Source organism: Myotis nattereri (assembly GCF_964212035.1).
Source record: "Myotis nattereri genome assembly, chromosome: 3".
NCBI classification, from domain to species: domain Eukaryota; kingdom Metazoa; phylum Chordata; class Mammalia; order Chiroptera; family Vespertilionidae; genus Myotis; species Myotis nattereri.
In genome coordinates, this window is record NC_138077.1 from 179092735 (window position 1) to 179317384 (window position 224650).

The 224650-nt window shown below is 43.2% G+C and overlaps 7 protein-coding genes and 1 pseudogene across 15 annotated transcripts; 5 read left to right on the plus strand and 3 right to left on the minus strand.

Moving 5' to 3' along the window:
- Nucleotides 1–310: 310 nt before the first annotated feature.
- On the minus strand, nt 311–39277 carry TCEANC2 (transcription elongation factor A N-terminal and central domain containing 2). The gene is made up of 5 exons (XM_081088078.1): nt 39097–39277; nt 38349–38492; nt 27981–28122; nt 9228–9421; nt 311–1531 (listed from the first exon to the last, which is right to left on the minus strand). Exons 2-5 carry the CDS (start codon nt 38448–38450, stop codon nt 1343–1345), a joined length of 627 nt encoding a protein of 208 aa, XP_080944204.1. The 5' UTR covers nt 38451–38492; nt 39097–39277; the 3' UTR covers nt 311–1342.
- Nucleotides 39278–39500: 223 nt separating this feature from the next.
- On the plus strand, nt 39501–65999 carry TMEM59 (transmembrane protein 59). 2 transcript variants are annotated; one of them, XM_081087081.1, is made up of 8 exons: nt 39501–39789; nt 45006–45111; nt 47397–47491; nt 49252–49404; nt 51341–51422; nt 52256–52337; nt 58327–58435; nt 65707–65999. In XM_081087081.1, exons 1-8 carry the CDS (start codon nt 39601–39603, stop codon nt 65860–65862), a joined length of 972 nt encoding a protein of 323 aa, XP_080943207.1. In that variant the 5' UTR covers nt 39501–39600; the 3' UTR covers nt 65863–65999. The 2 variants fall into 2 exon arrangements, with proteins under 2 accessions (XP_080943207.1, XP_080943208.1); XM_081087082.1 differs by lacking the exon at nt 39501–39789 and adding an exon at nt 43697–43760.
- An 8111-nt stretch (nt 66000–74110) lies between these two features.
- LDLRAD1 (low density lipoprotein receptor class A domain containing 1) lies at nt 74111–82533 on the plus strand (the record flags this gene model as incomplete). The annotated part of the gene is made up of 6 exons (XM_081087083.1): nt 74111–74131; nt 74515–74566; nt 77781–77909; nt 79839–79976; nt 82003–82131; nt 82385–82533. 6 exons carry the CDS (start codon nt 74111–74113, stop codon nt 82531–82533), a joined length of 618 nt encoding a protein of 205 aa, XP_080943209.1.
- Nucleotides 82534–95141: 12608 nt separating this feature from the next.
- On the minus strand, nt 95142–124319 carry LRRC42 (leucine rich repeat containing 42). The gene is made up of 8 exons (XM_081087365.1): nt 124097–124319; nt 118085–118571; nt 105914–106045; nt 104612–104730; nt 103040–103128; nt 102756–102869; nt 99398–99482; nt 95142–98079 (listed from the first exon to the last, which is right to left on the minus strand). Exons 2-8 carry the CDS (start codon nt 118555–118557, stop codon nt 97805–97807), a joined length of 1287 nt encoding a protein of 428 aa, XP_080943491.1. The 5' UTR covers nt 118558–118571; nt 124097–124319; the 3' UTR covers nt 95142–97804.
- On the plus strand, nt 113909–114687 carry LOC308516927 (protein FRG1-like; annotated as a pseudogene). Its single transcript has one exon. The product of its transcript is annotated as a protein FRG1-like (transcript).
- A 296-nt stretch (nt 124320–124615) lies between the features above and the next one.
- Nucleotides 124616–148500, plus strand: IFT25 (intraflagellar transport 25). Of its 5 annotated transcripts, none has more exons than XM_081085535.1 (8): nt 124650–124680; nt 129121–129152; nt 131238–131308; nt 131999–132111; nt 137391–137497; nt 139092–139160; nt 144836–144879; nt 147543–148494. In XM_081085535.1, exons 4-8 carry the CDS (start codon nt 132014–132016, stop codon nt 147654–147656), a joined length of 432 nt encoding a protein of 143 aa, XP_080941661.1. In that variant the 5' UTR covers nt 124650–124680; nt 129121–129152; nt 131238–131308; nt 131999–132013; the 3' UTR covers nt 147657–148494. The 5 variants fall into 5 exon arrangements, with proteins under 5 accessions (XP_080941662.1, XP_080941661.1, XP_080941665.1 ...); XM_081085539.1 differs by lacking the exon at nt 124650–124680 and adding an exon at nt 124765–124923; XM_081085536.1 differs by lacking the exon at nt 129121–129152 and having other exon boundaries at nt 124616–124680; nt 147543–148500.
- A 6647-nt stretch (nt 148501–155147) lies between these two features.
- On the minus strand, nt 155148–177214 carry DIO1 (iodothyronine deiodinase 1). Its single transcript, XM_081085532.1, has 4 exons — nt 176062–177214; nt 162915–163058; nt 158247–158446; nt 155148–156234 (listed from the first exon to the last, which is right to left on the minus strand). The coding sequence occupies exons 1-4, from the start codon at nt 176588–176590 to the stop codon at nt 156166–156168; spliced, it is 942 nt and encodes a 313-aa protein (XP_080941658.1). The 5' UTR covers nt 176591–177214; the 3' UTR covers nt 155148–156165.
- On the plus strand, nt 174068–205177 carry YIPF1 (Yip1 domain family member 1). Of its 3 annotated transcripts, XM_081085533.1 has the most exons (11): nt 174068–174177; nt 177718–177877; nt 178559–178638; nt 183151–183311; nt 186722–186802; nt 187040–187127; nt 190220–190336; nt 193903–194069; nt 195548–195730; nt 201394–201490; nt 205044–205177. In XM_081085533.1, the coding sequence occupies exons 3-10, from the start codon at nt 178608–178610 to the stop codon at nt 201481–201483; spliced, it is 918 nt and encodes a 305-aa protein (XP_080941659.1). In that variant the 5' UTR covers nt 174068–174177; nt 177718–177877; nt 178559–178607; the 3' UTR covers nt 201484–201490; nt 205044–205177. The 3 variants fall into 3 exon arrangements, 2 of the variants coding, with proteins under 2 accessions (XP_080941659.1, XP_080941660.1); XR_013995643.1 differs by lacking the exon at nt 174068–174177 and having other exon boundaries at nt 190220–190340; nt 201394–201497; XM_081085534.1 differs by lacking the exon at nt 174068–174177 and having other exon boundaries at nt 201394–201497.
- Nucleotides 205178–224650: the final 19473 nt, after the last annotated feature.

The window sequence follows — 224650 nt, forward strand, 5'->3', positions numbered from 1 at the left end:
TAAAATGTCTATCACAGTGCTGAGCGCCTGGTGGGTGCTTAATTATGATTCCAGCTCCAGTACATCCTAGCAGTGGGAAACGGAACAAGATACCTTTGCTTAGTGAGCCTCAGGGTCTCATCTGCAGTTCCTGCTAGGTATCCACAGTACTCCGTGGAATGGGTGCTCAATAAATGATTGCTGAATAAATGAAGAAATATAAAAAAACTGAAACAATATCTACTAACACAACAGATGTGAGGATTAAACAGGCAATGTTAATCCCTTCCTTTCTGTCCTTTTTAACCCATCCCATATTTTTTGTATTTTTAATCTCTCCTTTTTTATTAGCTCCTTCTTTTCAGATTACATACATGCTCCAGTCTCCCTTAACCTCAAAAAACCTTTCTTGGGTCTTACCATCTCTCCAAATTCTTTGCAATAATTTTTCATCTTCACCAACTATACTTTTTTTCAACCCAAAATACTTTTCAATGAACAAGCCATATCTTTTGTTTTAGGCGGGGGGAAAGTCCCAGTTTATTATTACTTATAAAAAAGCAAATATCATTTACATAATTGTTCCAATAGGTCTACGTAAAGGTATTTTATTTTAAAAATATATGTATAGAATTTTTTCACTACAGTAATTCATTTCAAGAGGAATTTCATTATGTATCTTCTACAGAACTTTAAAATGAGAATGTCACATATTCAAATAAGCCCGAGTATGGGGATGCTGCAGGCCAGTTCTTCATTAGGAGCCTCAGCATGGGGGCTCCGGAGACCAACACAGAAGGTCTTCCAGGGGGAGCTGACGCATTCAGATAAGTGAGTTCTGGAAAGAAGGGGTAGTAGGCTGGCTCGGGCAGGCTCACCCCTGGGGTAGAGCAAAGAGAACAGACAGGGGAGTTCTGAGAGGCACCAGAGCCATCTAAACTCAGGGGGATGGAACTGTGTGAGCGGCAGCAGTAATTGAGTTTCAGTTACCTGCAGGGTGGCGAAATAAAGTAGTAACTTCATCTGCCTGACGTGGGGGAAGTTTAGAGGTGTCCTTGGCATACTCACAGCGAAATCCAAAATCCGTCACCCTTTGCTGTGTTGGGTGATGTCAACCATACAGTGCTTCCTAGGGACAGCCTGTGCACGTCCTGTTAGGCTGCACCAGCGCACTACAGCTAATGAAGCATTTCCTGCAGCCTGTCTCCCAGGGCTCCCTGCAGCCTCTGTCTGAAGGAATGGCACCATGGGAAAATTTAGCACAGCCAGCATCAGCCATCACCCAAACTCAAAAGAGTCTTTGAATGGCAGAAAGGGACACATTTTCTTTTCTGCCCAGCCCAGGGTTAGAACCGTCCTCAGGTCATTTTTTGTGGGTCTGTACAAACGTGCCGACTGGCAGCGAGCCGTTCTTCACCTGAGCCCGGATTTCAGCTTGGTGCTTTAATGTGAAGACCAGGGCTCTCACCGTCCGCCGGTAGGGCCCATTAATGAGGCGGGAGCAGAGATGAAACGTTTCCCGCTCAATATTTTCAACCAGTAGGTGATCCATCTAAAAAACAGCAAAATTATCAAATTAGGGCCTTGCAACGCATAAGAATTAAAAACAAGAGAGGCTGAAGCACTCTGCTCAGAGGCTTCCATTAATCAACTGAAATTCAAGGACATCTACTTCCTGTCACAAGAGAAACAGGAAGAGCAAATTAATTCCACCCTGGCAATTAAGGAACAAGGCCATGTGCTCTGTGACAGGGACCTCATTCACAACCCCTGCCGGGTGGTAATATTTGCCATTATAACAGGAAACTGGCCTGAACTAAGCGACGGGTACTGGGCCCTGTACTTTACCAACCAGGAAACAAAGACCAAGGATAATAAATCAGTGTAACTGTTTATACTTTTGGGGGGGTTTGTTTTAAGAGTGCCTTTTAACCCCTTACTGCATCTCAGAAACACTGGATCTGGATCTTAATATGTGTGTAGACCACTTTTCACATTGAATGCTCACAACTCCTATTATCTCATTTTGCAGATGAGGAAATGGGTTCAAAGGTAAAGAAAGGTTCAAGTTCTTCCAACTACTAAGAGGCAGAGCTGGGACTCTGACCTGGAGCCCCGACTCCAAGTTCATATTTCTGCCTTCACTGCACTGACTGTCCCCTCAGCATTCTGAGTGACCAGTAGAGTTTGAGGAGATGCTTGCAGGGTCAGCTAAGCATAGCAGACTTAGGGGATGGGACCTGTAGCAATTCCAGGGTGGTTTGGCTCAGGCCCAAGTCCTCCTAAGGTCGCAGACATAATCAAAGTAGGACAGGTCTGGGACTTGGTCCACGCGGTCTGGATCCAGGCCAGGTTGGGCTGCTGGTCAGGGGACCCCTCAGCCCCAATTTCCTTTCCAGGCCCCTCCCCTCCCTAGTCCTGAGCATCGCCCCGCATGAGCCTACTAAGCTGCTTTCACACACCTCTGTCTGCTACAGATACTTGTTCCCTCAGCAAGGTACACTTTCCCTAGGAAATACATTCTTATTTGTATGTCAAAACTTAGCTAAAAAGCAAAATACAAGAAAGCAAATCCTAGCTTAGAGAACTGAAAGTTCTTCTTTGGGCTGCCACATGTCCCAAGTTCCCCTTAGTCATTATCACAATATACTACAATTATCCATTTTTTGGATAGTGAGTTCCTTGAATACAGTGAGTCCCTTGAATACAGGACAAAGTGAGTTCCTTGAATACAGGACACAAATTTTTCTCTCTTACTTGCTTTTCCCCCTTCATTCAAATATTTATTCAGCACTTACTATGTGCTAGGCTCTGTGCTCGGGGAGAGGGAAAAGCAGTGAATAAGGGTGGCACTGTCTGTGACTTCATGGTGAGCACAGGCCAGTAATAAGCAGTAGTGAACATGGATTACAAGTGCACCGAGTGCTAAGAAAGAGGACAGGAATACATGCTGGGCGCAGAGCTACAGCAAAGGGACCCAACCCTGGAGGGCAGTGCCTGGCTTTGGAAGGAAATGCTGTTTAACTTGAGATTTGAAGAATGAGTATGGGCTGGCTAGGGTCTATCACAAAGTAGGCATGTGCTTTGTGATAAATTCACTGATCTGTACATATATCTCTTGTGTACTTATGCTATATTTTATTTATCTTTATTATTTTTTTGGTTAATCCTCACCCAAGGATATTTTTCCCATTGATTTCTAGACAGAATTAAAGGGAGGGAAGAGGAAGACAGTGATAGACACACACACACACACACACACACACAGAGAAAGAGAGAGAGATATTGATGAAAGAGCAACATTAGTCAGTTGCCTCTTATATGCACTCTGAGGAGCAAACTTGCAACCTGGGTATGTGCCCAGGAATCGAACCCACGACCTTTTGGTGTCTGGGACAACACTCCAACCAAGCTACACTGGCCAGGGCTATACACTATTTAAAAAGAAAAGTTTAAGAAAAAAGTGTACCAAAAATAGAAAAGAGTCACCTAACACTTGATTAAAAAAAACCCTAATATAAGGAATAGACAGACCAAAACAAACAGAAAAATGAAACTTGGAAGAAATAAGGACGGCAGGAGCAGAACAGGCCTGAGAGAGAAAAAGAGGGACAGAGAATGAATACACAGGCCAAGACATCTGCCGAGGTATAGCAGACAAGACCTTCCAGGAAGTTTGTGGTCCTGATGACTGATCTGGCTTGTGCTAGGGTGAGTGGATGTGGCTTGGCTCCGTGGCTCTCCAGAACCCAGACATCTCGAGCTCTTCATGGCCTCCTGAGTGGGCAGCGAACTAGCCCCTGGTCTGAGGCAGCCCTGGAAGCAGGTTACTTCAGGAGGTTGAAAGGGTGGCCGGTTGTCTGGCCAGCATTTGTCCAGCAACATTTGCCAGAGAGGCTCCTCAATCCAGTGTGAGGATGGTTAGTCACTGTTTAGAGATTCACTTAAACAGTTAAGAAAAAGGTGGGTGTTTTTTAGGGGAATGGTTGTTTGAAGGAAAAGGGTATATATACTTTTGCAAACAGGTCATGGACATTCCACTGAATTACTGTATATATTTAAAAAAAGAACTCGGACAGTGCCTTGAAATTTGCATAACTGGATACTCATACATACTTTGTTTAGCAAATAGTTACTGATTTGCTACTCCGAGTCTGGCCTGATCTTGGTATTAGGGAGACTGAGCATGCCGAAACTGGTTTGGCTCAGTGGATAGAGCGTCAGCCTGCGGACTGAAGGGTCCCAGGTTCGATTCCGGTCAAGGGCATGTACCTGGGTTGCGGGCACATCCCCAGTAGGAGATGTGCAGGAGGCAGCCGATCGATGTTTCTCTCTCATCGATGTTTCTAACTCTCCGTCTCTCTCCCTTCCTCTCTGTAAAAAATCAATAAAATATATTTAAAAAAAAAAATAGGGAGACTGAGCAGAAAAGACCTGCCCCCTACCATCCAGGAATCACAGTCTAGAAAGGCGACTGCACATACACAGAAACCGCTGGGTAGTGGAATAGGTGTTCTACCAGCAATGTGATGGGAATAGGGAGCAAGCATGTAACAATTCTCATTCATGCCTTCTTATTAAATGAAGGCCAATCAGAATGAAGAAGTGAAGAAAAACATCAGTGATATTAAAATGTAAATTATACAGGATAATAATTCATCATGTACCTTTTTGTATAAAAGTTAATTGCACAAAGTGAATGAACTTAAAACTGCCCTTGGATAATCCAAACCAACCCAAATCGTTGACTCCTTTCCAATGGGTCCTAACCTGGTGATTTAGGTAAGCCCTTTGGGACTTAGCTAAAGGACCAAGTCTCACTGATACCTTGAGAAGACGGAGTTTTGCTGTGAGATGCACCAGTGGAAATGGGAATAGGAACGCTGCAAGAAACCTAGGGATTCATTTGGGGACCATATTCCTTCTCTGTATCTTATGACCTTCCTGGTCTCCTCCCCTAGGTTTTTGCTCCTCTCCATTTGCCTTACTCACTGCTCCCCATATTCTACACATTTCTACCCCTGCTTCCTCATAACTCCTCCAACATCTGTTCCAACCCTCCCACTGTTGTTTTCTTAGCATTTCCTACTTCACATGTCTCAGAGACAGAGAATCTGATTTACCTTCCCTATCTATTTGTACCTGTGAGTTATTCAGTTGTCCAATCCTGGACAAATTGGTTATAGCTTGGAGAAGATATAAAACATGATCACCTAGAATAAAACATGACCACCTAGAGCTCTTTCATCAAGGATTCTGGCCTCAGTGGGAAATGGTGCCATAATCAATTAGTGATGTCTGCCACATCTGTAAGCCCTTTAAAAGCAAGGGAACAGGTCTTTTTTATGTGTGTACCTTAAATGCAGAACTTCCCATGTTGTACTGTAACTGTTTATTTGTCTATCTCTCACAGAAGCCTGTAAGCCCTTTTAGGGATGATACTGTGCTGGATCCATTTCTAAATTCCCCACGCCTAGCATAGGTACAAGCACATGGTAAGAGCTCAGTAAATATTTGTTAAATGAATGTCCTTCTCCCCTACCCCCCAACATATCCTCCCTCCTTTCCTGCTCTTTCAATAACATCCTACACATAGCAAATAAGATATGAAATATAATGTTTCTATTTTATATGTATTTTCAAGTTAGCAAAATTCTACTCCTCTTGCAAAGGCCAATTCAATTGCCATCTCTTTCATAAAACCTTCCCAGATTCCCCTATCAGATTTCATATACTGTCCTTTGTGTGTCTACACCTGTGGTCGGCAAACTGCGGCTCGAGAGCCACATGCGACTCTTTGGCCCCTTGAGTGTGGCTCTTCCACAAAATACCACGTGCGGGCGCGCACGTACAGTGCGATGGAAACTTCGTGGCCCATGCGCAGAAGTTGGTATTTTGTGGAAGAGCCACACTCAAGGGGCCAAAGAACCGCATGTGGCTCGTGAGCCGCAGTCTGCCGAGCCGCAGTTTGCCGACCACTGGTCTACACCATTTGCTTGTACCCATTTTAGATATATTTCATCTTGCCTTCTATTAGTTAGTCATTTACAGGCTCTCCACCAGGAGACAGTAAGCGTCCTTAAGACAGGGAATGCAACTCACTTATGTTAGCATTCTCCCTGGCACTAGCAGCAGTACTAAACATCTATTGAATTGAATATCCACTAGAAGCAAACTTTGTGTGAGTTTTAGCACACAGAGCATGACTGGGTTTGTACCTATCTAACCACACTCCTTTTTGACCATTTAAATACATTTATGAAAGAGCTGGTCAAAGCCAGAGGTGCAGTCTGAGGCCATTAAACAAAGAAAAAACTAACAGTCCCATATGGGGACGTACCCCTGACCTGGATCTCATTAGCACCATCTGACAACCAACTGGGCCAACCAGCCAGTGTTTCATAACTCTTAATGATACAGGCTCACTTTGAGAATCAGGTTCATTTTTTTTAATGACATAATAGGAAAATGATCACAGGCCATGAGGTAGGAAGGAGAGTGGATAATGAGGAAGGGGAAGTAAGAGAATGACACCACAGGGGATGTTCATATGAGGAAAGATCTAAAATGTAGGGAAGAACAAAGAAGATCCGGAAGGGAGAAAGTAAAGGGGAATGGAGCCAGGGTTTCAACAATGGAGTTTTTATTCATCTATTCCATTATTCCAAGAACAAGGAAACAATCTATGAATCTGGAAAGCAAGATCTATACAGTAATAAAGAGATACATTTGGCTGTGTGTGTATATTCCTCATCTGTGGCTTTCACTACAAAAGAATATAACAAAAACAAATAACATGAAAACATTTATTTTCTACAAAAAATGTAATGGGTAGATCTGTAAAAACACATGCTAGGATCAAATTGTAAAGGCTTTTTAGTCGCCGGGCCAGTAACTTACCCAATGGTTTACTACTGCCTGATAAAGTACATTTGTGGAGATTGGATGTCTGATTTGAATGCACTCAACATTGGTTACTGTCAAAGACCAGATACGGGATTAGATGGGTCACTGATTTACCTTAATAAAGAAATGTTTCAGATGGTAATAGGTGCTAAGAGTTAACTTTTATGCAAAAATGTTTGTAATTCTTCGACACATCAAACTGATCAAACTACTATCAAATACTATTTATGCAAGAAAAACAGATTTTTTTTTTTTTTTTTGGCCAAGGAAGAAAGAAAGATGCATACTTTTTAATTTTTAAAATTTACTCTTTGGGAACAAAACCACCCAACTATGCTTAATCTGATATTTTCTCCAATTATGTTGGAAAGCACTAACGAATGTATCACTTTTTTAACTTTGCTTTGTAACACTTGAGTGCTTACCACTTGATGTGCCATTTAAAGGATAATTAATGGATAAACTAAAAGGATAATTATTATGGAGTTTAATATAGTAGGCAAACTGCTCATTAATCCTCACAAGCATTGCTTCGTTATTATCATTTACTTAAAAATATACCACAGGGAACTGGAATTTAACACCACATTAACTACATATTACATACCCACACTCTATGTTTCTGTAATAATTTTGGTTTATTTAAAAAATAAACTTTATTTAAAATATCAAATAGCAAGTCTTGTTGGCTAATCAATATTCTGGAAAGTTATTTATTTAGACTTACAACCTTCATATTTTTTTCTCTCTTGCAAGGGCTTAATATTCACAGTAAAGCTTCCTTTAGGAAAAGAAAAGCAAACTTAACAGCATAGCATTTGCTGAGCCATCAAATAACACTGAGAATTATAAAAATGAAAAAATAACCGTATATAGAAGAGGATATACAAAATGACACTAACTGATATTGATCAAGATGAAAAAGACAACATAAATGTAAATTATTGTTAATTTTCTGCAATGTTGTTTAAATAATCAATAAAACTATCTTATGGAACATTTGGCATATAATTGGCTCTTAATAATCTGGGATAATCATATTATAGCATTCATTTAAAAAGTTATAATAATTACCAAACAGAAAATGCACCAAAATGCTAACAAGATTATATCCGGGTGGGAAGTTCAATGGTGATCTTATTTTTCCTTTCTATGTTTTTCACATTTTCTAAGTGTGTATTTAAAAATCCAAAACTATATTTTAAAAAGTAAATAATATACCATGAGTTCATTTGCCCTTCTTTTGTAGATACATAATTGAGACAGAAAGGTTAAAATTTTTTTCAGAGAATATAGTAACAGTTCTAGCATTTAAATCAGACTTCTGAATTGCTTCCTTTGTTAATAATATTAAATTATTCTTAAAGAAACTTTGATAGGGATACCCTAAAAAGAAGAAAATATATAAATATTATATGTCTGATTTTTCCAGAGTATGAACTGACATATAAGATTTGTTTGATAATGGTGATTAATATTATTGTTAATGAGCAAAAATCCTTTTAGCATGTGCACCTCAAGCCACTAATGTCATCTGAACTGTTGGCTATCAGGATGATAGGAATTATGTCTAGCCAATTGATTATATGCTTTAGAGTATGGACAAAAAAATGGGGGAGTAGAATCTTTTCAATAGACAGCTATTTCTTTTGCCACTGATATTCCATAACAGAGTCCATCCCAGAATTTTTGCTTCAGTGGCAAGAGAACAAATTTTAAATGGAAGGAGCCTACCCAGCCAATGTGGCTCAATGGTTGAGTGTCAACCTATGAACCAGGAGGTCAAGGTTCGATTCCTGGTCAGGGCATAAGCCTGGGTGTGGGCTCAATCCCCAGTGGAGGGTGTGCAGGAGGCAGCTGATCAATGATTCTCTCTCATTATAAATGTTTTTATCTTTCTCTCCCTCTCCCTTCCTCTCTGAAATCAATAAAAATATATTTAATAAAAATAAATAAATAAAATAAATGGAAGGAGCCAACATTCATTAAGTGACTTGTAATCACCAGGCACTATACTATTCTTTTGTATAAACAGTCCATTTACTCTTTCCAATAACCTTAGGTGGTAGGAACAGTAATCATTTTACAGTTAAAAAAAATCAAGCCTCATGTTAAAGGATTTGCCTAAGGTGCCACAGCTAGTACGTACTAGAGCCAGGGTTTTAATTCAGGTTTGCTAGTTTCTTTCTGCAACACTGTCTCCCAGAATGATTACAAATCCAGAACCCTTAAAGAAAAAAACAGAATAAAGCCACAGCACTAAGACTATGAAAGTTCATTTTGAAAATGTGAGGCTCATTTAACCAAGAGCTCCTAATAATCACATTCCAACCAGACATTACCTCTAATTCCAACGCTTCTGAGAGTAATTTCTGGGCGTTTTTCCTAAGTGCCTCGGTTTTGGAATCACTTCGGACTTCAATAGAAGGTCTATCTGCATGTTTCTCAATGAAAGTTATCCACTCAGTGTAAACTTCTTTGGCAAGACAAGCCACTTCTGAATCTGAGTGTTGACGCATCTTATTCACCGTGTGACCTGCAACAAGAGAAGAGAAACCAAAGGAAAGGTTGTTCTGTCTTCTGAAAGTACAGGACTAGATGGGCTGATGTGTGTATGGCACTTAGAAAGCCATTCACATCCCTAAGGATTTTAAGGCTCTTGTGCAAATGAAGACCATTTCTCAAAGACTGGGGTTACAAGATAATCACTAGGGGGAGAAGCACTGGACTAGCCAATGTATTAAGTCATAAAATAGAAACATGACCAAAAGATACAACAGAACAACTAAGGTGCCAACACCTTAATCCAAAAATTGCAATAAAAGAAATGAAGTAAGCATTTTTCTTATCTTTTTGGTACATACTATATTTCAGAACAACCAAACAGCTCTAGCTATTGAAGAAATGTTCTTTGTTGTTGTTGTTAGTCCTCACCCAAGGATATTTTCCACTGATTTTTTTTGGAGAGAGTGCAAGGAAGGGGGAGAGTCAGAGAGAAACATCGATGTGAGAGAGACACATTGATTAGTTGCCTCCCGCACATGCCCCGACCGGGGTGGGGATTGAGCCTGCAACCAAGGTACATGCTCTAGACCAGAATCAAATCCTCGGTCAGTCCATGGGCCAACATTTTATCCACTGAGCCAAACTGGCTAGGGCGAGGAAATGTTCTTTATTCAGCTAATAAATGTGAAAAGATTGACAGAATTTAAAAAAAAAATTGTAGCCCATGATGAAATAATTCACTCAGGTGCTAATCATCAGTAGATCAATTCATTCAATAGAAGGCTGATGGGGAAATTTATAATGGAGGAACGAGCTGTCATGACCTGAACCACTGATCAATCAGCATCCCTGAGAGTGGCACCATCAGACACAGGTAGCACTTCACAGCCCTACCTATGAAGTATTCTTGCCCCTCCTCCCAGAGAAAAGATGAACCAGAATCCAATGAATCATTCAATGCTAACTTCCAGTTTATAGAAAATATGAGAGGCAGAGGAATAGGTTATAGTATGAGGAAACAGACAAATTCAGAATGTGGCACATTCCACAGGACAACAGACCTGGTTTCTATAACAGTAAATGGTATTTCTTAAAAAGGGGAATAAGGTCACAGACTGCTTTAGATTAAAAGAGTCTTTTGAGTCCAAACTACCAAATGCAATACATTTGGAACCCCTTAATGCCATCTTCTACGGAAGCCAGAGAGGTCTTTATTTAACTTTATTATTTTCTCTTTTTAGGGATATTTTTTTCTAAAACATAAACCTGACCATTTCACTGCTCTACTTAAATCTTTCAATTCTATATCCAAATTCATATCTTGTCACACAAGTCCCTTCAATCATCTGCCACCCTCCCACCTGCTTTCTAGCTTCATTTCCAGCTACCATCCTACTGTCATCTATACTCCAGCTACTTGTAGCTCCTAAAATACTTCAATATTTTTAAAGTCTCTGCTTTTGAACATATTTTCCAATAAACATTCTGTCTGCCTGGAATACTCTTTCTTCCCACTTCATCTGGTTAACTTCCACTCTGTCTTTAAGACTCAGTACAGGAGTCCCTTCCCTAGGAAGTCTCCTTTAACACCCCTAGGCTTGGTTGTATGCCTCCTCTGTGCTTCCTTAGCACCTTGGGCTTCTGCTTATCACAATAATTATTATAATTAGTTGCCATTAGATCAGTTATCTCTCTTGTCCACTAAAGAGAGCTCCTTGAGGTTAAGAGCTGTGATTTGTTCATTTCTGTACCTCTAGCAAACAGCACCATGGCAGGAGCTAGGGATCAGAAGAGTGGTTCGGTACGTGTTGTGGAGACATAGGCCCACATGAAAAATAACATATTTTTACTAAAATATGTAAAACAAGGGGAAAACTACCATATTATATGATGAAAAGTTAGTAAAAGAATGCCAGTACTGAAGCTAATTTGTAAATGTAATGTAATCTCAATAGGCTGTTTGTATTAGAAGACAACCAATATTTATAGACTTATTATAGAAATATAAATGGGTAAAAGTCTAAAATATTTTAGAAAAGAGGAATTATCAGCATTTAGCCTTATAAGATATTAGAGCAGGGGTGGGCAAACTTTTTGACTCGAGGGCCACAATGGGTTCTTAAACTGGACCGGAGGGCCGGAACAAAAGCATGGATGGAGTGTTTGTGTGAACTAATATAAATTCAAAGTAAACATCATTACATAAAAGGGTACGGTCTTTTTTTTTTTAGTTTTATTCATTTCAAACGGGCCGGATCCGGCCCGCGGGCCGTAGTTTGCCCACGGCTGTATTAGAGGCTTGGTGCATGAAATTCATGCATAGGTAGGGTCCCTAGGCCTAGCCAGAGATCAGAGCCAATTGGGGCCTTCCAGCTGTTGGCCAGGGCCTTCCTTCCTTCATCCACGCTGCCCTCTGGTGGTCAGCGTACATCATAGTGAGCAATTGAACTCCTGGTCTCCCAGTCGAACACCCAAGGGGACACTCTGCATATTAGCCTTATATATAGAGAGAAGATTAGGCCATATTATAAACAACAATAGTTAAAATTATATGAACTAGCACCAGAAAATAAACCTAATGAATAAAAAAATGAAGCACGGAAACAGACCTCATTATATACAAGAATTCAATATATACTAAAAAGAGTCATCATTGAACAAAGGGAAGCAGAAAACAGATTTAAATTTGGGGAAATAGTCAAAACCATTTGAAAAGTTTATCAGCTTATGCCAAGTGTATAGCCCAGTGGTTGGCAAACTCATTAGTCAACAGAGCCAAATATCAACAGTACAACCATTGAAATTTCTTTTGAGAGCCAAATTTTTTAAACTTAAACTATATAGGTAGGTACATTGTTATTAACTTAATTAGGGTACTCCTAAGCTGGCCTTTGCTAAAAACGTCTTCAATCTGATTGAGGTACGTTTGCTGAGGTCGACCCCTTCCAACTCTCCCATCCACACTCGTCTTGTATACTTATTTCATCTATCTCCTTTCCGAAAACCAACTTCTGCGCATGGACCAGGAAGTTTCAATCACACTGTACATGTGCGCCCGCACGTGGTATTTTGTGGAAGAGGCACACTCAAGGGGCCAAAGAGCTGCATGTGGCTCTCGAGCCACAGTTTGCCGACCACTAGTATAGCCTAACACTTAATGATTCCCTTACCCTCCACATTTGCTGAAGGCCCATCTCTGTATGCTAGGCACTAGTCATGCAGGGCTGAACAAGAATATGCCCCTGCTTTTAAGATTCTGTGAAGGGCCCTGGCCGGTTTGGCTCAGTGGACAGAGCGTCGGCCTGCGGACTGAGGGGTCCCAGGTTCGATTCCGGCCGGGGGCATGTGCCTTGGTTGCGGGCGCATCCCCAGTGGGGAGTGTGCAGGAGGCAGCTGATCAATGTTTCTCTCTCATCGATGTTTCCAACTCTCTATCCCTCTCTCTTCCTCTCTGTAAAAAATCAATAAAATATATTAAAAAAAAAAAAAAGATTCTGTGAAGGGCATCCTGCAGGTGAAAAAGAAATATAACTCTGAAGGGAAGACAAGAGTCTTTAACTTCTCATTCTAACCAATTATCTACCTAGAAATTTCATCTAGCCATTCTACTTACTGCTCAGGGAAAGAAATACATCAACACTCCTCACAAGGAGAGGAAGAGAAATAGGCAGAACACTCGGTAAATGTCTCCAGGTGCTTCCTAGCTGGCAGTGCTTAGCGAGGTGTTCTAATACACACATCACTTAAAAGCTGGTCACTACTCAATACTTTCCTTTTCTGAGCAGAGTTCTCTATATTCTTGAGATTATTCATTTAGCAAGCAAAATTTTGTTGGTCACTGTTATAGATGCTAAAAATACAAAGATAGCCGAAACCGGTTTGGCTCAGTGGATGGAGCGTCGGCCTGCGGACTGAGGAGTCCCAGGTTCGATTCCGGTCGGGGGCATGTACCTGGGTTGTGGGCATATCCCCAGTGGGAGATGTGCAGGAGGCAGCTGATCGATGTTTCTCTCTCATCGATGTTTCTAACTCTCTATCTCTCTCCCTTCCTCTCTGTAAAAAATCAATAAAATATATTAAAAAAATAATAAAAATAAAAATACAAAGATAAACAAGACACTGGAGGACCTCAAGACCTAAATTCAGGGCATTTTAATACTTTTACTAAGTACCTACTTTATGCCTGGTGCTGAGGGTACAGAGATGGAAAAGACCCAGTCCCTGGAATTTAACCTACACTCACCTCGCGCCAAGGTGTGCAAAGAAGATATGTGTACAAAAATATTTATTCCAGTACTGTTTGTGATAGTAAAAAGCTAAAAGCTCATCATTAAAGGCTCACTTTGTTAAATAAATTATAGTCCACTCAAACAATAAATATTTTGCAATTATTAAATACTAGAATAGCTCAACATGTAGTAACATAGAAAGATGATTAATTTATTCAGTTAAGTGGAAAAAACAGGTTCTCAGAACATCCACAGTATGAGCCAATATTTTTTTCAATTGCTTTTGTGCACACATATAAACACATATGTGTTTATTTGCAGAGGGAAAAGTCTAAAAGAATTTACAATGAAATTATTAGTGAGTCTCCTCTGAGTTGTGGGACTGGGTGTGCCTATGCAGTCCAGCTCACAATCCTGTGGGTGGGCTCAACCTGTACACAGTCCTAACAGTGCGAGCTGTGCTGTAATAGAGGTGCATTCAGGCTGCTTTGGAACAGAGATCCTTCTGTCTATCTGTTCCCAACCTTACCCTCTTCTTTCTCCAAGAAAGGCACTATTGATCCAGCTTTATACATGAGAACTGAAGACACAGAAATCCCTCAGAGTCCTCTATTTGTCGAACCAATGGACCTTCTCCAACCTCATGTACCTCATCCTTCAATAGCATCTGACACTGCTGCTTTCTTCATTCTGAAATATTCTCTTCCACTCTTCTTTGAGATACCTGAGATACCACCTGTTACTGGTTCTCTGCTTCCTTCTCTATCTCTTCTGCTGGCTGCCTTGCTCAACCTTTATCTGTGAACCCCAGCTGGGGCGTTGTCCTTGGGCTCTTCTCTTGTTTCTCCACCTGCCTTCCCTGAGTAATCCCACCCACTCCTGTGGTCCAATTACTATACGCAAGCAGATGACTACCAAATATGTATCTCTAGCCCAAAGGCTCTCACTGAGCACAAGACCCAAATTCCAGTCCCCTTTGGACATCTCTACTTGCTTGTTTTGCAAGCACCTCTAACTCAACATTTCAAAAATGGAAATGGAAATCATTATTATCCCCATCAGTCCCTCACACAATGGCACCACCATTCACCCATCATATTAGGCTCCTTAACATCTATTATATCTTTCCCTTTTCCTCCTCAGCTCCCTCTTCATCCTCACTGCTGCCCTGATTCACGTCCTCATCACCTCTCCACAGGTCTATTGCAATGATTTATTAACCAACCTTTGTTCACACCCAGTCTGGCTTTCTCCAATTTAACCTCTATACTGATGTCAAAAATAACCTTTTAAAACACAATTTGATCATATCATTCCCTTACCAAAAACTCTTCAGTGGCTCTCTCCACTGCCCTCAAATTAATTTCTAAGTATAGCATTCGAGTTCCAAATGACCTGAACTCTTTGGCCTTACCTCTCACCAGGTCACCCTTTTCTCCCTCCCCTCAAACCCAGCCCTCCTACCCCTTTATCTCCATGCACTAAATTCACATCCTTGTTTTGGTTCAGGCTGTCTGGCCTTCTTACATTTCTGTGCCTTGGCTCACTGTTGCCTCTGACAAGAATGTTTAAATGCTCACTTTCCCTTCTAAACTGCAAACATCTTGGGGGCAGGAGCCATACCTTACTTCAAGTTATATTCCCAGCTCCCGGAATAGTGCCTCGCACAGAATAATAAATATATGTTTGCTGAGCTCAATCAAAGTTAAATTCAAATTTTTAAATTTAGCTTTCAAATTGTTGAATATAGATGCAATTGATTGGTAAAAATCACACAATTGCAAACAAAATAATGGAATGATGTTGTAAAGAACTGAACCCAAAGGCACTGGGGAAATCAAAAGCTCCTAATTCTTACCCATTGCTAAGAATTCTTTCTTACTACTCCAGATTTCATATGAATTATTTAATTTTTATAACTAAATGAATTAAATACTATTTGTATATCTCTCTTTACAAATACAAAACTGAAGGTCAGCAAAATAACATGCCCCAGGTCTCACAGCTAGTAAGTGTGGAAGCCAGGATTTGATACAAGCGGCCTGACTCCAGGGCCTGTATACTTAACCCCCTAACTCTCTGCATTTCCCTGTTATTAGGGACTGGAACACAGGGAGTGATCAACAAGGCTCTTTGAGATAATGTTCACCTTCTTGTTATTCCCAAATCAGAAGAGCACAGGACTTGAGAGGTTGCCATATGCTTAAGACTTCATCTCTCCGGCCAAGGCAGTGGAGTCCATGTTTCTTGCCTGCAGGGGGCAGTACACCCACAGATAACTCTCTCAGGAGACTGGCCCCACCCAGACTGGCCAGGAGGCTCTGCCAATACCAAGGAAACCATCCCAGGAAGGGCAAGGCTATAAGATTTGTTAGCAAGAGGAAGGAGTCTCCAAAAAAAAAAAAAAAAAAAAAAGTGACAGCAGGAAAGGCAGCCTGGACAGGAAAAGAGAAGTGGGGGCGGGGGGGGGGGGGGCGCGTGCGAGGGAACCCTCTTCTAGAAAAAACAAGGCAAAAATAATACATTTTAGATCACAAAAGGAATTTTGTGGTAACAATAACGATGACAGTTAACCATTGTGCTAAATGCTTTACATACCATAACTCATTTACTCCTCAGGATAACCCTATGGGTTAGGTGCCATTGTGATTCCCCATTTTATAGGTAAAGAACCTAAGGAACTAAGGGATTAAGTAACTTGTGAAGGACATGGCAGGACCAGATTTCAAATGTAGGCAATTCGGCTCCAGCACTCACGCTTTAACCCTATACTATACAGTTCTATCTCCTCTGATTCAGATGAAAAAAAAAATGAGTATCCATGACCTTTCCCCAAGGTCGCAAGTTGGTCAGTAGCTACATCAAGAAAGTTAATGATCTGCAAAAAGTCATTATTTGCTCCATGAACTTTTATGTTTTAAAGCAAACAGTGCCACTGGCTGGTCTTATGATCTAGGTTAAGTCCTCTGGGTTTAAGGGTAGAGGGTTTCTGCTTACCAGCACATTAAGCCAAATTCCCTGCAGGAGCAGTCTTTCACTCATTTAACAAACATTACCAAATGCTAGGTATGTATCAGGCCCTGTGCTGGACATTGGGATAGAATGTTGACCAGATGCAGCCCTGTACTCAAGGAGCTCCAGGTAGGTCTAAGCACAGGAGAAGACACCTAAAGAAACAAATGCATGGAAGTGTTACAGGTCCTAAGACAGCACTGAAGGGGGAACCCCAGGGAGGGCCAAAAGGACAGAGGAATCAATTAAGCTAGCAAAGGGGTCACCAAATACCAAGAAACAGGCAAAGTTTTATCCTGAGTCTTCCCAATGACTCAAGGAGACCATGACTCACAGAAGTAGTGAACAAAATCGTAGAACCTGAAATGGCATGATTTGAGGGCTTGTGGCAGACAAAATAATGGTCCCCAAAGACAGCCAGGTCCTAATCCTCAGAATCTCTGAATATGCTACTTTACATAAAAACAGACTTTTGCAGATGTGATTAAAATTAAAGACCCTGACATAGGATGGATTATTGGTGGGCCCAATTTAATCACACTCCTTAAAGGTGAAGAGACAAAAGGGTGGGTCAGAGAGATGAGATGTGAGAAGAATTCAACCCCCCAGCTCTGGAGATTGAGGAAGGGAACCACAAGCTAAGGAATATAGGTGGCTTTTAGAAACTGAAAAAGGCAGGGAAACAGATTCTCCAGAGTGGAATGTAGTCTTGATTTTAGCCCAACAGAGACCCATACTGAAATTCCTTTTTATTTTAAATTGATTTTTAAAAAGAGAGACACAGCTGATTCTCACAGCAACTTGGCCTGGAGGTCAAACCCTCCCTGGTATTAGCTACAACAATCAAGGCTTAACTACAAGACTGCGCACAAAGACCACTAGGGGGTGCACCAAGGAAGCATAACAAAATGCGGAGACAAAGAAACAGGACAAAATTGTCAATGGAAGATATAGAGTTCAGAACCACACTTTTAAGGTCTCTCAAGAACTGTTTAGAAGCCGCCGATAAACTTAATGAGACCCTCGATCGTATATTGGGGAACCAACTAGAAATTAAGCATACACGGACTGAAATAACGAATATTATACAGACTCCCGACAGCACACCAGAGGAGCGCAAGAATCAAGTCAATGATTTGAAATGCGAGGAAGCAAAAAACACCCAACCGGAAAAGCAAAATGAAAAAAGAATCCAAAAATGCGAGGATAGTGTAAGGAGCCTCTGGGACAGCTTCAAGCGTACCAACATCAGAATTATAGGGGTGCCAGAAGATGAGAGAGAGCAAGATATTGAAAACCTATTTGAAGAAATAATGACAGAAAACTTCCCCCACCTGGTGAAAGAAATGGACTTACAGGTCCAAGAAGCGCGGAGAACCCCAAACAAAAGGAATCCAAAGAGGACCACACCAAGACACATCATAATTAAAATGCCAAGAGCAAAAGATAAAGAGAGAATCTTAAAAACAGCAAGAGAAAGAAACTCAGTTACCTACAAGGGAATACCCATACGACTGTCAGCTGATTTCTCAACAGAAACTTTGCAGGCCAGAAGGGAGTGGCAAGAAATATTCAAAGTGATGAATACCAGGAATCTACAACCAAGATTACTTTATCCAGCAAAGCTATCATTCAGAATTGAAGGTCAGATAAAGAGCTTCACAGATAAGGAAAAGCTAAAGGAGTTCATCACCACCAAACCAGGATTATATGAAATGCTGAAAGGTATCCTTTAAGAAGAGGAAGAGGAAGAAAAAGGTAAAGATACAAATTATGAACAACAAATATGCATCTATCAACAAGTGAATCTAAGAATCAAGTGAATAAATAATCTGATGAACAGAATGAACTGGTGATTATAATAGAATCAGGGACATAGAAAGGGAATGGACTATTCTTGGGGGGGAAAGGGGTGTGGGAGATGTGGGAAGAGACTGGACAAAAATCGTGCACCTATGGATGAGGACAGTGGGTGGGGAGTGAGGGCGGAGGGTGAGGCGGGAACTGGGAGGAGGGGAGTTATGGGGGGGAAAAAAGAGGAACAAATGTAATAATCTGAACAATAAAGATTTAATTAAAAAAAATAAAATAAAATAAAAAGAGAGGAAAGGAGAAGGATAAAGAGATGGAAACATCAATGAGAGAGAAAGATCACTGATTGGCTGCCTCCTGCACAGCCCCCATTGGGGATCGAGCCTGCAACCTGGGCATGTGCCCTGACCAGGAATCGAAGAGAAAAACATTGATGTAAGAGAGACACATCAACTGGTTGCCTTCCACATGCACTCTGACGGGGGCTAGGAACCGAACCTGCAACCCTTGACTGCGCAGGCCGACACTTTAACCATTGAGCATCGTACTGAACTTCTGACCCACAAAACCATCTACACTAATAATCTACATTAATAATAGACAAATATGTAAACTGACATTACCTTCCCGACGCCCCAAGCCAATCAGGAGTGAGTATAAAATTAACCCGACAAAGATGGTGGGCCTGTGGGCAGTGCACACATGCACAGGGGACGAATGGCTGGGGGGCAGGGCGGGACGCTTGTGTCATCGCCATGGTGACGACGCAGGGGTTCTGCCCCGCCCCAGCCGTTCAGGGCCTCTAGGCAGCATGGGAAGGCAGAAAGGCGGCTCCGGCTGGAGCGAAGGCAGTGCTGGCAGCCAGGGGAAGGAAGGCCCATTCTTGCACGAATCTTCGTGCATCGGGCCTCTAGTAAGATAATAAATCTGTGTTGTTTTAAACTACTGATTTTGTGGTAATTTGTTATAGCATTATTCCCAGAAAATGAATACAGGAGTCCATAAGTAGTTCAAGATTGCTGACGAAATAGAAATCTATGGCACAACTTGAGATCAGAAGGCTATTTGAAAGGTCCTTGCCACTTATCCCATGTCTTTGGATAAGTCAAATCACATACCCATTCACTCACTCACTCACTAATTTGTTCATTCAACAAACGTGTTTAGCTTCAAATAGATTGTTTCGCCGAAACCGGTTTGGCTCAGTGGATAGAGCGTCGGCCTGCGGACTGAAAGGTCCCAGGTTCGATTCCGGTCAAGGGCATGTACCTGGGTTGCGGGCATATCCCCAGTAGGAGATGTGCAGGAGGCAGCTGATCGATGTTTCTCTCTCATCGATGTTTCTAACTCTCTATCTCTCTCCCTTCCTCTCTGTAAAAAATCAATAAAATATATTTAAAAAAAACAAAACAAAAAAAAGAACAAATAGATTGTTTCATCTGAATCTTGAAGGACAAGTAAAAGCTTGCCATGGACAAAGGTGCATTTTTAGGTTTCAGGAAGTGGCATGACATGGTATAAAAATATCTTATCTTAGCTTTGTCACTTATTTTTTGGTTTTCTGACCTGGGTAAATTACTTTAAACTCTCTAAGCCTCAGTTCTCCCATCTGGACAAAATAACAACCTTTACCTTCCAGAATTGGTATGTGGATCAAATGAGGTCATAGTTGGGAAAGCACTTAGTAAGTATAGGTTTTCTTGTTGTTAATCATAAATGAAAAATTATCTGAAATCAGATAAATATGGCTGACATAAAACTTTTCCCAGACTATTCATTCACACAGCATTGCAAAGTGGAGCATGCTTGCTCACTAGGTTGAGAGTACAAGGCCTAACTCCACTGCCTCATCAGCCATCTACTCAATACTTCTTACCCACTAGACTCCTTTAAAGTGAAAGTATGCAGTCACAGAGGCCCCATTAAGTGCCAAGTCCAAAGGCTTTTGCCCAGTGAGGACACTCATTTCCCTTGCCTCTTAACACACTCTCCTCCTTGGCCTTCATGTCATAATATAAAAGACCTGGCACTCTTCCTCTCTCTCTCTACTCCCTCAGCCTCTTCACTGGCTCCTCTTCCTCCTCCCACTTCCCCACCATGGATCTTCCAAGTTCTATCCTTCAGCCCTTTGATCCTTTTTTTACTCAGAGAACTCATCCACTTAGGTGATTTTAAGCAAATGCTTCTAGGCAAATGACTTCCAAATATGTATTTTTAGTCTAAATCTCTCATATGAACTTTAGTTCGTCTCCAACTGCCTGCTGGACATTTCTACCTGGAGAGTTAATGTCAGAGCAAAACACTAGGGACACTGACTAAAATGGGAATACTAGGAGAAAAACTTTGTATTTGAGGCACAAAAGAAATGGCACTAAATTCTGTTTAAAAGAGGCGAGTTTGAGCAGATGGCAGAACCCATAGAGATGGTCCAATAAAATAAAGGCACATATGGCTAGGGGTCCAGGGCACAACGGCAGCATGCCGCCAACCAAGAAATAACACTGCCCCAAGGGACCGGGCTCTCACTATGTCTCCGGTGCTAACTCACTATGTGGCCCTGGATAAGTCACTTTATCTCTCTGAGTCTGTTTCCTTCTTTATAAATTTAGGTAGCCCCCTAACCAGTTTAGCTCAGTGAATAGAGAGTCGGCCTGCGGACTGAAGGGTCCCGGGTTCAATTCCAGTCAAGGGCACATGCCCAGGTTTTGGGCTCAATCCCCAAAAGGGGGCATATAGACAGCCAATAATGATTCTTTTTCATCATTGATGTTTTTATCTCTCTCTCCCTCTCCCTTCCTCTCTGAAATCAATAAAAATATATATTTTTTAAAAATTTAGGCCCAGCTGGCATGGCTCAGTGTTTGAGCATTGACCTATGAACCAAGAGGTCACAGTTCCAATTCCCGGTCAGGGCACACGCCCAGGTTGCAGGCTTAATCACCAGTGTGGGGCATACAGGAGGCAGCCAATCAGTGATTCTCTCTCATCATTGATGTTTCTATCTCTCTCTCTCCCTTCCTCTCTGAAATCAATAAACACATTTAAAAAAATGTAGGTAGCTAAATGGATTTAAAAGTATTATGAAACTGACATTTACAAAGTTCAGAAATAGAAAAATATAAGATCTCAACAGTAAATGGACAAAGAACATAAGCAATTCACCAAAAAAGACGAAGTGCCAATAAATACAATTCATTCTCTACAGCACATGAAAACAAGATGCTATTTTAACCTATTTAATTAGTAAGATTTTTTTTTTAAATGGTAGGAATATAAACTGGAACATGTCTAAAAATCTAAGATTAAAAATGGACCAGGACGGGAGATACATATCCAAAAGCTGTCTGAATTGAGGCCTCAGTTATGCTCTAAAGCAGCAGCACGACTGAGGTCGGAGTTTTATGGAAAAGCAGCCCTGATAGGGAATCAGGGAACAAGGACTAACAGAGATGGCAAGAAACAGGAATATAAAAAGCTAGAAAAAGTCACAGAGAAAATCTTATTTGACCTTGTCATTTCCATTCATTTGATGAATATATCCTGCACTCTTGCTATATGCCACACTAATGCTTGAAATGCATCACTAAATAAAATGTGTTACACGGTCCTGCTGCCTTGGGTTCCTGTTTAGTAAATAAAAAAATAAAGTAAATAAGTAAGTAATTACAAACTCAGGCGGGATATGAAGTAAATAAACATTTAAAAAATAGATAAAGAATTGGCAACATGTTCAGTGTCATTTATGTTGACAGAAAAAAAGATCAATCAATGGTCTAAAATTCATGGTTCTGGGAAGATGAGAAATGAGACAAGACTACTGGACTTGGATAGAATGAAATCACTCGTGTCCTGAGAGAGAATAATAGTGGTTGTGAGAGAAGTCGGCATGGAAAGGGTTGAATGAAGAAGGAATGGGAGCTACAGAAATGGGAGTTGAGATTATTAATCATTTTTATAGGAATCTGGCTATAAAGGGAAGAAGAGAAACAAGGTGTCTGTAAGAGATGGCAAAGACAATTAAAGGAAAAGACCTGAGACTATGTGAAGTCAGGAAGAACCAACAGAAATGGTAAGAGAGACATCTTGGCCTCTTCATCACCACAGTCGATCCTTACTAAGTCCAGTCCATTCTCCCAGATAAGGTCTCTCTACAAATCTGTCAACCTCTCTCCTATTTAATAAATGACAACTTTCTTCAACCCCACATTCCCTTTCTGATATTGCCATCTCTCTTTTTCCCTTTCAATATGAAGCTTCTTGAAAGAGATGTTTATTTTCAATTTCATTTTCTTACCTCCTTCTCATTCAACTTTCTGCCCCAAACCCTGACAAAATCTAACTTCCCATTTCATGACAGCATTCTCAACTGCTTCCCTTGTCACACCTTCTCAGTCTCCTTCTATAGGTCTCTTAAATATTGGTGTGCTTCAGTATTTTTGGATTTAGCTCTATGCTCTTCTTAAATACACTCCCTGGGCAAGCTTATATATTCCCACTAGGGGCCCAGTGCACGAATTCGTGCACCTTGAAAGGAACTGTGGGCCATGAGGCTGCAGTGGGCACAGGGGTGGGTCTTGGCCCATGCTCCGCACCCCCACTTGGCCCCTCCCACCACAGACCCCGGTCCCCTGTCTGCTTGCAGCCCCACTCCTGGCACAGCCACTCCCACGCGCTGATGGTGACAGCCCTGCTCGCACCTGCTGACAGGGCAGAGCCATTAGGGCCGGCGCCATCAGCGGGGGTGAGCAGCAGCTCCAGTGCTGGCAGTGGGTGGGAGCGCTGGGCGGGACCATGGGTCATGGGAGCAAAGAATTTTCAGTAACCACCAGAGGCTCGCCCCAATGACAGCGACCAATGCCCTGCCTTGGTCTGGTGCCCCCGCTCACCTACTACACCACCCCACTGTGACTGACGCCTGCCATGTTCCGCACTCTGCCGCCTGCTGCTGATGCTCGCCATGTTCCGCGCACGCCCCCTGGTGGTCAGTGTATGTCATAGCAACTGGTTATTTGGTTGTTCGGTTGTTCCACCGCTTGGTCTATTTGCATATTAGTGTTTTATATATATAGATTGCCTCAATTTCTAACTATATGCTGCTGATAACTCCCTGTATATACTTAGTCTCTCTTTAGCTTCAGCCTTGCACATCCAACATTCTGTTGGACATTTCCTCTTGGATGTCACTAGTACGTCATACACAGTTAAGTCTAAAACCGAATTTATGAATCTCTCCACCTCCAAAACTGCTGTTCCCTATCTTAATGTGTGGTACTGACATCCACCTACTTGGCCATAACAGAAATCTAGGCTTCAGCCTTCACTCCTTTATCTTCATTTCTGACATCCAATCAATCTCTACATCCTTTGGGATTTTATTCCACTTGTGTCTCTTGATTCAAACCACACTTCTCCATCCCCTCGACTACTACCCTACCCAGGCCACCCTCATTTCCCAACCAGGTGTTTTAATTGCCTCTAGGTTTGCTTTTCTCCAGTACTTTTCCACATGGCAGCCAGATATTTTTTTTTCTAAAATGCAAATATGACTATGTCACTCTTCCATTCAAAATCCTCCAATAACAATCACTATCTTTAGGGTCTTGGGCATCATGATGGACAAAAACTATCCTTTCACTGCAGTAAAACTAGATTCTAGATAAAAACTACCTCATTCCCTCTTCCAAAAAAGTAAGCAGAGGTCAAAGGAGTATGTTCAGGAAGGGGGAGGGTTAAACAAAGGGCTGATGTAAATAGCAATGCTGCTGAAAAACTTACTTTTGGGCCAGTGGTGAAGTGGGATAGCTAATCCTGGGATGCTCAACTGAGCCGGGATCCTTGAGAAGTGTGCTAAAGTATTCCAGATCAGAAGTGACCCTTCACTATTGGCAGAAACAAAAAAAAAAGAAGGAAGCTAATTCCCTCTAGAGCAGCGGTTGCCAACCTTTCAGACCTCGCGTACCACCAGTGGTCCGCGGACCAACAGTTGGCGACCGCTGCTCCAAAGGTTTCCTTAAACCAGCTGTGGCCAACCTTTCAGACTTCACGGACCACCAGTGGTCTGCAGACCACCGGTTGGCAACAGCTGCTCTAGAGGGAAGCTTCTCCAATTTAGTCCCACTAAATTCCCATAGATTGAAAGAAAACAATGCACTTACAATTAAAAATTAACAAATACATGGGAAGGCAAGCACCATGAGAGTCAGCAGAAACAATAAACAACTGATTTAAACCTGCAAGACCACAAATATTAGAAGAGTCAGATTAAAAAGACAGAAGAACTATACATTAAGTGTTTAAAGAAATAAAAGGCACAATCATAAGAATGTACAAATATTATTTAAAAGAGACAGATTTAGGGGGAAAAGGAAACTTATAAAAATGAAAAATAGTTTTTGAAATAAAGAACTCAATGAATAAGTTAAATAGCAGATTAGAGTCAGCTAGAAAGAGAACTAGTGACTTGGAAGACATATATCTAAAGAAACTGCCCAGAATATTATGAGAGACAAGATTAAAAAAAATATGACAAACAAGCTAAGGGATATGGAAAACAAAAGGTCTAACATACTTGTAATTATAGAATCCCAGAACAAAGAAATAGAGCGAAAGAGAGGTACTTTTGAAGGGATAATGACTGTTAAATTTCTACAAATGAACACAAATCTGCATGTCTAAGAAGTATAATATATCTAGGTTAAATAAAAAGAATGCATGTTGCCCAGCCAGTGTGGCTCAGTGGTTGGTTGAGTGTTGACCTATGAATCAGGAGGTCCTGGTTTGATTACTGGTCAGGGCACATGCTAGGTTATGGGCTTGATTCCCCAGTAGGGGGCAGCTGATTAATGATTCTCTCTCATCACTGATGTTTCTATCTCTCCCTTCCTCTCTGAAATCAACAAAAATATATTTAAAAAGAGAAAAAAGAAATAGATGCTGTAGTAGCCAGTCTACAAAATAGCCTTCAATGATCTTCACCTCTTGGTATTTATAACCTATATGTAGTTGTCTCTCAAACTGTACCAGGGCTGGTCTGTGTGCCCGACAGAATATGACAGAAGTGATGGTACGTCACTTCTGAGATTAGGTTATAAAAGAGACTGTGTAGCTTCATCTTGGTGGTTCTCCCTTGGATCACTTGTTCTGGAGAAAGGCAGTTGCCATGTCATGAGCAGCCCTAAGGAGAGGCTCATGTGATGAACAACGGAGGCCTCCTACCAGTAATCCTGGGAGTGAGCCATTTTGAGTAGCTCTTTAAGCCCTGGTCAAACTTTCAGATGACTACAGCCACAGCCAATAGCTTGACTGAAACCTCTTAAGAGACTGTGAGCCAGAATCATCCAGACAAGCAGCTCCCAGATTCCTGACTCTCAGAAAAATGGTGCGAGATAACAATACTTAAGCTGCTAAATTTTGGGGTAACTTTTTATACAGGGATAGATAACTACTACACATGCTAAGACCAAATAGTTTTGAATGGTTTACTAAAGACCTTCTCCGTCTGGTCCAGACTGGCTCTCCAGCTTCACTTCAAACACACCAAACTTCTTTTAGTTTCTACAATGCATCCTGTTCTCTCCCACCTTCAGCCCCGGTGTGCAACTCGCATGTACAGCCCCTGCCTGACACATTCTGCAACATCTTCTCTTCTACTCTCAATATATATACTCCTTAAGCTAACTTCTCCCAATCATTAGAGCAAACATCACATTGTCTGACAGTCTTGTTAAATTGGCTGTCCTTCCATTAGACTGCAGGCTTCAAAGTGACATGGACAATATCGGTCTCCATTATTATGCCAACACAGTTCCTAGCACAAAGAAAGCACTCAGTAAATATTCATCTCTTACAGCCCACAGGATAAGGACAGGCAGGAGGCTAAAGATGGAAGAATGTAAACATGCTCAGGCAATGATCCAAATGAATCTTCAGCTTAGCAACTGTTGCAACTACAAAAAAATCAAGAAACCCCTATATTCTATTCAACCTCATTTTTAGGGAAGGCTTGGGTAGGGTCAAGACTCAAAACTTGGATGGTTTCCAGCTCCTCTCAAGTCAAGCCCCTTTTGTGGTGTCATTATGATCTTCAAATTGAAATCTCTGATCAGACACACCCATTATTTGAAAGCATACTCACAATTTACTCAAAGAAGTAATAGAAAGGATTTTTAAAAAATTATCATGTTCTATATTTGTAGGACAATTCCAGCCTATTATGTTGATATTTAAGCTCTGATCATAAACGGTAACTGTGGCATGTGCCTAAATATGAACATATATATACATATATGTAAATATATACAGGTCATAAAATATTAATCACTAGTACCCTCTACTGGTGGAAATACCTTATCTGCTCATATGAATGGTCTTATTGCCCTCTAGTGACCACAACCTATAAAGAGAAAATCCACCAGCAGATGGGAGCATTTCCTTGGCTATAATGATAAGGTTTTATGTTCTTTAAGGATCTAATTTTCTCAGATTCTGGTTTATATTACAGGGGTGCAACTCTCAAGACTCTTGGGGGGCTCTCTGGGGGATTTCACACAGCTCCTGCCAGCTGTTAGCGCCAGTGTGAAGCTACTCTCTCTCCTGCCTCTCATGAACAAGAGGTCAAGGGGAGGCAGAGAAGGCAATGGCTGCACTAGTGAGGGCAACAACAGCAGCTGTGAATGACTACCCTGGACTCCCTGGGGAGTTAGGAGCAGCTTGAGGAACACATGTTGGTCCTCCCTTGCAGATTATTCACAGTTGTGTACTATACTAAAATAGCAATTCAATGTGGTCCCTGATTTATCTTTTAAATATCTCTAATGCCATAACTAATGCTGTAGCAGCATAGGATGCTATCATTTTGTTTTTATAAACCATGCTTTGCAAGTTATTTCTACTCAAGACAGAAAAGCCAAGTCTCTTTCAAGATTGACCTGAAATGTCACTTCTTCTATGAAGCCCTTTCTAACTCCCCAGGTGCAAATGACTACTCTGTTCTTGATGCCAGCATATACTGTGTATAAATCAGAATGGTACCACAAGTATAATTTCTATTGTTTTTATTTATAACCTATAATTTCTTACTGTTCACATTTGTCTACATGCTTATTTCTCCACCAAACCGTAAGTTCCTTGAGATCATGAATCATGTCTTACTCATTTTTGCACACCCAGCATCAAACTCACTCAAAATGTCATCCATAGATCACTGCCAGTTACTAGTCCAGGCAATAAACTCAGAAACTGAAGCATTTAGAAAATTTTATAGCAATTTACAGAGTAATTCTACATCTGTTGAATCTAATAATAAAAAGGTAGAGCTTGTATTTTGTATATTTTAATTTTATTTTTCTGGTAATTTTTATCATATATTATGAAAGTACTGGTCTGCAATCAATGGAAACTTTTTAAAACAATGGTCCCTTACCATGGATAGTTTGAGAAGCACTGATATGATAGGTAATTTAATGTGTGAGGGAGGGAGGAAAGGAAGAAGGAAAGAGACAAAATAAGTACTCTGCATAACATTCAGGAGAAACATACCTATCCTTGTTGATTTTAACACTTCCTTGGAGGGTATTTTCTTCTTTAATTCTCGTAAGGCTTCAACTAGATTCTCTTTGGTTTGATTAGGAAGCTCCAACATAGTTTTCCATCTTTTTATGTCTTCTACAACCACAACTCTCTGGGAAAAAGAAACGTCATTTGGAAAATGGAACATTTTCATTATAAAGACATCTGCCTTCACCTGAGCTAATGGGGCTTCTATTGACATATGAATTATTGATTATGACCTGAACCAAAGCACAGTGTGTGTGAAGCCCCAAATGATGGGTAATTGCTTAAAAGCAGGTCCTGCTTACTGCAAATCAGGAAGAGAGTTACATCTATTAGGAAAAGTGCAAGTTTTAATCTTACCATGTCAGACACCACTGGGCACTTAGCAGTGAGAAGCAATAAGGATGAGAAGAAAAGAAAAACGATGCTGAGGTGAATCAACCCTATAGCTTACTTAAGTGCTTTAATTCATAGATGAGGACAGAGAACAGAAAAGTCATAAAGACATATTTATTTCAACAATAAAAGTGCACTTCAACAGCTCCGTGCTTCCTAGATAAAGAACTAAAACGGTCTCGTTTGTGCCCTAACGGTTTGGCTCAGTGGATAGAGCGTCGGCCTGCGGACTGAAGGGTCCCAGGTTCGATTCTGGTCAAGGGCATGTACCTTGGTTGTGGGCACATCCCCAGTAGGGGTTGTGCAGAAGGCAGCTGATTGATGTTTCTCTCTCATCGATGTTTCTAACTCTCTTCCTCTCTGTAAAAAATCAATAAAATATATTAAAAAAAATAAAAATAAAAGTCTCGTTTGAAGAATTTTTTAAAACTCTAAACACATAGAAAGGTAGAGTAATTCACTATTTATAATAAAAAAGTTAAGCCCTAGCCGGTCTGGCTCAGTGGATAGAGTGCCAGCCTGTGGACTGAAGGGTCCCAGGTTTGGTTTGGGTCAAGGACAAGTGCCTGGGTAGGCTCAATCCCCAGTAGAGGGCGTGCAGGAGGCAGCCAATCAATAATTCTCTCTCATCATTGATGTTTCTCTCTCCCCCTTTCCCTTCCTCTCTGAAATCAATAAAAAAATATATTTTTTTAAAGTTAACATTTTGCCATTTTTTTATAAATAAAACATCACCATTTTTCATTAAGTATAAAATTTTAACAATTAAGGAATCTGGGTGAAGGGATAGGAAAGTCCTTTGTTCTGTTGCAACTTTTCTGTAGTTTTGAAATTATTTCAACTAAAGAATTTTTTTTTAAAGTAAACAAAGATAAAATAATAAAGTTGTTTTGCCGAAACCGGTTTGGCTCAGTGGATAGAGCGTCGGCCTGCGGAGTGAAAGGTCCCAGGTTCAATTCCGGTCAAGGGCATGTGCCTGGGTGGTGGGCATATCCCCAGTGGGAGATGTGCAGGAGGCAGCTGATCGATGTTCCTCTCTCATCGATGTTTCTAGCTCTCTATCGCTCTCCCTTCCTCTCTGTAAAAAATCAATAAAATATATAAAAAAAACATAAAAAATAAAGTTGTTTTTATAATTAAAAAATCTTGCCCAGCTGGCGTGGCTCAGTGGTTGACCATTGACATATGAATCAGGAAGTCCAGTTCAATTCTAAGTCAGGGCACATGCCTGGGTTGCAGGCTTGATCCCCAGTAGGAGGCAGCCAGCCAGATGATGATTCTCTCTCATCATTGATGTTTCTCTCTCTCTCTCTATCCATCTCCTTTCCTCTTTGAAATCAATAAAAATTTTTAAAAATTTTGTCTTGACAGTTATTACCCTGGTGAGGGGGCCCAGTTAAGGAATGGAAGAGGGTATTGAGGGCTCTGGCATTCTGGTAATGTTCTGTTTCTTGATCTGGATACTGGTGACATAGGTGTGTTCACTTTGTGAAAATCTGTCAGGAGGTACACTCATGATTTGTCCACTTTTTATAGGCATGTCATCCTATACAATAAAAGGCTAATATGCAAATCAACCAAATGGCAGGACAATCGCTCACTATGATGCGCACTGACCATCAGGAGGCAGACACTCAACACAGGAGCTGCCCCCTGGTGGTCAGTGCGCTCCCATAGGAGGAGCGCCACTCAGCCAGAAGCCGGGCTCATGGCTGGCAAGTGCAGCTGCAGTGGCAGGAGCCTCTCCTGCCTCCACAGCAGCACTAAGGATGTCTGCCAGCTTGGGCTTGCTCCCGCGAGAAGCGGGCCTAAGCCATCAGTAGGACATCCTCCAAGAGCTCCCGGACTGCAAAAGGGCATAGGCAGGGCTGAGGGACACCCCCACCCCAGTGCACGAATTTCATGCATCGGGCCTCTAGTAGTTCAATAAAAAGCAACAACAGCCCAGCTGCTGTGGCTCAGTGGTTGAGGGTCCACCTATGATCCAGGAGGTCACGGCTGGATTCCAGTCAGGGCACATGCCTGGGTTGTGGACTCGATCTCCAGTAGGGGGCATGTGGGAGGAAGCCAATCAATGATTCTCATCATTGATGTTTCTCTCTTTCCCCCTCTCCCTGTCTGAAATCAACTTAAAGTATATGTGTATATATAAATATATAAAAGCAACAACAGCAAAAAAAGTCTCAACTTCCTCCCCTGGTTGGAGTCTGCTTCCAGCCTAGCCGGCAGTGGTGGGAGGAGGACATGTCTGACTCTTCTACTTTCCCATCTTTGTTCCTCCTATCCTATCTGCTTCTTTACTTTGGTCTCTAACCCTTCCAAGTTTGAAGCTAGGAAAAGGAGAGGCAAGGGAAGAAAAAGCCTTACTTTCTGTTGTGATGCCAATGAGGTTTTAGTGTTCGGAAATAGTCTCAATAGGAAGAAGGTATAAATATCATATCATTCCACACCTTGCTTTTTCACTCAATATGTTTTCTTTATTTATTCATACTGATCCTATCTAATAAAAGAGAAACATGGTAATTAGTGTACGTCTGCTACCCTTCCCATTGGCTAATCAGCGAGATATGCAAATTAACTGCCAGCTAAGATGGCGGCCGGCAGCCAGGCAGCTTGAAACTAACATGAGGCTTGCTTGCTTCAGTGACAGAGGAAACCAACATTCCCCGCTTCTCTTGCCGGCCTCTGAGCTTGCAGTTTGAGACATTGTTACAAATATAGAAGCTAAACAAAACCCCAGAAACCTGCTTTCAGCCCGCCGGGATCTCAGAGCTGGAGTTGATACAGAGTTTCAATTATAGAACCCAAACAAACCAGATACCTGCTTTCAGCAGCAGAGGCCTCAGAGCTGGAGCCAGAGCTAAAGCTGACCCAGAATAAAAATAAAAAAGGAAAAAAGGAGCAGTTGGGAGCTTCAGTCACCTGCCAGGCTGAAAACAGCCCTCAGCCCCTCACCCAGACTGGCCAGGCACCCCAGTGGGGACCCCCCACCCTGAAGGGTGTGTGACCAGCTGCAAACAGCCATCATCCTCTCACCCAGACTGGCCAGGCACCCCAATGGGGCCCCCCCACCCTGAAGGGTGTGTGACCAGCTGCAAACAGCCATCATCCCCTCATCCAGGCTGGCCAGGCACCCCAGTGGGGACCCCCACCCTGATCCAGGACACCCTTCAGAGCAAACCAGCCGGCCCCCACCCGTGCACCACGCCTCTATCCTATATAGTAAAAGGGTAATATGCCTCCCAGCACCGGGATCAGCGGAGCTGAGAGGCCTCCCGGCACCGGGATCAGTGTGACAGGGGGCAGCGCCCAAACCCCCTGATCGCCCTGCGGCTCTGTGTGTGACAGGGGGCGGGGCCACAACCTCCCTATCTGTCCTGCTCTGTGCCTGATAGGGGGGAGCTCCCCAACCCCCTGATCGCCCTGTGGCTCTGCATGTGACAGGATGCGGTGCCCCAACCCCCTGATCGGCCCTGCTCGGTGTGTGACAGGGGGGAGCTCCCCAACCCCGATGGGCCCTGCTATGTGCGTGACAGGGTACGGAGCCCCAACCCCCCTGATGGGCCCTGCTCTGTGAGTGAAAGGGTGCAGCACCCCACCCCCGATTGGCCCTGCTCTGTGCGTGACGGGGTGGTGCCGCAACCTCCCCATCGACCCTGCCTCGAGTGTGACAGGGGGCGGTGCCCCAACCCCCCAATCGGCCCTACCCTGAGCGTGACTGAGGGTGGCATCGCAACCTCCCAATCCGCCCTGCTCTGTGCATGACAGGGGGCGGCGCCCCAACTCCCCAATCGGCCCTGCTCTGAGCCCGACCAGGGGCTGCACCTAGGGATTGGGCCTGCCCTCTGCCACCTGGGAGCAGGCCTAAGCCAGCAGGTCGTTATCTCCCGAGGGGTCCCAGACTGCGAGAGGGCACAGGCCAGGCTGAGGGACTCTCCCTCCCACCCCCAGTGCACAAATTTTTGTGCACCGGGCCTCTAGTATATATATAAAGCCAGATAATATACTTTAATAGTATTGGAGAGTATTCCATTATTTTTATATACAAATGTCCTAAAAGTTGTAAAATCTATTCCCCTAATTAATATTCAGGATTGCAAATAGTGTGATTTAAGCTATATATATATATATATATATATATATATATATATCCTATATAATAAAAGCCCTAAGGGTGTAACAACTGTAACGATACCAGGGGCCAGCCACTCAACCCAGGAGGTGGGGGCGGGTGGCACAGTGAGTCCTGAAGGTACATGCTATGGCCCAGGGATCCCAGGAACTGCAAGCCCAGAGCTTGCTTTCCAATTAAAAAAAAAAAAAAAATTGAAAAAAACCCCCAAACAAACGGCTGATGCTGCCACCTTGGAAAGAACGGCTCCAGGAGGGGAAAGGCCTCCCCAGGCCCCCCAGGCCCCACCTGGCCTGGCTGACCCACCATGGGCTCACAGGGACTCAGGCAAGCGGCGGATGGCGACTACTGCTGCTGCGAGGGCCGGGCCGAGGTTCAGGCAGCTGCAGTGGCTGCGAGGGCCAAGGCTCAGGCAGCTGTGGCGGCTGGCAGTAGCAGTAGCAGCGGCGGCATGATAGGGGTGTCGCCTTCCCTGATCGGCTGGTCGCCTCCCGCAGAGGGAGGCCTGACTGCGGCTTAGGCCTGCTCCCCCACCTCCCCCACCCCCGCCCCTGGCCAATAGGACATTCCCTCAGGGCTTCTGGATTGTGAGTGGGGGAAGGCGGGGCTGAGGGCCCCCCCCCCCCCGCCCAGTGCATGAATTTTCGTGCACTGGGCCACTAGTACATATATATATACTAGTTGGGGGGAGTCCCTCAGCCCGGCCTGCACCATCTTACAATCCATGAGCCTGTGGGGGATGTCCAACTGATGGCTTAGGCCTGCTCCCTGCTAAGCCGGGAGTTGGACATCCTAAGCGCTGCCATGGAGGCAGGAGAGGCTCCGGCCACTGCTGCTGCGCTCACCAGCCATGAGTCCGACTTCTGGCTGAGTGGCGCTCCCCCTGTGGGAGCGCACTGACCACCAGGGGGCAGCTTCTGCATTGAGCGTCTGCCCCCTGGTGGTCAGTGCACGTCATAGCAAACGATCATTCTGCCGTTTGGTCCATTTGCATATTAGCCTTTTATTATATAGCCTATATGTGTTCATGTATAAATGTAAATATAGATGTATATCTCCATGCATAGTAATAAGTATGGAGTTCTACACTGTTATAGTTAACTCTTTTTTCACCCCAAACCCTGAGAAGACCACAATCTTCATGCTGTTTCCTTAGACTAATGAAATTTTTCTAGTTCATTTTTCTCAAACATGGTAGTCTTGTTTTGGCTCTCAGCTTCATATGGGGGTTATTAACCTGAGGATTTATGTGCAATCCCCGTACTGACCCTAAAACCCTAGTCCCTAAGCATTACATCTGGTTTCAATAGAACTATTCAACTTCAGCTCTGGGTTTGGATTTCCTCTTTCTTCCTGGCACCTGAGGATTTCTCCTTCTTGCTTTCAAATTCACCTCAGTATTAGAGACTTTTTAAAAAAATATGTTTTTATTGATTTCAGAGAGAGGAAGGGAGAGGGAGAGAAATATCAATGCTTAGAGAGAATCATTGATAAGCTGCCTCCTGCACGCCCCCTACTGGGGATGGAGCCCGCAACCTGGGCATGGGCCCTGACAAGGAATGGAACCATAACCTTTTTATTCATAAGTTGACACTCAACCACTGCACCACACTGGCAGGGCTGTACTGGAGATTTTCTACATGGTTAGGATGAAGTGCAGGGTTTCACTCAGCTCATTCCAGCATATGGAACTAGAAGCCCAAACTCTTTAGCATGGCATAAAAGGCCTTACATGACTTGGCCCCTGACACCCTAACAGCTTCATCATTTGCTCCAGATACATCAACCTAGTTAAAGCTACCTAAATGAGTCACGGTATTTCACACTCTTTGCCTGGGATGTTCTTTCTTTGCCTATTAATTTTTAAGACTCTCTTCAAGCATCACCTCCTCTATGAAGCCATCCTTGCCTCCCTCCAAACACATTTGACCATATTCCTTTTTGGGTCCCTTTGTAATCTGTACAGACTTCTATTACTATATCTCTGCTTTCTGCATATGTTTATCTAGAAGGCTGTCTTCCCCACTGGGCTATGAACAACTTGAGGGCTATCCCCAGTGCACAAAAACAAGTGTAACTGAACAACACCATTTCTACCCTCAAAGACTAAGTACAGCATCATTTTCAGATCTGAAATTTTAGGGCAGAAATAGAAAATACAGCAGTCAGTTCCAGAGCAGAAGAATTCCATAAATATCAAAGAATGCTTCCTTATTTCCATCCAAATGTGAACCCCAAAACACATATTTCAAATTTGTATCAGAATTATGGGGAGGAACAAGGGAAGTGAACAAGAAATACCAATGGGGTAGCTACAATTAGTAGTGGAAAGGTTATTGCCAGAAAGAAGAGGTGTTCTCCAAAATACCATCTGGTCTTACAGTTGTGAATGGCTGAATTATCAAGTTTGACAAAACCAATTAGGGACAATACTCTCTCATAAGCAACAACATGAGCACCATTCCACTGGTGGGGCAAGGGACACATATTGGATAGTCAATCCTACAAAGAGAGGAAAGGTTTATAGAGCATTCTTACATGCTAAACCTAAAAGGATTAGCATGTTCTAGAATCTTTTAGTAATAAAATCTCCTATTGCAACCAACACAAGAAATCACTTTCCTTTAAGGGAGTAAGAGATTATCCAAATTAACCTTTACCATTCAAATGTACACTACATGAGCTCTTGAGTATCACTTTCACTGAATGAGTTAAGGCTACGGCAAAATTACTTGTACCACACTGATAACAGCAGTACACTGGTCCTAATACTCTAAGGTTTTTATACTTCCTTTACATGGCATTCAGAAACCTCCACTTTTTTTTTAATAGTTCACCCTATAGGGGGCAGACTGTAGAATCAGATTGTCTCTGACCTTGAGCAAACTACTTAATCTCTCTGCCTTAGATTCTTCATCTGTCAAATATAAATGATAGCTCTGGCTGGGTGGACTTAGTTAGTTGGAGCATTGTCCCACACACCAAAAGATGGTGTTTAGATTCCTGGTCAGGACACATACCTAGGTTGCAGTTTTGATCCCCAGTTGGAGTGGGCACGGAAGGCAACCAATCAATGTTTCTCTCTCACATTGATGTTTCTCTCCTCTCTCTCTCTCTAAAAAACAATGAAACATATCATTGGGCGAGGATTAAATCATCCATTTCACAGAATTTAAAGAGTTACTATATGGAAAGCACTTAACACAATGCCTGGCCCATAGAAATGGGCTCAAAAATGTTAGTAGTACTCATTACTACTATTATCATCCCCATCATCATTCTCAGCTCTAGTTCTAGTTTTACACAAGCCTCTCCTTTTCTGTACATGAAAAGAGGAAATAGCTATTTTTATTACATTCCGGCACAATACTTAACCCTTTCAACATGCATTTATTTATTTAGCCCTTATAACAACACTGCAGGTTAGATATTATTTCTGATGTTACTGATGAGGAAATTGAGGCTTGAACATTCAGCAGATTCTTGGCATTAAAATGTGATGCTAGTGTGTAGTACTAAGTCATTTGGCGGAGAGTAGACCTAGCTAACACTCTAGAACTCACATTTAACTCAACTTGATTTTAATTTGTCATTGTGTACAAATGAAAGTAGGCATGTGTGTGTGTGCACAAAGAAAAGAGAACAGCAAGTACCACTTACTGAATGGGTATCTGTCACTACTTCCCTCTACCTAGCCAAATCTTTCCATCCCTTTGGGTGCTCTGACCAGTAAAAGAGACATTGAGCTCTCTCCTCTCTTAACTCTTAACCCTTTTTGTCCAAAAAACAATTTGTAATGGATCACATATGATTTTGTATCATTACTTAATAATTTCTTTTGCTATGATGCTCTAATAGGAAGTCCCATGATGATTCATACGTTGACCTTAAATTTCCCTTATGGTTCCCAGAGTACCTCAGCATAGTGCTGGGCATAAAGTTATCTCTATATATAAAACCCTAATATGCAAATAGACTGAACAGCAGAACAACCGAACAACCGGTCACTATGACGTGCGCTGACCACCAGGGGGCACATGTGGAAAATGGTGGGTGCCGGCAGCAGACGGCAGAGCACAGAACATGGCAGGCATCGGCCTCGGCGAGATGGTGAAGCAGGGCGCCAGACCAAGGCAGGGCGCTGGTTGCTGTCATCGGGGCAAGCCTCTGGTGGTTACTGAAAATTCTTTCCTCCCGCACCCCAGGCACTCGCACCCACTGCTGGCACCGGAGATCACTCAGCGCCATCAGCAAGTGCGAGCGGCAGCTGCTGGCCCCGATTGCCCCTGAGGGTTTCTCCACCTCCCCCTGCTCCTGAGGGGCAATCGGGGCTGGCAGCCTCTTGCACCTGCTGCCAGTGCCAGCCCTGCTTGCACTCGTGGCCAGCGCTGGAGCAGCTGCTTGCACCCGCTGACAGCGCCCGCCTGCCCCGCTCGCACCTGCTGCTGGCGCTGGCCCCAATCGAGCAGGCCGGCGCCATTAGCGCATGGGAGCGGCGGTGGTGGAAGCGGGGCCTTCAGCAGACAGGGGACCGGGGCTGTGGCAGGAGAGGCTGGGCGGGGGCGCAGAGGATGGGCCAAGACCTGCCCATGTGCCCACAGCAGCCTTGTAGCCCACAGTTATCACAGTGGGAGGTGCTATTGGCATTTAGTATCTGAGGGCCAGGGATGTTAAACTTCCTACAACTCACAGGGCAGTTTCAAATAATGAAGAATTATCTTACCCCAAATGACAATAGTGCTCCTTTAAAGAAACACTGATATTACTTAACCCTACATTTTTTAAAAAATATATTTTTATTGATTTCAGAGAAGAAGGGAGAGGGAGAGATAGAAACATCAATGATGAGAGAAAATCATTGATTGGCTGCCTCCCTGCAGGCACCCCCACTGGGGATTGAGCCCACAACCGGGGCATGTGCCCTTGACTGGAATTGAACCCGGGACCCTTCAGTCCGCAGGCCGACGCTGTGTCCACTGATCCAAACCAGGTAGGGCGCAACCCTACATTTTATGGGGAGGACAAACAGATCCCAGAGGAGAAAATGGCTCGCTAAAGATCACCCCGTTGCACAGTAAAGACTAGAACCCAGGGCTTCTGTTTATACCCACTTCACTGCTTTCTAATCTGAGTCAGGTAAGCTCTTGGGAGCACAAACATTAGGAGTCTAGTGGAGGAAGGGGAAGCAATAAAGGAAACAGAAAAGAAAAAGTCCAATATGTAGGAAGAGAGGTTCAAGAAGACAAAGCGAACTAATTACAAGTAGTTTTTTGTTTTTAGTGAAATAACTATTTTACCATTAATTGAGTATCTATGTTGGCTGACTCGCTGTTGGTTGTCTATCCTTGTATCTATTCCTTGACTCTTCCTTGCTAACACACTCAGGTTGCAAAGAGTCCATTAAAATAGTCTCTCCCCCAATCTCACATATAGCGATGGAGGTCTCGTGATACAGTTCGGGCCAAAAAGCTAGGAGAGAACAGTATCATCACCCAGCCTGACTGAGTTTATACAGGGTACATAAACTCATACTTGGTACTTGAACATTCCTAATAGACACAATTTTGCAAAAGAAGAATAACACTGGGGGTTTGTCCTACCAGCTACCAAAACATACCATTAAGCCAAAGCAATTAGGCAAGTGTAAGAGAAGTCCTGGAACTGATCAATCGAAATCAGTACAGGGTACGGGGGAAACAAATTAGGAGTGGCCAGGAACACTGGGAAGTAATGCAAAAATAGCACACAGGTCTTCCACAGAGCTCACACCACCTTGCCATCACAGCCCGTTGCACATTTTCTCTAGTCCCAGGTCCCCTTCTCACCTTCAGAGATTCGATTGTGGCCTGCTTGTAAATCTTGCCTCCAGGACCTTTCTTCTGAGGACTACTCTGGAGTCTAGGCGTTCGAATGACGAATTTATCCATTGCTAGGGGCCTCCGGCTACCTCCATGTGCTTGCGGTGTGTTCTGCTCAAGAAAAGAGGGCAGATTCTAAAACGTCCTAACTGTTGGGATGTGTGTTCCCTAAAATGACACAACTGTGCTCTATGCACTCTGGATTCTGGAAGCTTCCCTGGATTATGAGGACTACTGGATGGAATTTATGGGAAGATTTTCTCTTGAAAAAGAAACATCTTCCCAAGACCTGAAACTTGTACAATAACGGGTCTACTATCTGGGTCAGAAAGTGCCTAGTTTTCACAAGTGCACGCTGTGGAGGGGAGTCCAATACTGGGCCAGGCGTTGAACCTAGTGACAAACCTCTTCCAACTTAGGTAGGGTGGTGGCAGGATCAAGTTCCACTGGGTGCGATGAAGCTCTCTTAATAACTACCCCACCACTGCTGCAATCCCAAGGTTTTCCCTAGTAACCAGATCTCAGCAAAGTCCTCGCAACCAGTCCCTGTCTCCGGGAACTGCTTGTGGTCCCAGAGCCCTCCCGATCCACGACTATGGGCTTCTCGATCCCTGAGCGAAAATGCTATTAATAAACCCCATCTTCCTCTGCCCTCAGCACTCCTGAGCCCAGAAAGGGGGACCTAACAACGCAAGGGGTCTGACGTGAAACGCACCAGGAAAAGCAGCCTGGCAGCAGCGAGGCCCCTCCAGAGAACTACGGTTGCGAAGAGTCCATTAAACAGTTTCTTCCCCAGTCTCGGCCTGATGAAACTAAACGGCCGCTTCCGTCCAGGTTGGTAGTTTCTCGGGAGAGACGTCCGCCCGCCGAGAGCCTCAGCGACACTGCAAACCACACTCCCCAGAATGCACTGCGAAGGGGCGGGCGAGGTCGCCCCCAGGGTATTGTAGTTCTCCGAGACCAGCTTTCCCAACCGCCAGGGCGCCTCCCGCCGGTGAAGAACTACATGCCCCAGCGTGCACCGCAGAGGAAAAAAGGGGTCCCGGATGCCGGTTCGCTCCAGTGCTCGCGAGGGTTGGCTCCACCTCTTCTGAGCGGGACAGCGGAGGCGGAAGCGGCAGCCGGGGGCGGGGCGGGGAAGGGGCTGGCCCCGGAAGGAGGAGGAAATCCTGAAAAGAAAACAGCAACAAGCTGAGCTGCCTTGACAGAGGGAAACAAAATGGCGGTGCCGAGAGGGAGCCTCCGGGTCAGGGCCCAGCTGGGGCTTCCGCCGCTGCTGCTGCTGACCGTGGCCCTGGCCGGAGGCTCGGGGACCGCCTCGGCCGAAGCATTTGACTCGGTGTTGGGGGATACGGCGTCTTGCCACCGGGCCTGTCAGTTGACCTACCCCTTGCACACCTACCCCAAGGTAGGGCCCGTCTGAACCGGGCTACCACCCTTCCCTGGCCGTTCGTCTTTCCGCCCTCGCGCTCCTCTGTCGGCTCCGGGGAGCTGGCCGTTGAATCCGCCATTCAGCCGCTGTCTCCCACCTGTGTCGCTCCTGTTTTCCTCCCTAACCCCACTCGCACCGCTCCCGCTGTAATTGCCGGAAGTTTGTGCTGCACCGACCCTGTAGGGGGCCGGGGGATGCGGAGATGAGAAAGAGCTTGCGGGGCAGCAGTGCACTCCAAGCGGGAGGAGGATGCTGCCTGTTCAGACCGACCCCCACCTTCAGGGAGCCGAAGGCACGGCGGGGGCGGGGGCGGGGGCAGAAACGCCAGCCCACAAAGGGTTCCTTCATGAACCGTGTTTACGGAGCACCTCCCCGGGCCGGGAGCTAAGCGTCTGTTCCGGGAGTCAGACGAGCAGACGGTCCCACTATGCCATACATGGTGACTGTGGTATGAAACGTGCTCAGCAGCCCGAGGAGTTGTGAGACGCACGGACAGGGCTTTCCAAAGCCCGTGGTAGTTACTGTGAGCAAGGCTCTGCCGCCAGGGCCCGGGATGGCTTAGGGAAGAAGCAGGGCGATGCATCTGCAGTGAAAGGATTTACCATTCCGTGAAGTGAGCCAAGAAATGAGACCGCCTCTCACGGAGGAAGGGGTCACCCTACTTTCACTGCCCCCCCCCCCCACACACACACACAGGTGCTGTCTTTCCTTAATTCCCTTCTGCTTCTCAAGTTGTTTTTTTCAGCTTCTTGAGAACTCTGTTTACTCAACATTCTAGATTGTGGGGTGAACTCCCTCACCCTTTCCCATATATGATTTGGGTATATGCCCTCCCCACCCCAGTGCCTTTATTTGCAAGAGCTTTTGCTGCCAGTTGCTGGTCTTTCTCTTCTTGTTTTCCCTTCGTCTCTATGTTGTTTGCGTGGCGTGACCAGCCCATTTTGTTTGCGCCCTCGGTCTGCAGAGTGACCACGAGGACAGGCCCAGTGACATTAGGATGGTCCTTATTGGCGAGTGTCTTCAGGTCTTTGAAAATGGAAAGTCCTAAATGCTAGCACTTCCCATATGTCTGTTTACATTGCCTGCGGATTATCCGTTTTCAAGACAAAATGTGGGAGAGGGTATTATCCTAAAATTTTCAGTCAGAGACTAATATAGCAAGAGAGAGAAGTGAGACATTCTGATTTCCAGACTGAATGTATACTATCGCTAAATTACCTTCTTCTCTTACAAACCTCTCATCTGAGAGGATGGTATGGGGAAACTCATTAATATTGATCTGACCTGGTTTGGCATGGAGACTTATTTTGTATCATTCAACTATTTGGTTTTGGCTTTTATTTCTGAGATTTTCCTAGCAAATTTGCAGTATGAACCAGAATCCTGGGAGAATAACTAAGTAAATTGAAAGGATAAACATTTCTGGAACTTTTAAGTACTTTTATAATATTCACTACTTCCTAAAAAACTGTGTGATCTCTAAGCTGTTTTTACGTATTCTTTAAAGTTGTTGTCACCAGGAACTCTAAATCATCTGGCTCCCTGGAAATACTGGACTTAAAGTGTATTAACTGTTTACCTTCTGTTAGCTGGTTTGATGAGAGATTACCCATTATCCCTAATTCTCATGGCTAAGTAGGGTTTTACAATTGAGGAAATTGAGGCTCTGAAAGGTTAAGTGACTTGCCCAAGGTCACATAGCCAATAACTAGTGGAGTAGTGGGAACTCAGCCCTAAAACCGGCTATACTGTGCTGCCTTTTATCAAAACGTTCTATTAAAAATACTTTACTTATTTCACTGATTTCTGTTGGCCCTCCTCCCAATTATTGTACTTTGCAGTTCAGGGTAAAAAAGCAGTGTGGCCGAAACCGGTTTGGCTCAGCGGATAGAGCGTCGGCCTGCGGACTGAAAGGTCCCAGGTTCGATTCCGGTCAAGCGCATGTACCTGGGTTGCGGGCACATCCCCAGTAGGAGATGTGCAGGAGGCAGCTGATCGATGTTTCTCTCTCATCGATGTTTCTAACTCTCTATCTCTCTCCCTTCCTCGCTGTAAAAAATCAATAAAATATATTTAAAAAAAAAAAAAGCAGTGTGTTATATAAGAAATTAGATGAATTTACAAGCTCACATAGCCTCTCTTGGTCTGGCATTTGTAGCTGGCAGATAGAAATCTTATTTTAATGACCTACTTCCAGAAGTATTTTGTTGTAAGAAAGTAGAATACCTTAACTATTTGTAAGTAATTATTTTTAAATTACGATATTTTACCCTTTAACTTTCCTTAAAAGTGCAGTTGCATAATTTGCCAGGGTCTAAATACAAGAGACATAAGTTTGTATTAATAACAAAGCTGACTAGGTCCAGCCTGGTCATATTTTTTTACAAAGTGTGGGCTCTGGAACCATACAAACCCAGGTTACATCCACAGCTCCACTTTTACTGGCTGTGTGCCCTTGCTGATCACATAACTTCTCCTTACGTTGTTTTGTCAGCTATAGAAAAAACCTTCACACCCTGCAGAGCTAGTGTGAGAATTAAAGATAATATATGTGGCATTCTCAGCAACTGCCTAAGTGCTGAATAATAAGAGAATAATTAGTTAGCTTTACTTAGCTCAGGATGTGAAAATGCACATAAAATCTATAAATGTATTATTGAAATTCATTGTAATTATTTAGGTGGTTTTCCATTTGATGGGGAGCACCATTTCCTTATGCTCTAAATCAGAGGAAATATCTATAATAATAAAAGCATAATATGCTAATTAGACCAGACAGCCAAACAACCTTCTGGATGAAGCTGTGGCAGTGGGGCCGAGGCAGAGGCGGTAGGGGCGATCAGGCAGGCAGGCGAACAATTAGGGGCAATGAGGCAGGCAGGCAGAGGGGTTAGGGGTGAACAAGCAGGCAGGCGAGCAGTTAGGGGTGATGAGGCAGGCAGGCAGAAGTGTTAGGGGCAAACAAGCAGGCAGGCAGGTGAGCGGTTAGGAGCCAGCGGTCCCAGATTGTGAGAGGGATCAGGCCTAAACTGGCAGTCAGACATCCCCTGAGGGGTCCTGGATTTCGAGAGAGTGCAGGCTGGGCTGAGGGCCCCTCCCACCCATGCATGAATTCGTGCACCAGGCCTCTAATATTTGGTAAACGCTTGCCAGTCATTTGGGATACAGGGGGCATGAATCATTTACTCAGAGTAATAATATTACCTAGAACATGAAACACGTACTTAGAATAAGGATATGATTCTTCATAATGATTTTTGAGTGCCTACTCTGTGCCAAGTGTTGTATCAGATGTTAAGTGTTAGTTCAGTGCCTGGCACATTATGGGTGCTCATTAAATATATTATTAATGTTATGTCTATTTATTTGTATAGCACAATATTAATGATATTGTGAATATAAAATGTACAACCCTCATATTCAAGATTGACATAATCTTGAAGAAAGATTGTTCCTGTTTTACAAGTAAGGAAACTGAGGCTGAAAGATTAGGTTACTTGCCCAAGGTTGTACAAATGGTGGGGCTGAGCTTTAAATCTAGACTGTTTTCACCATGCTATACATGCTCTCTTCTGAAAATGGTACTGGAGCCTGGCCAGAATGGCTCAGTTGGTTGAGTGTCACACATACCTGTATTTAGGTTTCAATCCCCCAGTGGAGCACTTATGGAAGTTTCTCTCTCTCTCTCTTCCCCTCCCTCTCTCTTCCCCTTCCTTTCCCTAAGCATGTCCTCCGGTGAGGATTAAAAAAAAAAAAAAAAAAAAAAGGTACTGGAGGGCTTATTGGGTTGGTTTAACAGAAGAAAACATATCTGAAAAGGAAATGGCATTCAGTAAAGCTCTTAACAATGAGCTCATGCTTCCTCTGTGCAATTTAAGGAAATGTGTGGTACTCCAAAGACATGAAAGTTCTTTCATTGTTGTACAAAGTCTGCAAAAGCTACTCAGGTATGAAATTTATTTTATTTGCTAAAATTCTTTCAGTTTCATTTTAACAATAAGTGCAACTAGAACTGAGGTCCAGAAATGTGCTGCCTTCAAAGCTTGCTTAATATTAGACTGCAGCCATCTCTCCCTAATGGATTGCTGCCGCCACATAGATTATACTAATCCTCTGCTGGGAAGAAATGCTATTTGTATTCCATTGGTTGCAAAGTGGTATATGCACATGCTGTTTCCTTCCTTTTTTTGGTGCCTGGCAGTTTGTACACAGTGGATCACATAGTAAGTTGAGGGGGCTTCCCCACATGTACTGGTTTGTTTCAAATACTATGTGTAGGTCATTGACGGAAAGCCTGTTGAAAACATTGCCATTAGTCTTAACTAAGCAGGTAACATTTTCCAGTAATGAAAAATATATCCTACCTTGAGCTCACACACATATACAGTGATGTCTATAACTTGTTTTCTCTTTAAAAACTCTATTATTATGATTAACACTACCATTTATTGAGTACCTTGTATGTCCCAGGCACTGTGCTAGGAATAGCTATTTCCAGCAGTACTGAAGGGATTGGAGATAATTTATAGCTATTATCTCCTTTTATGATGAAAAAAACTGAGTTTTAGATAGGTAAAGTAACTTGTGCTGGGTCACTCACCTGAAAGGTTTCAATCCAGGTCTGGCTAATTCCATTGGCCTTTCCCATATAACGTACTATTGTTCTTGTTTGTATTTTTAGTAAATAAGCCAAGTTTTAAAAATCCTTTTATGTAAGTATTTGTATAGATGTACACCTCACTTTGTGGGGGCCTTTATAGCACTATTGGCCCTGTGAAGCTAATCATGATACTTTTCCTGATAAGCTTAATGATTTGTATAAATATTTATGGGCAGAAGTATGCTATTTGTCCTAAGGTACTTGGTTACTCATTTCTATCTTTGTTAAAGTTCTGATTATGTCGTTGTTATTTTTATTTTCAATCCCCCCACCCCCTACAAAAGAATAGGAAAAGAGTGATTTTACTCACTAGACTTCTTTCTTTGATATCACTTCATAAACAAGAAACTAAAACTTCTTTATATGGGAAAGGTCTTGGGCATTACCTGGCTCCTGTCGTTTTTCTTTCAGTTATAACATTTTTTTATTGGGCAGTTTATAATAAACCTACTAACTTTGCTTTCTTCTGACCTTTTTTCCCTGAGGGAAATAAATTTTTTTTTGTAATCCTCCCTGTTCTTGAACTCCCTAGGAAGAGGAGTTGTACGCATGTCAGAGAGGTTGCAGGCTGTTTTCAATTTGTCAGTTTGTGGATGATGGAATTGATTTAAATCGGACCAAATTGGAATGCGAATCTGGTAAGAGGCTATGCTAATAACATCAGCAGTCTATAGCATTGATGTTTTCTCTGAGCTGTGTTATACTTTTAATGTATTTTCCTCAGAAAATGAGAAGCATAATGTTTAAACTAGTCATCCAGCATATTTTAATTGTTATGAAGTTAGAGTTTTAGTAGCTGCTGCTAGAAATGTTATGGTCTTTAAATTTCATCTTTTGTTGAGATAGCGTTTATTTTGTACTGTGGATAGGACACCTTTGTTTAAACAAGTATTTGGTTTAGACAAATGCAGTAGTAATTAGCCTTCCCATAATTCATCACTACCTTTTCAAGAGATAGTATAATTTTCCTAAACCTTTCAACCATTGGCTAGTTAGCTTAGCTCCAAGTTTTGTTTTTACTGAATCAGGCCTTTGACTCGGTATTTAATAGTGTATTCTTTTGTGGGCCATGCCAATAAAAGAGGTAACTAGAGTCTTTGTCATCTCTTAAACCACTGTTCTTATTTTTGCTGAAAGAGGTGTTTAATTAAAAAAAACACACAAAAAACCTATAATAAAGATAAAATTGACATTTAACTTTTTAAAGAACTATAATGGAATTTTCTCTATTCATTACATTACACTGTTTATTCATTGTAGCAGGAGGTGTCTTACTCCTTACCACTATGCCATGACTAACATCCAGCCTCTGTGATATCATAACCTTATTTTTTATGGCTCAGACTCCTAAACTGGCCATCTTTATGTGGCATAATGCTGTTCAGTTTATTATCTAGCATCTTGGAGAAGTATATTACAAATACATGACCAGGTTGGAAAGAAAAATAAGATTGTTATAATGGTGAAGTGTTCTATCATAAGAAAGATTTGTCTCTGGTAAAAGAAGAGAGTTTATCTGGTAGAGACCCATTTAAATTTAGAATCCTGCTGTAGAACATTTTCTAAGTTCCATTTTCTTAGAATTTAGGGTGTTAAACTAATTCTTCTATTTTTTCCTTGCCAAGGTGGTTGTATTTCCATTTTAGACTTATGGAATTCAATAGTCAGAGAGGTTAAACAGTTAGCCCTAGTCACATAAACAACCAACAAATGATAGAGCCAAAACTTGAGGTTGCCTGTTCAATGAGGTTGTCTGTTCAATGTTTTTCCACTGTGTAAACCTTAGCAAGAAGCTCCCCTCTTATAAATGTCATCATATAGCAGCTTGAGTGTGTAATTAATAGATTTATACCTGAAATATTTGACTTGTGGGTGATAAAAGATAGAGGTTTTATTAAAATAACTAGAGGCCCAGTGCAGGAAATTCGTGCACTGGTAGGGTCCCTAGTGGCTGCTGGCTGCCGGCCGGGGCCTCCCTCCCTTCCCCTGGCCGGCCCTGCCCCCTGGTCAAACTCCTGGATGACCTCCCAGTTGAGGGGACAACTTGCATACTACGCTTTTATTATATAGGAAAGGATACATTTGCTACTATTACCAAATTTGGAAATGCATATTGATGAAATGTTATCCTATATAATAAAAGGCTAATATGCAAATCAACCAACTGGTGAAACCACCAGTCGCTATGATGTACACTGACCACCAGGAGGCAGATGCTCAATGCAGGAGCTGCACCCTGGTGGTCAGTGTGCTCCTATAGGGGGAGTGCCGCTCAGCCAGAAGCCAGGCTCACAGCTGGCGAATGCAGTGGCGGTAACAGGAGCCTCTCCTGCTTCCGTGGCAGCACTAAGGATGTCCTACTGATAGCTTAGGCCCTAAGCCATCAGTCAGATATCCCTTGAGGGCTCCCTGACTGAGAGAGGGTGCAGGCTGGGCTGAGGGACCCCCCCCTGAGTGCACGAGTTTCGTGCACCGAGCCCCTAGTCTATATAATAAAAGCCTAAGTGACTGTTATGACAGAATGACCAGAACAGCCGGTTGCTGTGATGTGCACTGACCACCAGGGGGCAGACGCTCAATGCAGGAGCTGCCCCCTGGTGGTCAGTGCGCTCCCATGGGGAACACCGCTCAGCCAGAAGCTGGGCGCATGGCTGGCGAGCGCAGGGTCAGTGGTGGGAGCCTCTCCCGCCTCCGTGGTAGCGCTAAGGAGCAGCGACCGGGTGGGTGGTAAGTATTGAGGGATCCCGAACTGTGAGAGGGTGCAGATGGGGCTGAGCCCCTTCACCCCCCCCCCCCCAGTGCACGAATTTCGTGCACCAGGCCTTTAGTTTTAGTGTAATAAATTTCTTCATAAAAATGCCAAATTCCTTTACTTTCTCTCTTTCTGTCTCTTTCTTGTAATTTTATTGTTTTTCTCTTACAGCATGTACAGAAGCATATTCCCAATCTGATGAGCAATATGCTTGCCATCTTGGTTGCCAGAATCAGCTGCCATTTGCTGAATTGAGACAAGAACAAGTATGAGACAAAACTGCCTTTCAAAATTGCCTGCTTGTATTGCACTTACTTGTATTGAAATATTTATCACCCACTTGATCCTATTTTAGTGTTATATTTTAAATTAGTTTTCAGCAAACAAGTTATATATTTGCACATAGACAAATCAATTACATTTTTCTATGATGCTTTACTGTTAAAAGATATGTTCACATACATAATCTCACTTTGTTTTTTCTCGTTGTCTAGTGAAGATTTTATCCCCCTTTTACATATGAAAAAACTGAGGCTCAGGGAAATTGATAGTTCAGTGTCTTTTTTTCATCCCAACTTCAATTACCTTAACTCAGACCATCATCATTTCTCATCTACATTACTAAATTAAATTAACTTCCAAACTATTTTCCCACTTTAACCCCCTCTAGTTTATCTTTTAGTCTGTGTCCAGATATTTACTTTCTAAATGGAAATTTCATCATGTCATACTCCTGTCTTATATATTTCAGTTGCTCCCCATTATATACAGGTTTAAGTCCAAACCACTTATCACAACATGGCTCCTGATTACCTCTCCTATGTCATCTGTTATAATCTCCCACTCCTCATACTCTATACTCCATGTATACTGGGGTAATTTTCTAAATTTTATTAACTTTTGCATAGAAAATACAGCCAAATGATACAAAACTCAAAAGGTAAAAAGAGTAAATAGTGAAAAGTCTCCTATTCCTATATTTTTCTCCATTAAAGTAGCCAGAGTTACCAGTACAGATATATTTTATGTATATACATGCATTCTTTTTTAAAAATTAAAGTGTACATAGTGAATGTCTACTCTTTTCACTACATATTCCTTTGTATGAACGTATCATTTATTTAATAAGCACTCCCTTATTTTTGGAAATGTAGGTTGTTTCTAATCTATCATATAACAATGATATTGCATGTTTTGCACATTTATGAATCAGAACTGGAGGGGAGATTGTGTCAATTAGTGTTAATTCCTATCAGTAGCTTACTATATATGTATTCAGCCCATAAATACTCTCTCACCCTGCCTTGTTATCAGATGTCTCACATTGTATGCATATATTCTTTTGACTTTTTTTCCTTCTTTTTCATTGATGTTCATTATGGCATGATTTATTTTATTTGAAAGCATTAAAGAATAACTTATCCCTTTCCCTTCTATTTCTTGAGCCTTGTTAGGCCTTATTTAATCAAATCTTAAGATTATCCATATTTGTTGTTGTTTTTTTAATCCTCACCCAAGGATATTTTTTTCCATTGATTTTCAGACAGAGTGGAAGGGAGGGAGGAGAGGGGAGAGAGAGAGAAAAACATTGATATGAGACAGACACATTGATTGGTTGCCTCCCACATGAGCCCCAACTGGGACCAGGGATCAAACCTGCATCCGAGGTATGTGCCCTTGACTGGGAATCGAACCCATGACCCTTCGGTCCAAGGGCTGGGGCTCAAACCACTAAGAAAACCAACCAGAGCAAGAGTCTTCATATTTTTTTATCTGATTCAAAAGCCTTGTATTCTGATACAGGTGACAGGTAGCTTACAAATGTGTTTAGTAGAAATTAAAGGGATTTTTCAGCTTTACCATAGTCAATTTGCATAGATAACTAAGAGTTTGCTTGAGTTCTAATTATAGTAGATTCACTTAATGCTTTATACCCTGTCCTAATAAGGATTTGATTGTTGCTCTCTTGAATATATATATATATATATATATAATGTATTTATTATGACTTTTTTTTTTTTTAAAGCTCATGTCTCTGATGCCAAAAATGCATCTACTCTTCCCTCTAACTCTGGTCCGGTCATTCTGGAGTGGCATGATGGACTCTGCACAGAGCTTCATAACCTCTTCATGGACTTTTTATCTTCAAGCTGATGATGGAAAATTAGTTATATTCCAGGTGACAACTGTTCTTCATATATTCATCTACTAGTAAATACCAGCAACAGTAAATGTATATGTCTCAAATTAATGTCTTGGCATAGAGCCATGCCACTTAAAAATATTTATCATCAAATAATAATTATTTGGCCTAATGAAAACATTGGGCATCAAGACACAATGTGACTTACCCTCCCCTCTGCCTATTGGAAGCCTATCTGAAGCCCTCAATCCTTATCTAACAAGAACTCTGAATCTCCTAAATTTTATAGTGGTTAAATTGATAAAATGAAACCTCTAGATATGGGAAATAGGAATAATTAAAATACTTAGAATATAAATAGTGGTATGTATTTATATCCTGTATTTATATTGGAGAAAAGCAATATGATGTAATTTTTAGTTGTTTTTAGTGCTTTTCCTCATAACTCTTACAAGAGAACTTATTGAAGAAGCATATTGCCTCCTAAAGAAGTAACTTTTCTCCTACTTCATTATTTACCATGTGATGTGATAATAATAGTAGTCTTTTTTTAAGTTCTTATGTACTAGGGACTTATGTATTTTATCTTCAGACAACTTCATGAGGTTGTATTATCCCTATTTTATTGATGAGGAAACTGAGTCTAACTTGTTTAAGGTCACCCTGTCAGTAACAAAAATAGGCTTTAGACTCAGGTCACTTTAACTCATAGGCTCATATACCACCCTACAACATTGTCTTCTTTTTAATTCTATAGTTAAATTCCTTAATTTTTTTATTTATTTAATCCTTACCTGAGGATATGTTTGTATTGATTTTTTTTTTTTATTATTAGAGAGAAAGAAACATCAATGTGAGAGAGAAACATTGATCAGTAGCCTCCGGTATGTGCCCCAACTGGGGATCAAACCCGCAACCTTTTGGTGTACAGGACGATGCTCTACCAACTGAGCCACCTGGCCAGGGCAAATTTCTTAAATTTACCAGCCCACAAATTATGTTGTAGTACTGTCTTTCTCTCAGGTATTAATTAAAGGGAACCTTTAATTATTATACTAAGTGAGTGGCTTACTGTAAAGCTAATATGTGATTTTCTCTCTTTAAATTCAATAAGTTTTGTGTCTTTTTTAAAAATATATTTTTTTAATTGATTTTTTACAGAGAGGAAGGGAGAGGGATAGAGAGTTAGAAACATCGATGAGAGAGAAACATCAACCAGCTGCCTCTTGCACAGCCCTCACTAGGGATGTGCCCACAACCAAGGTACATGCCCTTGACTGGAATCGAACCTGTGACACTTCAGTCTGCAGGCTGACGCTCTATCCACCGAGCCAAACCGGTTAGGGCAAGTTTTGTGTCTTAAAGCTACTTAAGGTAAAGCATAAATTGACTCCTAGAGTGAAGACCTCATTCATTCCTGATTAGATAGATGTGAGATTAGCTGTTTCTCTCTTTGTGTCAACTTGAGTGTAACTAGGATAAAGAAGCCCCCACTCCAGAGGGTCAGTGCTATATGTAGAGTATGGAGTATTTAGCTATAATTTATGAATTACACTTAGGGAAGAATGGAATGTTTCAGTTGAGAAAAAATAGAGATAATAAGTGTTTAGTCAAATATGTTGGCAGTCTGCTAAATTATTCTTGATCAACTAGAATTAGAAGTTGTTTTTGCAGAGTATGATATTTAATGCAGTATGCTATAATTTGTCCTTTTTTTATTTTTTTTTTATGCTGTCAGGAAGTTAAACAATATTTGATGATGCCAAAAGTCTGTGTCTGTTTGCAAGGCACTGGATCTGATGTTTAGGAAGTGTAATTAAAGTATATTGTGGTTAATATGCTTTATTTTTTATGCCATACTTTGTTACTTTTTCTCAATTTGAATGTTTATAGAGATGATGTGTTACAGAACTTGCTACTGAGAAAGGCTTAAAGAGTACAAATGACTTAATTGCTTTCATTATCATTTTAGTCTAAGCCAGAAATCCAGTATGCATCACAGTTGGAACAGGAGCCTACAAATTTGAAAGAATCATCGCTAAGCAAAATGTCCTGTAAGTTTTCTTTTACACAACTTGGGATAAAAAACAATCAAATCTGGTTGTGTAGAATTGGTTGCATGATTGTTTTTACACTAATAGAATATGAACAAATAATTTCTAAAACAGTGGTTCTCAAACTTTAATGTGCATTAGGATCTGGATAGCTTGTTAAAACAGATTTCTGAGTCCCACCTCCAAAGTTTCCAATTTTCTAGATCTGGGAAAGGACCTGAGAATTTGCATTTCTAACAAGTTGCCAGATTTTGTTGATGCTGCTGGTCTGGGGACCACACTTTGAGAACCAGTATTTTAAAACCATTTAGTTTGCTTTGAAGGATGTTGTGAGTATAAACCAATGAAATATTCTGATACATCCCAATAAACTAACCAAATAGTGAAACTACCCTAAAAGTATGAGCTCCTATTCTATTTTGATTTCCATACTAGAAGTGAATTTTAACTCATGGGGATATAAAACGATCAAGCTAAAGCTGAGTTTACCTTTTAAAATGTACTATCTTCTACCTTACTTTAGATACTGATTTAATTAACTTTCTAATGATTTTGCTGGGTGGATAATGACAGTACATAAGGCCATCTTTAACTTTACATTAGAATAAACCAGATTCCATTATTTAAGCCCACATGTAATTAAATTGAAAGCTTCAATGTCAATGAGAATTTGGAAATAAAATAGGAAATCCTTAATGTAGTAGAATATCTATTTAGTTTTTGATGTGCCATAGGAACTTTCATTCATTATTTAATGTATAGATCTAGAAGTAGTCATTTGGGACTATCTTTTGCGTATAAGAGATCAAACATGTGCCTTGTTATTTCACCAGATCTACAAATGAGAAGTTCACAAGCACACAGGAACTTTCTTGAAGATGGAGAAAGTGATGGCTTTTTAAGATGCCTCTCTCTGTATGTATTCCTCTTTATTAATGGGTATAGGAAATACAGTCTGGCTTATATCAGAAAGATATAGTCCTTTTTATTATTTTAAAATTTTATTAGTTGCTCAAAAGTAAAAAAAAAAAAAATTTACCTTCTCCCTACCAAATGTCTACTTTTGGATATTTTAATTTCTTAAAAAGTAATACGCAGAACAGCATCCAACAGACTGTCAAACTACAGCGGGAAGGCTGGGGAGGGTTGGGGGGCGTGGAGGCGGGGGATAAGCGATCAACCGAAGGACTTGTATGCATGCATATAAGCATAACCAATGGACACAAGACACTGGGGGTTAGGGGAGGCCGGGGGAAGGTCAAAGGGGGTAAAATTAAAAAAAGGAGACATATGTAATACTCTTTGTAATACTTTAAGCAATAAAACAAAAAAGAAAAAGAAAAAAGTAATATGCAGCCCCTTCCTTTCTCTAATATCAATAAACATATTCTAAGGATTTAACAATAAATGAAAGGTGATATCATACTAGTTTAAACCCAAGCAAGTAGTTTTTTTCACAGTATAAAAACTTTCTTGTTAGGATTCCCTGATTTATGTTAAGAAATGTGCTTCTTAAGTATATGTTAATGTTTTGGGGATCAGATTTTTGTTTTTAGCTGCAAGGCCACATATAAAGCTGGGGAGGGTAGATAAGGCTATAGACTAATGAAGGCTTCATGTTCTATGCTAAGGAGGAATATCAACTCTATGCCAAGGCAAGGAAAAGTGGGCAGTTGGGGGAATGGGTATGTTATGTTCTAGGAAGGAATATCAAGCCTTCTGAGGATAAAGAGAGTTTTATCAAATTATGTATGCTTGCACTCCTGCAAGGAGTTATAATATGAGCCCTCCCCCCAAATTTCTCCCACCAATAAAAGAAGAGGAGAAAGAAAGTGGGCCTTAACACTTATTGGTAACTATTTACTATGTGTCAAATCCCACGCCAGCCCGAGTAGAACAGTATAGAAGTGGTTGCCCTCACAGTCTCACGCTATGTTCTGTCTCAGGTGTGACACTGCAGTAGTCCAAACTGCACGCTTCCTGTAATTTCTTGTTATAGAAATAGTTTCTTGGTAGGTTTTATCAGATGAGAGTAGGGTCATATTGGAATCTAATTTTTTTTTTAATTAAATCTTTATTGTTCAGATTATTACAGTTGTTCCTCTTTTTTCCCCCCATAGCTCCCCTCCACCTGGTTCCCACCCCACCCTCTGCCCTTACCCCCGCCACCCACTATTCTCATCCATAGGTGTACAATTTTTGTCCAGTCTCTTCCCACACTCCCCACACCCCTCCCCCCCCCCCCCCCCCGAGAATAGTCAGTCCACTCCCTTTCTATGCCCCTGATTCTATTATATTCACTGGTTTATTCTGTTCATCAGATTAGTTATTCACTTGATTTTTAGATTCACTTGTTGATAGATGTGTATTTGTTGTTCATAATTTGTATCTTTACCTTTTTCTTCTTCCTCTTAAAGGATACCTTTCAGCATTTCATATAATACTGGTTTGGTGGTGATGAACTCCTTTAGCTTTTTGTTATCTGTGAAGCTCTTTATCTGACCTTCAATTCTGAATGATAGCTTTGCTGGATAAAGTAATCTTGGTTGTAGGTTCTTGCTATTCATCACTTTGAATATTTCTTGCCACTCCCTTCTGACCTGCATAGTTTCTGTTGAGAAATCAGCTGACAGTCGTATGGGTACTCCCTTGTAGGTAACTGAGTTTCTTTCTCTTGTTGCTTTTAAGATTCTCTCTTTGTCTTTTGCTCTTGGCATTTTAATTATGATGTGTCTTGGTGTGGTCCTCTTTGGATTCCTTTTGTTTGGGGTTCTCTGCGCTTCCTGGACTTGTAAGTCTATTTCTTTCACCAGGTGGGGGAAGTTTTCTGTCATTATTTCTTCAAATAGGTTTTCAGTATCTTGCTCTCTCTCTTCTTCTCGCACTCCCATAATTCGGATGTTGGTACGCATGAAGTTGTCCCAGAGGCTCCTTACATTATCTTCATATTTTTGGATTCTTTTTTCTTTTTGTTTTTCCGGTTGGGTGATTTTTGCTTCTTCGTATTTCAAATCTTTGACTTGTTCTTGCGATCCTCTAATCTGCTGTTGGAACTCTGCATAATATCCTTTATTTCAGTCAGTGTATGCTTAATTTCTAGTTGGTCCTTGTTCATAACCTCAAGGGTCTCACTAGATTTCTTGAGGGTCTCACTAAATTTTTCGGCGGTTTCTAGAAAATTCTTGAAAACCCTTAAAAGTGTGGTTTTGAACTCTATATCCAGTAATTTGCTTTCCTCCATTTCTGTCATTTGTGACTTGTTTCTTTGTCTCTGCATTTTTCATGCTTCCCTGTGTTGATAGAGTGGCTTTCTGTGTTAGGTGTCCTATAGGGCCCAGTGGCTCAGCCTCCCCAATTACCTGAGGTGGACACTCTTGGTGCACCCCTCTGTGGGCTTTGTGCACAGTCTTGTTGTAGTTAAGCCTTGATTGTTGTAGGATCACTGGGAGGAATTGACCTCCAGGCCATTTGGCTGTGAGAATCAGCTGTGTCTGTAGTAGGAGAACTGAGCTGGAGACACCCTTCTGGGGCAAGACTTCCATCAGTGGGGCTTTGGTGCTCACTGAGTCTGCCCCCTGAGTGTGTCCCTTATGGATCTGAGGAGTTGTAATCTGGATGGTCCCACTCTGACCACTGGATACACTGGCTCTTGGATCTCTAAGGAGGTGCTAATTTAGCCTCTGCTACCCAGCAGGAGCTATGGAGAGATTCCTCTTCTTTGTTTGGGGTTTGGAGGTGCCCAGATGAGGCCCAGCTGTGAAGCAGTGCAAGCTGCTGTGGGGCCTTGGACCTTCTTTTGGAAGTTCTGGGTCTCTCTGATTCAGCTGCAGTTTGTTAGGTAATTGTCAGATTGCATAGGGCCAGGCCTTTCATATGCAAAAGCCTCTGTGCACAGCTTGGGTGGGGTGGGGTCTCAGGGGATCAACAGGGTGGAGCAAGCAGCTATGACTGCTCCCCAGTCCTACCCTAAGAGGCCCCGCGTCTCAGTGTCCCGGTAATCGCTGCAAGCACCTCTGAGAGAAAGCCGCCCTCGAGTTCTGCCCGATGCCAGACAGTCCAGTTTCTCCTGTATGAGTCTGGGTCCCCAGAGACTCACCCGGAACTGGAGTTCAGAGCAGTCGGGAGCTTGAGACTCCCTCCCGATTGAAAAAGACAACCGTGTCCTCAGCTGCCAGCCCTCTCCACGTGCTCCGCATCCTCAGCTGCCAGCCCTCTCCAAGTGCGCCGTGTCCTCAGCTGCCAGCCCTTCCCCACGTGCACCACGTCCTCAGTTGCCATCCCTTTCGGCATGCGTCTCCGTACCTCTGCACTTTACTTCCGCACCTCCTCTGAGTCTCAGTGCTTTTCTCTTTCCTTCTAGTTGTAGAATTTCCACTTAGCCAGCCTTCCTGTGGTTCTGGATGATGTCCGTTTTGTCTTTTAGTTGTATTTTTGAAGTGGTTGTGCGAGGCAGCAATTTCAGGTGTTTACCTATGCCGCCATCTTGGTTTCTCCTGTTATATTGGAATCTAAAAATTAATACCTTTTACTGAACAAAAGTCTTTAAAGACTGGGTGAGAAAATAAGGGTTTAACTTTAAAATTTCCCTTCCTTTCATTTCTAAACCTGCTTTTGACCTTGCTTTAAAAAGGACAGTTTTTCTCTCTCGAGTATTTAGGATTTTTGTTGCAATTTGATAGTTTTATGAAAGCTAAATATGATAGTATTCTACATTTTAATAAAAAGAATTATTTTTTAAAAGCTTTTCCCCCCTCAGTGATCTCATTTGACTCTTAGAACAGTGTAGCCTGTGATAAGTAGGTAAATCAGAGAGGTGAGTCAGCTACCCCAAGGTTATATATCTATTATATTAAAATTCAAATCTAGGTTTTCAAATTCTATATCTTCTACTCATTCTATTCTATCATAGCTGTTTGCTCTTTAAAAGATCATGATTTTTCCATGATTGCATATAGGATCACCTAGCCAGTCAGTGGAATCTGGTCTTCTGACCCTTATTGCAGAGCTTCTTTTTTTTTTTTTTTTTTAATATATTTTATTGATTTTTTACAGAGAGGAAGGGACAGGGATAGAGAGTTAGAAACATCGATGAGAGAGAAACATCGATCAGCTGCCTCCTGCACGCCCCCCACTGGGGATGTGCCCGCAACCAAGGTACATGCCCTTGACCGGAACCGAACCTGGGACCCCTCAGTCCACAAGCCGACGCTCTATCCACTGAGCCAAACCGGTGCTGGCCAGAGCTTCTTTTTATTATATCACTTGGTTGATATGAAGTTGCCCTTAGCCTCCAGAATGGAAATTGGGTTCAATTCTGGTAAGGGCACATGCCCAGGTTGTGGGCTCGATCCCCAGTAGGAGGTGTGCAGGAGGCACTGAATAGATTGTTCTCTCTGATCATTGAGGTTTCTATTTCTCCCTTCCTCTCTGAAATCAATAAAAATATATTTTTTTAAAAAAGATATTTTAATCAGCCCTAGCTAGTTTGGCTCAGTAAATAGAGCATTGGTCTGTGGACTGAAGGGTCCTGGGTTTGATTCTGGTCAAGGGCACATGCCCAGGTTTCGGGCTTGATCCCCAGTAGGGGGTGTGCAGGAAGCAGCCGATTGATGATTCTCTCTCATCATTAATGTTTCTATCTCTCCCTCTCCCTTCCTCTCTAAAATCAGTAAAAAAATACTATTTTTTTTAAAAGATATTTTCATCAGCTCAGTCGGCATGGCTCAGTTGGTTGAACTTTGTCCCATGAACCAGGGTCATCCCATGAGCCAGGAGGTCATGGTTCGATTTCCAAACAGGACACTTGCCTGGGTTTCAGGCTTGATCCCCAGTAGTGGGCATGCAGGAGGCAGCCGATCAATGTTTCTATCTCTCTCTCATTCTCCCTTTCTCTCTCTGAAATCAATAAAAACATTTTTAAAAAATACTTTAATCATAAGAAAGATGTAATTTTATCTTTACTAAGATGTGCTGTGATGGGTGCAGAATACTTCATAATAGATATACTGTTATAAATTGAATTGTAAGTAAATTATGGCAGATCAAATATTTGAAATGCTCTAGAGAAGCTAACTTCTGGAAGCCTGTTGTGACTCCCTTTATGAAACATGATAATTTCATAATTTACCTATTCTATACCTTAATTCTGAGATAATTGGGTTTTCCTAAAGCTAGTATCATCATAATAACTTGCAAAATAATACATATAAAATTTTATAGCAGTGTCTAATTTATAGGACACTTTTATTTTTCTTATCTCATTTAGTAATTTAAAATTACCCTTGACAATAATTTTTTAATTTTATACATTTAACAAAAAGCCAGTATGTCTGATTTTTTTTTTTAAGTTGCAAAAGTGATGCAGCCATGTTACAGAAACTTGAGAAATGGAGGGAAGGGTTTCATACTACCCTAATATCTATTTTTTCTTAAATTTTTTTTAAAATTTAATTTTAATTTATTTTTTAATCCTCACCTGAGGATATTTTTCCATGGATTTTTAGAGAGTGTAGAAGAGTAAAGGAAAGACAGAGAGAAATATCAATGTGAGAGAAACGCATGGATTGGTTGCCTTCTGCATAAGCCCCAGCCAGGTCTGGGGAGGAGCCTGCAACCCAGGTAGGTGCCCGACCAGAATTGAACCAGAGACCCTTCGTTCCCCAGGCCGATGGTCTATCCACTGAGCCAAACCAGGCAGGGCCCCTAATATCTATTATAATAGTTCCTTCTATGAGTATGTTTTTTTAAAATAGTTTTAAAGGTAGTAACCGTAAAGCTTTAATTAGATTATTAAACTAAGTACTTAACCTTGATTGCCTTTAATTATTAAGAATCTCCTCTTTCTTATATTATGAAATTTTAACATGACTAATTGTTGATATTTCTTTCTTTCTTTTTTTTTCAGTAACTCTGGGTGGATTTTAACCACAACTCTTGTCCTCTCGGTGATGGTATTGCTCTGGATTTGTTGTGCAACTGTTGCTACAGCTGTGGAGCAGTATGTTCCCTCTGAGGTAGATTTAATTCTAATACACCATTTGAAGACTGCGCCATATGATTAATCATTTTAAATGCCTATTTTTTTTAAAACTAAAAAAACAAGGCCTCTCTACTAATAGAATGAGAGAAGATTTGGTGGTTTCAGTCACATACCTGGGGGTTGGCACACATGAAAATTACAGGTTTGCAGCACAAGAATCACTGTTCCAGTTTTCTGTAAAGCTAACTACCGTAGTTACATACATGTTGGCTAATTTAAAGTGTTTCTCTCCCTGGTTCTTTGAGACTTTTCAGAACCTGTTGACATCAGTTTCTAAGGTGATATTTAAGAAAGAAGTCTTGTATAACCACTTAGCATTTTAAACTAATTGCCACAAATTTTAAAGAGTAATTGCTGCTTTAGAAGCAGCAAGGCCAGAGCGTTTGATTTTGACTTTTAAGGTAAAGGAGTTATATTTTGGAAAAGTCTATAATTTGATTATTCAATTTAGCTTTGAAGGAAAGAATTATTTATATAATAAATATGGGCTAACTCAACTCCAAATGAAATAAACTTTAGTTCTCTTGTGCCTCGAAAGTGCAATAGAAAAAAAGTGAAAAGAAGAAAAGGAGGAAAGTTAAAATAGAATCTAATAAGTAGTTGGCATGTGCCTAGCATGCTGCTTGAACAGTTTTATCTTAACAGACTATAAAGATATGTTTTAATATATGGTTTATGCATGAATAATTAAGATTTATATTTTATATTTTTAAGATATGTGATACAAGCAGCTAGAAATTGGAACAGGATAATGTTGATAACTAACACATATCATTCTGTAAATTTTATAAAGTATTTTCATATATCTTACATATCCAGCAGTACTCTATAGTATGTTCTATTATCTACTTTATAGATGGCTTAGCAGGCTTACAAAGCCAGTTAACCTTCCTGGGATTGCACAGCAGTGAAAGTATTGAGGCTGGAATTAGCTCTTATCTTTTGATTCACAACTCCTGTGTTTTTCCTGTTACCATCTTTCCTATGGCTGATAAGGATTTTAAGTGGTACAAATAATAAATGTTTAAAGTGTTAAGGAAAGCAGACACCATGTGCTGGATTGTCAGATAAGGCTTTTAGATAATGTGGATCTTGATCTGAACTTTGAAGTATGGGTAGATATGAATTAGCAGAGAAGAGGGTCGACGATTTTCCCAGGTACAGACAAGAATAAGCTAATTATCAGGGAAGTACTGTAAGGAACTACCTTGATTAAAATAATTTAAATTAGGAGAATAAACCAAATGGATAAAATTAAACAGGATCAGGAATTAAAGTATTAGAGATTGTGTAAATTTCTGTAAAACTCATCTGCTTATGATCGGAGTATACTAATGACATCTTCTTGCTCCATTATTTGTGTTATTTTTAGTGCTGATGTCCATATTTTAGTCATTTCATTATTTCTGATAAAATGAAATTACCCATCTTACATAGGATTTTCGTTGCCTGTTACCCCATGCACTCTAAATCCTATGGCAAAAAAGCTACAAAACCATAGTAATAAATCTTTGTTGACCTACCCACCATGTGGCACTTTATTCCTTCCTTTTTACATCATTAGTTCCTTCTCCTTACCCCTAGGTTAAAAAAAAGAAAGAAAAAGATACACATAGAGATTGGTCTGATTATTGCCAAGAAAGACTGAATGGCTGGCATCAGGTGAAATTTACCTTGATAAATACACCACAACCTGTATTCTGGCCCCCAGGCCTACTGACTAAATTGAGCATTTTCTATCCAAATAGTTTTAAATGGACATTTCATTGTTTTCCTCTCTTACCTCTTTACCTATGGAAGCCATCTCCTATTCTGGTGTTGTTTAGACATATCAATGCCTCTCATTGTGGTTTTGGTTATATCTTATAGATTTGAGGAAATTTCCTTTCAGAGACTTGATCTTTCTTTTCCTTTTAGATGTTGTCTCTGCTGTAACAAATTTTATTTTGATTGTATAGCTTTAATTCTGTGAGAAATTCTCTCCCCTTATTTTCAAATTCTTTGGGGAACAACTCACTTTTCCCACGTATGCCCCTTAGATTCCTGTGATCATAGAGCAGGGGCCCTCAAACTTTTTAAACAGGGGTCCAGTTCACTGTCCCTCAGACCATTGGAGGGCCAGACTATAGTTTAAGAAAAACTACGAACAAATTCCTATGTACACTGCACATATCTTATTTTGAAGTAAAAAAACAAAACGGGAATAAATACAATATTTGTATTTGCATGTGGCCCAAGGGCCATAGTTTGAGGACCCCTGTCATAGAGTCTAAAGAATCAACACCCATATAGAGTTCTCTTGGCACCTGTTACATTTCCTACAAATATCTGCCTTGCAATGTTACTTTCTTGCTCCTCTCTAAAGCTCTTCTTCCTATACTTAACAATTAAAATTATGGCTATAACCTCAAGGAGCTAGACTTTTCTAAGAAGATACATTTTCTAGAAAAATGTGTGGAAAACAGCCATTTGGAATCATTCATTTTAGGCTTTACTTTGTATGTGAAACCACACTTTGGCTAGGTATTAATGTTGTGTTCAACCATATATCCTATCCTATATAATAAAAGTCTAATATGCAAATCGACTGAATGGCGGAACAGACAGCAATGGGGGGCAGGGCCAGCCACTCACTGGCTAGTGCCATTCTCTGATTGGCCTGCGGGTCACCTCCTGCAGAGGGAGGCCAGACGGCGACTTAGGCCTGTCAGTTGGACATCCAACAAGGGCTCCTAGTCTGCAAAAGGGCACAGACTGGGCATTCTTTCCCCTCCCCACCGAGTGTATGAATTTTCATGCACCAGGCCTCTAGTTTTATTATAAAAATACTGTATACTTAGGGTAGAAATTTGTGAAGTACATATAAAGAAGCAGAAATCACTCGTCCTATCATACAGAACTAGTGTTGTGTTGTCATTAGAATGGATTTATTTTTAGTATAAATAATTTTTAATACATATTAAGGTTTTGTTTCTTGTTTAAAAATATTGTAGTATAAGTATTCCTTCTCTGGTGTTTTCTTTGTTTACTGTAAAAATAACTGAGAACTTAGCATTAGAAAGTTATTTAGATTTTCTTGGCCAAAAGCTACCTATTTTAAACTTTACTTTCTTTATAAAGCCTTTTCATTGATTTTTTTATTAGAACATAAATTGTTTATGACCCCTCTCCATAGTAACATGAGACTCCATTTTAACTATCCTATGTAATAAAAGGCTAATATGCAAATTGACCAAACAGCAGAACGACCAGTCACTATGAGGCGCACTGACCACCAGGGGCAGATGCTCAACACAGGAGGAACGCCTCTCAGCCAGAAGCCGGGCTCACTGCTGGCGAGTGCAACAGCGGTGGTGGGAGCCTCTCCCGCTTCTGCAGCAGCACTAAGGATAGCAGGCAGTTGGACATCCCCAGAGGGCTCTCAGACTGTGAGAGAGCACAGGCTGGGCCGAGGGACCTTCGGAGTGCATGGCACCAGGCCTCTAGTACAAGTACAACTCATCTGTGAGCAGTATTATTTAGATTGTGTTATGTTATTCACATATATGATCCTGTGTGCTTATAGGAAATCATAAGCCTGGTGGGAGAATGTGTGTCTCTTAAGTACAGACCTAGTATCTTGGAGCTTAAACATCCTATATAATAAACGGCTAATATGCGAATCAACCAAACAGCGGAACGACCGGTCGCTATGACATGCACTGACCACCAGGGGGCAGATGCTCAATGCAGGAGCTGCCCCCTGGTGGTCAGTGTGCTCCCACAGGAGTGTTGCTCAACCAGAATCCAGGCTCACGGCTGGTAAGTGCGTGAGGGGTCCCAGACTGCAAGAGGGCACAGGCTGGGCTGAGGAACCATTCCCCACCCCTGCTTCTAGTGCACAAATTTCGTGCAACATGCCTCTAGTGAAATATAAAAAGCTTTCTTTTCAGTCACTACAAACAAAGCTTAAAATGGTTGTAATAGTTGCCAGCACTGGTTTGGCTCAGTGGATAGAGCGTCGGCCTGCGGACTGGGGGGGTCCCGGGTTCGATTCCAGTCAAGGGCATGTACCTTGGCTGCGGGCACATCCCCGGTGGTGGGTGTGCAGGAGGCAGCTGATCGATGTTTCTCTCTCATCGATGTTTCTAACTCTCTATTCTTCTCCCTTCCTCTCTGTAAAAAATCAATAAAATATATTTTTAAAAAAAATGGTTGTAATAGATATCTGGAATGTAGTCTTAGAAATTTATGAACAGCTTTATTTTTCTTATTTAGGAAAGCTCTGAGATAATTTATTTTTAACCTGCTTTGCACATAATTAGATATTCATCATATATCATTTGATCGTAATGGCCAAAAAGAGTTGGCAAAGAATTTCATTTCCTTTGTTAATCTTAAAGCAGTGTCATTTTGAGTGACTTGATGCATAAAGATTTTGATCTTCTTTTCTCCACATTTTTTCCTCTGTTTTTTCACATTTGTGATGTCATTTTTGAAACTTAATGGGATGACACTTTCTCTTGTTATCTATTTAAAATAATAAAGAGTTGTCATTCCATAGTGGTCCTTGTCAGGCAGATCACACAGCATATAAGGACAGGGGTTAGCAGTTTTGGATATCTCTTTTTAGAGATCAGGCAGCCTCAGAACGTTGTTATAGCAACAGATGTTGATACACATCAGGGGTGGAGAACATTTGCTTTCGCAAAGTCATTTGGTCTGGCCCTGCCAAGGCATTAGGGGTGAGTTAATTAAATGTTTGAGCAAATATAGCTGACGAATTTTTTAAGTTGATAATTTTGTGTGGCCCTGGAATGATGCTATAAATATCCCAATGGCCCTTGGCAGAAAAAAGGTTGCCCACCCCTGCTATACGTGCTGCCTCATTGTTATCTCTTTATATGTATGCTGCCTTTTTCTTTGTCAGAACCATGATCATCTGATTTCATGTATTCAGTTATTAGAAAACTCCTAATAACATTAATGTTACTGAATCACATATATTTATGGCTAACTTATTATGTGTCAGACCCTGTTCAAGGGATTAAAGGTACAATGAAGAATAAGATCAAGAAGGAACAAAGTTTAAGGCTTCTAAGGGTCAGGAAGTAGGGTGAAACATGTCTTAAACCATAATAAACATTATTTTCTTCCTCTTAAAAAATAAAAAAGACTAAGAACATTGCCATTTAGAAGCTTTAAGTCTCATAAAAGAATCAGACAATCAGAAAACAATATAAATGCCATAGCTTTTTAATCCAAATTCTGTTAAGAAACTGAGTTTTAGAAAAGATTTAAGTAAATAACTTATCAAAGATTTCATAACTGATTAGTGGCAGAGCCAGGCCTAAAGCTCAAATACATATTTACTAAATTAAAAATATTTTTTTAATTAAAAATTTTTAACTTTTAGAAGTAATACATTAACATAAATTAAATCTTCCTCTTCCTCACTTCTGAGATAAACTACATCCAATAGGTTTTTTTTAAAATATGTTTTTACTGATTCAGAGAGGAAGGGAGAGGGAGAGAGAAATATCAAAAGATGAGAGAGAATCATTGATCGGCTGCTTTCTGCACATCCCTTACTGGGGATCGAGCCTGCAACCTAAGCATGTGCCCTGACTGGGAATTGAACCTTGATCTCCTGGTTCATAGGTCGACACTCAATCACAGCCACACCAACTGGGCTATAGTCAATAGTTTAAAATTTTTTCCAAGTAGTTAACATTTTTTAAATTTTAACTTTTGGTTTTGTTTTATTTTGTTTTGTTTTGTTTTGCCAGCTTTAGACATTATCTAATGTCTTCTTACTGGGATGAGGAATTAAGTGGTTCCCTTTATACTATCTCCCACCTCACCTCCATCTCTTTACTTGCTTTTATGTTGATGTTTGAAATCATTCTCACAGTTCTTGGTTGCTCTTTCAAGGTCTTTAAATGTTATTAGGTAGAGTTTTTCTTTCACAGTGCCCCAGAGCAGATTATCACATGTTAATTCTGGGTTTTAAGGAGGCCACACAATATCAGATCCATGTCCAGTCTATCAACCACTGAATCTGTCTAGAGGGTATTCTCTTAATGGAAAAATATAAGGTACTGGGCCATCTCCTTGTTGCCTTGAACAGTAGTCAGCAAACCATATCGGAAACATGAAACAAGGAAGCAATCATTATGGCAATTATTTTTTGAATATTTTTATTACCCCAGAAAGAAAACTCATACTCATTCGTAGCCACTCCCCATTTTTTCCCAAGCACCACCACCACCACACCACCACCCCAGCCGTAGGCAACCAATACGTGGTCTCTGATGGTTGTCCTCTTTCACTTAGCATGATGTTTTCAAGGTTCATCCATGTTGTAGCACATATCAGCATTGATGGATACTTAAAATCTTAAAAGTGTTCTTTATTCAAATGCACCTTTCCAATACTAAGTATTTTCATGTGGTTCTTGCTCTAAAATCAGTCACTTATCCTCTCAGTAAAGTCAGCACTTTAGTGTTTCACTCATGACACAGAGATGTATTGCTGTACGAGTTAACAACAAATCTATCCTCTTTCTTAGTAAATACTTTTTATTTAGCTTTTCTGCATTTAGGAAATAACCTACATCTAAATAGACCTACTTTCAAAAGATGTTAGACATAATTGTTATACTCCAGTGAGTTTTATGACATTTTCAATGAATATTTTATGCTTTAATTCTTTTGTTGTTTTACTATTTTCTTGGATATGATAATTTAAGGAGCTTTGATATGTTTGTGAAGACCTTTCAGTGTTAAAATGTTTCATGTAAATTCATTGTTCTCACAGCCTTTTAAAATAGCACATATTTTCCAAATATATTAAGTTAAAACATTTAGTAGCCGAGAAACTTATTCCAAATCATTAGACAGGGTGGTCAGAGAACTAAGATCTTGAAGGAATGGATCACTTAAAAAATCAAATATCCCAAATAAGTGTTCTTGGTATGACCACACTAACTCCATTTAAACCTGAGCAGTTTTTCCTGATCTCTGTTGTTATGCTTCTAAATATTTTAACTTGGGACATGTGGAAAAGTTTTCTTTGCCATTACTGGCAGCTGAATCACCTATCTGTAACACTTTGAGTAAAAGCATTCTTCATTCTTGAGGACATTTATAGAATTTTATTTTATTTTTTTTTACAAAATACCCATAGATTAAATTGTTATTGAAGACTTACTTAGTGAAGTTTCTAATTATCCAAATTCTAATATGCATTGATTTTCTCTTGCAGAAGCTGAGTATCTATGGCGACTTGGAATTTGTGACTGAACAAAAACTAAACAGCTATCCAGCTTCTTCTCTTGTGGTTGTTAGATCTCAAGTGGAAGATCATGAAGAAGCAGGGCCTCTACCCACGAAAGTGAATCTTGCTCATTCAGAAATTTAAACTTTCTCTTTTTTTTTATTAAGAAAAGTGTAATAGCTATCTAAATATTCATTTCTCATAGAGCTTTTAAAATTGGTTTCATTGGATATAGGGCTTAAAAATCACTATAAAATGAAAATAAATTTACCCAAATCTGAGACTATATTTGCTGTAATTTTTTTCTAGTAATTTAAGAGATGGATATTTGGGATTGTATTATTATTTTAATATCTGTAGCTTCTTTATTATTTGCATTGTTTTTGTTTTCCTATTTAGCCACATTCTATGAGCTGATCATTGTTTTTCCCCACCTCTCACCATGATACCATCAATCACTTTAGTGATTAAATTGAATATTCAGTAGGATATGATGCTTCTGCTCAGAAATGGCCCACAACCTGTAATTTGAAATTTAGCAGGAAATGCCCTTACACTACATTTTCAATTGTATTGAACTGAAATCATTAAAATTTTATTTGAATAATTATGTGCCGAAATTTGAGTTAATATACTCCTGATTTTCCAGATCTTTCCTCTCACCCCTACCGAATCCAGACAAAAATTATGAAATGTACTATTAATACCTATTGCTATGGCAGTAATACATACTGCTATACAATATGATGATCAGGAAACAAACTGAAACAAAAACAATGTGGTCAGAAGTGCTTTTTTTAAAAAAATCCTCACCTGAAGATATTTTTCCATTGATTTTTAGAGAGAGTGGAAGGGAGGGAGCAAGAGAGAGAGAAACATCAACATGAGGGAGACGCATCGATTGGTTGCCTCCCGCCGCCCCAACCCAAACCAGGAATCAAGTCTGCAACCAAGGTACATGCCCTTGATCCAGAATTGAACCCAAGACCCTTTGGTCCGAGTGCTGACACTCTAACCATTGAGCAAAACTCTCTAGAGTTAGAAGTGCATTTTATATTATTGCACAGGCTATAGATTTTTGTTGAGTCTTTCCCAAGAACTATTTTTCTCTATTAGAAAGCATATCAAGTATAAGCTTAAAGATATTTTCAGAGAAAACTTTTCATTTTGACAGTAAGAATTAGACTAGATTTCATTTGGCAAAAGCTATTGCTATTATCATTCCTTTACCTATAATAATACAGATTTTAAAATAAGAGTTGATATCAGGTAACATAGATAACAGAATCTTAACATGATTCGGTGTTATTTTACCATGAAATATTAAATAACTTTGCAAACCAATATTCCTTACACATAGGAACATTGTTGGCAACTGAAGTAGTGCTTTTTGACTACAGAGTGGATTGCACACTTACCTTTCAGCTTAGTCATCAGCTTTCTCCGAGTCAAAAAAATACAATAACAACTAATCAAGTAAGACACTGGTCACAAAATACAGGTTTTAGTTTTTAAAATAGTTTGTCTAGATTTGGGAGATGGAGACTTAGAAGATATGTGCACACATCCAGGTGTGGAAGAGAGGAGTAATTATTAAAGAGTTGTCAAGCAGGCATCATCTCTCATTCTTTGTGAGAAAACAGTTATAGAACACAGGGATTGGGAGTGCATCTTTTAAAAAATCCTGGTTGTCTCATTTCCCAGCCATGGTTTGTGTTTAGTATCAGGTACAGGTTTAATTGAAATACATCCAGTGAAGAAAACTTCAGATCAGTGAGGGGGAAATATACAAAATGCCGCAGATTTGTAGGAGTCAGCCCACTGTTAAGAAAGCCCTCCCTTATGAAAACAGAACAATAAGAGTAATATCTAGATAAGAAGGACAACTGTATGATTGTCCTGTATTCTCTCACCTACCCTTGGTTTTGTTTTTCTTTGCTTCCTGAATATGGTTGTCCCTGAGATATCCTCAATTGTCTTGAAAGTATTGATCTATCCCTCTCCCTCTCTGTTAAAAAAAAAAAAAGTCAATAAAATGTATTTTGATCCAAGTGCAACAAACTTTCCCCTTTTCTTTATAATTCCTGTATGTGAAAACCCAATCAATCCTGCCCTCTTTTATATTTTAGCATGATTAAACCAGACTGACATTTTCAAAAATTAAAAAAAATTCTCCCCACCAAAAAAAAAAAAGACATTGTGAGAAATGCTCACCTGTTCAAATTAAAATAATGGACTCAGAGACAGAAGTATGGTGAAAACGAGACCATACTTAATAAGTTCTCAAGAGCGGGTGTCTATCCGGCTGTACAGGCACACATGGAGTGGTGATCACAGCCTATTTATCCCCCTGGGGTGCGAGAGTCCCCTCCGGTTCCTCATTGGCTAGTACTATGGGGTTAATATTTCCTCATGTGTCGCCTAGGTCGTGTTGTCTCCCATGGGGACATTTAAAAAATTGGGCTGAGGCCTTTTCTAGTTGTCTCCACCTCCCTCTGTCTATTGGAGGCGTGTGCCTTGGGGGTTTCCACCGTGGTGGTGGCTCCCATACACAGTTCTTTGTTCTTATGTCCTCTTCCCTCCGCCCTGCATTCTGTCTGCCCTGGGGAAATTGAGTAACCGTTTCCATTAAAAGTTGGCTATGCTGGAGATGGATCACAGAAGTCTATTTCCTACAATTGTAAAAAATGCTTGGCTTGAAAATTCTAACAAAAGCAATAAAGCTGAGCCTTTGGTCCTCTTCTCCTAAACAGCTAGTTTCAACCTCTGTGCTGCAAGAGTTTTTTAAAACATGCAATACCTGACTATTTAGTCGGGTACACTGACCTCTCTTTCCTTAGGGCAGTGGTCGGCAAACTGCGGCTCGCCAGCCACATGCGGCTCTTTGGCCCCTTGAGTGTGGCTCTTCCACAAAATACCACGTGCGGGTGCGCACGTACAGTGTGAAGTTGACTTAAAACTTTAAAGTTTATTAAGTTAATTTTAGGGAACGTTGTGGAGTGAAAGAAGATGTAGTGTCAAGGATTGAGAAAGGTATGTTGAGATGGTTTGGACATATAGAGAGGATGAACGAAAGGAGATAGACGAAACAAGTATACAAGACAAGTGTGGATGGGAGAGTTGGAGGGGTGGACCTCAGCGAGCGTACCTCAATCAGATTGAGGACGTTTTTAGCAAAGGCCAGCTTAGGAGTACCCTAATTAAGTTAATAACAATGTACCTACCTATATAAGTTTAAAAAATTTGGCTCTCAAAAGAAATTTCAACGGTTGTACTGTTGATATTTGGCTCTGTTGACTAATGAGTTTGCTGACCACTGCCTTAGGTTGTCATATTAAAAAGAGCACAACAGCCAACAACAATAGCTGTCCAGTGTGAATGAATCGAAATTATACCTGTTTTTTTGTCAGATTGGCAAAAAATCTTTTTTGGTGTGCAGAATTTTAGTAATTGCTAGTCGTTTATGGGCGCCATGAGGTGAAAAAACGTTGAAAATCGCTGTCCTAAAGTAACAGTTTAGCCTTTCTTGAATGGGCCCAACTTCACTTGTTTCCATGAGACAGGTATCATATAAAAAGCATCTTCTTGAAAAGTTTATCTTGGTCCTAGGCAAAATCTCAAGGCCCTTGAGTCTCTGGTCCAAACCTCCCAAACTCCTAAGGTCTTTGGTTCAGGCCCCTAGGGTGAGACATACTAATTCATGCAATTAAATAGACAGTAGTCACCATAATGAATGATACCCAGTCTTTTCACAAAATTTCATGGATACCTTTTATTTATATACTCAAGGCCCAGTGCACAGATTCATGCACCGGTGGGGTCCCTCAGCCTGGCCTGTGGGGATTGGGCCAAACCGGCTCTCCAACATCCCCCAAGGGGTTCCGGATTGTGAGAGCGGTTCTCGGGTGATGCACCCTGAATCAGGCTCCCTCCTCTCTGGTTCTGGGTACGTCACCCAAGAACCAATGCTGCCAAGTCACTGAGCTCAGCAGCTCCTGCATTGAGCATCTGCTGCCTGGTGGTCATTGTGTGTCATAGCTACCGGTCAGATGGTCGCTTAGGCTTTTATTTTTATTTATTTTTTTTATTAAATCTTTATTGTTCAGATTATTACATTTGTTCCTCTTTTTTCCCCCCCATAACTCCCCTCCTCCCAGTTCCCGCCCCACCCTCCGCCCTCACTCCCCACCCACTGTCCTCATCCATAGGTGCATGATTTTTGTCCAGTCTCTTCCCACATCTCCCACACCCCTTTCCCCCCAAGAATAGTCAGTCCATTCCCTTTCTATGTCCCTGATTCTATTATAATCAACAGTTCATTCTGTTCATCAGATTATTTATTCACTTGATTCTTAGATTCACTTGTTGATAGATGCATATTTGTTGTTCATAATTTGTATCTTTACCTTTTTCTTCCTCTTCCTCTTCTTAAAGGATACCTTTCAGCATTTCATATAATCCTGGTTTGGTGGTGATGAACTCCTTTAGCTTTTCCTTATCTGTGAAGCTCTTTATCTGACCTTCAATTCTGAATGATAGCTTTGCTGGGTAAAGTAATCTTGGTTGTAGGTTCTTGGTATTCATCACTTTGAATATTTCTTGCCACTCCCTTCTGGCCTGCAAAGTTTCTGTTGAGAAATCAGCTGACAGTCATATGGGTGTTCCCTTGTAGGTAACTGAGTTTCTTTCTCTTGCTGTTTTTAAGATTCTCTCTTTATCTTTTGCTCTTGGCATTTTAATTATGATGTGTCTTGGTGTGGTCCTCTTTGGATTCCTTTTGTTTGGGGTTCTCCGCGCTTCTTGGACCTGTAAGTCCATTTCTTTCACCAGGTGGGGGAAGTTTTCTGTCATTATTTCTTCAAATAGGTTTTCAATATCTTGCTCTCTCTCATCTTCTGGCACCCCTATAATTCTGATGTTGGTACGCTTGAAGCTGTCCCAGAGGCTCCTTACACTATCCTCGCATTTTTGGATTCTTTTTTCATTTTGCTTTTCCGGTTGGGTGTTTTTTGCTTCCTCGCATTTCAAATCATTGACTTGATTCTTGCGCTCCTCTGGTCTGCTGTCAGGAGTCTGTATAATATTCGTTATTTCAGTCCGTGTATGCTTAATTTCTAGTTGGTTCCCCAATATAACATCAAGGGTCTCATTAGTTTTCTTGTAGATCTCATTAGGTTTATCGGCGGCTTCTAAACAGTTCTTGAGAGACCTTAAAAGTGTGGTTCTGAACTCTATATCTTCCATTGACAATTTTGTCCTGTTTCTTTGTCTCCGCATTTTGTTATGCTTCCTTGGTGCACCCCCTAGTGGTCTTTGTGCGCAGTCTTATAGTTAAACCTTGATTGTTGTAGCTAATACCAGGGAGGGTTTGACCTTCAGGCCAAGTGGCTATGAGAATCAGCTGTGTCTGCAGTGAGAGAACTTCTGTCCTCTAGGGAGGTGCTAATCTAGCCTTTGCCTGAAGCTATCCGGCAAATGCCTCTGTGCAGGGCTTGGGTGGGGCGGGTCGCACAGGATCAACAGGGTGGGCCGGAGAGAGCAGTTATGGCGGCTCTCAGTCCTGTCCCCAGGGGCTCTGCCTCTCTGAGTCCCAGCACCCGCTGCAAAGCTCGGAGAGAAAGCTGCACTCGCTCTGACCGAAGCCAGACAGTCCCGCTTCTCCCGTTTGAGTCTGGGTCCCTAAAGACTCGCCTGTATCTGGAGCTCAGAGTCTGCGACTCCCTCCCGATTGAAAACGCCAATCGTGCCCTCCGCTGCCAGCCCGCTCCGCGCACTCCGCACCTCAGAATTTGACTTCAGCACTGCGCCTCCTCTGAGTGTCCGTATGCGTTTCTCTTTCCTCCTAGTTGTAGGACTTCCACTCAGCCAGCGTTCCTGTGGTTCTGGGTGATGTCCGTTCCCTTTTTTAGTTTCACTTTTGAAGTAGTTGTTCAAGGCAGCAAACTCCGGCGTTAACCTATGCCGCCATCTTGGTTCTCCTACTTGGTCATTTTTAAAAAATATATTGTTATTGATTTCACAGAGGAAGGGAGAGGGAGAGAGAGAGAAACATCAATGATGAGAGAGAATCATCAACTGGCTGCCTCCCACTGGGGATTGAGCCCACAACCTGGGCATATGCCCTGACCGGGAATTGAACCATGACTTCCTGGTTCATAGGTTGATGCTCAACCCTGAGCCATATCAGCGGGCTTGCTTTGTCATCTCTAAGAGTAGAATATTTGTTTGTTCAATTCTAAATTATTTGGGCTTCTTTTACTACTTCTCCTGTGCTTTTTATACTTTAATTAGAGGCCCGGTGCATGAAATTTGTGTGTGGGAGGGTCCCCTTAGCCCAGCCTGCACCCTCTCCAATCCAGAATCAGGCCTAAACCGGCAGTCAGACATCCCTCTCACAATCCTGGACTGCTAGTTCCTAACTGGTCACCTGCCTGCCAGCCTGATCACCCCTAACCACCTCTGCTTGCCAGCCTAACAAACTGCCCCCCCCCCCCCGCCAGCCTGGTTACCCTCAATTGCCCCCCTTGCCACCCACCACGCAGCCTGCTGTTCAGTTGTTGGTCATCCCTCACTAATCCCCCTGCCAGCCTTGTCGCCCCACACAGCCTGCTGTTTGGTCGTTATTGAGATGGCATCCTGGACAATTTGCATATCCCTCTATTATTAGTATAGACTGTTTTTACAACATTGGAACAGCAATAATTGAAAGCTTGGGTGAAAAGAAATTGTCAACGGATTAGAAATAAGAGATTTCAACAAAAGCTCTTGATAATGTTACCTCAAGATAGACCATCATGCGTTCATTGGAACCCTACCTCTGTTAATTTAATAATGCTTAAGTCTGTAAACATCAGTCAAATTTGGATCATCTGCATTAAACAATATTATAGTTCTTTCTTGTAAAAGTGTCTACTTGTATAAGGTATTTCACAAGGGAATTTGTCTATTGATTCCTGTGACTTTTGCAAAGCTCTTTCTAGCACTGCCGCTTTCACCTTAAATGGGTCCTTGCAACATCCCCCTAGAAGAGCAGGATGGGGTCTAACATCTCCATTTTGGAGTTAGGAAACAGTCTCTGAGAGGAGAGGTGGCCAGCCAGGGCTCAGAGACTTGAGGAATGCATAGGAGGAGTGATGAGCGCTGAGATGGGGACAGTGCCTCATCTCTACCCAGGTCTGGAAGCAGATCTCCAGGTCCCTAGGTCAATCTAATTGTGGTCCCCACTTAGCATTCTCCCAACTCAGAGTTGAGGCCTGGAGTTAGAGGCAGTCCCAGGCCTCAAGCAAATCTCTTTGTAATTGTAGACAGACTGAGGCATCCAGCAATAATATGGCACCTTCATAGGCTACAAAAACATTCACATATGTGCACTCACTTTATCCTCACAACTATGAGGTAAGTATTCTTATACCCATTCTTCAGATGAGGAAACTGAGACTTAGAGAGGCTGTGATTGGCCACCTTAAATTTGATAGGTATTAATTTAGCAGAGTCTGGATGAAAACCCAGGTCTGTCTGACTCAAGCTGGGGTTTACTGATCTCATGTCCAGAGGGTCACCTAGCCACAGCCAGACCATAAGAAATGCAGGGAAAGGTAAACCCAGGGGAGCAGGGAGAGTGAAAGAAGGCTTCATGAAGTGAGACTTTTACCTGGTCTGGGCAAGAAAGACAGAGGGAGCCAGCCGAAGTCACTCTAAGCAAGTGACAAGCTACAGACTGGGAGAAAGATGTATAAGCCATGTAACAAATGATTCAATTCAGCATAAAGAAATCCGTAAATCAATAAGAACAAGACAAACCACCCATAAAAAAGTGGGAAAGACATGGGAAACAGCAATTCACCAGGTAGGAAACCCATAGAAAAAGGGTAGTCTAACAGCATGGAGTAGGGACAGGGCTTTTCAAATTGTGATCAGGCTGACAGGCAGGTGAGCAGTTAGGAGCCAGCGGTCCAGGATTGTGAGAGGGATATCTGACTGCCAGTTTAGGTCCGATCCCCGGGTGCTGAGAGCCTCCAGTCTCATCACTGACATGGAGGAAAAAGCACTCCCTGAAAAGATCCTGATTTTAAACCCCCACCCCCTACCTGAGGGCTATTTCTCTCTCTACCTCAGGCTCTTTGTCAAATGGGGAGGAGGATTTCAGCAGCCTTGGAGCCTTGCCCTCAGATGCAGGGTGGGGAGAGGCTGGGCAAGAGCAGGGCCCTCCTGCCTTTTCCTGGCCTGGGAGGCAGCCTGGAAAGGAACTGCCCACTGCGCGGGTGTGGCCAGGCAGGGCCTTCTGTTCTCCCTCCTCCAGGCTGCCCTGGTGACAAGGCAGGGAACCTGAGCTGAATTCTACACATCAACTCCAGTGACCAGAGACTAGAGCTGGGAGCTAGGAGCTGTAGACATGAACAAGGTCTTCCCCCAGGTAAGATCTGCCGTGAGCTGGCTCCTGACCTGGGGAAGCCAACCTAGGGAAGGAGAGATGTTGAGTTAGCTCAGTTCCCCGCTGCTCTGGAGGGGGGTGTGGGGGAGGGATCCATCCACATGATGGGAGGGGGCGTCAGGGAAAGCCTCTCCCAGGAGGAGCCACCTGAGCTGGTTTGAAGGATGAGTGTTTACCAAGTGGACGGTGGGGGCAAAGTCCTTCCAGGCAGAGGGCACAGTCCAGGCAAAGGTGTGGAAATGTGAAGCAGGCATGATGAGTTTTTTTGCGAGGGGCCAGTGGTTCCACCTAAGGCTCCCAGTGTGGCTCCGTGAGGCTGGACTTCACTCACCTACGCCCACTCCTCACTCTGTTCTCTCGAGCAGGGGGACATCAATGGCAATGCTGCTGCTGGGACCAAAGTCCTCCCGGGAGAAGGTAATGGATGGAGGGCCTGGGTTCCCTGAGGTTGCGCCGTTGCTACAGAGGCACAAAGAGAGCACCCTAAGGCTCTCACTGTCCCTCAGACCTCTGCCCCCTACGCCGATGTCCTTCACTCCCAACTTCCTGGCCAGCCATGCTGACAGCCACCTGCTTAATGTGCTGGTTCATTCTCTCCATGCACAAGCATTTGTTGAGCACCTACTGTATACTGCCTACCTCACAGGGACTGCACCACATGCAGAGCCCGCCTGTAACCTATAAGGAAAGGGCTCTGCCATCAGATACTTGACCCTGTGGGTGACCTAGGCAATTCTCTTTACCACTGAGATAAAGGAGGTGGGATCACACATTTATTTAGCTCCTACTGTGTGCCACCGATTTGTGCAATGAGGGCAGTTGAAAGAAAGGAACTCACATTTATTGAGCAGCTACTATGTGCTGTGTCTTGACCACATTTGACCAAGGAGGAAGCAGACCCAGGGAGGTAAATACCAATCATAGCTATGAAGAATCAGGGGCCTAACCGGTTTGGCTCAGTGGATAGAGCATTGGCCTGCAGACTCAAGGGTCCCAGGTTCGATTCCGTTCAAGGGCATGTACCTTGGTTGCAGGCATCCCCAGTTGGGGGTGTGCAGGAGGCAGCTGATCGATGTTTCTAACTCTCTATCCCTCCCCCTTCCTCTCTGTAAAAAAAATCAATAAAATATATTAAAAAAAGAGAAAAAAAGAATCAGGGCCCTATGATGTTTCTGGCACGGCATGGCCTCTTTTAACCCTCAGGATAGCTCCGAGAGGGGCTCCTATTATGGGACAATAACAGCTGAGACAGTTGAGGCTAAGAGAGATTGGGTAGCTTGGCCAAACTGGGATCCCACACAGCTGGGAGGTGGGAGAGACAGGGTTCAAATTTGAATTGGGGTCCCACTGATTGCAAAGCCCCAGTCTTTGTTACTCCACACTGATGTTCAGATGGCCACCCATCTGTGTGTCTTTCCTGGGTGGTGCCACCCATCTGTGTTCATTTCCAGTCCTGGCTCACGGTGGGCATGACTGTGGAACAAAAGGTTCCTTTTCCCCATCTGTCCCGAGGGAGGGAGATGGGCCCTCAGGGCCTCCCAGCTTTGGAGGGCAGCATCTTCATCTGGGCAGGGGCCTCAGTTCTGCCAGAGGCTCCTGTGCCCCCTGCTGCCCACCGCCTGCGCTGCACAAATATCTGAGGCGTGTCTGCTCGGCTGACCAGGACACTCCTCTTGCCCAGCCTCACACCATCTTGTCGCCCTGGTTACCGGAGTTTACCCGTGTTTGCTAACAACAAGGAAACCACCACCTAGGGCTCATTAGATTTATGCTGTATATCCTACTATTGTCTTCTTTCCCAATACACACCCATTCCGGGTCCAGCACCCCAGGCCCCTTGCTGTCCCCCACACGCCACACACCCTACTCCTATGCTCTCTACCTGGAATCTCCTCTCTTTGCACCCCCCCCCCTCACCTGCTCTTGGAAACCCCACCCTCCTTTGAGCACCGAGGCAGAGGCACCGTACTCACACTTCCTTAACCACACTTGCTACCTGGCTCTGTGAGCGGCACAGGGACAGATGTGACTGGCAGGAGAGCAGAATAGGCAGCTCCACAAATATGAGTGGATTGAATGGAAATGCCCTGAACTGACCTCAGGTGGGGGCCCTTTCCTTGTGTCCTGGAGCTCAGGGTCAAAGTATTCACAAAGCACCTACTGTGTGCCTGCCTCTGGGCTGGACCCTGGGGACAGAGATGCATCAGACCTGTTCTGCTTCTTTCTCTGAAATAGTAACTGGGGCCCAGAGGACAGCTGTTGTACCCACTCTCCTCTTTTAACCTACATGCTTTGCCTTCTTTTTTTTTTTTTTTTTTTTTTTTTTAGAAACAGACACATAGATGCAGAGAACAAACTGATGGTTGCCAGAGGAGATTGTGTTGGGAGGGAGGAGGCCGCTGGGTGAAAAATGTGAAGGGATTATTACAGGGGTGGGCAAACTTTTTGACTCGAGGGCCACAATGGGTTCTTAACTGGACCGGAGGGCCGGAACAAAAGCATGGATGGAGTGTTTGTGTGAACTAATATAAATTCAAAGTAAACATCATCACATAAAAGGGTACGGTCTTTTTTTTTTTTTTTTTTTAGTTTTATTCATTTCAAACGGGCCAGATCCGGCCCGCGGGCCGTAGTTTGCCCATGGCTGGATTAAGAAGTACAACATGCTTTGCCTTCTAAGTGCAACTAGAAGAGAGCAGCAACCTGACCATAACTGCTTTTGTGTCTTCTACAGAGCAGGACACCTAGTAGGTTCCCGATAGAGCTTTCTTTCATTATATCACAAGCAAAGCAAAAATTAAAGGAGCCAAGTAAGTTAAAGGAGCAGGATGCCTCCTATTGCTGTTATTTCCATAGTGCTTAGGATACAGCTTGGCACATGGTAGGTGCTTAATAAATGCTAACAAAGCTAAAACTTTCATCGCACTTACTAAGCGCCAAGCACTGTTTTAACATATTAACTGGCTAATCCTCTCAGCAGCCCTGTGGTAGGTATTATGACCCCCATTTTCCACATGAAGGAGCAGGCACAGAGACGTGAAGTGACGTCTCTGTGGGTCCCAGCTGGGAAGTGGGGGAGCCGGGATTCCCACGAGCATCTTGGCAGCTGCAGAGGGACAATCGCTTGGCATCATGCAACGGGCTCTGGTTGTGATGGCTAATAAGTGTGAACTCACATCTCAGCTCCGCATAAGGTGACCTGAACCGTGTCTTCTCTGAGCCTCGGTTTCCTCGTCTACAAAATTTTGTGTTGGAAAATAAAAATAACGGCTCTGAAGGGCCTGCTATCGTTTCTGCCTGTGATAGGGGCTCAAAGAGCAGGTGTCCATCTTTCCCTGCCTCCTGAGGAGGCTTCCTCGTGGAAGGACAGGCGTGTGAGGGAGGCAGAGCAGAGACCTGGGACCTTCATCCCAAACGCCACCTGCTAGCGACAGGACTGGGGCCAGGGACTGGCGCTTGGTGGCGGTGGGCCCACAGGCAGAAATGAGAGCATCACGGCAGGCGTAGGAACCCCTTCCTCCAGGGAACTGAGGTGGAGACAGGCCAGTTACAGGAAGGGCCAGAGGAGCGGGGTCTGGGTCCCTGGGCCCCAGCGCTGGCTGCTCCATCGCTGGTTTCCTGCTCCACACAGCAGGCTGCACCGCCCCCTGCTGCTCCCGCCCAGGGGCCTGCCTCTCAGCCTTCGTGCTGCTCCTGCTGGCAGCTGTCGCGGCCCTCATCGCCCTGGTCGTCATCCTTGGATCCCCACCACGTATACCAGGTCAGGGTGGTCAAGGGCGGGTGGGTCAGACCTGCTGGGAGGGGGTGGGGGGGCAGAGAAATGGGGGCACCCTCACTCTGACTGGCTTCTCCATGAAGTCACTTTGGACAATTCCTTAGGGTGTGTGCACAGACTGACGTTAACACGTCTCTGAGTCTCCATTTACACATCTGTAATATGAGTATTGAGAGGACCCAGCTCTATGACCCACTTCCTCCAGGAAGCCTGCCCTGACTCCCAGGCTGGGTTAGAAGCCTTGTTTCGGCCCCCACAGCCCCCCGACTTCCTCTTCCCCTGGCCTGGCTGTCCTGGGTGGTGCCACTCAACTGTGTGTCTGCCTCCACACACATGTTAGGAATGTGGCCCCAGCTTCAGGGTGAGGCCCAACACGGCCCCTGCCCTCACGGAGCTAAGAATTTGGAGAGCGACATAAACATTAATCAAATAAGCACATTAAGGCAGGGTTCATGGGAGTCTGGAATAGGGCCTCTGACCAGACTAGGAGTCAGAGTGGCACCTTGACAAGGGAAAGGCAACTACATGAAGGGGTGGCAGGAAAAGCACCCTAGGTCCAGGGAGCACATTTGCGGAGCCCCTGGGGCAGGAGGAATCATGAGGAGAGAGAGACTGCAAGAAGGCCAGTGGACACAGGCGCTTAGGGCCTCAGAGGGCTGCACTGGGGAGGGAGAGAGCCATGGGAAGGGGATTGAGTTGGAGGTAGGGTGTTGCCACAGAAACCTTTCTGACAGATGGCTCTGTAGCCAGGCTGGGGGCTGCAAGGGGACAAGGTGGGGGAGTGGATAAATCCAGTTCTCTACATGCCTGTGCAGAAACATGAGCACTTAGGGCAGATATGCACACAAGAGGAGCTGCACTCATGTGCCTGTGTACACATGTGTGTCTCTGTGCCTGTGTTATGTGTCTATGTATGCATGCATGTGCCCATGTGCTTGTGTATATCTCTGTGCTTGTGTGCGCACATGTCTGAAGCGTGTATGTGTGTGTGACAATGTGAGAGTTTCTGAGAGTCAGTCCCCTTCATATGAGCTGAGGCAGTTCTGGGAGCTAAGACATGGTTCACATGTGCCCCAAACATGCAAGCACAAACCGCTCTCACCTCCCGCCCGCACACATGTGTATACACACGCATGGCCTGCGGAGCCAGGGTGGCCTCCCAGCTCATCTGACAGTCTCTCTCCTTTAATCCTTTGGAGCAGCTCTGGGTGGGATGGAAGGGAAGACCCCCAGAAGGACAGACATGTTCAGATGTTGGCCACCATTCCTGGACGCTGGAGAGGCCGCCCCAGCCTCGGGAAAGAGCTGAGTCAGCAGGCCTGGTTACTAGCTGTGTGACTGGTCCTGTCACACCTCTCTGAGCCTTCCCTTTCTCATCTGTAAAATGGGCTTAATGAGGATACTTCAAAGGGATTCGGGGAAGCAAGAGAATAAAAATGTGAAAGTGCTTTGCAGACCGTAAAGTTATGCCCAGGTGTAAGGAATGATAGCATAATTAATGGTGGCCAGGCCAGGCCCAGTATATTGTTTCTGAGACCCTAACCTGGTGCCAGGAGCCCCACCATTAAAACCACTTCATCGGCTGAGCCCGGCCTCAGGGGCTCCTGCGAGACTGTCGATAAGCTTCCCGTAGAGGAGGGAACCAGGACTTCCTCGGCACATTCTATGTTCTGGGTGTGTAAGTCCCCCCACAGTCCTTGGGTGTGATCCCCATTTTGCAGACAAGGAACAAGAGGCTCAGAGAGGTCGAGTCATTTGCCCAAGGTCACTCAGCTGGCAGGTGGGAGGGCGGGGACTTTGGCCTCATGCCCCAGCTCCTCAGTCCAGCTCAGGTGGGTCTCAGGGGTGGGAACCTGGTGCTGCCCTTGTGAGTACACCCTTGACCCTCGTGCCCCTCCCCACCCGCCCACTCAGGGGCCCAGGCCTGTGTGACGCTGACGAACAGGACCGGCTTCCTGTGCCATGACCGGAGGAGCTGCATCTCGGCCAGCGGGGTCTGTGACGGCGTCCGCACCTGTCCCCACGGCGAGGACGAGGAGGAGGCTTTGTGCCGTGAGTACCTGCTCAGTCCCGCCCCTGCCCTGGGTGGGCCTTCCAGGGCCCTTTGGGGGTTGCCCCCCCCCCCATTACATCTATCCCTGCAGCCCAAACGAGGCTCAATTGTCCCTGAAATTACCAGGCACCTTTGTGTCCTCAGGCCTTCGCTTCTATGGCCCTCAGCCAGGAACACCTGCCCCCACCCGCACCCATAAGTAGGTGCCCCCTTAGGGAACCCTTCCCTCTGTGCGTCTCCATGCCCAGAGAACCTGTATTCAAACTTCATGGCAGAGTTCAAGTGTTACCTCCACCAGGAAGCCTTCCCTGACTCTCAAACCTGGTTCAGGTCCCTGCTTTGGCTCCCACAGCCCCTGTGCTTCCCTGGTCCCAGCCCAGGTCACCTTGGTTGACACTTTCCATTGGCCTTTTTTCCGTGACCATCAGACTGTAAACTCCTCAAGGGCAGGCCTGGTCTGCTTGATTTGGGGGTCACAGTGCCTCATGCAGGCCAGGACACGGAGGGGTGTTCGGGATGATATGCTGAATGAGTGATAGAATGAATGAATGGGAAGGTCTTGTCCCAGACCTTCAAGACCTGATAATGAATTCTCAGGAGAGAGAGGCCAGGGCACTTTCCATGTAGGAGGGAGAGAACTTGGTAAGTTGATGAGGGTGGAGGAGGGGAGCTAACGAGGGGAGGGACATTACATCATAAACCTAGACGAGATCTTAAAAGCCATCTAGTTACGTCCCAGCTCATGTCCAAATCCCCTCTATAACAAACCCAGCAGAGGCCACCCAGCCTCTGCTTGCACACTCCTGGGACGGGGAGCCTGCACCTTGAGGCAACTGCTCCCATCATTGCATGTTTTCTCATGGGATTGTCTCCCACCGGCATCCTTTTTTTAAATATATTTTATTGATTTTTTACAGAGAGGAAGGGAGAGGGATAGAGAGTTAGAAACATCGATGAGAGAGAAACATCGATCAGCTGCCTCCTGCACATCTCCTACTGGAGATGTGCCCGCAACCAAGGTACATGCCCTTGACCGGAATCAAACCTGGGACCCTTCAGTCCACAGGCCGACGCTCTATCCACTGAGCCAAACTGGTTAGGACCCCACCGGCATCCTTGATTGGTTCCAACTCTGGCCTCTCATCAACCCCTGCCCCCCACGAACCACATCTTGATCCATCTCCATGATGGTGGCACTGCATGAATTCGCAGCGTGCATTCCCCACCCCCAGATCAGTGCCCCCTTCCCTGGGCCACACTCTTAACTCCCAGTCACCCCCCTTGCAAGTGGTCTTCCCCACTCTACCAGCACTCCCCAGAACATACACCAACTGCCCACCACCCTCTCCTTGGACAGCTCCACGACACGCATGATACTTCTGACTGGCTCTGGCTAGTCCAAGGAGCAAAGGCTTTCCCCTCCCAAGTCTGGGTTGTACCTCCAGTGATGTGGCCTGAGTCTGTGTTAACTTTTGGAAGCTGTGCCACACTGCTGCCTAACACAGAATCCACTTCAAGAAAGGTGCTCTGACTCCCTCTCACAAGGTACGTGAACTCACAGCCTCTGAGTGCTGGGACCCAAGTGCAAGACTTCACGTTTGCTTTTGTTATGTTCCAGTGGGAGAGGGCTTCCTGGGGGTAAAGGCAGTGGCATGGACTTGAAGTAGATGGTTTTGGGTGGGTGTCAAGGAGGACATTTCTAGAGAAGGGAAAGGGCAGGCAATGGTATAGGGTGCGGACGCATATGAGCTGAGTAGGGAATAAGGAAGGGAGAGGCAACTCTCTGGGCATCTTGTTGGATATACAGGGAATGGACATGTCTCTCCTTTTGACCTGACCTCCTTCCTCTCCAGGAAAGCCTTTTCCTCATGCCTTTCCTGGGACAGATGCATGGAAACCCTGAGTTTGGCAACTGCCCAGGTGGCTTGGACAGTCCACCTCCATATAGCCCCCATGAACCTCATCTTACTCTGAGACAGCTGTGGCCAGATGTGAACTTCCTCTTGACTCATCTGTCCTCTGTAGGAAATGTGCCCCAGAGTCTGCCCAGCTTCCTTGTGGCCCATTGTGGAAACCCAGCTTCCTGGATCTACTCAGACCAAAAGTGTGATGGAACCAACAACTGTGGGGACTGCTCGGATGAACTGAGACCAGGTGGGGGTCTGGGCACGGGCTGGGCTGGGGCAGGTGGCCAGGCAGTGACCAGAGAGCAGAGGTTGACCAGGGAATCTCTGAGGTTCCTTCTGTACCTCCTCCTTGCATTCTAGAAAGAGGGGAAATAAGGGATATAGCCAACCCACGTCGGATGGATGGGGCTCTGGGGAGCTATGGCAGGTATGAGAGCTAGGGGTGCCCGAGGCATTCCAGGGCACTACAGCTGCTCTTGTGTCGGCTCTTGTCCCTCCAGTGACTGCATGCCCACCTTGCGGCCCTGGGTGGTGGCGCTGCCCCTCCACTGTCTTCAAGTATTGCGACTGTATCCCGAGGAGCCTCTGCCGGGACCGTGTGCAGCACTGCTCCGACTGGTCTGACGAGTACTCCTGTCCTGGGCCCTGAGTGGCACCAGGCCCAAGCAGGACACTGGTTGAATGGCACTGGTAATCCTTCACATGAGCATCGAATCAAAGAACATGAGGGCAGGAAGGAGCCATCAAGATCACCTAGTGCAGTGGTTGGCAAACTGCAGCTCAGGGAAGCTGCGGCTCGCGAGCCACATGCGGCTCTTTGGCCCCTTGAGTGTGGCTCTTCCACAAAATACCAGCTCTTCCACAAAATACCGACTTCTGCGCATGGGCCACGAAATTTCAATTGCACTGTATGTGCACGCCCGCATGTGGTATTTCGTGGAAGAGCCACACGGAAGGGGCCAAAGAGCCGCATGTGGGAGCTACACACTATTGTCTCTGAATAAGACTTGCCTCTCCGGCTTTCAAGATGTTCACCCTCTCCTTGCATGCCTCCAGGGACAGGGAGCTCACTATCATGTTAGGCAGCTCCTAACAAAAATGAGGAGAATCTGCTTCCATGATTTTAGGCTGCCTGTGGGGCCACACAGAGGAGATCTGCTCTGTTCCAAGACAGACTTGCAGATCCTGACCTTACCGCCCCTTAGAGAAAAGACAGGTCTGGGGCTCACACACCAAGCTGAGGAATGTAGGCCTTATGTGGAGTGTATGCCATTTCCTGTGGTACCCGAGGCAGGTATTGCTGGGCTTGGCTACAGCCTTAGCATTTTCCTTATTGCGGTAATCCTCGCAGGCCCTGCTGGCTGATCACGTGAAATTCAACCAGGGGGCTCTGAGCTATAGAGTAGAAGGAATGGAGAAAGAGGAGCCCTTCTGTCCTTTCCATTCTTCACCCTACCACTCCCCTCCCTCCACCCCGTGACCAGTACCCAGACATACAGCCCCGGGTTCTTGTAGTAAGGAGCGTATTTTGACCCCAGAGCCTGAGTGAAGCAGCTCTTTCTCTGCAGAGCTTTCCGGCTCCCCACACCCAGACAGACAAGGATGGACGCTCCCATTAAGCAGATGAGGAAACTGGGGCCCAGTGGGAGAAATTACTTGCCTGGGATCATACAGTACAGTCGGTGGGACTCCCACATAGTCTATGGTGTCCCAACCCTGAAACCTTTCCTGCTGTCAATATAATTATCTCTTGGCTTGTGGGCCAAGGGGATGGGCATGTGCAGAGTCCCTGTGGGGTATTTTTAAAATGAGCTTGAGGGTCAGAAAGTGTCCCACCCTTATTCTGAAAGAGAGACTTGAAATCTGACCAGCAAGAGGGTTCCTGTTGAGGGAGACAGACATATCCCCATGGAAATTAATAAAATCAGTTTTATGTATCAGTCTAATGTGAGTTTTGAACTGAAAATGGGCATCTGAGAGACAGATGAGCTCTGCCTCATTCATCACTCACCGAAGAGTCCCTCTGCGCCTGCCCTGGGCCAAGCTGAGTGCCAGGCACCCAGAAGTGAGGACACCTGGATCCCAGCACATGAGGAGCTCAGGGTCTCATGGAGGAGGCACCTCACACCATGGAAGGATGGGGTGCAGGAAATGCTAGGCAGCCTCCGGCGGGCAAGACACCGCCATGTTCCTGACCCTGATGCACCGAGGACCCAGGCCTAGAGCAGGGCACCGCAGGGATCCTGCCTGAGGGATGGTTAGCCCTGGGCCCTGGCACCTTTGGCTGAGTTTCTCTGCAACTGCAGCACAAGTGAGGAGCAGTGGGTACACTCAGGCATCCTGGGTTCTGACCACCGACCCAGAGGAGCTTCTTCCCCAGAGGAGGGCCATTTGGGCTGGTGCTGGAGGGAAGGAGAACTTCCAGTGGTACCGGTGCAAGCGAAGGGCATTCCCAGATGAGGGACCATGTGAACGAAGGTGTGGGTGTGGGCCCGTGTGTGGCTCAGCCAGGGAATGCCAGCAGGTCAGGGCGGCCAAAACATCAGTGGGGTTGGTGGGACGGTAGGAGAGGAGGAGGTGAGCAGGGACATGATTCTGGAGGGCACAGCAGGTTGCACTCCTTCCTGAGGACCATGGCGATAAGGCATGCTAAACAACACCTACCAGCGTCACAATGACCTTTAATACAACAGTTCAAGAAAGAGCCGCCAGGACTGGGACCAAGTAGGCAGAGAAGAGGGCATGTCAAGGGCTACTTACTGGTGGAGCATGGAGCACATGCCCTTAGGGACCTACGGAGTCAGGGGGTGAAGAGGAGGAGGGGGGAGTCCCGAGGCCTGAGGAGGAGCACCTGGCCTCCCTCCCTGGGCCATGCCTTCTCCTGGCGAAGAGAGGGTTGAGCTGGTCCCCGAGGAACAAGAAGCTTGTTCGGCATTCAAATGCCGACACGTTGCTGACACCCTGAGCCTCGGTTGTTGAAAACAAGGTCACTGGGGACAGACCACGGGAACGCGAGCCTGCGCTGCTCATACCAGGCAGCCTTGCTGGTTCACGCGGCAGGAGAGCACCCAGGTCCTGGCGGGGGCTGGTGGTGCAGCAGTTGGGCCCCATGGAAAGAGACAGGTGGACCTTGGTGGTCATCTAGTCCTAATCCTAAACCTCTTCGGTGGCCTGTGGATCCTCCCAGAGGCGTCAGCGTCACGGTTGCACATCATTTTGCCCGCCCCTCCCAACCAAGCCCTCCATAGTCCCTGGGGGAGTTTCATTTCACAGGAGGGTGAAACCAAGGCTGAAACCAACTTGTCCAACTCCACTCAGCGTTCCAGTAGCAGAGTGAGGACTAAACGCCAGGTTTCTTTTCTTTTTTAAATTTAATTAAACCTATCAGGTGACATTGGTTAATAACATTATGTAAGCTTCAGGTGTACAGTTCTATCATACAACATCTAGATATTGCATCATGTGCTTAGCCCCCACAGCCTAGTTTATTTCATCATCATATATCTGACCCCTTTACCTTCTTCATCCTCCCCCCACCCCCTTCCCCTCTGGCAACCACCATACTGTTATCCGTGTCTACAAGTTTGGGTGTTTATTGTGTTTGTTGATTGCTTTCTGTTTTATATCCCACAAGTGAAATCATATGGTTCTTGTCCTTTGCTGTCTCATTTATTTTGCTTAGCATAATACTCTCAAGATCCAAGCTGTCACAAACGCAAAAACCAGGTTTCTAGGTGTGCACATTAGCGCTTGCCGAGCGCTTGCTGCGAGCCAGGCACTGTGCTAAGAGCTGTACCTCTCATCCTCCCTAAAGCACTCTGAGGGTGGTACTGGTTGTTTGTTTTTTTTTAATATACATATTTTTATTGATTTCAGAGAGGAAGAGAGAGATAGAAACATCCATGATGAGAGAGAATAATCAACTGGCTGCCTCCTGCATGCCCCCTACTGGGGATTGAGCCCTCAACCTGGACATGTGCCCTGACCGGGAATTGAACCATGACCTCCTGGTTCATAGGTTGACGCTCAACCACTGAGCCACACCGGACAGGAGGGAGGTATTGTTTTAATGCAAAGCTTAGACAGGCCAGGCAGCTGGTTGCAGGGCATATGACCTGCGGGGCTCAGAGCCAGGTATTTGAGCACTTAGCTGTGGTGGGTCACTGTTTTATGTTATGTCTCGAGGTCTGGCAGTTTCCAGTGGCGACGATGCCTGAGCAGGGCCGTGATGGAGCCAGGTGGGAAGCAGGGACAGGGCAGTCCCGGCTGAGGTGTGAAGCAGTTCCCTGTGCTGGAGCTTGAGGAAGAGCCTCTGAGTTGGGGCTGCAGGGAGTGAACTTGGCTCAAGGCTGCAGGGAGCTGGCAGAGGAGTTCAGCAGGAAGAACACACTGGATTCCTCCCTCTGAGGAGGGGCTGCAAAGAAGGTGCCCTCCTCTGTACATTTGGAATAAGGACATCATGGCCAGACTATCTGCAGGCTCATGGAGAGGAAAAGGTGAGAGCTGGCATGTGAACGCCACTTGGGAACAGTGGAGCGTCAGGCAAAAGAAAGGGGAGTGTCAACTGCTGTGTTAGGGGATTAATGAATATTAACAGCCAATGTTTAGCGAGCCGAGCACATGCCAAGCACCATGGCAAACCTTTGGTTGTCTTGTCTCTTGTATCTCATTTCCAGGAACCTAGTTTGGTTATGAGCACTTCACAGAGGCATGAAGTTGCTTGCTTAAGATCACATAGCTTTTATTTATTTATTCTTCGTTAATCCTCACCTGTGGGCATAGAGACACATCCATTAGCTGCCTCCGGCATGTGCAGATTGAACCTGCAACTCAGGTACGTGCCCCTGAATGGGGATCAAAACCATGACCCTTTGGTGCCTGGGCCAGTGCTCTAACCACTTAGCAACAGCAGCCAGGGCAAAATCACACAGCTTTTAAAGGACCGAACCAGGATCAAACCTTGATAGACCCAAATCCAGAGCCTACCGCATCCCTCCTGAAAGCCTCACCCTTTCTAGGCCAGGATTCCCTAGAAGAGAAAGCTGAAGCCCAGGCTAGGGGTGGCAGCCTGGAAACTGGAGGTGGCTGGCACTGAAGAACAGCATTTGTTCTTATTTATTGGTTCTTCCTTTCGGAAAGAAGCAGATGCCCCAGCAACCTTGCAAACAGCACTCCATAAGCCAGGTCCAGAAAGACACAGTGCCCAGCGCAGCCCGCCAGGGCCCGCCCCTGGTTCTCATCAGCAGAGCAGGGGATTTAATACCACAGCCTGCAGGGAGGACCCAGGCCGCCAGCATCAATATTTGCCATCTCCCAGCATCCCCGGCCCCAGCTCCAAGATCAGTACTTTAAGTACAACAGGCTCTTTGCTGTGCAAACACGCTGGGATAGATGGATGGAATTTAAAGTGGCTCAGCCTTCACCCCAGGGTTTGGATTGAAAATCTGGTCTGACTTAACCCTCTGCCATTGCTGTTTGCCTGGGACTTTCCGTTCATCCTTAGATTCATTGAACTACAGACATCAAAGCTGGAGAGGCACTGAGAGCTTCTCAAAGAGGGAAGGGACCAGCCCAAAGCCACGCTGCCTGGTGGCTGCTGCTGGGATTCTGAGGGCCACCCGAGTCAAGGGAGAAATGATTTCTCAGAGTCCTTTAAAAAATGATCTAATTGAGATATAATTTACACACAATGAAATGCACAGATCTTAAATATACAGTTCAATGAGTTTTTAAAATCAGCTTTATTGAAGTATAATTGACATACTGTAAGCTACATGTATTGAAAATGTACATTTTCCTACGTTTTAACACATGTATATGCCCATGAAACTATTACAATTAAGATAATGAATATACCCATCATTCTCAAATGTCCTTATACTCTTCGTAATCCTTTGTCTCAGCCCTCCCCATCCACACTACCATACCCAGGCAAGCACCAACTTATTTTCTGCCAGTGTAGATTAGTTTGCACTTTTATAGTATGTTATATAAATGGAATTATGCAGTATATAGTCTTTTTGTCTGTCTGGCTTCTTGCACTCAGGATAACTATTAAGAGATTTATCATGTAGTTGCATGCCCAGTAGTCATTTTTTTTTTTTTTTGAGTAACATTTTGTTGTATGGATAGTGTTTGTGTATTCCAGGATGAAGAAATGTATTTTTCACTTATCCATCCATTAATGGATTTGGGGTTATTCCCAGTTTTGGCCATTACAAATAAAGTTGCTCTAAACATTTATATACAAGTCTATATGTACACGGATGTATGCTTTTGTTTATCTCGGGGGAGTGGAATGACTGGATGTGGTCTAACTTTCTTTGAAACCGCCTATTTTCCAAAGTGATTGCATCATTTTACATTCCTGCCATTAGACGATGAGAGTTCCAGTTGCTCTATATGCTTGGCAACAATGCTTGGTCTAGTCAGCCTTTTTAATTTTAGCTATTGTAATAGGTGTGTGCTAGCATCTTATTGTGATTTTACTTTGCATTTTCCTAATGACTAATGATGATGAGCATCTTTTTGTGTGCTCTTTTACCATCCATTTATATTTTCTTGGTAAAAGGTTTGTTCAGATATTTTACCCGTTTAATAGATTGTTTTTTACTACTGGGTTTTGAGAGTTCTTTATATATTATAAATGCACATCCTTTATCAGATACCTGATTAGCAAATATTTCTCCCAGTCTGTGGCTTGTCTTTTCATTCTTTTAAATGTCTTTCAGGCCGAAACCGGTTTGGCTCAGTGGATAGAGCGTCGGCCTGCGGGCTGAAAGGTCCCAGGTTCGATTCCGGTCAAGGGCATGTACCTGGGTTGCGGGCACATCCCCAGTAGGAGATGTGCAGGAGGCAGCTGATCGATGTTTCTCTCTCATCGATGTTTCTGACTCTCTATCTCTCTCCCTTCCTCTCTGTAAAAAATCAATAAAATATATTTAAAAAAAAAAAAATGTCTTTCAGAAACTTTTTATTTTGATAAAGTCTAATTTATGAAATATTTTCTTTTATGTATCATTCTTTTGTATTTTTTGCATTTAAAAATTCATTGCCTAATCCAAGTTCACAAAGATTTTATCCTATGAAACTTGTAGTTTTAGGTTTTATAATTAAGTCTATGATTCATTTTGAGTTAATTTTTGTAGATTGATCCTTATCATACAAACTTGCTAAACTCACATATTAATTCTAGCAGATTTTTTTGGGTAGATCCCATCAGATTTTTCTATATAGCTAATCATAAAGCCTATGAATAAAAACAGTTTTATTTCTTTGTTTCCAATCTGGGTATCTTGTCTTATCAGCAGCTATTTACAATGTTGAATAGAAGTGGTGAGAGCAGACATGGGCCTTATTATGTCTGCTCTCAGATATTCTTGATCAGGAGGAGGAAACATTCAGTCTTTCACCACTGAGTATATTAGCTGTAGGTTTTGACAGATGAACTGTATCAGGTCGAGGAAATTTTCTTCTATTCCTAGTTTGCTAAAAGTTTATATTGAAAATGGATGTGAATTTTGTCAAATGTTTCTTCTGCATGTATTAAGATGATCTTTTTTGTTGTTTTTAAATGTGCTGAATTACATGAATTGCTTTCAAATGTTAAACTAAATCCTGCTTTCCTGAGATAAATCCCACTTGGTCATAATGTATTATCCTTTGTATATATAGTTGGATTTGATTTGCTAAAATTTTGCTGAGAATTTTTCCATCTGTGTTTTTTTTTTTTAATATATTTTATTGATTTTTTACAGAGAGGAAGGAAGAGGGACAGAGAGTTAGAAACATCAATGAGAGAGAAACATTGGTCAGCTGCCTCCTGCACACCCCCCACTGGGTATGTGCCCACAACCAAGATACATGCCTTGACTGGAATCGAACCTGGGACCCTTGAGTCCGCAGGCTGACGCTCTATCCACTGAGCCAAACCGGTTATGGCTGTGTTCTTTTCTTGACAAAGTTATGTCTTTGTCAAGTTTTGGTATCAGAGTAACATGGGTTTCAAAGATGGGTTGGGAAGTGTTTCCTCCGCTTCAGTTTTCTGTAATAGTTTGTATAGAACTAGTATTATTTATTCTTTAAATGTTTGATAGCATTCATTAATGGAGCCACGTGTTCATGGAATTTTCTTTGCATAAGTTTCAAACTAAAAATTCAACTTCTATAATAAATATAGAAGTTTTAAATTATCTATTTCTTTTTGAGTGAACTTTGGCAGTATCTTTTCAGGAATTTATCCATTTCTTCAAAGTTGTTGAATTTACTGACATAAAATTATTTGTAATATTCCCCTATTGTCCTTTTAATATCTGTAGAGTCTGTAGTAATGCCACATCTCTTATTCCTGATATTTGTAATTTGCATCTCCACTCTTTTTTTCCTGATCAGTTTAGCTAGAAGTTTATCATCTTCACTGATGCCTTCTCTCTCTCTCTCTCTCTCTCTCTCTCTTTTTTTTTTTTTTTTTTGGTCTTGCTAGAAATATACCATTCTGTGTGCACTTGAGAATAATGTGTATTTTGCTGCTGTGGATTCTATATATCAGGCCTAGGTGGTTGATAGTTTATTATATCCTGTCCATTTTCTGTTTACTTGTTCTATTAATTGTCAAGAAGAGAGTATTAAAATCTCCAGCTAGAATTGTCTATTTGTCTATTTTTCCTTGCAGGTTTATCAGTTTTCAACTCATACATTTTGAAGCTCTGTTATTAGGTGCACACGTGTTTAGCATTGTTACATCTTCTTGATGAACTGACCCATTTATCATTAGTAATTAATGTTCTTTATCTCGTAATAGTCTTTGCTCTGAAATCTATTTGTCTGATATAAATTTAGCCACACCAGTTTTCCCAGTCTTATGTGGCCATCAAGTACTGCTTCCTCTAAGCCTGGTGGGTGGTCTTTCCCTGGACTCAGTTTCCTCACTGGGTGTTGAATACTCAAGGGGCATTCTCTGCATATCTCTGGAGCTCTGTGTGTCTGCAGCTTTCTCCTCTCCACCACTCTTTCCTATGACAACTCGCTGCCTTGCTTTCCCTGACTTCTTCACTCCATCTCGTTAGTTCATGGATTGTTAGGCTTTATCTGCCTGGATTCCCCTCTCTGTGCTGCAGCCTGGAAACTCTCTGCAGGCAGTAAGCGGAGCAATGGAGGGGCTCACCTTGTTTCCTGCCTCTCAAGGTTCACTGTCCTTCATTGCCTGGCGTCCAGTGTTTTAAAACTGTTGCTCCCAATAATCTTTGTATACGTTTTGGTTGTTTCAGGCAGGAAGGTAAAGCTGATCCCATTATTCCTTCTTGGCTGCTTGCTGGATCTTTGAGCAAGGCAGAGGGAGATGCTTTCCCAGAAGTCTTCCTGGGGTGGGGGAGTGTTTATATTTGGAGATTTGTTCTACCTCATTCATTGAGAAAGCAGGGCCCAACCGTCATTATTTCATTTTAAAGGCTGGGAGTCTGAAGCAGTGACTTGAGTCTCCTATGTTCCCCCGATGGGAGTGGTGGAAGTAAATGAGGTTAAGGCCTGTAAAATTCCCCATTTAGCCTGCTCAATGCCACGGGGAAATATTGGACCTGAAAGTGAATCTGAAATTTACACCCTGACTTTCCCAGCAAGTCCCCCATACAGCCACGCATGGTTTCTCCTCTGCAAAGCACAGGGTTTCCAGAGTACTTCCCTTGGAAAATCCTTGTCATCCTCACTCCATCATCTTCATCCAGTTTCCCAAAGAGGAGTCCTAGGATCTGCCACATCAGATTCCTGGGGGTGGGGTTGGGATGTCATGCAGGGGTGTTGCTTGATGAAAATGCAGGTTCCTGGGGCCAACCAACTCTCCAGAATCAGAATGGAGGGATGAGGGTTATCTGCACTTTATTACAGGCTCCTCAAGAGGCCCTTGGGAACATCTGGGAATCGTTGATCCAAATCCTAAGCTGGTGATTTCCCTCCAAGAGCTATAACACTTGCTAGATGTGCTATCTTGTCAAGCTATACTATCATTTTCTTTCCAAACCTCATGACCATTATGTGGCATAATTATTATTTTTTAAATATTTTTATTGATTTCAGAGAAGGAAAAGGGAGAGAGAGATAGAAACATTAATAATGACAGATCACTGCCTCCTGCACACCTCACAATGGGGATCGAGCTCCAGGCAACCCAGGCATGTGCCCTGACCGGGAATCCCAGCGTGACTCTTGGTTCATAGGTCAACACTCACCCACTGAGCCACTGCAGCCAGGCATGTGGCATAATTATTTTATTTATTTATTTTTAAAATATATCTTTATTGATTTCAAAGAGGAAGGGAGAGGGAGGGAGAGAGAGATAGAAACATCAATGATGAGAGAGAATAATCAACTGGCTGCTTCCTGCATGCCCCCACTGGGGATCAAGCCCACAACCTGGGCATGTGCCCTGACCAGGAATCAAACCGTGAACTTCTGGTTCATAGGTCAACACTCAACCACTGAGCCACTGTGGCTGGGCTGGCATAATTATCCTATACTAGAGGCCCGCTGCAGGAAGATTCCTGCAAGAATAGGGCTTCCTGAGACCGGAGCAAAGCCCTCCGACGCGAGCTTCGTTCCCTTCTCTGCTGCCTCGCTCCCTCCCTTCTCCGCAACTTCGCTCCCTCCCATCTCTGCTGCCTCGCTCCCTCCCTTCTCCTCCACTTCGCTCCCTCCCATCTCTGCTGCCTCGCTCCCTCCTGTGTCCACTGCCTCAGCTCCTTTCCCTTCTCCGCTGCTTCGCTCCCTTCTGCAGCGCTTGGCTTCCTTCTATGCAGTCTTCAGTCTTCGCTCTGCGCCTGTGTATGCAAATTAACCGCCATCTTTGTTGGGTTAATTTGCATATCGCTCTGATTGGCTGGTGGTCATAGAGGAGGGACGGTCAATTTGCATGTTTCTTTTTTATTAGTGTAGATAATGAAAGGGCAATATGCAAATTGACCCTAACAGCAGAATGACTGAGAACTGTGATATGCACTGACCACTAGGGGGCAGACGCTCAACGCAGGAGCTGCCCCCTGGTGGTCAGTGCACTTCCACAGGGGGAGTGCCACTGGAGCAGAAGCCAGCTCATGGCTGGCCAGCGCAGTGGCAGTGGCAGGAGCCTCTCCCGCCTCCACGGCAGCGCTAAGGATGTCTGACTAATGGGCCTAAGCCATTAGTTGGACATCCCCTGAGGGCTCCTGGGCTGCCATTGGGATGTCTAACTGCCAGCTTAGGCCTGATCCCTTGGTGGCCAAAAGTTTGGCCACCTGTCTCTAAGCGGCAGGTGAATATCCCCTGAGGGGTCCCAGACTGCAAGAAGGTGCAGGCCGGGCTGAGAGACACCCCCCACCCCAGTGCACAAATTTTTGTGCACCGGGCCTGTAGTTTTTAATAAAATGCATTAAAACAGTCTTTTTGGCCATTTCACAAAACACTTTGAGATTACCAGGGAAGCCTGATATGTTAGAGATTCCCAAGTCTGAAAGGATTTATAAAGGACATCTAATCCCCCACCTGATGTTTGGATTGCCTATATAGCAACCTCATCAATCACCCAGCTTTTGTATGCACACTTCTGAAGAACAGGAACTTACTACCTCTCCTAGCAGCTGTGAGTTTAGAAATTTCCTTCTGCTCCTGAACCAAAACTGTCTTTAATTAGTTCTGAATCCAGAAAAACACATCTGTTCCCTCTCCCCAGGAAAGCCCTTCCTCTGAAAACAGTTAACTCTCTCCCCCTGAGGCCTCTCAAGCTGCACAAACCCCAGGTCACTGACTGTTCCTCCTGGGATCAAGTTGTTCAGCCTCCTGAACCAGCGCACCTGCAGAGCTGCCCAGAGCTGCCTTTGCTCCCCTGTACCTAGGCTTCCTCTTGCTCCTTGTGAGCCACTGTTGCCTGGCACAGCCACTGCTTTCCTGAAGGGTAAGGACTGATGCAGCCTGGAGACCTGGTGGCCAAACTACTCCCTTCTCTACACGTTTGTTCCTTGCAGCATATAAACATGTGTCACGTCACCAACTTTCTGATGTTAAAACAGACTTCTTCTATATCAGATTCTCCTCTGGCTATCTTTTCAACTCAAAAAAATTTTTTTTTAACTCAGTCTTTTCTCTTCCGCCTTTGTCCAACTGATTGGATGAGGCTCATCCACATAATGGAGAGCAACCTGTTTTACTCAAAACCTACTGGTTTAAATGTTAATCACATCTATAAAATACTTTCACAGCAACACCTAGGCTGGTGTTAGAACAAATAACTGGGCACCATGACCTAGCCAACTGGACACATAAAATTAACCATCACAATGAATAACTCCTCCCTGTGAGCTTCAGCTTCCTCATCTGTAAAACAAAGAGCTGTGATAACGTCCTAGGATTCTATAAAGAACTTGAACCTCTCAGAAACATTAACACTGCTCCCTTCCTGTCAAAACATTTTCACTTCTAGGTTATATTATACACTCTCCGGGTTTTATCTTCGACTTCAACATCCACTCCTCTTTTGTTTTATCTTAACTGTGGGAAGGCTCCAAGCCCAGTCTCAGGCCTTCTTCTCTTGTCTATCTACACTCTCCCTAGGTGATTTCATGCAGTCATGGGCACAAAATATCTTGAATCCCAACTTCATTTATATCTTCACTCCTGACCACTCTCCTGAGGTCCAGACTCATATACCAATTGCCTATCAGCATCTCAAACTTGTCTAAAACAGAACCTTTGATTTCCCCACACACCTCTGTTCTTTACCTGTATTTTCCCACCTTAGTAAATGACATCATTATCCACCCAGTTGCTCAGGCAAAACCCTAGGAAGCAGTTGTCTTTGATTTGACTCCTTCTGGTCCTTAACACCCTGGCACCAAATGTATCAACATGACCTTTCAGTTCAACCTCCAAAACAGTCCCTAATCCAACCTCTTCTCATTGTCACTACCATCACTTCAGTCCTACTGCCATCATCTCTCACCTGCACTTCAGCGGTCCTGATTGGTCTCCCTGCCCCCCTCTGGCCCCCACTATGATCCATGTTCCATCCATTGGGCCCGGCAAAGCAGCAAGAGTTCGCTCTTCAAAGTATAAATCAGATCACATGTGATTTATGCATAATCAGTGGCCTTCCAATCCATCGAAGTAAAATGCAAATTCCATGACTCAGAAGGTCTGGATCTGCCACTTGTCTCCTAAACACATCTTTTGCCACTTATTCAGTCTGAACCAGCCACCTGACCTTCAGTCCTTTTTTTTTTTTTTTTTTCTGTCCCTAGAATGTGCCCCCGTTTGCCATCTCCGGTTGTTTTCCTTCCCCAAGACACTCTTCACCCCAATGTTCGTATGATCAGCTCCTTATTACCATACCTCTCAACTCAAACATCATTTCCTCAGAGATGCCTTCTGTAACCCTCTAATTTAAAAATCTAAAGTAATTATCCCATCCACCAATATCCCATTCTACCTTTTTTAAAGTACTTCTCACTATGTGAACTTAGCTTGTTGATTTACTGCCCTATTTACTTCTTGTCTAACTCATCCCCCACCTCCCAATATAAGCTCTTTGAAGGCAAAGACCATCTTTTCACTGCTGAATCCCTAGCACCTGGCATATGTTAAATGTTCAATACTTTTTCAATGGACGCTTTCTCAAATTAATAGCTCAGTATTTTTTTTAATAAATGTATGAGAAAACTTGGCCCAGTGTCAGAATCTTCTGTAATTCTAACAAACTAAAAGATTCTGAATATAGGTGGGGGTCCAGGAATTTTCATTTTAACAAAGACCCAGGAGCCTGGGCAGAGGTCCATAGGCCACACTTCTGAGAAACACTGATTTATTCATTCTTACAAGCATTATGCAGGTAGGTGGCAGAGTTTCAAAGAGGTAAATTGAGGATTAAGAGAATTGAGTCACTTGCCCAAAGTCCATAAATCAGCAAGTGAATTCTAATAAGAAATTATAATTTAGAAATAGCTTAATCCTCACATGTAAGTTACACACACACACACACACACACACACACATTTTCCATCTATTTTATGCCAGTCATAAATTCTTGACCTTCATCTCATTCATTAAAACAAAGCCTAGACTTTTATAACTCCATCTGAATGACTACAATAAATTGTTCAGATCAAACAAGAAATATTTCAAGGAATCACCAGCAGAAAAAATTAGATCCTTGAAAGAAAAGAAGGATTAAAGAAAATGAAACCTTAGCTCTAAAAGTAATCTGTGTTTATAAAAGAAGTAATCAGAAATTGCTTTGAAGGAAGATTTGCCTTCCAAAATGATCTGAACAGGTGGAATGTTTGAGAAGTAATTCCAGATGCCACTTGCTGGTATAGCACTGCAACACCACAGTGTGGGTGGTGGGAGTGGGACGTGGTCAAATTAGACTCAAGTTTGCATAACAACTTATGCTAAGTTTGGCAAGGCTGTTTATTTGCACTAGGAAGTTGGCAAGGTATGCTGCTGTCCACCAAATGACACTGTAAACCCAACTTTACCTCTATAAAGAAAACAATCTACACTGCTTTTCATTTTATAACTTTCACAAATCAGAGTTTTTGATATGATCCTGGGCAACAGGCTAGCACCCTGCCTAACTCTGAATAGAAAATACATACCAGGTCCAAGATCTACCTTTATTAAAATCCCTGTTAAACTCTAGAGCATTTCCAAATGTCAAACCTGTCACAAAATTGGCTGGGCCAATTTTCTTAATTCCTTTAAGGTATTCTCATTCCCTTCCTTTTACTTGCCAGGCCTTACTCTAAGCTCGCTTTTAGGAATGGAATACGATCTACAGCAGCACTGTCCAGTGGAAATATAATGCAAATCACGAATGCAAGCCATGTTACGTTTTGTAGTAGCCACATTAGAAAACCAGGTGAACATTTTTAATCCCCAAATTACCATTTTAACATGGAATCAATACTTAAACATGCAGATATCTTTCATTCATTCTTTTGTACTTCAATGCCTGATATCCGGTGTGTATTTTACTGCACATCTCAATTTGGTCTAGCCACATTTCAAGTGTTCAATGGCCATGTGACTAGGGGCTACCGTATAGACAGAGAAGGTCTAGAGACTTGCTACTCAAAGTGCAGTCCACAAATTAGAAGCAGTGGCATCATCCGGAAACTTTTTCCAAATGCCAAACCTCACGTCCCACTCTGGACCTACTGAATCAGAATTTGCATTCTAACAAGACCCCTAGGTGACTGCATGCGCAATAAAGCTTGAGAAGCACTGGTCCAAGGCAGGTCATTGGTCTCGGGTCCCTCATCTGTCACACAGAGGTGATAATACTTTGGAGAACTGCTGTGAAGATTTCTGGTGCTTTACTTCACAGACATAATGGCTGGGATTTTAATAAATGGTAACTATTATTTAAGAGGCACTGCCACAGAGTGGGCTTTAGAGTTGGACAGAAAGGAGTATAGATTCTGGTTCTGTCTCTTATAAGCTCTGTAACCTTGAACAACTAGCTTAACTTGAGGATGAGTTTTCTTAACTCTGAATTGGAGCTAATACCTTTCTTCCATGGGGCATTCAATTTGGTGGCTATATATATATATTATTGGCTGGGCCACATTGGGGTGGCAACAAATCAAGCTAAGCTGCCTTGTTATTTTAGATGGCTTTTCATCCCAAACCAGTATTATTTCCTGTGGCTCCAGTCCATATTTCATAAGCAGAACTTAAGGAGAGCAAAAACGTTTATTTGAAAAAATTACTATGTATTGAAAATATACATTAGAAATTATTACATACTTCCATAGCATTCCCCTCCCCCACCACAAAAGTAGAAATATCTGCTTGCTATGCTAATGTCATAGGTAAATTCAAACAAAGAGGAAAACATCAGCCCCTTTCCTCATACATTAGAGATGGGGCGGGTGGGGAGGTCAACTTTTATCTGCCAATCAATAGGAGTTTAACAAGTCCCAGTCTTCCACAGCAAGACACACATATTTCTGCTTTGAAGACTGTGAAGAGTTACTCTGTTCCTTTTCTGGCTCCTCAAAACCTCTCTTCTTGCTCTTCTTTGACTCCTGGCTTGAGACAGCTTCGAGTTTCAATAATGGCCCATGGCAGTCTGGGGCTTTCTCTCTATAGAACTGGAGTTTCTCAGAAGAGTTCATGTGCGTGTCTGCTAGGGGACACTTCCCTGGGGTTTCTGTTTGAGCCCGCTTCCCATCTGTAAGAGTGACAAAAGGAAGGGTGATGAGTTTACTACGCTGGCATGCTAATGCCTGCCTAGGTCTAGAAAGATCATCCAAAGAAAACAACATAGGTCCAAACAAGGAGATGTTTGCATTACTTTTATTCCCTTTGAGTGCCCTGTAAAGTAACAGTGGTATAGGCACTAGCACAGGTTGAAGGCGTGCACACTGCCACTTCCTGGATAAGAGACCTTGGGCAAGTGACTTGAGGATCAGTTTTCTCATCTTTGTAGGGATATAAAACCTATTTCATAAGGGTGATATAAAGATAAATGAAGTAATGTACATAGAGTGCTCAGCACAAGGCTTGGCACAGAGTAAAAGCTAAAAAATATTAGCTATTATTATTAAAAATCAGGACTTGACTGTCTTCCAAGAGCCAAATTTATGGCACAACTCTAGCAAACGATATGACATTATGTATTTCTTTTTGGCATATCCTAGCTTCTTGTTTTGTTACCTTTATTTTCCCTTCACTTCGATATTATCACTTAGCCTCATTTTTAAAAGTTATGTTGCAATATACATAAATAAATTCACCATTTTAACCATTTTTAGGTTTACAGTGTGTGGCATTAAGTGCATTCACATTGCTGTGCTACCACGACCACCATCTAACACTAAACTGTTTCATTTTGCAAAACTGAAACTCCATACCTATTTAAACAGTAACTCCCTAATACCCATCTCCAGTCCCTGACAACCACTCTTCCACTGTCTCTATGAACTGGACTATTTTAAAAGCCTCATATAGAAAGAATCACACAGTATTTGTCTTTTTCTGATTGGCTTATTTCACTTACCATAATGTCTTCATGTTATAACATGTGTTAAAATTTCCTTCTCTTTTAAGGCTTATTATAATATTCCACTGTACGTAAATAATACATTTTGTTTATCCATTAATCTATTGATGAACACTTGAGTTGCTTCTACCTTTTGGCTACATTTAATTCCTTTTGAATCTCTGTAATCTCTCTATGCAAATCATTTTTGGAACAAGATGGAATATAAATACATACATTTAATAAGCTATTTTCCTTGTACTGGTGTTCAAAGTGTACTCTAAACCAGCGGTTGCCAACCTTTTGGACCTCACAGACCACCAGTGGTCCGCGGACCACCGTTGGCGACTGCTGCTCTAAACTATTTGAGAACACAAGTCTTGGTGATCTAATTAAGTTGGCACTATCACAATTAATTTTCCCATTGTGTGAAAACAAGTTAACTGCTTTAAGGGTGCAAAAAACCTAAGGGCGAAAAGGGAATTCCAAAGAAAAGGGAATCTCTCACAGAAGTGCTGAGCTGCCTTTCGAGGTTCCAAGGCATCTCGTGGCTTCACGGCTTCCGAAGTCACACGCTCCCACTGCAGAACAATCTAAAATGCATTTGGAAAGATTTGAATCTGAACAAAATCTCAAGCTTTTAATCTCAAACCTTCCTTGTTTCCCTTTGTTCCCTTTCCATAAACACAAACTCCTGCGGTAATCTTACTTCAGATGATTGGTGATAAGAATAAGAATCAAGTCAAGCCTGGATTTTCTGTTTTAATGCAAGAGCCAGTCAGAATACAAACCTGTTAGATATGTGTATTTGCATGACTCAGGAAAAATCCACAATGCTCACTCCCTCTTTTCATCTCTATTCCAAGCTAGAAATAAATTGCATATCCTTAAACTAAATACTAAAATTTGAAACCTTAGTCATTACTATTCACACATTTCTAGTCTCACCCTCATGCCTTAAAATACATCAGTATAACTCAAAACTCTTGTGTGTAAAATGCCCACATTTCCATATTCTCAAGACACTTCATGATCAGCTGCCATTTTTAAAACCATTACAAATGTATTTTTATTATAAGCTACTACAAATTCTTTTGGAAATCTGGCCAGGTATAAACTTTATATAAATAAATGATTATTTCACCTATACCATGAATAACAAGAACTAAATAAACTTAATACTTTTCTTGGTATGCAATGAAATGATCATAAAGAAAAACATTTTCAGGACACAGAGGCAGTATGACACAGTTTAAGAATACAATTCCAGAGTTAGCACTACTACTTACTAGCCAGGGGGCCCTTGGCAAGTGATTTAATTTCTGATCTCAATTTCTTCATCTGTTAAATGAGATAACGTACATGAAGGGTCTGGCGCACAAAAAGCACTCAATAAATATCAGTTGTCAACCCTTCTATGATATTTTCCCGATTATGGGAAATGTGGACAGATCTAAGAGAATGCCAAGATGGATGGGCTGAATCTGGTGACTCAGTGGGCAACTGGGAAAACAGCACTTTCACTAAGAAATAAGCATGTCAATAAGAAGAGTTTGGGGACAGGGAAGAAGAAAATGAGTCAGGTTCTGGACAAGCTGGATTTGAGGTGCCAGGTAGGGATTTATGGATGAAATGTAGGAATGGGTCAAGTGTGTGAGAGAAGGTGGAATCATCCCCACGGGACAGCTATGATCACCAGGAGAGTGAGTGGAGGTATCCGAGAAGAGAAGAGGTAACAGCAAGAGCTAGAGGCAGAAATGAAAAAGTTAGGGGAGAGCTAGGAGAAAGGTCATGAGAGAAAAAGCTAAGCAGAAAAGCTAAGGCAGGTGAAATGAGCTCACATGCTACCTTTAAGAGAACAGTAGAGGATGGAGGCCAGACCTAGATCACAAAGGATTAAGAACTGAGGAGACAGAAAGGAGGTGGGAGAGATAACAGAAAACAATCCACAGTTCTGCTGGGGAATGAGGAACATATTAGAGTAAGAGTAGCTCAAGTATGCTTATACACAGAAAGAAAACAGCCAACACAGGTTGAGACTGAAGATGCAGTGGTGGGGCAGTAGAGGGAAATAATTATTAGTAAAATATCACAGAGGAAGCTGGTGATTGTAAGGAACGGAACTGAAAGATAAAAAGGAAAAACTAAAGGCTTATCAGTGGAATAAAAGTGGCATCCTTATTCCCCTTAGATAGGAGGAAAGTAGAATATGGTTGAAGAAATGGAGAAAATTTAAGACAGAGATAGGGAAGGAAGGGGACTCCTGTCAGATAGCCTCATTTTTTCCGTGTCACCTGCTGAGAATGAAGCAGGAGCAGCCCAGAGTCAGCCTGAAACAGTTTTAATAAGGGATCAACAAGAGACAGACAAAGCTCTGCAGCCAAGCTGCAGGGGCCAGGCTGAGGTTGCATGGCATGAAGCCGCAGAGTCCAATTTGCTTACTTCCAGGCCAGGCTGCTAGGTATTTTACTTTATTTTACTTCACCCTTACCAAGCTCTGCAAGAGAGGTCCTGGTTTCTGCATTTTACAGATGAAGAAACAGAGACTCAAAGTTGCCTTGTCATATCGCTACTGGCTTGTCAAGCCAGGACCCTAAATCCAGGTATCTTTGACTCCATAGCCTATGCTCTTTCCACCATGACAACCTGCTACCAAACTATCTCAAGCCTTTACATGACCATCCCACACCTACCTGCCCCAAGTCCACTACTGGCCAAGTCTAGGATTAATCCAGTGCTACAATTGTGTTTGGCAATGCACTATGATAATTATTTCAGCATGCATTTTCTAGACCAACTTCAAAGTGCTTCTGAAATACAGACTCACCAGCATCCCCTTCCCTGTTGACCTATAGCAGCGATTCTCAACCTGTGGGTCGCGACCCCTTTGGCGGTCAAACGACCCTTTCACAGGGGTCGCCTAAGACCATCCTGCATATCAGATTCATTTACATTACGATTCATAACAGTAGCAACATTACAGTTATGAAGTAGCAATGAAATAATTTTATGGTTGAGTCACAACATGAGGAACTGTATTTAAAGGGCCAGAAGGTTGAGAACCACTGACCTATAGGGAGGTGATACTACAATCAGACAGTTGGGATAGGTCCACCATCATGTGTTATAGTTTGAGCCAAGGAGGAATCTAGAACAAAACAGTTTGGGGAGCCCCCTAGGCCTCCACACCAAGTAACATTGGCTTAAAGTGTTTGAAGGAGAAGGGCACCAACCACAGGCAGGCAGGCATCTACTGGTGCTGTATACTTGGTTACCTCTGACTTCCTACTTAAGCCTGTACTTGACCAAGTTGGGGGAGACCATCAAGAAGACAAGACTGAGTCAAAGTAAAGTTCAACCAAGAAGATAAAAACGGGAACGGTCAGTGAGAGGAGGACAAAAAGGACCGTTCCTCACTAAGGCTCTGAGATGTAAGAAAGGTCCCCGAAGATGAGGAGTCAGGTTTGAATCGTTCTTAGTGTGACTTACTCTCTTTCTAGACTGCTAAGAGAATCTGTCCTTCTGAAGCTGGGTCATACTGCTTTTTTCATTAGCAGGGCAGAATTCACTTATTTTCGGAATGTTTGTAAGATGACATTTTCTCCTAGGTCCAATAAGGATAAGGCACAATCTAGTGACTAGAGCATGAGATTTAAGGACTAGCATCTAATACCTTTCCTTAAGTAGCTGGGTCAGTTACAGGCCATCAGTATCTCTGATTTGACATAAAGATGACAATTCAGCCAAGAAGTACCAAAGGATTAATGTTTGTTCAAAGTGTTGAATAAGACACTTAGAATTAAAATAAAAAGCCATATTAATGGTGTGTGCGGGGAAGGCGGGGGGCAGGGGGGGATATACAGTACCTGGTCGGCCCAGCCCTCGGTCTTGCAGTTACTGTGATCAAATTCCTTCAGAGGCACTTTAGAGTGGACAAGGCCTATGTGGGTCTGGAGCTTGTGTTTGACAGCTTTGATGTCCTAGTAGGGAAAGACAGAACAGGAAGCCCACACATCTGGTCAATTAGTACTAGTTTTCAGTAGGAAAGAAGCACCATCATAAATACCAGCCTTTTCTAAACTCCAATTAACAGAAGCAAAATATCAAATTGTGAGTGTGAAAAAATAAGAGAAGGGAGTAAAAGTCCTACCTTGAGCCCTGTCCCAGAGATATCTAAGCAGTTTAGTTTTCTAAAAGAAAAGAGGTATCCAATTCCTGCATCTGTGATCTCAGGGTTACCTAGATGTCAAAAACAGGTAGTATTCAGTTACAGTTTACTGCCAAAATGCCAACAAAAAGTCAGAAAAAAGGCCACACAATGATAAAATATTGATTGAACAAACTTTTCAGAATAAATAAAATATAGGAATCTTATCTTTATTCTATCTGTAATATGAAGGAGTCACACACCAGATGATCCTTAAGATCCTTTATAGCTCTAACTTTTTAGGAGATGGGGGTTTAGCAGAAAAAAAAAATGAACCAGGTAATTATCCCAAAGGGTTTAATTTACAACCATATGGAAACAACATACATAAACATGTATTAAAATAGTTCGTCAGACTTTGTTCATGGCTGTTTCACTTCCAAAGTAAAAAGATTTGTTTTAAGAAGACTTTCAAAGGCACTTTGACACAGAGATTATTATTACTCTTACTAATTTGCTTTTTTTCCCAAAGCCTTTCTTACATATTACTTTCTCACATCAGAGTCCTATATTTAGCACTGAGCCCTTAAGGCCATAAGCACAATTCCTGGCACATTGTAGATGCTCAAAAAATATTTGTTGAATGAATACACTTTCGTGGGAGGAAGGCAGAACATTCATTATTATCTTCATGTTACAGAAGTCAAAACCAAGGCTCAGAGAGGTTAAATAACTTGTCCAAGGGCACACAGCCGCTAATAAGAGTAGCAGAGCAAGGAGTGTCCTCTGACCTCAAACCCTGCTCCTTCTATTTTTCTGACACCATACTATCCTGCCATACATTCAAAGGATACTCAGTTAAATTGTAAATGATCCCTATCAACTTTCTACCACTGATGTCAGTATCTGGATAACCCTGAGTAAGTTATTGCAATTGTGGATTCATTCAGATTTTCATCAAGCAAATACTGATTTAAAAAAAACAACAAAAAACTTTACCCTGGCTGGTTTTTCTCAGTAGTTAGAGCATCAGCCTGCAGAATGAAAGGTCAAGGGCACGTACCTTGAATGCAGCTCCCCAGCCCAGGTAGGGGCACATGTGGGAGGCAACCAATTGATGTGTCTCTCTCATGCCAATGTTTCTCTCTCTCTCTCTCTCTTTCCCTCCTTTCCTTCCTTTAACTCTAAAAACCAGTGGAAAAAATATCCTCAGGTGAGGATTAACAACAAAAAAAAGGACCTAGATGAGAGATTATGAGTCAGCAACTCAAAGAAAGTAAAGATAAACCAAATAGATGCTACGAATATGATGAAAGGCTGCCTTGTCTGTACACAGTGAGTGGCATGGATGAATCTATATGAGCTTTTCCTACTTGTAAAGAGGTGCCAACATGCCAGGAGAGGTATTTAGCCACAAGTCAAGAGCCTCTGGCTTTAGTCCTGCTCTATCACTAACTTGCTGTGGCACCTAGCAAAGTCCCCTCAATTTATCACTTCTAAAATGAAGGGAAGAACTAGATGATTTCTAAGGCCATCTTTCAACATTAATAATCTATAATTTCTAATAAAACTTACAAGATAAGTCTAATAATGTTAGATTTTCAAGGCCTCTTTTCATCACTCGAACTGGTGCTGTCATTTTCCGTACCCCGGCATCAGATAAGCAATTATCCTTCAAGTGGAGTTGAGTTACACTAGGAAAACAAAGTCCATAAATAAATTATTTAAGAGAGTTTGAGAAAGTCTAGGTATGTAACACACTTTCATAAAAGTTCATTTAAAAATATTAAATATCCTCTACCCCCTCCTATTTCACACTCAATGCATTCAACGAAGCTAAAGATCTTCTGGTGCTATTTCAGTTACTAAGTGAGGGTTAACTTAGGGATCAAAGTGTCATGTAGTATTAATCTCAGATGGCAGAAGGCACTAGAGGTATATGGTGGAATGAGATAAATGGACTTCATTAGGGAGATAAATATACACTTATTAAACACAAAAGCTGCATTCCTGACAAATGCTGTGGGAACCAAAAATACTCTAAATGTCAGGAAAGTCTGCTAAAGAACTCCTTTGAGAATTCTTTTGGCAAAACAAACAATCCTCTAAGTTTAACTAGCTTCATAAATGCAGATTTTCAGATTGAGTTTTTAAGGTATACCTATAACCCAGTCCATCCAGCTAAACTGACACTGGTGTATTAATGTGCTTCAGTGTCCATGCACAACAGGAAACCTGAACTTCTACTAACCTCACACAAAAATACCTTTGCACAGAGCAGTATGTAGATGTCTGTCCTGGGAAGGCCCCAGCAAGTGGGTTAGAGCCAGGTTTGTAACGCTGCTATCCCTCTGGGTGTTTATGAAACCACAAAGAAATCCATTCGGCCTCCTGTCTGCCGGTCAGACTGAGATCAATCTAATTATTTGTGAATGGTATGAACTGGGTGATTTCTTTAAATTATGGTTCTTGAAAAAGATGTATTTGGCTGTCTTTAATAGTTGACTTTTTAAATAATTTATAGTTCATTGATAGTTAAAATATAAAATGATGACTTTGGAAAATTGTATGATTTCTCATCTCTTGCTAGATTAAACTAGGACTAGACAAATAAAGGAAAAAAATAATTTTTCAGCCCACGTAGCTTCAAGTACTACATGTTAAAGGTTATTTAGAAAAATGAAATAACTGACTTACTTTCATAAGATTTATCTAATCTATATTGCTCCTATCAAGTAAATGGAAATTGAAAAAGTTTACGAAAAAACTTAGCAAATAAACAGACTTGGGAGGTAATCAGTATTCTTGAAGATGATCCTCTTGCATGATCCTTTTTAAAAAATAATAAAACAATTCATCTGCAAATGGTGGTAATACCTAGATAGGGCCTCATTGGTGAGATGTTCTAGGAGTTCATGTTCATCTCCAAGCTTGCAACAGGAAAGATCCAGGCAGGTCAACTCCCGGAAAGACTTAATCTCTTCAAGTTTTTCTGAAATCACCAGATACCTGTGGAGTATGGAGAAGAATCAACAGTTTTTCTTTTCCTTCTTTAAAAACATTACCAAAAAGATGAACAAAAAGAAAAAAAGATTACCAAGAAGAAAACAAACAAAAAAGGGCAAAAAGAAAAAAATTATTATTTGTGGCTTTGTGTCGCACAACCAACATTCCATCAGGAAAAAGTACTATGTAATAACCAGACTTCACTGATTACTATGTGGGCACTGGTTGAATTTTTTTCATTAGTAAATACATTGAAAGTCTTTTTACATGACAGTGGAATAAAAACTTTAAGTAAGTGAAAGTATATGAGCAAAGACCAGTCACAGGAGAAAACATCTTCTTTTTTAGACGACAGACAGACTTTGGTGGTTTGGGGACCTTATTGGAGAATTTCCAAACTGTACGATACTCAAAATTTTTAATAAGTTATTCCTTTAAGGTTGTTTTTTATCTAATGCTCAATATTTAGTGGTTTAAAAACTGGAACAGGGCCAAGAACACTGGGTTCTAATCTTCACATCCAAAGAGATATTTGACAGATCACATTTTATCTTTTCCACGAGTTTAAGTAACTGCCCACTCCACTGTGCCTCTGTTCAGCTAACTTTACTACAAGAAGTATGAGCAAAAAGGGTGCCCAGGGAGAACCAAGATGGCGGCATAGGTTAACGCCGGAGTTTGCTGCTTTGAACAACTACTTCAAAAGTGAAACTAAAAGACGGAACGGATATCACCCAAAACCACTGGAACGCTGGCTGAGTGGAAGTCCTACAACTAGGAGGAAAGAGAAACGCATACGGACACTCAGAGGAGGCGCAGTGCTGAAGTCAAATTCTGAGGTGCGGAGTGTGCGGAGCGGGCTGGCAGCGGAGGGCGCGGTTGGCGTTTTCAATCGGGAGGGAGTCGCAGACTCTGAACTCCAGATACGGGCGAGTCTTTAGGGACCCAGACTCAAACGGGAGAAGCGCGACTGTCTGGCTTCGGTCAGAGTGAGTGCAGCTTTCTCTCCGAGCTTTGCAGCAGGTGCTGGGACTCAGGCAGAGCCCCTGGGGACAGGACTGAGAGCCGCCATAACTGCTCTCTCCGGCCCACCCTGTTGATCCTGTGCGACCCGCCCTGCCCAAGCCCTGCACAGAGGCATTTGCCGGATAGCCTCAGGCAAACGCCAGATTAGCACCTCCCTAGAGGACAGAAGTTCTCTCACTGCTGACACAGCTGATTCTCATAGCCACTTGGCCTGGAGGTCAAACCCCCCCTGGAATAGCTACAACAATCAAGATTTAACTATAAGACCACGAACAAAGACCACTAGGGGGTGCATCAAGAAAGCATAACAAAATGCGGAGACAAAGAAACAGGACAAAATTGTCAATGGAAGATCTAGAGTTCAGAACCACACTTTTAAGGTCTCTCAAGAACTGTTTAGAAGCCGCCGATAAACTTAATGAGATCTACAAGAAAACTAATGAGACCCTCGATGTTATATTGGGGAACCAACTAGAAATTAAGCATACACTGACTGAAATAAAGAATATTATACAGACTCCCGACAGCAGAACAGAGGAGCGCAAGAATCAAGTCAATGATTTGAAATGCGAGGAAGCAAAAAACACCCAACCGGAAAAGCAAAATGAAAAAAGAATCCAAAAATGCGAGGATAGTGTAAGGAGCCTCTGGGACAGCTTCAGGCGTACCAACATCAGAATTATAGGGGTGCCAGAAGATGAGAGAGAGCAAGATATTGAAAACCTATTTGAAGAAATAATGACAGAAAACTTCCCTCACCTGGTGAAAGAAATGGACTTACAGGTCCAAGAAGCGCGGAGAACCCCAAACAAAAGGAATCCAAAGAGGACCACACCAAGACACATCATAATTAAAATGCCAAGAGCAAAAGATAAAGAGAGAATCTTAAAAACAGCAAGAGAAAGAAACTCAGTTACCTACAAGGGAATACCCATACGACTGGCAGCTGATTTCTCAACAGAAACTTTGCAGGCCAGAAGGGAGTGGCAAGAAATATTCAAAGTGATGAATACCAAGAACCTACAACCAAGATTACTTTATCCAGCAAAGCTATCATTCAGAATTGAAGGTCAGATAAAGAGCTTCACAGATAAGGAAAAGCTAAAGGAGTTCATCACCACCAAACCAGGATTATATGAAATGCTGAAAGGTATCCTTTAAGAAGAGGAAGAAGAAGAAAAAGGTAAAGATACAAATTATGAACAACAAATATGCATCTATCAACAAGTGAATCTAAGAATCAAGTGAATAAATAATCCGATGAACAGAATGAACTGGTGATTATAATGGAATCAGGGACATAGAAAGGGAATGGACTGACTATTCTTGGGGGGGAAAGGGGTGTGGGAGATGCGGGAAGAGACTGGACAAAAATCATACACCTATGGATGAGGACAGTGGGTGGGGAGTGAGGGCAGAGGGTGGGGCGGGAACTGGGAGGAGGGGAGTTATGGGGGGAAAAAAGAGGAACAAATGTAATAATCTGAACAATGAAGATTTAATTAAAAAAAATAAATAAATAAATAAAAAAAAGAAGTATGAGCAGCATGACTACTCACTCTAATCTAGATGGTTATTAAGACAAACCTGTGAGCTCAACAGCCAAGTTAATTACACTGGAGTACCTTGCCAGATTGTTATCAGGAAGTATCAGGGAGGTGCCTCCCCTGAAGAGAAAAGGAGATCAAAAAGGCACTCCACATCCCAGGCTCCGGCCTCCACCCCGCTTTCTAGTTCTTCATGAAAAGGGATTAGGTGTGAGTGACAGAGGGAGAGGATCTTAAAAGAACCGGGAAACTAACTTGTGGCAAAAGCATGCCTTTCTGATCCATTTTCCTCATGGATGTCTAGATGTTTCCACAGAGAGATGGATGGCATGCTAGGACCAGTGGGGTTATACTTAGAAGTGTTCACATCTCTATTCTGTCAGCAGGATCATAATTACCACAAACAGGATGAAATAATGACAGTATGAGGGAAGCTGGATCTCTTTTCTTTCTACTTCCAACAAAAAATGTACTGAAGCTGTCACTGGCATGACTGCTATGTACAGATGACCTGGGCACTGATACCCCTCTAGGATGCCTGATGACTGAGCTCAGCTGGGTACACAAATGAGCCTTATTTCCTCACACGTATTTTAACTGCACTATAAATAAAGCTGCTGTTTCCCATTTTACAATTACAGAGCTGAAGTGGGTAAATGGGAATTTGGGGGATTACTGGCAATCAGAGAAAGAAAAATACACATCCTTTGATCAATTAATCAAAAGATTTTTAGTAATTCTGGAACACATTATCTGAGAAGGACTAACAATGTATAATCTGATTAACAAACATTACAAAAACCAAAGCTAAGAAATCAACATGCAAAACCACAGACCTTACTAGAAGTTTATCTAGAACAGCAATTTTCAACCTTTTTTATCTCTTGGCACACATAAACTAATTGCTAACATTCTGTGGCACACTAAAAAATATATTTTTTGCCCATCTAACAAGAAATTGGTATAACTTTGACTGATTTACAAAAATATAAGAACTAGAAGCCCGGTACATGAAATTCGTGCACTGGGAGTAGGTGTCCCTCAGCCCAGCCTGCACCCTCTCCAATCTGGGACCCCTTGGACATCCCTCTCACAATCCAGGACTGTTGGCTCCCAACTGCTTGCCTGCCTACCAGCCTGATCACCTCCTAACCACTCCCCTGCCAGCCCGATCGGTGCCTAATCGCTCCCCTGCCGGCCCGGTTGCCCCCAACTGTCCTCCCCTGCTGGCCTGGTCACTCCTAACTGCCCTCCCCTGCTGGCCTGATCGCCCACAACTGCCCTCCCCTGCTGGCCATCTTGTGGCTGTGGGCACCGCCATCTTTGTGGGTGTGGCAGTTAATTAGCATATTCCCTCCTTATTGGCTCTGGGCGCTGCCATCTTTGAGGGCGAGGCAGTCAATTAGCATATTCCCTTCTTTTTTTTTCTTTTTTTTTCAAATATATTTTATTGATTTTTTACAGAGAGGAAGGGATAGTTAGAAACATCGATGAGAGAGAAACATCGACCAACTGCCTCCTTCACACCTCCCACTAGGGATGTGCCCGCAACCAAGGTACATGCCCTTGACTGGAATTGAACCTGGGACCCTTCATTCCGCAGGCCAACGCTCTATCCACTGAGCCAAACCGGTTTGGCAGCATATTCCCTTCTTACTGGCTGTGGGAGCTGCCATCTTTGAGGGCGGGGCAGTCAACTAGCATATTCCCTCCTTATTGGCTGTGGGCACCGCCATCTTTGTGACAGCATGAGGGTCAATTACCATATTCCCTCTTTATTAGATAGGATAGGATAGTTATTACTTACCCTTTTGCTCCAAAGTGACTTTAAAAAATCAGGTGCCTGTATTTGTATATAAGGATTTCTGGTACCAAGAATTAACCAATCAGAAGCAATCTTATTATGTAATGTGACCAATAAGATGCAAATCTATTATATGACCTACATATTTATGGTTCAAGACAGGGTATTCACACTAGAAGGCTATTGTTATGTTGGCTATTGTAATTTTTTTATTTGACAATCGGAGGAAAAAAGAAGTCAGTGCTGTTGACTAAATAGTCAGGGAGTGCATGTTTTAAAAATTCTTGTGGCACACTGGTTGAAAAATCACTGATCTAGAACATAAGTTCTAGGGTCCTGCTCAAAACTACTCTTCCAATTTGCCACTTCAAGAGTTCAGAAGAGAGTGTTGGGCCACCTTCAGCCCTGTGAGAAGGATGCAGCACAGTAGGACCTATGGATGCGGCTATGGTCAGAAATTAGTCAGGAGAGAGTAAAAATGGCAGCAGAGTAGGAGGATGCTGCACAGACATGCTCCCAGGAACAAGCTGGAATTACAACTGAAATACAGAAAGGCTTCCTAAATAATCAATGGAAAACTCACAGGAGAGAACCCCGATACCCAAGGACCGAAGATGGAGACCGCATAGAGACTGGTAGGAGGGGCGAATGGGCTGGCCAGGCACCTACAGAAGGCAACTGAAGTCCCGGAGAGCTATCTTAGCTGTGGAGGGGAGCCACTGAGAACTCTGAGATCTAACCTCAAAGCTGAGCTCCTCAGCAGAGAGCACCAAACTGAGGAGGGTACCCACATAGTATCTAGCTGTGAAAAGCAGTGAGGTGCTGTCTGCCAGGGAGTGGCAGCTGAAAGTTCAGGCACCCTCGTAAAGGACCAATGCACAAAAATTCCCTGTGGAGCCACCCACCTTATGCTCTGGCAGAGGGAGGGTGAAGTGGACTGGAGCTGTGAGAGCAGAACCCAGGACTGGGGACTTGGGGGATAGAGCTCAGAAGGCAGACACCCCAACTTTCCTAGGCTGAGTCATTTCCTCACACAGTGGAGGACATCTTTCCCACATAGACATCTGCCTTGCCTGGGGGGAAGACAGTTGACACACACTGAGGCCATTTAAGAGATTAAAACTAACAATTAGCCTCCAGGAAGAAGCAACTGCCCACCCTGTTGAAAAAACTCTCTCCACACCTGAGGATGACTGCCTGGGGGCAATTCAAGTCAGAATCCTATTAGTCTGTAGACAGAGACTGTCTCTGGAAGCTTTGCGTCTTTGCCTGATCCAATTAGTCAGAAACAGCCTTTAACACTGTCCTGCACTAGAGATTGAGAGGTGTAGAGGATCTACCGAATACACAGTCACAAACACAAACAGACAACCAAAATTAGGAAACAAAGAAACAACCCCCAAATAAAAGAACTAGGGAATTCTCCAGAAGAAGAGATAAATGAAGCAGAGATAAGAAATTTATTGAAACAGAGTTCAGAATAAAGATGTTAAAAATGCTCAACAGTATGAAAAAAGATATAGTAACTATGAAAAAAGAACAGTCTTAAGATAAAGAATGACAAGACAAAGAACACACTGGAAGGAATACACAGCAGATTAGGGGAAGCTGAGGATCAAATCGGTGGATTACCAGACAGAGTTGAAAATATCACTCAATTAGAGAACCAAAAAGAAAAAACAATTAAAAAACAGAGACAGCTTAAGGGAGCTGTGGGACAATGTGAAACGTAACAATATTAGAATAGTAGGTGTGCTAGAAGAGGCAGAAAGGGAGAAAGGAATAGAGGTGTCTGAAAAAATAATGGTAGAAAACTTCCCTAACCTAGTAAAGGGAAAAGTCACACAAGTTCCAGAGGCACAGAGAACCCCAAGCAAGAAGAACCCAAACAGACCCATTCCCAGACACATCATAATTAAAATGCCAAAAATTAAAGACAAAGAGAGAATCTTAAAGGCAGCAAGAGAAAAGAAAACTGTTACCTACAAAGGAGTTCCCATAAGGCTGACACCTGATTTCTTATCAGAAACTCTACAGGCTAGAAGAGAATGGCATGAAGTACTCAAGGTAATGGAAAGCAAGGATCTGAGACCAAAATTACCAAATCTAGCAAGGCTATCATTCAAAATATGGTCAAATAAAGAGCTTCCCAGACAAAAATAAGGCTAAAGGAGTTCATCACCACCAAGCCAGCATTACAAGAAATGCTAAAGGGATTGCTGTAAAGAAGAGAGAGAAAAACCCAGCCATACAGAATTAAAATGACTATAAATAAGTACCTCTCAATAATAACCCTAAATGTAAATGGATTAAATGCTCTAATCAAAAGGTGTAGGATAGCTGAATGGATACAAAAACATGACCCAACTATATGCTGTCTACAAGAGACCCACCTCAAAACAAAAGACACACATTGCTGAAACCGGTTTGGCTCAGTGGATAGAGCGTCGGCCTGTGGACTGAAAGGTCCCAGGTTCGATTCCGGTCAAGGGCATGTACCTGGGTTGTGGGCATATCCCCAGTAGGAGATGTGCAGGAGGCAGCTGATCGATGTTTCTCTCTCATCGATGTTTCTAACTCTCTATCTCTCTCCCTTCCTCTCTGTAAAAAAATCAATAAAATATATTTAAAAAAACAAAAGACACCCATAGGATGAAAGTGAAGGGATGGAAAAAAATGTTCCATGACAATGGAAAAGAAAAAAAAGATGGAGTAGCAATACTCATATCCGGCAAAACAACTTTAAAAGCATCATGCTAAGTGAAATAAGCCAGTCGGAGAAAGATAAATATCATATGATCTCACTCATTTGTGGAATATAATGAACAACATAAACAAATGAACAAAAATAGAAACAGAGGGGGGAAAAATTCCAGAATATAACAGAAGTAATCCTGTTATTTGCAAATTGTTAATATTTCCTACAACTTTCATTATATCATACTATGTTAGTACAGTTTTGGTAATATTATACTTAAAATTCTTTTTTTCTTGAAATGTTTATTGCATGTAATATATGTAAGATCATTTTTTTGAATAACTGGCATTTATTGCATGTAACATTATATTTAAGATCGTTTTTCTTGAAATATTAAGATTTACTGCATGTAACATTATTACATTTAAAATAATTTCTCTTGAAATAAAAAAACGGAAAAGAAAAAAAAAGAAATTTGAAAAAAGAAAAAAAATTAGTCAGAAGAGTTTGGAACATGGAGAGTTAGCAAGCTACTGGGCATAGTTCAATCAGTTTTTTCTATCCCTTAGTATTGGTAGGCATTGGAGCGAATTGGGCAGGAGGGGTAGGATTAGGAACACTTGACAAGAACAACAAAAATGCAAGATTTTATGAAGAAAAAATATATAAAGTTTTTGAAAGATATAAATGAGGGCTTGAATAAATAGAGAACTACACCATGATCGTGGATAGACTGAGTATGGTTAAGATGCGTGAAAAAGAGAAGCGTCACCAGAACCATGGCCAAATAATCCTACGTCAAGCCCACCAAACTTGTGCTGAAGGGAACCAAGGCCAAGAGTAAGAAGAAAAAGAGCAAAGAGAAGAAGAGAAAAAGAGATGATGAAGAAACCCAACTTGATATTGTTGGGATCTGGTGGACAGTAACAAACTTTGGTGAAATTTCAGGAACCATAGCTACTGAAATGGATAAGGGAACCTACATACATGCACTTGACATTGGACTTTTTACACTGGGAATTCCACATAAAGAAGTGGATGAAGACCCTAGTCCCCGGAGCAGTTTATAGCTGTCAAACTGACTGATTCAGGAAGTGCCCTAAAATCTGGCTATGGAAAATACCTTGGTATAAATTCAGATGGACTTCTTGTTGGGCGTTCAGATGCTATTGGACCAATAGAACAATGGGAACCAGTCTTTCAAGATGGGAAAATGGCTTTATTGGCCTCAAATAGCTGCTTTATCAGATGCAATGAAGCAGGCAATACAGAAGCAAAAAATAAAACCGCAGGAGAAGAAATGATAAAGATTAGATCCTGTGCTGAAAGAGAAACTAAGAAAAAAGATGACATCCCAGAGGAAGACAAAGGAAATGTTAAACAGTGTGAAATCAATTATGTAAAGAAATTTCAGAACTTCCAAGACCAGAAACTTAAAATAAGCAAAGAAGGCAGTAAAATTCTTAAAAAGGCCCAGAAAGATGGATTTTTGCATGAAACACTTCTGGACAGTAGAGCCAAATTGAAAGCTGACAGATACTGCAAATGACCAGGGTTTTTGTCTCTGTCTTTTGTTTGTTTGTTTCTCTGAATAAAATAATCAGTGGAAGTGTTTTTACACAAGAAAAAAAAAAGTTCAGAACAGTGAGTGGAGAAGCAATAGAACAAGCACAGACATATTTTAGAGTCAGATGTACCTGAGTTTGGATTCTAACAACCCTAATTACTTTTGTGATTGTGAGAAAGGTACTTAACCTCTCTCAGCCTCAACTTCTCCAGCTAGAAAATGGGGCTGATAATTACTTCTTTCCAGGATTATTAAGGCCCTTATTAAATGGTAGCTACTAATATTTACTTCAGTTACACAGGGTGATATTTTAAGGAAAACATGCTTGCCTCCATGTGACCACCAGTGGGATTAAAAATCACTGGGGTTTCAACACAGGGAGGACAGCTCTGTAGGGTTGGAACCCAGTTGCAAAGACACTAGCTTCTCCTTCTGGCAGGCAGCTTTGTCACTCAATCTCAAGACAGCAAGCCCTGCACCTACCCAATTATCTTATTTTCAATTATTTCCCAAGCTCTTTCCCTTTGCCTGAACCCTTTTGTGCTGGTAATACCTTTGCTGCTGCAGCTTCAGTCTTGGATTGCAAATGCAAACCCAAATTTCTTGCCCTCTTCCTATTTTTGGGGTGGGGGAATTCAAAAGGAGAAGGGAAGTTTTTTTATCACAGTTGGAAATCTTACTCTTATATCTGAAAAGGACAGCAAAGTCTGGAATTAAAATCTGAGCCAAAAGATTGTTAAAAAATGTTTCTTATATTTTTCTGATTATAAAAATAGCACATCCTCCTTGGAGAAAAAATTAAGAAAATATGAAAAATTATAAAGAAAATTAAACATTGGGGGGGTGAGGGCATGAGCGGGGAAGTGGGAGGGCAATGGGGGAATAAGGACACATATGTAATACCTTAATCAATAAAGAAAATAAAGAAAGAAAATTAAAACCCAGTTTCAATCCCACTATCTAGATTATATTTCAGTGGGTTTCTTTTATCTTTCTATATATGCAATACATATAAAAATTCTTATTTTAAAAAACAAAACTGAGATTATAAATATAATTTCAATTCTTATTTTTTCATTTAGCATATAATGAGCATTTCACCAGATAATTTTAAATGCTCTTTGAATATTATCTTAATAGTTATATATCATATGAATTTACCATAATTTGCTTAACTAATTTCCTATTGTTGAATAGTCAATTTTCAGGTTTCACTATTACATCTACTACTATAATGAATACTCTTATGTAAAAACATTTGTTCCTATATGCAATTATTATATTAGAAATTAGAACAGATTCTTAGTAAATGGAATTAATGGGCTAGCAAATGTTATGGGTGTTTTTTAAGGCTCTTGATACATATTGCTAAGCTGCTTTTCAGAAATATTACACTAATTTATGCTCTCATTAAACATGAATAAAAGTACCATTCTCATCCAATCTGACCACTGGAACAATAAGCAGACATCACAAATGGATAAAAAGCATTTTCACTATCATGACAAATACTTAGGCCATAATAGTAAGTAGAGGAAAAAACCAGAATACTAGTTGTAGATTAGGTTATATTCCCAAATGTATAAAGATATATATTTGAAAGTGATTACCAAGAATGGTGAGACTATAATTTTTTAATATTACAGTTTTATGTATTTCACAAATAGTATGTATTGCCTTTATAAAATAATTTTAAAATGAGGTATATATCATAATTCTATTTTTCATTGTTCAAAATTTTCTACAATAAACAAGTAACTTGGAATAAAAAATAAAGAAGTAAAATGTATTTCAAATGTATGAGCTGCAATGAAATACTGCCTGACTTTTTCATTTAGAAAAGGTAATTTTTTCCTTTCCACTGGCAGCAGCCCCAGGCTCAGCCGTGACTGAGATCACAGCACAAAGACAGAGCTTTCATAAGGTGTCTGTACCTCATGAGTCCACAGTTCTGTTTTTTTCCTGCATCTGTTTATGTCTTTTCTTTTTAAAATACAATATTTGGTCTGGGGTAAAAATATTAATTCTATGAGCTGATTAAATAAAGATTGCTTCTTTATTTTCCCAAGCAATATGAGCTTAACTTATGCTTTCTGGAATGACTTTCTCTTTTAGTACATACTTTCTGTTTAGCCTTGTTTTAACTATCATATATTTTTTTAAATTGATTTGAGAAAGAGAGAAAGGGGAAGGGAGGGGAGAGGATAAGGGAGGGAAGAGGGAGAGGGAGGGGGAGAGGGGGATAGGGGGAGAGGGGGAGAGGGGGAAAGGGGGAGAGGGGGAGGGAGAGGTCAATTTGTTGTTCCACTTATTTATGTGTTCATTGGTTGATTCTTGTATGTGCCCTGACTGGGGATGAAATCCACAACTTGATGTATCGGGATAATGCTCTAGTCGACTGAGCTACCCAGCCAAGGTCCTAATGATCATATTGACCATGCATCTTAATAGTCAGCTGCCTTTCACATTATCACAAACAAGTTCATACAGTGGTATACTATACAGCTATTTAAAAAATCTGTAAGTATTGATGGTAAATAATTTTCAAAATATGTGAAGCAAGGTACACACAATGCAAGCAATGTGTTGCCATCTGTATGACAAAGGGAACTGTTTATGTATGTATATGTACAGAATATCTCTAGAATGATATAAAAGAAATTGATAATAGTAGGGGCCTCTGGAAAGAGGAAAGAGGAGATGAGAGGAAGGCTTATGTTTGCCTTTCTACTTTTTTGTGTTTGTTGTAAATTCTTTTCTGTGTACATTTTTTTCAAGTTTTTAAAAAATTCGTAGATGCTTTGAAAGTCATTTTACATGATGGTGGAATAAAAATTGTAAGTAAAAAGAAGTATATGAGCAAAGGCAAGTTACAAGAAAATATATCTGCTTTGTTAGGAAAAGATAGCCCTTTGTGTTAGTGTTTGGACCTTATTTGAAAATTTTCAAATTTTAGGATACTTGAAATTTTAATCAGTCATTCTTTTCAAGTTTCTTTTCATCTAATGCTCAAGACCTAGTAGTCTGAAAACTGGAACAGGGAGGAGAACTTTGCTTGCTAATGTTCACATCCCCAAAACATACCAAGAAACAGATCACATCTTGTCTTTGAGATTTTCTCTTACGAGAAAAGTTGATAGAAAAGTATTGTCTACCTAATGGAGCTGTGGCAATCAACTAATCCTTGTAAAGTGTTTTCAAAATAAAGCTAAGCGTTGTCTGTGAGAGTGAGGGTGGAAGACAGACAGTGATTTTTCTCAAAATGGTGCATCTCTTTGTCTGGAAGTTCCAAACTAAAGTTTTATTTGATGGGGGAAGCCTCCAAGCCTACTAAAGCCCCAGAGCTTGACACAATTAACACACCCAATAAAACATTCAATATCCTAATCAGAATACCCACCTGTTTCTCAAACACAGGGAGCAAAGCACCAGACTTCCATAGGCCTCTGTGAATTTCTGTAAAGCTCTTAGCCCTGCACCAGGCTCTGTGAATTTCTGTCTGGCTTCAGCAGCAGAGAACAGCTTTTCAGCAATCTGCTCAGGAAAGCCAATAAGGGAATCAATGTGATCAACATTGTCGGAGATGAAGCCCAGGACCAAGCTGAAGAGGGATTTGGCCGAGTACCGAAGGTTCCCCTCCCGAGTGTATGTGAAGATGAAATGATCGGTCTTCTCTTTCTGTGCAGTATCATCTTCCCTGTTCATGCAAAGCTCCACAGAAAAGCCTTTGGGAAACAGTCTGAAAGGCCTTGGCTTCTGCAGGCTACTCCTGACGCCATCCAATGCCAGATTGACCATGTGCAGCTGCCCATTCTCTCGCACATAGATGGGCCCTGGGTCCAGGTGGTTTTCTGAGTTGAGGTAGTAAGACATTGCCTTGCTTGCAACTGCAAAAGCAAGGCACAAGGAAAGCAAATCCAATTAAAATGCCATTTGTAACATGTAACTTCATCTTGCTGTGCCCAGAGTTTTATGAGCCTACCAGGCAGGCCCTGTGGCTGGTTTGGGAAAATGAAGCTTACCAGTTGCCTATGAACTTTGGCACTGGAGATTGCTTCTATTGCCTCTACCTGGAATGCCCTTTCCTACCCTCCCCTTTTTCTTGTCTATCTGGTGATCTTCTATTCATCTTTCAGAATCCAGTTCATACCAGTATGTCATTTTTAAAATTTACCCTCAGGAAGTTTAATGCAGAAGTGGCAAAGAATCATCGACAAAGTAAGTCATGGCAGCAGTTGATATTAGCAAAACAATGAGAAACAACCTAAATGTCCAAAAACAGGAGTGTCATTAAATAAATTATGATACATCCATACCATGGAATGTTATGCAGCCATTACAATTATAAAATTTTTATTGATTTGCAAGTTACAAATAGTACATTTGGAATTTATTATTTCTATTTTTTTAAACTATATATATATATATATATATATGTATATATATATATATATCAAAGACTAGAAATAAAAAATTCCCTTGCTACCATGGTACCTTCCTCACACTTCTTTGTTGTACTTGGCTCACTGCTCTGCTACTGATTTGTTTCTGGGTCTGTGTTCAGCTGGTTTGAGCTCCTTGAGAGGAGGGACCATGTTTAATTCAGCCAGACTTCCTAACAAAGTGCTCTGGCATGTCACAGGCCCTAAACAGTTATTTGCAGAACTGCAGTTTACTCATTTGCTAAACCTTACATAGACCACAAGCAATAGGGTTTGTATTGGATTTACAAATGAAGACCTCCATCACAAGAGCTAAATAAAAGCTATTCTAACCCTTGGAAGCATCACTTTTATTAAGATACTTTTAGGGCACTTTTGAGGTAAGATGAAATATTAAAAACAGTTGGGTATTTATGTGATCACATGGTTATATTTTGTATGGAAGCACTAACTGGAATAAATACTTGTTTTCCTGAGGAACTGTGAGATTTCAAAATACACAAGAAATTGCTATGTTAAAGGAAAGTATTTGATTATCATTTCTACAACAACTAGTACACGAAATTCAAAAAGCTGCTATTATCTCTGAAAGACTTTCATTGACTTTTAAAGTGAACCCACCCAGCTTTTTCTGCATCGATGCAGGGCTAGGATGTAGCTATGATGACACTTAAAAGTGTCAGCAAACAAGTCAGTGATCAAAAATGCTGACTCTCTGAAGATCAAACAGTTGATCCTGTTTGTGGGCATCAGTACAATCCATGTTTCTCCCAAGGATAATTATGTGCGTAAAACACATCAGAAAAGAGGGCCTTGCTTAGGCTAAGAGCCTCACTCTTTTCCTTTTGCTCTACTCTGACTAGGCAATACCACCCACCAGGTAAACTGGCTGGGCTCTTTTCCCATTGGCCTTTGCCCATTTGGCTCCCTTTGGCTGGAATACCCTTCTCTGCTTCCCTGACTTAGCTAATTCCTACTCATCACCACCACCATCCCTCTCCTGGGAAACCTTCCCTAACCCCTGTACCAGTGCCTGTCTGGTTTTTCCCAAAGCACCAATGGCTCCTTCTACATAACACTTAGCACCATGTACTCTGTCTCCTCCCTTACCAATGTTCCCAGAGTTGTGAGCTCTTTGAAGGCAAGGCACTTATTTGATTTGTTTCTCATTCCCAGGCCCAATGTAGCACCTGGTGCTGAGTAAGCCCTCAACAGATATTTGCTGAGATGAAGAGTGAGACCTCAAAGGGACAGGCTTAGTGCTCTGAGCTTCAGGGCCTGCTGATACTGTTGCTAGGAGCCAGCTCCTCTTCCAGGCAACAGCTGCAGCTCCTCCCCCACTTGCCAGACCCTTCTGCAGGTGGTAGAAGCAAAGCAAATGATGGGAGTATATTGCTACTGGTACTATGAGGGCGGGGGCGGGGGGAGGATCTACAAACCAGAAAAAAACAAAAGCCTCCTATAACAGTGCAGGCTCTTATAACTCATAGTCTTGCTGGTGTTCAGCTTGCTACTAAGGAGATGCCTCACTTATTCTAAGGTCTTCTTCCAGTAGAAGTAAACATCTGGCTCCTTCAACCTCACAGACTTTAATCTTGATGAGGAGATAAAGCAGACCCTTTGGTCTTTATCTCTATGATTGGACATTCAGAGTCCTACTCTATCTGAACATCAGAAAGTAGACAGCAGGTACAGTCCTAAAAAGAAATGATTTGATTTTAATAGAAAGGCAAATTCAATGGAAGATAATATATTACAATGGCTCAGCACACTGTAAGCTCTTTGACAAAGAAACAGAGTCTGCCCAACTGTACTACCCATAATCTTCACCCCCAATAGTGCCTTCCACAAACTTTGGAGTAGAATGGACAAATGCGGGAATGGAGTACTTTGGGTGAAAATCAGAAAAGTCTGATTCTATCCAGCAGGGGGCACAGCAGCTTGGGACAGGAGTAAGGATGTTCACCCAGGCTGCCCCAAATCCTGGCAGCTTCTGCTTCCAGAGATCATTTTCAAAAAAGGGGCATAGTTATGGCTATATTTTACCCTTAAAATACTCATCAAATGCTAGTTGTCTTCCTAAATAATGAAAAGAAATCCAAAATTTCCTAAAGAGTAAACCCATATCATCTATCTCAAAACCCTAAGGCCTCTCTATTCTTCAATTATGGCACTTGAGGAACTCATCTTGGTTCCGGGTATCCTGCTGAGCTTTGATTTCTACTACTGAATCTCTGCATCTTGCATTCTCCCAATAAGGAGCTTCCTGAGAATCTGTGAGGTACTATAAAATGATCTAAAAATTACAACCTTTTGTATTTAAACCTTTCAAGATAATAAACCATGAAGGCAAGAGAACTCCACACAAAGCTTCTGTACTTGTTTCTTTTTTCCACCTGGCTGATGTACAGGGTGGTCTATTATGAATGGGTCTCCTCAGGGGACATACCATGGCAAAACCCATAGAAACTGGAAAATTAAAATAATCAGTATCTGTAAGGATAACAATGTCCAGTGTAGATCTGCATTAGCTATCTTTTATATTAGATCAACAGAGTAACAGGGCCAGTCTATTAATTTCCCAGCCTCCTACAGAGAGGCATTTTTGTAACACATACAACATTATAGAAAAATACCACAACAGTGCATGTTCTAGCATTTGGCCACCATAAATGAACCAATACCACGCGGCATGTCATTTCATCCAATGAGTAAAATATAACCTTGCTACATTAATAACTCAGTTCTCTGCAGCCTCTTTGAATCAGAGGCAAAATAAAAGAACTGATAACTAAACATGATAGTTTTTTTAGAACCTGAAGCCAGTTTACCAAGCAGGAAGCATGAGAATAAGGAAATGCCTTCTTCTCATGTCAAGTGGGGGGGTTGGAGAGTTGGGGGGTAGGAGGCAACAGGATTAAAATTGTGATCTGAGCCTATGGATATCTAATTTGAAGAGAAAGAGAAGAAAACACCTAACTTTAGTAGGTAAAGTAAGTTAACAACCCCCATCATAATAAATCCTAGGAAAGACTATGATGATAATGATAGTAGGTATGACAGCTACCATTTATTATTCATCTGCCAGTTGTCAAGCACTATGCTAGGTACTATATTAAATGATCTCATGGAATCTTCAACAATCTTATGAGGTCAAGACTGCCGCCATTTAACAGATGAAGAGGCCCAGAGAAGTAACGTAACTTACTTAAAATACATAACTAATAGGTGACAGAGCCAGCATTACACCTCAAGGCTGTAATACTCCAAAATTCAAGCTCTTTCCACTGCATGATGCAGTCTCTCAAGAATAAAAATATGACATAAGGATAAAACAGTATGTTAAAAATTAATCTCACCCACCTGTTTGATTCCTCTGATATTCACTGGCTCAAGCTGGGAGGATGGAGGGACAGGGAGGAGACTTAAAAACACACACACACACACAAAAACAGTGGACATTTGAGGAAAGAGTTGGTGGGAACAGAGCCAGGACAGAGAGAGCTACACTGAGGCCTCCCTTCTTCCTTCTGCCAGGGCAGAAATGACCCACATCCACACACCAGGAAAACATCTGTCAACTCACGGCCTTCATCCCCAGGCTGCAGACACCCTCGGTTAATTTGAAAATGCAGAATTCTTGAGAAAATTTCCAACATAAAAACCTGAACAGAAACTAGTTCCAAGCCATGAATACGCAACTAACAATCTTACCTTCACTGTTCTGGGCAGCCACCATTATTCAATTTTCAGTTCCTCTCACTCTTCTTTTCCCCTGTAACTTGCATTTTCCTACCTGCCTTCTCGCCCACACCCTTTCCCCTCCCAAGCTCCCGAGGACAGCACCATACCCCACTCCATAGTGCCCTCCAGGCACACACCAACCTCTCCCACATCTGGAGACTTAAAGTTTAGTTTCCCTACCCGCTAACTTTAGAGCTTTTCACACAAAATCCAGTTTCTCCAGAAAAAATCCCAAACCCTCTTTCCTTCACCCACAATCAGCTCCTCTGCCCACACCTCTGAAACCTTATGGCCTTCTAGTCCAGTGGTTCTCAACCTTCCTCATGCCGCGACCCTTTAATACAGTTCCTCATGTTGTGGTGACCCCCAATTTCATTGTTACAAATTGAACACAATTAAAGCATAGTGATTAACCACAAAAACAATATGTAATTATAAAAATGGTCTTAGGCGACCCCTGTGAAAGGGTCCTTCGGCCCCCAGAGGGGTCGCGACCCACAGGTTGAGAACCGCTGTAAAAACCTAATCCTTCCCTGGCCCTTCTGAATTGGGCTCCGGGTCCCCAGACCCAATCCCACCACCACCAACCGGCCTCCCTCTTACTCCCCACGTCATTCCACCCACTCTCACCCCCAGGCACCATCTATTCCGTCCATTACCACCTATCCTTCCCTTCCTCCCCCCTCTGGGATTCCCTCTCCTAGGATCCAAACCGCTCCATCTCTTTTCTTGTCCTGTCTTCAACCTTCAAAATCCCCTTCCTTCAGGCCTCACTGGGCTCAACTTCACAATCCACAGCCCCAACTTCTTTCTTCCCTACCCTCAGGACCCCACCCTTTCTCCTGTTTCAACCCAGATCCTTTCCTCCTTGCACTCCTCAAAGCCCCTTTCCCAGCACTGCAACTCCCCATTTCTCTAAATTCCCACGTATGCCCCTCCCCGAATCCACCCCCAAAAAATCCGGTTCCCTTCTCCCACCCCGCCCCGAACCCCGATTCTCACACGCCCCCATACCCAACCGCAGCACCACTACCTCACCCTTAAACCCATCTTCCACACCCCTATATCCTCATCTTCACACCTTTCACCGAGCCACACCCCAACCGCATCCCCCCCCCCTTGCCCCGGCCTTCCCCTCCCCCACCAGCCCCTCCCTCACACCTCGCCCCCGCCCCCACTCGCGGCCCAGGGCTCCGTGAGCGGCCCAGCCCGCGGCCGCCACCTACCTGTGCCCCTGCCCGGGGCAGCGAGCTGCAGCTCGTCGGTGGCAGCTCCCTCCTCCCGCGGCGTGGCAGAGCGAGGAAGCGGCTCGGCTCCCCGGGCACAAAGCTCCGGAGGGTGGGACAGAGAAAAGATGGGAGGAGGGAAGGGGCTGGGGGCGACCTAGAGCCGTGGGACCGCGGGGCTGACAGGGGCGAGGGGTAGGCTGGGCAGGGGAGACGCGCGTGCGCGGACCCGGCATGAGGGGCGGGGCCGGGCCGGGCCTGGGGGCGGGGCCGGGCCCTGGGCTGGCGACCTGAGGGCCAAGGGCTCGGAGCGCGGAGAGGTGGGGACTGCGCGTGCGCGCTCGCGCGGGGGCGGGTCCCTGGGGTCTCACAGGCCCTAGGGACGGAGCTGAGCTGGGGAGCCGGAGGCCCCGCCTGGGTTAAGGCCCGTGGGCGGTCCTGCGCAGCTCAGCAGGCAAAGTGGAAACGAGCGTGGGGGCGTGGTCTGGGTGGGGCCTGAGGGCGGGGCGGAGTGAGGGGCCTGAGGGCGGGGCGGAGTGAGAGAATTGTGCGCGAGCCCGGGAATCCCGTGGAGGCCCAGGCCGGTGCGGAGGGGAGAGAAGGCCGGGGGCGGGGCGGGGCGGGGACACGCGGGCTGGGCGGGGACACGGGGGCGGGGCGAAGAGTACGGGTGAAGAAGTGCGCGTACCCGCGAACTCCGCGGAGGCGGGAAGAGCGGGCGGGGCTGGGGGCTGGGCCGCGGGGAGCTCCGCTAGCCCTGCAGTATACGCTCGCGGAGCTACCCCGAGGCCTAGGCGAGCTGGTCGGCCCGAGGTCCAGGCGAGCGGGTGGGCGCGGCGGGCTCGGCAGGCACCTGGGGGAGGTGGGAACGGGGCTGGAGTAGGCCACGGAGGGCGGAGGGGGTGGAGAGGGAAGCGTGAGGGGGCGGAGGGGACCGGGAGGGGGCGGAGGGCGAGGGCGGGGGGATGGTGAGGAGACGCGCGGCGCGGAGGCGGGCGGCGGGCGGGCGCTGTGGGGCCGCCGGCGCGGGGGCTGCGGTGGGAAAAGCCTGACGAAGGTCTTTAGCCCTAGAGACACATGAATGCCAGCCCATGAACTTTTTTGAGTTTTGAAATAATGTTTTGACCCCCCAAAAGGGAAAAAACGATTGCAGTTACTACATCTACCAGATTTAATGTAGGATGTGGGTTCATTAATGTATTTTATATAACTTGGGGCGTGTATGGGTGTTTAGGGCTCTCGGAGGTCTTGAAACGGCCTGGACTTAGGAGGCGCGTGTGTTGGGCTGGAGGTGAGGGGCGGAGTCGGGGCAGCTTTGCCTCGGAGGGGTCCCCAGCGCAGATGGCACCGGGGCCGGAGTAGCTGTGTTCTCCTTTACACGGGAGTGCCAGGGGATGCCCAGGGGATGCCAGGGGAAGGGTGTGGTTAGGGAGAAGGGGGTGGTTACGGAGAAAGTGGTCGAGGACTAACCTGGAGGGGTTTCTGGGAGGAAGGATCTGAAAGGGCAGGTGAACGGGAGGTGCGTGGGTAGTTCCGCAGCTCTGGATTTCGAGGGCAGGACAAGACAAAATTCCCACTGTGTGCCAATAGCATCACATCCCATCCCAAGTTATGACAGCCCACATGTCTCTAGACATTGTTAAGTGTCGCTGAGAAAAATGGGGCTATAGGATAAAACCCATTGTCTTTATTTATTTATTTAAACCCATTGCCTTTAACCTGACTTTTAAGATCCTTCATTATCTGTTCGCAATCTACCTTTCCTAGAATTTGAATCTGAAAGAATCACCAAATGCAGAAATTCTTTCTTTAGTTTCCTTCATAGATTATTACCTAGTCTTCTTGGACACTTTCAGAGATGGAAAAGATTTTGCATCTTTACTTTTTTCCAGAAAGTTCTTATATCTATGATGTCTTCCTGCTTAAAATTCACATTTGTTCAGTCTAGTTGTAAAAGAAAAATTCTAATCCTTTTTCCATTTGTGAACACGTGTGATATTAAAAATTATAGTCATATTTCTCTCATTTCTTGAAATGTTCCAGCCCCTGTTCTTTTAGCTTTATCTATGTAACATTACAGATTGTCAGAACTTTTTGCTCTCCTCTGAATAATATCAAGCCTGATAATGTCCTACTTAAAATGTACTGCCTAGCTCGGCAGGTATTGCTCAGTGGTTGAGCATCGACCTAGGAACCAAGAGGTCACGGTTTAATTCCTGGTCAGGGCACATGCCCAGGTTTTGGGGTTGATCCCGGGTGGGGAGCGTGCAGGAAGCAGCTGATGGATGATGTTTCTCTCGCATCGATGTTTATATCTACCTCTCTCTAAAATCAATGAGTACATATTTTAAAATGTACTACCCAGAACTGAACACAGCATTCTGGATGTAGATCGCACTATAAGCATATTACATATGCATGCTTGTCCATCTTCCTTGACTCTGAGCTTGAAGGCAAGAACCAAGTTTTAGTCACTATCTTTGTCTTAGGTATAGTCATCTTTGCGTTACTAGCACAGTGCCTGAAAATTTGATGGAGTGCAACTCTTTTACCTTTGGGAGCAGATATAGTACACTCTGGCCTTAGAGTGACTTTGTAATGAACCTAGCCTATCCTATATAAAAAAAAAAGCCTACGATGCAAATTGTTTCCTCAACCAGGAGTTTGACCAGGGGGCAGGGCGGGGAAGGGAGGCCTTCCAGGCCTGCAATAGCAGGCGGCCAGGGAAGGGAGGTGCCCCAGCCAGTAGCTGCTAGGAACCCTACCTGTGTACAAATTTTGTGCACTGGGCCTCTAGTATATTATAGAAAAGCGTTCTTAGGCCATACAAAAACAGGTGGCAGACTAGAATTGGGCTCACAGGCAGTCATTTGCCAACCCCAATCTAGACTAATCCTTCTGTGATTGATTTTTTAAGTCTGAGTAGATAGGCTTTTACTTTTATCCTTATAATATCTTATTGATTGCAACCCATCTTTCTAGCTTGCTCAGATCTTTTTGTGTGCTGATTCTGTCATCTGGCATATTAGCCAATTAGTGTCATCTGCAAATTGATAAGCATACTTTTTTCATCCTTAATTAATAAAAATATTGAATGGGGATAAGGATAGAGGTCTTCCACATAAGTATTGTTTTGTTTTGTTAATCATCATTCTTTTAGTATAGCCATTCAGAGTCATAAATATCTACCTAAAGTACCACCTGTCAGCCAACCCACATTTCTCCATCTGTTCCATAGGATATCTTGAGAAGCTTTATCTGAAGTTTTGTTGAAATGTTCAGAAAAGATTCCTAATTGGTAGTGACTCCATTAAACAAATGTATAGGTATGGTGTAACTTTTGTGACCTAAAGTTACTTCTGCTTCCTATTTTACTACATTCTTATTTACCTTTTCAAAGCCATAATTTTAATAATGAAATTTAATAATTTTGTTGAGAATTAACATCCAAGTTCATCAATCTATTATTTTTAGGAATTCACAATCTTCTCAAACTAAGGATTAATATTTATATAATACCAGTCCTCTGGTACCAGTAGTAATAAAAGCAAGAAAAATGCACGAATAAAAAATATTAGAATATATGCCTTCTTCTTGACCAGTCTTACCACAGTTTTAATATTGTCATACTAGATTTCAAAATCACAATAAAAAAATGAATTTTATGCCAATAGACATAAAAAATAAGAAGAAATGGATAATTTTCTATAAAATATAAATTCCAAAATTGTTTCAAGAAGGTGTAGAAAACTTGCCCAGGCCAGGTAGCTCAGTTGGTTAGAGCATCATCCAAATACACAAGTTCAATCCCTTGTCAGGGTACATACAAGATTCAACCAATGAATGCATGAATGGGTGGAATAACATCAGTGTTTCTCCCTTTCTCAAGTTAATTTTAAAAAGAAGGTACAGAAAACTTGAACTATTGAACTTGAAATAGTCAAAAAAAATCTACATACAAACATTTTATCAGGCTTATAGGATCAAATAACCCCTATCTTTTAAAAATTATATATATTTACTGATTTCAGAGAGAATGGGGGAGGTAGAAAGAGATAGAAACATCAATGATGAGAAAAAGCATTAATTGGCTGCCTCCTGTATGCCCCACACTGGGGATCAAGCCTGCAACCTGGGTATATGTCCTGACCGGGAATCAAACCGTGACCTCTTGGTTCACAGGTCAACGCTCACCCACTGAACCACAGAAAAATGAGCCAAGGATAAGAAAAAGCAAATAACAGACGAAGAGGCCTGAATGGCCCATAAACATATGATAATGGTATTCAGCTCACTAATAATCATGGAAATACAAATTGAAATCTTATTGAGATACCATTTCACACCAATGAGATTGACTATAGCCAAAAGTCTAACAATACCACATAGATCATGGTTAGACTTTGAGGAAGCAGAAACTCTCATACAATGCTAATGACAATGAAAATTGTTATAATTTAGAGATCAAATTGATCAATTATTGACTTAAAAATATGCTGATTCTAAGTTTCTGCAATTTTATTTCTATAAAGAGAGTCTTTCCGTCCTGGCCACATTTTCTCAGTGGTTACAGTGTCACCCGCAGACTGAAGGGTGGTGGGTTTGATTCCGGTCAAGGGCATGCAAGTACAGTGGGGCCTTGACTTACGAGTTTAATTCGTTCCGTGATGGAGCTCATAACTCAAATTACTCGTATGTCAAATCAAAAAGTGAACGAGTGAGACACGTGATGCTGGGCTGATGTGGCGTTCACTGTGACGTTTGCTGCACCAACTAGCGGTGGGGCATCTGAAGCTGGCTCGTAACCCGAATTTTAGCTCGCAACTCAAAGCAAAAAATCGGCGAGAGACGGCTTGTATCTCGAAAAACTCATTAGTTGGGACACTCGTAAGTCAAGGCACCACTGTACCTCGGTTGAAGGCAGGATCCCCAATGCTGGTCCGGGCGCTTGGGAGAGGCAGGCTATTGATATGTCTCTCTCACATCGATGTTTTTTTCTTTCCCCTCCTTTCCACTCTCTCTAGGAATCAATGGGAAAAACATATTCACTCCTCAGGTGAGGATTTGGAAAAAAAGGTAGCAAAAGGAACCATCCAAGTTTTCAAAGAATAGTACATATTGTTTATGGAGACATATGTATGATAATAGTATAAAATATGGTTAGGAGGAACTGGGATTAAAGACTTTGTTTTGCTTTTAAAAAAAATATATAGTTAGGAGGGATATTCCTCAGTTTTAGAATAGCTATTACTTCTGGGCCATGAAGGGAATGGGGCCAGTGAGGGGCTACATATTTCTCAAAAAGAATTTTTTTAAGTAGATATAGCAAAAATGTTAACATTTATTACCTCAGGGCAATAATGCATAGTTGTTTAATATATATAACACTAGAGGCCCGGTGCACAAAAATTTGTGCACCCGGGGGGAAGGGGGGTCCCCTCAGCCCGGCCTGTGCCCTCTCACAGTCTGGGACCCCTCGAGAGATAACGCCCTGCTGGCTTAGGCCTGCTCCCTGGTGGCAGAGGGCAGGCCCAATCCCTAGGTGCAGCCCCTGGTAGGGCTCAGAGTAGGGCCGACTGGGGAGTTGGGGCACCGCCCCCTGTCATGCACAGAGCAGGGCGGATTGGGAGGTTGTGATGCCACGCCCAGTCACGCTCAGGGTAGGGCCGATTGGGGGGTTGGGGCACTGCCCCCTGTCACACTCAAGGCAGGGTCGATAGGGAGGTTGCGGCGCCACCCCCTGTCACGCACAGAGCAGGGCCCATCAGGGGGTGGGGGCGCCGCCACTGTCACACTCAGGGCAGAGCCGATGGGGAGGTTATGGCTCTACCCCATCACACACAGAGCAGGGCCTGTGGAGAGGGGTGGGGGTTGTGGCACCGCCCTCTATCACCCACAGAGCAGGGCCGATCAGGGGGTTGGGGCGCTACCACTCTCACACTCAGGGCAGGGCCGATGGGGAGGTTATGGTTCTACCCTGTCACACACAGAGCAGGGCCCGTGGGGTGGGGGAGGGGGGGTTGGGGCGCCGCACCCTGTCACACACAGAGCAGCAGAGCAATCAGGGGGTTTGGGCGCTGCCCCCTGTCACGCTGATCCCGGTGCTGGGAGGCATATTACCCTTTTACTATATAGGATAGAGGCCTGGTGCATGGGTGGGGCTGGCTGGTTTGCCCTGAAGGGTGTCCTGGATCAGGGTGGGGGTCCCCACTGGGGTGTCTGGCCAGCCTGGATGAGGGGATGATGACTGTTTGCAGCTGGTCACACACCCTTCAGGGTGGGGGTCCCCACTGGGGTGCCTGACCAGTCTGGGTGAGGGGCTGAGGGCTGTTTTCAGGCTGGCGGGTGACTGAAGCTCCCAACTGCTCCTTTTTTTCTTTTTTTTTTTATTCTGGGCCAGCTTTAGCTCTGGCTCCAGCTCTGAGGCCTCTGCTGCTGAAAGCAGGTATCTGGTTTGTTTGTGTTCTATAATCGAAACAATGTATAACTCCAGCTCTGAGATCCTGGCTCACTGAAAGCAGGTTTCTGGGGTTTTGTTTAGCTTCTATATTTGTTACAGTGTTTCAAACTGCAGGCTCAGAGGCCGGCAAGGCAGGTGGGGAACATTGGTTTCCTCCGTCACTGAAGCAAGCAAGCCTCATGTTAGTTTCAAGCTGCCTGGCTGCCAGGGGCCATCTTGGCTGGCAGTTAATTTGCATATCTCCCTGATTAGCCAATGGGAAGGGTAGCAGTCGTACGCTAATTACCATGTTTCTCTTTTATTAGATAGGATTCTCTGTATTTTGTCATTTGTTTATTTGTAATTGTCCCCTTTTTTTAAAAAAAAAACTGGGATCAGCCAGAACCAGTTTGGCTCAGTGGATAGAGCATCGGCCTGCAGACTCAAGGGTCCCGGGTTCAATTCCAGTCAAGGGCATGTACCTTGGTTGCGGGCACATCCCCAATGGGGGGTGTGCAGGAGGCAGCTGATCGATGTTTCTCTCTCATCGATGTTTCTGGCTCTCTATCCCTCTCCCTTCCTCTCTGTAAAAAATCAATAAAATATATTTTAAAAAAATAAAAATAAAAAAACTGGGATCAGTGTGTGAAGGGTATTGGAAGTCTTCCTCAGTTTTGTAAACACTCTTTTAATTTTTTGTAGATACAGCTTTCCCAGCCACTTTGCATCTATATATTAATTTTTGCCCTATCATCACCAGATCAAGGAGGAGGGTGAGTGAGATCTAGCAGAATCATCTCTGTCTTCCTTATCTGTTTTACCCACCAGGGTTCATAGTAGAGCTCAATACTATCTTTTCAGGATGTTTCTATTAAACTTAAAATGTTAGCATACAACATAAATGTCTGTAAGTCCATGACCCAAGTGAGTGATTTAGAATTTGAAAATACGTAAAAGGATGTCTTCTCTCTTACATTTCTACTCAAAAAAAAAAAGATGATGTTTAAGATATAAATAATATTGCTTGCTATTTCAGTTGATAAATGTATTGATAAATAGTCACAAAGAATCTGTTTTTATGCTCCAGGTTTTTAAAAATAATTTCAGAATTATAATAATTTAAGAAATTAACCAATTCACTTATGTCACCTTAGCTTTTTAACTATTTCTCTAGAATTATTGAGGGCTTTTAATTTTAGAAGCAGAAAAATTATGTCAGTGTTGTCAGGGACTTGTTTTGTGGGGTAGTGTTGTGGAAATACTCATATTTTACAGATTATTCCTGGGAGAGGTCTGAAGTTTACTTATGTAAATAAGCATGTTAGCGTCCTTCCCACTTGTTGAATAGCTTGGTTGTTAAGCTGTGTGCTAGGCAACAGGCTTTCTCTCTTCCTTTTCTTAGATAAAGTGCAGAGAATCAAGAAGAAGCTTTTGTTATTCCTGTGTTATTGTTTTATTTGCAGGTTAAACAGTTTAAGATGAGAAAAGTTGATCTCTGTTTGAGCTCTGAGGGGACTGAAGTGATTTTAGCTACATCGAGTGATGAAAAACACCCCCCTGAAAATATAATTGATGGGTAAGAGTTACTATTTTCTTTCTTTCTTAAAGTCTTGATATTAGGTCAGTGAACCCCTTGAGTACTGGGACTATGTGTTTTATAATAACTAACACTGTTAAACATAGTTTAATAAACGTTTGGTGCAGTAGATAATCTGACAATTTCCACCTTTGGCCCCATTTTTGAAATTAATTTAGTTGCATATGTTTAGGTTTTGATCCTTTTCAAATAAACTGACCTTTACAAATAGTTTTTTAAGAAGTAGTTTACCTCTAACTGGTTTGGCTCAGTGGATAGAACGTCGGCCTGCGGACTCAAGGGTCCCAGGTTCGATTCCGGTCAAGAGCATGTACCTTGGTTGCAGGCACATACCCAGTAGGGAGTGTGCAGGAGGCAGCTGATCGATGTTTCTAACTCTCTATCCCTCTCCCTTCCTCTCTGTAAAAATCAATAAAATATATATTTTTAAAAACGAAGTAGTTTAATAAGGCAAAACCTCAAACAACAACCACCACCTCATTTTATGGAAGTGTACATTCTGGTTATGGTTTTATTTCAAGTTTTTCTTAGTAAATAGGAATATAAACATTGTAACTTTCTATGCACTGCCTATTTCCATATTAGTCAAAGCAACATCTTTGCTAAACTGAATGCTTCACTCACTATCTGCTATCTACCTGCATTGTTTGGCTCTTGGCCTCTTAATATTATTCCAATTTTCACTCGTCACCATGCTAGAGCTTATTCTAGGTAAAGATGAATATCATTCTCAGACTTTTAAATTCCAAGAAAAAGTAGATAATGGAAGAACTCTGGCTATTTTATCACCCTCTTGAGTTCTCTTTCTTGGTATTTGTACAATGACCAGAGTTTCACTAATAGAATAATGTAATTTTAGAGCTAGAAGGACTTATGAGTTCATCTTATGTAAACTTTCATTTTAGACTCATGGTAAGACAGTCCTAAAGAGGTCAAGTACTGTTTTGAACTATTGAAAGCAGAGCCAATTGTAATACAGATCTTGTGGTTCTTTGGGTTCTGTTATGAAGCCCATGTATCTGAGTAAATATAAGCAACTCATCCTCTTTTTTTAAGCCAAGTTGTTACCTTCTTTCTGACATTTCTCCTTTTCCCTCAAGGAGGATGAATTTACCTTTTTTGTTGGACTCCTGTAGAATTTGGTAGTTACCCTATTACCTTATTTATTCCTTTGTAATTATTTGTTTAATTTTGTTTCTTAATTGTGAATTCTTAAAAGTCAGAGACTATGACTTGTTCATCTTTAACTCCGTAGTGTCTTACAATATTTGTTGAGTAGCTTACTGAATTAGACCATCAATTAGTAGTCAAACTTAACTAATATCGGAGAGTAGCTGAGTATTTAAGCATACATATATACATGTACATACATACACATATGTGCATATGTTACTTTTCATTTGCATGGGACTTTATTGTTTCATAGACTCTATGTTATTTGACACACACTGTAAACTTGGGAAATAAGAAGCAAAAAAATAATTATTTTCAACCTCATTGTAAAGATGATGAAAAGAATGATCAGAGATAAAATGACTTGCTCAACATCACACAGATAACCAAGAATCAAGATTAACACTCATGTCTTCTAACTCCTAGTTTGGGGTTCTTTGTACTATACTATAACTCAAACTTAAGGTGTGCATCAAAAATTTGATATCTGCTTTTTGCCTGTGCCTCTTAATCCTTCTTACTTTTTAATTCCTAAAATTCAGGTCATAATAACTTATCCCACTCTGCCTTGGAGTAGAGAAATTAATGTGGGAACTGCTGTGAGAATACATAGATGTATATAGATCTGCCTTAAGTTGTTTGCCAGAAATAGAGATCTTTCCATCATATCAGTCCATATTAATGAGTGACTACAGATATCATATTCTTTTTATTAGACAAAACCCTTAGTACAAAAAAACTACATAAAAGTAGTTACTGACCCAGTAACTGAACAGAGTACATTGGAGACTTTTAATCTGTATCCATGTCCAACAAATACAATTAGACTTTATTAGCAGATATTAAAAATTATTCTTGCCCTAACCGGTTTGGCTCAGTGGATAGAGCGTTGGCCTGCGGACTCAAGGGTCCCAGGTTCGATTCCGATTCTGGTCAAGGGTATGTACCTTGGTTGCAGGCACATACCCAGTAGGGAGAGTGCAGGAGGCAGCTGATTGATGTTTCTCTCTCATCGATGTTTCTAACTCTCTATCCCTCTCCCTTCCTCTTTGTAAAAAATCAATAAAATATATTATAAAAAATAAATTAATTAAAAAAAATAAAGTTCTTAACACACTATAATATTAAAAAAAATTATTCTCTGCTCATAAATTGGTTTATCTAAATGAAAGTAACCATAGAATTATTTGGAGAAAACAGTGCTATAAATTTGCCCCAACTGAACAGTGCTCCCAATTCTCCATTTCCCAGAAATAGGAATTAAAGAAAGTGATTATATTTCTACTTACTCTTAACTCTACTTCTTTTCTGTGGCATTTAATATATTAATGAAAAAGGAGAAAAAAATTCTGCACTAGAAAAAGTGAATTAAGAGAAAAAGAAGACTAGTGGGGCAGGGACATGTGCTAGGGAGCGGGAGCAGCTGGGGAGAGATCAATGGGGGGAAAAGGAGACAAGTAATACTTTCAACAATAAAGAATTTAAATTTTAAACAAAGATAGTAAAAAAAAAAGAGAAAAAGAAGATAAAGAGAATTAGTGGGTTTTTTTGAATATTATAAAAGAATACTAGAGTTCCAGTTAAAATTCCTGGGTAACTGAACTATATGTGTTACTCTTTGAGCCTCAATTTCCTGGTCTGAAAAATGTGGATAATACCACCTTTCCTAACTACCTCAGAGTTGTGAAAAAAAATCATGTGAGAAAATAAATACTAAACAGTCATTAGCTTTAAGCCTTATTTAAAACAATTTTGATGACTTCAATAAATATGAGGATTCAGTTGTATGTCATTTTAAAATCCATGTCTGCTCATACTATTTGATGTTATATTGGTTGTGTTCATTAAAAGCACCCAAGAAAAAAACATAGGGCAATTAAAAGCCATTTAATTTATTTAAATAAATAATATTTAAAACCATATAAATGTAAATTTTAAAAATTGTGAAATATTAAGCATAATATTAAAAACCCAGAATCGTGAGTTAGGAAACCCAGTTGCTGCACCTGCTGCTGCTGCTGCTGCTGCTTCTGCTGCTTCTGCTTCTTCTTTTTATAACAGCTTTATTGACATATTATTCACATGCCATGCAATTCACCCATTTAAAGTGTACAATTCAGTGACTTCCAGTATATTCCCGGAGTTATGCAACCATCTGCACAATTTTAGAACATTTTATCACCCCAAAAAGAAACCTTGCAATCCATTATAGTCACCCCATATTTCCCTTATCCTCACCAGTCCTACTTTCTGTTTCTGTAGATTTACCTATTCAGATATTTCATATAAATGGAATTACGCATATGCAGTCTTTTGCTTTTTTTAGTTGCTGTTTTCAAGGTTTACCCATGTTGCAGTTCATATCAGTGTTTCATTTTTATTTCCAAATAATATTCTATTGTATGTATATAGCACATTTTATGTATTCGTTTATCAGCTGATGGATATTTGGGTTGTTTATACTTTTTGGCCACATTTCCCCAATCTTATTTTAAAATACCAACTTATAGATCCAGGAAACTCAGAAAACCCCAAGCAGGGTAAAAACAGAGGGACCATCCCGGCCACTTTGGCTCAGTGGTTGAGCTTCGACCCATGAACCAAGAGGTCACTTGTTCACTTCCTGGTCAGGGTACATGCCCAGGTTGTGGGCTCAATCCCCAGTTGGGGGAATGCAGGATGTTTCTCATCAATGTTTCTATCTCTCTATCCTTCTCTCTTCCTCTCTCTCTAAAAATCAATTTAAAAAATTAGGGACCATATAATAATCTGCTAAAAAATAAAAAAATGTTGCCCCAGCTGGTTTGGCTCAGTGGATAGAGCGTTGGCCTACAGACTGAAAGGTCCCAGGTTCGATTCCAGTCAAGGGCATGTACCTTGGTTGCAGGAACATCCCCAGTAGGAAGTGTGCAGGAGGCAGCTGATCGATGTTTCTCTCTCTTTGATGTTTCTAACTCTCTATCCCTCTCCCTTCCTCTGTAAAAAAATCAATAAAATATATTTTAAAAAAAATAAAATAAAAAATGTTAAATAGCTGGAGGAAATAATACATTAAATATAGGGAAACAATAGTAACAGTGACAGCTGACTTTGCATCACAAACAGTGAAATCCAGGTGACAATGAACAGTATTTTTTAAGACTGAAAAAAAGAGAAATAACCCCCCCCCCAAAGCCTGTCTATCCAGAATTCTATATCTAACTAAAATATCCTTCAAAAATGAAGATAGAATAAACACATTTTATTCAACACAAGTAGACCTGCATCACAGGAAATGCTAAAGGAAGTTCTATAGGTTGAAGTGATATAATACTTGATGGAAATTCAAACCAGCCCTGGCCAAGTAGCTCAGTTGGTTAGAGTGCCAAGGTTGCAGTTTCGATCTCTCCTCAGGGCACATACAAGAAGGAACCAATGAATCCATAAATAAGTGGAAAAATAAATATCTCTCTCTCTGTCTCTCTTCTCTCCCCCCCACCCCCCAATCAGTAAATAACATTTCAAAAAAAGAAATTCATACCTAAGGAAGAAATTAAGTTCATTGGAAATGGTAAATATTTGGATAATATGAAAAAGCAACCTTTTTATTTTAAGTTTTTTGAAAGACAACTGACCACTTAATGGGGAAAAACAAAACACTGTACTGTGGAATTTATTACATATGTATTAAGGTACAGGATCATGAGCCTGCATGATGTGTTTGCTGGATTTTAACTGACCCAGTGTGACTATAGTAATGGGAGATGATAGCATAAAGGATGAGGATATGATACTTTAATGATGGAAGACCAGATTATTATTTAGAGTCATAAGATAACATAGTAAGGCATTTAGATTTATAGGCAACAAGAGGCCACTGGAGGCTTTAGACAAGAGTGACATAAATTCTATGTTTTTAAATAATATATCTGGTAGTAGTAAAGAATTATTAAAAGTAGGGAGAAATTAGAGGCAGAATGAGTAGTTAGAAAGGGATTACAAGAATCCATAGGTCTTTTTTTTTTGAATACTTATTCACTAGAATGTCGTGAATGTTTAATATTTATTTGGCTATTTTTCTCTCTCTTTTTTTTAATTAACAATAGGAACCCAGAAACATTTTGGACCACCACAGGAATGTTTCCCCAAGAGTTCATTATTTGTTTTCACAAACGTGTAAGAATTGAAAGGCTTGTAATCCAAAGTTGCTTTGGTAAGCAATTCATACATTAATTTTCATCGTCTTTTAATTTTCCCATAGGCAGAGGACACATATTAATTTTTGGCAAAATTTTTCTATGCAGCATGGAATCCAGCTTTATTGCTAGGTAGGAGAGTTGGGTGTATGGGTTAACTGTCTTGATTACAGTTAGACCCTATGAAACTGCAAATTTGAAACCCTTCCAAAGCAAATAATAATTTCCATGCAATTTACTATGTGAAAGTCTTTGGCAAAAGAGCCTATTATGAACATAAGAAGCCAGCTTGCCAGAACGCTAGATTTCTTGACATATTTATTACAGATTGTTTGGCTTGGAGTTCTCTGTTAAATTCTTTCTGGAAATCTGATAACTCTGATTATTTGCATTGGCTAATTTTGATTCTTACATTAAAAATGACATTTTCTGATGGATTTAGAAGGAGAATCTCCCATTAGAATATCATCCTAATCCTGTCTTTATGTATCTGTAAGGATAAAGTATATCAAACAGAATCATGGCAGGAAACAGAATACACTCCAGATGGTTCAAATAAAGAGACTTTATTGATGGGTCTACTTACAAAATTATGTTCTGGCTCCAGAGACTAAACCAGGGATGTGAGACACCCAGAAACTGGCTACAGCAGGATGCCATTGCCACCCCTGAGCTCAGGGAAGGAAATAGTGTTTTGGTTTTGGAGCCCAGTAAAGGTTGGAGCTTGCCTGGCAGGAGTAGTAATCATGAAGGAACACAACCACTGTCAAGACACAGCACTGAAGCAGGAAGGGAGTGGAGAAAGAAACAGCCTGATCTCACTTCCCCACTGCCCTCCAATTTCCTCTCAGTGCCACCCATTGGCCAGATGACCCGTAACCAGTGAGCAAGTGAGTCCCAGAGATACAGTCTGTGGGGATTATCCCCCCAGGGCACAGAACACAGAAGGGGAAGAATGGATCTGGGGTAGCTGGAACTGGGTTAGGGGTGATGGAGAAAAAATGGTGCAGAAGGAAGATGACTGCATTCCTGTTAAGTCTTTCTCCTGTCATTAATTGTAGAGGCTCTGGAGTCAGACAGACCAAACGTTTGAATTTTAGTTCTGGCACTTACTAATTCTTTATCATTGAACACTTTGCCTGACTTCTCTAGGTTGCCCAATTTCTCTAAGCTTGTATCCTTATCAGTAAACTAGGTTAATATTACTTTTTTCATAAGATTATAGTAAAGAGTAAATGAGGTAAATATACCTGACTCATAGTAGGTTCTCCTTAAAGGTAAAGACGTATGCCCAAGACTACTAATGCTATTACTACTATTAATACCAATATACAAAAAAATCTGGATGATACCAAATTCAAAAAGGCTCCAAAGCTCTGTTATATGTTTGCAAATATTTGTAAGATTATAGTGACACAAGATTGCATTTCCCCATAGGGACATACAGAAAAAGAATAAATGATTTTCAGAAAATGGTCTTCCTAATCCCAGTTCTTTGTGCATTGCCACCAAAGCCTGACAGTCTCAGAGGATAAAAAGAATATAGGAACAACAACAAAGAATCAGTTCGATAATTAATCCTTTATATGTTTTGTTTATTTACAATGTTAGTACGGACCTTGCAAATTGAAAAGAGCACATCTAAGGAGCCAGACAGTTTTGAGCAGTGGATTGAAAGAGGTATGTGCTTGTTTCACCAGCATTGTTCTGGGCATGATGGAGGGGAGAATTGTCCTTTGACTCTGTACTTCATCTACAGTTAGATGAAAAATGATCACCTGAATGATTCTTGTGACATATTTAGAGCCTAGAAAGACCCAGGTTTCAATACAAAACTGCTTCTTTACTTATTGGGTATGTAACTGTTAACATGTTACTTAATTTTTCTGGGTTTGTGAATCCTTATCTGAAAAATGGAGATGATACCTATGGTTTTTATGGTTTTTACCACTTATGGTTTTTATGAACAAAATTCTGGTATATGCTAGGCAAACAATAAATATTAGTTTTGTCTTTCCAGCAGAATTGGTAGCCTCTAGTTAAATACATATTGCCTTCATGTGTCTATCTCCATTCCTTCACAAAATAACATGCAAATAATAGTAAAGGAATAAAAGGAGGCATAAACCTAGAATGACAAAAAATAAACAAACAGAAAACTAGGAGACCAAAGCAGATGTGAGAGATCAATATATATTATGAAAGAGCCTTAGCTGGTTTGGCTCAGTGGATAGAGCATTGGCCTGCAGACTGAAGGATCCTGGGTTTGATTCTGGTCAAGGGCACATGCCCGGGTTGCAGGCCTGATTCCCAATAGGGGGCTGCAGGAGGCAGCCAATCAATGATTCTCTCTCATCATTGATGTTTCTATCTCTCCCTCTCCCTTCCTCTCTGAAATCAATAAAAATATATTATACACACACACACACACACACACACACACACACACATACTAGTAGCCCATTGCACAATATTGTGCAGTAGGCTGCCCACTGCTTCTGCGGGAGCTGGCAGGAACCGCGGTGCACCGCCCGGAGCTGCGCTGCTTCCACCAGAGGCAGGAGGGAGCTGCGCTGATTCCGTGGGAGGTGAGAGGGAGTCACGCCACTTCTGCTGGAGCATGGAGGGACTCGTGCAGATTCCGTGGGAGGCGGAAGGGACCCGCACTGCTTCTGCGGGAGGCAGACCCACCGTCTTCCCTCCAGGCCTGCGCTCAGCTGCGGAGGCTACAGGCCAGCCCCCTGTCCCTGTCCATGTCTGTTCCTGCCAGAGCCGCCTCCAAGCCTTCGCGATCAGGATCACAGGCCACAGGCAAGGCAGCTCCTGGGTCCCGGGGGTGCCGCCTTGCCTGTGGCCCGGCTTTCCAATTGCAATCACTGGCTGGGGGGCGGGCAAAGGCACCCAGTTCTCCAGCTCTTGCCTGCCACCTGGGCTTCCGATCACCATTCTTCCGTCCTTCCCCTTTTGCCTCCCATCATTGCGCCTACCTATGCAAATTAACCGCCACCTTTGTTGGCGGTTAACCGCCATCTTTCTTGGCACTTAATTTGCATAATACCCTGATTAGCCAATGGGAAGCATAGCGAAGGTATGGTCAATTACCCTGTTTGTCTTTTATTAGATAGGATATGTTATGGAAGAGAGGATGCCGATGGAGAACTTCTATAGTTGAATGGAATAAGTTATAACCTAAATGCCTGCCAAAGAGAAACTTAATGAGAAGCAAGCCAATTTGCCTAACAGAACCCAAAAAACTTCTAGGACTTGAAGGGAAATGGTAACATAGAAAATGCGAGTGAGGCAGAGCCAGAAAAGAGGGGTCATTAGTTGAACATCTATATACAAAGTAGTTGGACCCTAGGTACCTTCTCCTACCCCAGAAGCCAGGTGACCACTCATTCCTCCCATAAACCACGTGCAAGGAGTGAGTGTATCCTCCCCAAGGAACATTGAATGTTGAGGCTCAGAACCCAGGGAAACCAGGCATAGTAGAGACATTTCATGAGACATGGAGTTGAAAACAGGAATTTAGGTGGAAGCCTGCATATTGAATAGTGGGAACTCCTCCTATGCTCTGCTATTTATGAAGCAACCAAGAATATAGCCCCAGCCAGGAGATGGGAGAATTCATCTTTGGAGAAACTGAATGGCCCCAGAAAAAAGATCTATGGATGTTGACAAAGACTAGCTCATTCCTGGTCACCCTGTTGAGCTCCACTAGTCAACAAGCCTGGCTCATGCACATAGTTTTCAAATGATGTATTCATAAATAACAAAAGACAGCCAAAGATCACCACACATGTGATGAAGACCTCAAACCCTGAGTGTAATCAAGCCTTTAGCTTATATTTCCAAGCTATAGGAAATATGCAGGATAGAGGAACAAATTAAATGAAACCATGAGGAGGCAAGATGATAAAATGTGGGGCATTCTACAGGACAATTGACCTGGTCTCTTCGATAAGTCAATGGCATGGAGGAAAAATGTGTATGTGGGAGGGAAAGCAGTTCAAGTTTAAAAGAGAATTCTGGAGAGAACCAAGATGGCGGCATAGGTTAACGCCGGAGTTTGCTGCCTTGAACAACTACTTCAAAAGTGAAACTAAAAAAGGGAACGGACATCACCCAGAACCACAGGAACACTGGCTGAGTGGAAGTCCTACAACTAGGAGGAAAGAGAAACGCACATGGACACTCAGAGGAGGCGCAGTGCTGAAGTCAAATTCTGAGATGTGGAGTGCGCGGAGCGGGCTGGCGGCGGAGGGCATGGTTGGCGTTTTCAATCGGGGAGGGAGTCGCAGACTCTGAGCTCCAGATACAGGCGAGTCTTTAGGGACCCAGACTCAAACGGGAGAAGCGGGACTGTCTGGCTTCGGTCAGAGCGAGTGCAGCTTTCTCTCCGAGCTTTGCAGCGGGTGCTGGGACTCAGAGAGGCAGAGCCCCTGGGGACAGGACTGAGAGCCGCCATAACTGCTCTTTCCGGCCCACCCTGTTGATCCTGTGCGACCCGCCCCGCCCAAGCCCTGCACAGAGGCATTTGCCGGATAGCCTCAGGCAAGGGCTAGATTAGCACCTCCCTAGAGGACAGAAGTTCTCTCACTGAAGACACAGCTGATTCTCATAGCCACTTGGCCTGGAGGTCAAACCCTCCCTGGAATTAGCTACAACAATCAAGATTTAACTATAAGACCACGAACAAAGACCACTAGGGGGTGCACCAAGGAAGCATAACAAAATGCGGAGACAAAGAAACAGGACAAAATTGTCAATGGAAGATATAGAGTTCAGAACCACACTTTTAAGGTCTCTCAAGAACTGTTTAGAAGCCGCTGATAAACTTAATGAGATCTAAAAGAAAACTAATGAGACCCTCGATGTTATATTGGGGAACCAACTAGAAATTAAGCATACACGGACTGAAATAACGAATATTATACAGACTCCCGACAGCACACCAGAGGAGCGCAAGAATCAAGTCAATGATTTGAAATGCGAGGAAGCAAAAAACACCCAACCAGAAAAGCAAAATGAAAAAAGAATCCAAAAATGCGAGGATAGTGTAAGGAGCCTCTGGGACAGCTTCAAGCGTACCAACATCAGAATTATAGGGGTGCCAGAAGATGAGAGAGAGCAAGATATTGAAAACCTATTTGAAGAAATAATGACAGAAAACTTCCCCCACCTGGTGAAAGAAACGGACTTACAGGTCCAAGAAGCGCAGAGAACCCCAAACAAAAGGAATCCAAAGAGGACCACACCAAGACACATCATAATTAAAATGCCAAGAGCAAAAGATAAAGAGAGAATCTTAAAAACAGCAAGAGAAAGAAACTCAGTTACCTACAAGGGAATACCCATACGACTGTCAGCTGATTTCTCAACAGAAACTTTGCAGGCCAGAAGGGAGTGGCAAGAAATATTCAAAGTGATCAATACCAAGAACCCACAACCAAGATTACTTTATCCAGCAAAGCTATCATTCAGAATTGAAGGTCAGATAAAGAGCTTCACAGATAAGGAAAAGCTAAAGGAGTTCATCACCACCAAACCAGGATTATATGAAATGCTGAAAGGTATCCTTTAAGAAGAGGAAGAGGAAGAAAAAGGTAAAGATACAAATTATGAACAACAAATATGCATCTATCAACAAGTGAATCTAAGAATCAAGTGAATAAATAATCTGATGAACAGAATGAACTGTTGATTATAATAGAATCAGGGACATAGAAAGGGAATGGACTGACTATTCTTGGGGGGAAAGGGGTGTGGGAGATGTGGGAAGAGACTGGACAAAAATCGTGCACCTATGGATGAGGACAGTGGGTGGGGAGTGAGGGCGGAGGGTGGGGCGGGAAATGGGAGGAGGGGAGTTATGGAGGGGGGGGGGGGAAGAGGAACAAATGTAATAATCTGAACAATAAAGATTTAATTAAAAAAACAAAAAGAGAATTCTGATTTCAATAAATCAACTATAAAAAGACATTTTTGCATCGGTCGGGAAATTTGCATATAGACTCTGTACCATATGATATTAAAGCATTATTTTAAATGTTAGTAGAATAATGGTATTGTGGTTATATAAGAAAATATCATTATTTAGAGATGTATAATCGAATATTTGGAAGTGGAATATCATGATGTATTAGACTTGCTTTAAAAATTTTAGCAAAAAAATTAAATCAAGTATGGAAAAATATTAGTAAATGTAAAATCTAAATGATGAGTTATATATAGGAGTTATGTTCTGTCTTCTTTTATGTTTGTTTGAAAATGTCCAATGTTTCATAATTTAAAAAACTAAGCAAATGAAATAAGAGGTTATTATTAACTTCTGGTCAGGGAGGAGTTAAATAAGAAAATGTGATCATAATTTGTTATTTATTTCAGCAGCAAATAACATGTATAGAGACTAATTTTGCCATCAAATACTGATTTCAAAATTGAGAGGATGACAGGAGGGGAAAGTTGCCAGAGGAGGAGAAAGAGGATATTAGTTTAAATTTTCACCCATCATAATATAGAGTCAGTAAAAAATTGTTAAGTCAAGAAAAGAAATATAAACAATATAATTTCAGGAAAAATAGCTTTAAGAGTTGAAAACATTTACCTGGAGGGAGCAGGACTATAGGATTAAGGAGAGGACAAGCAGGGGATTACTAATTTTCATTGCCCCAGAAAAAGGTTAAGAAACAGAAAGCAATACATAATCTTACTTCCCAGAGACTTCCCTTTGTATACTATCTGCCTTTTAAAATTATGTACACTATTTTAATACAAATAAAATTAATTTCTAAATAATCTTAATATTTTTATGATATCAAATATTTCATGGTTCCAAAATAATGTTTGATATGATTATCTTATGACCAAATTAATCTGTCCTAAAATTATATGAGTAAAGGTTTTCTAAAGTTGGATACCAGAAAAGATCAATTCAAGGGTAGCATAATTCTGCATTATAGTAAAAATTTATTGTGAGAAACTGAGCTTTAGTTGTTGCCCATGGGAACAATAAAATGCCTCCTTTCAGGACTGCAATTGCTGTAGTAGCTTGATCCTTAAAAGGGATTTTCACAGTTTATCAATTCCTTACTTTCTATTTCTTTACTATGATTTACATTTGGATTGCCTTATGTTTTTATTCACTAGATATATTTTATAGCTCATAAGCAGTTTATTTTTCATATCTTTTATGTCAAATATCTCTATCTGTATATTAAATTTTAACCCCAAAACACTGGTAAATCTGGTTTAACTATAGTTTACCACATATAATGTTTTGCTGAACATAAATTTCAGTAGCTATCCTCATGTCTTTTAAGCCCTAACTCATTTCTGTTAAATTTATGTTTTAGATCTAGTACACACAGAGGGGCAGCTTCAAAATGAAGAAATTATGGTAAGTAAATATACTCTGTAGAGATAAATATCATCTTTAGCCAGCACAATATGTTTAAGTTTTAAACCTATTTCTATAGTAATAAAGTTAATAAATACTCTCATGATAGTATAGGTTCTGTACTTAATCAATAAACAGAGGTTATTCTCAATAATATTATAGTCTAAAGGTAGCATTTATAATTTAGGCTTTTATCTATCATAGATAGGATTACAGCAAGAATAAAACAGAATTATTCACTTTTAAATATATTTTTTATTGGTTTCAGAGAAGAAGAGAGAGGGAGAGAGAGAGAGAAACATCAATGATGAGAGAGAATCTTTGATTGGCTGCCTCCTGTACGCCCCCTACTGGGGATCGAGCCCACAACTCAGGCATGTGCCCTTGACTGGAATTGAACCTGGGACCCTTCTGTCTGCAGGCTGACACTCTATCCACTGAGCCAAACCAGCTAGGGCATGAATTATTCACTTTTTAAAAAAATATATCTTTATTGATTTCAGAGAGGAAGGGAAAGGGAAAGAGAGATAGAAACATCAATGATGAGAGAAAATCATTGATTGGCTGCCTCCTGCACATCCCCCACTGGGGATCAAGCCTGCAACCCAAGCATGTGCCTTTGACAGGTATTGAACCTAGGACCCTTCAGTCCACAGGCTGACACTGTATCCACTGAGCCAAACCAGCTAGGGCCAGAATTCACTTGTTTTTGTTTTAACTGTGTTTATTTTTTAAATTGGAGGTATTTACTTGCTTTGCTTTCTTTCATTTGATTCTGTAGGCCTTTTAGAGTAGGAATCATAAAAGGTTGAGATGCCAAAGCTGAATGTTAATTTAAGCATGGAAGGACAAGGGAGATTCAGATAAGGGGAACTGGAGCATAGGATCAGCAACAAATAAACCAAAGAGAGATGGGGTGGAAACAAGCATTTGTCGACAGCATTCCATTGAGCTTTGCTTGTCAAGTGGAACGAATGCCCATTGATGAGGAAGTACTGCCGCATCAGGAGATTCTCTGTTCCTGCCAGTTTGTCAGGTTCTGGGTTTAGACAGACACAAAAACGTGGAAAAAGTGAATATGTGTTTGTGTGTTTTATCTTCTCCCAAGGATATGTGTTGTTGTTTTTTTATTGATTTTTAGAGATAAAGGAAGAGAAAGAGAGAGAAACACCGATTGGTTGCTTCCCATATGCACCCCAACCAAACCCCCTGACCTAAAATCAAACCCACAACCTTTGGTGTATGTACGACACGCTCCAAACAACTGAGCGATCTGGCCAAAGGCAATGCGTGTGTGTGTTTTTAAAGGTGGCAGTGTTTGTTTAATTAAGGTTTCTTGAAATGATAGTTAAAGTGGTACCTTGTCCATTAAATTTCCTTTTTCACAACTTGTTGGGAGCTGCTATGAAACCTGTACTTCAAAAGAGTCTCCAGGATGTTTTTGAATCCTATTCATTCTTTTCTTTACCACCCAAATGTGCCCAATGATTGGGAAGGTGAGTTGGGGGGCAGGGGGAGTTGAAAAACTATTAGACTGAATTTGATCTTCCTGTTTTTATCCACCTTTACCAACAGGTTATGATTAGTAAGTCTCTGCTGAATATTTTGTTTCAGGACCCTCTAAGGATCAGAGAAGCTCACATCATTATAGAACATTTGGAAAATAATAAGGGGGTTGGGAGGCTGAATATCACTCATCATTTTATCACCCTTCATAACAGCTTTTTCTATATCTATTTTCTTCTAGTTATCAACCATGTGCTTCGCATATAGTTATAATAGTAATGTATGAACAATTTTGTATCATTTTTAAAACTTACTATATACAAGCTTCATAATTTTAAGATTAAACATATGCAAATAGGCAAATGCTAACTAATTTCCTTTTTCCTCCGTCATTATAAGTACTACCACAAGGAACATCTTATGCATGTTTCCACTACCACGATCTTCACCTTTTTAATTATTTCACAAGATTAGATTTCAGAGAATGAAATTACTAGGTTGAAAGATAAAGACATATTTATAGCTTTTTAATATATTGCCAAATTACTTTCCTGAAAAATTACATAAATGTAAAAGTATAGTAATGTTTCAGGGTATCATATTCTGAGGCATCTTTAACCAAAAGAAATGTTTTGTTATGAAAAATACTTTAGAAAAACACTTTGAAAAAATTGATCAGAAATGTACAGTTGTAGCCTGGCCAGTGTAACTCAGTGGTTGAGCATCAACCTATAAACCAGGAGGTCACAGTTCGATTCCCGGTCAGGGCACATGCCCGGGTTGCGGGCTTGATCTTCCTTGTGGGTCATGGCATGTAGGAGGCAGCCGATGAATGATTCTCTCTCATCATTGATGTTTCTCTCTCTCCCTCTCCCTTCCTCTCTGAAATCAATAAAAATATTTTTTAAAAAAGAAAATAAATATACAGTTGTAATTTTTAGCTCCATCAGCCATTTTACATCAAACCAAGGCTGTTATTTAGCTAATACACACTAGAATGACTGTACTGTTATATGTGGCTGGCTTCTCTTCTGAATATTATCTTGTAAATTGTTATATATTTAGACTATACTCTTGCATCAAACCCTTTTTTCTGCTAACTGCTTAACAGTTAATTAGAACTGCTAAGAGCATTCTTATTGATTTTTCCCCTACAGGCAAATGATGGCCATGCCACTTACTTGAGATTCATTATTACATCAGCCTTTGATCATTTTGCATCTGTGTATAGCGTTTCTGCAGAGGGAATAGCGGTCTCAAATCTTTCATAATAATTATAACAAAATGCTTTTGTATGTTTCTTAACAATGTATTTATTTTAAAATAAAGTTGCCACTGATGTACTTTATTTAAGGGATTTGCATCAACCTGTTTCAGTTTTTATTTTCTCTTTAACATTTTGTACAAAGGAACTTGGTATCGGTCAGCAGTAATGGCCACCATGGAGGATATAAGAAAGCTTTTCTTTTAATATATAGCTTAATCAAGGAAGTGGCTGTACATGAAAACTTAATTGGTAATACATTGTATTCCCCACAGCATCTAATAAGGTGCCCTTCCTATCTCAGTGCATTAATTTTTAAATTTATTGATTGATTTATTGATGCAAAGAATTAAGTGAGCAGTATAGTCAGTAAACAATGTATAAGTTCAGAAAAAGAGAAAGTACTTATGAGCAGGTTTCACTGAGGTCACGGAACTTGAACTGGGCCCTGCAGGACAAATCACTTTATTCTTTTTCTTTTCATTTTATTTGGTCCTGATTTGAAATCCTCAGAGAAGAGTTAGGAAATACATAATCTTACTTTCCAGAGACACCCATTATTGATATTATTTTTTGTAAGTATTTTGAATGGTAAAGGAACAGGATGGGACAGATTGGGGGGAAGCTATACTTTATTATATAGGTTGACTTTGTAAACATAAATAACTAATATAGCCAAAAATTAAAATAAAAAGCAATTATAAAACATTGACAACAAATAGAAATGAACCTAATTTTATTACAACTTGATAAACACACAGGAAAGAAATGATATGAGATCATATTTTGTCTGTGTAGTCTGTATTAGTTTCTTAAGGTTGCTGTAATAAAGTTCTGCAAACCTGATGTCTTAAACAATAGAAATTTATTCTCTCACAGTTCTGAAGGCTAGAAGTCGGAAATCAAGGTATTGGCAGGGTTTGTTCTTACCTTTCTCTTAGCTTCTGGTATTGCTTGCAGTCTTTGGCATTCCTTGGCTTATGGCACCATAGTTCCGATCTCTGTCTCTGTCATATGGCATTCTTTCTGTCTTCACGTCATCTTTCCTCTGTGCATATGTTTCTGTGTGTGTGTTTATCTTTTTATAAGGATATCAAGCATATTGAATTACGGGCCCACCCTACTCCAGAGTGACTTCATCTTAAATAATTACATCTGCAATGACCCTTTCTCCAGTAAGGTCACATTCACAGGTACTGGGGAGATAGGACTTGAATATGTCTTTTTGGAGAAACAATTGGACCCACAACACAGTTTTAATGAAATATATTTGTGATAGTTAATTTTATGTGTCTTATTAACTGGACCACAGTGGTCAGATATTAGCTCAGACATTATTCTGGATGTTTCTGTGTGGGTGTTTCTGGATGAGATTAACAACTTAAATGGGAGGACTTTGAGTAAAGCAGATTGCTCTCTACAATGTGGGCCTCAACCAATCAACCAGTTGAAGACCTTAATAGAACAAAGACTGACCTCAACTGGGCAAGAAGGAATTCTAGCCTGGAGTGGCTCAGTGGTTAAGCTTCAGTCTATGAATCAAGAAGTCACTGGTTCGATTCCTGGTTAGGACATATGCCAGCTAGTGGGCTCTATCCCCAGTGGGGGGTGGGGGAGCATGCAGGAGGCAGCCTGAGAAGATAGATGTTTATATCTCTCTGTCCCTCTCTCCTTCTCTCTCTGTAAAATTATGTTAGAAAAAGAAAAAGAATTAGAAGAAGAAATTCGGCCACCAGATGGCCTTTAGATGTGTGTACTGCAGCATCAGCTCTTCCCTGGGTCTTCAAGTCAGGGTCATGAAAAATGTTAATTAATTAAGGAAGGGGGGTCTGCTCTACATACAAAGAGAGAGGTAAGAGCTCGAATAACTGCATGTCATGTGTTTTTCTTTTTAAAAATATATTTTTATTGATTTCAGAGAGGAAGGGAGAGGGTGAGAGAGAGAAACATCAATGATGGGAGAGAATCATTGATCAGCTGCCTCCTGCACACCCCCTACTGGGGATTGAACCCGCAACCCAGGCATGTGCCCTTGACCAGAATCGAACCCATGACCTTTCAGTCCACAGGCTGACGCTCTATTCACTGAGCCAAACCAGCTAGGGCCAGCCTCTTCTCAAGTGTGAATATATTGGGTAGGGGGCTCAGTTAATTGAATTGCCCTAGGCTCCCATATTATTTTTGGGATGGCCCTCTTAGCACTATTTTTTTCCTTACCTATGATGTATATTGTGTTTATTGTCTCTCTCCCTCACTAGAATATAAATTCCACAGGAGTTTTGTTGCTTTTGTTCATGACTATATTCTCAGGGCTCAGAACAGTGCAGGTAGTAGATTTTCAATAAATATTTTTTGACTGAATAAATGAACATTGTTCGGGTTTTTTTGCATGTCTGTATCTCTTTATACTGTATAATCCTCAAGGAATTTTTAATAAAGCTGCTAATAATATACATTTTTTTATCACTTACTATGGCCCTGTGCCTATCACAGTGTCTTACATAAAGTTAAATAACCAAGAAATTTTTATTTAGAAGGCTGTATTAAAAAAGTAAAGATCTGCCCTGGCTCAGTTGGTTGGAGCGATGTCCTGTATACTGGAAGGTTGCAGGTTCGATGCTGGTCAGGGTATGTGCAGGAGGCAACTGATCCATGTTTCTCTCTCCCTCCCGCTCCCTTCCTCTCTCTCTAAAATAAAAAACAAATTGCCTGGTTCAATGGTTGAGTGTTGACCTATGAACCAAGAGGTCATAGTTTGATTCCCTGTCAGTGCACATGCCCAGGTTGTGGGCTTGATCCCCAGTGGGGGCATGTAGAAGGCAGCCAATCGATTATTCTCTCTCATCATTGATGTTTCTCTCTCTCTCTCCCTCTCTCTTCCTCTCTGAAATCAATAAAAATATATTAAAAACAAAATAAGATTTAAAAATTTTTTTAAAGTAAAGGTCTAATAACTTTTTAACCATGTTCTAAAGAAAGGCAGAGAAAGATACAAATGAAAGTTATGGTGTCTGTCACTCATTTACAGACTTTTTTTTAGAGTGTCGCAGTTGTGAATCCTATTTCAGGAATGTCCCTCTGTGCAGGGCTTCCTTTGGGGGCTTCACCTTCTAGGTGATGTTCCAAGAGCTCTTGGTAGCTTGACCCTCATGCCTTCTAAAAAATAGTATGTAACAGAGTGCATCAAAGTTTTAAACAGGCATATAGCCTTTGATATAGAAATTTCATTTCTAGGAATCTATTCTAATGAAATAATCAGATAAATGACAAGTGGACCAAGTTTTATAGCAATGCTGTGTATAAGATGAGCAACTGGAAATGACTATGCATTCATATATTAGAAAGTATAATATGTATGGTCGTCATATATTAAACTTTGTAACGGGAAATTATATATATTTCTGCTTAAAGATGGTGGAGTGAATGGAATTTTACACCATCCTCTTTCTCAAAAGTCATTGTTGACAACAACAAAAAATTATAAAAAGAAAGAGAAAAGAGTTTTAGCTTCCAAGGGGATTGTTACAACCTCTAACTGGAAAGCATACTCGCTAAGGACTGTGACATCAGGATTTGGTGAAGGAGGAGGGAGCTGAGACCTGACTTGCTTTCTCAGAGCTAGAGACTTTATCTTAAACATGTGAGTTATGAAAGGCTTATACAACAATCTGTTGATTAAATTGACACACTCTCCATCTGCAGTGGCTTCAGGAGAATAGAGAATGTCCCTGTAGTTCTCAGGCTAGTAAAACTGCAGAGGAGATGGAGCTGAAGGCGAAACCAGGCAAGATACACCAGAGCAGACCGCTGGAGGTACAGCATGGTGAAGGGAAGTGTTTTAGATAGCTCAGGCTGCCATAACATCCATATATTAGAAAGTATGATATAGTGCCGGGAGCCGGTCCATCCTTGCTGTTTCAAGGGACCTGGCATATATAGCATACTGTTCTTAATGTTTGCTCCCCTTAGCGCTGTGTGTTTTAACCAAGGTCACCTCTCCGAGAAAGGTTGTTTCCCCAGGTAGGAATTTTTCCCTGAAGTCAGGGAGGGGATGCCTCTCCTAGAAAGGTTGTTTCCCCAGGTAGGAATTTTTCCCTGAAGTTAGGGAGGGAATAAAACCCCTCAACTAAGTGCCAGGCGGGTAATTAATCACTTTAACTATGAACAATCATGCTTAAGCTACAGAATCTTTACTCCCTGGAATGGAGATAAGAAACACCCTAACCTTTGTAATAGAGATTGATAGGATTGAATCAACTGGTATAAATACAGATGTAATAAGACAGCAAGACACAGAACTTAGGAGACAGAAAGAAGACAGCACCTACACAGAACCTACAGACAGAAGAACTTCGCTGGAGAGAACATGGCAAAAGATCCTGGACTGAACCTGACTACAGAAATTGGCAAGAGAACCTGACTAGAACCTGGTGACTGAACCTGGCTGGAGAACCTGGACAGAACCTGGCTGGAGAACCTAGCAAGAGAACATGGACACAGAACCTGGCTGGAGATCTGAGCCAGAACTTCGCTGGAGATCCAGACCAGAACTTGGCAGGAGACCCTGACAAGAGAACCCGGCTATGATGATCAACTGAACGCTGCCTCCGTGTCACTCCTTCTTCGCCGACTCCGTCCACACCTTTGGGGACCCCTGGACCCGCTGGGGTTGGACCCCGGCAATATAGCATAGGCTATAGTAACAGACATTTATTTCCTCATAGTTACGGAGTCTCTCAAAGGAGAACTATAAGGATTTAAAGAAAAAATTGACACAGAGAATAAAAAGTGACCTGGCAGAGCTAAGAAATGGAAGAGAATAATAAAATGTCTCAGGTGAAAGCATGTAAGAAGTAAAGGGATGATGGTGGCAATTGTAGCAGTCAGTGTTCAGTTAGGAAAACTGAAATCAATGGAGATATACAGTATATTTAAAGCAGCGAGGGAAATAATGCAAGGGATTTGTTGTAATAAAGTGTTGAAAAACAAGTAGGAGATAGGGATGAAAGGCAGAACTGGAGTCCATGAGCCGCATTCACTGTTGACTCATCGCTGCCACTGAACAGAAGCCATCCCATTGCCATGGCTGGTCATACTGTTAATGTAAAAACGACTGAAACCTGTAAAGAATTTTTGTGAGTTTATTTGAGCCAAACCATCGACATATGCCAGGAAGCAGAACCTCAGAGAATTGAGATAATGCTCCAGAGAATGGCCGGTTATATCTGTATTTATACATTGCAATTAAGGAAAGGGACGTAGGTGGGTTACATGAAATCCATTGGTGATAGACTAGAGAGGCATGAGAAAGCAAAGGGGGGGGGGGGGGGACCTGGGATTGAATACTTAGGTGGGCACAGGAACAATTAATATGATAATGAAGGAATTTGTGGTATCTGTCCTGACTCCCAGTACCTTAGGTTGTGCCTCAAGGGGTCCAGAAAAAGGGAAGTTACAAGTTACCCAGACATTTCAAAGGGTATGTTATCATAGATGCAAAAAGACAGATAGGCTCAGTTAAGGTAAAGGTTGACTTTGTCAGTGAAGATACCGGCCTAGGAGGTGACTACCCATCATAACTGCTTTTAGTTAAAGTTTAATTTCAGACCATCCTTTGTGGTTACTTTAGGTCTCTGAGTTTGCAAGATGGCCATGCAGGCCTTCTCTGAGCTTGTCAGGTTAGCATGTGGCCCCTTTCATCCACATGGGGATATAGACCTCCTGTCAGGCACACAAGGCAATGTCTTGCATCTGCCAGAATGGGGTATGGGCTCATTGCCACCCCCCTCCAAAGCCAGGTACCCCAAAGGACATCACCTTCAGAGAACAAGTGAACTGGGGGATAATCTGTCAAAAGCAGACAGAGTTGATGTTCTGACTGCAAATTGTACCTGGAGCTGGACAGGAAATAATAAAAAGCTTCATTCACTTATCAGTAGTTTACAATATTAGCCAAGCAGAATGGGTTCATTCTTGTTATCCAGACCCAGAGGGTTCACCTTCAAAGAGAAAAACCCTTCTTCATTGTGAATTAAAATTGAGCCCAAACCTCTTGCAGTCCTCTACACATGTTCACTTTCCACCTTTGCCCATGTAGTGTTCTCCACTTAAATGCCCATCTCTCTTCCTATGTTCTCCAGGTTCCCATCCCAAATAATGGAAGCATTGGGCACCCCAAAAGTCACCACCTCTGTAGCGCTTTCCCAGGTGCAGCCGGCTCAGAGGGATTTCTCTCCTCTGTATTCCCTGAGCATTTAGTCTTTACCTCAGCTCTAACCCATCATATTCCACCTTGAATTATGGTAATCACAGTGTACGTCTGGTATCCCATGAGGTTAAGGTTCTGGAAGACAGTAGCTGGACCTTGTCCACCTTTGCATCACTCAGCACCCAGAAAAGAAGAATCGATGCTCAATTGATGTCTGATGCATTGAATTGAAGAGAATTGAATTGGAACACTTGGGGTCTATTTTATAATTCTGTAAATTCCTCAGTTCCAGCTACTATTATTTGTTGAAAACTGGGAGGTTTCTGTGCACTTATAGCCATGAACTGGAAGACCATCTGAGAAGAGAACTTAAGACTTAGGAAGGACAGTGCTCAGAGGTGCTTTGGTTCCACCATTTTCACAGCTACTCACCTTTCAGTTTGCCTTCACAAACTCCTGCCAGTATTGAACAGTTGCTTTGGCAAGTTGAAGAATGTTATTGTGTCCCTACTGTTCTGTCTTCTTTCCACTCCTCACCCCTTAAAAGGGAGCCCGAGGAGGCAGTTGTGGAACAATGATGATAATAATAATAATTAATAATAATAATGGCCAATGCTTCCATGGAATTGTATTCAAACCAGGCACAGTTCTGAGTGCTTAACTCATGAATCCTCTCTATGGGGTAGGCACTATTGATATCCCATTATAGCTCAAGATACCAAGTCACACAGCTAGCAGGGAGTAGAGCCAGGACTCTGACCCTGAAGTTAGAGATGGGGTTCGAATCTCAGCTTGTTACTTACTAATTTGAGACCCTCCACAAGTTACTTAATGCTGAGCCTTGATTTCCTCACTTGTAAAATGGAGATAAGTTTCCTCTTTGAGATATATAGAGATTAAATGAGATAACATATCTGAAAGCCCTGGTGTCTAGTAGGTGACTAAAAATAGTTATTTTAGAAAGGGCAAAATAGCACATTAGTAATATTAACTTCATAGCAATTAAGGCAGGGCCAAGGAAAATGTGTTTTCATATTAGAAGAATGTCTCCCAAGTTCATTCTTTTATGTCATGTTGTGAAGGTAGTTTGATTCCAATGTGGAAAAATTCTCTATCGGGAGTTCATAAGACAAAACCACATTTGATATGTAACACAGAGACTGAGTGTTCTTCCCATCAAATGAGGCCCTTCCAGCATATGGTATTTTTGCGAATCAGATTACTGCACATTGGGGTATCATAAAAGATAGAACAGGCTGACACAAATTGGAAAAGAAAATAGATCACACTGAAGCCATCCCAAATGGGCTCATGTATTTTAATCATTCTGTATTAGCTTGCTACATCTTCAAATATTTTATTTTCAAATCAAGTCACAGCTGTGTGTACTTTAGGCTGTGGCCGTCATAAACAAATATGAAGAGAAGCAGAGTTAAAACAGATGAGTACCAATGGTTATCCATTAGTCTGATATAACTGAACACAAATGACCATTAAGAGACTTGCAAAAAAAAATCTGAGAAATAGAACTTCAAGTATGAGCTTCTGCATAACTGAACGACAGCTTTGCTGGTGCCTGTTGTCTAGTTTGGTCAAGGTTATAATGTTTTGGGGAAGCCAGTCCTCCCCCTCCCAAGTGACTCCATTGATAAGTAAAGATAGAAGATTCCAGAATACAGAGAGCCAGATTTCTATGAAGTATATCCAAAGATTGTAAAGTAAGTACCCACCTCTTCTACAGTAGAATTGGAGATGCATTACCATGGAAGCTCACCCCTCACCACCACCACCATTGACTGGTTTCAGTTTTTTGGCAGAGAAAGGATTACCATCTTTACTGTCCTCTCATCCCTACTCCCTTCTTTTTCAATTCCTCATCTCTCTTTAAACACCTGGAGTTCTCCCATGCTTGGGTCTAAAAACCAGTTTAGTGTCTTAAATATCAATCAATTCCATAAATGACAAATTTGGTAAAGTGCATTTACCTAACATAAGGGATGCCATATCTAATCACTTGGTACTAGGGCAACTGGGGAGACCACGTTTGAGAAGTACACCCAGAGGACGACTGCTCACACTCAGACGTCATGCTGTGACGTGGTGTCCACAGTGGAGACAGTGTGGAGCTGTACATTCTTTAACACTCAGCTCACTGGCTGCTTCATTTTCTGATTATAACAACTGTTTGCTTAGATCAGAAAAATCTGAGCTAGTAATTCCACTGAGACACAGGTCAAGAGGTAAAAGCCAGCTGGGTTGCGGGGAGAGCCATTCCTCTTCGTCACTGGAACTGGGGGATCCGTCCAGGTTAACTGCGGAGTTTTTCCAGAACAGCACGAACTTCCTCTGGGTGATAGTTCCAAGGGCCAGGCTTACCCTGCAGGAGAAATAGATCAGCATTCCCAGATTTCTGACTTGCAGGAGATCTGGTCTGATGACATCCATGTGGGAGTCATCAGGATGGTATTGTCAGTGGCAGATGCAACCCTAAGGTGTGCGAGATCATGCATGGAGTGTGTGTGGAGCGGCCCCACCATTTAGGACAGGACAGAAGTAGGAGGAAAACCAGAGTGGGATAAAGTGAATAGTTTCAAAAGGAGAAATGGGTCTATACAAACACACTTTTCTTCCATAATCATACCTTCAGACTGGCCTTATCTTCTCCACTCCCCATGTCAAGTTCTGTTCATTCTACGTCAGAACCACCTCTGCCTCTCCAATCCCAATGCTTAATTCAGCCCTCTTCCTCTTCTACTCGGGCAGCTGTCTCACCTCCCGATTATGCCCTGCTCTCTCTGCACTCTATTCTTCACCCAATAGCCAGTGATCTTTCTAAAGTAAGGATCTGCTCATGTCTCTCCCCTGCTCAAAACTTCTCAATGGCTCTCCTTTGCCCTAAAATGAAGGCCAAACTCCTTGGTCCAGAATGGGACCCCTGTAACCTAAGTGCCCTCAGTTCTCCATTCACACCCTGCCCTAGCACGCCTCAGTGCCTTTGCCCACCCTCTTCTCAATATCTGCAATGACTTTCACTCACCATGCTCACATGGCTCGCTCCTTATCTCTTAGCCAAGCAAGTGTAACCTCCTTGGAAAAACTCGCCCTTCCCCAGGGGTTGGAAAACTGTCAGAGCTAAATCTGTCCTGATGCCTCCATACCCCTTCGTTTACATTTTGTCTGTGCCATTTTTGTGTTACACCAGGGAACTGAATTGTGGAGACAGGTACTGTCTCCTGCCCTTCAGCAAAGGTTTGCGGACTCCTGCCCTGGAGTCTCACAGCCCTTGGGATACTGTGACACTCTATTTGGATCTTCCTTATCCCCTAGTGGTCGGCAAACTGCAGCTCGCGAGCCACATGTGGCTCTTTGGCCCCTTGAGTGTGGCTCTTCCTAAGCCTTAGGAGTACCCTAATTAAGTTAATAACAATGTACCTACCTATATAGTTTAAGTTTAAAAAATTTGGCTCTCAAAAGAAATTTCAATCGTTGTACTGTTGATATTTGGCTCTGTGGACTGAGTTTGCCGACCACTGCCCTAGACTGTGAGCACAAGGAAGGTTTGGGCCATTTTAAATTCATTTGTGTGTGTGTGTGTGTTCTCAGTGTTTGCACAGGGCCTAACCTCAGGCTCTGACCCTCAGCACCCTAGAGATTCATCCACAAGTCGTTTCTTATTTCAATTGCACACATAGGCCAGCTCGCTCTGTGGGCAGAGGAGTATCCACATGGCTGGGCTTCCTGTGCTCTCCAAGGCTGCAAATGCCTTCAGCAGCTACCAAACTTGGTTTCCGACCTCTCAGAGGAGGCCAGCAGGGCCCAGGGGTCACAGGCTGTGCTTATGTCCCTCCCTGGTCAGACTGGGAACCTAGAGAGGAACACAGTCCTTCCAGAAAGGAAGCCTGGACTCAATCCCTGTCTTGAATCTCTGCTTCAGCATTTCCAGCTCTGAACTTCAGGGTTTGTGTTCTTCCCACTTCCTTCAGCCCCTCCAGGTTTAGGCCTGCCTCAGAGATTGGCTGCTTCAGACCCTCCCACTTTATCTCTCAGCTTTAAACTAAACTGGGCTGGGCCAGTCTTCTGGGTTCAGAAGGCTGCCAGGAGGCTCCAGTTCCAGTCTAAATGCTAGGAACTTCCCTAGCCAAACTCCTTGGTCCAGAATGGGACCCCTGGGACCCCATAATTTTGTCCCTTGAGACATGGGAGCCAACATCCCCATTTTGCAGAAGAAAACAGTGAAGCTCCAAGAAAAGAAAGGATTTGCCCTTGGTTACATGGCTGGTAAATGGCTGGGCAGCTATCTGAATCCAGGTCTGCCTGATGTGAAGCCTCTTCTTGCCCTTTGCCCTTCCTGGGCCCCTGCCCTGGGGTGGGGGTGGGAGTGGTCACCACCTTGTAGAGGATCCTGCCCTCCTGGAGCACGTAGAGCCTGTCGGGCAACGCCGCGTAGAGCTGGCTGCTCTGGTTCTTCATTGTGTCCACCACCACAGGGCACCGGGGGCTCCTGTCCAGCAGCAGGTGGGCTGCCTGGAGGCGGTCCTGGAGGTTCCGGTGATTCTTGATGACCACGTTGTTCTTAAAAGCCCAGCCATCTACAAGAGAAAGGCCAAGCAGTGGACCCCATGGGCATGGTATACACTTCCTTTAGACTAAATAGCCCCCACTTTTAACTGGGGGGGTCCCAGATTGAGGACCCTTGGCCATGATTTGGCCCAGTTTCCTATTTTGGGTAAATTCATAAGATCAATAGGGAGTTAGTGGTTGATCCAGAACTAAAGCCTGTGGCTCCTGACATCCAGATCTGGGCTCTTCAATGTGTGACAATCCAACAGACTAGTGCTTCTCACACTCTAATGTGATAATGAATCACTCAGGCATCTCGTTAAAGGAGGATTCTGATTCAGTCTGTCTAGGGTGGCCCTGAGCCTAGCTAGCTCCCAGGATGCCAAGGCTGCCGGTGCCTGGACCACACTTAGGCCAGGATCTAGAGCAGTATTTCTCTAAGTGTGAGCTGTCCAGGCCAGCAGCATCTGCATCTCCTGGGAGTTTGTTAGCCATGCAAATTCTTGGGCCCCAACATAGACTGACCAAGAATGGGTCAACAATCAGTTTTAACAGCCTTCCAGTTGATTCTAACACATGCCAGAATTTGAGAACTACTGCTCTAGAGTCTAGAATTTTCCTCTTCTAATTATTCTCCACCAGAGTTCTTTCCAAAAACCGCAAATCTGACTATGTCACTCTCCTGCTTAGATCTTTCAGGGCTCCCTATCACCTGCAGGATAAGCCCCAAGCTCCTCAGGGTGGTCTACCAGGTCCTTAGTGACCTGGCCCATCTCTCCGGTCTTCTTCCAGCTTTTTGCTCCAGCCAGTGTACTAGTTGGGGATCCTCAACCCACTCACACCCAAGCTGTCTCTCACTTCTGCCTTTTTCATCACAGCTCCTGCCTCTAGCTGGACTTTCTCTTCTTGTTTGGATACTGTGACTTCCGCTGCTGCAGCTGATGTGTTAGCTCTCTAACAACCTTATAATAAGCCACTCAGGGTGAGCTTAGGGCCAAGTAAAGCTCCTAGCCTGGAAATGACCTCCTGGTCTTACTACCTTCTAACTCGTCATCCAGAAATCTCTGAGAATGATTCCCAACACAAAATTTGATCGTATTTTTTTCTGATTAAACACCAATTATGAGACCAACTCCTTAGCATAACATTCAATGATCCCTGTCATCTCTCCCCACCTATATTTCCAATCATGGCTGCTAGTCCTTTCACATCTAGCTGGAGTGGACTCCTCAAATGATGCTGATACCCCTTTGCCCTTTCTCCTTACCATCTCTTCCATGTTTGAAATCCTACCTGTCCTTTTAAGGCTCAACTGTACACAGGGCTGCTCAATGTTGGCACTATTGACATTTCAGGCTAGATAATTCTTTGTTGGGGGGGGGGGGGGCATCCAGTGTGTTGTAGGATTTTGAACCGCAACCTCACCACCACTTCAATTTGTGACAACCAAAAATGTCTTCATATATTGCCAAATGACCCCTGGAAGACAAAATTCCCCTTGGTTGAGAACATCATCTCCAGGAAGGTTTCCCTGATACACTAAGTTGTGTGATACTGGGCAAGTTTTGTAAAACTCTAAATTTTCAGTTTTCTTATCTGTAAAATGGGTTAATAGGACCTACTAATTAATAGAACCTATTAAGTAGAGGACTGTGAGGCTTAAAACCCAGCCCCTTCCAAACCAAACCATTTAAAGCTACTTAAGTTAAATGGAAGACTTTCAATTGGCCTCATTTGCCAGGGTGCCCTTCTGCCTGCTCACACGAGGTGGCACTTATTAGCTAATGGACCCACAGGTTGAAAAAGTAACCATAAATTGCTATGTCCCCTTCTACTTGCCCCATTTTTGAAGAGCCTGGAACCCAGACAATGTGGGCATGGGTTCCTTTGGAAGCCACATGGCCTGTGTTTACAATAATAGTTACCTCCCAGGGTAATATAAGTTGCTTAAGTCCATCAGCAGAATTTGCTTCACCTCCTCAGTGTTTCAAAGTCCTCTGCTCAGTACCCTCACCCCAAGAAAAACCAGTATTTAAAGTATTTATTACATGCCCCATGACATCAAAACTTTTTAGATGACAACAGCACCACGTTCGGGCAATTTAGTCGATGGAGCTTCACAGCAGCCTCCTGTGGAGGCCAAACAGAGCTGCTCCCCATCCTGCAGCTGAGAGCATGGACGCCCAGACAGGAGCGCTGACTTGCCTCCCAACTTCAGCTGTGAGTTCCTTAGAGGCAAGAACTGTGTGTATCTCTATAGCCCCAGGCCCAGCACAGGGCTGGGCACATGGCAGGCACATGTTAAATATTGCTGACTGAGTGATTCTGTGGGATCAGTGTTGTCATCCCATTTTAGTGGCGCAGAAGCTGGCATGGAAGGTACGCTGGCACAGGTTGTGTGGCCAGCACGCGATGCAGCCAGGACTCAGGTTCAGGCCCGAAACTCCAGTCTGCTCCTCCCACCACATCACCTATTTTCCCATAATTTACCTGGACAAACGTGGTATCTGTGAAAATGGAAACTGACTGATTTGGGCCACAGATCCCAGACCTCCTGGGATCGGTGGACTCTGGCTCTGTGCACTTCAGTTGTGGGGTTCAGGCCATGCCCACTTCTGTCTGAGTGACAGAAACAAGTACCCTGGGGAAGGAGGTGGGGAGGAGAAAGAAATGCCCCAACTAGGAGTGGCAGAGCACAGGGGCAAGAAATCAGGTCTGTGTCAGGATAGGGACAGGAAGCTTTTCCTCAGCGGATGAGGTGGGCAGCCCTGGGCTATGGAAAGGGTTAAATCGGCTAGGTCTGATTCAAGGAGAAATGAGTGAGGAGACAGATACCAGGACCAGAAACAGTTTCTGTGATGGTTTGACCACCCTTGTCCCAGTTTGCAACTTCTTTTTAGAGATTAAAGCTGGATCCTCTAGGACCCTACTAATCCAACTGTGGTCCCTGAAGCAGCAATCTCAGGATCACCTGGGGAGGCCCTGGCCTGGTGGCTCAGCTGGAATCTGCATCCTAGTGAGATCCTAGGTGGCTTAAGTGTAAACATTAAAGTTTGAGAAGTGCTGGCCCAAGACAGTTAAATCAGCCTGGGCCGAGCTTCAGCTGTCAGCTGTGAGGACACCAAAGCAGCATCTCCGTTCAGCCGTGGAGGCCAGACAATGTGGGCACCCACCTTTTCCTTCTTTACTGTTTCAATTTTATTACAGACATTTTAAAATATACATAAAAGCTGAGAGAAGAATATAGTAAAACCTCTAACTACCTATTACCCTATGCTAATATTTTAAGTTTCCCCAAAGTCTTAATGAGGACAGGAGTTGCCAGTTAAATGAATAAGTTGAAAGCAATTTTCAAACCTTTGGGTACATATAAATCAAGATGCAATGGGCCTGGGTTAGGGCCCAGGAATATGCATTTTCAACAAGCAACCCAGGTGGCACTGACACTAGGGATCCTGGGACTGCACTGGAGAAAGCACTGCTGAATCAACTTTGCTGATAATTAATTAATAGCAGTCTCTACACTTACAACACATGTTGGAGCCAGCAAGGCCAATTCTGGCCTAAACCACTCACTTCACTCATTCACCCACCTTTTACTGAGCTCTAGCTCTGGGACATGGAGTCTGCCTGGTGCTGGCTGACAAAAACAAATATTGTGGGAAGAAAGGTGAATAAATAACACTCATTCCCCGTGGCCACTCAAACCTCTTGCCTTCTTCAATCTCTGGGTTTGACAGTTGGGCCAACGTCATAGGTTTGACCCCCCATAAAAAGCAGGAAAGATAGAAGAGTATGTGACCATTTTGTAAACTTTGTGGGGCTTAGACCAATATATAGAAGTTTCAGGGAAGGATATATCTGCCCATTGCAAGAAAGGGCTTTCTCGCAAATGGAGCTGTCCAGTAAAGGAAGATTTCCCATCCTATCTAATAAAGAGGGAATATGCTAATTGGCCCTCACACTGTCGCAACAATGGCAGCACCCACGGCCAATAAGGAGCTTGTTAAAAATGCACATTCTGAGCCCCCACGGGGATCTGACTCAGACTCTGCCTCCTGGGTGCTCCTGATGGTCACTAAAGTTTGGGAACCACTGATGGAGATGAACCACGATGTCCCTTTGAGCTCAGAAGGGCTTGGGATGGATTTCACAAGTTAAATAGCAGTCATTTCACTTGTGACATTTCAGCTCTAAATTCCTTGTAATTGTGCTCATATTAGCTCCTCTCTCTTGATTTCCCTACTTATCCATTCAGAATGTTAGATGCTCCCCCAGCTAGACCCTGTCACTCCAGGTTTTCTGCTCTGTGTGCCTAGTTGAAAGCACAGACTGAAGTTAGCAAGTGGTGGGTAAACCTAGCAGGGACTGGGAGATGGTGGGTGAACAGCAACTCTTTCCCTCTCCTCCTATACCTCTCCCCACCCCCAACATTGGTAGAAGAGAAGCAAGTAAAGAGAGGGCAGGAGGAGGTAGAGGCAGGGAATCTTTGTGTACCTGATGCATGTGCTTCTTCAATGTAAATGACGAGAAAATCTGCTATGGCGCTAAAGTCTTCAATAAGTCTCTTGAATTGGTCAAATTTGAAAAGAAATGAAGGTCAGGTACAACTTCCAAAATTCAGCACCAGTGGCCTGTTGCCTGAAACAGAAATGGAACCATCTCCAACCAATCATTTACACACAGCATTTATTTTACAAGCACCATCTTTGCTTCCGCTTCAGTCCCGTTATCTTTATTTCCCCCTCTCAGATGGAGCAAGGGCACAGTGAGGAGCAGAAGCTTAGAGAGCATGACTAAGCAGAATCTGGAGCCAGTTTACTCCTCTATAAAATGAGGATTTTTATCAGGCAGTCTGAGTGGGCCAACACAGTTGCTGGGTGAGGATGAAAAGAATGATGAGTCCCTTTGAATGCACTTTACAAGGCAAGCATACATCCATTCTCTCATGGGATGTGATTGGTATACTACAAGGCAGACATTTTATAGACAAACTGGAGGCCCAGGGCGCAATTGAAATCGTGCGAGGAGGCACCCTGTGGGAGTCAGGTCAGACCCGTGCTGCGGGCAGCTGGGACCTGCACCTGACTTCCGCCCCAGGTCCCCATTCCCCTCCCTGTGTCCGCTCCAGGGCTGCCCAAGCCAGCACGGCAGCTCGGCCAGCCCCAGGCCTCCCTGGCCCTGTACCTGTGTCCGCTCCGGGCCACCAGAGCCACTACTCTGGCTTGGGAAGGCCTCCCTGTGTCTGTCTCCGTCTCTGCTCCCGACCTCACCTGCGCGCACAACCTCCTCCTGTCTGATTGTGATCTGTTACGATGTCCCAGCCTGATTTGCATATTACCTCTTTATGTGTATAGGTTGAGGTTTTTTTTGTTTTTATTTTTTTTTAAATATATTTTATTGATTTTTTACAGAGAGGAAGGGAGAGAGATAGAGAGTTAGAAACATCGATGAGAGAGAAACATCGATCAGCTGCCTCCCGCACATCTCCCACTGGGGATGTGCCCGCAACCCAGGTACATGCCCTTGACCGGAATCGAACCTGGGACCTCTCAGTCCACAGACCGACGCTCTATCCACTGAGCCAAACCGGTTTCAGCTATAGGTTGAGTTTTATATGCCTGTCTCATGTCAGTAGGTCAGCAGTGGAATTAAATTAACACTGTCTCTTAGACTCTCAATTCAATGTTCTTTCCATTCAAGGCATCTGTTTTCTAACCCACAAATATACACAGTAATAATACATAGTAATAATAGGATTGTTATGAGAATTAAAGAAGTTAATACAGATAAGGGCTTAAAATAGTGCCTGGCCCATAGTAGGTGCTCAATAAATGTAAGCTGTTATTAGATATTATGTTCTCCCTGAGCCAAGATGTGGGGGAGGCAGTGAAAGGAACTCCAGGAAGGGCAGTGAAGGGTGGGAGCAGAGCCAGCTACATAATTTACTGGGTCCAGTGCAAAATGAAAACTCAGGGCCCCTAGTTCAAAAAGTGAGGGGAAAAAATGTCATCTATACTAATAAAAGGGTAATATGCTAATTAGACTGGGAGACCTTCAGGGAGACCTTCTAGATGTCCTTCTGGACAAAGCCATGATGGTGGGGCCAGGCAGAGGCGGTTAGGGGCGAACAGGCCACTGGGGGGGGGGGGGTGGGGGTGGCAGTGGGGGCAAGCAGGCCAGCAGTGGGGGCAGTTGGGGGCAAGCTGGCCGGCAGGGGGGGCAGTTGGGGGCAATCAGGCAGAGTGGTTAGGGGCAATCACGCAGGCAGGTGAGTGGTTAGGAGCCAGCAGTCCCAGAGTGCAAGAGGGATGTCCAACTGCCTAAAACCGGCAGTCGGACATCTCCCAAGGGGTCCCAGATTGGAGAGGGTGCAGGCTGGGCTGAGGGACAACTCTTTCCCCTCCCCCACCCCCACCCCGTGCACGAATTTCGTGCACCAGGCCACTATTTTAGTATATTAAGATATAAAGATTTTCTTAGCTTCTGTGGTCTCTGTCTTGCCCTGGTCTGGTACTTTTTTTATATATAACAAAGGTGGAAATTTATTGAAGAACAAGAACAGATTCCCACGTAGGGAAGGGGAATCTCACAGCACAAACTCCCACGTGGGGAGGGGGAAAGAGTCCCGCGGACTTCCTGTTTCCAGGGTTTATAAAGGCTGCAAGTCCCAGTGCCTTGATCCCTTCTGATTGGTCATTATTCCCTTAGACTGGTTACTATAGTAACTCCAGAGCTCAAAGGTGAGGTTTTCCTCCCCTCCTCCCTTATTGTTTACCTATTCCCTTTGGGCTTTCTCCTTCTCCCTTTGAATGAGGGGTTTCCTTACCTTTATTTTGTAAATATAGACCTTCTGCTGTTCCCAGCTCCCTCATTCTATGGAAATGCACCTGTTGCAGCTTTCCAGCCCTGTGCTTCTTCCACGGTCCCCTTAATTGCTAAAATTTCTAAAATGTCCTTAAACCTGTCTTTTTCACCCCTAGAAATTCCCATTTCAGTACATTGTGCCAATCGTTGTTCTTCATACATATTCTGTCGGCGACGCCGGCTTCTTTCGGCTTCAGCGGTGCGCAGTGCCAGTCGTTGTTCCTCAGACATGTTCTGTTGACGACGTTGCTTTCTTTCGGCTGCAGAGATACGCTCTGCCAATCGTTGTTCCTCAGACATGTTCTGTCGACGACGCCGGCTTCTTTCGGCTTCGCAGGTACGTTGTGCCAATAGCTGTTCTGCAGACATAGTCTGTCGACGACGTTGCTTTCTTTCGGCTTCAGAGATTCTTTCTGCCAAGAGTTGTTCCTCAGACATGTTCTGTCGACGACGTTGCTTTCTTTGGGCTGCAGAGATGCGCTGTGCCAGTCGCTGTTCTTCAGACATGTTCTGTCGACGCCGCCGGCTTCTCTCGGCTTCGGCGGTGCGTAGTGCCAATAGCTGTTCTGCAGACATGTTCTGTCGCTGACGTTGCTTTCTTACGGCTTCGGAGATTCGTTCTGCCAGTCGTTGTTCTTCAGACATGTTCTGTCGACGACGTTGCTTTCTTTCGGCTGCAGAGATGCGTTGTGCCAGTCGCTGTTCTTCGGAGATGTTCTGTCGACGCCGCCGGCTTCTCTCGGCTTCAGCGGTGCGCAGTGCCAACAGTTGTTCCTCAGACATGTTCTGTCGACGACGTTGCTTTCTTTCTGCTTCAGAGATACGTTGTGCCAATCGTTGTTCTTCAGACAGGGTCTGTCCCCGACGCCGGCTTCTTTCCGCATGGTCATCAGCAATTAGCCTGACAAGAGGCCTCTTGGTACCGTCGCTGTCCTGGGCCCCACTGCTGCTATTCGCCGCGGCGGATGCAGAGAGCTGCCCAGCAACAGCAGCATGGGCAGCGACGGGCACTGGCGCTGAGACTGGCTGCTGGCTCACAGAAGCCGTGGTGGTTGTATCCACTGAATTACCATCTTCAACTGCAGAATCCTCGGTGACATCACTGGTTTTCTGCCATGGCTCCAGCTCCTCCTCCTCACATTCCAGAAACTGGTCGATTGGCTCCAGCTCCTCCTCCTCGCATTCCAGAAACAGGTCGATGTCCGCCATGCTCCCGCGGTCTTCGCCGTCCCCGCCGCCGCCGGTAGTCCGACCCAGAGAAGGCGCCATCGCCTTAAAGGGACCTGCACTCTGCGCCGGGAGAAGCGGGTGGGAGCAGGGGAGAGGAAGGTGGTCCGACTCGGAGAAGGCGCCGTCGCCTTAAAAGGACCTGCACTCTGAGCCGGGAGAAGGGGGTGGGAGCAGGGGCGGGGCGGTGGTCTGACCCCCGAGAAGGCGCTGTCGCCTTAAAGGGACCTGCGCTCGCCCCGGGAGAAGGGGGTGGGAGCAGAGGAAGTGACGGTGGTCTCACTCGGAGAAGGCGCTGTTGCCAAGGCTTAACTTGCAGTGGTTCTCAACCTTCCTAATGCCGGGACCCTTTAATACAGTTCCTCATGTTGTGGTGACCCCCAACCATAAAATTATTTTCGTTGCTACTTTATAACTGTAATTTTGCTACTGTTATGAATCGTAATGTAAATATCTGATATGCAGGATGTATTTTCATTGTTCGCGACCCACAGGTTGAGAACCGCTGGAAGCCTTAAAGGGACCTGCACTCCGCGCTGGGAGAAGGGGGTGGGAGCAGGGGAGAGGAAGGTGGTCTGACCCAGAGCAGGCGCCCTTTCCTTAAAGGGACCTGCACTCGGTGCCGGGAGAAGGAGTTGGGAGAGGGGGTTTGGGGGAGACGGAGAAGAGGGAATCGTTGAAAGCTCGTCGCCCTGAGGGTGCGAGGAAACCTCCCTAGGGTTCGAGTGATCTGGGATGGATTTTTTTCCCCGAGGGGGCCGGGGGCGGGCAAGGGAGGGGGTAGGAGGGCCAAGGAATGCAGCTCTGTGTACTGGAGCTGGCGTGGGGGAGAGAGACGCCAACTTCCCCACCGACCCTCTCGCCCACCTGGCCTGATACTTTTTGTTGCTATTTAATGTTGCACTCCCCTGGGAACAGGGATATTCACAGAGTGGGTGCAGACTCTCACAGTCACCCAGGAGCCCCCAAATTCAGTGTGCATGAGAATGTGTGTGTCTGTGGCCACTGGCTATTGGCTTTCCTTTCCCTCCAGCCACCAGACGAATGCACGTATGCACCACATCCCAGCCAGGAACACAAATTTAGCCAGACATTTCTCCTTCCCAACCCAACCCACAGGAGATTACAAACTCTGTGCATCAACGTGCCAGATACCTTGATGCCAGGGGAGATGGGCAAGAGACTCCTCCTATCAAGGCACCCCAGTCACTTGCCAAATTGCACCATGATGCTGTCAGCCCTGAGTGGGGACGGCTGCCTCATGCCCTGCAATGAGACACTGTGGGATGCCCACACCTGACCTTGCCCAAGCCCAGGCCCAGGCCCACGCCCAGGCCCAGGCCCACGCCCAGGACCTGTGTGGGCCAGAAGGTGGCAGCAGTGACTGGGTGGGAACAGGAAGGAAGCTACAAGGGATGGGAGAGGAAGAGTGGGCCTTGGAGAGCAGGAAGGCTATGGGAGGTGGGATCCTACAGAAGCCAGGTTCCAGGTACCCAGGATATGTTCCATTGTTGCATCAGGTTACAAAATGCAAATTCAAAGATAAAACTATTAAGAATTTCAAGACAACTATAGCAAAGCATTAAACCCCAAGCACAGGGCACTTCTGAATGTGGGACCTCATGTGATTCACTGGTCCCATGAAGCCTGCCCTGGGCGGGTGCCTTCTATAACTGTCCAGCCTAGGTTGGGGTGAAGTCTAGGGAGCTGATAGCATCCTGTGGTTACTTATGGCCAGAGCTGACAGTGTTGAGCCCCTACTGTACACCTATTAGAACATGCAGGTCCTGCACTGGGGCATGGCCTGTGCGTGTCTGTAGCCCCCAGGCTACTCATTGCCCTTGAGGGCAGGGCCTGTTCCTCACTCCTCCTCACATCCCCCACAGGGAGCACACTTTCCTTCACCTACAAGCATTTATTCAGCACTTACATATACAAGGCTGTCTGTGATATGCCAGTGACTCTGCAGAGAGCAAGACCAGCAGGTCTCTGCCTGCATGCACTTGGAGGCCTGCTTCATGGGGAGACAGGCAAAATATAAGTAAAGGTATAAATGAAGTAATTTCAAGTTGTGGTAAATGTTACAAAAGGAGTGACATGCTTTAGACCAGGGGTCCTCAAACTACGGCCTGCGGGCCACATGCAAATACAAATATTGTACTTGTTTCCGTTTTGTTTTTTTACTTCAAAATAAGATACGTGCTGTGTGCCTAAAAATTTGTTCATTTTTTTTTAAAAACTATAGTCTGGCCCTCCAACGGTCTGAGGGACAGTGAACTGGCCCCCTGTTTAAAAAGTTAGAGGACCCCTGCTTTAGACAGTCAAGTCAAGAAAGGCCTCTGATGAGATGTCTGCCATTTAACTAAAGAAATGAAGATTAGGAATGAACCAGGGGGCTAAGGGAGGAGAAGCAGACAAAAGGACTCCAGGTAGAAAGGTCCTAGGAGGCACAGACAGAGGTTGGTGTGTTCAAGGACCTGTAAGGCCAATGTGACTGAAGCCAGGCTAGGGGAGGAATGAGAGTTGTGGATGGAGAGGTAGGTATGGGCCAGAGCAGGCAGGCTCTCCTACACTATAAGGAATCGGAATTTTATTCTAGGTGCAATAGGACTTCATGGAGATTCAAAGCAAGCATGGTGGATATTTGTTATAATTTTGGCTGCCCATCTCCTAATTGTCCTTCCTACTTGAAATTCCCTATTTTGTGTATTATTTATTGATGGGAGAGTGTGCTCAGCCTTGCTCTATGGAATACAGAGGGGCCAGGGCACAGTCAGTGACTCAGGTAGGGCTGATTGGACCCTCCCACATAGATCTTTGATTCTGGAATAATTGAGATAGTAGAATTCATCCACCGTCCAGTGGTAATGCCCATCAGGGATGGTGGAGTCCCACAGTGTTTATGGTTTCCCATGGCAACCACAATGATAGCAGCATCCAGGCCTGACCTTTGATGCTAAAATATAGTCCAGGCCTAGTGCTCCAGCTGTGGTTGATTCTGGGGATCTTACAATTTTCTAATACATTCCTTTGTATATGTATATGTGTGTGACTAAGAAAACCAGAGTGGCCCAGCTGGCGTGGCTCAGTAGTTGAGCATCTATGTATGAACCAGGAGGTAACGGTTCGACTCCTGGTCAGGACATTTGCCCAGTTGTGGGCTCAATCCCCAGTAGGGGGTGTGTAGGAGGCAGGCGATCAATGACTCTCTCATCATTGATGTTTCTATCGCTTTCTCCCTCTCTTCTTCTCTGAAATATATATATATATATGAAAGTGAGTTTCTGTTGCTTGTAAGCCAGCCTCCTGATGCTACAGTAGGGCTGTATAATGAAAAAATGATCAGGTTTATACAGAAGATCACTCTGGCCATTCTAAAAGGAAGGGACTGAGGTGATAATGGAAGCTGTAGAGAAACAGTTGGGAGCATGGGAGGAATCCACATGGGAGACCATGAGAGCATGGGCTAGTGTGTGGGCAGTAGAGAAGGAAAAACGAATTGACAGGACTTGCTGATGGATGGGGAGTAGAGGACATCTTACCTTGCTTGTGGTTTACTTGGTTAGTTATTTCTTCACCTACTTCTGCAAAGGATTTGAAGTAGCTTAGGAGGCACAGAAGAGGAGGGAAATGTGGAGCACATAAATAGGCTTTATGGTCCCTGCATTAATTATAACAGCTGATATTTGACTCTGAGTTTCCTAGTGGCCAAGTAAAAGGGGAAGGCATTGGTTATAGTCCTCATTTTTCAGTATGAGGAGAAAGCAGGCCGGTTTCTTTGGAGATACACGGTTCTCCTTGTCCCTGGCTCACAGATTTTTCTCTTAAGAGGCCCTAGAGCAGTGGTTCTCAACCTGTGGGTCGCGACCCCTTTGGGGGTCGAACGACCCTTTCACAGGGGTCGCCTAAGACCATCAGAAAACACATATATAATTACATATTGTTTTTGTGATTAATCACTATGCTTTAATTATGTTCAATTTATCACAATGAAATTGGGGGTCACCACAACATGAGGAACTGTATCAAAGGGTCGCGGCATGAGGAAGGTTGAGAACCACTGCCCTAGAGGGTGTTGCGTGGGCTCTGTCGCTGATTCTGGATTGCTCAACAAGCCCTTGCCCATGTGACAGGGTTGCTCGGGCCTCAGCAAGAGAAGCTCAGGGGCCCGTCATGGACAAGTGGCTGGCCATTGGCCTCTAATCCAAAAGACTTAAGGTCAGGACCAGAGTTAAATATTAGCTGTCTGGAATTTGTTTTTAATTGGAAAGAAAAAAGATTCAGCACCCACTGATTAGTACCTTAGAAGAAACAGAGCCATTTGTTTGTTTATAGTGTGGTGGGTGCAATGATCAGTATTGAGGGCAAAGTTTAAACTCAGTTCCCTGCTTTCCTGGTGATAGAAAGAGGAAGGATAGGTACAAGGGGGTGGCAGTGCTGAGGGCTGACACCCTGCCCATGTCCACAGGCCATGGTACAGAAAACACCTGTCAAGAACATAGGGCAAAAACTGTCAATCAAGTTATCTGTAAAAATGGGAAAACAGCTCTGTAGTAGTGCTGGACTCAAACCTACCATCCTAAACCCCCCACTCCCACCCCAGACCAGTAAATTAACCCTCATGCAGGGCTCTCTCCGCACAGAAAGTCCATTTATAATTACTAGATGACACTTCATAAATATGCTTAGAGAGGTTTTAAATGATATGAAACAAGGGCTGAAATAAATCGGTTTCAGATTAATTCCTAGGTACCTAGAAAGTAAATCATCAGGCTTGCCTTCCACCACAATACACAAGTTAATGTTTTGCTGTGTGTGTGTGTGTGTGTGTGTGTGTGTGTCCAAAGGCATGTGTTTGTCATATCTGTGCATGTACATGCAGAGGATAGGTGGTGGCTGAGAATTTTTCTGAGCCTCTGTTGTCTTACTCAATGAGAGAAAGTACACTGGCTGAAAGTCAGAAGGCACATGTTCTAGTTCTGGTTCTATTAGAACTAGCTGTGTGACTCTAAGCGAGTAATTTACCTCTCTGGGCCTTTGTATATGAAAAATGAAAGAGTTGTTTTAGGTTATCCATAAAGACTCTGCCAGACCTTCTATTCTGTGGCTCTAAAATGAGTTCAAAGTATGCAGCAGAGCTTTTTAGTGGCTTCATGGGTTTCCAAAACAGTTACAGGATGTCTTTCTAATAAGCAGACCTGATCATGTTAACTCCTTGCTTGAAAATCTTTCTAGAACTCACCAACACCCTCAGGATAAAGTCTGCTCTTTGGTAAGACACATTACCACCTTCCCCCAAGCCTTGATGGTATCTCCTTCACCCCTTCATGCCTTCCACACCCCACTTCTGCCAAATTGACCGATGCTCCTCCCCATCTCAGACCTCTGCTGCTCCCTCCTCTGTCCTTCTCTGCTCCCACCCACCCCAAGGCCTCACTGTCCCTAGACCAGTGGTCGGCAAACTCATTAGTCAACAGAGCCAAATATCAACAGTACAACAATTGAAATTTCTTTTGAGAGCCAAATTTTTTAAACTTAAACTATATAGGTAGGTACATTATTATTAACTTAATTAGGGTAAGCTAGCCTTTGCTAAAAACGTCCTCAATCTGATTGAGGTACGTTCGCTGAGGTCGACCCCTTCCAACTCTCCCATCCACACTTGTCTTGTATACTTGTTTTGTCTATCTCCTTTCGTTCGTCCTCTCTATATGTCCAAACCAGGGGTCTTCAAACTTTTTAAACAGGGGGCCAGTTCACTGTCCCTCAGACCATTGGAGGGCCGGACTATAGTTTAAAAAAAACTATGAACAAATTCCTATGCACACTGCACATATCTTATTTTGAAGTAAAAAAACAAAACGGGAACAAATACAATATTTGTATTTGCATGTGGCCCGCGGGCCGTAGTTTGAGGACCCTGGTCCAAACCATCTCAACATACCTTTCTCAATCCTCGACACTACATCTTCTTTCACTCCACAACGTTCCCTAAAATTAACTTAATAAACTTTACTTAAAGTTTTAAGTCAACTTCGTACTGTACGTGCGCGCCCGCACGTGGTATTCTGTGGAAGAGCCACACTCAAGGGGGCAAAAAGCTGCATGCGGCTTGTGAGCCGCAGTTTGCGGACCACTGCCCTAGACAATCAGCTCACCATCATCCTTTCCAGGAAGCCTTCCTCTGAATACCTCGCTACTGCTGGGAGCCGGTCCATCCTTGCTGTTTCAAGGGACCTGGCATATATGGCATACTGTTCTTAATATGTTTGCTCACCTTCTTGGCACTATGTGTTTTAACCAAGGTCACCTCTCTGCGAAAGGTTGTTTCCCCAGGTAGGGATTTTCCCCTGAAGTTAGGGAGGGAATAAAACCCCTTAACTAAGTGCCAGGCGGGTAATTAATCACTTTAACTACGAACAATCATGCTTAAGCTACATAATCTTTACTCCCTGGAATGGAGATAAGAAACGCCCTAACCTTTGGAATAGAGATTGATAGGATTGGAATCAACTGGTATAAATACAGATGTAACAAGACAACAGGACACAGAACCTAGAGACAGAACCTAGAAACAGAACATGGCAAAAGATCCTGGACAGAAACTGGCAACAGAACCTAGAGACAGAACCTAGCGAGAGAACCTGGCTGAAGAACCTAGAGACAGAACCTAGCGAGAGAACATGGCAAGAGAACCTGACTAGAACCTGGTGACTGAACCTGGCTGGAAAACCTGGACAGAACCTGGCTGGAGAACCTGGAGAACCTAGCAAGAGAACATGGACACAGAACCTGGCTGGAGATCCTGAACAGAACTTGGCTAGAGATCCTGGCTAGGCTGCTGATCAACTGAACGCTGTCTCCGTGTCAGTCCTTCTTCGCCGACTCTGTCCACACCTTTGGGGACCCCTGGACCTGTTGGGGTTGGACCCCAGCACGCTAACCCACCCCACATCCTCCAAAACCCTCTGGTTTCCTCCCCCACTACACCGTTTCCCTCTCTGGGCTATGAAGTCTACCAGACAGAGAGCAGTCGTGTTGCCCTCAACACTGATCACTGCACCGACCACACTATAAATAAACAAATAACCAGCACCTATTATTTCAGGGGCCTCTGGATCAATGTGTTGAAAGCCAACTTTATTTCATAGAGTTTTCTTTTGTCTTTTAGCCTCTTTCTCTCTTCTTTCTTCAGTCTCAGAGATAAATAAACAGCCTTCAAAATGTGAACTGTCCCACTAAAAGGAAACAATTAAAAGGGACAAGTAAATTCTGTGAACTAACCACGAGGCAAGGTGGCTTTCATGGAATTGATCACTAGATGATTGATATTCAGCACATCAGCCTGGTTCTGTCACAGAGCTTGGCACATAGTAGGTGCACAATAAAAGTTAGTTGTCACTATCATTACTCTTATTATCAGTGGCCACTTGATAAATATTTGTTGAATAAACAGAGGTCATTTGTGCACCTGTTTTAAAGTTATGAGCAAGAAAAAGAAAACAAAACTCTTGGCTTTCCTCTTGCTTACAACACTTCCCCTTTTCCATTCTCAGGTACAAAAATCTTATTCTTCAAAGCCTAGTTCCAAAGCCTCCTCCTCTAGGAAATCCTCCAAGCCCTGCAGGCAAAGTTAGCTCTACAGCCTCCTCCATCTCACAGAACTGTAAGCATTTGTATATTATGTCCATCTATTATTCTGTAGAACCGTAAACTCCTTGAGCGAAGGAGCAAGCTCTTACTTAACTCTGTGTCCCTGGCATCTAGCTGAGGGCCTGGCACATAGGAGGTGCTCATGAATGTTTGTTGGGGTGCAATAATAAAACGGGAAGAAGCAGCCCTGACTCTGGGTCTGACTCAGTCACTGGCTCTGTTACCTTTGCCTCTCAGTTTTCTCCATTTCCTTTCTAACACGAGAGGAATGGATTAAGTCAACATTTCCCCTGGGAACCATTGTGACGATAGGCATTTCCTCTGGTGGAGAGTGGGGATGGGGCGTGTGTGTGTGTGTGTGTGTGTGTGTGTGTGTGTGTGTTAGGAAAATTTATCAATGCTGTGCTAAAGTTTTTCCAAGTTTTGTTTGTTTGCTCTTAGGCTTTGGATCTCCTCAGAGCCTGTTATATGTTCATGCCCACTATGAATGTCCAAAAGAAGGGTATAGTGTGCAGGGTTTCCCAAACTACTTCAACCAGGGGACTCTATGTAATAACACATATTTGTGGGACTTGGGTTCTAAAGAACACTTTTAAAAACACTAGGTTAGCCAAACTACCTCAGGGATCTTCTCTACTCGGTCTGCTGTGTCTAGGCCCTGGGAATTCAAAGGTGACTCAGACACAGCCTTGTTGCAAGAAGAAAACACTTATGCTTAGGCAGCCCAAGGCTGGGTAGGAACGGTCAGTGACCGAGGAGAGTGCCGATGGAGAGCCATGAATCCAGAAGGGAGAGAGTGTCTGAGGCGGCTTCACAGATGGGGTGGCAAGAGAGGAGGGCCCTGAGGATGAGGGGGATTTGAACTGTCGGCAATGGAGTGGAAGAACCAACAACTTGAGCAAAGAGAGAAGAGGACAGCACCATGGCCGCACAAGGTCCAGCGGTTGTCTGCAGGCAGTGAACATAAAGGGGAGGTTGCTGGTGAAGTTGGGAGGAAAAGCTGGAGTCAGTCCAGGAAGGACCTTGAGCACAAAGCACAGCCCAGGGAGGACCTTGAGCATTCATCCCGAATGTGTGGGCGTTGGGGGAGGGTGCTGAAGTTTGGTGAGCTGGGATGTTGATGGGTCAGGAATGTGCTTGTGGAAAAGTATCTGGAATGAGGGGGAGGAGAAGTCCTGGTAGGAAGAGCAGCTGTGAGGACGAAAGGCAAAAACTGATTGGAGAGGGCTTTAAGAATCCAGATAGGTTGAGCTGGTTTGCCTGGAACAGACAGAGAGCACATGAGAGATCTTCAACAAATATTTACTGAGCAACAACCATGAGTCAGCAGCAGCCCTGGGGGCACAATAGTGGGTTAGAGCCATGGACTCCACCTGGACTCCAGCCATGGACTCCACTTGCAGACTAGTGAGGGAGACAGACATTAATCAAATATCCACACTATTATTACACTTGTCCTGGTTTGTAGTTATAAGAAAAATTTAGGATGCTAAGTATACAAGAAGGGGTAACCTAGTCTGGGGAAGTAGAGGTTGGCTTATTGCAGGAAGTGTCACTGAGCAGAAGTCTGAAGGATGCATCGGAGTTGACAGGGCATAGAGGAGGTGAAGTGCACCTTAGGCAGAATGACTGTATGGTAAGAGCAGTGCTGGGGGAGCTGAAGGCCAGTGTGGTTGGTTTGTGGTTTGAGTGCCCACAAAGAAAGGTGCTGATGCCACTCAGAAAAATAGAATCCAGGAAAAGTGCTGGTTCCTGGAAATAGGAAGTGGTCAAGAAGCAAAAAAAATGAGCAGCTGAAGTAGTAGAAGAAGAATTCAGGACTTTCCAACCCACCCCCACCCACCTTGAGCATCCCCATTCGAAGCACCTCTCAATCAAGCTAGATCAGCCTCCTGACCTTGCATGAAGTCCCAAATGTGACACCTCTCTCCTGAAAGGCGGACCACGGGGCAGTTTGGAGCTAGACTCCCTTCCTCAGTCTTGTCCTCCAGTCGTTGCCAACGGACCTTCAGGATGAACCAGAAATACTGGGTGCTGAAGAGGGTTGGAGCCCAGTTATCATAGGAGAAGTGCGGGTTCTTCCGGTTCATGGCCAAGATATGCTGCTTGACTCTCCCGGGACACAGTTTCAGTTGTACTTTGCCCAAAGTCACATGCAGGGCCACCTGCAGGAGTATCCAGAGCCTCTTCAGCCACAGCCCTGGCTGGGGCAGCCCCATCTCGTCACAGCCAGAGCTGGCTCTGAGGCTGATGGACAGAGACGCAGCGGCTGGGCCACAGTGGGCGGAGCTGAACCCAGGTGCAGGGTGGAAGTAGCCAACCCTGGCCAGGAGGAAGGTACCAGGACAGAAGGTGTTTGCCTTCCTGCCAATGGAATGGAAAATTCCCAACCAGGGGCTGCAAAGATCTGTTCTAATTATCATCATTCCTGATTCTTTGCCTCAACCTTTGAGAGATTCTTGGGCTGGAAGACTTCAGATCTTACATTCTCCCTCTGGTAAATGTTCAAGAACAAACCCTTCAAAAGATCACAGTTAAAGGGACTCTGTGGTCCTTTAGAAAGGCCTGTTGCAAGCAAGTACGTCCTAGTGTTAATTATGCTGTTAATAAAGTAAGTACTTCTTTTACTAATGAAAGATGTTTTCTTCTAGCTGGTGGTTGAGTGTTTCTGGAGGCAGAGGCATCCCTGGAGTATTTGGGTCTGGAAGCCGCCAGGCAGAGGCAGAGCTGGGGCCTTCCCTTAGCACTGGGGGCAGAGTACAAATACAGCTCTCTGATCTCAGTGGTGTGGTGGTTTAGAGTGGGGAAGAAACAAACAGAAAATTGCCACTCAGTTTTCAAAGTCTTTATAGCCTATTGTTTTGTCTTTAAAGATCTATGTAATTGGACTCGGAGATACAGAGAACAAACTATGGTTGCCAGTTGAGTGAAAAAGATTAAGAAATACAAATCGGCAGTTACAAAACAGTCATGGGGATGTCAAGTGCAACCTATTTAAGTTCTCCCTTACCCACACATGGCTTCAAACAATCTTAGCGCTTAACAGCAGGTACATTAAAAAAAGGAAGAGGTCTGTGTGTTGAGACTTGAAAAGAAAAAGATTAAAGTGGTACCACTGTCCAACCCGGGGCATCAGGCGGACTGTCGTGGGAGGAAAGGAACAAATGACCACACTTACTGGGGTGTTCGATCGCTCATTCTCAAACTCAGAGTGATGGACTCATCCACACCCTCGCTGGTTAATTACATTTTTATGGCCAAAAAGAATTGGGAGAAAAGGATTGCTGACTTTTATTTTCACAATCGTCCTTCGTTACGCTGTTTTTTATTTCAATAGGAAAGAGGTATAAACAAACAGAAAATACACTCCGCACTCTAGAGATCTCTCTGCGCCCCGCCAGAGCGAGGCGAGCAGAGGGGGGCCTTCTCGGCGCGCCCACCTCGTGCGTGTCTCTTTAAGAACCGGAGCCTCGCACGGGAAGCAGCGGGCGAAAGGAGCAGGTAGGTCGGGTTGCCGCCAACCTAAGTCTACTGGTGTTGCTGTCTCTTTAAGGAGGCTGGGGCTCTGGAGAAGGCGGAGCAGTCCCGCCCCCGGATCTCCGGTCTCCGGCAACTCGGAGGGACCGGAACCTGCTCGGAGCATCCCAGGACCTAGCCTTCCTGGGCGGCTGGACTGCTGGACGGCTAGACGGCTGGACGCCTAGGCCCCCGAGGTGAGGCGGCCAGGTGTGCGGGGCCTGCCTGGGACCGAGTGGGCCCGGGACCCCCTACCTGCCCTGGCCACTGAGGCCCAGCTCCTCCATCTGAAACACCGCCTCTGCTTCTTGGGCAGCTCTCTCCCAGACCTTCCTTTGCTCGGGGTATTACAGGCTGCAGGGTCGCCATCCCTCCAGCGCCTGCTGTTTGGCTGTGCATAGCGCTGTACCGTCTTATTTAATGCCCCCGCCTCCAACACCGTATGTGTAGGTATCATTATGAACCCATTTTACAGATGAGGAAACTGAGGCCCCAGGCGCCCACAGTTACACAGCGAAGAGCAGCAGAATCGGGAATGAAACCCAGGTCTGTCTGACCTCAGAGCCTATGACCTTAACCACGGCCTAGGCTTAACTGTTCTTGCTTTTCACTGTCCTCAGAGACACCTTTCTCAACCTCATCCTTCCATCTCCAGGCTGCATCTGGTCCCTAAACACGTAGTGAGTGAAATTGGATGAAATCCCTTTGGACTGTCCCCCACTTAGTTTCTTTATAATATCTAATGCTTTATCTTTATATAAAAACTATGGAACCCCACTAAAAAGAAAAGCAAATAACATTTCGAATGCCGAAATGAGATTTCTTTGCAGATATTATATTTTTGTATCCTCTTAAGTTTATTCATTTTTCCCTTTTAGACCTCTGCAAATTTGCTTTCTAATAATTGGGAGAAGAACCACTGGCTGAATGGCAGCTGTAGATGACTTGCAGTTTGAAGGTACATCAGTTGGGTACCCACTTTCATCTTTATGATCGGTATTTTTGCAGTCACAGCAACATATTTTCATTGCAAAGCTGGCACATACATTAAAGAAGATAATTTCAAACATCTGGGTAAAAGAATGTTGGCTCCATCCAGGTTTTTCTGTTTGGCCACACCAGCTGTTCTTTTTCGCCAAATAACCCTTCAGATGGTAAAATCATAAATTTAGTACACTGATTACAGAAAATCTGAATAGAATTCCTGCTTTGCTTCTACAAACAGGGCTGAAATAGTTATTTTATTCTCCCTATTTACCAATGAGGAAATTGAGGCATAAGAAAATTAAGTAATTTGCCTGAAGGTCATCCTATATAATAAAAGGCTAGTATGCAAATCAACCAAATGGCAGAATGACCAGTCGCTATGACGCACACTGACCACCAGGGGGCAGACATTCAACACAGGAGCTGCCCCCTGGAGGTCAGTGCTCTCCACAGGGTGAACACTGCTCAGCCAGAAGCTGGGCTCACTGCTGGTGTGTGCAGTGGCAGTGGCAGGAGCCTCTCCTGCCTCTGCAACAGCGCTAAGGATGTCCCACTGTCGACTTAGGCCCGCTTCCCATGGAGTGGGCCTAAGCTGTCAGTGGGACATCCCCCGAGGGCTACCGGACTTCGAGAGGGCACAGGCCAGGCTGAGGGACCCCCCTGAGTTCACAAATTTCATGCACCAGGCCTCTAGTATAGTTAATAAGTGCTAAAGCAGGGTTTGTATCCAGGCAGCTGACCTTCACAACCTACACTATCTCACTACTATCTGAGGAAGAGATATGATGAGAAGTCCATTTCATCAGCAAAAACCATCAGCTCTATTTTCAAAGTACTTCCAGCATCTGATCACCTCTCACCACTTCTGCTCCTCTCCCACCATGCTCAAGGTCATGATCACCTCTTGTCTGGATTATAGCCCTTACCTCTGATCTTCTAATTTCCTCCCTTGCTCCTCTCCAGTAGGTGTTTTCCAGCCAGGAAGCCATATCATTCCTATACACCTTCCAGTGGCTCTCAACTCACTAGGAGTAGAATCGAGAGCCCATTCTGTGCTTAGGAGGCTCTACATGATCCAGCCCTCCACTCTCTGATTTCATCTCCTACTACTCTTGCCCTTTCTCTGCTGTACCCACACAGGCCCCATCACTCTTTCTTCTGGACACCAAGTACACTTAGAGCTTAGGGCTTTTGTGCCATGTTTCTGTTTGGGATATTCATACTCCAGATAGCCACATGGCTTGCTCCCTCATTCTGTTCAGATCTCACTTCATGAGAGAGGCCTTCCTTGACCATCTATCTCAGTACAGTGTGGGAACATTCAAGAACAAAGAATGGCACATACAAAGTACCTGCGAAGGGAGGAAGTTTGCTTGATTTTCCCCCCAAGTAATTGAAAGAAGGCCAAGGAACCAGAGCACAGATGGTGGGGGAGGCTGTCACAGGGTGAGATTTGCGGGTGGAGAGGAGCCCAATCTCTCAGGACTTTATAAACCATGTTAAGGACTCGCTCTGGGTTTCATGGAAGGCTTCCTCAAGGAAGAGTGGTAGTGTTAGATCAGGGGTCCTCAAACTTTTTAAACAGGGGGCCAGTTCACTGTCCCTCAGACTATTGGAGGGCCGGACTATAGTTTAAAAAAAAAAACTATGGACAAATTCCTATGCACACTGCACATATCTTATTTTGAAGTAAAAAAACAAAACGGGAACAAATACAATATTTGTATTTGCATGTGGCCCGCGGGCCGTAGTTTGAGGACCCCTGTGTTAGATGAACAAGTGGAGTTCAGCACTCTCCAAGTGGAAGGCATTGTGTCAGGAACGGAACAGGGATATGCTAGGATGTAGAAGTAGAGAATGTTGGTGGCAGAAATAAGAACATGCTAATCTTGCCCTCAAGGGCAGAAATAGGCAAGAATAACTAAGAGAGCGGAAGGTGTGAATAGTTATCATTCATTCTACATTTCAATCAAACTATGCCATCTGCTATTTCTCAGACACGGGAAATGTTTTCCATCTTCTAGGTCTTGCTCTTCCCATTTGCTTTGCATGAGATGCCATCCCTGCCCCTCTGACCATCCTTCTCATATGGCAGCTTCTCCAAGAAGCCTTTCCAAATCCCATCAGCTAGATGAGTCATCATCTCCTTTGAACCTCTTTGGCCTTTGTACTTCTAACCCAACACTCTCTGTTCTTCCTTCTGACAGCCCCTTCCCCCCGGTAAACTACTGTATTTAAATATAAAACTTAAGTATAAAAAAAATACACACACAAAAAAAATACCCTAAGTTTATCTCCCTTGGTCTGATTCCCTCAGGCAAAGTCGTGACGTGTCTTTTAAGTGTCAATGCTATGTCCAGTCATTTAATGATAGCTGTAACAATATTTACTATTTCATTCTCCAAATCTTTCTGTAAGGAAGGTCTTACCTACACTCCATAGTTGAAGAAAAGAGACTCAGAGGTATGGAGTAATTTACCCAGGGTTATGGAGTCTTAACTTAAACAAAGGACCTTATGCTCCAGAGCCTCATGCTGCTTCCACAGTCAAACATTGGAGACTGAAGCTTAAATAATTGTAACATACCAGCCACCTAGTTAATCTCAGTCACTTCAGTTCTCTCCGTAAAACTATTTGCATAGCTGGAAGGCAATAAGAGTGGGCTTGGCTAGCCAAGAGCCCCATCCTATTGTCAGTCACAGGATTCATGCCTGCTTGTAGTTATAATGGTGCCCTGCTGGTACCCTGTCTGAGTCCTGCCAAGTTCTGGAGATTCCCTGAATTGCATTCAAGAGCAGTTAAATAAAGTTCATTCGGATACCCAGAGACAGGAAGTCTTAGTCATTGCTTGTGGACATGAATAGGTGAGGTTTTTTTGGAAAGCAGTTTTAAAAGTATGACTCAAGCCGAAACCGGTTTGACTCAGTGGATAGAGCATCGGCCTGCAGACTGAAAGGTCCCAGGTTCGATTTCGGTCAAGGGCATGTACCTGGGTTGTGGGCACATCCCCGGTAGGAGATATGCAGGAGGCAGCTGATCGATGTTTCTCTCTCATCGATGTTTCTAGCTCTCTATCCCTCTCCCTTCCTCTCTGTAAAAAATCAATAAAATATATTTTTTTAAAAAAAGTATGGCTCAAGAGCCTTAAAAATGGTTTTCACCCTTTGACCTAGTGATCACACTGAGAAAGCTTTTTGAGTTATTGCCATACATTCTACATTGCAATCCTTTGACCTAGTGATCACACTATGGCAATAACTCAAAAAGCTTTCACTACACAGACTAATAGTACTAATGAAGATTTGAAAACACCTCAAACATCTAAAAACAGTGGAATAATTGTGTTAACTTAGGGTCTCTCTCTCCACTCTCCCTGACCCCAGCTGATAGAATATTTTGTAGCCACATAAGTGATCATTGTGTAGACTGATATAAAAATGGAAAAAATATTTTTATATAACCCCCCCAGTAGACAGAATAGGATATAGTATTGTTTATATAGTATTATCACATCCTAAATTAGTACTTGGCACAGTATAGGCATGAAGTAAATATTTGTTGAATGAATGAATGATCTTCTGGTGTGAATCTTATTATATAGAGAAAAGGAAATATACCAAAAGTTAATCGTGGTTGCCTTTATGTGATTGGGACTAAAAGTGATTTTTATTCTGCGGTTTCTACTCTAAATTTTGTTCCCATATTTTCTATGGTGATTACATAGGCCTATTGGAAAAAAATAACTTCATTAAATTTTGTATTAGAATCAAAGGAGAAAGGTTTAGATTGGGTACTTGCTGTGGGCCAGGCACTCTGTTAAGGACTGTAGTTAGGTCATATTGCTAACTTTCCCAAAATTCTTTAGAGTAAATATTATTCTCCTCATTGTATAGATGAGGACACTGAGGCTTACAGAGGTTAAGTTACTTACTCAGGTTCATGTAAGTAGCCGAGCCAGGACTAAAATCTAGGTCTGACTCCAACTTCTGTTGTCCTCATAATTATTATTCTCTGTCAGCTTGATTTCTAGATGACATACTTTTTTTCACCGAAACCTCGTTTATTTTTATTTTAAAAAGTCATGCCAATTCTGCATTCTACTCTGAAGCAGTACTTTTGTTTTTCTTGTTTAAAGCATTACAAATAGTAGTACATATATCTCCTTTTTTTCCCCATTGACCTTCCCCTGGCCTCCCCTAACCCCCGGCACATGCCCTTAACTCCCCCCTCCCCTCCATCCCCCCCCCCAGTGTCTTGTGTCCATTGGTTATGCTTATATGCATGCATATAAGTCCTTCGATTGATCTCTTAATCCCCCCCCCCCAAAGATGACATTATTTTTTTTTTCAGAGCCTTTTTGCCATTTGTATTAGACAGGGTCTGTAGCAGAGTTGAGGTTTTAACAGCTGGTCTTTAAATTAAAAGTATAGCATTTCTAGTGTGGGTAAGGCCTTTGATACATTCGTGTTCTAATTGATTTCAGAATTTGGTGATGTAGCCACTTCTCTAGCAGCAAACCCAGATGCCACCGCGATAAACATTGAGGGTCCTGGTGAAACTCCCAAGAGACTAGGACCCCCAAGGGGCTCTGGGAGAGAAGAGGATGATGAATTACTGGGAAATGATGACTCTGACAAAACTGAGGTTCGTACTTGTCTTTGAAATTTTATTTTTGAAAAAACATGTTCGTGCATTTATTTACTATCTCCTGTGTGCCAGGTAGGGTGCCAGGCAGTGGCAACACAAAGTGGCATCACACGTGGTCCCTGCTTTGGGGGGATAAAGAGATAGGCATACAGACCATTGTCATCCATGGGAAGCACACTGGATGGGGGAGCACCAGGGTTGTGGGAGCAGAGAGAAAGGGGTTACAGAGGCTTCCAGAGGCTTTACAGAGATGGTGACACTTAACTGAGTCTTGATGAAAGAGCAGGTGGTAGCCAGCGGAAGAAGGCAGAGAAGGGTGATATAGGCAGTTCAGACAGTACATTTCCCATTCTCCCATTTTCACCTACATCGGGAGCAAAATATAGATAAAAACAGGAGATGAGGCGACACAGATAGGCAAGGACTCAACCCAGTGAATATGAATATTCTGAAAACTATCTGGAGCTACTAAAAGATTTTAAACAATATGGCCAGATATGTTTAAAGATATTTAAGATATGGCAGCCGTGTGGAATATAAATTGGAGGGAGATGGACTGGAGGCTAGATGACCAGGTAGGAGACTGTGGAAGTGGTCTAGGCTAGAAGTGATGAAGCCTGAACTAGAGCTGGACACACATGTTTAGGAAGTGGGCTCATTAGGACTTGGTGGCAAAGGGGGAGAGCATGAGAGGGAATTTTCTAGGGAGACGTCTAGGTTTTTGCACCTGGTTGGATGGTGACTGTCAGGTGGCTTTTTTTATATCAAAGATTTATTTCCATGTTCACTGTTGTGTTCCAGGAAAATCCTATTTCTAGTAATATTTTATAAATGGAATCATGACTGTAGTGCACTAGGGGGGCACCCAATTTATAGCAGTGGGTTCCATCCAGGCTTATTAAAATAGTGGAGCTCTTGGGTGTCAGGTGCTCTTTGTGAAACTCCATGCACTATCAAAATAATTACCAAAGTGTATGCTAAATCAAATACCATTATATACTAGATGTGAAAAGAGCTCAGATTTAGGACCCTAACTTGGAATCCTGGTTTAGTATAGTAGGAATAGCTATGTGGTCTTGGGTAAGGTACTTTAACTTCCTGAAGTCTAGGTTTCCTCATCTGAAATGTAAGAAGACAGTATGTCATCCTTATCATCACAATAGTTAATCTTTATTCAGTGTTTAGTAGCTGCCAGACACCATTTAAAGTTCTTAACTTGGATCATCTTATTTAATCCTCAAAACAATCTTGAATGCCAGGAACTATTCTTATCCTCATTTTACAAATGAGAAATCTGAGGCACAGAGTTTAAGTTACTTGCCCCAGTACACAGAACAGGCAGGTAGCAGATGGAACTTTAAACCGGGGCAGCCTGAGTCCCGAGCCTGTGCTCCGCCCCTCTATACTGGAGTTAGTGTATTTTAAGTACTTATTAAAGTGGTTGGCACCCTCAGCAGACAGGAGTGATTAATTATTTGTATAGTTAAGTGTAATAGTCGGGGTTCTCCCGAGAAATAGAACCAATAGGATGTGCATACATAGAAACTGAAATTTATTTTAGAGAATTGGTCCACATCATTGTAGATGCTTGGCAAGTCCAAAATCCGATGGAGGAGGCTAATAAGCTGGAGACTTGGGAAAAACTTGGAGTTCAAGTCCAAAGGGATCTGCAATAGAACCTGGCAGAGCCAGTGTTGCCGGTGAAGTCTGAAGGCAGTCTACTGGAGAAGTCCCTCTTGCTCAGCAGGTCGGCCTTCCATTCTGTTCAGGCCTTCACCTGGTTGGCTGAGGTCCACCCACGTTTTGGAGGGCAATCTGCTTTACTCAAAAAGTTCACTGATTTAAATGTAAATCTCATCCAAAAACACCCTCTTAGAAACATCCAGAATAATGTTTGACCAAATATCTGTGCACTGTGGCCCAGACAAATTTATATATATATATATATACATACACACACACACATACACACACACACACACGCACGTATATGTATATGTATATATATATATGTATAATTAATCATCGCATTGAGCAACAGCAGGCTTCAAAAGTTTATGAAATGTATAGGGGAAAATCTTAACATCCTGCCCATCATTTTAATGTTGTCTGTGTGTTGGGAAAAGGTTACCAATATTCTGACAATTAATTGGCCTAGAGCAGGGGTGGGCAAACTTTTTGACTTGAGGGCCACAATGGGTTCTTAAACTGGACCGGAGGGCCGGAACAAAAGCATGGATGGAGTGTTTGTGTGAACTAATATAAATTCAAAGTAAACATCATTACATAAAAGGGTACGGTCTTTTTTTTTTTTAGTTTTATTCATTTCGAACGGGCCGGATCTGGCCCGTGGGCCGTAGTTTGCCCACGGCTGGCCTAGAGTATGGAATGTGGGTCTTTGGTGTTCATTATCTTGTAATATTAGGGTTGGAAAGGACCCCAGTTTCCTCTATTTCAGTTTCCCTTCCAAGATATTAATGCTGCTTGAGGTATGTCAGAAAGACAACCAGGAATGCCTCCAGAAACAGGCTGTTCATCACCATGGAAAGCAGCTACTGCCACTGTTGGGTGACTTGAATTGTGAAAATTTTTCCCCTTTACCTAGTATAATGGACAAAAATATTTGCCGAGGGTACCTACCCTTGCCCTTCAAAGTTCCTCCGAGTCTATTTTCCCCCTTGCTGTATGAGTCCTCTTCAGATAACTGAAGACCAGTCCCGATTCCTGTCCTTCGGCCTGCACTCTGCAGTCAGGTAGCTGTGCTGTTGGGGCAGGTGTGGTCCCCATGGGAGCCTCTTCTAACATGGGGTTTTGTTTCTTTTGTAGAGGAGTCTATTTTAAGTTTCTAGTACTTCAGAGTGAATCAGTATGTCAGATTTTTGAGAATTCAGGTGAGGACAGTAATAAGGATCTTGAGGGAGTGAGGGAAGAAAAATATTTACACTGAATGCCTTCTGTGTGTATATATGTGTGCGTATGTATATGTGCGTATGCATATATGTTATTGTACATAATACATAGTATATTATGTATAATTAATCTAATCCTCCCTCTAATCCTGTGAGGATTCATGTAATCCATACGACCTGTATATAATCTCCCTCGGAGGTAGATCTCGTTAGCCCTACTTTGTAGGTAGCAGGTCTGAGACTGAGAGGAGTGTAGTGATTTGATGACGCTGCCCTTAGTGGAGGGACCAGCCTTTTGGTGTGACTTCAGAGCCCATGCTTGTTTTTTATCAGGCTGAGCGTCGGTGTGGCTGCTGCAAAGTTGACGAATATAGAGAGCTTGGTCTTTTCTGCATCCTGATTTTACATATGATCAGCCCCCCCCCTCCCCCCCCGCCCCTGTGTATCCAGAATAAGGAAATCACTTGTGTTCATTATGTTTTATTTTACCTCTGACAGTTACTTGCTGGACAGAAGAAAAGCTCCCCTTTCTGGACATTTGAATACTATCAAACATTTTTCGATGTGGACACTTACCAGGTGTGTAAAGCAGTTTCACCTTTCCTTTTACATGTAATGGAGACTTGTTTCTTCTATAGTTAAGCAATGAAATGTGAAAGCTTTTGTATGCTGGGTAGGATCTTACAAAAGTAAAAGGGTTAATAGTATTTGAAAATACTACTATCATAAAAGCTCTAATGAGTTTCAATTTTACAGTAGTTGATTTATTAATCTTAAAAAAATCTTCAGTACACTTACTGCTATGTTGTTTTCCAGGTCTTTGACAGAATAAAAGGGTCTCTTTTGCCAATACCAGGAAAAAACTTCGTGAGGTTATATATTCGCAGCAATCCAGATCTCTATGGTATGTGTAGTGCCGTTTTGATTCTTTACCATGTGCCCGTTGAACTCAGGTGAGTGTGCGGGTTACCTGGAGGTTGGAGAAATGCATTGTTGGTGGGGCATGCAACATTCTATTTGACTTTTCTGAGCTTCAGTAGCAAACCTTGGAAAGAATTTTTGAAAAAGGGCAATTATCTGTTACATTAATGCCATGATTATAAGTAAGAGTGTGCCCTTTGAAAGTCCTCAGATGACATTACAAACTTGAGACAAATTAAGTTACTTTGTCTAAGGGGAAATGCTGGTTTTAACTTTGGAGGAATTGGTTTGGGGTAGAGAAGCACTCTCACATTTTTTTATTGAGTCCCAGCTCTGCCTTCAGACAGGCTGGCTCCCCTTGGGACACAGGCAGCACTGGGGGTGTGTAAGAGGGATCGGCCCGGAGGTGACTGTCATCCTCAGTGTCCCTGCTGTCTGAGAAAGGTCAGAGGCTCACGCAGTACTCGGGGGGAAAGGGCTCCCACACCAGTGGGTTTCTGCCCTACCTTCCTCTCTAAAATCAATAAAAATAAATGAAATGAAATAAAAAAGTAGAACTAGAACCTAGTTCAGTGTTTTGTTTTTAATTTTTTTTATCAATTATTACATATGTGTCCTTATCCCCATGTTACCCCCTATCACCCCCCTGTTGTCTGTGTCCATTGGTTAGGCCTATATGCTTGCATATAAGTCCTTTGGTTGATCTCTCCCTAGTTCAGTGTTATTTATGTAAAGCCCAGATTTATTCTATGAGACTGGAAGTTTTAAGATACAGAACCTTTTCATCAAATGGCACAGATGTCCACTATTTTTTCAAATATGTCTTTATTGATTTTAGAGAGAGAAGGAAGGGAGAAGGATAGAGAGATAAAAACATTGATGAGAAACAGCAATCCGCTGTCTCTTGCTTGCTCCCTACTGGAGATCGAGCCTGCAACCAGGGCATGTGCCCTGACTGGTAATTGAACTGGTGACCTCTTGGTTCATAAGTCGACTCTCAATTTGGCAGGAAGAAGGAAGAGAGAAGGTGGTATGAAGCAGCGTGCAGGCCTGGGAGGAACAGGCGGTGGGGGTGTCTCTGGAGTCCAAGCTTCCTTGTGTCTGCGGTGCATTGTGTCCCCAGGGCCTAGAGGCTGACAGAATACGATGTTCTCTGCTTTCTAGTTGTGGGTACTGTAAGAATTGTGTCCACTTGTGGTCATATGCTTGGATGGTCTCTACTCATCAACAATACATGGTCAGTGTTCATTTTTTTTACAAAGCTTTTGGGAAGTTTTTTTTTTTTTAATCCTCACATGAGAATATTTTTTTTTATTACTTTTCAGAGAAAGTAGAAGGAAAGGGGGGAGGGAGGGAGGTAGAGAGAAAAAGAGAGAGGGAGAAACATCAATGTTAGAGAGATACATCGACTGGTTGCCTCCCACATGAGCCCCAACCTGGGACGTGGAGCGAACCCACAATACAGGTATGTTCCCTTGACCAGGATCGAACCCATGATCCTTCAGTGCATGGGCCAATGCTCTAACCATGGAGCAACACCAGCCAGGGTGGGAATTTTTTAATTGTTGGTTGTAGGGTTTTTCTTAAATACCCCGTTTTGTTTGTTTGTGGCATCTTAAGGTGGTAGGCTCTCAGAATAATACTGTGAACAAGATTTAGTCCTTGGCTGCAGCAGAGACTTTTTGGAGCACCCAGTGTTGGTGCTCCCTTTCCCACCTTCAGGATTCAGGGTGGCTTTGAAAAGTGCTAATCCATTTCTGTTAGTCATCTCCCCAACACAATAGTTCTCGTAATTTTATGATTTGTCAAGGTGCCTGCAGTTATCCCAAAAGGTATTGCAAAATATTAGTGAAATTGAAATTCATAAAACATATTAAAATCTCTAGATTTAAAATTATATTCTAATAGTACTTTTTCTAAATGGCGAGAAACAAAGATGGTGTTCATGAAATCAAGGAAAATGATGAAAGAGGTCTGCAAAGCATCGTGCACCATCCATCTAGTGGAATGTTTTACAGCCACTGAAAAAGAATAAAACTTATTTTTATGAATAGCTACGATAGAATCTCCAGGATATATTAAGGTGAAAATAAATATATATGTTGCCATTTGTATAAAATGTATGCACGCACACACACACAGAGACGCACATGCGCACTTTTGTTTATATGTGTATAGAAATCTCTGGCAGGATTTACCAGAAACTGATTACAATAGTGACATCTGGGAGAGGAAATGGATAGCTAGAGAACAGAGAGGAAAAAGTTTGCTTTTCTCTATATCCCCTTTTGTACCTTTTGGACACTGAATTATGTGTGTTTATTACTTTTTTTATTAAAAATAAAGAAAAAATAAAGCCTTAAACACACAAAAACACACCCATATGAACGGGTAGATTGCATTAACTCTTCCCTAAAGCATTCTGCTTGCCCTACTCTTCCATTTAGACCACAGAAGAACCTGTCTGCTTAAAGTTATTTTTTTTTCTGGCACTCACATTTAGCACTTAGACAAGGGAAGTACTTGCTTCCTCTATCCTGATGGTAAAGGTTTAACAGATTTGGTGATCCTCCAATAAAAGAAGCTATAAACAAAACAAATCAGTGTGTTTATTCACCTAATTATGGAGGTGTTTTGGATTTTTTTAATTAAATATATTTTATTGATTTTTTTACAGAGAGGAAGGGAGAGAGAGTTAGAAACATCGATCAGCTGCCTCCTGCACACCCCCTACTGGGGATATGCCCGCAACCAAGGTACATGCCCTTGACTGGAATCGAACCTGGGACCCTTCAGTCCGCAGGCCGACACTCTATCCACTGAATCAAATCAGCTAGGGTGTTGTTTTGGCTTTTGCATTCCAATCTCCCCTGCCTTTAAGACAGCTAATTACTGAGTTCTGTATTCGACATCTTAAAAAAGAAAATCCCCATTAAACAGGTATAGTAATGCATCTAAAAAGTCATTGTCCCTTGCTTACATGAATAGGGCAAGGGAGATGAGAAAACACGCTTTAAGAATCTAAAGGCTGGTGCTTCACTTTCTTGTCTCTGAATTTTGTGGTTTCCTTTGCAGGCCCCTTTTGGATATGCGCCACATTGGTCTTTGCCATAGCAATTAGTGGGAATCTTTCCAACTTCTTAATCCATCTCGGAGAGAAGACATACCATTATGTACCCGAATTCCGAAAAGGTTGGTGAGTAGCTTGACTCATTTGGAATGCTGTCGGTTTGTAACCATGAGCGCCTTTACCCACTGAGCTCTCGGGCCTCTGTCTAGGTGCTGCAGCCCCTGCTTGCTGTATTTCCGGGTTCAAACATACCCAGTGTCTCAGCATTTACCATCCATTTGTATAAGTACAAGTACATTTTTAAATTGTGATAAAATATACTTAACATAAAATTGGCCATATTAACCATTTTCAAGTATACAATTCAGTGTACTATCACAATATTATAATTTCATATAATCTTCTGTAAAACTAAGGGAATGACCAATAGAAACTGGAATTTATTTAAAGAAAAATGAACAAAATAAGCAAAAAGCATTGTGCCTGAAAGTTTCCACTGTAGCATTATCTGTGTTATCCAAGTGTTGGAAACAATAGGGATGTTGTTATTTAAGTCACGATGACTCAGCTAGCTAGGTCTGTAGCCGCTAATTATGAAGCTCTAGAGAAGGGTGGGGAACCTTTTTTCTGCCAAAGGCCATTTGGATATTTATAACATTATTTGAGGGCCATACAAAATTATCAACTTAAAAATAAGCTTGCTATATTTGGTCAAACATTTAATTAACTCACCCTTAATGCCTTGGCTGGGCCAGACCGAATGATTTTGTGGACGGGCCGGACATTTCCCACCCCTGCTCTAGAGCAAGGTGGAAGACTAATCATCAAAACTTATGCTTGTGCTGTCAGCAACTTTTTTTGTTTGTTTGTTTGTTTGTTTGTTTTTGTTTGTTTTTTTTAAAAAAACATATTTTATTGATTTTTTACAGAGAGGAAGGGAGAGAGATAGAGAGTTAGAAACATCGATGAGAGAGAAACATCAATCAGCTGCCTCCTGCACATCTCCTCCTGGGGATGTGCCCGCAACCCAGGTACATGCCCTTGACCAGAATCGAACCTGGGACCTTTCAGTCCGCAGGCCGACGCTCCATCCACTGAGCCAAACCGGTTTCGGCGTCAGCAACTTTGTTAAAGAGAAGTCTGCAAAGGGTCAGGGCCCAGAAGAGAAAATGCAGAAATGACTCGTGCGCTGTGCATCACATTCCCGTTCTAAACTTCCTTTCTTGTGTAGCATTGGCTAATTAAAAACAAAACAAAAACCAACAATTAGGGACTTGCAGGTGAGAGCCACTTCAAAATGAGAAAGTTTGGCTTCTCAGTTTTCTCCTCCCCCCCTGCCTGCCTGCTCTCCTGATGAGGGGCTGTACATCCTGTGTAAAAGCATGGTTTCTGGAGCCAGGTCACTGGCTTCAAGTTCCAGCCCCACAACTCATTAACTTCTACCTTGTCGGGAAGGTTATTTCATCTCCCTGGGCCTCAGATTCCTTATCAGTGAAATGGAAATATTAATACCTATATTATAGGGCTATTGTATGAATAGAGTTGATATATGTAAAGCAATATGTATGTGTGTGTACATATATGAAGACATACATGTATATGTGTATATAGAGGTATGCATTTACCTGTGTATGTGTGCCTCGGTGTAGCCTTTCTTCTTTCTTTCCCTCTACCCTCCATGCCCATTTTCCCTTCTCTTTCCTTCTTCATTGTGGAGTTGGACCTGGATTCAGTCCCAATTCCATTTGTCAAGTGACCTTGGCTAGAGTTTACCTCAATAAGTGTTATCAGTGAGCTATAGACCCTGCCTTCAAGTAGCTTTGATGGTTATCAAAGAGAGACTGGTAAATGCATATTGCTATAAATAGTATGTGTTAATTTTTATGTCTGAGGTAGGTGTAGGTATAGTGACAGAAAAGAAGAAGTGAATCACCCTGCCTGAGGGTCTGAGAGCTCAGGAGGGTCTTTATCTGTTCTTATCCCCTTTGGCTGGCATCCTAGTCTCAAGGAGTCATGGGATGTAAAATAGTCATTGCCACTATCAATGAACAGTTTTCCATTTTATGTAAAGAGTGTAAGTCACACAACCAAGGTCAGATCCTGCTTCCACCACTTATTATTTGATCGTGACCACTTAGCTTCTCTGATCTCGTTTCCTTGTCTCCAAAATGAAGATATAAAACATATGAAATAATGTGTTTACTTATCTGTTAACAATATAAAAATCTAATTATTGGTTATTTATTATTTATCAATCTGTGTTCTAAGTATTCCCATTTGTACTCTTTAATTTTATAAGGTAGTCTGCTGTTATTATTCCCACTTTACAGATAAGGAAACTGAGGCAGGATGGTTAAGTAACTTCCACCCAGGGTTACGTAGCTAGAGTGGCATAGCTGGGATTAGAACCCATGGAATCTGCATCCAGAGCCTGCGCCCTTGACTGTAATACAGTGTTGCCTCTCAATAAAGCACTCAGTGTAATACCTGACACCCAGTGGCTAGCTGTAGCTATAGTAGTAATTCTTTTCCTCTTCTGTTAGTTATAAAAAAAAAAGAAAGAAAAGCAGTATGTCAGCAAAGTTACATTTAGCCTAATTAGGGAGTTTCCAATGTGAAAAAGCTTCTCTGGTAGCTAACAATGTTTTGGACAATCACGTGTCTTAACCAGTCAGACCGTAATTGCTAGAGGTGCCTTAGCTCTTGCCAGGAGCGTTGAGTGAATTACCTGCTGATTTTTATGTAGGAAGGGCTGGTGCCGCGGGTTTAGCTATGTTTTATGATCCTCCACTCCACAAGAGGGAGAACGAATCCTCCAGGGCGTGCTGCTGCCAGAGGAGGAGAGAGGTAAAGTAGTATACTGAACATTGCTATTCTGAGGAGCTGCTGAATAGCTTTTCCACCACAGAGACAGAATTATTTAAATAGGAAGCGAAACTGGAGAATACTAGTATGGCAAGCAATTCATCGGTGAGCTAGAATTCCCTGTGTCAGAGACAGAAGGAACCCTACATAGTATGCAGAGCAAGTTAATCTGTACCCAGGGCATGTTAATAAATTTGCTAAAGAAATCACTGTCAGCTCTTGTTAAACGAGGACAGATTATGTGTTCTTCCAAGGGAATAGTTGGCTTTTATTTGATTGAAAGGCTCAGTACATTTAAACACTTGTAATGTCTCCTTCTGAAGTATTTTAGTTGGATAATTCAAGTTTTTAATAACTAATTTAATAATATTAGTTGTTAGTTATTAAACAAATTTAAAAAACCATATGAGAAACTACTGGTCATCATCATGAAGACAAATGCTAAAGATTGATCAATTCTGCCCGGCCAGCGTGGCTCGGTGGTTTGGTGACCTATGAACCAGTAGGTCATGATTCAGTTCCCAGTCAGGGCACATGCCTGGATTGCAGGCTCGATCCCCCAGTAGGGGGCAAGCAGGAGGCAGCCATTCAATGATTCTCTCTCTCTCCCTCTCTCTCTGAAATCAATAAAATATATTTTTTTAAAAGATTGGTTAATTCAGCACATTTATAGAGCGCTTATTATGTTTCCGGTGCTGTGCCAGGCTCAGGGTCCATGATGATCCCATGGCCCAGTGAAATAGTTTCAAATGTTAGGTAGATTCAGTAAGGTACTGGAAGTGCTCTGGTAGTATACTGAAGGCTTGTGTCCTGTTATCCTCAGTGTCCATAGCAGCCACAATCATCTATGCCTATGCCTGGCTGGTTCCCTTTGCACTCTGGGGTTTCCTCCTGTGGAGAAACAGCAAAGTTATGAACATCGTTTCCTATTCATTTTTGGAGATTGTGTGCGTCTATGGATATTCACTCTTCATTTATATCCCCACGGCAGTAAGTACCACACTTATTCTGGGTGATGTCCTGTTCTTGGTTGAAAATTCAACCGGCTTCATTATTCCTAGCCTAACACTGATATGCCCCTGAAAAATACCCTGGGAATTGCTTGGAACAGACTGACGGATCTCAGAGGGAAGGGGAGTGGGGTGGGGGTGGGGAGAGATTAAGCAAAGAACATATATGCATAACACATAGAAACAGATAATAGTGTAGTGAAGGCCTAGGGTGGGGCATGGGCAAAGGGGGGGGGGGGGAAATAGGGGATATCTGTGATACTGTCAATAATAAAAATAAGTTAAAAACACACACACACACACACACCACAAACTAACCTTGTGAATTTAGAAGTTCAACATGAATGGGCACTGAGGAGAAAAGTGCCTTCATGGATCTAAAGCCCTTCTGTGAAAGCTTTCCCCTGAGTCTGCATGCTGGTGGTGTTTCTCTAGGCTGTCCTGAAAACCAGAAAGGCAGTGGGGGCCAGTGCTGATTGGCTTACGGGCCTTTATAAACATACTAGAGGCCCGGTGCATGAAATTCGTGCACAGGTAGGGTCCTTAGGCCTAGCCAGCGATCAGGGCCAATCAGGTTCCCTGCCTCCCCGCCTCTTCCTTCCATTTCTCAGCCCTCAGCGCCCTGCCGCCACCACTGGTCACCTGCCATATTTGCACTGCCCCCTGGTGGTCAGTGCACATCATAGTGAGTGATCGAACTCCCAGTTTCATGGTCGAACTTCTGAAGGGACATTTTGCATATTAGCCTTTTATATATATATAGACTAGAGGCCCAGTGCATGAAATTTGTGCATGGGGGGTGGGTTCCTCAGCCTGGCCTGCACCCTCTCCATTCCGGGCCTTGGGGTATGTCCGACTGCCGGTTTAGGCCTGATCCCACAGGGACCCCATCCATGCACGAATTTTCGGGGATGTCTGACTGCCGGGGATCGGGCCTAAACTGGCAGTCGGACATCCCTCTCGAAATCCAGGACTGCTGGCTCCTAAGCACTCACCTGCCTGCCTTCCTGATCGCCCCTAACTGCTTTCCCCTGCCGGTCTGGTCACCCCTAACTGCCTCTGCCTCGGCCCCCACCACTGTGGCTTTGTCCAGAAGGACATCTGAAAGGATGTCCGGAAGATGTCCAGTCTAATTAGCATATTACCCTTTTATTAGTATAGACTAGAGGCCCAGTGAACGAAATTCGTGCACTGGTGGGGTCCCTAGGCCTGGCCGGCGATCAGGGCCGATAGGGGCCTTGCAGCTGCCGGCCAGGGCCTTCCTTCCCTGGCTGCCCGCTGCCTGCCAGCCTGGGCCTTCCTTTGTTCCATGCCTCCCGCTGGTGGTCAGCCCACGTCATAGTGAACGATTGAACTCCCAGTCGAACTCCCGAGGGGACAACTTGCATATTGGGCTTTTATATATATATAGATATGCCTCTCTGAAGTGCCTCCCAACCCCCCCACCTCTTCTTTCAGATCCTGTGGATTATCCCCCAGAAAGCTGTTCGTTGGATTCTAGTCATGATGGCGCTGGGCATCTCAGGCTCTGTCTTGGCAATGACCTTTTGGCCAGCTGTTCGGGAGGATAACCGGCGCGTCGCATTGGCCACAATTGTGACAATTGTGTTGCTTCACACGCTGCTTTCTGTGGGCTGCTTGGTATGGTCTCATTCCTGTGTTTTTATGGAGTGCTTTATTTGTTTGTTTGTTTGTTTATTAAATAGACATTCTTAGTGTTACATATATTTACTTTTATATTTTTGTTAATCAGAGGATATTTTTCCATTGGTTTTTAGGGAGAGTGGAAGAGAGAGGGAAAGACAGAAAGAAACATTGATGTGAGAGAAACACATCAATTGGTTGCCTCTTGCATGAGCCCCGACCAGGTCCGGGCTGGGGAGGAGCCTGCAACCAAGGTATGTGCCCCTGATCCGGATCGAACCCAGGACCCTTTGGTCCGCAGGCCGACGCTCTATCCCAGCCGTGGGCAAACTACGGCCCGCGGGCCGGATCCGGCCTGTTTGAAATGAATAAAACTATTGAAAAAAAAGACTGTACCCTTTTATGTAATGATGTTTACTTTGAATTTATATTAGTTCACACAAACACTCCATCCATGCTTTTGTTCTGGCCCTCCGGTCCAGTTTAAGAACCCATTGTGGCTCTCGAGTCAAAAAGTTTGCCCACCCCTGCTCTATCCACTGAGCTAACCGGCTAGGACTGTGGAGTGCTTTAAATGCAAATACTTAAAGGCCTCAAACTGTTTGACATGGTGGTTCTTTAGAACTGGCCCCATGAAATAAACATTGTGTTAGATAGACTCTCCTGGATGGGAAGAGTAAAGTCATAGGATTTTTTTATCCTTACCCAAGAATATGTCTTACTGATTTTAGAGAGAGAGGAAGCGGGGGGGGGGGGGGGGGGGAGAGAGAGAGAGAGACACGATAGCAATATGAAAGAAACATCAACAGTTGCCTCCCTTACATGCCCTGACCAGTGATCAAACCCACAACCTAGGTATGTGCCCTGACTGGGAATCAAACCCACAACCTTTTGGTGCATGGGACGATCCTCCAATCAATTGAGCCACCCGGGCAGGGCAAAGTCATGAGGATTTGATTGTAATCTGCAGCTTTACCTGATTTCTAATGTTTAATCAAGACTTGGTGTCTGGCCTGAGGACATAGGGGTGGGTGAGTGTCTATAAATAGGACTGCGAGTTCTGCTTTGGATGCCTTTGCTAGTTTCTGCACATAACGAGAAAGAGTTTTGAAATTTAAAGCTTCATAGGTGGAAAGCTTGAGAATGAAGTCCAGTACAGGAAAGGAGAGAGTCATTTTAAAGATGGAAAACTTTTAAAGCCATTTTTGAGTTCATGTGTTTAGGTGTCTTTTTAGGGAGATTGTGTGCTTTTTGAATCAGACAGGTCCAGGTTGAAGGCCAGCTCTGTCACTCACTGGCTCTGTGAACTTTGAATCTGTAATGTGGGTATAATAGGTCCTGCCTCAGAGGGATGTTCTGAGGACAAAATAAAATAATATATATAAAGCACAGGACATAGAACTTATCCCATAAATTAGATCCCTTTCCTTTGATTCTAAGGAGATGTGGCTTTGTGTCTTTTGTAGACATGGTGCTCAAAAATCACTGTCCGTGGCCTTAACAAGGCCTGGCGCAGGGTTTGAAAAACCTCCAAGTCCGCCCTAGCCCGTTTGGCTCAGTGGATAGAGCATCAGCCTGCGGACTGAAGGGTCTGGGTTCGATTCCGGTTAAGGGCACATGCCCAGGTTGCAAGCTCGATCCCCAGTAGGGGGTGTGCAGGAGGCAGCGGATCAATGATTCTCTCTCATCATTGATGTTTCTATCTCTTTCTCCCTCTCCATTCCTCTCTGAAATCAATTAAAAAAAGATATATATTAAAAAAAAAAGAAAACCTCCAAGTCCAAGAATGTTAATAAGGTCACTGATGAAGGAAAGGACATGCCCGCAGGGAGTCGTCCACAGAGCCCACGTCCAGACCCTTGGTCAGGTTTTGCAGTTGTGGGAGGAAATATTTCTTTGGTACCATTTGATCTTTAATATTTTTGTGTAGACGACTATGGTCTCATTAAGTGTTTAATAAGATCCCAAAACTCTATCATTGAACAAGTCTCATAAAAAGTGTCAAGTTCTGAAACACAGATGTGGTTTACACGCATTCTACATGTGCCTAAGCTTTAAACCCTTGAGGCAGAGACTGTGGGTTTGGCTCATGACAGAGCCTCCCTGTTCATTCCGGGCCCTGGAATCTCTGCTGATCGCCTGAAATGCTGCCGTGACCCTTCTGTTTGCTGAAGAAGCATGCCCTTTGCATGGTAACTGCCTCTCTCTGTATCGCCTTTCACAGGCATCTTCTGTCTCTCTTCTGAATTTCCCCCCAGTATATGACTGTGGAGAACTTGGTGAAGAGAAAAGGCATTATTGCCTTGTTAGGTTCTGTAAAGAGTAGAGAGGAGCAGGCAGATTGGATAATAGAGCAGGGAGGTGTGGTTGTGGTTGTTATTATTGGTAACCCATTTCATTTGGTACCTGTGGCCAGAATCCCTTACCTCCTATGCCTATTACTCCCTTCTGGGGTGAATGACACTGAAGTTAGGAATTACCTGCCCAGGAACTTTTTGAAAGAGAGCACTATAATGAGGGGGAAAGAGCATGGGACTGGGAGCTGCTTAGCACGTGGAACTGGCAAGTGACTTAACTCTTAGAACCTGTTTCCTCATGGTTAGGGAGGTTCCTATTTCTGTGGGCTTTTGTGAGACTCAGTGAAATGGGTGTGATGGGCTCCGACACTGTGACAGTTTCTTCAGATGTAAAGAAGCTATTAAAAAAGCCCTGTGTCATCAGGAACCGCCAGGTTCCACTCCGCTGCTTATCACTCCTGAGGGCCCCGGTAAGAGCCGTCCACGGTCACACCACTCTGAAGACTGCCCTTTCACCGGTGCCTCTCACTGACTTCCTGTTTCTCCTGAACTTCTTACCCATTACATTCCTGGTTGAGAAGTTGGAGGAAAGAGGCAGGAGAAAAGGCATTGCTCGGTTGAGTTCTAAGGGACTTGGAGGAGCAGGGAAGTAATTGCTGGTGAAGGATCCCTTGTTGGAGGGGAGCACAGTTTTCTCCTTAGGGAAGGGAGCCATCCCATGATCAGGTGTGTAGCCAGGGTGCCTGGGGTTTTGTTCTCCACACTGGAGCTTGCTGCCTCCTTTCTCTTCTGGAGGAGGCGTGCAGTGCAAGAGGGCTGAGGCAGGAGTGAGGAGACGGGTTCTTGTCCTGTCCATCACTCCCTGCTCCAGTTATTTCCCCGCTCTGGACCCCCACCTCCTCACTTAGGAAAAGGAGCTGTAATAAGGATTGAATGATACGTGCAACAGGAAAAACAGAACAAGCTGTACAAACGAAGACATCATTGGAAAGGCAGGGAGAGGAACTGTCAGGGGAGCTAGCTGAGCCAAGGGACACTGGCTGAATCAGACAGCTTGGCCTTCTCACTCCCGGGGGAGCACAGATTGGCGCCGTTGCCTTAGTGCAGTGAAGCATGTGACAGCCCCATACCTGCTGAGGTCCCCTCCCCCTCGGTGCTGCACCTGTACACGATGTCTAAGTTGGTACTGGCACACACCTGGCAGGGACGCCTAAGGAAGCAGCAGAGCGTGAGCCCTTGGCTAATATGACCGTAGAGGTACGAGCCTACGTTTGAGGTGGTCACTGCCAATAGCAGCGGGCCCTGCACCCCAGTATTTGGGGAACTAATGAGTCATAGAATTATAACTTGCCCTTAGAGATCATTTTTTCCAATCCTTTTGTTTTACAGATAAGAAATTGAGGCCTATATGCCACATATATTTTTAGACCAAAAAAAAGAGAGAGAGAGAGAGAGGGAGAAAGTGCTAAGAAGGTGTTTTTATAACAGGGTACTTTCATACTTCTGTATTATTTGAATTTGTTATAATATGTATTACTTTTAAAATCAGAGGGGAAAAATATAATCCTTTTTTTAAAAAGGATATATTTTATTGATTTTTTACAGAGAGGAAGGGAGAGGGTTAGAGAGCCAGAAACATCAATGAGAGAGAAACATCGATCAGCTGCCTCCTGCACGCCCCCCACTGGGGATGTGCCCACAACCAAGGTACATGCCCTTGACCGGAATCGAACCCGGGGCCCTTGAGTCTGCAGGCCGATGCTCTAGCCACTGAGCCAAACCGGTTCTGGCATCCTTTTTTCTTTTAAGAGAGAATTCTTCAGCTTAGTCTGTAAAGTTAAATCAAACTATTAAATTGAACAGTACCCAAAATAAATATCTCCAGCTTTTTGTTGTTGTTGTTAATCCTCACCCGAGGATATTTTTCCATTGATTTTTAGAGAGAGTGGAATCGGGAGGGGAGAGACAGAGAGGGAAACACATCGATTGTTTGCCTCCCACACGTGCCCTTGACCAGAATCGAACCCAGAACCCTTCAGTCTGTGGGCTGATGCTCTACCCACTGAGGCAAACCGGCTAGGGCTACCTCCAGCTTTTAAAACAAAACAAAACAGGCCATAAGGGGTAGAGTGACTTGTGCAAGTTACTAGCTGAGTCCAGTTTAGCACCCGGGCCTCCTGTCTCATTCCATCTGATGAGGTTCCTCCAGTAGTTGGAAGAAAAGCATTGCTCCTGCATCATGGGGGCTGCATGGCCCAGTGCTCCTGCCAGGGAACTGGAGGGCCCAACACTAGCAGCATGGCCCCTGGCTCCCCCTTAAGTTAGGAACTGTTTTCCTGCCTCAGAAAACAGTTGCTGGAAGGGGTTCTGGGAGGAAGACTTTTAAAAGTAATAGAATTACCCTGGGAATGTGGTAAACTAGAGGGCGTCTGCAGCTAGGAACTTTTTGAGCCGGACTGTTGTAGAGTTAACTGGGAATCTGGGAAGGCTCCAGCGTGTCATGTTGGTGCCCCCTTCTGGCCAAGAGAGCAGAGTAAGTGAAATGGTTCTTAACTTGGTCCTTTTTATCTTTTTACCTTCCTAATGCCCTAACTCCTTGATTTATTAACGATTCACCTTTCTTTTGAATATCGTGTTCCAGGCTAGTGAGCTTGGTATTTGAGATTGGTATTTTCCTGGGCTAAAGTTAGGATGCTGAGGCATTGACACAGGTGAGAAGATCCTCCTTAATGTTTTCCCTCTTCCACTTCCTTCTGATTTTTGACAGTTAAATTATAGATGGTGAGTGGAAGCACTTACCAAACCTTTCATTTCCAAGCTGAAGACTTATGAGGCATGGCCTGCCTAGCATTTTCTTTTGAAGGTCTTTACAGAGAGCCACCTGGTTTAGCAGCAATCTATCGTAGTTCAGTTCATTGAGTATTGATTGTTGACATGATGCGCCAGCCCTGTGTGAGGGGCTGATGACACAGAGACAAGAAGGATACAGTCTTTGGAGGAGACACTTGAGCTTTGGAGTTAGAAAGAGCCACCTTTGAGTCCTGGCTTCACCGTATGAACCCGATTGAATGGCGGCCCCTCTGAACCTCAGTTTCTTCATCTGTTAAATGAGGAGGATAATAGCCTCACAGGGTTGTTATGAAGATTAAGTTATATGTAGTAAATGCTCAATAAATGGTAACGGGATTTTAAAAAGGCACTCACAGTCGAATAAGTGAGAGACAGAAGCAGAGACATTGTAGTTCAGTGTGATGACCAGTATGTTACAGGGAAACAGGGGCCATGCGAACCCAGCAGTACTATTGGCCTGGAGTCTTTAATGCTCTGTTTTGTAACTCCCCTGTGGGTCTTCTTTTTCTGCAGGCATACTTTTTTGATGCACCAGAGGTGGACCATCTTCCAACAACTGCAGTTGTTCCAAACCAAACAGTTGTAGCAGCCAAGTCCAGCTGAAGAGGAAGTAAGAGGTTATATTTTTATCTTCTTGCTGTGTGGTACAGTAAAAAATGGGCAGGTGCATCAGTTCTGTTAGCATAAAACAGAGGGCCAGACCCCTTCATCTTTTTGCAGTTTAGTGTGGTGTGTGTGTACGTGCATGTCTCTCTTGCTGAAGTCTCTGTTTGTGAATCCATGTGATTTGGGAAACGCAAGACCTTAGATTCTTCTAGAAGAAGAGCTCCTGCCTTTTGGTCCCAGCATCCCCTCTACTCCCTACTGCCTTCCCAGCAGCACAATGTAGGTTTGTTCCATTTGGTTACAGTCCTGGTGGGTTTTTTCTAGTTTCCCAGTGATTTCTCAACGTGGGCTCAGACTCTGAGTGTGACCTCTCTTAAATTACTCACTAGAGGCCTGGTGCACAAAATTTGTGCACAGGTAGGGTCCCTAGGCCTGGCAGGCAATCAGGGCCAATCGAGGCCTTCTTTCATTCCTCACGGCCCCCTGGTGGTCAGCGCACATCATAGCGAGTGATTGAACTCCTGCTCTCCGGTCAAACTCCCGAGGGGACACTTTGCATATTAGCCTTTTATATAGAGGTTTCTCCAAGGCTTACAAATTCTCATGTGTGGTATGTTCTCTGGGCCTCTGATGATTCCACTGTCAGTGGTTAGCTTAATGGGTTAGAGCAGTGGTCGGCAAACTCAGTCCACAGAGCCAAATATCAACAGTACAACGATTGAAATTTCTTTTGAGAGCCAAATTTTTTAAACTTAAACTATATAGGTAGGTACATTGTTATTAACTTAATTAGGGTACTCCTAAGGCTTAAGAAGAGCCACAATCAAGGGGCCAAAGAGCCGCATGTGGCTCGAGAGCTGCAGTTTGCCGACCATGGGGTTAGAGTACAGGAAAAATGTCAATTCCTCCATGGCTGTTCTTGCCTCCCTGTTCTGCCTTGTCAGTATTCCAAAGCTTTAGCCATGCTGAACTTCTTGCCATTGCCAGACACATTATGCCTTTGCACAGATGTCTGAAACGTTGCTTCCCTTCCAACCTACCTTGTTATCCCATTACACCTGTGTTGTACATCGTAGAACTGAGTTCTGAATGAGCAGAAGTAATCAGTTACCCCTTGTTCTGAAAAGAGTAATCAGCTTCCCATGGCTTTTTTGAAAGTGAAGACATAGGCTGTTCATTGGGCACAGTGATACCATATCACTGAGAACAAGAAAATCTGAGCCCAGCTGGAGAGGGACAGTGGTAACACGTGCTTGGGTCTCTGCCTTGTCAGTATACCAGACATGAAGCTGGTGAGGCCCTGGTGGGCTCTCTTGGCCTGCTCCTGAGCTGAGATTTAAGTTCCTTTCTTATATTTGGTTATGAAGGCTCCAGACCAAGTGTCCCAGGTGCTGTGAACCTTCAGAGTCAGAAGCTGTATCTGAGAAGAGACTGGCCCTCAGGGCCCGTGTAGGCCTCCCATCCTTATTTATACCGATTTGATACGTCTGGGCTTTGCTCAGATCTATAAACGTGGGTGTCAGTGCCTCCATTTGGGTGTCAAGTCTCCAAATGAGATAGTGATGAACAGTTTCTCTGGAGCCTCCCTGGCAGAAGCATCGATCGCTTTGCCAGTGAGAGGGGCTGTCCAGAGCTCCAGGCACTGCAGATTTATGAGCCGGCTGTGCCCTCTACCGTAATCTCTGGACTCTTGCTTTCACTGAAAAATATGGCTTCTAATCTCGAAGATAACCTTCCTCATGTAAATCTGTGCATTAGAGGGCGTGGCCTGGAATGGATCACTGGGAGAGCATTAACCCCTTTTCTCCATGAAACCTCAGATCACAGGGGAACCTCCCATTACTTGTAATCAGGGAGGCTACTCCTATGTAAGTCATTGAATTCCTCCCTCCCTCCCTCCCTCCCTCCCTCCCTCCCTCCCTCCCTCCCTTCCTTCCTTCCTTCCTTCCTTCCAAAAAGTCAACTTGTCGCCAGCGGGCTGTGCCATTTCTCCTCTGAGCCCGAACCCTGGTAAAGCCTGGAAGCTGCACCTAGGAAGTCTGACTTTGGCTTGAGCGATGGACTACCCAAAGGGCCTCATCCAGATTGGGGCTGCCTTCCCAGGGCGGTGCCAAGTGGGTCTGTCCAGAGGAGCGCCCCCAGCAGATGACTGTGCTGCAGTGTGAGCAGGGCTTTAACAAGAGAAGAGCTAGGACTTCAGGAGACGCCTGTATCACTAAAACCCTCCCGATCTGTACACAGGTTTATATGCAGTTATCCTCTCACTCACTCGGGTCAGGAGTGCTTATTTCATAAGCCAAAGCTGCACACCTTCCTTTTTTACCAGGTTTATACACATCAGTCCCTTTATTCTGAAATCAGCTTTCACTCAGTGCTCTAATCCCCTATAACACAGCATCTAAACTGCACAATTTCACACCATGGCTAACACTATTTTCTACCTGTCTCTTAATCTTTCCATACCATGTCTGAAATGTCCCTGCCCAGAGAATCCATTTTCAGTTCCCGGGCTATTTCTTTCTCAATGTTCTTCTTTGTTCCCTTTCTTTGCGGTAAATTGGGAGAACCTGGGGTGGCAAGTAGGTCAACATGATAACTTTTTATTCTTTTTTAAAAACTTAATTTAGTGGAAAATTTTAAACATAGACAGAAGTAGAGTGAATAGTATATTGACTTTCCATGTACTCATCACCCACTTTCAATGGTTGTCAACTCTTGGCCAATCTCTCTTCATCCATACACCCACCTCTTTCCCCCATAGTATTTTGAAGCAAATATAAGACATCCTGTTATTTTATCCATAATACTTAAATTCTGTATCTATAAAAGACCCTCTTTAAAACATTATCATAATACTATGGTCACATTTAAAAAAATTATAACACCTTAATATCAAATATATTCAGTGTTTGAATTTCATGTTGAAGTTGTTTGATATAGCTCTTAAATGCCTTTAAATTATAGAATCCTACTCCATCTCCCTTTCTCACTTAGCCATTTATTTGTTGAATTGTTTATCTGATGGTTTCTCACTATCTGGATTTTGCTGATTATATCTACTTACTAGGAGTGTTATCTAACGTGTTTCCCTATCGTCTTTTTTCTGCAAATTGATGGTTGTATCTAAAGATTTGATCAGATTCAGGGTTTTGGGTGTGGGAGGAAGAGCAAGACTACTTGACAAGTGAAGTTAAATTCTTCTATCCATAAATTCATAATGCCTAATTATCTTTTTCTTTTTTATATTAGTGGTCATTAATAAGCAATGCCTAGATCCATTAATATATTAGGGGCTTCAAAATGGTGATATTTAAATTCTATCTTTCCTTCTTTGTTTACTAGCTGGAATACTTCATTTATAAAACTTCCCTTCATCTACTGTTTGGTTTTCCCATGATATAGTTTATATAAGAAAAGCAGTCTGGTGGTGGCAGATGTCTTTGGTGTTGAAATTATATCTTTAAACATAGTAGTATGCTTTGCTACAATTTAGCTCCTTTTTGTATGAGGAAGTTTTTATCTTGAAAGTTGCTCTTTTATGCTTGTTTGTTTTTCAGTCCTCTTTTAAGTTTTTTGGAATGTGGTTCTTCTGGACACCAAAGCCAGCAGGAAAATGATGGAATGGCACCAACTCCTAACTTCTGAAGCCTAATTACCTGTTTAACAAACAAAAATTAAACGTTGTTCAGCACATGTGTCTTTCAGCTCTTCTTTTCACTTGTCTGTGGTCATTGTGACTATGCACTGATTTGGAATGAAACACAAGGGAATGGGTTAGGCATGCTCAGGTGCCTGCCATTCGCTTCTCATGGTCAAGTGATGTGCCTCACATTAGATACGCCCTTAATTCCTGACACGGATCATTCCTAACTTCTGATGTCTTTTCCCTGAATTGTGTACAGATTTCCTAGGTGATCCTCTTCTCTCCAAATGCTTGCCATCCTATAGTGGCCAAACAGCGTGAACTTTGGTTGGAATTCACTGGGCGCCTGATACTGGGCAACTGAACCTAATGGTTGCAAAATAAATACCTCACGTAACATCTGTGTTTACACTTGATGACTTTGACCTCAAGTTCTTCCTTGATGTTTGTCTTTAGCATGTTGGAAGCTGCCAAGAATTTGATTTAATGTGCTAGCTGCTGAAGTATGGGGATTAAGTTGAACATCTGAATTTTCCTCCTATAAGTATGGAATAGTGGGTTTAAGGAACATGATCGCTTACAGTATATTTTAGACATTTCTTTAAGGGCACTTTGAGTGTCCCTTCAAGGTGGCACGACTTCCTGGCTCGAGTGCATTCAAGGGAGAAACCAGTGACACCTCAGAGATATTTTTTTAATACTTTACATTCAAATGCACACCATCCGGGAGGCTGAGCTTCTGCCAGGTCAGTATTGCCTATTCCCTCCTGCTTTGTTGTTCTCTTCAGGACAGGAGTTCCCTACGTATTTGTGAGTAGGCTACAAAGACACATTGGACTGAAAGTCTGACCAGGCAGATAAAGGAAGATGTACACAAATTGAGGCAATGGTGAGCTTAAGGTCACCTTGGCAAACCTACGGACAACATCTACAACTGAACCGGGTGACAAGATATCACCACAAACCCCAGAATTCAAGTAGGTGGAAACCACTGTCAGCCTGAAGACTTACACAGAGTCAGCATTTTTGTGCAAAGAAGCAGAGGGAAGCAACAGGGTGTCTGAGAAATCTAAAAATAAGAGAATCTCAAAATAGCCAGAAAGTACTCCCTGGAAAGTACAGAGGACCAATAGAACAGCAGCTGGCACTGGGGTGGGGAGGGGAAGTTTTATACAATCCAGTTGGCAGCTGACGAGTGCAAGGGGTCCAAGGTAAGGTCTGAAGAAGCTGGAGCAGCCCAGGTCCTGTGACCTCTCAAAACCAGAAAAAGTGTCTCTCCAGGACACCAGAGTAAAAATGCAGGAACAGAATACAAGCAGTGCAGGCCAGAGGTATCTGGGGCAAAGAGAAGGGAAGCCCAGGTGACAGTGGGGAAGGGGAGCAGAGCCAGGAGATCTCAGAACATCTGAAGCCATATTTTTTGAACACTTCATAAGAACAGAAAAGGAAGAGCTTTGAATTTAGCAAAGCTATCCTGACTCACACCCCCACCCCAAATGTGCAGGAAAACTAATTTCATGTAAAAATGAGCAACTGAAAGGATTGCAGCCAAACCTCATAATGAAGTAATAAAAAACTCAGAGCCCAGCTGGTGTGGCTCAGTGGTTGAACATCAACCTATGAACCAAAACGTCATGGTTAGATTCCTGGTCAGGGCACATGCCCGGGTTTCAGGCTCAATCCCCATTAGGGGGTGTGCAAGAGGCAGCCGAGCCATAATGTTTCTATCTATATCCCTCTCCCCTCCTCTCTAAAAACCAATAAAAACATTTTAAAAAACAAAACAACAAGGAGCAGAATAACATTCCTAGTGAATGAAAGCACTCCAGACAGACATGTACACAAAACCGGATAAAAACAATAACAATGTATCAAAATGAGCTAAAGTAAGTTAAGGAAATAGTATAAGATATGAAAGAAAAGCACAAATCAGAATTAGCAGAAACTAGGTAATAAAACTCAGGAAAGATTTTTAAAGAAAAGAAAACTTATTTCACAAATGAAGACTAAACTAGAAGGAATATCATAGTAATAGGTTTTTGCACAACAGATACTGCCTTAAGGGAATAAAAATAAAAAGAAGGAAAAAAGTTTAATTCCAGAATAAATAAAGAGAAATCAAAGAGAAAATGACAATATAGAAGAAAGGCCAAAAAGTTCCAAAGGTATATTATACATGTCCTTCAAGGAAAAAAAGAATAAATTAAAAAATACTATAATAATAAAAAAATCTTTCCTGAAAAAAATAAGATTTGTAACTTCTTATAGAAAAAACATACCTCATACCTGGGGAACTCAATCCAGAAGATCAACATTGAGGCATCCTATATAATAAAAGGCTAATATGGCCCTAACCAGTTTGGCTCAGTGGATAGAGCATCAGCCTGTGGACTCAAGGGTCCCAGGTTCGATTCCGGTCAAGGGCATGTATCTTGGTTACGGGCACAACCCCAGTAGGGTGTGTGCAGGAGGCAGCTGATCGATGTTTCAAACTCTCTATCCCTCTACCTTCCTCTCTGTAAATAAATCAATAAAATATATTTTTTTAAAAAGGCTAATATGCAAATTGACCAAGAAGTTTCTATGACACACACTGACCACCAGGGGGCAAAAGCTCAATGCAGGAGCTGCCCCCTGGTGGTCAGTGCACTCCCACAGGGGGAGCGCTGCTCAGCCAGAAGCCGGGCTCATGGCTGGTGAGTGCAGCAGTGGTGGGGGGAGCCTCTCCGGCCTCTGCAGCAGTCAGACATCCCCTGAGGGCTCCGGACAGCAAGAAGGCACAGGCTGGGCTGAGGCACCCCCTAAGTGCATGGATTTTTGTGCACTGGGCCTCTAGTATTATAATAAAATTAGTGGATTTTAAAGAAAAATATTGGGGGCATCCAGACTAAAACAGAAATTCACTTATAAGGGAAAGAAAGTCAGATTATTATCAGACTTTTTGACAACAGCACTTTATGTCAGAAGATTCTAGAGCAGGGGTGGGCAAGCTTTTTGACTCGAGGGCCACAATGGGTTCTTAAACTGGACCGGAGGGCCGGAACAAAAGCATGGATGGAGTGTTTGTGTGAACTAATATAAATTCAAAGTAAACATCATTACATAAAAGGGTACAGTCTTTTTTTTAGTTTTATTCATTTCAAATGGGCCAGATCCAGCCCATGGGCCGTAGTTTGCCCACGGCTGTTCTAGAGTAAAACAAATCTAAAATACCCAAGGAAAGAAAATGTGAGCTAAGGGTTTTATATCCAGCCAAACTGATTTTTAGGTGTAAAGGCCACAGACAAAATGTTCTCAGCATGGAAGAATACCAGGAATGTTCTGATGAGAACTTTCTGAGGAACTTCTAGAACAGCCATGGGCAAACTATGGCCCACGGGCCAGATCCGGCCAGTTCGGCTGTTCTATCCGGCCCGCGGAGCTGAAAGAGCGGAGGGTTCTCTTGCTCTCCCCTCCGCTCCTTCACCAGCAGCAGTGTTAACATGGCAACGTCAGGAAACACGGCCGCAGCTCCTTCTTCTGAGTCCAGTTGAAGAACCCATTGTGGCCCTCGAGTCAAAAAGTTTGCCCACCCCTGCTCTAGAAACACACTTCCCGACAACCCGACATGGAAGGTGAGACATTGACATAACAGGTGGTTATGTCACTAAGTATATATTTACTTTTAGAACTAAGACTAAATGATGGTTTTAAGGGGAGAATATAGTTTATAATGGTTGTGTGTACTTAAAATAAAAATATAGTATAACTAACAAAAATGGAAGAAGGGAAGAACATTTATAAGGCTGTATAAGCTTGCTTATTCTTAGTTATAAACAAAGAAGAAAACAATATTGCTTCAAATCAGATGCTAGAGAAGAAGGAAATGAGGAAGTTATTAGGTAAGGTCAATCAATGTTCATAATAGAAAAAAAATCCAATAATTGTCCTCCCAAAATATAGGGGATTAAAGATGTTATATAAAGGAAAAATTAGAAAAAATATAAACCTTTTTAAATATTAGAAAAATGGAGAGAGCAAGCAAATAAATAGATCAGATCCTGAAAAACTATATAAAAGAGTTGAAACATTCAAATAGCTGTGGATATGGATTCCTGCTTCATTTTTCTCTCTGTTCCTTCCTCTGCAAAAGATCCTATCTAATAATAGAGAAACATGTTAATTAACCGTAACTTCGCTACCCTTCCCATTGGCTAATCAGCAAGATATGCACATTAACTGCCAACCAAGATGGCGACCGGCAGCCACGCAGCTGAAGCGAACATGAGGCTTGCTTGCTCCAGTGACGGAGGAAGCCAAGGTTCCCCGCCTGCCGCAGCCCAGCTCTGTGCTCCAGATGCAACAATGTTGCAATTATAGAAGCTAAACAAACCCAGAAACCTGCTTTCAGCAGCCAGCGGGCTCAGAGCTTAGAGCACCAGTGATGGCAACAGAGTTTCAATTATAGAAGCTAAACAAACCCAGATACCTGCTTTCAGCCAGTCACAGCCTCAGAGCTGGAGCCAGCTCTCAGTACCAGTGACAGCTATAGAAGGTAAATAAATCCCAGAATAAAAAAGAAAGAAAGAAAAAAAGAGGCTGGGAGCTTCAGTCGCCCACCAGCCTGAAAACAGCCCTCAGCCCCTCACCCAGACTGGCCAGGCACTCCAGTGGGGACCCCCACTCTGAAGGAGGTGTGACCAGCTGCAAACAGCCATCAGCCTGTCATCCAGGCTGGCCAGGCACCCAAGCGGGACCCCCACCCTGATCCAGATCACCCTTCAGGGCAAATCAGCCAGCCCCCACCTGTGCACCAGGCCTCTATCCTATATAGTAAAAGGGTAATATGCAAATTGACCTTAACAGCAGAAAGACTGGGAATGACTGGCCACTATGACACACACTGACCACCAGGGGGCAGACGCTCAATGCAGGAGCTGCCCTCTGGTGGTGAGTTGCTCTCACAGCGCGGAGCTCTGCTCAGCCACAAGCCAGGCTGATGGCTGCCAGTGCAGCGGTGGTGGTGGGAGCCTCTCCTGCCTCAGCAGCGCTAAGGATGTCCGACTGCAGCTTAGGTCTGCTCCCTGCTGGCAAGTGGGCATCCCCCGACAGCTGCCAGGCTGCCAGAGGGATGTCTGATTGCCAGCTTAGGCCCAATCCCCCAGGGAGCAGGCCTAAGCCAGCAAGTGGTCATCCCTGAGGGGTCCCAGACTGTAAGAGGGCACAGGCCGGGCTGAGGGACCCCCTACCCCCGAATGCACAAATTTTTGTGCACCGGGCCTCTAGTTCTATATAATAAAAGCCTAATATGCTAGGTGTCCGGTCGTCTAGTCATCATTCAATCAATCAAAGCACAATATGCTAATGATATGCTAAGACCACTCATCTGCTCACTATGACATGCACTGACCACCAGGGGGCAGACAGTCAGCTGGTCAACCAGTTGCTATGATGTTCGCTAACCACCAGGCGGCAGACTCTCCGACAGTAGGTTAGCTTGCTGCTGGGGTCTGGCCAATTGGGACTGAGTGAAATGGGCTGGACATCCCTTGGAGCCCTCCTGCAGTCCCTCCCCAGCTGGCCAACTCCCATGTCCTCCCCGGCCCCGATTGTGCACTGGTGGGTCCCTTGGCCTGTCCTGTGTCCTCTCGCAATCCAGGACCCCTTGGGGGATGTCCGAGAGCCAGTTTCGGCCAGATCCCACAGGCCAGGCCAAGGGATGAATTCGTGCACCAGGCCTCTAGTTTCACCTATAAGTGACAGGTCTTTTCTGCTCACAATTCATTGACCAAATGGTCACATGGCCATACCTAACTTTAAAGATGGCCATTAAGTGCAATCCTATTATATGGCCAGAGAGCAGAGAGCTGGAAGTACTTGGTGAACGGTATTAATGACTATCTCATTTGAAAGGTGGGTAACAGAGCTCAATTAAGACAAAGAAAGAACAGTGCACACTATTTCCCTCTTTTTATAGTTTAGGAAAGTTATAAAGTAAGAGGTTGAGTTACTTGCTTGACTAATCTGCTATTAAGCAGGGAGCTAGAATTCAAATCTGTAGTTGTGTGACTCTAAAGTAGTGGTTCTCAACCTTCCTAATGCTGCGACCCTTTAATACAGTTCCTCATGTTGTGGTGACCCCCAATTTCACTGTTACAAATTGGACATAATTAAAGCATAGTGATTAATCACAAAAACAATATGTAATTATATATGTGTTTTCCGATGGTCTTAGGTGACCCCTGTGAAAGGGTCATTCGACCCCCAAAGGGGTCGCAACCCACAGGTTGAGAACTGCTGCTCTAAAGCCTTTACCTCAAGCATGTCAAACTCGCAGCCGGAGAGTTTGCCATGCTTGCTTTACTTATTGCATCCCAGACACTTAATTATCCATGTGAAAAACCTTTGATCCTGCCTCTTCCTCATATTCTTGGAGATGAGGCACCAAGTAGTCTCACCTTTATCCATAGACTTCATTTCACTATCTCTTTATCATAGGCGGAAAGTTAGATCAGACTATGTAAACAATCTAGGCCAGTTAAAAAGGGAGAAAAAGGCATTTCTGAAGTCTAGATTACATACTTCACCTTCACTCTGTGGGTTTTCCCTTAAGGATCTCCCTCTCTTTTTCTTTCGAAATCTGACCCCCAAGAAACTAGCAGAGGACAGGCCCAACCCAACAGCCAGGAAGGGGAGGTGCCTGAGCCTTCTTTTCAAATTGCTGAACCTTTAAAAAATTCCCCCAAGGTTTGGAGTTTGGTAAGAGAGAGAGAGAGAGAGGAGAGAGAGAGAGAGAGAGAGAGAGAGAGAGAGAGAGAGAGAGAGAGATTGAGTTTGAGTTTTATCCTGGGGAATATGTTCTCCATGCCCCCCTCCAGAAAATATTATCCATATGTTTTGAATTTTTTTTTTTTTTTGCTTGACTTATCAAAATTCTATTGCACAAGAGACTCTGAATCTCTCCAAGGAGCTCTTTTTTTTTAATTAAAAATATATTTTTATTAATTTCAGAGAGGAAGGGAGAGGGAGAGAGAGATAGAAACATCAATGATGAGAGAGAATCATTGATCGGTTGTCTCCTGCACGCACTCTACTAGGGATCGAGCTCGCATTTGCCCTGACCGGGAATCGAACCCTGACCTCCTGGTTCATAGGTTGATGCTCAGTAATTGAGCCACACCAGCTGGGCCAAGGAATTGTCTTTTAAAATAAATGTTTTATTTTGCTGTTGGAAATGGCTAATCACATTTTATCAAGAATCAGTAGCCTTTTCTCTCAGAAAGACTGAATTTGACACTAAACAGGTTATGGATGTGGAGAGAGAAGGGTTATTTGCCACCACCAATCCCTAGTATTTATTAGACTATAAGATGCCTAGGACTCTAAAGTAAGTGAAGGCCATCTGTCAGAATGGCTATCATTAACAAATCAACAAACAGCAAGTGCTGGCGAGGATGTGGAGAAAAAGGAACCCTCATACACTGCTGGTAGGAATGCAGATTGGTGTAGCCACTGTGGAGAACAGTATGGAGTTTCCTCAAAAAATTAAAAATTGAACTCCCATTTGACCCAGTAATTCCACTTCTAAGAATATATCCCAAGAAATCAGAACACCAACCAGAACAGATGTACCCCTATGTTCATAGCAGCACAATTCACCATAGCTAAGATTTGGAAACAGCCTAAATGCCCATCAGTAGATAAGTGGATTAAAAAACTGTGGTACATCTATACAATGGAATACTACACTGCTGTAAAAAAAGAAGGAACTCTTACCATTTGCAACAGCATGGATGGACCTGGAGAGCATTATACTAAGCGAAATAAGCCAGTCGGAGAAAGATAAATATCACATGATCTCACTCATTTGTGGAATATAATGAACAACATAAACTGATGAACAAAAATAGAGCCAGAGAAAAAAATATTTTAGAATATAATAGAAGTAATCCTATTATTTGAAGATTTTAATATTTCCTACAACTTTTGTGATATTATACTATGTTAGTACAGTTTTGGTAATATATTTAATTTTTTTTCTTGAAATATTAATGTTTTTGCATGTAATATATTTAAAATCACTTTTCTTAAAATATTAATGTTTATTGCATGTAAATAGCCAATTATTTTATTTCTACAATCTGGTACTAGATTTATTTTGTATACTGTAAAAAAAATAATTAAAAATGAAAAAAAAAGACAAAATAAACATTTCAAATGTGGTAGAACTACAAAAAAAAAGTGAAGATTTTGAAATGAACTTTAGGAAAATGATGACTTATTAATATTAGAACAATTTGATGCCGAAACCGGTTTGGCTCAGTGGATAGAGCGTCGGCCTGCGGACTGAAAGGTCCCAGGTTCGATTCCGGTCAAGGGCATGTACCTGGGTTGCAGGCACATCCCCAGTGGGAGATGTGCAGGAGGCAGCTGATCGATGTTTCTCTCTCATCGATGTTTCTAACTTTCTATGTCTCTCCCTTCCTCTCTGTGAAAAATCAATAAAATATATAATATTAGAACAAGTTGAGAATAAAAAGTAATTCTCACATCCTTATGCCTTGTTGGGAGAGTGGTAGTTTAAAATGAAAGTAGATTTTTCAGGGACTCCCATTGTTCATATACTCGAGGCCCAGTGCACGGATTTGTGCACTGATGGAGTCCCTTGGCCTGGCCTGCGGGGATCGGGCCAAAACCTGCTCTCTGAGATTCCCCAAGAGGTCCCGGATTGCAAGAGAGTGGTTCTCGGGTGACGCACCCCAGAATCGGGCCCTCTCCTCTCTGGTTCCAGGTGTGACACCCAAGAACAGCAGCTGCCAAGTCACTGCAGCTTGGCAGCTCCTGGGTTGAGCGTCTGCCCCCTGGTGGTCAGTGCGCATCATAGCTAATGGTCAGAGTGTCTGCCCCATGGTGGTCATTGCACATCATAGCTACTGACCGGTTGGCTGGTCGCTTAGGCTTTTATATATATAGACTAGAGGCCCTGTGCACAAAATTCATGCAGGGGAGGGGATCCCTCAGCCCAGCCTGCACCCTCTCCAATCCAGGACCCCTACACCTTTTTCTTATCTAGCTAACCTCTTTACATTTAAAAAAATTAACTGAAATACCACCTCCTCTAGGAAATCCTCTTTGAACAAATCTCTTTACAATCTGTATTAAGTGTTTTCATAGTATACCATTCTTTTTCTTTAGCAGCAACTTAGAGTGGATGCAATCTGCTTCGCATTCTTGCCTCTCAATTCTTGTTGCTCTTGTAATAGCAAAACTTATCCAATTTACATGTGCCCTTCAAGGGTTTGTATTTGGTTCAGTTTCTAGTTAGCTCCCTGCTTTTTTTTTAAGTAATAAATTTGGGTTGTGATAGTAAACCTCACTTGTAATCAAGCCTGTAGGTCTCCCTATCTGAATATTTCTATAATACCTATCACTTTAGCGTACCAGAGATTGTGTTCATTTATAGAAAATAACAATAAATGTCACCTGATCATTTGATTTTCTAGTAATATTTTATAGCAAGATGTATTATTCTAGTAATTTAACTCTTTCAAAACTGAGGCATACAGAAATAAATCACATTGAACAATAAAGAATGTCTCAAATATCAAAGCATGGTACACTTAGGGCCTCTCCTGTTCTGTGCCTCAAATATCATAGCATAGTACACAGTTCACAAGGAACTCAGCTTCCTTTAAAATAGGAAGGGATGCCATACTCACGAAGCAGCTACTTCCACACATATTTTTTTAAATTTAATTCATAGCACACATTCTATGTACTAATTGTTGGAAAATCACCCTAACAATTGCCTCTGTTCCTCTCTGTATTGTTGCCTTACATTCTGATGTCATTCCTGCGCTTTTATCATCCATTCGCTCTAATAAGATTGTGAATTATTTAAGGGCAGAGATCATGATTTGAGCTTGTGTGTTCCCTGCCATGGTGCCTAGATAAACACTCAAATGCCATCCAGTCCAAGTGACTGTGATAAGAGAGGCCCACCATTGCTGGAGACCTCTGATTTTTATTTAGGGGCCTCAGTTGTTCTGTGCCTTTACAGAGGGGTGAGTAGGGGCTGAGGGATTTGGGGAAACCCAAACAGAATTCTCATCCTGCAAGATTTTGATAAACTGGAGCGCCGGTGGCTTCTCCAGGGCTGCCGCAGCCGCAGGCACCCAGGACCACAGGCAGGAGGCTTCACCCAGGCCTGGCTTTGTCAGGAAGGACGTCCGGAATGTTGTCTGGAAGATGTCTGGTCTAATTAGCATATTACCCTTTCATTATTATAGACTAGAGGCCCGGTGCACAAAAATTTGTGCACTCGGGGGGGGAGGGGGTCCTTCAGCCCGGCCTGTGCCCTCTCACAGTCTGGGACCCCTCGGGAGATAATGACCTGCTGGCTTAGGCCCACTCCTGGGTGGCAGAGGGCAGGCCCAATCCCTAGGTGCAGCCCCTGGTCGGGCTCAGAGCAGGGCCGATTGGGGAGTTGGGGCGCTGCCCCCTGTCATGCACAGAGCAGGGCAGATTGGGAGGTTGCAATGCCACCCTCAGTCACGCTCAGGATAGGGCCGATTGGGGGGTTGGGGTACCGACCCCTGTCACACTCAAGGCAGGGTCGATAGGGAGGTTGCGGCGCCACCCCCTGTCACGCACAGAGCAGGGCCAATCAGGGTGTTGGGGAGCTCCCCCCTGTCATGCACAGAGCAGGGCCCATCAGGGGTTTGGGGAGCTCCCCGCTGTCATTCACAGAGTAGGGCCGATAGGGGAGTTGGCGCACCGCCCCCTGTCACACACAGAGCAGGGCAGATCAGGGGTTGGGGCACCGCCCTCTATCACCCACAGAGCAGGGCTGATCGGGGGTTGGGGTGCCGCCACTGTCACACTCAGGGCAGGGCCGATGGGGAGGTTATGGCTCTACCCCATCACACACAGAGCAGGGCCCGTGGTGTGGGGGGGTTGGAGCGCCGCACCCTGTCACACACAGAGCCGCAGGGCCAATCAGGGGGTTGGGGCGCCTTCCCCTGTCACGAACAGAGCAGGGTGGATAGGGAGGTTGTGGCCCCGCCCCCTGTCACACACAGAGCCGCAGGGCGATCAGGGGGTTTGGGCGCTGCCCCCTGCCACGCTGATCCCGGTACCGGGAGGCCTCTCAGCTCCGCTGATCCCGGTGCTGGGAGGCATATTACCCTTTTATTATATAGAATAGAGGCCTGATGCATGGGTGGGGGCTGGCTGGTTTGCCCTGAAGGGTGTCCTGGATCAGGGTGGGGGTCCCCACTGGGGTGCCTGGCCAGCCTGGATGAGGGGATGATGGCTGTTAGCAGCTGGTCACACACCCTTCAGGGTGGGGGTCCCCACTGGGGTGCCTGGCCAGCCTGGGTGAGGGGCTGAGGGCTGTTTTCAGGCTGGTGGGTGACTGAAGCTCCCAACTGCTCCTTTTTTTCTTTTTTTATTAATTCTGGGCCAGCTTTAACTCTGAGGCTTGGCTCCAGCTCTGAGGCCTTGGCTGCTGAAAGCAGGTATCTGGTTTGTTTAGGTTTTATAATCAAAGCTCTGTATCAACTCCCACTCTGAGATCCTGGCGGGCTGAAAGCAGGTTTCTGGGGTTTTGTTTAGCTTCTATATTTGTAACAATGTTTCAAATTGCAAGCTCAGAGGCCGGCAAGGCAGGCAGGGAACGTTGGTTTCCTCCGTCACTGAAGCAAGCAAGCTTCATGTTAACTTCAAGCTTCCTGGCTGCCGGCCGCCATCTTGGCTGGCAGTTAATTTGCATATCGCCCTGATTAGCCAATGGGAAGGGTAGCGGTCATACGCCAATTACCATGTTTCTCTTTTATTAGATAGGATTAGATCTTCTTTGCCTATCTTCTCTACTTACTAATTTTTAAAAATCCTTATTGTTTCTTGTTTTATTCCTTTTTGATTAAAAAATGCCCTTCCTGCCCTAACCGGTTTGGCTCAGTGGATGGAGTGTCAGCCTGCGGACTGAAGGGTCCCAGGTTTGATTCTGGTCAGGAGCATGTGCCCAGTGGGGGATGTGCAGGAGGCAGCTGATCGATGTTTCTCTCTCATTGATGTTTCTGGCTCTCTGTCCCTCTCCCTTCCTCTCTGTGGAAAAGCAATAAAATATATTTTTTAAAAAATGCCCTTCCTGCCCTAACCAGTTTTGCTCAGTGGTTAGAGCATTGGCCTGAGGACTGAAGGGTCTCAGGTTCAGTTCCTGTCAAAGGCACATACCATGGTTGCAGGCTCATTCCCCAGCTCCCCAGTTGGGGCCCATGCAGGAGGCAACCAGTTGATGTGTCTCTCTCGCATCCATGATCAATGTTTCTTTCTGTCTCTCCTCATTCCTTCTATTCTCTCTAAAAAGAAAATGAATGGAAATATACTCAAGTGAAGATTAACAACAACAAGGAGAAATTAAGATGGCGGCATAGATAAACACCGGGAAATTGCTGCCTCCCACAACAATTGAAAAATATAACAAAAACACAAAACGGACATCATCCAGAACTACAGGAAGGCTGGCTGAGTGTAAATTCTACAACTAGAAAGAAAGAAAAGCACACTGAGAGCCAGAGGAGCTGCGGAAGTAAAGTGCAGAGGTACGGGGGCTCGCGCGCGCGGAAAGGGGCTGGCACCTGAGGACACGGCTGTCTTTTTGAATCCGGAGGGAGTCACAAGCTCCTGACGGCTCTGAACTCCGGTTCCAGGAAGTCTCTGGGGATCCAGGACTCATACGGGAGAAACTGGACTGTCTGGCAGCGGGTGAACTTGAGGGCGGCTTTCCCTCAGAGGTGCTTGCAGCCTTTACGGGGACACTGAGACGTGCGACTCCTTAGGGCAGGGCTAAGGATCCACCATAGCGGCTTGCTCCGCCCTTTGATTCCTTGAGACCCCGCCCCACCCAGGCTGTGGCAGAGGCTTTTGCATATGAATGCCCCGGCCCTTTGCAACCTGATAATTACCTAACTGCAGCCAGGCCAGACAGACCCAGAACTTCCAAGAGAAGGCCCAAGGCCCCACAGCGGCTTGCATTGCTTCACAGCTGAGCATCATCAGGGCACCTCCAAACTCCCAAAAAGGGGAATCTGCAGCTCTCTTCGTAGCTCCTGCTGTGTAACCTCAGGCAGAGGCTAAATTAGCACCTCCTTAGATCCAAGAGCCAGTGTACCCAGTGGTCAGAGGGGGACCATCCCGATTACAACTCCTCAGATCCATAAGGGACACACTCAGGGTGCAGTCTCAGTGAGCACCAAAGCCCCACTGAAGCAAGTCTTGCCCCAGAAGGGTGTCTCCAGCACAGAAGTTCTCCCACTGCAGACACAGCTGAATCTCACTGCCAATTGGCCTGGAGGTCAATTCCTCCCAGTGATCCTACAACAACCAAGGCATAACTACAAGACTATGCACAAAGCCCACAAGGGGGTGCACCAAGAGTGTCCACCTCAGGTAACTGGGGAGGCTGAGACACTGGACCCTACAGGACACCTAGCACACAAAGCCACTCTATCAACACAGGGAAGCAGCCAAAATGTGGAGACAAAGAAACAGGTCACAAATGGCAGAAATGGAGGAAAGCAAACGACTGGATATAGAGTTCAAAACCACGTTTATAAGGTTTTTCAAGAATTTTATGGAAACCGCCGATAAATTTAGTGAGTCCCTCAATAAGTATAGTGAGACCCTGGAGGACATAAAAAAGGACCAACTAGAAATTAAGCATACACTGACTGAAATAAAGAATAATTTACAGAGATCCAACAGCAGACAAGAGGATCCCAAGAATCAAGTCAAAGATTTGAAATACAAAGACACAAAAAATACCCAACCGAAAAAGAAAAAAGAAAAGAGATTCCAAAAATATGAAGATAGTGTAAGGAGCCTCTGGGACAACTTCAAGCATACCAACATCAGAATTATAGGGGTACCAGAAGAAGAGAGAGGGCAAGATATTGAAAACCTATTTGAAGAAATAATGACAGAAAACTTCCCCCACCTGGTGAAAGAAATAGACTTACAAGTCCAGGAAGCGCAGAGAACCCCAAACAAAAGGAATCCAAAGAGGACCACACCAAGACACATCATAATTAAAATGCCAAGAGCAAAAGACAAAGAGAGAATCTTAAAAGCAGCAAGAGAAAGACAGTCAGTTACCTACAAGGGAGTACCCATACGACTGTCAGCTGATTTCTCAACAGAAACCATGCAGGCCAGAAGAGAGTGGCAAGAAATATTCAAAGAGATGAATAGCAAGAACCTGCAACCAAGATTACTTTATCCAGCAAAGCTATCATTCAGAATAGAAGGTCAGAGAAAGAGCTTCACGGATAAGAAAAAGCTAAAGGAGTTCATCACCACCAAACCAGCATTATATGAAATGCTGAAAGGTATTCTTTAAGAAGGGGAAGAAGAAAAAGGAACTCTTACCATTTGCCACAGCATGGATGGAACTGGAGAGCGGATAAATACCACATGATCTCACTCATTTGTGGAATATAATGAACAACATAAACTGATGAACAAGGACTGATCCAGAGATGGAGAGGCATTGATTGGACTGTCGGGCCTTGGAGGGAAGGTAGGGGAGGGTGGGGGTAAGGGGGAAAGGTCAACCAAAGGACTTACATGCAAGCATATAGGCCTAACCAATGGACACGGACAACGGGGGGGGGGGGTGAGGGCATGAGCGGGGGGGGGGGGTAGAGGGTAACGCGGGGACAAGGACACATATGTAATATCTTAATAAAAAAAAAAAAAGATTAACAACAACAAAATGTCCTTCCTTTATTATGGCACTAGAGGCCCAGTGCACAAAATTTGAGCATGGGTAGGGTTCCTAGGCCTGGCCTGCGATCAGAGCCAATCAACGTCCCTGCCTCCCCACTTCCTCCTTCCCTGGCCAGCCACGCACTGCCAACTTGCGGTTCCTGCCTCCCCACCTCCTCCTTCCCTTGCCACCCACGCACTGCCAACATGCGGTTCCGGCCTCCCCGCCTCCTCCTTCCCTGGCCACCCACGCACTGCCAACATGCGGTTCCGGCCTCCCCACCTCCTCCTTCCCTCGCCACCCACGCACTGCCAACATGCGGTTCCTGCCTCCCCACCTCCTCCTTCCCTCGCTCCCTCAGTGCCCCGCCACCGCTGCTGGTTGCATGTCATGTTCCGCGCCACCCCCTGGTGGTCAGTGCACATCATAGCGAGCCATCAAACTCCAGGTCTCCTGGTCGAACTCCCGAGGAGACAATTTGCATATTAGCCTTTTATTATATAGGATTACTGTTGTGTTTCTTTGCTCTTGAGTTCTTTCTACTTCCACCTTCATTTCTAGAATTTTTCCTTTATATCTATTCCCTGAGTTCTGTCTCACAATGTGAGTTTTTCTAATACTAATTAGTATTGTTCTTTCGTATCTTGTGTGATTTTCTTAATTTATTTTACTTCCAAGTTGAAGGATTAGGTTATAATTTCACCTATTTAGTGCATGTGTTTTTCTGGCATGCTTTCATTGTCTATAGAATGTTTTTTAATCTTTATCAGTTTAGAAAGATAAAGATGGTCCTAATATCCTACTAAGTGGCAGAGCAAGTATTCAGACCCATGTTTATTTGACTCCAAAGCTGTAATCTTTCTACTAGTAATATTTATGATATAGTGAATGTCTACTGTGTGCCAGACAATTTGAAAACAAAATCTTGCAAGACTGGCTTTATTATTGATGAACAAACTAAGGTTCAGAGAACAACTGTAGGTGGTTGTGGGTACTTGTGGTGGTTTCAATAGTTACAGGGTACTAGCTCCTCAGTTCTTGCTCAACAGCAATGGTGTGGTTCTAACAGCAGCAGCAGCAGCCATAACTGGTTTGGCTCGGTGGATAGAGCGTCGGCCTGTGGACTGAAGGGTCCCAGGTTCGATTCCAGTCAAAGGCATGTACCTTGGTTGCGGGCACATCCCCAGTAGGGGGTATGCAGGAGGCAGCTGATCGATGTTTCTCTCTCATCGATGTTTCTAACTCTCTATCCCTTTCCCTTCCTCTCTGTAAAAAAATCAATAAAATATATTAAAAACAAAACAAAACAGCAGCAGCAGCAGCACTACCGTCAGCAGCTCAGCATTGCTTGTGGGCTCATGGGCTGTCATGCAGAGGAAGTTAACATCTTCTGATATTTGGGTAATAACTCCCTTCTCCCTTTTGCCACTTCAACCCTGTCCTTTCTCTCCTATGCTCTTTCAGCTCTTCCAATAATTTGTTATCAGTTCCCTACATGAAATCCCTCTTTGATTTAAATAACCAAGTGTGTTGTCCTGAATAGATACTGTCTGATGCAGTTACTTTCATTAATTCATTCTTTTTTTCATGTAATAAACATTTATTGACTACCTACTAATAATGTTAGGGACATTTTGGAAACAATGATAAGATAGACAAAATCCCTGCCCTCATGAAGCTTGTATATACTAGTGGGAAAACAGACAATAAATAAGTACAGTGGGGCCTTGACTTACGAGTTTAATTCATTCCGAGACCGAGCTCGTTAAGGAGCTCGTTAACTCAAATTACTCTATCAACTCAATGCAAAAAATCTGCCCGAGAGACAGCTGGTATCTCAAAAAACTCTTTAGTCGGTGCCGGGGTTCAACCCCAGCAGGTCCAGGGGTCCCCAAAGGTGTGGACGGAGTCAGCGAAGAAGGAATGACACAGAGGCAGCATTCAGGTGATCATCATAGCCGGGTTCTCTTGTCAGGGTCTCCAGCCAAGTTCTGTTCAGGATCTCCAGTGAAGTTCTGATTCGGATCTCCAGCCAGGTTCTGTGTCCATGTTCTCTTGCTAGGTTCTCCAGCCAGGTTCTGTCCAGGTTCTCCAGCCAGGTTCAGTCACCAGGTTCTAGTCAGGTTCTCTTGCCATGTTCTATTCAGGTTCTGTAGCCAGGTTCTGTCTCTAGGTTCTTCAGCCAGGTTCTCTCGCTAGGTTCTGTCTCTAGGTTCTGTGGCCAGTTTCTGTCCAGGATCTTTTGCCATGTTCTCTCCAGCGAAGTTCTTCTGTCTCTAGGCTCTGTGTAGGTTCTGTCTTCTAAGTTCTGTGTGTAGGTTCTGTCTTCTAAGTTCTGTGCGTAGGTTCTGTCTTCTAAGTTCTGTCTTGTTACATCTGTATTTATACCAGTTGATTCCAATCCTATCAATCTCTATTCCAAAGGTTAGGGCGTTTCTTATCTCCATTCCAGGGAATAAAGATTATGTAGCTTAAGCATGATTGTTCATAATTAAAGTGATTAATTACCCACCTGGCACTTAGTTAAGAGGTTTTATTCCCTCCCTAACTTCAGGGGAAAATCCCTACCTGGGGAAACAACCTTTCTCAGAGAGGTGACCTTGGTTAAAACACATAGTGCCAAGAAGGTGAGCAAACATATTAAGAACAGTATGCCATATATGCCAGGTCCCTTGAAACAGCAAGGATGGACCGGCTCCCGGCAAGTCGGAACACTCGTAAGTCAAGGCCTCACTGTAATTGCACAAGATGGTTTCAATTATGTAAGTGTTATAGAGATAGAAGTGTCTTAAACAATAAATAATTGTATCTATTGGGTAAATGATGTTAGGAGGTAAAGGCAGGTAGCCCTCTGGATTGGTATGGTTGCTCCTGGTAATTAAATCTCCTTTTAGTTCAGCACTTGACTTTGTCTAGACTCTAGAGCAGTGGTTCTCAACCTTCCTAATGCCGCGACCCTTTAATACAGTTCCTCATTTTGTGGTGACCCCCAACCATAAAATTATTTTTGTTGCTACTTCATAACTGTAATTTTGCTATTGTTATGAATCGTAAATATCTGATATGCAGGATGTATTTTCATAGTTACAAATTGAACATAATTAAAGCATAGTGATTAATCACAAAAACAATATGTAATTATATATGTGTTTTCCAATGGTCTTAGGCGACCCCTGTGAAAGGGTCGTTCGACCCCCAAAGGGGTCGCGACCCACAGGTTGAGAACCGCTGCTCTAGAGTATGACCTTCTTCCTGTGGTCCAATATGGCGCTAGAGCTCCAGGCAATGTCTCCAGGTTCCATGCAGTTGGATGGAGAAAGGAATTGAGAAGGAATAAAAAACATGTGCTACTCCCATTTGACCCAGTGATCCCACTTCTAGGAATATATCCCAAGAAACTAGAAACACCAATCAGAAAGGATATAGGCACCCCTATGTTCATAGCAGCACAATTTACAATAGCTAAGATTTGGAAACAGCCTAAGTGCCCATCAGCAGATGAGTGGATTAAAAACCTGTGGTACATTTACACAATGGAATACTATGCTGCTGTAAAAAGGAAGGAACTCCTACCATTTGCAACAGCGTGGATGGACCTGGACAGCATTATGCTAAGTAAAATAAGTCAGTTGGAGAAAGATAAATATCACATGATCTCACTCATTTGTGGAATATAGTGAACAACATAAACTGATGAACAAAAACAGACCCAGAGACAAAGAAGCATCAATCAGACCGTCAAACCTCAGAGGGAAGGCAGGGGCGAGTGGGGGCAAGAGGGAGAGATCCACCAAAGGACTTGTATGCCTGCATATAAGCCTAACCAACAGACACAGACACCAGGGGGGTGAGGGCATGAGCGGGGAGGGGGAGTAATGGGATAAGGACACATATATAATACCTTAATCAATAAAGAAAATCTAAAAAACAAAACAAAAAAACAACAAAAAAACATGTGCTAGTTGTCTTTTAAGAGGGGGCGGGGGAGGGAGGCTCTGGGAACTACCATGCTATACTATACTTTGATTATAGTTTATTGGCCTGAACTCAGTCACCTGAATCCACCTAGCTGCAAGGGTGACTGGAAAATGTAGCCACATGTTTAGTTAAAAATTAGGAGGCTTATTACTAAGGAAAAAGGGGAGAATAGACACTAGGGCAGCAACTATAGCACTCTCTGCAAAGGAGCTAAGTCAGGTGATCTTAATGAAAGTAACTTGAGGTGTACAGTGGGGCCTTGACTTACGAGTTTAATTCATTCCGAGACCGAGCTCGTTAAGGAGCTCGTTAAGGAGCTCGTTAACTCATATTACTCTATCAACTTAATGCAAAAAATCAGCCGAGAGACAGCTGGTATCTCCAAAAACTCATTAGTCGGGACACTCGTAAGTCAAGGCCCCACTGTATTTGTGGACACTCATTTAGTGTGATTCTTTATAATCTTTCTCCTCCACCAAATAGAAGGTTTCTTCATGGCAGGGACTTGATCTATCTTTATATTCCCAGTTCGTCCTGCCCTGCTTCAGATATGAGTAATATTAACATGTTTCTGAAAGTGAGCATGATATAATCTAAAGCAAGTCAGGAAACCAGTAGCAAATGTTGCAGAACAGTGTGTGTGGTGCCAATTTGTCTCAATAGACCAGTGATTCCCAAAGTGGGCGCTACCGCCCCCTGGTGGGCGCTACAGCGATCCAGGGGGAGGCGGTGATGGCCACAGGTGCATTTGTTTTAACTTTTTTTGTATTACCTTTCTATTCTGAGTTCAATAA

Coding starts and splice junctions, on each gene's coding strand:
- IFT25 (XM_081085536.1), top strand. CDS start 132,014: ATGAGAAAAGTTGATCTCTGTTTGAGCTCTGAGGGGACTGAAGTGATT. Junction 137,498..139,091: donor TGTAATCCAAAGTTGCTTTG/GTAAGCAATTCA, acceptor TTACAATGTTAG/TACGGACCTTGCAAATTGAA. Junction 139,161..144,835: donor TGAGCAGTGGATTGAAAGAG/GTATGTGCTTGT, acceptor TTTATGTTTTAG/ATCTAGTACACACAGAGGGG.
- TMEM59 (XM_081087081.1), top strand. CDS start 39,601: ATGGCGGTGCCGAGAGGGAGCCTCCGGGTCAGGGCCCAGCTGGGGCTT. Junction 49,405..51,340: donor GAAAATTAGTTATATTCCAG/GTGACAACTGTT, acceptor TTATCATTTTAG/TCTAAGCCAGAAATCCAGTA. Junction 52,338..58,326: donor TTTTTAAGATGCCTCTCTCT/GTATGTATTCCT, acceptor TTTTTTTTTCAG/TAACTCTGGGTGGATTTTAA.
- YIPF1 (XM_081085533.1), top strand. CDS start 178,608: ATGGCAGCTGTAGATGACTTGCAGTTTGAAG. Junction 190,337..193,902: donor TGTACCCGAATTCCGAAAAG/GTTGGTGAGTAG, acceptor TGTTATCCTCAG/TGTCCATAGCAGCCACAATC. Junction 195,731..201,393: donor TGCTTTCTGTGGGCTGCTTG/GTATGGTCTCAT, acceptor CTTTTTCTGCAG/GCATACTTTTTTGATGCACC.
- TCEANC2 (XM_081088078.1), bottom strand. CDS start 38,450: ATGGATAAATTCGTCATTCGAACGCCTAGACTCCAGAGTAGTCCTCAG. Junction 28,123..38,348: donor CCACAATCGAATCTCTGAAG/GTGAGAAGGGGA, acceptor TCTTTTTCCCAG/AGAGTTGTGGTTGTAGAAGA. Junction 9,422..27,980: donor GTTAAAATCAACAAGGATAG/GTATGTTTCTCC, acceptor CTCTTGTTGCAG/GTCACACGGTGAATAAGATG.
- LRRC42 (XM_081087365.1), bottom strand. CDS start 118,557: ATGTCTTACTACCTCAACTCAGAAAACCACCTGGACCCAGGGCCCATC. Junction 103,129..104,611: donor AACATTATTAGACTTATCTT/GTAAGTTTTATT, acceptor TTTGACATCTAG/GTAACCCTGAGATCACAGAT. Junction 98,080..99,397: donor AAAGGCAGCTCAGCACTTCT/GTGAGAGATTCC, acceptor TCACTCTTACAG/ATGGGAAGCGGGCTCAAACA.